The sequence below is a fragment of the Ceratotherium simum genome, chromosome 35 (genome assembly GCF_057802395.1).
Source record: "Ceratotherium simum simum isolate JZ-2026a chromosome 35, ASM5780239v1, whole genome shotgun sequence".
Lineage (NCBI taxonomy): Eukaryota > Metazoa > Chordata > Mammalia > Perissodactyla > Rhinocerotidae > Ceratotherium > Ceratotherium simum.
Window position 1 is genome coordinate 2420019 of NC_141934.1, and position 203704 is coordinate 2623722.

The following is a 203704-nucleotide window of genomic DNA, read 5'->3' on the forward strand; positions in this document are numbered from 1 at the left end:
TGGCCCTGGGCTAACACCTGTGCCCATCTCCCTCTACTTTATATGGGACAGCTGCCTATACAGCAGCAACTGTGATAAGCAGTCTGCGTCTGGTTGCATGCCTGGGATCTGAACCTATGAACCCCTGAGACCACCAAAGTGGAACACAGCTCATCTTAACTGCTGCACCACCGGGCCGGCCCCTTTAGCCTTCTTTTTTTGAAAGATATTTTTACTAGGTAAAGGAATTTCTAGGATGACACTTTTTTCTTTCCAATACTTTCAAAAAGGTGTTTGCTCTACTGTCGTCTTGTTTGCATAGTTTGCCTCATGAGAAATCTGCTGTCATGTTTTTTATCTTTGTTTCTCTGTACATAATGTGTATATTTTTTTCCTCCTTGGCCACTTTTACAAGATTTTTCTCTTAAATGAGTCAGTTAAGAAAATATGTGGATTATGATGTACCTGTGTAGTATGATTTTCTTCATGTTTTTGTGCTTATGGTTTGTTGAACTTTTTAGATCCAGTGAGTATATAGTTTTCAAGCCAGTTAAGGAGAGAAAATTTTTTTCACTGTTATTTTTTTAAATGCCCCCTTCATTTCTTTCCAAGAGAACTCCAAAATACATGTATATTAAGACCACTAGAGAGTTATCCACAGAGTCCCAACTCATGCTCTGTTTACTTATTTTTCTCAGTCCTTTTACTCTTTGTTTTAAATTTTTGGATAAGGATTTCTACTGCTATGTCTTCAAGTTCACTAATCTTTTCTTCTGCAAATTTCTAATCTGCCAATTAATTTCATCCAAGTGTATTTATTATCACAGACCTTGTTTCTTGAGAATTTAATAGAAAAATAACCTTCTGTATATTTATGTAACATATTTGATCTTTATTTCTCACTTCTTGTACATATGGAAATGACATTATAATAACTTTACTGCAATGTCCTTGTCTATTCATTTTATTATCCTGGATCAGTTTTGAGTGGTTGGTTTTCTCCTTGTCTCATGGATCATATTTTTCTACCTTTATTTTGCCTGCATGCCAGTAATTTTGTGGTTGAATACCCAGACATGAGTAGAATTTTATCTTCCCTTGCCCAGGTGCTAGATATTTTTTGTATTCCCCACAAAATATGCTTGCCATTTTGTTCTAGTATATATAGTTAAATTACTTGGAGACAGTTTAATCGCATCCCCAGACTTACTTTTCACATTTTTTTAAGTGAGACCTCCAGGAACACATTAAGTCTAGGGATTTAATTTTTCTCCACTAGTCAGGCAAACTCTTTTGAGTACTCTACTGGCATTGCCTGAGGAATTATGTAAGAGGTTTTCCTGCTCACTGGTGAGAACAGAATTATTTTCCAGCCCTGCATTTTCTCTGGGGATTTGTTCTCTCTCCCAAGTTATTCATGGGTAGTTTTCCTCGGCCTTAAAGTATTTTTCCTCATATGCATGCACTGATCACGACTCAGACCCTCTGCAGATTTGCAGAATTCTCTTTCTTTTTGGCTCTCTCCTTTTTTGGCACTCTGCCCTATGAACATTCAGCTGCCTTGGATCTCTAGCTGCCTCTATCTCACTTCAACTCAAAGGAGACCACTTTGGGCTCTGCATTCTCCCACCTCCCTGAGTCTTAGCCTGGGAAACTCTCTCTGGGACATGACTGTAGGAGCTCATCTTGTTTTGTTCCGCATCTCTCATAGAGCCCACTGTCTTTCATTGCCCTGATGGCCAATGTGTGACTTAAAAACCATTTTAAAAATATGCTTTTGCTCTTTTTTTTCATTGTTTCAGGCAGGAGAGTAAAATCTGGTGCCTACTACTCCATATTGGCCAGAATGTCCAATTGTTCTTTTTTTAACAACTTTATGGAGATGCACCTGAATTCATATACCACATACATTCCCTTCACTCATTGCTAACATGTACAAAGTCGATTTTTAGTATATTCACAGAGTTGTGCAGCTTATTACCTGACAATCAATTTTAGAGCATTTTCATCACCCCCAAAATAAATCCCATCACCCACTTTAGCTGTTACCTCCCACAATTCACCCGTATCCCAGCCTGAGAAAGCTTGCTGATCTACTTTCATGTACTCTATAGATTTGCACATATTCCTAGAACATTTCATTACAAATGGAACCATACAAATATAGGGCCTTTTTTTGTGTCTGTCTTCTTTCACTTAGTACAATGTTTTCAAGGTCATGAAAAAATGTTCTAAAATTGATAATTTGTTCTAGCACCTTTTGGCTATTAATATTAATTATTAATAATACTGCTACACCTGAACATTCTATGGACACGTTGGTGGTGTAGACATATGGTTTCCTTTTTCTTTTCAGTATATGCTTAGGAGTGGAGATTTCTGCGGTCAAATGGTAACTCTATGTTTAAGCCTTTGAGAAACTTTGCCAGACTGTTTTCCAGTGTTTGCTACACAGTTTATATTCCCACCAGTAATGAGGTTTTGATTACTCCACATCCTCACCAACACTGTCGTTACAGATGTTCCTAAGCTTATGATGGGGATTTATGTCCTGATAAACTCATTGCTAAGTTGAAAATATTGTCAGTCAAAAGTACCAAATTAATCCCAAACACTAACACTCACACCAAACATCGCCTTAAGCTTCAGCCTAGCCTACCTGAAACATGCTCAGAACATTTACATTGGGGTCTGGCCCCACGGTATAGTGGTTAAGTGTGCATGCTCTGCTGCTGGTGGCCGGGTTCGGTTCTGGGCACGCACCAATGCACCGCTTGTCAGGCCATGCTGTGGCGGCGTCCCATATAAAGTAGAGGAAGATGGGCACAGATGTTGGCCTAGGGCCAGTCTTCCTCAGCAAAAAGAGGAGGATTGGCATGGATGTTAGCTCAGGGCTGATCTTCCTCACAAAAAAAAAAATTTACATTAGCCTACAGTTGAGTTAAATAATCTAACACAAAGCCTATTTTATAATAAGGTGTTGAATATCTCATGTAATTTATTGAATACTGAAAGTGAAAAACAGAATGGCTGTGTGGGTACAGAATGGTTGCTTAGGTGTATCGGTTGTTTACCCTCATGATCGCATGGCTGACTGGGAGCTGTGGCTCACTGCCACTGCCCAGCATCTGGGAGACAATCATACTGCATATTGCCAGCCCAGAAAAAGATCAGAATTCAAAGTACAGTTTCTACTAAATGTATATCATTTTCAAACCATTGTAAAGTCGAAAAATCTAAGTTGAACCATCGTAAATCAGAGACATTTGTGTTTGTCATTCTGATTATAGCCATCCTAGTGGGCATCCTAGTGGGTATGAAGTAGTATCTCATTTAGTTTTAATTTAGTATAAATTAAATGACTAATCATGTTGAAAATCTTGTGCTTATTGGCCATTTGTATATGTTTCACGAAAAGAAATGTCTATTTAGGTCCTTTGTACTTTTTCAATTGGGATGTCTTTTTATTACTGAGTTATAAGAGTTCTCTATATATTCCAGATAGAAGTCCTTTGTGAGATATATGAATTACAAATATTTTCCTCATTCTGTGAGTTGTATTTTCACTTTCTTGATAGTGTCTTTGGAAGCACAAAAGTTTTTAATTTTGATAAAGTCAATTTATGTATTTTTCTTTTGTTGTTCATGCTTTTGGTGTCATGTCTAAGAAATCATTGCCTAATCCAAGGTCGTGAAGATTTTCGTATGTTTTCTTTTAAGAGCCAAGAGTTTTAGCTCTTACATCTAGACGTTCCATCTATTTTGAATTAATTTTTGTATATGGTGTGAGGTAAGGGTCTGGTTTAATTCTTTTGTATGTGGATATACAGTTTTCCCACCACCATTCATTGAAAAGACTATCTTTTCTCCATTGAATGGTGTTAGCCACTTTACCAAAAATCAATTGACCATAGAAATATGTCTTTTTCCCTGGAATCTTACTTCTGTTCTATTGATCTGTATGTCTGTCCCTCTGTCAGTACCACATTGTCTTGATTATTGTTGCTTCATAGTGAGTTTTAAAATAGAAAACCATGAGTCCTCCAACTTTGTTTTCAAGATTATTTTGGCTATTATGGGTCCTTTGAGTTTCTGTACTATTTTTAGCATCAGTTTGCTAATTTCTACAAAGAAGCCAGCTGAGATTTTTATAAGGACTGGGTTGACTCTGTAGAGCCACATTGGAAGCACTGTCATCTTATCAATATTTATTCTGATCCAGGAACATAGGCTATATCTCCATTTATTTAGATCTTCTTTAATTTCTTTGCACAATGTTTAGTGATTTTCATATGATAAGTTTTGCACTACATTTGTTAAAGTTATTCCTAAGTAGTCTACTTTTGATGTTATTGTAAATAAAATTATTTTCTTTGATTTTTGGATTATTAGATTTGCTAGTTTATAGAAATATAATTGTTTTTTTTGTAGCTTAATTGAGGTATAAATGACAAATAACATTTGTATATATTTACAGTGTACAATGTGATGTTTTGATATACATATACATTTGAAATGATTATTACACTAAAGCTAATTAACATATCCATCACCTTACACACTTACAATTTTTATTTTGTGGTGAGAACATTTAGGATTTGTTTCTTAGCAAATTTCAAGTATATAGTATGGTATTATTAACTATAACCATCATTCTGTACATTAGATCTCCAGAATTTATTCATCCTAAGTAACTGAAACTTTATACCATTTGTTCAACATCACAATTGATTTTTGTATATTGATCTTGTGTTGTGCAGCCTTTCTGAACTTGTTCATTAGTTCTAGTAGTGTTCTGTGGATTCCTTAGGATTTTCTCTATAGAGGATCATGTCATTTGTGAGTAGAGATAGTTTTACTTCTTTTCAATCTGGATGCCTTTCTTTTTTTTCTTGCCTGGTTGCCTGGCTGGAACCTCTTTTCCTGAAGGTGTTCATCTGATAAGCTTCACTAATTGCAGCCGATTATCCATCATTTTCAACAATGCCCTAGGGCATCCATTTGCTTCACAGGCTGATCCAATTAAATTAGGCTCATTTGCAGGGATAGTTTTTGGGAGTCAGTATTTTGAGATTTGTTCTAATCCCAGGAGGGCTCTTTTTAGTGGTCTCTTTTCCTGATTCTCTCTGGTAAGTTAGCTGGCCTGTGGTTTAGCTTACATCTGATGAAGCTACCAGTCTCCTCTTAATCGCTTTTCCACCACAAGCTCCATTGTTTTGCAAGTGCCTTTAGGTTTGAACTTCCTCACACTCTGTTGTGAATAAAGTCAGCTCATTTGGGAAGGACTTTAGGAGCTCTTTGTTTTACCTGCCTTTCTCTTTGTCTTGTCCTGCCTTTCTCTCTGGGAAATATCTCTGAGCCATAGCTCTGGGGCTGGGCCAGGGACAGGGGTGGCTTCTCTGAATGACAACCTTGTCTTAGGAGCTGGGCACTCCTCAGGGGGCCTTTGATCTTCTTGGCTTGCTTCTCCCAGCTTGGAATCTCCACTTTACATATGAGCCTGGGCAAGAGTGATGGTGTCCCAGTATTTTCAGTGTGCTGACTCCCAAGGTAGAGCCTCTGTGTCACAGTGTTACAGTGAAGGCTGAGCAGGAGAGAGCCCCCATTTCCTGCCACACTCACCTGGAATTTAGCCTCTGCAACAGGTAGCTGGGGGCGGATGGGATGAAAAAGGCTGATGGACTGCCCCTCTCTGGAAGATGCCATCACCCTTGACCTGGAGCTGGGTGGAGAGGGTGCCCTGTGTTCTTGGCTGCACTACCTGTAGTGGAGTTTCTGTCATGTTGGGCTGGGATGGGGGAAGAAGGGACAGGTCATGGTTGAAGTGCTACAGACTCTCACTGCTCTTGCCAAGTTTTAGTAGATTTTCTTGAATAAGGACTTCATTTACTGTATGCCCTTAGGCCCGTTTCCAGAGACTTTAAATATACATATAAAAAGACTTTAAATACATATATAAAGACAAATATTTACATATAAAGAATATAGTATTTAAAAAATATTATACATATATAAACTTTTCACCAGTTTTGCTGGGGAGCAGGTCTGCAGAGGTCTTCACATTGCCGTTCTGGAACTGGAACTCTCCCTCCCCAGCTGGCTTTTGGAACTCCAGATGTGGATGCCCAGCTGGATGCTGACACTAATCCCCACTGCAGGAGGACTAGAGGTAGAAGCCCCAGCAACTCAAACCTCCTATCTTCTGAAGGAAGTAAATTATATTAAAAATTTAAAAGTTAATACCTTAGAGACAGGCACCTCCACACCCTAAGGATTCCTGGTATAAGGGGGAACGTTTATCGATCTGACTGACTCTCTTCATAGAAGATACGCCATAAAGTGTTAGGGGAAAATTGAGAACAAGAGAGTGCTCCAGAGGGATAAGTTTGGGAGGGTCGGGGTGGAGGGGGTCCCAGATGGGGGCGGGTGTGTGTAGCCTCATACTTGCCTACCCCCATACCAATTCGCCCCATAAAATGTAACTGTTTAAATGTTTTAAATTAGCCAATCATGTAAGACCGCGCCAACCTTTTCCCGCTTTATGCTTCCGAATCCTATAAAAGAGCTTGCCCCTTAAGGTTCGGGGTCGACTCCTCTGTCTCCTGCGAGAGATATGTGTCGACCCGGAGCTCCGCTTAAATAAACCTCTTACCTCTTGCGTTTGCATCAAGCTCGGTCTTCTGTGTCTGTGGGTCCGCGCCTTCCCGAGGCTGGAGTTAGGGTTCCCTTTTTGGGATCCTACACTTCTTTTTAAATTAATTATTATTTTTTTTTTTTTGGTGGTCACACATTAGTTCATAGACTAATGTTCATAGACTTCTTACCTTGACTTTAAATATTCTGAGCCCTTTTGGGGTAAGGAGCACTCATAAGCGAGGTAGCCCCTAAGGCAGTCTCTTTCAGGATTGGAATCATCCTCTCCACACCATCAGAGGACAGGGGACATGGGAACAATCGAGTTGTAAGTGCCAGCCCTCTTCCAGCAGCCGCACCACCTGGTGGGCAGGTTTTGTCTGGACCACCTGGAGCCTGGGCTGGATTTGGTGGTCTCTGGCACCCTGCAGTGATGAGCCGTCTCAGCCTGGTGTGTTGTGGTGGTTGGACCATATTTCATTTGTGATGAGTGCTGTTTGACCCAGTGAGTAAGATCACCCTTTACAAGGAAGCTGGTCTGGAGCTGGTTGGCTGAGGGGCCAGAGTAATCAGCCTGTGTCCACGTCCACAGGCTGCTGGCTGGCACTGCCCCTGGGCGGGTCAGGTGTGGGCTCATTGTGAGGCATTCAAGACATGTGCTGCCCCAGGTCTCTAGTTCAGAATTCCCCCCAGGTCAGTGTCCAGAGTTACCCTCATGGTTCTGGACTCATGCAGCCAACTCGGCAGATTTGGGTGGTAATTCTGAAGGGTATAAGGGGGCTGTCATATATAGTCCTCCTCCCAGTTTGCTGGCCAGCAGTGAAAAGACGGAGAAGAGAGGCTGGTTTGGGGTTATTGTTTTACAACGACCTTCAAAGGACATAGAGCATCCGTCTCCCTCCTTTGCTGGGTTTCTACTATCCCAGATCCTTTTCCCCCATCCCACTGAGTAATGGGGGATCACCGTAACGATTTAGAGCCAAATCTTCTCACAGTTTCCTTCCAGGAGATGGGGCATCCATTGGTATTGATCTAATTGCAGATGACCCACCACCCCAGCCCTCTATTGGCCGTCAGGCCACATCGCCTGAATTTGTGACCCACAGGTTGAGAAGCCTGTTGTCCCTGTGGCTGGACAGAAGCTGTGCTCTTGTGCTCCTGAGCTGCAACCTGTGCTCCATGTAGCTAATTGGACGACTAGTGCACGGGGACCCCAGGTCCTTGTCTTATTTGTGAAGGATCGTTTAGAAAAAGCAAAATCCAACCTCCGTGGTAGTAGTTTGTCCTGGATGGTTGGCTTAAATTACTGCGGGCCAAACCTCCCCTGCCTTCTCCCCTTCCACAAGATTTCCCGTATGAAAAGCCCTAAAACTGATTGAGGGATGGTCATTTGTGAAAACATAACATTGGGGCCATCCTGTGTGAGGCCACCCGTGAAGTCAGAAGTTCTGCACTCTCAGACATCAGTAGGGGTGCGGAGAGAGGACAGAGTGATGTCCTCCATCCATGAGACCTGGAAACAGGGAAATGTTTGAAGAGACAGAAAGTCAGCGCCCAGCCTCACCCTCACCATATGAAGCCTCTGAGAGAGGCAAGGGTAAGAAAATTGGTCCCTCCTTATTGACATGCAAGGCAGCCTGTCGTGCTCTTGGACACATGCCTGGCCATCGCTCTTTACTCGAGCTCGCCTGATGTATTTGGTCCCAAGCTGTCGCTTCTGAGTCCGTCAGAAACTCTTGATTTCTTTTATACACCCCTGCGCAGGCTTCTCTAACGCAGCTGTCCTGGGATTAAGTCTCACGAGCCCTAGTAGATCTTGCACCCTACGTTGCTCATGGAGAGGGAAGAACACCTGTGTCCATTCTTTGCCCCCTCCCGCCATGGCCAGCCCAAAGGAAGCTGCCTGTGTTCCCAGTGGCTGATCTCCCCCATCCGGTGTGACCCAGCCTGGACTGGGCTGACCAGCAGTCGGGGTATTTGGTCACCACACTTGCCTTCCGCTGCTCCCTGTGGCAGCTGGCTGTGTGTGTTCTGCAGACCCAGTGCCTGGAGGCTTCATCTATTAGAACCCAGAGGCCGTGGAACGGAGGGGCGGGGGTGAGCCCAGAGGTTCTGAGAGAGCCAGATGCAAAATAGTGGACTGTGTCCCACAGGAAGGCAGTTTTCTCACGAAGACTTGGATAAAGCCAACCCCGGGCCCGGCCCCGTGGCTTGGTGGTTAAGTGCGCTCTGATGCTGGTGGCCCGGGTTTGGATCCCAGGTGCGCACCGAGGCACCACTTCTCCGTCCATCCTGAGGCCGAGTCCCACATACAGCAACTAGAAGGATGTGCAGCTATGACATACAACTATCTACTGGGGCTTTGGGGGGGAAAATAAATAAAATAAAATCTAAAAAAAAAAAAAAAAAGACGACCCCGTATCCATCGGCCTGATCTACTGTGGAACAGTGGGTTTCTCCCTTCAGCGAATGGTAAGTGATTTCCACCTGTACCAGGGGATTTATGTTTGAATTAATCTTTCCCACGCCCCCTACCCCACACACCAGGTCGCTTTAGGTTTATCTGACTACACAGGGCCATGGGTGAGTGAGCTGTATCTACAGACCCTGAACTAATTCCCTCACAGTACCTCCCATTTCCCATCTCCCCCTTCCCTCTGGAAGAAGGTATTTTCACTTTGGTTTTGCCTTTTAGATCAATTATAGCAACAGTTTGCAGATGACCCCGGTTTGCAGGCTATCTTCTGATGCTATGTTGTTCTGTCAATCAGGGTCGAGTCAGGACAAACCACAACAGTAACTGGAAGGAGATCTCTACTTTAAAGAGTTGTTAACTGGTGAAAAAGGATAACAGGGGGCTCTGAGAGGCACTAACGTACTACCTGCTACGTCTAGGCTGAGGAAGACTGGACAGTGGAGGAACTAAGGAGCTGAGGAGAGGGACTCCACACAAGACTGAGACTCAGACGTTGGTGAGAGGGCATGACTTTGCAGGGACATGCAGCCTGCATGCGGGGTTGTGCTCTGTTTTTGTAAAGGAGCCCCAGGCAGGGTGCAAGACTTTTTAAATAAAGGCAACTGGTCATGTTCCATTTCTTCCAAGCGGTGCCATGAAAATCAGAATGTGGAGAGCAGAAGCAGTGTCTGGCTAGGGGTGGAGTGTGGCCAAGGCTGGGGGGCCAGGCCTCTCTCCCTTCTCTGCCTCAGATCCCAGGTGGGCAGGTGGAGGGTGACAGGGCTCCAGGGCCCCACTCTCAGCCACCCAAGGCCTGAGTCAGAGCACAGCCCTTGCTTTTCCTTGGGCCCTCCACTTCCCACCCCGACCCGTGCTCCACACATCCTTGCACAGAGGGAGAAATGAGGAGTGTGGTCCAGAGGCTCCAGAGGGCAGGGGGCCCACCTGCCTTTCAGTGACAGCCCGCCCCACCCCCTTTGCGGCTTATGAAGCAGCCGCAGGCTCCCCTGCTGTCCCGGGCTCCGCTGCCTCCAGGTAGGTGGTCAGGCCGCCCCAGGCGGGATCGTGGCTTCTCTGGCATCCTCGCAGAGGCCCTGTCCTGTGTGGACACTGCAGGGACGTCACCAGCGTGCATTCCAGCAGCTGCAATAGCCAGACTCTGGCCCTTGGGCACGCAGGCTGGTGTCCATGTGCATGTCTCCCGCACCTCCCAGCAGCGTGCTCAGAACAGGTGGACTGGGGCCCGTCTCCATTGCTGGCTGGTGCCGTGGCCCAGGCCAGCTCCCCTCCCAGGCCAGTTGTGAGGAAGGGCACGGGGAGCAGCAGGCCCAGCCCAGAGCTGGCAGGGAGGGGTGGGGTGGGGTGGAGAGAAGGAAGCCCTGCTCTGGCCTCTGCCCAGCTCTGTCTCTGATGAGCTTGTTGTCCCCTCTGCATCCTCATCTGTTACGTGCAAATGTCCCCACTCTACAGGAGGGACGTGGGATCCATGAGGGCCGCACCTGTGGGTCTCCTCACTAAGCCAAGCATGACTTGGTGAACTGGGTGCACAGCTGCAGTCTTACTGAAGGTAACAGGCCTGGACCCCTGGCACCGGGCTGGCACCACCTTCCGTTGATGGCAGGTCCTTCCATACCAAGGAAGGGCTCACGGTCATGACTGCTCTGCTCCCCGGGACCGGGGCAGAGGTCTGTGACTCCTGGCTCCCAGCCCGAGCCCCACGCTGGACAGGGCCGAGCTCTGAGTAGGGACTGGGGATCCTGGTTGTCAGGATATAGGCGGAGATGGGCCTGGCTCTCTGGGGTGGGAGCTCCTGGGAGCACATCTTAGGATGTGACAGCTCCCAGGGTGTTTGTACTCAAACCCCTGCCCTTTGTCCAGGAGTGGAACTTGCTGGAACCTCACAGCAAGGGGAGAGCTGGGCTTCACTGGAAGGCCCTGAACAAAGAGGAAGATTCCAGGCCCAGGCCTGGCTGACCTAGGAAATTGGTGGACTCCATTGCTGAGGTGTGTGCTCAGTCCATGGGGCCGGGGACAGCCCTGGGCCCCCACAGCTGGCGGGATGGAATGAATTCTGCCTGCCTCAACCCCGCTGGGCAGGCTGGCCCACCTGCAGGGAGAGGCCTGGGGCAGGCCCAGGGCACCAGGCCCAGGGGCTGGGCCCCCACGTCAGACACGGCCGGCCCACACCACTGCAGAGCCCACTGCTGCTCCACAAGGTTTCACTCCAAAATCAAGGTCAGACTCTATGGCTAATACTTTTGTCACCCGTGAACATGACATGTGGCTGGAGGAGCCCCGTGCTGCTGACCTTCCAGGGATAAACCATAACTCGGACAGGTCGGGGACAAGGAGGAGAGCTGGCCAGGTCGTCTGATGCCCACTTGACAGAAGAGAACAGTGAGCTGCGTGGTCAGATAAGGCTCCCATAGTCCTCAGCTAAACACGGCAGGGACAGAACTTCCCAGAGCTCTCTGCTCAGCCAGTCACAGGACTCTGCTGAGGAAAACTTCTAAAGGCTTTGGGGTCACAGAAAGGCAGAGGACCCAGTCCTGGCCCTCCTCTGCACCTAAACCCACAGGGCCTTGGCCAAGTCTACTAGCTGCTCAGCTGAAAAATGGGGCAAACGTCCACTTGGCGGTGGCTGGTGAGGGACAGCAGGGGCCAAGTGAGGCATCGGCCTGAGGGCATCATAGACAGGAGCCCTGCAGACTGGGGTCAGCACAACCAAGACAGCCCAGTCCCAGCCCCCGCCCCCGCCACTGAGATCTGGTCAGCCCCTCGCTGACTGGCAGGGAGCAGAGGTCCAGCACAGGTGAGTTTGCCCAAGGCCCATCAAGGCACCAGCAGGGCTGAGATGAGAACTCCCCGTGTGCCATCTGTGAGCTCAGAGCACAGCTGGGCAACCGTGGGCAGGTTTGTCACCCTCTCTGGGCCTCCCATTCTTCCACCTACAATTGGTCAGGCTTGGCGGGACTAGAGCTGTGCCCTGGGCCAGCCCCACCCCAAGGGCAGAGGGTGGGCAGGGCAGGACCAGGCTTGGTGGCCCTGGGTCAAGGCCAGCAGCCCCTGCCCAGCATGGAAAGGGGTGGCCGGCCGAGGCAGTGGAGCAGTGCTGTGGGCGAAGAGGCTGTAGGTTATTCTGTTTATTCCGGTGGGCCCTGGGCACAGGCCCAGCCTCCAGAACAGACTGCTCCGCTGCAAGCAGAAGTTAGAGGTGGGGTGGAGGCCGGCCAGAGGCCGGGACACGGGCTCCTGGGGCTGGCCCTGCCCTGGATGGGGTCACTGCTGCAGGGGTCCTGGCTGCTCCTCGGGGAGGGGCAGGTAATTGGGGTCCTCCTCTGGGGCGTCCAGTAGCAGCTTCCTGTGGGGAGGGGCCACGCTGAGCTGACGCCAGCCGGGTCCTCCACAGGGCGGGGAGCCGGCTGAGGGAGTGTAGGGGGAGGGCTGTGATCCCCACACTCACAGGAACCTGGGGGTCAGCAGCAGCCTCTTGCCTCCAGGCTGGTTGGAGAAGACATCGTCCAGGAAGTAGGAGATGTGGCCCATGGCAATCCCTGGGAGAGCTGGGAATGCCGAGGCCACCCTCCCACGGTTCAGAGCCCGGGGCCAGCAGAGCCTGCGCCAGGCCTCCATGCACAGCCCTGGAGGCCCAGCCAGGCCCAGAGTAACCTCAGCCCCCAGAGCCCAGGTGCCCAGTGTCCTGCACACACTGCCAGCCCAGGGCAGGGTGGCGTGGGCCCTGAAGGACAGGCTTACAGGGCCTAGAACTGGGCAGGACCTGGGGAGGGTAGGGCCTGAGGACATCCAAGGAGCAGGAGCCATGGCGGGAACCCTGACCCACCCATCCCCACCCCGGTCAGGACCCACACAATCACCAGCAGGTCAGGCCTGAAGATGTGAAGCCTACAGGCTGGCTGACTTGTTCAAGGGGCTGTAAGAAGAGAGGCTGGGAGGGCAGGAGGAGGGGACAGATGAGAGGTCCAGTGCGGGTGGGAGGCAGGGCTGTGGCGGAGCAGCCAGACTGGGGTGGCCCTCCCACAGACCCTCAGGTGACAGCCAGCCAGCTTGGGGTGGGCTGGATGGATGGGCAGGCTCACCCAGCAGGTCCACGAGGATGGAGTTGCCCAGCAGCAGGGAGAAGCCCACGAGTGCCCAGGACAGGAATAGCGCCTGGAAGGTGAGGCCGGAAGAAGTTGACCCTCACTCGAGGGCTGCGGCGGCTCAGGCGTACACCAGCATGGCTGTGAGGGCCTGGCCCAGGAAGAACAGGCTGCCCAGCAGCCCCAGCAGCTGGGCCCGAGTCAAGGGGCTGGGAGGCCCTCCCTGGTGCCGGCCTCAGGCCTGCCCGGAGCCCCTCTGACTCCTCAAGCCCTGCCATCCTCCACTGGTTTCCCTTCCTTCATCCAGTGTGCCCTTCCAGTCAGGACCCTGGGGATCTGCCCTGCCTCTCCACCTCACCCCAGTCTCCAACCACTGCCCGTCCCTGCCCCACGTTCTCCTGTTCCTGGCATCGGGGCTCAGCCCCCAGGCACCCCACCTGGCTCTCCTGCATCCCCCTGTGGTACTCTGTGCGCAGCACTGAGGTTCTAGCCCTGGCACCTGGACTCAGCACACGCTGCACGCTCAGTGCCTCCTCACCTGGAGTGACCCACTCCGTCCCTCCCCGGCTGGGCGCTCAGTCGGGCCCCATGGCAACACAGGCTGAACCCAGAAGCACCCGGCCTGAGATGGCAGACCCCTGAAGGATACGGTCATGAGGATGCCCCCGAAGAGAAACATGAAGACGAAGTCGGCCTTGCGGCCGCGGAAAGACCCCTCCTCCAGCATGCGGCAGTAGCGGAACCTGGGCGCCCGTATAGGAAGGGCCACCGGGCCGGGCTTCAGTTTCCCCGCTCCTGGCGCCTCCCGCCGGGCCCGCCCGCCCCCTCCGCGCCCCCGCCCTGTCCGCGCGGGGAGGATACACGAAGAGCATGTTGAAGAAGAAGCTGAATCCCAGGGGCCGGAAGAAGAGGAAGTTGGTGACGAGCCTCCAGACCTGCGAGGGGCGCGCGGTCAGGCGGGGGCGGGCGAGGCGGGGCGGCAGGTGCAGGGGCGGGGCGGCCTCACCTGGAACTTCCGGAGCACGAGGTGCGGGTTGAAGTAGAGCTGGAAGGGGCTGAGGAGCTCCAGCTGCTGCGGAACCAGGGGGGCGTCAGGGGCTGCCGGGATCCACCGTAACCAAGGCGAGCCCGCCCGGGGCTGTAACCATGGCGATGCCCCTCCCAGGCTGTAACCGTGGCGACAACCCGCCCACCCGCCTGGCTCCAGACCGCAGCAGTGGTGAGGACGCAGGCCGCGGTGTAGGCCCGCGTCACCTCCGGCACCTGCAGGAACTCGGCCGCCAGCCCCCGCCACGCCATCGACCCTTCCCAGGCCCGCGTACAATCTCGCCAAATAATGAAATAGCTTGTCTTTCTCCTGTTCTCGTTAAAGGTCTTGCCCATGTACTTTATAATCGTAGTTATTTTAGCGTAAATGCTAAATCATATTGTTTTGCTAGACATCCTCTGTGCATGCCATATAATATTCGAATAGATCATTTTAATAATTACAATTGTTTCCTTTTTGTGATTACTGTAACCACTTTAATGAACCATTTAATGCATAGTGTTTGGGTTTTTAAAATTGTTCTTCCCGGTATAAATTCCCAAGAGTAGGATAATTGGGTCAAAATATATGAACATATTTATGGATCCTGATATATATTTCCAAGTATTTTCCACAAGAGAGATTGATCAGTTTGCAAGTGGCCGTCTGCAATATGGGGAACCAATCTTGCCTCAACTTTTCTGCATTAGGCATTATATTTTATTAATCTCTTATTGATCCGATCGTGGCTCTTCCATCACATTTTTCGAATGACGCACTAAGTGGGATCCTGCCCGACCCGCGTCCCGCCGGGCTCGGGGCCTGCGCTACGTCGCCCCCTGCCGCCCATTGTGACGCCGGCCGCGGGCCGGGTCCCGGGCGGGAGGCGGCGGGAGCAGAGCCCGGAGAGCCATGGCCGAGACGCAGGAGCTGCTGCTGCAGCTGCAGAAGGACAACCGCGACGGACGCCTGCGGAAGCAGGAGCTGGAGGAGCTGGTGCGCGGGCTCGAGGCAGAAAGCGAGAGCCTCACCGGGCGCCTGCAGGAGCTGCGCGAGTGCGAGCGCAGGTGTCGGGGAGCGCGGCTCCCCCGGGCGGGCTGGGCGCGCCGGGGTCAATCCTGCGGACCGCGGCCCCGGGGGTCTCGCAGAGCGATCCGACCGACCCGTCGGTTTACTCCTCCCCGCCCGGGCCCGCACTTCTGCTCCAGGCCGTCGGGACAGGGGCGATCTATTCAGGGCACCCACGAAGGGCAGCGTGCGGCGACCCGACGTGGACTTTCTCGGCCCCACCCGCGGCTGGTCCTTCCCCGGGGCTGCGGGAGTCTGAGCACCGCCGCCTCCCGCGGTGGCACCGCCTGTTTCCCTCTGCAGCCTGCAGCGGAGGCGAAGCCAGGCGGCGCGGGCCCTGCGAGGGAGGCACAAGAGGCGGCACGGGAGCGCGCGGAGCGGGCGCGCGGACTGCTGGAGGCTGCGGAGCTGCGCAAGCAGGACCTGGTGGGGGCGGGGCCCTGGGGGGGGCGGGGCCTGCGACGAGGGCGGGGCCTCGGAGAAGCTGGGACTGTCCTCGACCCTGTCCACAGGAGCAACACAACCGGCAGCTGCAGGAGCAGTGGGAGGAGCTGTCAAGTCAGGTACATTCAGGAGGTGGCATCTGTCTCTTGCTTCCCCTGGGAAGTCCCGCTCTTGTCCCTGCCTCGTTTCCGCCTCGTCCCCGCCTCCCAGGATATCCCCCGCCCCTAGAAGCCCCGCAAACCCGTCCTCACAAGCCCCATCCCTAGCTCTTCTATTACGGAGGGGAACAACTGAGTCAGCAGCGCGCAGAGCAGCAACTCGGGGCCCAACTGGTGGAGCTGCAGGTGCTTGGTGGGGCCCCGAGGGCCGGGGCGGGGCCATGACGACCTGGGGGCGGAGCCTTGAGTGCCGGGGCGGGGCTCTGAGGTCGGGGGGCGGGCAGAAGGACGCCTGGGCGGGGCCACGACGCCCCCGGGGCTGCAGTGAGGTGGGCTCCTGAGGGCGGGGGTCCCGGCCCTGAGGCGCGGCAGGTGCAGGGCGCGCTGGGGTCCTGACCTTCCTGAGATCCTCCGGAAGAAACAGCTGGAGCTGGTGGAGGCCAAGTACGCGGTGCAGGGGGGGGGGCTGCGGGAGGGGCGGGCGGGGCCGGGGCTGAGGAAGGGTCGCTTCGGGAGTGGAGAGGGGTGTGTCCCCCGAGTCTAATCCCGGCTCCCCAAACCCCAGGGCGCGCAGCGGACGGAGGAGGCCTGGGCCAGCTTCCAGGAGCAGAGCGGAGTCCTGCAGGTGCCGCCCCCTCCACTGCGACCTCCACCCCGCTTCCCCCAGAGCTGCGGCGGCCCCCCCCACCACCACCACCACCGGGAGGTCTCCTCCGGTGGTCTGAGGCCTCGCTCCCGCCCCCAAGGAGCTGCAGGGGAAGGTGATGGAGGCGGCGGCTGCGCTGGACGCCTCGCACGGCGGCCCGGAACTGTAAGGGGTTAGGACTGTTGGGGGTGGATGGCGACCGTGGGCCGGGGCAGATCGCCAGCTCGAGGCCTGTCCCCGCAGGGGCGACTCGCAGCCTCGCCGGGCGCGGGACTGCGCGGGCTCCCTCATGGAGGAGGTGGCCGAGGCCGACTGTGTGAGCGTGGGCCCGGGGAGGAGCGGGCTGCGGTCGGGACCCGCCCCCTGCAGGGGCCACGCACACCCGCGGAGACCCGCCTCCTCGTGAGGGCCCGGCCCCGGGACCCCATCCCCGGGAACTGGTCCCCGCGTCCCCGGACCGCGCCGCGCCCCCGCCCGGCGCGAGCTGACGCCGCTCCCTCTCCCGCAGGAGCAGCGGCTGCTGGGCCGCGCGGGCGCGGCGGGCTTGAGGTGAGCCGGGTGGCGGGCGCTCGGGTCTGGGTCCGCGCCCCCGTGCGGGGTCCGCGGACTGCCAGTTTGTCCGTCCGCCCGCCGGTCCGCAGGCTGTGGGCGCTGGGCGCGCTGCAGACGCTGCTGTTGCTCGCGCTCGGCTTCCTGATGCTGCCGCTGCTCTACCTGGCGCTGGTGAACCCCGCCGCCTTCCGCCGGGGGCTCCCGCGCCTCGGCTCGGACGCCGCCTTCCGCCGCCTGCGCTACACGCTGTGCCCGCTGCTCGAGCTGCGCGCGCGCGGGCTGCTGCCCGCCTAGGGAGCATCACGCCGGCCGCGGCCGCCTGCACCTCGGTCTCCGGTGTGGTTTCTGGGCGCCTGGGGGGAGGCGGAGGAGAGAGGAGACGCCCGGGGGCGGGGACCCTGGCACCTCCGGCTCAGAGGGCACCGCGCCTTCCAGGCGAGCCTCGCGTCTCGAGAGGCTGTGCTTGGCGCCCGCAGCAGAGCCTGCGACCCGGGCCAGGGCCCTCGGCTTGAGCAGGGCGCGCCCTCGCCCCGCGCCCGCGCCTTGGGCAGGCTGGCACCCAGGGGCCCCGGCCGGCCCTCTTGGGAGGCCGCTTTCCTACAGCCCCTGCTGCTGCGCAGGAGCCGACTCGGAAGTGGGTCAGTACCGTATCACGAAGCTTGGTTTTTTCCTGCTCCTGAGCCTGAGCCCGGGGGCGGGTGGGGGTGCCAGTCCGCCCTCTGGGCGAGGTCTGTGGCTCCCTTGGCCCGGCCCCGGTGCGTATCCAGGTGCCGCAGGGCGCCGGGTTCTCTCGGGGCGGCCGTTCTCCCCGCGGGTCCGCCTCGCTCTCCGTGAGTCCGAGCCGCGCCGCTCGGGCGCGCTCCAGCGGCGGGCCTCGTGGGAAATTGTCTCCTCGTTTACGTGAAATGCTCTGCTTCGCGGGAATGACGGACCTTGAGTTGCATTTTGTCTCATACAAATGCTGCTCTGCTTTATCATTTACATTTTTTGGTAGTAAAGTTGTTCTGTGCATCTCCTTGTGCACACAGACGTGAGTTTTTGCTATGGCCTTTAAACAATCGTTTTCTTGATTTGTAGGTGTTCTTTAGTCTTTTCGGGGTTAAATTGTTTATGGAATCCTGCGTATGAAATTTTATCAGATTTAAGAATTGCGTTTTGTGTCCTAAAAAATCCATTCTTGCCTGGGAGTCATAAAGATGTTCTCATGCTCTAAATACCTTCAATTGCTGTAAACATTTTGTTTACCCATTAATTATAACATTTTGTTGATAAACATTTTGTTTATTGCTTCATCCACTGGTGGACATTTGGGTTGTCTCCCCCTTGTGGCTATGGTGACTAATGCTTCTGCGAACACTGGTGCACGAATAGCTGTGTGAGTTCCTGCCTTCACTTCTGTAGGGTGTGCGCCCAGAAGTGGAATTGCTGGATCACTGGTACTTCGGTATTAAACTTTTGGAGGAACTACTATCCTGTGTTCCACAGTGGCTGTGCCAGTTTACATTTCCACCAGCAGTGCACAAGGACTCTCATTTCTCTACAGCCTCCCAAGATTTGTTGTTTTCTGTTTTGTTTTGTTTTTAATAATAGCCATCCCAGTGGGTGTAATTTTTTTCTTTAAATTTTTTGGCATTGCATTCTCTAATTTAATTTTTGTAATTTATAATTACCAAGTCAAATCCACAAAACAAGGCATCTTAGGGAAGTCTAGCTTTTATCCCTGTGCCCTCCACCCTGTTGCCCCCATGGCACTTAGAAGAAGCACTTGATTTTGTTAATGGACTCTCCTTTTTTCCCCTTAACTAAGTGAAATATATACAGCACATCCCCTCCCCTTTCTTAGATGAACACAGCGTACCACATGGACCTCTCTGCCCTCCTTTCAGCATCTCACTCTGAGCAGCGTGGGGTGTGCATGTGTCATTCACGCAAGAGTATGCTGTGGGTGGATTCCCATGCTTTGCTATTACAAACTACCTCAACGAGGACCCTTCTGCAAACATCTTTTTGTATTTTGTCAGAAAATCTTTGAGATTGATTCCTATAAGTGGGATTGTGAGCCAAAGGGTGACCACATACAGGATAGTGCTAGATAGTGCCTAGGTCCCCCTCGGGGTTGGACTGTTTTGCATTCCCACCATCACTGCATAGGAGGGTCCCTTTCCCCACAGCCTCGCCCACTGTGCATAGTGTCACCCTGGGATTTCTGTCAGTCTGATGGGTGAGAAATGGCACTTCCATGTAGTTTTAATTTTCATTTCTCTTATGATCAAGGTGACCATAATTTTTATATTTAAAGGCCAGTTGCCTTTCTTTTTCTGCAAACTATTCATATCACTTGCTCATCTTAAAAATATACAATTGTAGGGTGTTTTCCTCCCTCCTTTTTTCAGAGCTCTCTCATAGCAGGCATTTTAACTGAGAGCTGTTGAATTTTCCCAGCTTATCTTTCACTTTTGTTCATAGTGTTCTTTTGCCATCCATACCTTGTTTTGGTAACAATTTACTTTCTTTTCTTGATTCTGGATTTTGGTAGGAAAGTTTTGCCCACTTCCATGTTACTAAGGAAGTTCATCCATGTCTTCCTCCAACACTTGCATGGTTTCTTCGTTCCCATTTCAACCTCTGGTCTGAGACTTATTAGGGTTTACGATGTGACGATCTTTTGCATTTCCGTATAAATTTTAGATTCGGCTTGTCTGTTTGCATAAAAAAGTCTGGGATTTCGATTGGGATTACACTGAATTTAGAGATCAATTTGCAGGGAATTAAGTCTTCCAGTGCTCGAACACGATGTCTCTCTCCATTTTTTATTTCTCTCAGCCATGTTTTGTATTTTTTACTGTAGGTCTTGCACATCTTTACATTTATCCTTAGGTATTTTATGTTTTTGGATGCTATTATAAACGGTATAGTTTTTTTTTTAGTTTTCTTTTCCAACTGTTCATTGCTAGCATATAGAAACAATAGACTTTTGTATATTGACCTTGTATCCTGCGATATTGCTGAACTCCCTTATTTGTTCTTTGAACTTTTCTGTAGCTTCCTCAGGATTTTATAAATAATTTTATTGTCTGTGAAGCCGGACCATTTCTCTTCTTCCTTTCCGGTCTGTCTACCGCTGGCCTCACTGCACTGACCAGCACCCCCAGTACAATGCTGAGTAGAAGTGGCGACAATGGGCAATCTTTCCTTTCCCCCGATCTCAGGGAGGTTGCCTTTAGTATTTCATCATTAAGATGTTGACTGTGAGTTTTTCTTAGATGATCTTTATCATATTGAGGAAGTTTCCTCCTATTTCTAGCTGCTGAGTATTTTTATGATGGGTGTTGACGTTCCTCCAGTGCTTCTTCTGGACCTGTTGAAACGATCCTATGTTTTTCCTTCTTTCGTCTGTTAATGTGAATTACACTGGTTGCTTCTTGAATGTTAGCCAACCTTGCATTACTGGGATAACACCCACTCGGTCATGATGGGTCTTTTTATACATCATGTTGAATTTGCTAATGTTTTGTAAACATTTTTGTATTTATATTCATAAGAGGGATATTGCTCTATAATTTTATTTTTTTGGAATGTCCTTGTCTTGTTTTAATATCAGGGCTATGCCACCCTCATAAAAAATGAATTGGGAAGTGTTCTCTATTTTCTGAAAGAGTGTGTAACATTTGGCATTATTTCTTCCTTAAATGTTTAGACCCATCTAGGCTTTATGATGAAAAAATGACACCTTAATAATTTTTTTGTTTAACACAGAAAAGTGCCTGAGTCATCAGTGTGATCAGCTCAATGAATTTTCATCAGCTCGATGAATTTTCGCAAAGGGAACACCTCTGTAGACTAAGAAACAGAATGGAATCATACAGTATGTATCTTTTTGTGTCTGGCTTGTTTTGCTAGATATCTTTAAAAGCAGTCCATGTTGGAGTTGTTCATTGATTTCCATTACTGCTTTGTATTCTACTGCAGGAATAACCACAATTATTTATCTCTTGTCGAAGGACATTTTGGTCATTTATAGTTTTTGTTGTTACGAATGGCGCACCTCAGAACATTACTGTTCGTGTCTTTTGGTGCCCAGATGTTCGTACTTCTGTTGGGTACATATCCAGGAATGGAATTACTGGGTCATCGAGATGCTCAGCTGTAGTGGACACCAGTTTTCCAAAGTGCTTGTACCAATTTATACCTCCTCCAGCAGCTTCTGCGAGTTCCCGTTGCTCCACATGCTCCCAATACTTGATATTGTCTATCTTTTTACATTTGGGACATGCAGGTCGGTGAGTAGGCATCACATTGTGGTTTTGGTTTGCATTTCCCTGATGACTAATGAAGTTGAACACCTTTTATTATGTTTATTGGCTATTTGGATGATGTCTTTTGTGAAATGCCTGCTCAGGTCTTTTGTCCATTTTTCTATTTAGTTGTGTCTTACTGATTTTTAGTAGATCTTTATGTACTCTGGATATAAGTCTTTTGCACAAGTATACGTACATTGCAAATACCTTCCCAGGTCTGTGGCATGCCTTTTCATATAGTCCAAGTTAAATTTTTTCCGTTTAGGCTTAGTGCTTTTTTGGTTCTGTTTAAGAAATCTTTGTGTGTCCTGAGGTCATCAAGGCATACTATTCTCTTCTAAAAGCCTTTAAAGTTTACCTTTAACATAGAGCTCTACAATCCACCTGGAACAGATTTTTAGGTCTGGTGTGAGGTAGGCAGTCAAGATTAAATTTTTCTTCCTGTACCGATATCCGGTTGACGCAACACCATTATTGAAAAGACCATCTTTCTTCTACTGTCCTGCAGGGTGTCTGTATGTGTGGGGGTATGTTCCTGGTCTTCATCTCTGCCGTTGTTTATTCGTCTTTCCTGGCACCAGTGAGCCGCATTGTCTTAACTACTGTAGCTTAAGGGTAAGTCTTGATATCTAGGGTCGTTGGTCTTCAAGATCGAAATAGCTGTGTTTTGACGTTTGCATTCCTGTATAAATTTTAGACTTGCCAATTTCCACTACAAAACTTTCTAAGATTTTGAGTGGCATTTTCAGTGAAACTACAGATCAATTTGAGAACAAACATCTGTGTATTGTTGAGCCTTCGAATTCATGAATGTTACTGTATTTGCTTAAATCTTCTTTCTCTCAACATTTGTAGTTTTTAATATTTCTTATAAATCTTTCATTAGCTGTATTTCTTAGTATTTGATGTTTGGGGATGTAATTGTAAATGGTATTGTTTTAATTTCATTTTTTTGTGAGACATATGTACACACACACACACACACACAATTGACTTTTTTGTATATTGACCTGTATATACATTGTAACCTTGACCATAGATTATATTTGTATATTATTTTGGACTTTTATGTACAAAAATGCCATTTCTGAGTTTTATTTCTCCTTTCCAGATTCTTAGACTGTTTCTTTTTATTGCCTCACTGGTCTGGCTGGGGCCTCCGTTACTGAATGCTGAATAGAAGTGGTGACAGCAGACACGTGTGTTCCTCGCTCTTTATCCAGGAGGCACAGCTTTCAGTATTTCACCTTTAAGCACGATGGGTTTTTACAGCTACCCTGAGGAAGTTCCTGGTCTCTGGGGTATAGCTGCATTTCTAGTCCCCTATCCTGCGTGCAGACTGTGCTCCCTAACCACCTCCTCAAAGGCATCAGGCTCTTGAGTTTGTCTTTTGTCTACCTTGTCATCAAAACAGGAACTTAATTGTTCTTAAGACTTTTTATTTCATTTTGTTTTTAGTCTCTAAAGATTCCTTATTTTCTTGTGAGCTCACGGATTTAGATTTTCTCCCCAGTACTCTAAATAGCATTTCTAGTTTTTCAAGATATATAATTTGCCCTCTTGCTGGAATCTGGTACGTACATTTGATTGACTTGCTTTTTAAAGCCAATTTGACAAGCTTCCTTTCCAAGTATTTTGGTTTGAAATCATTTCTACTATGTCTGAATGTTTTCTACCATTTTGTAATGTTTATCCTGCTTTTCTCTGCTCTCCCCCTTCCTTATCTTCTGTTTGATCTTTCTGGAAGTTACATCCTATATTCTGCTATCCTTTCTTTTTCTTTTTTTTTTTTTTGTGGGGGAGATCAGCCCTGAGCTAACATCTGTGCTAATCCTCCTCTTTTTTTTTTTTTTGCTGAGGAAGACCGGCTCTGAGCTAACATCTATTGCCAATCCACCTCCTTTTTTTTTCCCCCCAAAGCCCCAGTAGATAGTTGTATGTCATAGTTGCACATCCTTCTAGTTGCTGTATGTGGGACATGGCCTCAGCATGGCTGGAGAAGTGGTGCGTCAGTGCGCGCCCGGAATCCGAACCCAGGCTGCTAGTAGCGGAGCATGCACACTTAACCGCTAAGCCACGGGGCCGGCCCTCTGGTATCATTTCTACTTGAACTTGGATCATCTTTTTTTTTTTTATAATTTTATTTATTTATTTTTCCCCCAAAGCCCCAGTAGATAGTTGTATGTCATATCTGCCCATCCTTCTAGTTGCTGTATGTGGGACGCGGCCTCAGCATGGCCGGAGTCGCGGTGCGTCAGTGCGCGCCCGGGATCCAAACCCAGGCCGCCAGCAGCAGAGCGTGAGCACTTAACCACTAAGCCACGGGGCTGGCCTGAACTTGGATCATCTTTACCATCCTCCCCGAACACTACTTTAAAGCATTTTAACTCAGACATTCCCTCGGATCTTGTGTGTTTTTGTCTAGTATTTTCATTCCACTCTTTTTATTTCTAAATAGTTAGGGTTCTTTCAGATATCGTATTGATTCCTAACTTAATTCCGTGTGGTCAGAGAACATACCCTGTGTGATTCTGAGACTTGTTTTGTGGCCCAACATAGAGCCTGGGATGGTGAACAGAGACAGAGGGTGCGTTGTTGCTGTGGATGGAGTAAGTTTTTTTGTGTGTGTTTGAGGATGATCAGCCCTGAGCTAACATCCATGCCAATCCTCTTTTTTTATATATGTATTTTTATTGGTGTTTTAATAGTTTATAACATTGTGAAATTTTGGGTTGTACATATTTGTTTGTCCATCACCATATACCTGTCTCCCTTCACCCCTTGTGCCCACCCCCTACTCCCATTGCCCCTGGTAACCACAGTAGTTTTCTCTGTCCATGTGTTGGTTTATATTCCACATATGAGTGAGATGATACAGTGTTTGTCTTTCTCTTTCTGGCTTATTTCACTTAACATAATACCCTCCAGGCCCATCCATGTTGTTGCAAATGGGACAATTTTGTCTGCCAATCCTCTTTTTTTTGGCTGAGGAAGATCAGCCCTGAGCTAACATCTATTGCCAATCCTCCTTTTTTTTCCCCCTTTTTCTACCCAAAGCCCCAGTAGATAGTTGTACATCATAGTTGCACATCCTTCTAGTTGCTGTATGTGGGACGCCGCCTCAGCATGGCCGGACAAGCGGTGCGTCGGTGCGCGCCCAGGATCCAAACCTGGGCCGCCAGTAGTGGAGCGCATGCACTTAACCACTAAGCCACGGGGCCGGCCCTGGAGTAAGTTTTATAAATGCCCATCAGGTCAAGGTGGGCAATATGGTTGTTCAGGTCTCTTGTGTTCACTGACTTTCTTGCCAGTTCTGTTAATTGTGGAGAGAGAGATATTAAAATCTCCAACTCTGGCCGGCCCTGTGGCTTGGTGGTTAAGTGCGCGCGCTGCAATGCTGGTGGCCCGGGTTCGGATCCCGGGTGCGCATCGAGGCACCACTTCTCCGTCCATCCTGAGGCTGAGTCCCACATACAGCAACTAGAAGGATGTGCAGCTATGACATACAACTATCTACTGGGGGTTTGGGGTGAAAAAATAAAATAAATAAATCTTAAAAAAATAATAATAATAAAATAAAATAAAATAAAATCTCCAACTCTGATTGTGGAATTGTTTATTTCTCCCTGTTATGAGAGGTTCGGGGGATTCGACCAGAGATGTAAAAGAAACTTTCCACTCCAAACAAATGGACTGAAGGTATATTTTATTATATAGAGGAGAGTAAAGGCAATAGTCTGCAAACAGATGGGAATAGGTCAAATAATAAGAGGGAAAAACACCAGCTCGACTGGAAAGGGAAAACATCCACATCGACTGAAGGGAAATGACACAAATCAACTGGAAAGAGAAACACCAGGTTGACCGAAAAGAGAACACTTCAGATCGGTTACTCACAACATCCATGCCCCACTGCCAGGGAGAGTCCCTTCGATTGACACGGCTGGGCGGGAATTGATCATCAGAGGTTCTGGGCTGGATGTCCCGTCCACAGGTGAGACTCTCACCAGGCCTCGGTTTCCAGCAGTTTATATAAGCAGTTACAGAGTTTACAGAGCAAGCATTTAGTGTTCCCATGCACAAATGGTTATCAGTGGCATACGTGCACTGAGCCTCCTGGCTATCGTCCCAGCCCGGCAGTTGTGTACGTGCATTGTTTACTCTGGTTATCGTCCCATCCTGGCACAGATGGCCAGTCTGTCCCAGGCTATGACGCCCGAAGGGCCTTGAAATTTTTACAAATTGCAACTATCTGTGTGGGAGAAAGCCCAGTTACTGGGAAAAAGGCCAGTTCCCACCACACAGAAAGCAGCTTTATATTTCTTTGTGCACTGGTGGCTGTAGGTTAATGGAATGGCCAAACATGGCTGAACTCATGTCAAGACACTCCCTTGAATTCTGTCAAGTTTTGCTTCATAAACATTCATGCACATGATTATAGGTGGTAAATCTTTCTTCCTCTATTTACTGTCACCTCAGGTCTATGACTTTAAAGATTTTATTTATTCACTTTTTTCCCCCCAAAGCCCCAGCAGACAGTTGCATGTCATAGGTTCACATCCTTCTAGTTGCTGTACGTGGGACTCAGCCCCGCGCTGGACGGAGAAGCGGTGCCCCGGGGCGCGCCCGGGATCCGAACCCGGGCCGCCAGCATCAGAGCGCGCGCACTTAACCGCTAAGCCACGGAGCCGGCCCAGGTCTATGACTTTAAGTGCATCTCTTGTCAGCATATGATTGGGTCTCACTTTTTTACCCATGTTTATAATCCCTGCCGTTGTGTGTGTGTGTGTGTGTGTGTGTGTGTGTGTGTGTGTGTGTGAGGAAGATCAGCCCTGTGCTAACATCTGCCAAGCCTCTCTTTTTTTTTTTTGTTTTTGATGAAGAAGACTGGCCCTGGGCTAACATCCATGCCCATCTTCCTTCACTTTATATGGGATGCCGCCACAGCATGGCTTCACAAGCGGTGCGTCGGTGTGCCCCCGGGATCTGAACCGGCGAACCCCGGGCCACTGCAGCAGAGCACGCGCACTTAACTGCTAAGCCACGGGGCCGGCCCTTGGCTTCTTATTTATATTTTTATTTATACTGCTCAGGACTGAACTGCGCTTCCTGAAGCTGAGTATTTGTGTTTGTCATCAACTCTGGAATCCCAGTAGAAGTTGATTGGAGCTTCTCATTCAACTTTCCTTTTCTTTATACTTCATTTTTGGTAATTTCATTGTTCTATCTTTCATTGATTGGTTTTCTCTTCACCTATATCTTATCTGCTGTTTAACCAGTCTTTTGCATTTTTAATTTCAGTGACTTATTTCTGGATGTTCTATGTTGTCTTTTTTTTTGGTTTCAAGTCTTTACTTCCTATCTGCTTAAAATAATTAGAGGGTCGTAGTGGGTGGGAATAGATGGCTGCTGGGTGCTAGCTGCACAAAAATTTTGGAGTCCCGAAGCAGAGCATTTGAAAATGAACAAGAGGGCCGGCCCCGTGGCTTAGCGGTTAAGTGCGTGCGCTCTGATGCTGGCGGCCCGGGTTCGGATCCCGGGAGCGCCCCGAGGCACCGCTTCTCCGTCCAACGCGAGGCCGAGTCCCACGTACAGCAACTAGAAGGATGTGAACCTATGACGTACAACTATCTACTGGGGCTTTGGGGGGAAAAAACTGAATAAATAAAATCTTAAAAAAAAAAAAAAAGAAAATGAACAAGAGGGAAACAGGAAAAGACTGGAGCAGAAGCAGGACACTGAGCAATGCCTGCGCCGAGGAGAGACGTGCACGAGACGGCCAGGTGGCCTGCACAGGAGCCCCGAGCGGAGACAGCTTTGGAGCAGGAGAGCGCAGTTGGGGAGAATACAATGTTATCTTCATCTGCGTGGTGGTGAGTCATATTTGTGACGCTCGTAACCAGGGTGCCTGGGCCTGACCCCCTCGGCACATGTGCTGTCAGACCGCCCCCCCCCGCAACCCCCCCGACAGGGATGGCCAGTTCTAGCTGGGAGGGTCCCTGGAGGGCCTCTGAGTGCAGGCTGCCCAGCTGGCCGGCCCTTACTCCATCTTGTCCCTGGACTCTGGCGAGGGAACGCTGCCCTCCTCCCTTCCCAGCACAGCCAGGAATCACCACTCAGCTGAATGTGCACTGAGGACTCCACACTAAACCTGATGTTCAACTTTCAACACAGCACTTTTGGGGGTTTTTATTTTGTTCACGTTGGTTAAATCTTAAGTTGAACATAATTTTTCTGGGTTTTTTTTAATACACAAGAAAATACTTCATGTACCTATGAAATAAGACAGGGAATGTGTCCAGTGCAAACAGTATTCACATCCGTGCAGAGACAGTGTCATCAGGTGATTGTCATTTCAGCCTCACAGGCCACACGTGGGCCTAAGGAAGGAGCGGATTGCCAGGCTCTGCAGGGGCGCACTTCTTTTGTCCTATTTGTCCTATAAAAATAACTCCACTGGATGAAATGACAGGGCCACGGGCAGTCCATCCCTTGTGACCACACACAGTGGCCGGTCGGGGTGGGGAAGTGCTGGCACAGCTCCATGATTGCAGGACGGCTTTGGGGGTGCCCGTGACAGCTGGTGCTCCGCCTCTGTCCTCAGTAGGGGATGTCATTCTGATAGTACTGGATCATGTCGTAGGTCCGGCTCCTGAAAGGCAGAGAGCAAAGGAGGTCTGTGAGGAGCCGGTGCCGGTCTGGGGCCCCTCACCCCTCTGAGGCCTCCATGACTGCTGCACCCAGAGAGCTGTACTTAGGCGTCGGCCCTACTCCCCTCCCTGAGGGTGCAAATGCAATCACAGACCCTTTGGCCTCCTGGCAGGTCGCCGCTCCTTCCCCCCGGGGCTCGTGGCCACGATCCTGGAGCTCCATCATGCCCCCATCTCCTGCTCAGCTTCCTGAGGCCACCTCACGCTCAGTGGGCCCCAAATGTGGGCTCAAGTGGATGGCCCCTCCTCAGCCAAATGGCTGCCCTCGGTCCTGGGGCCCAGGCACGACCCGGGAGAGTGTTATAGGAGCTGCCTCTATGCCAGGCGCCACTCTAGCCCCTCGGCCTGGCATTGGCCCCCAAATGAGTGGGACCATGCTCAGCCTCTGGAATGGGTCTGTGCACTCCTCCCCCATCACACCTCTCAGCACACGCCTGTCTTATTTCACCAACAAAACAATCAGAAGAGACCTTCCCCTCCTGCCTTCCCGGCCCATCCCGCTGACTCAGAGATGTTCTGTTCTGCTCGCCTGCCCTGAGCTCCCTCCTGTTCCTCTGGGGCACTCCTGTGCCGGCACGGCCCAGCCCGCACGTGCCCGGCCTTTAACTGCTCTCATTAGGGCCCCCGGGCTCAGTTCTCGGTCTTCCTTTCAGGCTCTGGCGGTCTCTGCACCTCCCAGGGGCCTCAGCTCCTACATGGGTGGCTCCCCTCACCCTCCTGCTGCAATCATGTCCATCCAGGTGTTCAGCCCAGAAACCTCAACGCCATCTCTGACTGCCACACCCCTGGGAGCCCATCAGGGACTCTAACTTCAGAATCGGAACCCACCTCTCCTCATGGCTCCACCACCCACAACAGCAATGGCCGACGGGCCTGTCCCCACCCTGCCCCTCCTGTCACTGCCCAGGCAGCAGCCTGAGAAGGCTGCTCCTTACCCAGCCCTGCTGAGCCATGCACACCTCCCTGGAGGCCCTGGGCACTGGCGGCTCCCTCAGCCTCACAGGCTAGGCCTCACAGGCTCAGCCCCAGGTGGGCACAGTTTCCAGCCTTCAGGCCTCTGCCGGGTATTCCCCTTAGCATGTCTCTGGCCCCTCTAACTCAGCACCCTGTCACTCCGCAAGAGCTCCCTTCAGGGTGCGCGGGACCCAGAGTCTCCTGGGACAGCAGCATCCTCGTCACCTGGCCCAGCCGTGGCCCTGCGCAGGTGCCCGGAGAACAGTGGGGCGTGGCGGTGATGCAGGAGGGGAGGGCAGGAGGGGGTGACTCGCCTGTTGCTGAGGAAGCAGTTCTGAATGACCTTCATGATGAAGTTTGCAGCCTCTCGCTCAGTCATGTTGGGGCTGAACCTGTGCCTGGGGGAGAGCGCCGCGTCAGGCTGCTCTCCCCTCGGGATGTAGTCCTGCCTGTAGACCGCACTGAGCGTTTGTGGGAATCTGTTCCACTGAGGGTCAGGCCCTAGGAGTGTTCTTTCCTGGGGACATTGTTGTGAGGGCCAGGCTTGGCCTATTGGGACAGTGTTCCCAGCCGGCCTGGAGGGCTCTGTCCCCTTCCCCAGCACCTCCTGGGTGGAGTGGCTTCACGGATGGGGCAGGACTAGCCTAGAGGCTAAGCCACTGTGGCCCCCGGGGCTCAGGGCCCAGAGGCAGGGCTGCTGGCACTGTATCCTTGAGAAATGAAGGGGCTCCTGGTGATGTCCTTGGCCGTGGCCAGCAGAAGACGGGGCATCTTACAAACATGGTCTGGTGACAGCGTTGCCGCAGGAACCCCATCTGCTCTGGGTTCCAAGGAGCGCACTCAGCCTTGATACCGATCAGTCACCAGCATCAAGAGGCTGCCATCTCGGGGACAACTGCCCCTCAAACAGCCTGTGTGTCTGCCCAGGACCTACTTCAAGAGCTTGATTTTCTGGCTTCAGAAGCAGGGCAGGCCTGTGTCTAACATGAGGGTGACCAGAGAGATGACTGCATCCATGTAGGGCCTGGGGAGAGGCAGGGAAGGGAGGTGGACAGAGGCCAGCTTGAGCGGGGTGACCCTCCCTGCAGTCCTGCAGCCCAGCTGCTGCCCCACAGCTTGCACACACTGTGTGCTCACGCGCTGGCTCCCCCCACCTCCCTGCTGCCTGTCACGTCTCCCCAGGGCAGCCCTGCAGTGCCCAGGCTGCTCACACAGCTGTGACTGGGTAGAGCGGTCCTGCCTCGGTCCCCCACCCGAGGCCTCCAGCCCTGGTTTCTGTGCATGGCTGAGGAAGTGCAGGCGCACAGCTCAAAGACACCCTGAACCTCCTTTGCTTGCACCAAGCACTCACAATGCAGGCTCCGAGAGACTCTGGGGTAGGGTCCAGGTGTCACCACACACTGCCGTGTGGCTTTGGCCACATGACACTCTGAAACCAGGACAGTGATTGTCCAGCGTGCAGCCCGGGGGCGTGGCAGGTGCTCAGGCTTGGCTGAAAGGCTGAATGGAATGCTCTGAAGGGGGAGCCCTGGGCACTGGCAAGTGAAGCCAACCCCAGGAGACCTCAGAGTGTGGCTGGACTCTAAAGCCCAGAGCAAGAAGTCGCTGGCACAGGTGGGCAGAGAGAGGTGACAGGAAGGCAGGGCCCAGGCACACCTGGCCCACCAGGTGGCCTCCAGCACCTCCCTTGCTCTATCTGAACCTCAGTCCCTCCATCCACAGAGAGGCCTGAGAAGGCCCCACGGGACCTTTGAGGGGCTGCCCACCCTTCTCCCCACTGTCCTGGTGCCCCTACCTGCCCCCTCCCCAGGGCTCACCGTACGGCCAGGTAGCCATGGACACACATCTCCATGAACCACTTGAAGGGTGTGGCCTCCATCTTGCCTGCCATGATCATCACCATCTCATCAATCAGTTTGATGTCTGGTTCCCAGCCAAGGTTGCCTCCCGGGGAGCTTTCAAACATGAAGCCAAAGTCTGCAAAACCCTAAGAAGCTATTTGTGACGGGATCAGACTCCAGGGCAGAAAGGTGGGCGTGCTGCAGCCAGGGCTCAGAGCCACTAGCTCCCCACACCCCAGGAACCAGCCACAGGCTATATCTTCTTAGGGGTGCAGGGGAGCAGCAGGCAGAAGAGGAAGTGGAGGTGGGAGCCAGGCCAGAGCAGAGACGAGGCCAGCGCTGAGTTGGATGAGCCGGTTCCACTTGGCTCGTTTCCACCCCAGAGCTCCCCGTGCTCTGCAGCCCTGGCTGCTCCCCTCACCCCCAGGGCCCTCTGTGGCAAGACCGCCTGGCAGCCAACAGCTCGGGCCTCAAAGCTGGACTCGAGCCCTGACCCTGACCCTGACCCCGACCCTTCCCGGCTGGGTGGCTTCAGCACGCCTGCTCTGCTGTGGGGTGGGGATCGCTACCCTGCCCCAGGCTCCAGGGGAAAGGGAGAGGACGAGGGCGGCGCTGGGCCTGGCTGACCGATGTGGATGATGTGGCCCTTGTTGTCCAGCATGATGTTGCTGTTGTGCCTGTCCTTGATCTGCAGCAGGAACAGCAGGAGGCTGTAGGCTGCCATGCTTCGGATAAAGTTGTAGCGCGCCTGTGTGGAGAGAGCCGGGCGCTCACGACGGCCCCTGAGGACTGCGCCTCCGGGGCCTGCGGGCGCTCTCCCAGCTCGGTGCCGGGGACCCCGGGGCCTGCGGGTGCTCTCCCGGCTCTGTGCCTGGGACCCCAAATCAGCAAGGCAGACCTTGGTAGTGGGAGTGACAAGTGGCCGTGTCTGGGGGTGCAGGGGGAGCAGCCCCTTCCTCCCACACCCATGAATTAGTTTTGGGGAGTCCACCTAGAGGCTCCTTTGAATCCCAAGGAAGGTTATGGGGTGCTCTGGTTTTACCCCCAAATGTACAAGGACTCAGAAAGCAGGGGAAGGGGGAAGCAGGGTGCTGGCTGGCAGGCGGTGCTGGGGGGCGGGATGGAGCGCGCACAACCCCGGGGTCTGGGGGCCGCCCTGCTGGTCACCTGCTGGAAGGCCAGGGTGGACTCGTCCCCGTACTGGCGTGTGAAGTAGTCGTACATGCCGAAGTCCGTCTGGCGGCCCAGCTGGTCCCGGGAGGTGCAGTCGGGGATGCACTCGATCACCCCGCACTAGGGAGGAAGGGCCGAGTGGCGAGGCCTGCGGCAGACTGCGCTCCGCCTGAGGCATGGAGGGGCAGCCGCCTGGGCTCCTGCACAGAGAACTTACCCCGGGGGCGGTGGCCACCACCCGGTAGGGGAAAACAAAGAGGTCCAGGCCGACCAGCTGGAAGATGTTTTTAAAGAGGTCGATGATCTGGAGGGCCAGCATGTCCTGGGAACCAAGGAGCCGTGGAGTGGTCAGCTGGCCTCCTGCTCTCCGGCTCACAAGATCCCCGGCGGCCCCGCCCAGTGAGGAGGGAGGAAGGGAGGGAGGCCCCAGCTGAGCAGGAGTCTGGAATGCCTGACCTCACAGCCCACCAGGCTGGGTTCGGGCTCCTGGGACCACCAGCTGCTGGGTTGAACACAAGGCCATGCTGCCTGGTGGGGGTGTGAGTAAGGGGCACCCGGCCCCCAGGGCAGTTTCCTGGAGGCAGCCAAAGGGTGTCCAGCGGGGTGGGGAGCCGCTGCAGAGGCCTCTGGGTCTGGCAGAAAGCCCTGATTTACTCTGTGGCATCTGAACCAAAAGCTGTAAGCAAAGATTCGTGTTTCTGTGTGTGAGGTTCGACCACGAAGCACACCTAGAGCCTCGGAGAGCAGGCCCGCCGCCGTTAGCCTGACCCCGGCCTGGCCCCGCTACCTGTCAGCAGTCGTCTCCCACTTTGAAGATGGCCGCCTGCCAGGAGACCGTCTGGCCATCGGCCTCCTGCGTGCCATGCTCATCCCCGGAGTCCGAGCAGCACCGCAGACCTGCGTGTGGGGCACGGGGGACGGAGAGACTGCCTATTAGCCCAAGGGCAGTGAGAGGCCCCCTGAGGGTGCCGTGGGTGAGCCCTACTCACATGCCTAGAAGGAACCCTAGGACTCTTGGAGATCATCTCTGCAGAGCCCCCAGGAGGCCAAGGCCCAGCAGATGCCTGGGGTCAGCGGGTGGAAGCACAGGGCCAGGGGTCTCTTCCTAAGAATGGTTAGGCTTAAATGGAACTGAAGACAGAGGCCCCGTTATCATTGGAAGTGAGGACCCAGGTGTGCCTGGGATCAGCGATGGGCCCTGTGAGCTGAGGGGCAGGGGAGTGTGTCTCTCTGCACCCTGGGCTGCCTGGGAGGACTCGGGGGCCAGAGTGTGGGTAAGGCCATGGAAGGCATGTCCCCACACTGGCCGGGGGCCACACCCCCTGTACTGGATTGACTAGTGTCATCCCAAAATTCATGCCCACCCAAAACCGCAGAATGTGACTTTCTTTGGAAATAGGGTCTTTGCACATGTAATCAAGTTAATGAGGCCACACTGGACTAGGGTGGGCCCTGATCCAAGGACTGGTGCCCTTATCAGAGGAAGGACATTTGGACAGGGGCCCGCAGGGAGAAGGCCACGTGAGGACGGAGGCACAGGTTGCAGTGATGCAGCTATATAAGCCAGGGGACGCCAGGGACTGCCGGCAACCACCAGAAGCTAGGAGAAATACACGGAACAGATTCTCCCCTAGAGCCCTTCAGAAAGAGCAGGGCCTGCCGACACCCTGATATCGCACTTCTGGCCTCCAGAACCGAGAGAGAAGCAACTTCTGTTGTTGAAGCCCCAGACTGTGGCCATTTGCACGCAGCCTGAGCAGACTAGTATACCCCCCAAGTCCCCGGCCACTCCGTCTCAAGAAGGTCCCTCCTGGACCCTCTGGCTGCCTTGGGGTCTGACCTCCAGGGTCTCTGTCACTGCACATGAGCTCTGTCCCGTCCCCAAACGAGGGGTCACACTGAGAGCAGATGGACGGCCATCATCTTTCACGGGGAGGATGATAAACTAAACCAAAAGAAACTGGGCCTAACAAGGGGAAACACTGAAATCCCACACGACATCAGATGTTCTTCACTGACCTTCTTTTTTAAGTTCACTAACTCCACATCGTTTCACCTTGAATTTAGCCAGATATGGAGCTTTTGCAGCACTGAAAAACAACAACAAGAACGTGGCACAAGTGATACAGCAAACAGTGCGGAGAAAGGGAGCTGCTGGAGGAGGGCGGCCTCGCACCTCTGCATGGGTGTCCTGGACCTGTAGTCGATGTCCAGCACGATGGCCTCGGGGTTGCTGGGCAGGTAGCAGCCTGTGCAGGGACAGAGGGGAGGTCACAGGGAGCCCAAGTGTGACGACGCGAGGACACAACCGGTCCTCAGCACAGATTCTCCTTGCAGAGTCCACCCTGCAGACCGGGCGGCGCTCGGCGGCCTCTAGGTCCTCATCCGCGGCACAGACGACTTCACATTCCGTGGCCATTGAGGGTGCATCCTCCCTGATTCTGTGATCTTTCCCTGGACCCTTCCCGATACCTAATGAGGGTGCCACCAGCTCCCGGGGGACACTTCTCCGAGAGGATGCACCGAGTCCTCAGCTTTACAGACCCTGCCGCTGCTCCTGGGCTGCACTGGCCACCCAGCACCAGCTGTGGGGCTGCCTGTGCTCACAGGACACACGCAAGAGCTTCCTGCCCTGCTCTGCTCACCCGAAACAGTTCTTGGAGTCACCCCACTGACTGGAGCTCCCCTCTCTCAGCACACAAGAGAAAGCCCATTCCTGATCAAGGAACTGGTATTCCCTGGGGCAGTGTGCTCTCTGAGCCCCCGGGAGGTGGGAGAGCTCCCTTCGAGAAGGGGCCCTGAAACAGGAAGGGCTGGGTCTCCTGGGAAGCAAAGTGAGGCCTCGCTGTGGGGTGCAGACGGACTTTCCTACCAGGAAAAGGAGGGGCAAGGCAGAAGGCCCACATGGTTTCCTCCCGTCCCCTGCCCCTCCTTCACCCGCCAGCTCCAGCCTCTCTCAGAGACGCAAGCTCTACTCCTCTGCCCTGGAGCCCTGGCTCCCCAGTGCCTCAGGACAAGATCCGCAACAAGACCGGGCAGCAGGGTCTCGCTGATGAGTCCCAGAGTGGACGCCAGGCCTTCTCGGGGAAACTGAGTCATTGTGTGCGCTGGGCAGGGAGCTCAACACGAGTCAAGGAAACGTCTAAACTGAGGCCCCGCACTGGCAGCCCCGGTCGAGGGCAGCTGGTGTGAACTTCTGCACAGGACCCCCAGGGTTTTGAAAAACGAGTCAGCACCAACGGTTAAAAATGGCGAGCTGTGCAGTGAAGTCTGGATTTCCGCCTTGACTTGAAAAAGCACAGATCTGACCACACTGGGCTCAAATTCCCACACGGCAACAGCTGGCAGGCACCACGGAGCAGCTTCCCACCTCAGGGGCGGACAGCCTTGTCCCATAGGTCCCAGCACACCTGTGACACCCCCATCCCACCCCACGCCCACTGTCTGTGTTGTTCCTGTTACACTGGAGTTCAGGAACCTTCCAGAATAACAGCTGCTGCTGAGTGTCTCAGCCTTTAGAAAAATAGGCAGCAAGGAAGACAAAAGGTGCTCGCTGAGACGTGGCTCTCAGCTCACCAGGGACAGATTCCTGTCCCTGGAGAGGGACACGGGGCACCCCAGGGCCCAAGTGCACGAGCGGCCAACCACGATGCTGGTCTCCACGCCTGCCCTGCACCACCCAGAGCGGCAGTGGCCCCCACTCCCTGCCTGCAGGAAGAAGCCCTTCTCGTTAGCCTCCTGAGGCCCCCTGCTCACCAGGCTGTACTTTCACTTCAGACAGAGGCGACAGACAAGCCTTCTTTCTCTCGTCGGCTTTCGGGTAGGGCCTGAGAAACAGGACAGAAACACTCGGCTGTCTCCTGCAGGAACTGGCCACTAGGACTTGGGGACAGCCCAGGGCCCCCTCCCGTCTGATTGCCCTCTCCATTCCTCTCTTTCTAGTTCTAGCTACTCCTGAAGGTTCCTCTAGGAGACCACACACAGTGATCCCTGCCATGTGTGTGTAGGTTGCTGTCAGAGATGGGGACAGAGTTGGCTGTGGGGTCAGACAACTGTGCTCAAATGCTGGTCTGCTATCTAACTGCAGCATGACCTGGAACAGGCCCCTCAGACTTCCTGCTCCCCCAGGATGAGGAGGGGAGGGGTAAAGTGGAATCCTGCACCTGCCATGTGACAGATGCCCAGGAAATGCCACCTCCCCACCCCTCTATCTTTGTGGGCTAGAAGCTGCTGCATCACTGCTACACCTAGTACCTGGCCTGGGAAAGGGCCTCAGGAGACACAGGCTGAGCCATGGGGTGACCAAGGTGAGAGAAGACTGAGCACTGGAAAAGGAGGCCCCTGGGAGCACCCAGTGCTCCCCCTGCTGGAGCCCCCCCAGGTACTCAGCCAGCGTCGATGACTGCAGGGCCCTGTCCCACCAAACGGGCAGTGCTGCAGACGTCCAAGGATGGCGTCAGGCCCATGTGAATGGAGGGCCCAAGAGGTGAATCAGTGCAATGATGATGGGAGCTGCCAAGGGGTCTGGTTTTCCTAATACTGCTAGGATCCTTCAGAACTTGGAGAGAGCAGAGTTGCCTCAAACTGCGGGACAATATCCGGAACGAAACTAAGATGTTTTCTGAAGTTCGTAGGGCTGCGCATTTTGCTATACTTTCAAGAGACTTGAATCACCAGAGCAGAGATTCCCAACCCTGGCTTTCAATAGAACCAGCAGCGGGAAGCCCTGGGCGCTGGGACCTTTAAAGCTCCCCAGGCAATTCCCAGGAGCCAAGACTGGAAGGAGATGCCGCTTACTTGATGGCCTGCACGTTGGTGATCTTGTTAAAGAAATCAAATTCCCGCTGGTAGAAGTCCTTGGCTGGGCCCGACAGGGAGCCTGTGATCTCCTCCACTAACTGCTCCAGGAGGTCGCCGATGTCAGCTGACAAAGAAACCGACAGTGAGCCTGCACCACAGAAAGGCCCTCCAGGAAACCCCACCCATGTCTGCGGAGGTGCATCCCAGGTGTCCCCGGCAGGCACCTAGACCAGCTGTCCTGAGTGTGGTCTGCAGACACCAGGGGTCCCTGGGACCTTCTCAGCGGACCCCACAGTCAAAACCACAGCAAGAGGCTGTTGGCCCTCCTTACAGTGTTGACGCTTGCGAGCCTGTGCAGAAGTGGGGGGGCCCAGGGCGCTAGTGGTCACTGGGTCCTCACGGCTCTGCTCTCACGGTGAGAACAAAAGCCAGGGTCACTTAAAACTGTCCTTGGTGAAGCGATAAACAATGACTAATTTATTAAACTCTACCCGAAATACGCCCTTTTAATATTCTGTGTGACGAAACGGGAAGCGCATGAGGCGCCTCTGCCGCCACCCCTGGAGCACGTCGTGGCTCGAGGAGGGCACCTTGCATTCATTTGACTTGCAGGCTGAACTAACTGCTATTTTCAGGGAATATTGTTTTTATTTGAAAGAAAGACTTGCAGACAAAATATGTTATTCAGACTTAGGTATATGATGGATATTTTCTTGAAAACGAACAAAATGGATCTGCCGTTTAAGGGAAACAACCACAAAATTTTGGAAAACTTGCATCGGCTACTGTGAGTTTGACGGTTTCCCAACACTTACGAATGTTTCTGTTATATGAGACTGGTGGAGCATTAACCCAAGTGATTTTTAAACACCGTATAATGAAACGTGTCGACATTTGGGAGATCGGCACAGCTCACCCATCTACATTTTGTAAATGACCACTGCTGGACGTTACAAAGTCCTGCATGGGGATGAGTGCAGGGTAGGTCAGTGGGCTTTAATGCACAGAGCAGAAGTTCACGGACCTGGTTTCAGATTCCACATTGCAATTAACCTTTCAGAAACTACCACTTGTTGAGTTTGGTGCAGTGTCAACAGAGAACATCCACAGTGACCTGAAAGACTACTAAAATGCCCCTCCCTTTTCCAACTACACTACACGTCTGTGCAAGGCTGAATTTCCCGAGTTTACTTCATCCAAACAACATATTCCAACAGATTAAATGTGGAAGTAGAATGAGAATCCAGCTGTCTTTTACTACATTAAAGACTTTATGACGTTATTAAAGACAAAATAATGTCTTCTACAGACATTAGAAAGATTTGCAAAACTGTAAAGCAACGTCACTTTTCTCGCTCATTTTTGAGGGTTTTTTTTAAGTTATTTTTCACAAAAAAATACGTCTTATGTTTACATGTAATAGTTTATATTTTTTAAATGTCCCAGTTTTCATTTCGAATGTTGGTTAACATTGACAGTTAAAGCCCACATAAACCAAAGCTCCTCGAGGGTCTCAACAGTTAAAGATGAGAAGGGTCCTGAGATGAGAGTCTGAGAAGTCTGCCTTGGGCAGCCGCCTCACCCCTACATGGGGCCGCGGGGTCAAGCATGGGGTGACTGCTCGGGAGAAGCAGCTCAGCCGGAGCAGGAGGGTCTCACTCATGCTCGGAGAGCAGCAGGAAGGGGCCAGCTGCAGGGTCACGGGGCAGGCAGGGCGTCTGGAGGGTGGGTGAGCAAAGGCTTTGTGAAGGGGGGTCCTGCTCCCACTGGGTGTTAAAGGTGAGGCATTCCCGCCAAAGGATGGGAAGTAGAGGCAGCAAGGGTCATGGAGGGCCCTGGAGGCCGAGGAAGGCTCTGGGCAGCCCCCAAGGTGTGAAAGATGGTGTGAGACCTGAGGGAAGACGACAGAGTACTCACGGTCTTTCTGGTGCCCCTCTTCATCTAGGTAGGTGTTAGTTTTCATGTTCCAGATAAACTGATGCATCAGAAGCTGGGATTTGGACGCCGCCCATAGAATATACTCCCGCACGTAGCCCATCTGTAGGAGACAAGGTCACCGTCAGCCCAGGCTTGGAGCCCCTCTCCACTGAAAGAGACACTTCCTAACCCAGAGCAGAAGCTGACTCCCAGCACTTGCAGACTAAGGAGTCTCCAGAACAGGGTGCTGGTTCTGGCGCGCTGAGCTGAGGTACACCTGGCTTCCTCCTCCCCTGCTTGTCCCAGAAGTATATACACATTGGATCCTAAAGAACGTTCATTCCATCTTTACGGAGTGGAGGAATCAGGTGATGGTTCCAAAGTCCTCCAAAAGGGACACTGTGCCCCAACCCAGATCTTTGGGGTGGGAGGGCTGTGGTGTACCCTCCGCCTCCCTTGTCCCCGGAATCCCACTCCTCATTAAAGAAGTAATCAAATCTTGCTCGGCTCCTGGGCGCTGGATGGGAAAGGCTTTTCTGCATCAGGAATGGGGCACACAAGAAAGAGGGTGCAGACATTGGGTAGATGACGGGCAGGCATGTTTGCAAGGACCTGAATAAGGAGCGGGGAGGCGAGCGGGCCTGGGGCGCCAGGCGATAGGACAGCAGCACAAGGTCCAGGGGCTTACGTGCACTGTAAGGTCCTGTGCCCCACGCAGAGGGCACTGTGGTCGCCTCAACCTAGGGCCCAAGGATGCCCGGCATCGCCGGGCCCTCCCTCCGCCTTCCGCTACCCCCAACCTTCCCGCCAAACCCGCATCCACTCAGGAACCACCACACTCGGCGCCTCGAGCAAGAGCCAATGGAAAGTAGGATTCCCGGCGTCGGCCCGCCCCCAGGCGCTCCGGCCCAATGGCCGCGGGGCAGCGGCGGGCTCCTCTGGGGAGCGCGCTCGGCGGCGGCGGTTGAGGGCGAGGAGCGGTTGAGGGCGAGGAGCTGCGGCGGCGGCGGGGAGCTCAGCATGGTGAGGCCCCGGCACTGTCGCCCGCGACGCCCAGGCGGAGGCGGGCGGACGGCCGCCACGTGAGGCGGCGGGGCAGGCCCGGGGCCGCGGGGAAAGCGCGGGCAGCCCGGCCTGTGGGGCGAAGCGAGCGCCGGCGGCGGGGCGCCGCGAGGCCGGGGCCCGGAACGGGCTCGTCCTCTGGGGTGCGGACCCGGGCGGTGGGGACCCGGCGTGGGAGCGTCCGGTGAAGGGGTGCGGGTGCGGCGGCCCCGGACATCGTGGTCGCCAGGAGCCGGGTGGCGGCGGTCGTTGCTCGGCCTGGACTCGGGCCCGGGAGCGCAGACGGTGTTGGGGTCCCGAAGGCTGGGGCGGTCTCGGACCTCCCTCGCGACTGCAGGTTCTCGAGGACCCAGAGCCCGTGTTCGTGGGGTCGTGTCTGCCGGGGCTGCTCACGTTAGAGATTAAGATGAGCCGCTTTACAAAGACTGACTTGCAAGGAGCACGTTACCGTAAATAACAGACCCCGAAGTCTGAGCAGCCGGGTTGTCAGTCCTTGCGAGTGAAAACAGCGTTCCGTGGAAAAGCAGCTAGTTCAGCTGGCGACTCAAACAAATGCCCCGGGCTCTTCCCGAGCCGCTGCGTTTCGGCCTGTGCACAGGTGCCGCGTCCCTACTTTCCGTTTTGTGGCCGTTCTCCAGGGAGAGATTTAGTACAGTTAATCAGCGTCTCTGCTGCATCAGGGACACCTTAAGTGAATCTGGCTTTACTTTTTCTTCTTTTTGCTCTGAGCGCGTAAGTGTGAGGAACCCAGTGACCACTGGTACAGTCTGGTGCCACTGCCGTGATTCCGGCTCAGGCGCCAGCCGTTGTGTCCACCTTTGATTGTGCACCATCAGGGCGAATGTCAACACAGTGGAAGGACTCGTAACCTCCTAGTCCTAGTGTGAAATGCTTCTGTCTCCCTGTGCCCTGCAGAGGTCTGTGGACCCCTGGCGGCCTGGGAACTCCACCCTGATTCCTCTGAGGACCTTGCTGGGTAGGGGATCAGTAGGAGCAAGGGCTCATTCACAGGAGAACACGGCTTCATTGTAGAGTAAAGGAAGGGGAGAGCAGAAGGGTCTGTTTGCACATTTGGGGCAGGAAGGTGAATCTTCTGGGTAGGAAGGAAACAAGGTGATCTTCCAAGAATATCGAGAGAGAAGTTGGTCTGGAGTTTGGAAAGATCACAGGAAGTTTCAAATAATTTTTTCAGAGAGGAGATAGAGCTGACTAAAGAAATGTAGATTTTAATGATCCAGGTGAGGTTGGCGATGAATTTGTAATTACGGCTTTCTGTTGAAAGCTAGGAATGATTTTCCTGACTGCTTTGATTATGTCATTGGTTAGATAATCAGATGGAAGTGGCCTTGCAGACCACTTAGCTCCCCAGCCCCCATTCTGTAAATGAAGAAGTTGGGGGGCTTCCCCAGGTCATAGAGCTGACTCTGACCACACTGGGGCTGAGGAGTCGAATGCCACATCAGGCCTCCTGGGAGACAGTCCATGAAATGCAGGGTGTCTGGACTTAAGGAAGGCAAAACGATAAGATGGATTTGAAAATGGCGTGGTTGGGTGGATTCCAGAGCACTTCCCAGAGTGTTGAGGAATTTTCCTCTGGAGGAGGGAGTTCCTTGTCACTGGAGAAGTTCTTTCTGGAACTGAATGCCTCCTTCTGGGGTGATATGGGGGGACTGCTGCGTCATGTCGATCTTTGATGCCCTGATGACTCTGAGTTTGGTGCTTGTATAGTAGAAAACAGGACTTCAAGTTCTTGGGATTGTGCATTAGAATTTAGGGTGGAGGGGACACCTCAAGTTTCATTTGGTTTCCTCTCTGTATTTGTAAGGATGATGTGTCTACAACTGAACAAGTGGTTCATGTCTGTACAGTTAGGTTCCTGGCAGGAAACAGATGGTACATTCAGAATAGGTACTTTGGGGAGAATCTTTTAAAAGGTACTGTTTATAAAGGAATGGCCAGAATTTCAGGAAACCACCGAAGGGCAGCACAGTGTCCCAGCATTCGGGGTGTCTGGGAGCCATCACCTCCTAGGCTTGAAGTGGGGACGGGAGGGAGTGGTCACTAGAAGTTGACAGGGTAGCTTTATGAGGAGCGCTGGCTGCTGAAAGCTGTGGCCTTGATAAGCGGCCTCCAGCAACCCCTGGTGGTCTGGCAGGGAGGGAGCCCCGAACACACTTTCTTCTAACCTCCGGGTCTTTGCTGCTGCCTGCCACTGGCTGGAGCAAGCAGAAGCCAGAGGGCAAGGAAGCCCTTTGATGCAGTCCCCATGGTCAGCCTCTGGGAGCCCAGAGCTGGATGGAGAACAACAGAGGGTAGATTGAAAGGGCAGCTGGGGGACACACACACACAGTGACTGCCAGCGCTTGGGCCATGGTGACCTGTGTCCTAGTCCACTTTTCCTTCCCTGACTCTATCACTTTTACCTTATTCTTTGGTCAGGACACAATCAAAAACTGCCGTATTCTTCAGAGAATTATGTGACTAGCCATAATGTGGAGTTTACTGTTCACATTACTTGGCTTCCACGTTTTAAAATAACCTAATTTTTGTACAGTAGCAAACACTTAGGTTCTGGGCTAACTCTGGCACTTACTAGCTAGGGTGGTTTAGGGCATGTCTGTTTTCACATAAAATGGTCACATAAGCCTTGTGGTAAATAAGGTTTGAGAAAGCTGTAGACACTCTGAAGCACACACACATGTTCTGCATGTCATAGAGTGACGATTGCCTTGAAGACGAGGGTCTCACCTTTATGTTCTGGTTCCCAGCGTGAGTGCATCTCTATCCACGTGGGGCAGGCGGGGGTCCAGATCGGCAATGCCTGCTGGGAACTGTACTGCCTTGAACATGGAATTCAGCCCGATGGTCAGATGCCAAGTGACAAAACCATTGGCGGTGGTGATGACTCGTTCAACACTTTCTTCAGCGAGACTGGGGCTGGCAAGCATGTGCCCAGAGCAGTGTTTGTGGACCTGGAGCCCACCGTGGTTGGTAGGTACTTGGGCATTCAGGGCGGCTGTCCTGGGATGGTGGGAGAGCCTCGCTGAAGCCCCACGTGTGCTCCTTTGAATCCTCTGCAGAAAGGTCGGACATACAAGCATATGCCCTTGGCCACGTTAGGTGAGAAACTGGAAGGTTAGTGCCTGAAATATCTGTGGGACTCAGGCTACCGTAAGGTTGGCCAGCAGGACGATGGGCTGGGAATAGATTCACTTGTGGCCACCTCAGCCACGGTCAGGTGGTTGTGTAGACCCTGTCTACAGGGTGTCTGGGCACTGGTCCCTCCTTAATGCTGTGCACTCTCTCAGGCTGGTGCACGAGTCTTGACCTGCATCTTAGACATAGAAAGATAAGTACAGAACATTCGTTGGGTTCCTCCAGATTAGGAGTCTGAGGTAGTTTCCAAGGAGAGCTGCAAAGAGAGCACCTTTCAGTGGCTACCCGGGAGATGACAGAATGTCACCCTAAAGACTATGAGACCCAGGCCACATAGGGTGCCCTGATGGGACAGCCCAGCAAAAGTCACTCTGACCTGATGACCGTCTAGTATGTAAGGAGGTTTTAAATTACACCCTTGGCTGTAGCTACGGGTATGAAAAAACATGCACATGTAGAATTGCCTCTGTGCGGGTGTGAGGGCTCTACTCCCTTCCTTGGGAACCGGTTACGCTGGCATTTGTACCACGAGCTGACTCTTCTCTCATAGAGCCATAGGTTGCAGTTCTAGTCTGTCACACAGAGACATTTCCTAGGAGACACGGATGCTGTTGACCTACAAGGAACAGCATGTGCTTGGGAGAATGGAACAGTCCTGAATCTGTCCACCCTGGTGAGTTAACAATAGGCCTTAAAGACTCGCGGCCCCTGTGTCCTCTGTAGATGAAGTGCGCACAGGGACCTACAGGCAGCTCTTCCACCCGGAGCAGCTGATCACCGGGAAGGAAGACGCAGCCAATAATTACGCCAGAGGCCACTACACCATCGGCAAGGAAATCGTTGACCTGGTCCTGGACCGCATCCGCAAACTGGTAAGAGGAGTGCCAAGAAGGCTTCCGGTAGACGTTGTCCTGGATGGGAGGGTAGGCCTTGGATTGCGACCAGGAGGACGTTTTGGCAAAACCGAGGCCAGAATCACGAGTCCACAGTCTGACTCTCCAGTGCGGCTGCAGTGCATCCATACGTCTTTAACGTCTGCTCTGCTCTGCCTCTAGGTGTAATGCATGTTCACTGGGGAGGATGTGAGTCGTATGATCTTGCAGAGGAAGAGAAGTGACTGTGGCTGGTTGGAGGTGGGCGGTGTGGCTTCTGCAGGTGTTGGCTCACGTTCTCTGCTTTCTCTCAGGCGGATCTGTGCACGGGGCTGCAGGGCTTCCTCATCTTCCACAGCTTTGGGGGCGGCACCGGCTCTGGCTTTGCATCTCTGCTCATGGAGCGCCTCTCGGTGGACTATGGCAAGAAGTCCAAGCTCGAATTTGCCATTTACCCAGCCCCCCAGGTTTCCACGGCCGTGGTGGAGCCCTACAACTCCATCCTGACCACCCACACAACCCTGGAACATTCTGACTGTGCCTTCATGGTGGACAATGAAGCCATCTACGACATATGTCGGCGCAATCTGGATATCGAGCGGCCCACGTACACCAACCTCAACCGTCTGATTGGGCAGATCGTGTCCTCCATCACGGCCTCCCTGCGATTCGATGGGGCCCTGAATGTGGACTTGACAGAATTCCAGACCAACCTGGTCCCGTACCCCCGCATCCACTTCCCCCTGGCCACCTACGCCCCAGTCATCTCAGCCGAGAAGGCCTATCATGAGCAGCTGTCTGTGGCTGAGATCACCAATGCCTGCTTTGAGCCGGCCAACCAGATGGTCAAGTGTGATCCTCGCCACGGCAAGTACATGGCCTGCTGCATGTTGTACAGGGGGGACGTGGTCCCAAAAGACGTCAACGCAGCCATCGCCACCATTAAGACCAAGCGCACCATCCAGTTTGTGGATTGGTGCCCGACTGGATTTAAGGTAGGACTGGGTGATTTGGAGTGGGTCTACCTGTTAGCAAGCACCAGACCCGGCAATAGAACACTGCCCTTTGCAGAGAATTCTCCTGTTCCCTGGCAGCTCTGCTCTTGGTCAGAAATTAGGGAACCAGAGTGATCACTTATTCAGTGGCATCTTTTGAACTTCCTTCCTGAGTCATCACACTATAGATCTGTGGTGACAGCTTGTTTTTTAACAATACAAAATTTTTTGAAGGATTTTTGTTCCCTTTTCTGGGTGATAGAATTAGTGTGGGAAAAGTGGGTTGGACTGAGAAATGTAGGCATATTCAGGGCATTTTGGTAATTATGTGGATATTTGAAATCGGGGAATTACTACAAACTGATTGCTGTCACTAAATCTTACTTCATTCCATAGTATGTAGAAAGTAAATCCGATTTAAATGTCCTGTGCAATATTGGATTTAAAGAAAAACTATCATGAATCTTTTTGTGAAAAAAATGGCATCATCTTTATTTCTCTCTTGGTACACCTAGAAATTCTGGCCTGAGTTTGCCTCAGACCACAGTGTGTCCCTACCTTCCATTGGATAAGGGACAGAAACCTTGCTGTCACTCTCCAGCTTTGTCCAGTCCTCGGCCACTGAACCCTATGGATTCTTTCCCTCGGGACTGTGCTTCCCTGAGCCTGTTCAGGCCTCCTCTGCTAGCTCAGACCCTCACTGCTCCTGCTGGGCCTGCTGTGGTGGTTCTGAACTAGGCCTTCCTCCTCTGGTCCTCCTCCTCTAGCTGGGGGATCAGCATGGTGGGTGGACCAGCCGCCTGGTTCTGTAATAAGTTGTGTGTGAACACAGCCGCACCTGCTCATTGGCGTGTTGTCGTGGCTGCTTTTGCTGCAAAGACAGAACTGAGGAGCTGTAACAGACTGCGTGGCTCACCCAGCCTAGACTATGCAGTGTCTGGCCCTTTACAGACAAGGTTTACTGACCCGGGCTCCAGCTGACCCTGCATGCTGCTGCCAAAACCTTTGGTCACGTTGTCCCTTGGATCTGAAACTTGGAATGCCCCCACTTTGGTCCCAGCCCTAGAACGTCACCCTCCTTCCTCCTACTTAACACATACACAGACCACCTCCTGGTGCAGTGGTGGCAGCAGTCCCAGGACCTCTGACGGTGTGCCTGTCACCCTGCTCGGCACAGGCTGGCTCATTTGGTGGGAAAGCAGGGGGTATGACCTTCCCTCGTGATACAACCACAGTTGTGTCCTCTGAATCTGTCTGGGTGGAAAAGGTTTCAGCCACAGAAATTAATCCCCATCTTGTTGAAGCCTATGGAGAAAATAACATTCAAAGAATCCAAAGCGGGCCGGCCCCGTGGCTTGACGGTTAAGTGCGTGCGCTTGGCTGCCGGCGGCCCGGGTTCGGATCCCGGGTGTGAACCAACGCACCGCTCCTCCGGCCATGCTGAGGCCGCGTCCCACGTACAGCAACTAGAAGGATGTGCAGCTATGACAGACAACTATCTACTGGGGCTTTGGGGGAAAATAAATAAATAAAATCTTAAAAAAAAAAAAAAATCCAAAGCAGTGTCCCTTTTCAGAAGGAAGACAGTCCTGTCACCTGGGCACCTATCACATGTCACAGTTGCTGGGACACAGCCCTTCAGGCAGCTTGGGACCCAGCCAGGGTGGCCAACTCTGGGGCTCCTCTTTCCCTGTTTTCCTTGTCTGGAAACCCTCACCCCACTCTCCTGGCACCCTGCCTGGCACCGAGAAGGGCTCAGAGCCTGCAGGGTGAACCGAGCCTTCTCCCAGGTCACCAGAGGGGACCTGTGTGTCTTCTGTTTCCATGAAAGCAGCCACCATTTCTGGGTTTGCTGGAAGCTTCACAGAGTGCTTTCTTCCCCTTCTCTGGCAGGTGGGCATCAACTACCAGCCCCCCACCGTCGTCCCCGGGGGAGACCTGGCCAAGGTGCAGCGGGCCGTGTGCATGCTGAGCAACACCACCGCCATCGCCGAGGCCTGGGCCCGCCTGGACCATAAGTTCGACCTCATGTACGCAAAGCGAGCCTTTGTGCACTGGTACGTGGGGGAAGGCATGGAGGAGGGAGAGTTCTCTGAGGCCCGCGAGGACCTGGCGGCTCTGGAGAAGGATTACGAGGAAGTGGGCGTGGATTCCGTGGAAGCAGAGGCCGAAGAAGGGGAAGAGTACTGAGTGGGCGCGTGTGGCTGGCGGCCAGTCCTGTGCATTCTCCCCACTATAACGTCACAGGTGTGCTCACCTATTAAAGTTTCTGTGTTAAACCTGTGTGTGTCGTGGTGCTCGGCGGGGACACACTCATCTGCCCACAGCAGTGGGGGGACCCCCGACCTGACGGGCCGCGTAGGGGGCTGGTCTGGGCCGCACAGCGCTGCGCTGCTGGAGCAGGTGGAGCACCAGCTACATCAGTGAGGAGCCACTGCTCACGTGACGTGACCCGGGGCGAGATGGTCAGTATTTCCCACCCAAGGTTTTAAAGACTAAAGATTTACTAAATCCTAGGAAAACTGAGTGAGGTTTTTCAATTGAATTTGCCATTTTTCAGGCTTCTCCATTGATGGGTCATGTGGACTAAAGTATAAAAGCTTAGAACTGGAGTTTTAAAATCTGAGGTCCATGGAGGTTGGGGGGTGTCCACAAAATCCCTAAACCTATGGGTCAAAGGTGTAAGGTCAGGACATGTTTTTGGGAAAAGGGTTTTTCGATTCTCCACAGCATTTATGACCCACAGAAGGTTAGAAGCTCTAGATCATGACTCACTGTCCATGGTCTCAGTAAAAGCGTCGTCCTACCTTTCACTTGAAGCACAACGTGTTGATGTCTGTTTATAAAAGACCTAGTAGTACGGATATTTTCTCTCAGAGCCGAACTTGAGGTCCAGGAGGATGAAGTCACTGGTTTAAGTCACTTGGTTAGTTCAGCTGTAGCATAACCGAGACCAGCACACAGAACTAGTTCTAAATCTTTGTGCCTTAATATATTCAAAAGGTGACAGAAAATGTCTTGAATGGACCCTCAATTTTTCAAAAAGGTTTATTAGCAACTGCAGGAAGCCACACACAGCTTCTGCTGGGGGGATGGGGAGCCCACAGGCGGGTGGTGTGAGAAGTCTCCACCCGTCTCAGGTGCTGCTCCGCGTGGGGCTCTTCCCCGGTCCACCCCCCTTGGGCAGCCTGGTGGCACTGGGCTGGCGGGGCATCCTCTGGCTGGATCCTTCCCGGCCGCCGCGTTCTGCCAGTGCCATGCCTCCACCTCGAGCACTGCTGCCTTTGTTTCTCCCTGAGCAGACAGAACACCACCGTCAGGAACCCGGGCAAGCCCCACGGTCACAGCGCACCTACTGTGTTTGTGTTCTCTGAGCAACATTTACATCGAGGACATTTCTGTCACGGTCCTTTCAGCCGGGGACCCTATGGCAGCCCTGAGGCTGAGCACCGCCTGGACACAGCACATCCAGGAAGAGTCCTCGGCACAGTGTAGGAGGCCCTCCTAGGACGGAGGCAATGCCAGGAGCAATGGGGAAAGTTCTGGTGGTGAATTTAGGGGAAGGGGAGCTCAGCCTGGTGACTCCCGCCCTGGAAAGCGCAGGCGGTCGGCCCTGACCGCCAGCAGCATGGGACGGCTCCCTGCAGGGCCGCTGGTCTCCCCCCGCAGGCCCTCTCCTCCTCTCCGGATCCCCCACATCTGAACGGATCAGGAAGCACGTCAGTCATCAAGTACGGAAGTCAGGCTTTGGGATCTGCATCTGGAGAGCTCTTTCTCACACGTTTCCCCCCCTCCCTCAGGATTCCGCACACATTCCGTGGTCGAGCCTCCTGCTCCCAGGGTCACTCCCGGGCCCGTGATGGCTCTGCCGTCGCTCAACCGCTCGAGCCTCGTCCTGACCACGGGAGTCACACGCAGACAGAGACTCCACATACGGAGCCCACGGGTTCAGCTACTCCTTGATGTGTCCTTTGCTTTCTTTATTCTCTTTGTGAAGACAGCCAGGAAGCTCTGCAGCCACACCTGGGCCAGAGCTCGATTAAAGGAGTAGCTGCCCCGGGCTCAGGGGGTTGACAGCATCAGCGAGACCAAGAGGACCCCACGGGGACAAAACGTCCCCAGGAAGAGGCTCGTCTACTGAGTCACAGCCCCTCCCCATTGGGCCTGCCCCAGCCAGGGTTCTCCTCTGCTCCCCCCTAGCAGGGTCTGCCCTGCGGGCTCTGACCAGGGCAGGTGTGCCCTGCTTGACCCCCAGACTCCATCCTGATTCTTAGTCAAATAGGCTGCAACGGGGAATTGTGAGTTCTTGGAGAAAAGACACAAGGAAGTTTCTTAGGAGCCTCTTAGGTCACTTCTGTGTCACCATTTGTCACCTTGAGCAAGCAGAGGCGTCTGCATTTGACACTGCAGACCCTGGCTCCTCCAGAAGGACATCAGACTCACGTTCATGCTAATACTGACAACTGAATTCTCCCTGGGATTCCTGCAGGGATGGGACGGTCCTTCTTAAAAGAATTTCTGGAAAGTTCTTCCTCAGAGAGCAGGGGGGTCTTTGCTGCCCGTGCGTGGGGAGGGTTATAGAGGTGCCATGCTTGGAACTCTGAGGGCTCAAGTTTTCCCAGCCTCGCCTCCCTGGGTTTCACACTCAAGGGCTCACGTACACTTGATGAGACAAAGAAGTAATAACAGGTTACCCAGAGCCAAGGGGGAGCACACAGGAGCGTGTGGTGGGGTGAAGCTGGGCCAACGCAGCCTACCAGTGACTCAGAAAGACACACAGAGAGAACCGTCACCCCCCATTTCCTTTGGTGCAAATGCTACTATTCTGGTCCCCACCGCAAGGATCCCATGTCTTACGAGAGCATGAGCCCACCACCCTGCAGCATCTCCCAACATGCTAGTGCCCCCCTGAGGCCACAGCCCCGCCCCAACCCAGGCCAGGCAGAGGTAGGTCTTCTGTAGCCTCTGGCCTAACCCTGGGAGGTTAGGGGCCCATGGACTCTCCATGAGGGGCGTTTCCTGAAGGACTGGGGAGAAGAGCTCAGGCACAGCTCACCCCCAGCAAGTGGCAGCTCTCAGACATGGGCCTGACTGTGAAGCCAGCTTTTCTTCAGCCTGCCACACAGGTGAGCTTCCTCTCCCCCTCAGTATAATGACCTGACCCTTCCGGAAACTCAAGGATGAAACAAGAAAAGAGCAAATAATGTTCATCTTTAAATCTCACAAGGCCCATAAACCCCAGAAATGAGAAACCAATGTAACTTTGAGCCACAGAAGGCACTGAGAAACCTTCTACCAAGGAAAGCACGCCATCATCCCACTCTGGGCAATTCTTGGAGCCCTTCAGGAATCACATGCTCCCGGGATTAGTGGGGAGACCCATTCAGTCTTCTTCATTTTCCCCATGAAGATGGGGAGATCGAGAATGGTCTGCAGGGCCTGGCAACGGGAAGACCTGCTTTGTTAAGCCTGGCTCAGCCACGCCCTCCCCGGGGGACCCAGCAAGGGACTTTTTGGAGTTGGTCACACCTGCCCCAGCTCCTTTGTGGAGGGGTTATTGGGGTGAGAGGGAATGGAGGGTGGGGCTGAGCCAAGGGTGACTGCAGGCTGGGGTGGGCCATGGTCCCAGGCCCAGTTCCTGAGGGGCCCTCTTAGGCATCAAAGACAGACAGCGATCACTGAATGTTAGAAACACTCTGGCTTTTTCTTCAAGGTCAGTGCTCCTCCGATCCCCAAAACCAGCTTGTGGCCACTCAGTGCTCTGTGACGCTCTAATGAAGCAAACCCTAAAACGTACCAGCCTGTCAGCACCCAGGACTCGGGGAGCCCCTGAAGCTGAGGAGCCAGCCAGACCGGTGGGACCCACTCTGCCATTTCTCCTTGGTGTGGCCCCTGTGATCCCCACTCACCATCCCCTGCAAGCTCTCCCGGCAGAGCTGCTTGACAACAAGGATCTATAAAAAGCCCAATGGGAACTGCTGCTCCATGCCTTCCTGCCCGTCCCCCAAAGCGGTCTTTCTCCTTTGTGGTGGGAGCGCCCCCTCGTGGGGAAATGGGCCAGTGGGGCCGCCAAGGCAAATATTAGTGACTGGCCATGAGTGTGCAGTGAATGCACATTGTGTGAGGAAGGAAAGGAACAGGAGAACTAGGGAGAAGAGGGTTGAGAAATGAGGAGAGGAAAGAAAAGACGACAGCCCTGCTGCGGGAGCCACTGCAGCCGGGGGAGGCAGCACAGCAGGCCACCCTCAGGTCTTCAAGGCCAGCAGGCAGGGTGGTGGCCAGCACTGCTGCCCTCTCTGGCCGGGCTCACAGTAGGGCCTTAATCAGTGCTTCCAGAACACGTTACAGACACAACTACAGAGACCAACGTGCACCATGGACACACACACACATGCACTTTTAACCCTGAACTGAGCCTCCACTTCTTGGGAAGGTGTTCTCCCACATGGACGTGCCCAGTGATCCCGCCCTGCTTGTGCACACATGGCCGTGATTTTGAATGTTCTGGAGCAGCGCTGTCCAATAGCAATGTGATGCAAGCCAAATGTGTAATTTTAAATTTTCTAGTAGCCACTAGAAAATTTAGTACTTTTTACTTTAAAAAGTAAAAATTCCAGTAATTTTTTAAAGTACTTTTAGTAGTTTAGTACTAAATTCTAGTACTTTTTACTTTAAAAAGTAAAAAGAAACAGGAAATCTTTTAAATAATCTGTTTTAATTAACCCCAAATATCCAATATATGATCATTTCAGCATGGAGTCAATATGAAAGTTATTCGTGAGGTGGTACATTCCCTCTCTGTGCTGATCCTCCGGCGTCCGGGCATGCGCTCTGCACCTACACTCCCAGTGCGTCTCACCCGCACCAGCCCCGGGGCCTGTGGCTCCCTCACTGGACGGCGCAGCTCCCCATGAGGCTCACGGCTTCCGCTCACCAAGTTCATCTCACACATCCTGAGGGACGTCTTTTTAAAACGTCCAGTTTCCCTAAACTTCAACAGAGAGCACTCCACTGCATTTAACTTCTCCTCAGTGACCCCCATCCTCACCATGACAAGCATTATCTCCCTGTGCTTTCAGGGTCTTCTGTTCCCCCTTTTCTACCGGAAAAGGCAGAAATGAGTGAGCTTGACGATGACAGTCCCCACAGGTCACCTCGATGGCTGGGGGTCAGGAACCCAGACAGAGTCAAGCCCCTGAGTGGGGTCCAGCCCACGGCCTGGAGCAATTGCACACCCCGATTCTGTGGGAAACCTGAGGCCAGTGAGTGCCCACAACCCCAGGCCCCCGTCGTGTTCCTGGGCCACCACAGGCCCCACAGCGGGGTCACTCTGACACCTCTTTATTTTCTCCACCCCAGATCCTGCCATTAATGAGGTGGCCCGAAGCTCTCTGTGACAGATGCTGTGACATGTGGCCTCAGAGAGCTGTCTTGTCTGGTGGCCTCTGCCTCTCGGCCACAGCACATTCTTGGCATGGCCCCTCATCAGCCCACTCCCCTCCCGTTCCTCCCCATCAAACCCCTCCCAGGCTGCCCTCTACCCCACCAGGCATCTCCCCAGGGCCTCCGTGTCTTGGTCTTCTGGCTGCCGGCCACCCAGCCCAGCAGGACCCAAGGCCTGAGCACTTGAGGAGAGGACGACCCTGTGGAGCCCAGCGCTCCACTCCTGTCCCCGGGCTTGGGGCTTCCTCCCCACCTCCCTCAGAGCCCCCTCGGATCCTCCCACCCGCTCTATGCCAGTGCTCCCAGAGCCATTCCCACGGCACACCTCCTGACTCCCTGCTCTCTCTCTCTCCCCACACCCCCAGCTCAGGCCCAGCTCCCACCAGTGGCCTGGATCCAGGCTCCGCATCTGCCTCCCGCCTGCCCTTCCTCTCTCAGCCCCTCCCCACCACCCCACCTGCAGGGCTCCAGGGCAAGGAGACTGCAGCTGGCACCGAGGGCCCCCTGCCTGCTTAACCCTTACTGCTCCAGCAAGGCCAGCGGCACTGGCCTCCTCCCGTCCGTTACTGTCGCTTTATATGGCCACCTCCCTCCCTGGACCAAGAGCATGTCCCTCTCGCAGTCCCACTGCGCCCTCAGCACTAGAGCCAGCCTGGCACCCAGAGTCCTGAGTGAGTGGGACCCAACACCCCCTCAAGTGAGGAGGGCTCTGTTCCCTATTTCTCTGTCCCTCTGGAAACTCACCCATCGATTCCTCAGTCCAGCCTCTAGTCCACCCACCCTTCCCCTGACCTGCCCCTCGGCCCTTCCCCACTCCTCCCTGGCCCCTGCTCCAGGTGGCACCTGGAACTTCCAGGTGGGCGATATAGGGAGGGGCATGAAGGAGGGCAAAGCCAGAGCACCTGTGGGATCAGGACCTCCCTCACACGCCCCTGGCAATGCCTAGAAGGTACCGCCTGCTCAGGAACTAGGCAGAAAAGAAGAATCACAGTCTATCCTCCAGGCTGCCCATCCAGGTGGCTGACAGCATCTAAGAGACCAAGGTGTCTCTCACACTCAGGGCTTTGCTCTCCACAGCGCACCACGCTGCCCCTTCCCTGCCCTTCGGTCTGTTCTCCTCGGGGGTGGGAGCACCTCTACAGAGTGCAAGTCTCACTCAGCAGAATTAGCCTCTGGGGGAGGGGATGTTGGTCCCCTTCTAGAAGTACTGCGGGTTGTCTCTAATAAAGTGAGCCATGAAATCCTGTCCTCGGTCTCTAAGCTGCATGGCAGGCCCACAGGGTCCTGCCCTTGCAGCTCGAAGCTGCTCTGGTTTTCTGGGGGCCACGGCAGTTTCCATGGAAAAAAGAAAGCACACCAACCCCCAGAGATAAACCAATAAACACAACCTGTAAAAGGAGAGAACGGGCAGCAAGAGAACCGGAGGGCACCGGGGGGCCCAGGAGAGAGAGGCGAGTGCGTGGCAGCTGGGCCATGGAGCAGAACTGGAGAGGCCGCAGGCCGAGGGGCCCAGGAAAAGGAGGGCCTTGCAGGGGGGCTACAGTTCTTGGAAGAGAGGAAGGAGGCCTCTGGAGGTCAGAGAGAGACAGAGAGAGCAGACAGAGCGTGGGTCAGTGAGGAGGCCTACGTTTGAGTCCCCGGGGCCTCACATGACTGGGGATGTGGGTACCCAGGGCCCTGGCACTCCCACCCACAGGGGTGTGGCCTGCCCCCCACCTAAACATCAGCCCCGTCTCGGGGTGTCTATGAGAGCCCTGGTGCTTCTGGCCCAGGAGCCAGCCCAGGAGGTTCCCCTGCATGTCAGAGGGTTTCTGATAGCCACTGGGAGTGGAAATGACACAAAGGGAGGATGCAGTTGGAGCTCCACCGTGACACCTGGTCACCAGCACCTGTTCATCCCCCAGTCATGACCCTGCAGAGTGAGGAGGCCCCTCACACCCGAGCCCAACGCTCTGCCACTCAGGCCTCTGCACCCTGAGCGTCTAGGGCAGCCAGGGGCTGCGACGCTGACTCCCGTCCCACAACCCGAGGAGGGAAGCTCAGCTGGCCAGACTCCTGAGCAGGACTTGGGCCGGGGTGGGGTATAGGCGAAGGGGTCGCAGGAAGGCTTCTGCCTACCCAGCTCTCTGAGCACGTCCCTGAAGGCTGTACAAACCGTGAGAACACGAACCAAAGCAGTCTTGTTCCCGCGTTTGTAGAGTGAAGGCAGGAACCCAGAGGTGAGAAGAGGCTGAGGCAGCGAAAGTCCCGGATGAGGCCCAGCCTACTCGGGCCTCCCTGGGGCACCCCCTCTGAGCCCACCCGATCTGGACGTGCTCTCTCAAGGGCGGCAGCCAAGGCGAAGCTGGGGACTGGAGCCCAAGGGGGAGCCCTTGGGTGGCTCAGCGGGTCCTGGGAGAAGACCGACAGATAGGCCTGGGCACTGAGGGCCGACCCCGCGCCGTCCTGGGCGCTGCCCCCCTCCCCGCCCCTGCCACCTGGCCGCCCGGGCCCCAGGGGCAGGGAGTACCGGGCCCGAGTCTGACCTCTCGTTTCAGGTACGCTCGATGTGGGCAGGGACACGGCCGCAGGGTCCTGGGGCTCGCTCGCCAGCCTCTGCCCGGCACACATGGACTTGAGCATCTGGAAGACGGCGAGGGGCGCCACGTTCAGCTTCAGCAGGTCCACCAGGATCCTGGAGAGAGCAGACGCAGTGCGCAGGGAGCCCTCCTCGCCCAGACCAGGCTGCCGGTCCGACTCTACCCTGGGCTTCAAGGGGGTCCGACAAAGGCGGGGGATGGGCAGGAGAGCAGGAGCGTCCGGGGTCCCCCGAGCCCAGCCCACCCCCCCACGCGCCAGCTCACTTGAACACGTCGGGGTCGATGGCGCCGCCTGCCGCCTGCGCCAGCTCGTACAGCTCCGTCTCCTCGGCGCTCAACACTTTCTTCCGCCGCAGCGCGAGCTTCTGCAGGGTCGCCTCCAGCCCTGGGGGCGCCCCCGGCCCGGGCCCGGAGCCCGGCGCCGCCATCAGCGCGGCCGCGGGAAGGTGCGCGCCCCAGCCCCGCCCCTGGGCCCTCTCCTCCGCCCCCGCCCCCACCCCCACCCCCACCCGGCCCCGCCCCACGGGCGCCCCAACAGCGCCCTCTACCGGCCCAGGCGACCGTTCCATTCCCGACAGCGCCCCCGGCTGTCCTCCTCGGCAGCCGCATCCTGGAAGGCAGCGAAGGCTCGGTCTCCCCTCGGCCATTCTGTCCGCAGACATGTACCTGCCGGGCGGTGTGTTACGTGTGGGGGAAAACGTGGTCGACCCCAGAGACCCGCTCCTCGACGATCAGGGCTTCCCTACTAGGCTGCATCGGTCGTTCTCGCTTACGTAAGCAGGACCCAGCGCAGTGCTTGGCCCACAGTGTGGGCACTCAATAAATGCCTGTTGGAGGAAAGGCCGTCAATACACTCTGTGTAATTGCTCTGCGCCGGTTACCCACTAGGGGGCGCGCCTCGAGGGCCCTAATAAATGGCCTCTCATTGCGCGCACGCGCAGTCCTTGTGGTGGACACTGCGTGAGCTCAGGCGTAAGGGGCGGAGCTGCCCCCACTGCGCACGCGTACTCAGAGGTATCCGCCATAAACCCGGCCGGCCTTCGTTGTGCGCACGCGCCTTTTGAGGTAGCAGCCCGGAAAGGTTTCGGCGCGCATCCTGTTAGGCCCGGGGGCGGGGGCGCCCTGAATCCTCGCGCACCTTGATGACGACATTTCCGCGCCCGGTTGTCTCACGGTGAACTCTGTCGTCGAGGCGAGCGATGCTGTGGACCCCACAGGTGAGTGGCGGGACCGCCCCGTGTCCTGGCGGGACCGCCGAACCTCCGCCGAAGCCGTCTGGTTCCTCCGCGAGCCCCGGGCCGGGCCAGCGGGGAACCCGGGGCCGGCCGCGCCCTCCTGCCGCCTCTCACGCCCGCCCCGTGTGCTCGGTTAATGCTCGTGAACGGGCCGGCGGAAGGGAGCTCGGGGTGAAAGCTGAGCCTCGAGTCGCCCAGCGGTGTGGGTCCCGGCCGAGCCCTCCTCCTCGTGGGGCTCGAGTTCTCCGAGCCTCTGTTTCCTCATCCGTAGGACGGGGCCCCGAGGCTCCCTTCGCAGGCCGCTTGTGAGCCCCAGTGGGGGCTGCTCGGCTCCGGAGCAGCCGGAGGGAGGCCTTGGCACGAGCGGCGTGGACTGAGGCTGCCGCTCTCGGAAGAACCCCCGACGAGGTGGGAGCCGCTCGCGAGGGCGCGGGTGTGGAGGCGGCGGGAGGAAGGGCGCTCGGGGCCGCGCAGCGGGGAGCGGAGGGCGGGCCTGGCCGGGCGGGTCGGACCGCGGGGCGGGGAGGGAGAGCCCCCCTTTGGGCGCCTCTGGGCCTCTGGGCTCCTTCCTGCAGCCGCTGCCCTGCGGCTGCTCTGAGCGAGGAGGTGCGCGCCCCTCTTCTCCGAGGCTCCGCCCTTTGCCCGCGGGTCTGGAGGTGGCGCCGCCTTGGTCGTTCTGGAGGAGCGCGGTGTCCTCGTGACCGCCGGGCTCCGGACTTCGGCGTGGACCGAAGTCCTCCTTAAAGCTGAGGTGATCGCTGGTTAAGCGTTGAGAAGGCCCGGGGGGTGTCCAGACTGCCGAGTGGCGGAGACGCGCGTCTCCTCTCCGCCTCGCAGTCGCCTGCACGGCCTCCGCGCCCCGGCCTCTCCCAGCCGCGTCCACCGCCAGCTGCCACCCCGGCGCCCTCCCGGCGGGCGGTGGGCAGAGCTGTGCAGGAAAGCCGTCGGTGGTAGCCCGTGACTCGCCGTGCTTCCTCTCTGCCCAGTCCGAATCGGGGGCTTTTCCGTGTCTGACCGGGGTGCGGAGGGAGGAATCTGGGAGCTGGTCCTGATTTTCTGACGGCTCCCTCCAGGGCTCCCTTGGGGGAGCTGCTCACCCCTCCTTCATTCTCAGCGCAGCTAAGACAGAGGAGACGTGTCCACCTGTCTCCGTGAGAGAGTCCTGAGGAGGTCTGTGTGTTTGAGTCTTGGCTCTGCCCTTTACCAGCTGGGTGAGGGCAAGTGACTTACCTTCTCCCGGCCTCCATTTCCTCAGCTGTGCTGACCGTGCAGGCTTGTGGTGAGGATGGACTTTCTATTCTTGCTTAGCAAACTTGGCAGCGTAAGGCTACCTCCATGTATTATCTCGCAATTGTCTAGTCAGAAGCGCAGGCTTGGCTGGGTTCTCTGCTTAGGGTCTCACGAGGCTGAAGTCGAGGTGTTGGCCGCCTTTGCTCTTGTCTGGAGGCTCTCGGGAAGAATGTGCTTCCAAGCTTATTCAGGTTGTTGACAGAATCCAGATCCTTGGGGTTGTAGAACTAATCCCCTTTCCTTGCTGGCTGTCAGGCAGGACTGCTCTGTGTCGTATGGTCCACCGACTTGAGACTTGAATTGTGTCTGCAGAATCCCTTCAGGGCACTGCCTAGATGAGTGTATGATTGAATAACCAGGCGCGGGAATCTTGGAGGGGTATCCTTAGAATTCTGCCTACCACCGGGGACTAAATGAGAAGTATGTGGAGAGCCTTAGAACCGGGCCTGGCGTGTAGCGAGTGCTGTACAAGCAATACCAAGTGTTACCAAGTGTTCCCTGCCACGACCTGGCTCAGAGGCTGGCCAGTGTGGACTGCAGAACAGCACTTCTGTGAAGCATGGCCCTGGCGGAGCGGTGTGTGCTGAGTTGTACACGTGTTCTCCTGGGCACTGTGAAGCGAGGCAGTATTCTGTGGTGTGGCGGGTGGCGAGAGGTCCTCTTTGCTTTTCCACAGTGCTCACCTGAGCCGGCCATTTCCAACTCTCCACGGGAGGCTGCCATGGCGTTCCCTCACCTGCAGCAGCCCAGCTTCCTACTGGTGAGTCCAGCTGCATGAGTGAGTGTCAGCGTGATGATGGTTCTGTAGCTGAGACCCTGGAGGGTGCTTTCCACGGGCTTCAGGAACTCTCCAGTGGTTGTTTTTGGGGGCATGTGATGGAAATAACACTGGACTCGGGGTTAGAATCCTTAGGCTTGACTCTGCCTCCTGTTGGTGCAGGACTCTGGGTTGACTCAACCGCTAAGCCCTGGTTTTCTTATCTATAAGACGAGTTGATTCAAATGCCGTTTCTCTGCTTCCCAGGGTATGAGGAAGAGCAAGTGACAAGGATGCACATCCGAATTTTCATGTCTTGTAATTCCTTACACAAAAGTGAGGTGTTCTAGTAATCATTACTGTCATCACTGACAAGTGGAGGGACACTGCTGTGCTGGGGGCCGCCAGAACTGTACTTTAAGTAGTAAATGTGATCCTGAGAAGTTACTGTGTGAGGCAAATATCAGTGATGAAAGTTTCTAATTTCAGCTCCCAGAAGATACTTTTTGTAACATTTATTTGGAAGGACATTCTTCCTCAGTGCACCCTCTAGAGCCAGCACATCTGCCCCATGGCCTAAACAGCCCAGGTCTCCGCCTCTGACTGAGCCCCGTGGACTCTAGTCCCGTTTGGAGGTGGACAAGGCCTGAGATAGCCTTGGGAAAGCCCTCTTGGTTAAAATTCTGGCGTTTCCTCCTGATCTTCGTCCGTTTGCCCAGAGGCTTCTTTTCTTTGTGGAGAACAGGATAGATCCGTACTTTCCCTGCACCCCTTGACCTCGGGTACATTCCCTTAGTTCTTGTCCTGAATGGTTTCTTTCCATCACCTTCACGATTAGTCTTGGCACTGAAGCCATCTGTAATTTTTAGCCTGCCTTATTTTTTTTGTTGTTGTTTTTTTGCTGAGGAAGATTCACCCTGAGCTAACACTCTTCCTCTATTTTGTATGTGGAAGGGTGGGAGGCTGTGGGTGGCCAGCACAGCGCTGGGGGGTGGCCCAACAACCCTGCCGTTTGCCCCTGACGCTGCCATCAGATCCGTTTGAGTATTACCTGTTCTTTGCGTTGAGCCTCATCACTCAGAAGGTACAGAAGGGATGCCTCTGAGCACAGTTTTCTTTACTAAAGCCCCCCCGTGAAGGGGGGAGGGCCGCGACCCAGGGCTCTTGTTTTCACCCAGAGGAGGGGGAGCTTGGATTTGCCTGAGAGCCGGCGGTCGGCCTTTCCTTGTCTTGCATTTCTCCTTTTCCCTTCCCGCCTCCGTTCCCCGGGTCCTCCTTTCCTTCCTGCTGCAGCCTTTGCCCTTCAGGGCATCCTCACTTAGTGAGGACCACAGACTGCTGGGCTGAGTTAACAGGCAGTGTGGGGTGACCTGGGCACCCCAAATGGCCGTCAGGGAGGGTTCCCACAGAAGGTGATTGCTGAGTGTGGGGACAGGGTGGAGGTGCCCAGGGATTCACGTGCCGGCAGGACTGAGGGGTCTAGTCAGGCCCTCTGTGGTGGGAGCTTTTCTAGCATTGCCCTGGGTGCTTGTGGGCCGGCCTCGGGGACACAGTCCACGTCCCAGGGCTTCCCTGTGTTATGAGTCAAGCCTGCAGTTGCTGGGGTCAGCGGCCTGGGGCGGCCCCAGAGCCACACACTACTGTGAGTTTCATTTTCCAGCCACTCCCTGGGGCCCTGCACGTTCGTACTTCAGACTGTGCCTTTTTCATCCTCGTGGACAGGTACCTGTCCTGGTTCCCATCAACAGAAGGCAGTGTGCTCCCCCCACTCTCATCCAGTCCGGGGGGACCCAGCCCCTTGGCCAGTGCCTGAGGTGGCCTCTGCCTGCTATTAGCTGTTAAGGCCTGGCCCTTCCACGAGGCAGTGGCACAGTCAGTGGGCATTGCTTATGGGGACAATGGTGCCACTCTGTGTCCAGGGCTTCCTGATTTTTCTTTTTTCTTTTTGTTTTTGGAGGAAGATTGGCCCTGTGCTAACATCCGTTGCCAATCTTCCTTTTTTCTTTTTTCTCCGCAAAGCTCCAGTACGTAGTTGTGTATCGTAGTTGTAGAGCTGTAGCTCTTCTATATGGGACGCCGCCTCAGCATGGCTTGATGAGCAGTGAGTGCCCAGGATCCGAACCGGTGAACCCTGGGCCGTCAAAGCCTAATGCACAAACTTAACAACTACGCCACCGGGCAGGCCCTGCCTTATTTTTCTTATACCTGAGATTCCCCAACCTCAGCTGCCCTAGCACAGACTGGAGGGCGGGATGAGGGAGGCCTCTGTGTCTTGGTTTTCAGGGGCCATCCCCGCACCGTCAGGTCCTTTGGTTGCACTGACAAGGCCTGGCTCTGGTGTGGGAACGGACTGTGTTCTGCCTGAAGCAGCCCTCACCACTCGCGGCACCCAAGCCCCACATGGAGGCAGTGAGGAGGGTGGTGGGAGACACGAAGCTGAGAGCTGATGGATGGTCCTAGGCTGATGGTTCTGGAAAGAAAGGACTTGTAGGGGCCGGCCTGGTGGCGCAAGTGGTTAAGTGCGTGCGCTTTGCTGCGGCGGCCCTGGGTTCGCCGGTTCGGATCCCGGGCTCGCACGACACACTGCTTGTCGAGCCATGCTGTGGCGACGTTCCATATAAAGTGGAGGAAGATGGGCACAGATGTTAGCTCAGGGCCAGTCTTCCTCAGAAAAAAGAGGAGGATTTGCATGAGATGTTAGCTCAGGGCTGATCTTCCTCACGAAAAAAAAAAAAAAGGACTTGTAGGCAGGCCGTGGAAGGTGAACCAGAGGCCCTGGGGTGAAGAGTCTTTTGTGCCAGTCTGAGGAGGCTGGACTGCGGCTGGACTGTGCAAGAGGGGTCTGTGCGGCCTCAGCCTGAGGGTGAACCGGGGCCTTGCCAAGCCCTAAACCTGGAGCCTCTGGGCCAGCTCTCCCCAGGAGACCCTCCTGCCCCGACAGCCGCTGCCTGTGCTCCACTGACCCCTCCTCAACCTCGCTGGCCAACCGCCTCCCTGGGAGGCTGCAGGGAGGCTCTTTCCTGCAGGTGCTGCCCACCCCACCTCTGCTGGCACGTGCCATGCCATCACCCCAAATTCCCGTGTGGACAGACGTCCCCAAGGAAAGGGAATTGACAGGAGGAGAGTGGGGGTGGCACAGAAGTGGGGAGAGGCTGCCCAGCTGTTGATGATGCTGTGGCCGAGAAGGAGGACTTGGGGGAGCCAGGTTCACGCCCTCTCCAAGGCAGACTTCAGCTGCCAAGTGGTTTTCTGGGCCCAATTTTGTTTGCGTGTTTTAACATATAATTCCAGACTTACAGAAAAGCTGCTATATACAACATAAAGAACTTTCAGAGACCTTCACCTAGACTTCCGAATTGTTTTGTTCTCTCTCTGTTTATCTGCGTGGGTTTCTTTCTGGGTTGTTGGAGTAAGTTACAGACATGATGCCCCATAACCTCTTAACATTTCAGAGTGTATTTCCTAAAAGCGAGTGCAGTGGGCTTTATAACCACAGCACTTCTATCCAAATCAGGGCGTTAGTATTGCTACCAGGCCACCATCTGATCCTCAGACCCACTCGGGTTTCACCAGCTACCCCACTACTGTCCACTGCCCGGCTGGGACCCAGTGCAGGGTTACTCGCTGTGTGCAGTTCTCTCTCTAGTCCCCATCAGTCAGGAACAGTCCCTCAGTCTTTCCTGACCTTGACGCCTGTAAAGCATGCAGCCTGGGTGTGTGTTCTTGGGTGTTTCCTTGGGATTAGGCCCAGGTTGGGCGTTGTTGGAAGGAGCGCTGCAGCCATGGCCCAGGGTGTCTGTAGCCCATCACTGGGGACATTAGCTTGATCACTGGGCTAAGGGGTGTTGTCCAGGTTTTCCTGCTGTAAAGTTAAATAAGTACTTAGTGTCTAAATTAATTAACAAGGGGGATTTAGTGGGAAAATGTATTGAGACTGTGCAGTTATCACTAGTGTTAGCATCCCTTGGTAATCCTTGGCCAGATAGTTATTAATAGCTTGGTTACCAAGTGATGATTTTCTGATGTCATCACTCTTGGCATTTATTAGTGGGCACTCTATGGTGAGGAAGTCTTTTCTTCTCATTTATTTACTTGTATATATCAATGTGGACTTGGAGGTCATTGTATGATTCAACAGGCTGTAATTATTACTGCTGTCATTGATTTTGATGTCCAGGTCGCGCCTGGTTATGCCAGAAGGAGCCTCTACCTAAGGCCTGTTTCTCTGTTTTCCTCAGGACACCAGCCATGCCTTTCGCTTCCTGTGGCGTCTACCATTACCAGCCTCCTGAAGTGACACATCTCTCATCAGATGTCTGTGAATGCAGACCCTGCCTCCCATGAGATCTGGAGGTCAGAAACTCTGCTCCAGGTGAGAGCTGAGGCAGCTCTTCTCTGCTTCCATTTCCAAATAAACAGCTGAGCCACCTTCCACCCCATGGGGCAGAGGCCTAAAGACTGCCCCTCATCCTGGGGGTGGTTCTAAATTGTTAGTGTTTTCCTGCCGTGACGTTGAGGAAACAGAGACAGAAGAAAGTTACCCACCTGTCTAACCTATATGTCATTGGCAATGTTTTTCATCCCAGGATTCCCTCTCCACAGGGTTTGATTTTGTTTTTCTCATGGTGATGTAATTGCTGCCTAGTCTTTTAGTTTCCAGTGGATCCGTGTAAATGCTCTCCCCACCCCACCCCGCCTCTCTGACCCACTCCCCTGTCGATGGAGATGGTTCCTGTGATCACCCTCGTGTGGGTGTAAACCCTGCCCCAGCAGCATTCTTATGATGCTGAATGGAGAGGGCCCACGAAGCCTTCACCTTGGTCGGCAGGCAGCCCCCTGCCCTTCCATGTCAGGGGATCCAAACAGGAGATGGCAGGGCCCCTTGTCTGCCATGTGCGGGCTCCAGACTCTGCCTCAGGCTTGGGCTGGCTCCCTCCCTCAGCGCACTGCTGACCACCCCCCAGGCCAGCCTGTCTCTTCCCAGCATGGCTTGGAGGAATTTGACCGGTTCTGACCCTGGACTCTGGGGCTGAGTTGGTAACCGGGAGCATTGCTTGTTGACACCTGGAATGTGGATAGGATGGGATTCTGTTCCTCCTACCTTGTACATAACTTGTGGCGTGTGGGTTGCTGTGCTTTTTGAGGCTTCCATGTCATTGTCACAGCAGCACTGGGAGGTCGGGTAGCTGGAATCATCCCCCTGTTCACAGAAGGGGTCCCCGGTGCTTCCCCTGGCTCACACCTAATGTGGGCTTTGGGCTCTGCCAGCCCATGGGGAGGGCAGGTGACCAAGACATGGGCTTACAGGGAGAACCGGAGGGTTGTTTCCTGGACTGAAATGCTGATGCTCTTGTTTTATTTAAAAAAAAGTTTTCAGAATTATGGTAAAATACACATAACATAAAATTTACCATATTAAGTATTTTAAAGTGTACACTTCAGTAGTGTTAAGTATATTCGCATGGTTGTAATGGATTTCTAGAACTTTTTCATCTTGTAAAACTGAAACTCTGTACCCATTAAACAACAATTCCTCATTTCCGCCTCCTCCCAGCCCCTGGCAACCACCACTGGACTTTCTGTCTCTATGAATTTGACTCCTCTAGGTACCTAGATAAGTGGAACCACACAGTATTTGTCTTTTTATGACTGACTTATTTCACTTAGCGTAGTGTCTTCAGGGTTCATCCACATTGTCGCATGTGTCAGAATTTCCTTCCTTTTTAAGGCCAAATAATATTCCATTGTATGGATAGACCACATTTTGTTTTTCCATTCATCTGTTGATGGACACTTGGGTCGCTTCCACCTCTTGTCTATTGAAAATAGTGCTGCTGTGAGCATGGATATGCAAATATCTCTTGGAGACCCTACTTTCAATTTCTGAGAGGTATATACCCAGAAGTGGAATTGCTGAACCATCTGGTAGTTCTTTTTAATTTTTTGAGGAACCACGATACTGTTTTCCACAGTGGCTGCACCATTTTACGTTCCTTCCGTCAATGCACAAGGGTTCCGGTCTCTCCACATCTTCACCAATGCTCATTATTTTCTGTCTTTTGATTATAGCCAACCTCATGGGTGTGTGGTTGTATCTCATTGCGATTTTCGTTAGCGTTGTCCTAATGATTAGTGGTGTTGAGCATCTTCTCAGATCCTTATTGGCTATTTGTTTGTCTTTGGAGAAATGTCTATTCAAATCCTTTGTCCATTTTTGAATTGGGTTGTTGTTTGTTTATTGATGTCATAATAGTGACAATTGTGAGGTTTTAGTTGTACATTATTGTTTGTCACTTACCATATAAATGCATCCCTTCAACCCTTGTGCCCTCCCCCACCCCCCTTCCCCCTGGTAACCACCAAACTGTTCTCTCTGTCCGTGTGTTAATCTTCCACATACAAGTGAAGTCATGCGATGTTTGTCTTTCTCTGTCTGGCTTATTTCGCCTAACATAATACCCTCCAGGTCCATCCATGTTGTTGCAGATAGGACAATTTTGTCTTTTTTTATGACTGTATAGTATTCCATTGTGTGTATATACCACATCTTCTTTGTCCACTCATCAGTCTGTGGACACTTGGGTTGCTTCTATTTCTTGGCTATAGTGAATAATGCTGCAATGACATAGGGCTGCATAAGCCTCTTTGGATTGTTGATTTCAGGTTCTTTGGATAAATACCCAGTAGTGTGATAGCCGGGTCGTATGGTATTTCTATTTTTAATTTTTTGAGGAATCTCCATACTGTTTTCCATAGAGGCCGCACCAGTTTGCATTCCCACCAGCAGTGAATGAGGGTTCCCGTTTCTCCACAATCTCTCCAACATTTGTTATTTTTTGTCTTCGTGATTATAGCCGTTCTCACGGGTATAAGGTGATATCTTAGTGTAGTTTTGATTTGCAGTTCCCTGATGATTATTGATGTTGAACATCTTTTCATGTGCCTGTTGGCCATCTGTATATCTTCCTTGGAAAAATGTCTGTTCAGATCCTCTGCCCATTTTTTGATCAGGTTTGTTTCATTGTTGTTCAGTGGTGTGAGTTGTTTATATATTATGGAGATTAACCCCTTGTCAGGTATATGATTTGCAAATATTTTTTCCCAGCTGGTGGGTTGTCTTCTCATTTTGATCCTGGTTTCATTTGCCTTGCAGAAGCTCTTTAGTCTTATGAAGTCCCACTTGTTTATTTTTTCTTTTGTTTCTCTTGTCCGAGTCGACATGGAATTCGAAAAGATCCCTCTATGACCGATGTCAAGAGTGTACTGCCTAAATTTTCTTCCAGGAGTTTTATAGTTTCAGGTCTCAACTTCAAGTCTTTGATCCATTTTGAGTTAATTTTTGTGTATGGTGAAAGAAAATGGTCTACTTTCATTCTTTTGCATGTGGCTGTCCAGTTTTCCCAGCACCATTTATTGAAGAGACTCACCTTCTCCATTGTATGTTCTTAGCTCCTTTGTCGAAGATTAGCCATCCATAGATGTGTGGTTTTATTTCTGGGCTTTCAATTCTGTTCCATTGATCTGTGTGTCTGTTTTTGTACCTTTACCATGCTGTTTTAATTATTATAGCTTTGTAGTATATGTTGAAGTCAGAGATTGTGATCCCTCCAGCTTTGTTCTTTTTTCTCAGGATTGTTTTAGCTATTTGGGGTCTTTTGTTGCCCCATATGAATTTTAGTATTCTTTGTTCTATTTCTGTGAAGAATGTCATTGGGATTCTGATTGGGATTGCATTGAATCTGTAGATTGCTTCAGGTAGTATAGACATTTTAACTATGTTTATTCTTCCAATCCATGTGCATGGGATATCTTTCCATTTCTTTATGTCATCATCGATTTCTTTCAATAATGTCTTATAGTTTTCATTGTACAGATCTTTCACCTCCTTGGTTAAATTTATCCCTGGATATTTGATTCTTTTTGTTGCGATTGTAAATGGGATTGTCTTCTTGAGTTCTCTTTCTGTTAGTTCGTTCTTAGAGTATAGAAATGCAACTGATTTTTATAAGTTGATTTTGTACCCTGCAACTTTGCTGTAGTTGTTGATTATTTCCAATAGGTTCCCAATTGATTCTTTATGGTTTCCTATATATAAAATTATGTCGTCTGCAAACAGCGAGAGTTTCACTTCTTCATTGCCTATTTGGATTCCTTTTATTCCTTTTTCTTGCCTAATTGCTCTGGCCAAAACCTCCAGTACTATGTTGAATAAGAGTGGCGAGAGTGGGCACCCTTGTCTTGTTCCTGCTCTCAGAGGAATGGCTTTCAGTTTTTCCCGGTTGAGTATGATGTTGGCTGTGGGTTTGTCATATATGGTCTTTATTATGTTGAGGTACTTTCCTTCTATACCCATTTTGGTGAGTTTTTATCATAAATGCATGTTGGATCTTGTCAAAGCTTTCTCTGCATCTATTGAGGTGATCATGTGGTTTTTAGTCCTTGTTTTGTTAATGTGGTGTATCCCATTGATTGATTTGCAGATGTTGAACCATCCTTGTGTCGCTGGTATAAGTCCCAGCGATAATGGCTTGTTGATAATGGCTGTATGATCTTTTTAATGTATTGCTGTATTCGGTTTGCCAATATTTTGTTGAGGATTTTTGCGTCTGTGTTCATCAGTGATATTGGCCTGTAATTTTCCTTCTTTGTATTGTCCTTGTCTGGCTTTGGTATCAAGGTGATGTTGGCCTTGTAGAATGTGTTAGGAAGTGTTCCGTCTTCCTCTGTTATTTGGAATAGTTTGAGAAGGATAGGTATTAAATCTGCTTTGAATTGGTAACATTCTCCAGAGAAGCCATCTGGTCCTGGACTTTTATTTTTGGGAGTTGTTTTTTTTTTTTTTTTCTTTTTTTTTGTGAGGAAGATCAGCCCTGAGCTAACATCCATGCTAATCCTCCTCTTTTGCCAAGGAAGACCAGCTCTGAGCTAACATCTATTGCCAATCCTCTTCCTTTTTTTTTCCCCCCAAAGCCCCAGTAGATAGTTGTATGTCATAGTTGCACATCCTTCTAGTTGCTGTGTGTGGGACGTGGCCTCAGCACGGCCGGAGAAGCGGTGTGTCGGTGTGCGCCTGGGATCCGAACCCGGGCCGCCAGTAGCAGAGCGCGCGCACTTAACCGCTAAGCCATGGGACCGGCCCATATTTTTGGGAGATTTTTTATTACTGTTTCAATCTCTTTACTTGTGATTGGTCTACTCACATTCTCTGTTTCTTCTTGATTCAGTTTTGGGAGGTGGTATGAGTCTAAGAATTTATCCATTTCTTCTAGATTGTCCAATTTGTTGGCATATAGTTTTTCATAGTATTCTCTTATAATCCTTTGTATTTCTGTTGTATCCCTTGTAATTTCTCCTCTTTCATTTCTAATTTTATTTATTTGAGCCTTCTCTTTTTTTTCTTAGTCTGGCTAAGGGTCTATCACTTTTGTTTATCTTCTCAAAGAACAAGCTCTTTGTTTCATTGATCCTTTCTACTGTTTTTTTGGTTTCAATATCATTTATTTCTGCTCTAATTGTTATTATTTCCCTCCTTCTGCTGACTTTGGGCTTTGTTTGTTCTTCTTTTTCTAATTCTGTTAGGTGTAGATTAAGGTTGCTTGTTTGGGCTTTTTCTTGTTTGTTAAGGGGGGCCTATATTGCTATGAGTTTCCCTCCCAGGACCGCTTTTGCTGCATCTTGTATGAGTTGGTCTGGTGTATTTTCATTTTCATTTGTCACGTGGGTGTGATGCTTTACGTCTCATGGAGAATATCTGTAGTCGTCTCCCATGATCCCACATCGGCCCTGTGGGACACACAGAGCAGGCGCTGTGACCCACATTTTGTGGTTCATGGCATTGAAATTTAGAGATTTTAAGTGATGTGCCCAGAGTCACAACACTGATGCAGTGGATCTGGGACAGGAATGTAGTTGGTTCCCTGGGGACAGAGACCCCTGAACCCTCGAGTTCTCTAGATCATGTCCTGGACTCCTGAAGAAAGGCTACCCTCCCTCCACTCCCCACACTCTCCTGCCCCAAGGTTGCTGCAGGGAGATAGGGGGCGTCACAGCCAAGAGAGGGCACAAGCCTCACCAGCCTCCACCCACGCCTATCAATCCCTAACCCAAAAGCTGTGACATTTCCTGAAAGGAAGTCCCTTGAAGGGTCAGAGGGTCCAATCTGTGTCCTCCTCCCCCAGCATCCTCACACATGAGCCGCCTCCAGGTGAGCCTCCTGAGGGGCTGACCAGTGGTCTGCTTGGCTCCCGTGTGGCTCAGAGCCCAGGCCTTTCCCAACTAGCTGCCCACATGGCACCTCTCTGACGAACTAGCTTGGCCTTCAGTGAGTAACCCTGGGTGAACAGTGAGTGCTGATTAATGAGGATGGTGAGCTGGGCTGGTGCTTTGGTGGTTTCTGGTGGTTTCATGGATGGAGTCGGTGTGCCCCACTGTCTACTGACCACTCATCTGAGTAGCCTGGACATGGCCTGGCTGAGAGCTGGCAGTGGCTGCGCTGGCTCTGAGGGGGCCCCTTTCCTGCTCACCAGAACTGGTCTCTGCGAACTGCTCACCCCGCCCTAGAGCCTGCAGAGGCAGGGGAAAGAGTCCCATGTCCTCTTAGGGGGATCCCTCCACAGCCACAGCCTGGGGACCCCACCCAGGACCCTCCCTGAGCATCACGCAGATGCCCCTAATCTCTGTCACCCATGTTCCCACCACTCACTCGACCACACCGGCCCTCCTCCCCACTCTCCCAGCAGCACCCAGACACCCAGCGATCCTCTCTACATCCACCCATGGAATCCCCGCCCTGGAACCCCAGTTTCTCCCTGTATAGAAATCTCTGGATTTAGACTGCTCATGTTTGGTTTCGGATTGTAACGCCTACACTCAGGAGAGATGACCTGTTATTCTCCTTCCCTGTAACGTCTATTCTGGATGATATCAACATTCTCCTGATCTGGTGGGAGCAGTGCAGGCGTGTCCCCTCTGTGTCTGTTCTCTGGAAGAGTGTGGAGGAGACTGGCATCATTTCTCTCTTTTAAGTATTTGGTGGAAATCAGAGGAACCACCTGGGTGTGAAGTTTGCTTTGTGTAAAAATTTACTTTTGATATTTCTTGCTTTTTTTTTTTTTTTTGTGAGGAAGATTGGCCCTGAGCTAACATCTGCCAATCCTCCTCGTTTTTTTTGCTGAGGAAGGCCGGCCCTGGGCTAACATCCATGCCCATCTTCCTCCACTTTATATGGGACGCCGCCGCAGCATGGCTTGACAAGTGGTGCGTCAGTGCGCGCCCGGGATCTGAACCTGCGAACCCCGGGCCGCCGCATCGAAGCGCATGCACTTAACCGCTTGCGCCACCGGGCCAGCCCCGATATTTCTTGCTTTTTAATTGATGCTTACTCTACATATTGTACAGTGCACAGGTAGTAAGTGTCCAGCTTTATGGTTTCTTATAAATATAAACATATCTGCTGCCAACACCCATTTCAATGCACAGAACGTCTCCAGCACCCAGCAGCTTCCCAGAGAAGGAGATCAAAACAGACCTAGCTTATTAGCTCACAGGAACGAGGCCAGTTAGTCCCTGTGTATTTGAGCACAGTGATGACACATAATCAGCTCAGTCAGTGTGGCAGCACCATTGGGAGGGAGTGGAGCGAGCCGGAGACCTGGGAGAATCCAACGAGGCACTTTGGGATTTGCCCTGGAAGTGTGGGGGCAGGTCAGGGAAGCTGGGAGAAGCTTCCAGCAGCACTGAGCTCTCACAGTGAGAAACCACTGCTGCCTAGGGTGCAACGCCCATAGTAAGTCATCGAGGGCTGCCTTCGTTTAGGGGGCTTTTCTGTATTTGTGTTTTATTTTATATAAAATATTAAATAAAACTGGTGGGAGATCAGTCTTGTTTAATGTAAAAACCTGCAGCATTCAATAGAAAACCCATCTCTTGAGTGCAGGCTGACTCTCTACGATCCCCTGTTCGGTCACCGGTGCTGACAAACTGACCCGGGAGAGGAGCAGCAGGGAGGCGGCCTTGGTCCTTGGCCTCGTGTCTCATTTCAGCCTCTGGACACTGTGCAAGTTCAGGTCCTTGGAAGCCCAGGCTGATGCCTGCACGTCCCGGCCTTCACGGTGTCAGACCAGAACCTGCAGTACACACACAGGTGCTGGAGTCCCTGGGGAGGCACAGACACGGCTGGAGGAGGGCTCCCTGGGGTGGCTGTGCGGGACCCAGAAGGCTCCTCGGGCCCTGGAAGTGACCTTGGGCCCTGAGATCCCAGGGTCAGATCCACAGGGCACTGGATCTTAGCTGGTCTTTGCTGAGTGTGTCTGCTCGTCAGCAGAGTGTCCATAAATGCCCTCCAGGGACAACTTCACCCGGGCATTCGGCCAGGCAGCCTTCGAGTGACGAGTCCCCTGGACAAAGTGATGGGGAGGAAAGGGGAGGCTCTAGGCCTCCAGGATGGAAAAGCCGAGTCTCACTCCCCTGGGCCCTCTGAGGAGCAGGAGGTCTGATGACAGGGTGGGCGTGGGGACCCTGTCCGCCCCACTCAATACAACCCATCATGAGACCTGCTCAGTGAAAATGGACGGAGACCTGAGCGCTTCCCTTTTCCCCTGAGAATCCTTTTCCTTTCTAACACCCCAGCCAAACCTGCCTGTGCCTTTCAATTAAAATAAAATGATTATGCTTTAATAATAAAATCATAAATTTCATATATTCCAGCAAGAAAAGGTCACAGAACACTGCTTTTGAAAATATAATACAAGTTATATTTGTTTTATTTACAAAATTGGAAAATAAAATAAACGAAACTTCTGATCCTAGTTCCATATCATATCCCGAGTAAGCAGTGCATTGACTTTCCTTCAAATTTTTGTCTTGTTTGATTTTTATGTATATATGAAAAGCCTCTAGAACTTCAGGCTGAGAACTGGCACCCTGAGGGGACCCAGGCCTCCACAGGCTCTGCAGACGCTAAGGGGCCCAGGGGTTGGGCAGGTCGCGCCGGGTTTGGATCCTACAGGGCGCCCCCTTGATGCCGGGAGTACTGAGCACCCTCAGGGGTGCAGCCCTGGGCCAGGAGAACTGTCCTGCTGCATGAGGAGGAGCCTGGTGTGTCTGTCCTCCTGACCCTTCCCCAGGAGGCTGAAGTCGGGGAGGCCAAGCCCACTCATGCCATCTCAGCACACAGATTAGCTGAGAGGCTCCCGCTCCCCTTGAGAGGGTTGAGGGGCAGGACTGGGTCCTGCCGGCCTAGGACGTGGAACCACTGCAGGGACACTTCTCACAAAGAGCACGGTGTGACCTGCACCTCCTGAAGGCCTCCTCCCAGCTCAGACAGACGGTGCGGGGCTCAGCCTAGCCAGCTCGGCTCGTGAGGCCTGGGTCTCCGTCCCCCGGGATCTGTTCTCAGGGCGTCCTTCAGGTGCCTGCACTGGTCTAAGCGTCCACTCTCCCCTGCACGGTCATGTGGAGCAGCAGCCACCCCAGAGCCCTCCTCGGGGTTCTGGTTTTCCTGAAGTGCATTCGTTCACTGTCTGCTCATCCTCCTCCGCTCTCCTCACTCATGTTTCCTCTTGTCTTTTTTCTTCTTTTACTTTCTTGGTTTGTTCTCTTGACTCCAGGACAAGCGGCTCTCTGGAGTCAGATTCCTGATAGGATAATCTTTTTTTAAATTGTGTAACCTTCTTACTGTAAGGCAGAAAACAATTGTGCAAGTCCAGAGCTCCCCGGGGCAGGACAGCACCCATGTGGGGGTGCCCAGGGCAGAGCCAGACGTTACGGGGCCCCTAGCAGGCTGGGCCCAGCTGCGTCCCAGCCATTCAGGGTTGCTTACAAGGTTCAGTGGTGCAGACCGGGGTCGGGAGCAGGGCGATGCTAAGAAAGTGGGTGGGGCGGGCTGCAGAGAGATTTATAGACATTGAGATGCAAGGACCTCCAGTGCCTCGATGAGACCAGGTCCTTCAGGATGAGAATCACAGAAAGAGGAGATGGGGAAGAGCTACAAAGAGCGGTTTATGGGAAGGAAATAAATAGAATAAGAAAGAGCCAGAAGTAGGAAATAAATTACATGCAGATGGCTGGTCTCTGTATCCTAATCCCCAGAACATGTGACAGGCTTGTGCCTGCGCAAGGGCAGGGATGGTGACGGAGCGGCCTGGAGCGGCCTTGGGAAGAGGGAGGGTTGAGTTAGAGTGGAGTGAGAACTCGGGCCCCGCTGCTCCTGGGATTATGGAGCCCGACCCAGAACTCAACTCTGTCCTCATCTCTACGGTCCTCTCCCCGGGCCCCGAGTGCTTCAGCTCTGCAGTGAGGAGTGGGTCCAGGACCTCCAGGGCCCCTATCCCCCTCAGATCCTGTAACAGTGACCAGGAAGCAGTGCCCGTGTCATCCTGCTCCTCCAAGAAGGCGTCGCTGTCTCCATGACGTCCTGTCCATGACGTTTCCTTCCCTCTCTCACCACCAGCCTGACCCCTCTCCAGATTCCTGCCCATTTCCTTTCTCCTTGTCAACCTCCACCACCTTTTTGTCTCTACTACAGGAACATCAGTGGAGAGATCAAGGATATACTGCCCCCGCCCTGTCAGTCCATTGATTGGTTAACCACTCCATCCAAACCAGGGAGCACCTGTCCTGGGCCTGGGCTTGTGATGGGCCCTGTGGGAGAGAATTACAACCAACTCCGCGTGTCCAGTGACTGTCCTGCGCCTGCTACAACCTTTGGTAGTTGGAGACACTTGACTCTCACAACACCCCTAACCCCCCTAATTCCCCGGCCCATTAGAGAGGATGCACACGAGCTTAGAGGTAAAGTAACTCGTCCAGTTCCCCTTAGTCTGCAGTGAGGCGACAGGGGTCCTACGGCAGTTGTGGCCACGTAAATACACGGTACTTGCCAGGGTTTGTGGCACATCCTGGAAGGACTGGGACGGAGGGCTGTGGGCAGGCCTGAGGACACGTCACAGGGTGGGCGTGGCTGGGCTGTGGGCGAGCAGAGGCCGCGCTGTCTGGCTGCAGCTATGGGTTCTGAGAGGAGCAGGGACGCCCTGGCCCCACTGCCCAGAGGTCTGTCCTGGGCCTGGTCAATCCCAGGAGACCAGGTCATGGGGCTGTGAGAGCCAGTGTGTGAAGCAAGCCCAGCAGCCCCTTGACCGAATCTTCTAGAATTCCTGCCACCCATAGAGGCTCTTGAGGGCAGCTGGACAGGGGCCTCTCCCAGATGGAAGCAAGTGCAGCTTTTATTCCTAGTCTGGGAGTTGGGATTTGGGTGAGGAGTGGAGGTGAGAAATGTGCCCCAGGATGTGCTCCCCGCTCACTTCTCCAGAAGGATCCGGGAGCATGTGCAGGAGGCTGAGAGGAAATAGGCTCCATGTTACCAACCCTGGGAGTGCGCTTTAAACCAGGAGTGAACAGAGGACGGGAAGGAAGGTGCGGCAGGACCTGAAGGTGCGGAGGGAGAGGGTCCATCTCACCACCACCTGACACAGGCGGAGAACTATCTCCCGTTCCAGCACCTGCGAGAGAGCAGGGCCCACCAGACCCCTCCCTCACAGGTCAGCACGACAACCAGCCCAATAACGCTCGTGCTCCATTCCCAAGAGGTGCTCACCGAGCACAAGCACAGGCTTCGGTGTTTGCAGAGGCAGAAGCAAAAAGGAGCAGGTCTTGTGGGAAAGATAAACTTTAAGTAGCAAAGCAAGAAATGGTTACAAACAGTACACCCAACCAACAGACGTGACAGCTCTGATTCTCATGTCATTAACACATGAGAAGAGCACAAGGTATTTCCTCCTTCCTCCTTGTTTCACAGCCCTCTTCCTCAGTCTCCGAAGCAGCAGGTGTAGCCAGATGCTCCGGGAACCCTCTCCCATTGGCCCCGCCTGAGTGATGTTCCCACCTGGAGGGTCCTCACCCTCACCACTGGAGTCACCCCTCCTGTCGACAATCCAATCTCTAGAGACACAAACATCCACAAGAAAGTGATGAGAGAGGGGGCTCACCCAGCCCTCCTGTTCCAGGTGAGGCCCTGCTGGCTCATGCAGCATCACCCTGCGCACTGCTCTGGGCTCTAGACCTCCCATGGGCTCTGTGCAGACAGAGTCCTTCAAGGAGACATTGGTCACAGGTGCAAACCCTCAAATGAGAGAGAGGACACACCCCCAACTCGAGTCCTCAGTCCCCCGGGTCATGACAGCTCAGGTCCCCATGTGATAAACCTGAACGTCCAGCTGTGAGGCACACGCTGTGGGTTAAATGAGCTCAGTGAACAGACCCTGGGCCAGGCTCAGAGAGCTGCCCAAGAGAATGTTCCGTGAGGATGGAAATGTTCTGTGTTGTAGACGTGCAGCTGCTGGGCACTTGAAATGTGGCTGTGATGAGGGACCGACGCTTCATTTGATGTCCTCAAATAGGTTAAACACAAGCACTCACGTCCCCCTGGAGGCGACCACACTGGGTAGCACTGCTCTGGAATCCGCAGACGAGGACGGCACTGCCTCCCTCCCCTGCCCGCTCCTGCAGAGCAGTTTGTGGCCCGATCTGACCATTCACTTGTAGGTTCTTCCTGGGCACATGCACACGGGCCAGGCACCACCTGAGGCCCTGGGGACACTCAAACGGTAAGGTCAACACCAGGTCCCAGAGGAGTCCCAGCAGGGGCCACCTGTAAGCAGAGGGGCAGAGCGAGGCCGGGCCCACCTGTGCTGGACAGAATCAGACAGCGGGGTCGGGGAGGGAGGGACACTGCACTGTCTTCAGGAGCCCCCTTCTCCCCACTGCTCTGGATTAGGGCCTGGGCAGGCACCTGGCTCAGTGTTAGGGCCCTACAGGCCTGCACCAGCTGAGGGGAGCCATTTCCACACCTGGACCAGATCCTAGCCCAGGGCTGTAGTCATCAGACGTTTACTGGGGCCTGAGAGGGGTTGTCCAGAGCTGAGCACTGGGGTGAGGAGGGATGAGGAAGACACAGGGTGCCTGTGCAGTGACCACCATGGCCAGGGCTCCTGTCCCCACAAGTAAGAGGACACAAATAGAGTCCGGGCCTGAGAATTCCAAGACCTTCCAGAGAAACTCTCACTGATGACCTCCAGGCCATGAAAGGGAGCAGCAAGCACTACTTCGACCTCAGATCAGCCCCCATCTCTTTGCTGAGCTCACCCTGCACTGGAGCCCATGCCCCTCTCACCTCTGCTACTAGAATGTTCTGCAGCAGCCCTGGCCACGTGGTGTGAGATCTCTTCAGTTTAAATGTGTTTCTGGGCTAGACAACGCTTGGCCAACAGTGTGTAGACAAGGTCTGGTTGACAGGTGACTTCCAGAAGCAGGTGAAAAACAGAAACTGGTCCCTCCTGGCTCCAGGAGAACAGGCCTGGGAGCCTCCTTGTGTCCGGCCCCACCATGTGTCTGTCCCTGCTGACCCAGCGCCTGGCCAGTCCCAGCTGGAACCCAGAATCAGGCCGCTCTCCACTCTAAAGCCAGTGTGTTTTTTCCCCAGCAAGTGAGTGATTCCAGAACGCACCCCACTTTTGCTTGTTCCTGAGGCCACCTGCAATGAGAGGAGAAAACGCTGGGGATGAGACGACAATGGTGTTGTCTGCACAGCTCTTCAGTTCTCTTGGTGACGTTGGGAAACCACCTGGGAGACCAGGGTAGAGTCAAAGGCCCAAAAGCAAGAGCAGAGGACGCCTGTGGGAAAGGCAGGAGCTTCTCGCAGAGGGGGTGTCTCCAGTCCCTTCTGGTTGGCCATGGCAAAGTCCTTAACCCAAGGAGGAAAACTGCTGCTGAGCGAAAGGCTCATACAGCTGATAACTGACGCTGTCATCCGGAGATGTCCTCGTGGATCGGGTGTCAGTTGGTGAGAGACTCGCTCAGCAGCTCCCCCATGGACATTGTATGTGTGATCCCTAACGAACACCGTCAGGCTTTCACACGTGCATTTGAAAAGGAAAGAAACCAAGAACCAGCATTTCTGTCAGACACAGAAAGCGACCTTACCTTGGCAACAGATGGCGCCTCTTGCTCTGCCCTGTCGCGGGGAAGCTCCTCCAGCAGGCCCTCAGGGGTGCGGGAGGAGACAGGCACTGTCAGTCGGGGGTGGTCTGCTCAGGAGTTACGCAGGGAGCTCTGCAGGACGTGGACGCAGGGCTGGTGCGTATGGAGGGGGTCGGTCATCAAGCACGGACTGAGCTGCTGCTGGGCCGTCCTCCTTGGTGGATGAAGGAGGGGAAAGGAGGGGAGCAGGAAAGAAATTGGAAAGAGAGTCCTCGGCTTAATAGCCAAAGGTAACGTACAGCAACGAGAATTAGTCAGTCTACGCCGGGTTCTCAGCCACACGCTGTGATCCAGTGGCAGAGTCCCATCGCCCCTCCCGCCTGTGGTGATCTTCTTGACCTCTCCCCAGACCACTTCAGTCTCCACGGATCTGCTGCTGCTGCTTTTATCATCTGTTGTGTGGGGTCTCACACTTGATTAAAAGCAAACTTTTATTGGTGGAATAGATTTAATTACAGGGAACACCTTCTGTTGTACTTGTTCACTAATCCTTTGTCATAAAGATAAATATGGAAGACATTTGATGGAAATACTGAAATACTGCCATTTAAAATAAGCTTTATTAGTCATATGCTATTTTTACTTCCAGCTTGCTTTTCTTTGTCACATGTGTGTATTCACTGGCTGAGGGGCTGCCCTTGCTCCAGTGGCAATGCAGTGGTGGACAGTTCCTCGGGGGGGGAGGTATGCGGTGAGCCCGGGGCTCTCTAACCCAGCTGCACCCGAGTTGCAACAAGGGTGATGGGCACCAGGCTAACAACCAAGTGCACTCTGAGTTCTGATTTGTCGCTGTCCCCAGGGTGTGTAGCTCACAGGATTTCAGGATTTCTAGGGCTCCTGGTGATAATGTTGCCAAATACACTAAATTAACTCACTGATTCTTACCTGCTTGGGCCAGCTACCGAAGAGTGACCCAGAACTGACAGAAGGTGACCCCGTTTTCCTGCGTGGTGCCTTCCACGCTCAGAGTCTGTGAGCTGACCAGGAGCATGTGGAGTTTCTATGTGCTTTTCAAACTAATGATGATGCCGAAGTCGGCATAAAGTGCACCTATAGCTACTCTTGGGAAAGCAGCCATCGAGAGACGTGGCCTCTGGGATCGCCCATTTGGTGTGCTGGGACTGGAAGCCAGGTGCAGAACTGTTGCTTGACCCCAGATTCTCCTTGCTTATTAGGAGAACCTTTCCCCCGTTCTGGGTACACAGTGAACTTCCTTGTGTGGCTTCAGTGTGTGGTCAGAGGGTACCTGGCCAGCCCCACCAGTACATGTGCCCCCTTGGGAAGGGGACGGGGTCTTCACCTGTGGCACGAGAGGGGCATGTGCAGCCCACTGCCCCGCAACGGCCCTCGGGAGGGACCGCTGGATGTGAGAGACCAGCGTGCACTAGACATTGACCGTGCTGCGTCGCTGCTCCTTCTGCGAGTAGAACTTGTCCCAGCCTGTGTCGTGTGTGTTGATCCTCCTTAGCAACTCCGAACCCGTGGCAGATGCAGCGGGCTGACTGCGGGCTCCCACTTCTGGGCCTGGCGTCGTTAGGATCTTCGCCGTCCTGCACGCCCTGGGAATCCTCACTCGGCGTTGGTAGCTGGGCCTTCCCACTCGAGAGCTACCTTGGCTTATGTGACCACTGAGGCCACCTTACGATGCCGACAGTGTTCAGGGGCTCTGATGGCTCCGGTAGTTCTAGGCACACACAGACGCTGGAACTTCTTGTAGGGTGACGGATGGTTCCACTGGTGAGTGACAGGTGGTCAGGAGTGCAGACTACCGCACTGGGGCCACATGCCTGGTACATATTTTGTCTCTTCCACTTAGGAGCCTGAGACTTGGGCACATTCATATCTGCACCTGGGTTTTTCCATCTGAGGAGTGGGGATATTGGGCAAACCTTCAGGTATGTGTGGGGTGAGTGTTGAAGGAGTTAATGTTTCTAAAGGATACAGCGGTGATGGCCGGCTGGCCTCCCTCCCTGCCTTCTCTTCTTCCTTCCTATTCGAGAAAAGTAACCCTGGCAATTATGCTGTGTAAGTGAGACATATCTCCCGCAGAAACACACACACACACATGCTCTCACCCCCTCCACACACACATTCACAATTACCCCACTTAGACCCACACACAGACACCCCTCAATACTCATGCACACATCCCCACACCACCGAAAGGGAGCACAGCAGTCTTCAGAGACTGGAGAACACAGCCAAAGTTCTTTACCCAGAATATAAATTTCTTTCACCGCACCCCAAATCCTCTATCCCACCAGGAAGCTGGAATCAGATGGCTTTGCAGACCAAAGCCAGCAAAAAACCTTCGCCTTCCTCACTATCTAGATTTTCTCCTTAGCAATTCAGTGATTCCAGAATACATACCATTTCACTGCTTTTGAGGCCACTTGCAACAACAGAAAACTTACCTCGAGTTCACCATATCTGTGGTGCAGGAAATGACTTTGGAAAAGAGTGTCTGTGACAACACACAATATCTCAAGAGTAATCAGCTGTTTGGTGGGAAATGAGAGGAGTGTAGCTCTGTGCAAGGCAAGACCAGAGAATTAAGGGGGAAAGGAGTGACCGTCCGTGTTAAATTATCACAGGAAAAATACGACGTCCGTAGAACCTACAGCATTGTTGAGCTAGGTAAGTGCAGGTAGAGTGAAATGTTTGGACAATGATCCTTGTGGTAAAGATCACAGCACATTGGCCTTCCAATTACAGAGACTACCCATGTGTTTATCCTTTTCTTTACTGAGTTCAAATTTATCTTCTGCTTCACATGAGATTTTATGCTCCTAACATTTAGTCAACAACACAGTCCATTGGATCCATCAACATGTTTCAATCATGAACTCAGTTATACGTAAGATAACTCTTAGGAGCAGAACAAACAAATAAAAAATGCTGGCATTTCATTTGAAATTCAAAAAAGAGGTCTAGGAAAGAAAAATTAACCAAAGTGTCAAAGAATATGTCTTTTACTATATGCACTATTTAGCATGTAACATTTTAAAAGTAGCTTTTGACTATTAAAATTCTGATCTGTGATCCAAAGGGCACCATTTTATTCTTCTTTACATTTTATAATGTGTGAACACAAGAGAATCTCATTAACCACAGGACACATTATTTCCCCCCTGTGTAAATTTTTTGAGCATATATACTCATATTTCCTCCCCAGATATTTCTGGAAGAATTGCTGTTGTGGATACTGCAGAGTATAGATAGTCAGGGGTCCTTGATCACCATTCACTGAGACTAAAAATGTAAAGAATAGATGTAGTGGCTCAAAAGTAGATATTGTGGTGACTGGAAAATATGAGATACACTGCTGATACTGAAAAAGGAAAGGTTTCCAATATCCATATCCAGGAAAACCTGCACTAGATGGAATTTGGGGGCCATGTGGAGGGCAGTTCCAGGCCTAGCACTGGCAAAGAAGTGCTTTCCACTTCCCAAACTCACTGTCCAGAATCCAAGTTCGTAGACAGTTAGACCTTCCTTTGCCAGTGAACGGATTATTTGCAAATGCCCAGATTCTATTCTTCGCGTGCTCCCGCATACACTTCCCAGTAATGATGTCCACAGGTGAACCCAGGGGAGCCCAGGACCCAAACTCAGTAGGTAAATCTTGTAGCATGCTCTCTCTGATTCTATTTGAAATGCCAACATTGGACACTCCTCAGGTCATCAGAAAGACTTGAGGGACCTCACATCCCCCTTCCAGGATCCTCACTGACAAAGGAAAAGCTGCTGCCCCCCAAGAGGTGCAGCCCCTTCCTGGGTCTGCAAACTCTTCATCTCATCCCCAGCCCAGTGCCTGCTAACTTCAAGGCTCTTAACAAACAGTGGTGGATGAGGGAAGGAAACAACAAATGGGTGGGTGGATGGATGTGCCGCATGGGTGAATGATGGATGGGTGGGTGGATGGATGAGTGGATTGTTTAGCATGTAAAATGTTACATGCTAAATAGTGCATATAGTAAAAGACATTGTTTGACACTTTGATTAATTTTTCGTTCCTAGACCTCTTTCTTGAATTTTAAATGAAATGCCAGCATTTTTTATTTGTTTGTTCTGCTCCTAAGGGTTATCCTAAGGGTGGATTGTTAGGTGGGTAGCTGGGTGGATGAATGGGTGGATAGACAGTTGGGTGGGTGGGTAGATCTTAATCATGAGAAACCCAGAACCTTGGTGCCTGGCAACTCTGTGGAGAGGGACTGAACCCAACACTTGGTTCTAATCCCAGCTCTGATGCTGTCTTGGTGTGACCTTGAACCACTTCCTTAATGTCTCTAAGCCTTGTCCCCTTAAAGGCAAAGATGTCAGTCCCTGCTCTGCCCATGTCACAAACTGCCTGGAAGGACACTGAAAGGACACACATGCACGAAGATGCTTTAGCAACCCTGGAGGGCTTCTCAGGTGCACTCTTAGTGTTGGAAGGACCTTGCAGGTCATCGAGCTGACTGCCCTTGGGATTGGAATACAGCTTGTGGTAAGAGCCTGAGCTTGGAGCCCAGACAGACCTGGGTTCTCGTCCCGGCTCCACCTCTGTCCAAGTCTCAGACTTCGGGCAGGTGACTGAGACCGTATGCTAATATCAGACAAAATAAGAGTTTAAGACAAAAATTATTACAAGAGACAAAGACATTATATACTGATAAAAGGATCAGTCCTCAAGAAGATAAAACAGGGCCGGCCCCGTGGCTTAGCGGTTAAGTGCGCGCGCGCTCCGCTGCTGGCGGCCCGTGTTCGGATCCAGGGCCTGCACCGACGCACCGCTTCTCGGCCATGCTGAGGCCGCTTCCCACATACAGCAACTAGAAGGATGGGCAACTACGACATACAACTATCTACTGGGGCTTTGTGGGAAAAAATAAATAAAATTAAAAAAAAAAAAGAAAAAACAAATAACATATCTGCATCTAACTGCAGAGCCCCAAAACGTGAAGAAAGAACTGACAGAACTGAAGGGAGAAATAGTTCTACAATGATAGAGAATTCAATACTCCACTCTCAATAATGGATAGAACATCTAGACACAGGATTAATAAGGAAATAGAGGAGCTGAATAACACTAATAACTGAATAATACACCTAATAATACACATCTAATAACTACAAACCTAGCAAGAATCTACAGAACAGTCCATCCAACACAAGATTACACATTTTTCTCAAGTTCACATGTAACATTCTCCAGTATAGATAGACTGTATGTTAAGCTCTAAAATAAACCTCATTAACTTAAAGGAATTTAAATAATAAAAAGTATGTTCTCTGACTGCAAAGGAACAAAACTAGAAATAACAGAAGAAAATTTAGTGAATTCACAGATATGTGGTAACTAAACACCAAGCTCCTAAATAATCAATAGGCCAAAGAAAAAAATTACAGCGATATTAGAAAATACTTTGAGATGAATGAAAATAAAAACATAACATACCAATACTTATGGGATGCTGTGAAAGCAGTGCTCAGAGGGAAATGTAATGGAAATGCATACATTAAAAAAGAAGTAAGATCCCCCAAGATACAGTAATCCAAACAGTGTGGTACTGGCATAAAGACAGAATTATAGACCAATGGAATAGAACAGAGAGCCCAGAAATAAACCCTCACATAATGGTCAAATACTCTTCGACAAGGGTGCCACGACCACTCAGTGGGGAAAAGACAGACTCTTCAACAAATGCTGGGAAAACTGGATATGTACGTGCAAAAGGATGAAGTTGGATGCTTATCTTACACCATACACAAATATTAACTCAAAACAGATCAAAGACCTAAATGTAAGACCCAGACTCGAAAGAAAACTTAGGGAAAGAGCTTCATGACATTGGATTTGGCAATGATTTCTTCATTGTGCCACCAAAAGCAAAGGCAACAAAATCAAAAAGAGACAAATGGGGCTACATCAAACTTGAAAACTTCTCAGTATCAAATGATACAATCAACAGAGTGAAAAGGCAAACTGGAATGGGAAAAAATATCTGCAGATCATATATTTGATAAGGGGTTAGTATCCAGAATACATAAAGGATTCCTACGACACAACAACAACAAATCTGATTAAAAAATCAACAAAGGACTTGAATAGACATTTTTCCAAAGAAGATACACAAATGGCCAATAAGCACATAAAACCAGCTATATATCACTAGTCATTACGGAAATGCAAATGAAAACCACAATGAGATACCACTTCACATCCATTAGAATGGCTATAAATTTTAAACATGGAAAATAAAACATGTTGTTCAGGATATGGATAAATTGGAAAACTTGTGCATTACTGGTGGAAATGTAAAATGGTTCATCTGCCGCAGAAGACACTATGGCAGTTCCTCAAAAAATTAAGCGTGATCCAGCAATTCCACTTCTGGGTATGTACTCAAAAGAACTGAAAGCAGGGACTCGAATAGATATTTACACATCTATGTTTATAGCAGCAGCATTCACATTAGCTGAGAGGTGGAAGCTATCCAACTGTCCATCAATGGATGAACGGATAAAGAAAATGTGATATCTACGTAGAATGGAATATTATTAAGACTTCAAAAAGTAAGGAAATTCTGCAATATGCTACAAAATAGATGACCTTTGAGGACATTATGCTGAGTAAAATAAGCCAGTCACAAAATGACAATATATAATTCCACTTATATGAGACACCTAAAGTTGTCAAATTCATAGAGACAGAAAGTAGAATGGTAGTTACCAGGGGCTGGGGGAAGAAGGGTATAGGGAATTGTTGTTTAATGGGTGTAGAGTTTCAGTTTTGCAAAATGAAAAATTTCTGGAGATCTGCTGCAGAACAATGTGAATATACTTAACACTACTGAAGTGTACACTTAAAAATGGTTAAAATGGCCAATTTTGTTATGTGATTTTTCCTACAATTATTTAAAAAGAAGAAAGATCCCAAGTGTGTAGCTTAACTTTACACTTGAAAGAACTAGAAAAAGAAGTGCTAGACTCAAAGTAAGCAGAAGGAAGGAAATAACAAAGATTAAAGCAGAGATAAACGGAGAATAGAAAAAATCAACAAAACCAAAAGTTGGTTCTTTGAAAAGACCAACGATTTGACAAACCTTTAGCTAGACTGACCAAGAAGAAAAGAGGGAAGATTCAAATTACTAAAATCAGAAATGAAAGTTGAGACATTAGTACAGACCATGCAGAAATGAAGATTATAAGAGAATACTGTGAACAATTGTATGCCAACAAATTAGATTACCTAGATAAAATAAAAAAATTCCTAGAAACACCCAAACTACCAAAACTGAGTCAAGAAGAAATACAATATCTGAATAGACTTATAACAAGTAAAGAGATTGAATCGGTAATCAAAAACTTTCCAACAAAGAAAAACTGAGGGCCAGTTGGCTTCATGGGGAATACTACCAAACATTTAAAGAAGAATTAACACCAATCCTTCTCCAACTGTTCCAAAGAAAACCAGAAAAGTATAAGCACTTCCTAACCAATTCTATGAGTCCAGCATTACCACCATACTAAAGCTAGATAAAGCCATCATAAGAAAACTGTAAACCAATGTCCCTTATAAGAATACAGATGTTAAAATGCTTAACAAAATACTAGCAAACCAAATCCAGGAGCCTATTAAGAGGATTATACATCACGACAAAGTACGTTTATTCCAGAAATACAAGGATTGTTCAACATATGACAATCAGTGCAATACACCACATTAATAGAATGAAGGGAACAAGACACACACGATCATCTCAGTTGATGCAGAGACAGCATTTGACAAAATCCAACACCATTTCACGATAAAAAAACATTCAACAAAATGGGAATAGAAGACCACTTTCTGAACATGATAAAGGGCATTTTTGAAATATCCACAGCTAATATTATACTCAATGGTGAAAGACTAAAATGTAAGATCAGGAACAAGACAAGGATGCCTGTTTTTGCCACTTCTATTTAACATTGTACTGGAAGTTCAATCTGGAGAAATTAGGCAAGAAAAAACAAAGCATCCAGATTGGAAAGGAAGAAGTAAAATTATCTTTTTTCTCAGATGACATGATCTTATATATAGAAAATCCTAAAGAATCCACAAAAAATTCTAAAGCCAATAAACAAATTTCTCTAAGTTGCAGGATATAAGATCAACACAGAAAAACCATTTCTATTCCTATATACCAGCAATGAACAATCTGAAAAAGGAAATTAAGAAAATAATTACATTTACAATAACTTCCAAAAGAATGAAATACTTAGGAATAAATTTAACCAAGGAGGTATAAGATTTGTACACTGAAAACTACCAAATTTTGCTGAAAGAAATTAAAGGATATCTAAATAAGTGGAAAGATACCCCATGTGCTCATGGATTGGAAGACTTACCATTGTTAAGATGGCAACTTCCCAAATCTGATCTATGGACTTAACACAACCCCTATCAAAATCCCAATGGCCTTTTCCATTATAGAGATGGAAAAGCTGATCCTAAAATTCATACGGAAATGTAAGGGACCCTGAATAGCCAAAAAGATCTTGAAAAGGAGCATAGAGTGGGAGGATTCACACTTCCCATTTCTTTTCTTTCTTTTTTTTTTTTTTCGTGAGGAAGATCAGCCCTGAGCTAACATCCGATGCCAATCCTCTTTTTGCTGAGGAAGATTGGCCCCGGGCTAACAGCTCTGGCCATCTTCCTCTACTTTATACGGGATGCCACCACAGCATAGCTTGACAAGCGGTGTGTGGGTGCGTGCCCGGGATCCGAACCCGCAAATCCTGGGCTGCCGAAGTGGAGCACGCGCACTTAACCACTGCGCCACCTGGCCGGCCCCCCACACTTCCCAATTTCAAAGCTTACTAAAAGCTACAGTAACCAATACAGTGTGGCAAAGGCGTAAGACAGACATATGGGTCAATGCAATAGAATTGAGAGTCCAGAAATAAAACCATACTTCTACAGTCAATGAATTATTTAAACACTTGATGTTTTTAGATCAGTTTTAGGTTCACAGCAAAACTGAGAGGAAGGTGCCGAGATTTCCCATAAGTCCCCTGCCCGCACACACGCACAGCCTCCCCCATTATCAGTCCCCCCACCAGCGTGGTGCATTTGTTACCATTGATGGACCTCCGCTGACACACCACCGTCACCCAGAGGCCACAGTGTAGAGGGTTCACTCTCAGGGGTGCACATTCTATGGGTTGGAGTCGGCTAGAGGACCTGGAGGGGCTAATCCAGGAAGGAAAGATCCAGGCCTGGGAGAGACTGCTCTCCTGACTCGAGGCCATCCTGGCAGAAAGGTTTAGGGTGCTCCAGGGCCCCCAAACTCCAGGCCCAGGTGGTGGCAACAGGGTGAAGATGAGCTATGAGGACACAGGCGTCAGCTCAGCATAAGGGAGAATCACCTGGTTTGTTTTCTGAGTTCCCTTTAAAATACTGTTTATTAATCCTGGTCTTTAGTTTAAAAATAACAACAGCTCACTCTAAATAGGGTGGAAAGTACAGAAAAAAATTCACCCCTCATACTTCACCCAGAAGAGCCACTGCTAATATTTTGAAGTACTTCTATTTTAACTGTAAACTATAACAACCATAAAAAGTATATATAAAATGGATGTGGAAAGTTTAAAAGGTAGGAATCCAATGATCATCATGTACCACCGAAGAGTCAGAACACGGCCAGGACCCCAGGAGCCCCGAGTTCACCATCTCTACTTTTCCTCGCAGTTTTGTGTCCTCTGTCTGTGCCCTTAGACCAACTGTTTTCAGCTCTGCCTTTTTTTGAACTTCGTATAGGTTGCTGGACCACGTGTTTTCTTTCTCTCGACCCTGCGTCTCTGACACCCATCCATGCTGACGAGCCGTCTTCACCGCTGACGAGGAAGGCACCTCGCTGTGCGCCCGCCCAGCCGACACTGGGCAGATCCGCCCCGAGCAGGGCCCACCCACACTGTCCGGAGCCCCGAGTCACGGTTTCTCCAGGGCCCTGTCGTTGTGCAATGCATCGTTTCAGTGTGTTTTGTCTTCAGAAACGGAGACAGCTTGATTTTTTCCTGATTATACAAAGAAATAGCAAGATTCAAAGATTCTTCTTTTGTGTGTGAGGAAGATCAGCCCTGAGCTAACATCCGATGCAATCCTCCTCTTTTTGCCAAGGAAGATTGGCCCTGGGCTAACATCCGTGCCCATCCTCCTCTAGTTTATATGGGACGCTGCCACAGCGTGGCTTGAAAACTGGTGTGTCTGTCCGTGCCCAGGATCCGAACCTGCAAACCCTCGGGCTGCCGAAGCGGAGCGTGCGAACTTAACCGCTGCGCCAGCGGGTGGGCACCTTCAAAGATTATTTAAGAATAAAACAGAGGGTTCGGCCCGGTGGCGTAGCGGTTAAGTTCTTGAGCTCCGCTTCGGTGGCCTGGGGTTTGCAGGTTTGGATCCTGGGTGCCAATATACACACCACTTATCAAGCCATGCTGTGGCGGCGTCCCATATACAAAATAGAGGAAGATGGGCACAGACCTTAGTTCAGGGCTAATCTTCAGCAAAAAGAGGAAGACTGGCAACGAATGTTAGCTCAGGGCCAATCTTCCTCTCACACACACGAAATAAAACAGAAAAAAAGTCTAAAGAAGAAAAGTTTCCAGCACAGCCTGGAGATCTGTGCTGGTTGTGCCTAGTGTGTGTCTCTCCAGACTTGACCTTGCCTTTCACATAGACAACAGATAGATGATAGATGATAGATGAGAGATAGACAGATGATAGAGAGAGAGAGAGAGAAAAAAGATCAGCAGAGGGGCAGAGTTCTTCCTGTTGTCACTGAACAGCATACCCATGCAGGTGTAGGTAACCTGGGCACGCATCTCACTTGTCATCTCATTCATCATCACACTCGTGAACGTGCGGCTCTAACGACACTCAGGCAGCCCCTCCCTGTCCCACCGCAGGACCCACCACGCAGCCAACTCCCCTGGCCTCCATCCCTGTGCACGGGTCCCACCACTGACTTAGGTTTGGAAGGGGTCAAAGGTCGTGCTTGACTAAAGCTCTGGAAGTGTGTTACAGACTGACATCCAGAAAGGCAGCATGCAGCGCCCCCCCAACCCCTCAGAGCTGGGAGGACCCATGGATCCTAAGGAAGGGACAGCACAGGCACGGACGGAGAGGAGCCCGTGGACACTGCCCTCCCACCTGGCCCACCTTGACCCCAGCTCTGCTCTGAGGCAGGGGGCAGAGAGGGGCCCCGAGGCCTCTGCCCGGCTCCCTGGAGCAGCACAAGGTGGCCTGAACCAGGTGGGAAGCCCCCTCCTCAGGGAGACCTTGGACGCTACCCCCACAGTTGCTCTGTGTCTCTTCCCGGCAGCACCGAGCCCCCTGGGGAGAAGGCTCAGGGCTCGGCCTCTGGCTGCTCTGGGGGCACTTGGAGGGTGTGAGCTCTGGGAGTGGGGGCTAGGGATGTGGTCCCAGATTAGTGGGCTGTGGGCTGGCGTCTGTGGGTTCCGCACGTGTGGCGCTATGGGAGGACGTGAGAGGCCCTGTGGGTGGTCCCCCCAGTCAGGGCCCAGGGAGGGGATTTGGCCCCCTCTGCCCCGGATAACACCTAGCCCCTCAGTTTCTGAGGCCAGAGACCCCAGTCTGGCAGCTGCCTTTGATGGGGGGTTTGGAGGGGAGACCTCCAGCCCCAGCACCTCCAACAGCAGGTCCTGGTCACCCCCATCATGGCCCTGGTCTCAGAGCCTGGGCTGTCTGGCCCATAGGGGTCCCGGCTGCCCAGTTCGGCTGCCCCAGGAGCCAGATGGGGGTTGGGGGGGTCACTGGGGAAGCCCAGAAGGGGCAATAGAGAGTGTGTCCTACCCACTCAGTTTACACAGGAGAAACAGGCCCACAGGGGGCAAAGGACTTGCCCCGGGTCTCACTGTGAGCCCAGCTGCCAGACTTAAGGCCCAGTCCTCCCCACTACACATGGCGCTCATGTGCCCTCGGCCCAAGGGAGCCCCCTCTCAGCCTGGCTCTAGCCCTGTGACTCAGCATTGCTTCTGGGCAGTGGAGCTGAAGCACGTTCGAGCACATCCTGGCCCAGCTGGCGCTTATTTGTCGTGAACATGAAGGATACACAGCGTCCAGAGGAGAAGCCGTCCCCTCCTGCCACCCCTCCTTCAGGCCTCGGGGAGCAGAGCGAGGCCACTGCCCCACACCCCACATTCACCCCCAGACCCAGGTCCCTCTGACAGGCCAGGCCCCGCCCCCAGTCCAAGGGGCCTCAGGTCCACGCCTGGGGACTGGGGCTCGGGTCTGTCAGAGCTGACCCGGGAGCACGACGGCCAAGTGGCCGGGAGCCCAGCCAGGTGGTCACCACGCGCCTCACAGGGGTGTCACCTGCACAGGGACGTCACCACCCTCACCTGGCTGTCCTCCATGGGCCACATGGAGGTGGTCCAGCTGCATTCCTGGTCAACATATCCTGAGTGTCCCTGTCCAGTGCCCCCTGCACACACATTCACACACAACTCACACACAGTCACGCTCACACTCACACAGGTGCACACACGGAAGCTGCAGTCGACAGTGCCCTCTAGTGGCCGTTGTTGTCTGGTCTCTAAATGGTCACAGTCACACCAGGAGTAACCCCAGGAGTGTTCACAGGTCTGGGAAGACCACTCTCTCCTTTCACAGGGGTGATGTGACCTGGACAAGGTCACAAAGCAGGTAAGTGGTGGAGCCCTGGCCCCCGACTCTGGGGCCAGTGCTCTCGGCCCCTCCCACGTGGCCTGGGTGCCCAGATTCCAGTTCATTCCAGCTCGCAGGGCCCTGCCAGAGCCCAGAGGCCCAGCCCCATCCCAGAGAAGGGGCTGGGGCAGAGGAGCTGGGGGGTCTTGTACCCCACACCCTCACACACAGGGTGCCCAGCCCCCCAGGAGGGACGAAGGCACCCTGGGGGAGAGAAATTTCCAGACCAGAGAGTCCCCGAGATGGGTCTCCTTAGTGCCTGATGGCAGGGTGTCGGGAGGGGAGGGGACTGGGCTTTACAGACACACAAAAATGCCAAGAACACTGACACAGGCTCGATACGCCCGCCACACAGAAGCGACAAACACTAACCTGTGGCCAACTAGCTCAGACACTTTTACAAAGAGAAGAAAAACCACGGGTCACACTGGCCTCCCCTTGTTCCCCCCGCCCCCCGTCCCGTGCGCTCCCTCCTTCCCCAGAAGAAACCGAGCACCATTCATTCCACACGTAGCCGCTGATCAGCTCCGAAGCCCAGCACTGCTTGAGGCCCTGCGGACACGGCCGGGGCCTCAGGGACCAGGTCCTCGAGCCAAGTTCCAGTGCATGACACGGGCCACGACAAACAGCACGTTATGCTGTGACATGTGGTGTGATGAGTTCTTTAGGAAAAGGAAGGGGTCAAGCGGGGAGAGAGTGACAGCTGTTGGTTTACAGTAATGGTCAAGAGAGGCCACCCCTGAATGCAGCGAGGGGACCAGCCGGGGAGGTGCCTGGGCAGGAGTTCTCCCAGCAGGAGGAACAGCAAATGCAAAGGCCCTGGGGTGGGGTGTGCCTGACGAGTTGCAGGAACAGCAAGGAGGCTTGTGTGGTGGATCCAAGGAAATGAGGTTGGGGCAGGAGAGGGGGCCAGCGGGACCCTGGGGGCTTTGCACATCGTGCTGCACACCTCGCGTTTTCTTCCAAGTTTTCAAACGTACCTGAAGACATTTATGTCGACACACCACACTCCTTCTAACTTCGTACGTATATCTCTAAGGCTAGGATCCAACCACGTCAAATAGAGAGAGCTAAACAGCTCAGATATATGAATATGCCAGGTGTTAAGATGCTGTAAAAGCATAACAGGAAGACATAAGAAGACAGCAGTCACCGATCTTGGGCCGTCTCTCTCTGCTCCACTAATCCAAGGGCTGGCCCCGACCCTGAACTTGGCCTTCTTCCCTGGTGCAACTGCACCTAACACCAGAACACAGCACAGGGCAGGGGAGCAGTGTGGTGGGCGCCGGGCCTTGTCAGCATAGCTAACCCTGGAGGAGACCTCCCCCTCTTCAGCCCATGCTCTTTCTGTGAGTGGGAGAGGGGTGTCCCCTGAGGGATGCCCTTCCTGCCAGAGGAAGGCAAGTTCAGGAACACAGGAGCTGAGTGTGGCTAGAGCATGGAGGGCCTGGGCAGGGGTGATGTCACATCAGGACAGGCCTGTGGGCTGGCCTTGACCCAGGCTTACATGGAAACCAATGGGGTCATCTGAGGAAGGGAGCAGCCCCATCAGACTGCACATTAGAAGGATCATTCTGGCTGCTGAGGGGAGAAAGGCGGAAGGGGAAGTCAGGCCGGAGGTGGGAGGCCAGGGAGCGCTATGCAGTGGACAGTGCACGCGGCGACGGAGGCAGCAGCCCCAGGCAGGAGCAATCAGGTGAGCGGAGGAGGTGGCATCGAGCGATATTAAGGGCAGGACGTGGGGGGATTGGTGAATAAGGCAGAGGAGGAGGTGGCACCTAATTCCAGGCTTGAGATCAGCGAGTGTGGAAACAAGAACAGGCGCTAGAAAGAGGGCTGAGAAGCATCACCGATACGCAGAACAGGCAGGAGAAAGTCACTTGTTCACACAGCAAACGCTGGTGGAGGGCCTACTCTGCAGCCCGGTGGGTGACGTGGTGGCCAGTGAAACCTGCAGGTCCCTCCCCTCCACGGCTCAGTCAGGGAGAAAGGAAGATGGGCAGAGAGGGATGCCCACATGGGGGAACTCGGGGATGGGCGCCAACAGGAGGGAGAGGCTTCGGGCCTTATTTACAAGTCTAGATAAAGCCCCCCAGCCTCCAAGAGGGGAATTGTGCCCCCTTGCCACCCCTACTATGAGCCCAGGACAGCTCTTCACTTTTGAGTGTGCATGTGGTGCTGGGAGAAGACCCATCCAGAAGCACACGAGGTCTGCTCCCTTTTCCGGGGGATGAGATGACATGAGGATTACAGAGGGAGCACATTACTGCTTGGCGGCATATGACCTCCTTTCTCGTTTCAGGGATTCCAGGAGCTGGAAGACCTAAGTGAGACCTGTAGGGGAGCAACAGGTGCTCCTGGGTATCTGTAGGGGGAAGAAGAGCTAGCCTGGCTGGGGGTGGTGGCAAAGGGAAGCAGGCATTGAAAGCTGACAAGACCCTTCTTGGTTTGGGGAGATGTCCTAAGAGCCTCTCAGATGCCTGCAGGTCGCCACCAGAGGGCGCTCTAGACCTCAGTGGGCGGAGACACCCCCCCCCCCCCCCCCCCCGACCCCGGGAGGAGGAGGCAGCAGTGGAAGGCTGGGTGATTGACAGCTATGCGCAGAGGCAGACGGGGTGAGGCAACAATCATTGGAGGGTCTTCAGCACATGCCCCCACCAGCACCTGACGACTAGGCAAGTGCATGGCCAGTGGTGCAGGAGGGATGGTCCATCTCACGACACTCCAATTCCACACTCACCAGGCTGCCTTTGGATTTGGTTTCCTGGGTAATTAGATACTGAAGATGGGGTTCTCCCACAAGAAAGGGATTGCTCTTTCCCCACCCCCAGTAAATCAATGCATCGGCATTCTGGCAGACATATCCACCTTGTGTGATGTTGGTGAATGTCCTTTTGTCCCCAAGAGCTGAGCAACTCTGAGTGGACTGAGGGCATTTGGTTTTCACCTTGGCCTGTGGTGACTAAACCACTTGCTGCCTCTGAGAAGTCCCGGCAACAGCTGCCCAGGGCTCCAGCATAACATCCAGAATTGTCCTTCCCCACAGCTGCTGGGTAGATCTGAAACTAAATTACCACACTTTTGGTAAGTCATTGGCCTCAGTTTCCCCACTTGCAACAGGAGTGGCCAGAAGTGACCATCTTCTTGAGTGTTTGCAGCTGTGATAGTGCTTCCCCCCTCCCCGCCATGGGGCCCAACCTGGGACAACAGGTGATGGGGAGGGAGGCTATGAGATGTCCCTACCTCTCTTCAGATGACTGTGGGTTCACTCAGGGAGGGTGGGATGATCTGTGATGGCTAATTCATTCTTACATCTAGCAGTGTTTTCTAAAAAGTAAAGCACAATGTAATGTTCTAAGTTGTGTTGAAAGAACTTTGGGAGTAACAAGAATAGAAAATTAAAGAAATATTTCAAAATACAAATAGTGTAATAATCATCTTTGCCCTCAGTTTGCCATGCAGGTTTGCATTCCTTACTCCTCTGAGCCCCACAGGGCTGTGAGGTGGCATCATTGTTCCATGTTATAGACAAGGACACCGAAGCCAGAGGCTGTGACATGAAGAGTGAGCTCAGGACAGAGCCTGGCACTGAGGGAGGGAGACAGGAAGGAGCAGGTGCACACAATGGCAGACCTCTAGTCTACCCAGAAATGATGACCCACACGTGGTTAATAACTCACAGAGATGGGGGGGAAATGAGCATGGCCTTTTTGAGTTAAATGAGTTAATATAATATATATTAAAATATTAAGATGAAAATAAATTATGCCTTACTCTAAACAATAATGCTAATGACAGAACTTCTTACATAAGAAAAAGAACTACAGAAAGAATCAGAAAACAAAATCCAACAATTTGCTTTTTATAAGTTACAGACATATAGCAAAATATATACACAAATTTAAAAAATAAAAACGCTGAGCTACATAAACTCTCATGCAAATGGAAATGCAAAAAAAGCCAGGGGTTTCTATTATGATTTTTGGAAAAGAGAAGTTTAAGCTAGAAGCATTAAAAGAGGCAAAGAGGGCACTAAAAGGCACAGTTTTCAATATATCACTATTAAATATATATGCCCCACATATCATGGTCCCTACTTTTAATAATTTATACCCTGCCTTCTTCTCAAAAAGGATTTGAGATAACTGCATGACTAACTTAGCAACAACATACATAAAAGAGAAACAGAAATTAAAGTGAAATAGAAATATGCAAAGAAAAAAACACCCAAAATCAGACTACAATTAGATCAAGTAAATGGTTCTTAACTATTTTGGGGTCACAGAGCCCTTCCAAAATGTGGTGAATGCCCTAGACCCCTCCCAGAACATCTATGCACATACCCACACAACTGTGTTCACTCCCTAGGAGGCCGCAGCCTCCAAACCCCTGCACGTACACGACTCCTAAGCAGTCCATGGACCCAGGTGAAGAGCTCTGAAGTAAACAAAAGTTAGATCAAGTATGGATTTGGATAAATTAATTTAAAAACTAAGTTAACAAATAGAACTGATAGAGTAAAAACACATTTCTTGAGAGAACACAAATGCTTTATAAAAACTGGTAATATATTCAGGCCCAGAGAAGTTCTGTGGACACTTAGAAATGCTGACACCATGTACAATAAGTAACAACAACAACGGCCTAAGCATTCACCACTTGGAAATATAAAAATATTAATAATACTAATAACACTTGGGCCAAAAGGAAATTCTTAATACAATAATAAAAAATACCATGTCAAACTTACGGAGTGCAGAAAACGCTCTAAGAAAAAATCATAGACCAAAGTATCTACATTTAGTAGAAATATTAAAAATATGATTATATCTAAATAATTAATCTTAGAAATGTAAAGTATTAAGCCAAAAAAAAAAAAGAAAGAAAAGAGCAGAATACACATACTTTGACAAAGCAATTCAATTAGTAAACAAAATCAAGACTTGGAGCTTTATGACACTCAACATCTACCACAAGGAAAAAAATGTAAGACAACAAAACAAAACAAACAGCCAACAACTAAATTCAAGGACAATTAGAATGTTACTAGGACGATCTCTTACAATGTTACACTGTTTGAGACCCTAAATAAAACGAAAGCACTTACAAGTACATAGTAAACACTGAAGAAGTGGAACAGAAGGAACCAGGTTCTGCTCCCACTTCCGAGAGAGAACCGTACCTGGTCTTACCATGGCTATGTGAGACTGTCCACCCTTCAGAAAGGGGATTTTAATCCCCATGTGACATCAATTGTCAAAAGGAAGAAAGGAGTTGGGGGGTAGAGGAGGCAGAGGAGAAAGAAAGTGCATATTTCAAAACGTGAGAACAGCATAAAATGAGTTGAGAGAAGCTGGGAGTGAGTGGAGAGGGCATCTGGGCAGAGGGTGGCATGAACGCCATGTGGCTTGCTCAGAGGGTTAAACCAGATGGGCTGAAATGGGGGTTTAAGTGCAGAAAAGCCCCTGAAGGTTGGTTTTAAGGAGACCGGTGACATGTGCAAAATGATGCTTTAAAAAATCAGTTTGGCTGGGGTGTGCCGAAGTATTCGGAGGGAGGCATCAAAGGGAGGAAAGAGATGACTGCCCCATAAGAAAAGGCCTGGCCAGGGCGGAGGTGGAATGGGGGGGTGCCAAGGAGGTAGATCTTGGCTGGGGGGCCTGCTGTCCCATGTGCAAGGGTCTCAGCATTCTCTCCTCCTGGTAAATGACTGAAGGCTGCCTGCAGACAACGCCGGGGCACCACCGGGTCAGGCCAGTCCAGCAGGTTCTGGGGGACCCTGGGGCGCTGGCTAAATATTTCACATACTCACACAGCAAAGAGCTGGATAGAGGGGTGCTCTCACCCCCGGGACTCCCACTGTGATCTCCCAGCCCATCGGACCTATCATTTTAAAATCTCTGGCCTACCAAGGCCTACTTATTAAGTAATGATTATGGCTTTCCCATTTTTATTCATCAAAACTACAAATAACTGCCCAGCTGAGCTTCTGATTAGCTGAAATAACCAGTGCTACCACGGTGGGTTCGTGCGATTCCAGCCATCAACTTTTGGAAAACTTCGAACTCGCTCAGTCTGCCTCCTCCCCGCACTAGCTCTGGGGGGCCCGGGGGAGAGAAAGCCAGTACTAGAGACCCCTGGGCAGCACGAAGGCCTGAGGGCCTGGGACAAAGAGCTGTCAGTCGGCCAGACACGTCACTGCCTGAGCCCATTTCTGGGGATGGGGTCAGGGGACTGAGACAGAACAGCCTGCAGGCTCGCTCAGTCAGCGTGAGCAGGCCTGACATCTGGGAGATGTCGGGGGTGCATGCGAGCCCAGCACAGGGCTCACAGCCTGGCCCACGTTAGAACATTACAATCACCTGTGCAGCTTTAAAAACACACCAGTGTCTGAGCCCTCCTCTGGAGATGCTGACTGAATTGGTCCAGGCGGGACACAGGCTTGTTACTTTTTAAACGACCCCTGGGTGAACACCAGTTGACAGCGGGGAGGACAGAGAAATACGAGGACAAGGACTTCACTGAGGCCGTGGGGAGGCTCTGGATGGCCTCTGGGAAACCACATTACAAGCACCCACAGCCCAGGGTGCCCTGCCATTTTGGGAACCAGACAGAGATGCCTCTCGGTCTGCGGGGAAAGCAGGGCTCACTCTGGGTCTCCATCCTCCATCGCCAGTTGCACAAAGCACTTGTCTGTGTGGTCTCCTTCTCAGCGGGAGCTCTGCACCAACCCTTAGAGGTATGTGGCCAGGTCCCGCTATGCCCCCTTCACAGATGGGGAAACGGAGCCTTGGGGCTTCCTCAAGGTCACGCAGGTAGGAGGAGCAGGAGTAGGACATGAACCCGGCCCTCTGACTGAATCACCTGCTTCCTACATGCCCCAGCACTGGAGGGTGGAGAGGGGGCTGCACAGCCAGCAGACCAGAAACAGGCCATGGTCTTGGGGGCCCTGGGTCTGTGGAGGGATTAGTCTTGGAGGGCACTAATGTCTAGTGCGTGCTGAGTCCAAGCCAGGCGTCACCATCCTCTGGCCTACAGGACCAGCCCTCTACTCCCCTGTGAAAGAGCCATGAGCCAGAGACCGCCCTCACTCTAACCTGGAACGAGGATCAAGAGGCCACACTGGGGGCTCACACCCTCACTCCTCATAGCAAAACTAATCCTTCCAGACCCTCCCTTTGCTCTGTAACCCGTTTTGGCTGTCCCCATCAATGCCCAAGCTGGGTGGAAGATTCCATTTTGCTGCTGATGTATCTACGTTTGGATTCATTTTTCTTCAGCTGATTTGGACTTGTGAGCACAGTCTGTCTCGTGAAAGTGCCAGACTGCAGACTGATGGTAAAGAGTTCATCTGCCAGTTTTGTGGTTTAACTCAACTCTCTCTCTCTGACGTTTATTCTTCTGGATTCTGGCAAAAGAGGGGAAAACTCAATCTCACAGGCTTGGGAGTCCAATGTGAGAATGAGACGGCTGATGGCCGATTCTCTCTGGGCGCGCCCCATGCCGGTGGCCTTCCTGTCCCCCCAATAAACCTGCTGAGTGCAGGGCGCTAGCCAGGGACCACGGGGACCCGGCTGCTCGTGTGGGTGTGCAGGAGTGCCTGGGTGGGTGCGTTTCCATTCAGCACTGTCATCAGGGAGGTGGGCAGGGACTTACGGACACAGCGACTGGGTGTGGGCTCCATCTGGGACAGTCTTTCGGCTCTGAGTGAGCCTCTCCTTCTAGAACTTCTCAGCAGCATGGATTTTCTGATGCCGAATGAGGTGCGAGCTGCCCCTGAAAGACTTGCCACATCTGTTGCACTCGTAGGGTTTCTCTCTGGTGTGGGTTTTATAATGCTCAATAAGGGCCGACCTGTGCCGGAAGGCTTTGCCACACTCATTGCACGCATAGGGTTTCTTCCCTGTGTGGATTCTCTGATGCTGGATCAGGGCAGAGCTGTGGCAGAATGCCTTCCCACACTGGCCACACTCATAGGGCTTCTCCCCGGTGTGGATCCGCTGGTGCTCGATGAGGGACGAGCTCTGGCTGAAGGCTTTCCCACACTTATGGCATTTGTAGGGTTTCTCGCCAGTGTGGGTCTTACGATGTTCAATGAGGTTGGAGCTCTGGCTGAAGGCCTTCCCACACTCTTCACATTTGTAAGGTTTCTTCCCAGTGTGAATCCTCTGGTGCCGAATAAGGTGAGACCTGTGACAAAAGGCTTTACCACAGAGATCACATTCATGAGGTTTCTTCAGGGTGTGGATTTTCCGATGCTGGCTCAGGCCTGAACTCTGGTTGAAGGATTTCCCACATTCCTTACACTGATAAGGTTTCTCTCCGGTATGAATTCTCTCGTGTTTTCTGAGACTTGAGCTCCGACTGAAATCCTTCCCACATTCCCTACACTCATAGGGTCTCTTCCCAGTGTGGGTTTTCTGATGTTGCGTGAGGGCTGAGCTCTGGCGAAAGGCTTTTCCGCATTCCCGGCATTCATAGGGCTTCTCCCCGGTGTGGATGATCTGATGTCTGAGAAGGTGCGAGCTCTGGCTGAAGGCCTTCCCACACTCACAGCACTCGTAGGGCTTCTCCCCCGTGTGGATCACCAGGTGTCGGAGGAGGTGTGAGCTCTGGCTGAAGGCCTTCCCACATTCCCGACACGCATAGGGCTTTGCTGGTTGTGCAGTTCTGTGAAGTTTGTGAGGTCCCAAGTCCCCCCTGCCTGCTTTCTCACAATCATGTGAGTTCTTCTCCATTGTGGGTTCTTCTCCATCGTGGATTATCTGACATATACTAAGGTCTGATTTCTGGAGGAAGGTTTGGCCAAATATTTCGTCATCCTGGGGCCTGTTTACTGGCAGGATACTCTGATGCTGAACAGGGCTTGAGCACAGACTAAAATTCCCCTCATAATCATCATGTTCCTCGTCTTGCTCCCCAAGAGGGATCTCCTTATAGATAACAGCCATTTGCTCTAGACCCCTTTCCTGAAGAAAAGGGTCACCCAGGTCCTCCTCTGGGAAAAGTTCTTGCTGCATCTCTAACCCATCCTCAAACACAAAGGTCTCACCAAGCTTGGTTGCTGGGGAAACCTCCATTGTGACTCTACTGACTATTTCTTGAAAGATGTTCTTCTTCGGGTCACACTTACTGTTCTCACAATCTGAAAAGAAAAAGGGACATTGTCAAGCCAGCAAGTCAAGCACCTAGAACTTCCTGTGCCAGAATCTGTGGTGGGTGTAACAAAATAAGTATAAGACACAATCTTGCCCCAGAGATGATCCCCACTGAGTTAGAGATGATTTTGATTTACCAGAAACAATTGCAAGGAAGACAGACACACTTACCACACCGTGGTGTCTAGACTCTAAAGGCTGAAGGTGGGGCCAGCCCTGTGGCTTAGCGGTTAAGTGCAGGTGCTCCGCTACTGGTGGCCCGGGTTCAGATCCCGGGCGCGCACCGACATACCGCTTGTCTGGCCATGCTGAGGTGGCGTCCCACATGCAGCAACTAGAAGGATGTGCAACTATGACATACAACTATCTACTGGGGCTTTGGGGGAAAAAAAAAGGAGGAGGATTGGCAATAGATGTTAGCGCAGAGCCGGTCGTTCTCAGCAAAAAAAACAGGAGGATTAGCACAGATGTTAGCTCAGGGCTGATCTTCCTCACAAAAAATAAATAAATAAATAAAATAAAGGCTGAGGGTGTTCAGAAAGGTGGGCTAGAACACGAAGTGCAGCCGCTGTGGAAAATGGACAAGACTTGGCTACTGGAGGATGAGTCCCCGTTGGGGACGGGGTTTTGTTCAAAAAGAGAGAGAGCACACACTTCCCTCCTACACTAGGTCAGCTGCGCTCCCTCCAGCCAGCTGTGTGCCCAGGCCAGAACCCTGGGCGTCTGCCTAGACCTTCTCGTTCTCTCAATGAGCATGGCTCATCCCGACCACTGCCTGAGGCTTTATCCAAGGGGTCTCTGCCTCTCTGTCCTCAATGCCATTCTGCAGCTCAGGCCTCAGTGTGACTCCCCAGGATTATTTCAATACTGGCCTCCCACCTGGCCGCCTACCTCCAGTTTCTGCTCCTCCCTCTGGTCTGTTCTACACATTGACACCAGTGTCAAATACCCAAAACACAGGCCTGATCGTGTCACTTCCCTTCTTAGGATCTTGCAGCAGCCCAACTCCTTCACAAGGCCCTTCCAGCCCTGTCTCCAGCCTCTTGCTGGAGGTATATATATATACTATATATATATATATGACTAAATGACTAAATATATATATGACTAAATGACTAAATATATATATATATATATATTTGTGTGTGTGTGTGTGTGTGTGTGAGGAAGACTGGCCCTGAGCCAACATCCATGCGAATCTTCCTCCACTTTATATGGGACCCTGCCACAGCATGGCCTGACAAGCAGTGTGTCTGTGTGAGCCCTGGATCTGAACCCGGGCCACCAGCAGCGGAGCACGCGCACTTAACTGCTACGCCACGGGGCCAGCCCCCTAAAGATTATTTTTTTTTAATGACTTTTCAGCCAGTAGAAAGGCCAGGTGTGCAAAAAAGCACAGAACTATTCTCAAAAATTCTTTGATCACTTCAACAACTCCTCTCTCCCCTCCTCTTCAGCAACCATAATCTCCAATCCTTCCAGCTCTAACTCACCCTCACCAAGTCTAACAACCAGAGTGATGGCCCCATTCTCCTCTTCTAGTTCCACCCCTTCCCTGTCCAGCTCGGACCCTCTCTATCTACCGCGGGTCTGACTACAGAGTCTCTTCAGCTCTCTCTCCAACCACCATCAGGATCCTCACTCCTTGCCCTGCTGCAAACAGCCGCGAACTACCAACTTTCTCTGCCAATCCCTCCTAGGATGTTAAACGTTGCCAAGGAAAATCATACGACTGCGTATGGCACCGAGACAAATTTCAAGTTTCCAGTTTCAGCCGGGACTTGGCCCAGCACTCAGCTCCCCCATCCAATGACTTCCTTCACTCAGCTCCCACATCCAATGATGTCCTTCCCCAACCCCTCTCTCCTCAGCCCTCCCTTTCCCATCCCTCTGGCACTGCTCACCAATACCTCCTCAAAACCCTTCATTTCAGAGACTGCAAATTGGCAGCAAAAATTTGGATCCTGCCACAGACACGTTTTGTTTGGCTCTCAAAGAGCTGGGCTTTTCCTTTTTGTTTGACTTAGCTACCAATATTGAAAACTCAGCAGGTTTCTGTCTTGCTCTTGAAAAACTGAAAAAGGCCCACCCCTTCACTAAACCCACCTTGCCTACCTGGCTTTTGAGCTTGCCGGCCAAGCCACCCCCACGCCCACGCCCTGCTTTATTCCCTTGGTTTCTGAAAGCCTTTGCTCCTCCAATTTTCATGCCTTCTGATTCCTCCTTCTCGGTATCTGTGGATTGCAACTCTTTCTCCACCCACCTGTTCAATCCTGGTGTTTCCATTCTCACTATGTGCCACCTGCACGCTGAAGTCGGCACTCTTTGAAAATCTGGCACTCCTTTATCTGTCCCCAACAATGTTTTAAATACTTTTGGACCGAAAATTCAAAGGTCTGGAATCCCACGCTTCCCACGTCTCTCGGGGCCTTCCCCGGCTCCTCCTGCGTCCGTCACCCCATCATGCGGGGAGCCCCAGGGCTCGGGCACCGGGCGGACCCTCGGTCGGGTCAGGGTTTCCTGGCTGAAAGCCGGCGAGCGGCCGCGGACCCGCACACGCCGCCCGGGCGGCGACGCCGGCGCCCCTGCATGCTCCCCTCCGCTGGGGGACGCCCACGCCCGGGGCCACCGGAGGGACAGGTGGTCACGCTGCTGACGCGGAGCCACTCACCTGGGCCGGGGCGGGGACGCTCACCTGGGCAGGGGCGGGGCCGCGGGAGGGCGCGGCAGGGCGGCACCTGAACTGCTTCAACCCGCGGCCAACACGGCCTCGCTCGGGGCTGCTGCTGACGCGGAGCCCGCGGCGGCCCGAGGGCCCGGAGCCCCGCCCCCTCCCGCGGGCACTTCCGGGACCGCTCTAGGCCGCGCGGAGGCCCCGCGTCTCGGTGGTCCGGTCGAGCCGGGCGTCGTCGCGCGTGGCCGCCGGGCTCGGGGACGCAGGGCCGGGGATCTGGAGGGTCTCTCCAGTTGGCGCAGTGGCTCTGGGCTGTCCGAAAAGCGCGGCCCGGCTATGGGGAAAACTGAGCGGGGCAGGCGTTGGCAGGAGTGCAGAGGAGGAAACTGAGGCCGGGAGGGGTGGCCAGCCTAGAGCCGCAGGCAGGCGGCCAGTGCCCGCTGCACTTGCCCTGGGGGTGGGGGCAAGCCCGAGGCCCTGGGGTGTCTGGGGTCTTCAGGAGAAAGGGTTCCCAGAGCTGCGGAGCCCGTCATCCCGCACAGGCCCAGGGTCCTGTTAGCATTCACCCTCCCTTTCTGGGTAGTCCTGGTCTCGCCTGCCCACCCCACCACCACAGAGACTGAGATGAGCGGAGGGGCCCGCTTGCGGCCCTGGAGATGGCTGAGAGTGGAGGCGGGACTCCCAACTCAGTGCGTCTGAGGGATGACCTCCAGACATAAGGCTCCTCCAGGGGAACCGGGAGGGAAGAGGAGTGTGTTCTTGAACCCCCCACCTCACTCCCAGGCGCTCAGCTCTACTTCTGATGGCAGGACTTGCCCCTCCACCAGTGCTCCCCTCTTGGTCCACTGCTGCCCAGGTGCTGCCTGCCCCGCCTATGGGAGAGCCTCCCTTGGGGGCCACAGCCCTATGGTGGGAGACCAGGAGAACACACGTTCCTGGGAGGAGGGATGCTGTCCACTCTGCCCCTGCCATCAGAACCCTCTGCCCTGGCCCTCAGGTGCCTCTGAGTGCCCCCACCCCCCAACACACACACACTCACACTTGCCTCCCTGCCCCATCAAGGAGTAGGCTGGGGCTGCCTGGGCCCAAGCTAGCAGGCTGGGCTCCATGGGGACCCAGTCCAGTCACCCTGTGGGCGTTGGACCACAACCAACCATGCAGAGCTGGAAGTGGCAAGGGCTGGTTCCTTTTTCTCTCCCTCCAGCTCCTCAGGTCACAAGAGTCTGAGCCCCCTGGGGGCCCGTGGGGAGGCTGCGCCCCGCCCCAAGTGTCTCAGGTGCTTCCTCTTCTGCAACAATCCCCAGAACCCCTGCCCCCACAGTCCCAGACCCACCACAGTCACTTTTTCAGCAGGGATCTCACAGCCCTTAGAATAGTTATTGTTGACATGTTGAATGTTATTAACCCATTTTACAGAGGAGGAAAATCAAGGCTGAGAGAAAGTTAGAGAGGGTCCAAGGTCAGGGGCAGAAGTGAGAGGCAGACAGAAGGCACTCATCCCACACCCCACCCCTAGGATGTGTAGCCCACGGAGCAATAATAATCTGCGTCGTCCTCGGGCTGCACGGGGCTGATGGTCAAGATGCAGGTGTTGTGAGCTGTGTCTGCGGCTGCCGAGAAGCGGTCAGGGATGTCAGAGGGCCGGTGGTGGTCTTCCTCTGAGCGGTAGTAGAGGAGGTAGCGAGGGGCACTGCCTGCCCGCTGCTGATACCAAGACACACCATAGTCCCCAATGGGGTGGCGGGGGCTGATCGTGCAGGAGAGTTGGGCCACCTGGCCTGGGAAGACCAGCAATGACTCCGGCTGGGCCAGGGCTGGCTGGGAACCTGAGAGAGACAGACCTGCTCAGGCCTGGCCTGGCCCCCTCCCTCCTGCCCCTGCCCCATGAAGGCTTGGTCAGACTCCAAGGAGACTCCGCCTCCCAAAAGATTCATAGCTCGGTGCCATGGGATCGACACTGGATGGGGCACAGAGTTGGCAACCCCTAAGTCTCCATTAGTGCCATATCCCCAAGGATCCGTGCTCAGTTGAGGGCCTAGAGTTCAGAGGGTGGGACAGGGCACCTCTGGGTCCTTCTGCTGTCCACCCCCATCTCTTGCCCTGCAGAGTCTTATCCCATCAGTCACACTGCCTCTTCCAAACCCTGCATACAGGCTACCCACCCCCAGGAAGCCTCCTGGGCTGTACCACCCATCAGCTCAACCTCAGGCAACTGGCCACTGGGGTTAGGTTGTCCCTGATGTCCTGTGGGGTAGGGACCAGCCCACACCAGCTTCCCTGTGAAAAACTAAGAAGGTGACCAGCTCTAGTCTATCTCTGAGACCCCAAAGAGTCAGAGTCTGAAGGGACCCCAGTGATCTGGTCAACCACAAATGGGGAAACTGAGGCCCACACAGAGGGACTTTTCCCACGTCTAGGGCAAAGTCACATGTAGCCAGTTCTCCCCTCTACCTCAATGCCCCTTCCAGAACCCTCCCACTGCCCATATTGATTTGCTTCCTTGCAGGGGCCTTCTGGAGCCAGTGCTGTCCCCCACCCCACCCCCAGGTGAGCCAGGCCCAGGGAGGGCTCACCTGCCAGGAGGACCCCTGTCAGAAGGAGGACCAGACACCAGCAGGCCATGGGCAGAGGCAGGGAGGCAGGCGGGAGTCGTTCTGTTGGGTGTGCTCCAGGTGCTTCAGGGCTCAGGCAGTGGAGGCTGACCACGCAGGACATGCAAATCAGCCCCCACAGGCAGTTATGGCAGGTGGCTGCTTTTTTATTGAGGTGTAACTCACAAATGGTAAAGTGCACAAATCTTAAGTGTCTGGCTTGACGATTTTATGCACATACAGACACACACACACACACACACCCCTGCAACGTCTACCCAGATGGAGATTTAGAACATTTCCATCTCCCCAGAAGGCTTCCTCATGCGCCTCCCCCATCAGTAACAGCCTCTCCACCCCCAGGGGTAACCATCATTCTGACTTGGATTACTTAGAGCAGTTTTGCTTGCTCCAGAACGCCAGCTTGGAACAGAATGATAGCGTGCCCTCTTTTGTCCCTGCTTCTTTTGTTCAGCATTATGAGAGTCACCCTGTGTGTGCAGCAGTATCTAATTCATTCTCATAGCTGTGTTAAATCCACTGCATGGATCAACCACAGTTAGTTCATCCATTCTCCTGTTATTAGACATTTGGGTGCTTTCCAGTCTTGGGCCATTACAAATAAAACTGCTGTGAACATTCCCGTCAGTGTCTTTGGTGCACCTGTGTTCTCATTTCTGCGGGACAGACACCCAGGCCTGGAGTTGCCGGGGGTTGGGGGGGCAGGTAGGGCATGTGTCCATTTAGCTTTAGTAGACTCTGCCAGTGTTCCCAGCATGGGTGTACCAATCTGCGCTCCCACCAGCACATAAGAAAGTTCCAGAGACATCCTCACCAGCACTGGACATGGTCAGCTTTAATTTGCCAGATGGAGGGGAGTTGGCTTCAGTTGGGATTCAATTCAAACTTGAATCCCAGCTCCTCCTCTTCTTAACTGCATGACTTCAGCCAAGTTACCTCTCCTCTCTGTGCCTCAGTTTCCTCATCTGGAAAACGAAGATGAGCATAGTACCAGCCTGAAGGTGTGAAGATGCAAAGATAGGACTTATTTGCTCAGTGTTGGGCACAAGGCATGTATTAATCATGCATTTTATTTTCTGTGTTCTGATGCTTTGATATCTGGGGCCTTGCTCACCTTGGAGGAACTGCCCTTCCCAGGGTTAGCCAGTTCCTAGAGAGGGTAAATGACTTGCCTGAGAGCACACTTTTTATTTATTTATTTATTTATTTATTTATTTATTTATTTATTTATTTATTTATTGTGAAAAAGATCAGCCCTGAGCCAACATCCATGCCAATTCTCCTCTTTTTGCTGAGGAAGACTGGCCCTGAGCTAACATCGATTGCCAATCGTCCTCCCATTTTTTTCCCCCTTTTTCTCCCCAAAGCCACAGATAGTTGTATGTCATAGTTGCACATCCTTCTAGTTGCTGTATGTGGGACGTGGCCTCAGCATGGCCAGAGAAGTGGTGCGTCGGTGCACGCCCGGGATCCGCACCCAGGCGGCCGGTAGCGGATTGTGTGCACTTAATGGCTAAGCCACAGGCCAGCCCAGAGAGCACACTTTTTAAATGCAAACAAGCCAATCCAAAGCCCACTCTCAACCACCTCCTCTCTGGCTTTCCACTATCCACTGCCCTAATCACCCAGGGCCAGGTACCAGCCAACCAGGGACAGCCCCTATGCCCCAGAGCCCTGAAATTATTCAAACTAGCCCATCCTGAGCCTGCTTACCCTGCTCGCCTGTTCCTTCCCTCAGAAACCACAATAAAGCCTCCTGCCCACAGCTCCCCTCTCTCCCTCTGCCTCCTGACTCACCCTGGTGCTTCCCCGTGTGGCCCGCCTGTGGCATGTCATGCCTCCTCCTCTTGGGATCTGTGGGGAACAAACTATCTTCTCAACGCAATCGTCTCCTGATCTGTTGGCCTTACCATACCTAAATAATAATAAAACTAATTAAAGCAGTGCACTCTCATTAACTTGCAGCCCTGAAAGTTCCCTTGGGGGAGGTTATAAAGCCCCCCAGTGAGTCCCACTCCATTCCTAACACCTCCTTGGGGCATTCCACAGCACTCAAGATGAAACACCCCTCCTTGGTGGCTCTTGAGATGAGTCCCTCGGACAGCAGAGTGATGGCTGTCGGAGGCTCCAGGGCCTGGAGTGGCCATTCTTCCAGAATCTGGCTGCAGCCACTCCTGACCTGTGTTCTGCAGGACACAGTGGACACAGTGGACACAGTGCTGTCACAGGAACACAGTGCCCTGTGTTTCCATAAGCTTGGGAAACACTGCTTGTTCCCACAGCTCTGATGCTGAGCACTTGCTGCCTTCTGAGCACCGAGGTAGCCCTTTAAAGTGTTATCGCCTTTAATCCCCTCAACAACCCTGCCAAGTGGACGTGTCTTACCCCCTTTTTCCAGGTGAGGCACCGAGGAAAGAGCTTCTCTAGAGGCAGACTGGGGGGCTGGCGAGCTGCATGCAGGATCCAGGCCTCCCGCCTCCTCTGGAACTCTGCCTATGGGGGACAGGACCAACAGCCTCGTTGCTGGTCTGGGCTCAGAGCCTTGGAGCGGGCAGGAGACAGAACCAGAGAGACAGAGACAGAAGGGAGGCAGTAGGGGGGAAGGAAAGAGGTAGGACGATGGAGAAAGAGAGAGGGAGAGAAAGAAGTCAAAGAAAGGATAGATACAGATGGAAAGGCAGAGAAATGGGTTAATGTGAGAACTAGAGACAGAAAAAGAACAAAGGAGAGATGGCGGCCAGGAAGAGGGAGGAGAGAAGAAGAGACAGACAAATACAAGACAGGGACGCTGGAAGATGAGAGCGGGAGAGCCAGGAGGATGAGAGAAGGACAGCTAAGAATCCAGGAGACCCAGCCACAACCAGACAGAAAGAGGGACCATGCAAAACGATGCGGGCACGCTGGAAAACATGGGCAGTTTCTCATCCAGAGAAATCTGCACTCTGGTGGTATTTACCCCAGAGAAATGAAAACTTCTATTCACACAAAAACCTGTAGGTGAATGTCTATCTTGGCTTCATTCATAATTGCCCAAACTGGAAACAACCCAAAACAATAGCAGGTGAATGGATCAACAAACTTTGGTTCATCCAGACAATGGAGTCCCCCTCCTCAGCGATCAGAAGGAAGAACTATTGATACGCAGGACAACCTGGGTGAGTCTCAGTCACTACGCTGCGTGAGAGAAGCCAGACTGCAAAGGCCCGTGCTATATGATTGCCTTCATAGGACATTCTGGAAAAGGCAGGGGCAGGACACAGAGCAGTGGTTGCTAGGGGCTGGGGTCAACTACAAAAGGGCGTAAAGGACTTTTGGGGGTGATGGAAATATTCTGCATCCCTACTGCGGTGGTGGTTCTGTGAGATTTGTCTCAACTCAAAAACACTAAAAAGGGGGAATTTTACCGTATGTAAATCATATCTCAAGAAATGTGACCAAAAAAGGAAAGACACAAGGGCAGAAGAAAGGAGAGGGAAGGTGGGAGTGAGAAGGAGGCAGAGGGAGGGAAAAGAAAGGGAGCACAGGGCAGGGCCTTGAGGTAGTAGGGAGCCTGCAAGGCTGCTGAGGTTCCTGGCGTCACAGGGCCACAGCGCTCCTGGCTCACGGCTCACGGCTCATGGCGGGGGTTTTCCCAGGGCCAGCGCCCCACCCCAGGAATCTCCCCCACTCTCAGCCTGGGAGCTCTGTCTCCACTGGTGGGAAGCTGTGGTCTCTGGACATCCCTGGGCTCTAAGGCTCAAGCCCCACTATAGCCCTGCCTCAGGGAATGCCCACACCCTCCCCTCCCAGATCCTGTTACCGGGATACTGGGGGGAAGGCATTTCCTGCCTAGATGTCTTGGCAGCTCCCACTGCCATGGAGACCAGCTTGGAAGCTGGGAGGGCCTCAGTCTCTTCAGCTGCTCTGACCCAGCGAGTGGGAGGAAGAGAAAGCCAAGGGCTGGACTAGCTGCAAGGACCCCTCTAGGCTGGTAGAGGCCAGCCCCAAGGGTAGGCGAGCAGGGACCTCCACCTGGGCCCACCCACCCACCTATCACCCACATACATATACTTCTCTCGGCAGGGCCCCACCCTGGAATAGATCTCAGCCCCAGCTCCCTCTGTGATTGGGAAGTTGGGGGTTGGGGGATCAAAGCCCCACATCTGTCTCCTCTCCCCTGCAGCCATGTTTATCACGGTGATGTTTGGAGGTAAGTGGGGTCCCCTGTCTCCGCAGACGTGTAGGGGGATGGTACACTCAGAGGTTTGCTTCCCTCTCCCCGGGGCGGGGGAGGCAGTGTGGGGAAGGGGGTGCACCTGGGGAAGGGGATGGGGGGATTTGGGGAAGCGGCTCTGTGAGGAGACAGAGCGAGCGCCTGGAGTGAGTCCCTTGAGGGGAAAACCCTGGCTGGGACTGGGTCCTGGAAATTCACAGGGCTCCTCTCAAAAAGCTCCTGCCACACCTCCGTGGAGCATGTTTTTAAACTGCAGACTGCTTAGCTATTCAGTCAGTGGTCCTCAAGCTTCAGGGTGCAGCAGGCACCTGAAGCTCTAGCCACAGCTGGAGATTCCCGCCTCTCCGGTGGAAGGCAGGGCTGGTGCGGGAGGGGTGTCCGGTGCAGGCGCAGGAGGCATGAGTTGTGCACCCCAGTCACCGACACCTCAAGACGGGTGTCGGGGTACAGTCCTAGTCCCATAGCCCTGTTCCCCGCTCTGCTTAGGGAACAGATGAGTGAGGCAGAATGCCCCATTTGCTCACCCCTGCCCCTACCCCACAGCCGGCTGCTGGGAGCTGGTGAACCCCTGGTGCAGCCTGGTGACTCTGGCTATCCACCTGAGGCAGAGGGGGCAGGTGCCCCCAGATGGTGAGGGGGTAGGAGGGATGATGGGGAGGGGGAGCCAAGGGCCCCCAGGCAGGGGTACCAGCCCTGCCTTGCCTCTCTCCCTACCCTCCCAGCGACCATCGCCCTCCTGGCTGAGGACGGGCACCTGGTGAGCCTGGTCGAGGGCCTGGAGGAGGGGGCTTCCCCAGCCCCCTCCATGGGCACCGCCCTGCTGCAGGAGCGTAGGACCTATGTCCTTGTGCAGATCATCAGTAAGTAGGGCCCAAGACTCCTCCCTGAGGTTATGTTGGAATGTAACAGGGGGGATGGTAGTCCAGAGATTACCCAAGGCTCTGCTCAGTCCCCTACTTTGCACTTTGGCTGGGACCTAGCCCTGACCCTTCCCACCCAATGTCCTGTCCTGACGCCAGCCTGGGCCAGCAAACAGGTCCAAAGCAAAAGGTGGGATGGGGACCACCAGGCCAGTCAGGAGTCATTCTTTCCCCTTCCAGAGGGTGAGGGTGGGGCCCCCACCCGCTATGAGTCCCTATTGCAGAACCTGGATGACCGGTGTCCAGAGCTGGCAGGTGAGTGTCATGGTAGAGCCCTGGGTTGGGTGGTGGGGAGCACACCTTCTCCCCAGCCTGGACAGGCAGGGCTTCCTGGGCCTTGCAGAGGAACTGCGCTGGCTGTCGGGCCTACCCCCCATGGGTGATGGCCGGAGGAGGCACATGGCCACTCGGCGTGGCCACCAGGAGCAAGGCCCTCCTCCTTCAAGGTCTCGAAGGGTAGGCTCCCTGCCACCCAGGACCCGCTAGTTGGGGCCAGGAGCCAGGTAAGGAGACATGGACAGCTGGGGGCTGCTCACATCCAGAAGTGGGACCCCTTCCCAGGGAACAGACATGTGCTGAGAGGTGGACCCCCAATGGCAACCCCACACACACATATCCACAAGATGGAACATACTGTACTGGGAGACAGGCCCTCACTACCCCGCTGAGTGTAAGTGCCCAAGAGCAGGAACATCCTCAGGGCCCAGGAGACGTGGAATAGGGCCTGGCACACAGTAGACACTCGACGAAGAGCTGTTGAATGAACTCAGTGAGGGCAGCAGCACAGAGGGTGTGATGGCGAGGTCTGCACCGGGTTTGAAGGACCTGCTCCTCTGTTCCTGCAGCCCTTGTGATTGGGCACACTGCAGCCAAGTGGCGGAGCTGGACTCAAATCCAAGGGGGTTGGCCGTGACCTCTGCCTTGCGTGTCAGGCCCAGCCAGCCAGTGGCCCCGCAGCATTCCTCTTGCAGTATCTGAGAAGTTGTATCAACAAGAGGAGCAAGGTCGTAGACAGAGGTCAAGGACACACACAAGGCCACCAGGGAGCCCCTAAGATGTGGGTACAGAGAAAGGGATCCAGAGGCAGAGACAAGAAGGGTGGAGGGGGCAAGCATCCCTGAGAGGAGGAGACAGGATCCTCCAGCGATTCCAGCCCCCAGAGTCATAGGACCTTGGGGTCACCTGCTAAGCCTCACCACCTCCCTTTGGACTGCCCAAAGCTGTCGGATTGATTACAGCAGGGATCCCCCCTCCCTGCCCAGGATGCCAGCTGAAGGTGAAGCAGCAGTCTACCCACAGTGTGACATCCATTCTCCCCACCTTGTCAGCCACAGTGCCCGGCAGATAGGCCAGTGAGAGGACACAGCAGGCTCTGGTCTAAAATAAACTCTTTTAATTGCACATTTGTGTCTCGGGTCACCTGTGGGGTGAGAAACGCCCTCCTCACTCCCAATCCCAGCTACGTGGGTACAATCTGATGACGCAGTGGTCCGGCTGTCAGTGAAGGGTGGAGGTGGTACAGGGCTGCCGACGAATCTGCACCAGTCTGCACCAGTCTGCACTGGTCTCTTCAGGGCAGGGAGCTCAGACCTGCGGAGGGAGGGCAGGCGACACAGGTCCACAGTCAGCCCCAAGGTGCTGGAAGAGAGACTGCCTCCAACCGCCCTCCCACTCCTTCTCCCACCCCCCGGCCAGGTCAGGGGCAGCTCACTCACCGTGGTTGTACTTGCACTGCTTCAGGGCCTCGCTGAAGCCCTCGCACAGGGACAGGTCACTCTGAGTGGTGGAGCAGTCCAGGAACTGCCTGATCTCGTAGGCACAGGGCCCCATCTGCAGGGGCTGCGGGGCAGCGCGAGCGGGGGCCTGGGGGACAGCGCAGGAGGCAAGGTCAGCTTGGGGTTGGCACCCAGAGGTGGATTCCAAAGCTGAGGGTCGGCTGTGCCTCCCCACATCCCTAGCCCGGCTGCCCCAAGGGTCCCAGCCAGACTGAGTGACCCAGAGCCAGCCCACCCACAGCTCCATGTGTGAAACAAGGTAAGTCCACAGCCCTCTCAAAGCCATTCAGCTGATGCTAGCACCAGTGTAGACAGCATTTCCCTGTGGCTTCATAATGGGCATGCTGGGCAGGTGTGGGGGTGGGAGAAGGATCTAGAAAAGCTGGGTGCTCTGCTTGTACTCTTGGAGTATAAGCCCCACCCCCACAAATTCTGGCACCTTCCTGTCTCAGCCACACTGATCCTCATAACCCCTGACCCGCTAAGCCCACATTTGGCTCAGGACTGGTGGGGCGCCCAGTGGGGGAGGCCAGCAGGGAACAGGTCTCAGAGTCACAGGCTACTCTTTGCCCTTGGGTCAGGGGGCTACAGTGCCTGACCTGGGAGTGGGGAGAGTGGGGACTCAGGATCCACAACATCCCTCCCCTCTACTAGGGTTAGGTGACTGTGGGCCAGTCTCTGAGCCCCTAAGGGTCTGGGTTTGCCCACCTTTAAAGGGCTGGTTGGTGGCTGTCCCCAGGAGTCTAGGGAGCTTGGCCTCAGTGGCCGGGAGGAGCTGGGAGAGCCTGCCTATGAGTGACAGAAGGCCAACAGCAGCGTGAAGAATAGGACCTCTTTGGGCAAAGTCCTGGGCCTGAGGCAGCTCTGGATACGCCTCGCTGGGCATTCCAGCAATTCTCTGCTATGTGGCTTTGAGAGCCGCCTGCCTCTGCTTCTCCTGAGCCCGATGCTCACCTGCTGAGCGGGAGGCTGTGCGGGCTCTGAGCTGCCCCCGCTGAAGGCTCCGGTCAGGGCGCCGCCGACGACGTGTCCCACAGCCGAGCCCACGGCTACCCCCGCGGCCGTGGACGCCATCTGCGCCATCAGGCCCGGCTGGCCCGACGGGGCGGGGGCCGTGGCAGTGGCCGAGGGCGGCAGGTGCGCGGGCGGGTGGGCAGAGGGAGCGGCGGTGCGGCTGCGGGGTTGCGGGAAGCAGGGTCAATCCCGGCCGGACCCCAGGCCCTGAACCTCAGCGGCCTGCAGCCTCTGGAAATGCCGTGCCCTCCTCCTCCCAGTGGGGTGGGCGACCCCCGTGTTAGACACGCGTTGCGGCGCCCCCGCCCTTCCCCCCAAGATGGCGCAGTAGTCGCCAAGGTCACGCTACCGCGCCCTTGGGGGAGTGCCCGCTTGTCCCGAGCCCCCTCCCCACGGGGCCCCTGTCGCGCTCACACCTGGCTGGCCGGGCACCTGCACTGCGGCTCCCCCGGGGCATGGTGGCGGCGGAAGGACCCGGCCAAGCAGAGGCAGAGGCGGCGACGGTAGCGGCAGTTCCGTCTCTGGGACGAACGCTGGCTGCGCTAGTCACAGCCGGCGCGAAGGGCGGGGCCCCGAGGACACACCCCCGGCAGGAGGCACCAGGAGTGAGGCAGCTCTTCCCTCCCATGGGTCCCCGGACCTCTCCCTTCCAGCATCCCCTCGTCTCCGCGCCCGTCTCCGTAGCACATGTCACCCTGCCCCCTCCTTGCGCCTGGCTCACGCATTGTGGGCCCTGGGGACACGGGCCAGAGTCGCAGAGCGCCGAGGGCTTACGCAGGGGCGACGGGCCAGGGCCTTCAAAGAGCCCCGTGGAGTGCAGGGAGTGGAGCTGGTGCTGTCCGAGCTCCAGGGCAGAGGGTTCAGGCCAGCCGGAGGGGGACACGAGGCGCCAGGCCGGGCTCCACTCCTCCGCCTCTATCGGACAGGGTTTGCAGGTTTCGGCGTGGTCTCAGGGTTGGGGGGTGCGCGGGGCACTAGAGCGGGGAAGAGATGCCCTGTGGAAGATCTGGCGCGACCCGCCCCAGAACCCCTGCCAGGGGGCGTCCGGAACCCCTCTTCAACTCCACCTCGGTGCGATGAGGTCCCCCATGCGGCCTTGCACTCCCCCTGCCCCCCTGCCCCACGGATGCAGCGCCGGACACTGACAGCGTTCACGCGACATTCAAGCAGCGAGTCCGTCCGTCCCAAAGGCCTGACCTGAGTGCCTAGAGGCGCTTGGCGGGTTTGAATCCTGTGGCCTTGCAATTTTACCACCTCGTTCCAGGTCCAGGGGAGGGTGGAGGCGCCTTTCGGACGCTTCCCAGCCCTTCAGGAACTTGAAGTTTTTATGGTGTTTTCTGAGTGACTTGGCAGTGTTCATATTATTATCCTTGGGGAGAAGGGGCCCTGACTTCCCTCCCCTCCCCTGTCACCATCCAGTGTGCCCTGGTGGGCCCTCCGTGTGCCCTGGGGAGGCCTGGTGGCACTGGGATTGTGGGGAGGATGAAATCACTCACAGCAAAGCTGTGTGTGGGGGTCCCAAGTGGGAAGAGGAGCCCTTGGTGAGGAGGAAGGAGGGAGGGAAAGAAGGGAAGGGGCAAGGGACTGAGCCTGGCGCTCTCAGTTATGTGTGTGTGGAGCACTCCTAGGTCACACATACCTGCAAGCCATGTGCACCACTGTATTCCTACCACACAATCCTCTCAGTTGGCCTGTGAAGCAGGACTCTCCCCTGACCCCCGTCTGGGCTTGGGTCTCAGTTTTCTCTCCTCTTAAGTGTGGGTGACCACCCACCTCCAGGTGAGGTGAGTATGTGAAGGGTGGGCCATTCTCTCCTCATAGACATGCCAGGCCTGGTCCAGCCTCCACTCCTTTGCTCAGGAACCCTGCCGACCTGGTTCCTGTTTGCCAAATTGGCCCAACCTTCTATTCTTTTTTTTTTTTGGTGAGGAAGGTTGGCCTTGAGCTAACAACTGTGCCAATCTTCCTCTATTTTGTATGTGGGATGCCGCCACAGCATGGCTTGATGAGCGATGTGTAGGTCTGTGCCCAGGATCCGAACCAATGAACCCCTAGGCTGCTGAAGTGGAGCATGCAAACTTAAACACTACACCACCAGGCTGGCGCCGTACCCACTTTGAAGTCATCCTTCTAGTCTTATCAGGGTCCTCTGGCAGGAAGTGCTCTGTGACCAATCCCCCTTGCTGGGTGCATAATTGGCCTCTAATCATGGCCCTCCACCCTGGGCCTGCACTGTGGGTAGTTGTGACTCAGCTCCCATAACTGGTGGACTGCAGGTTCCCCAAAGCACAGCCATGCACCCTGGATGCACTCAAGACTTCTTAAGGTAGTTTCACAAATAAATATTTTTATTTAAATAGTTATGTATTTTCACATGTATCAGAAAAAAATGTATAATTAGCTCATCAAATCCATAATTTCTTGGCCAATATTGCTAACAATGAGGCTGAAGTAGGCATTTCAATTTTTAAAAGTGAGTCACTTTGATGAAAAAGATTGCTAATAGTCCAGGTAGTAAAAAGCACTGTTGTCTTCCCTCTCCTCTCCCTCTAGGAGTGAGTCTCTGTGGAGCCTTCCTGGAGAAGCTGTGGAGGCTCCCTGGACCAGAAGGGAGGGAGGGTTGAATCAACCTGATTGCCCTCTCCTCCCTCCTGCCTCTCCTTTCTTGGGCCCAGGCTGGTGCCCACAGCCTCACCTTGCAGCGGCTCAGGACTCTGCCAGGATGGGAGCCACTGCTTGGATTTTGACTCTGCAGAATGGCCCGTGATGGAGCAGATTGCCGGGTGAGATGGTGGGGCCCCCATCACCACAAGGACTGTGTGAGAATGGAGGATCCCTTTCAGCCTGTGGACACCACCCCTCCTTCCATTCTTACCTCTGCTTCTTCAGGTCTCAGGAGGCTGGCCCTCAGGGGCCCCAAGGAGCATGCTAGTCCCTGACCAGTGGACAGCCTGGGCCCCCAGTGCCCCCTACAGACACTTACCCCCTGCCGCCTTCTGACAGCACCTTCCCTCCAGCTGACCAGCTAGAGGGCCTCCTGGTCCCTCCCACTGCCTGCAGGTATGGAAAAGCCAGCTCTGGTCCCTCCCTTTTGGGGCCTCAGTTTTCCCATCTATAAATTGTCTATGGTTCTGTTCAAGCTGGCAGGCTGGCCAGCCTCCTCCATATGCCTCAGTTTACCCTGGGACACATCCCTTTTCTCACAAGGGCTATTGTGCCACCTTCCAGATGAATCAGCTGAGGCTCTAAGGGGTGGGGGAACTTGCTCATGGGTAGGACCACCTGTCTTAGGCTAGCAGGAAGTCAGAGGTCAGGCCACCAGGGAGACCAGCCAGGGATGCGCCTTCCAAGGGTGGGGTTGGAGACGGGGAGGAGTGAAACCCGACTCCTCGCAGACTCCTCACCGCACAGCTGGGAAACTGAGGCCCGGAGTAGCACCAACCGGCCAGGGTCACCCAGCGCTAAGCTTCCGAGGCCACAGGCTCGACCCACCCCTGGGAAAGACTGGGACTCCGGGCCCGGCCCGCCCAGCCCCTCCCATCCACCTCCCCCACCCCGGCCGCCGCCGCCGCCGCCGCCGCCGCCGCCGCCGCCGCCGCCGCCGCCGCCGCCGCCGCGGGGAGAGTTTAGAACAAAAGGCGCGGGGGCGGGGCCGGCCGGGCCGGGGGCGGAGCGGAGGCTATAAGGGGCGGCGGCCCGGCGCGGCCCAGCAGGCCCAGCAGCCCCGGGGCGGATGGCTCGGGCCGCCGGGCTCCGCGGCGCGGCCCCGCGCGCTCTCCTGCTCCCGCTGCTGCTGCTGCTGCTGCTGCTGCTGTTCCCAGCGCCGCTGCTGGCCCGGGCCCCGCGGCCGCCGGTGAGTGCCCGCCGCCGGCCCGCCGCTCCTCGCAGGGGGGGCGCCGGGCATGCGGGCTGGGCCCAGTGGCTGAGCTGGACCCACGGGGGCGCCCGGGGTGGCCTGGCGCGGCCCGTTACCCGAAACACTTTCTGGGTCCCTGTGGATGTGATAGTGAGCTTCCCGTCCTTGGAGGTGTGCAAGGGGAGCCTGCGCCGGAGCGCTCAGACTCCGCGCTAGACGGCTTGGGGACCTTGTCTGGGGCACCTGGGCGCCCCAGACAAGGCTACGGGGATGTGCGTTGCGGGAGGTACCAGAGGGAGTGGTTACAGGGCCCTCTATTCATTGCAGGGACAAAGCGCAGCAGGTCTCAGGCTGGTGTCAGCCTCCAGGTGTGTGGCCTCCGTGAGCACACCTCCACGTGTGCAGTGGACTGGAGGGTTAAGGAAGAGCGGGGGAGGGCAGGGTGCTGGGGAAATGGGGTCTGAGCCTGGAAGAGGCGCCACCACCTGGGCACCTGTGAGTGGCAAGTTGGGGAGGCTTGGAGCCAGGACACCGCTTGAGCGTGGCTACAATGTGTGTGTGCTGGTGACGTGGGTGTGACGAAGAAGGCGGGCCGCGAGCAGGTAGTTGAGACCCTCAGAGAGCGAGGGGAGGCGGGGGAAGAGAAAGGTGAGGAGGGGAATGTGTGAGCTGGAGAGGAGAGAGAGCAGCAGAGTGAAGAGAGGAGGGACCTCACGGGGTGTGTGTGACAGCCTGCATGTGCCCGCAAGGCTGCACCCTCCCCTTGAGCTGGGCCTTCGAGGCACCAGTCACAGGGGCGCCAGGCAGAGCCTGGGCAACCACAGGCCCCTGGGTGCCCGGCCCACCCCAGCTGGCAGCCGAGGCGTCCAGCCGGTTCAGGCAGGGTTGGGAGCATAAGGGGGTGTGACAGAGGCAGGAGTCAGGAGAGTAGTCTGTGAGGAGGGAGGTCTGAGCAGGCTGGGCCCTTCTGTCCAGCCATGCCAGCTCTGCCCTGGCCAGTCTCGCCCTGTGCTGGCTATGGGAGCAGCAGGGGATAGGGTGGGGGGATAGGGTGAGGGGCACCTCAGCCTGGAGGCCCTGCCTCTTCCCTAGCCCCTCCCGGTCCCCTAGACCTTGGGGCAGAGTCAGGAATCACCCTGGGTAGCTGTGGAACCCATGGGTTGGGGGATTGGAGAGATCTGGGTTTGCACCACGTGACCCTTGGTGAGCCCTCTCGTGCCTCAGACCCTCGCCCTCTCGGTGGTGTCAGGGGCGGGTGGGAGAGAGCAGTACCCATGGCCGGGCTGAGGACTGAATGCGGTGATGTGAGGAGAGGCTCAGCCAGGCACACGGGACACATTCCATCACCTAGAGCTGCCCCTCTGACGCTTGTGCAGGGTCAGCTGGGGCTGGATCTGAGCTAGGCTGTTCTCTGTCACTCTGCAGATATGCAGGGAGCATTTGGGGTCGCCTCCGACGTGTTTATCCCCAGGCTGCCTTCGGCAGGGCCAGGAAAGCTCTGTAAATATTTATCCATCCCCGTTTGCAGCATTCATGGTTGATGAAACCCCAAGCCCGGTGGGATGGATGCTGCCTGCACTCCTGGAGCCAGCAGGGGAGGGAGGGCAGGGGCAGATGGACCTGCCTGGCAACTGGTTGTGTGACTTGGGCAGCTTGCTTGACCTCTCTGAGCCTCAGGGAGCTTGATGTTGCATAGAATGGCATGCTAATACTCCCCTGTCTTCCTCACAGCCTAACAAAGTGCCCTCCCATCAGAGTCACCTCTGCTGTCACCTAGCTGTGATCAGTTATCCCTGTTGGACCAATAGCAAACTGAGGCCCAGAGAAGGACACAACTAGCCTGGCCTTACCAAGCAGTTCCCTGTCTGGGGTCCTCCATTATCTCCCCTCTACCTCCCATTTTCTTGATTGGAAGTTGGTCCAGGGGCTCACCCCGAGCCTCTAGCTCAGCTGGGAGGCTGAGTCAGCCGAGAAATGCCTCCAGTGTGTTTGAGGCTGTGGTTTGGTGCCCACCAGAGGAGGGTGGGGTGAGCGAGCGGGACACCCACCACAGGCAGGTCAAGGGAGGCTACTGGCCAAGGAGGAGGAGGGAATGCTCCGGAAGAAACACTTCTCACGAATGTGGGTTTTGGAGATAGGCCAAGAGCTGAAGGAGGGGAGAGCTCTGGGTGGGGAGGCATGAGCCCTGGGTCTAGGCCCATCTCTTGCCTGACTTGCTGTGTGACTCTGGGCAAAGTCCTTGACCTCTCTGGGCTCTGTTTCTTCCTCTGGGAAATGCCTGCTCCCTGACCCCCCTGGGCTGTAGGTGAGCCCAGGTGCGCTCTATGCCCACCATCCCACCTCACTGAATCCCAGCAGCCCTGGGAGGACCAGCGCACCCATGCCGGGCCTGCAGCTAGGGCCTCTGGCCCCAGGCCAGAAAGGACTTGGAAAGATGAAGAGTGGGAGGTGAGCGGGGCAGGGAGCATGTCTTCCATCGTGGTAATGGGGAAACTGAGGCCAAGAGCCATTACATGATGGGCTCCCAAAAAAGATCCCACTGGCTGGAGGCCTCAATTCTAGTGCTTCTTGCTGTTTCTCCAAGACCAACAGACATGACATGGGCAAGGAGCAGGAGGCCTCTGGCCTGCAAGGAGACGCTGTATAAGTCGCTCTTCTTCTCTGGGCCTGAAAGCTCCCTTCTAGCTGCGACTCCTGTTTTGAAGGAGGTCATTTAGCCCTTTGCCATGGCACCATCCCATGGGACAGATGGGGAAGTCGAGGCTAAGAGAGGGCAGTGACTTACCCAGAGTCACTCCATCCAGGGTCTCCATGGCATAGAACTGGGCCTCTGAATGTCAGCCCGTGGCTCTTCCTGCTGCACTGAGAGTACCATGATCCAGGACTCGGGGCGTGGCCTTGGTGCCCTGTGGGGACAGGGAAGGAAGGGACGGTGTGTGTGTCCATTACCCACCTTCCCTCCATGGCTGGCTGCTCCAGGCCTCACTAGGGGACAGAGAGGAGAGGAAGGAGGGTCCTTGAGCCCCTCCCAGGCTTGGGGAAGGAATCTGTTCATTCTGGAGGTGAAGGTGGCAGTGTGGGGAGGGGGAGGGGCAGGCCCTCGTGGCTCATCACACAGACCTGGGGTTACCTCCTTAGTGTGAGACCTTGCATATGTATCATCCCCACCTTATGGGGGTGGGGTGAGGGTTCGATGAGCCCACCTGCAAAGTGCCTGGGAAGTAGCAGGTGCTTAATAATTTCCTGTTCCTTCTCTTCTGTCACCAAGGCGACGCCAGCCTGGGTCCCTGCTCAGAGGTAGCAGGTAGGTGAGCACAACAGCCCGCCACCTGTGGCGAGTTGTTCCCTGGGCAAGTTGCCTAACTTCTCTGGGCTCTGTTTCCTCATCTGAGAAATGGGCATGATGAAGGTGGAGTTGGTGAGAGGTCCCATCTGGGGCCTAAGAGCCTGTCTGTGGAGCTCTTGGCAGCGTCCCAGCCTAGACAGAGGGGACCTGCAACAGCGACAAGTACTTATGAGCAGTAAGGCCGGGATTGGCTGGAACCCACAACCCAGTGAGGCTGGGCTCTGCCAGCTAACCAGCCGTTCAGTGAGCAAGCTCTGAAACTGGGGGAAAACTGGTCCAGGGCCTCACACCCCAAGTAGCTCCACAGCCTCCCGGGGGTTCAGAAACTCCAGGTGTTCAGAAGACCCCTTCCTAGTGGGGGCTCTGGATTCAGGAGCTTGGGGGGCTGGGACACTGATCAGAGCCCTGGGGCGCCTGGGGCCTGGGAGAGCCTCCAGAGGCTGAGGCTGAGGGTGGGGCCTGGGTGGCCTGGCTCCGGCCCCAAATATGGCTGTGGGGAGGCCACAGCCGCCCGGACCAGACAGGCCCAGACCAGACAGGCGCTGAGTCTCTCAGCAACAGCACCGCTCCATGCCTCTCCTCCACCTCTGCACAGTGGTCTGAGCCAGGCCTTTGCCTCTGGCCTGGGATGCCCGAGTCCTCACCTGGCCCCGCCATGCCCTTGCTGGGTGACCTCACAGTCTCCCAGCTTCTCTGAGCTTCTGCTTTTTTCATGCACCAGAACTGTGATCTCTGCCCTGGGACTTGCAGAGAGTGGGGGCTCCAGGTCAGAATCACCGTTTGTGTCCTGGGGCTCCTGCAGGGGGGTGCTGAGCATCTGGTAACTGTCTACCCCAAACACACACACGGAGAGGGCACGCAGACCTCGTCTAGCCCCGCCGTGCGCCCAGCCCTGGTGGCACATGAGCAAAATTGCCCCCCCCAGAAATCAGCCCTGAGTTCCAGGTGCCCCTACCAGGTGCATGGTCCGTGCTAAGGGCTTGACACCGTCGCCTTGGCTCGTCCTCAGATCAGCACTGTGGCGAGGTATCTTCCCCATTTGTCAGGTGAGCAAATCGAGGCAGGGCTGCAGGGTTGCTGCCCCACCATGCTGGGGAGTGGTGGCGGTGGGTGTCCCGGGCAGGAGCCAGCTCATAGAACCAGAGAGGGTTGGGGGGGTGGGGGTACCCAGGCAGGAAGGGAGGTGGAAAGGTGTTTGCTGGGGGGGAGTCGAGGGAGCAGGAGGAGGTTGCCTGGCTTTGCCTCAGAAGCTTTGTGGGGTCCATTCCTGGGTGTGTGGAGGGTACAGCCCTCCAGGAGGGGGCAGGAGGTAGCAGGAGGCCTTGGAACCAGTCATCGGGAACCAGTCAGGCCATGCCCAAGGGCCCCGCTGTGCGAGGCGGGAACGCCCTTCACTTGCCCAGCGACCCAGCTGGCTGGGGCTGAGCCCGGGGTGTACTGACGGCCCACACCCCTAACCATGGCCACGAGGACCCGAGGCCTGACCAAGCCTCCACATCCTCTCTCCTGCCCAGGACGCCCACCGCCGCCCCCCGGTGAGGAGGGGGCCACAGCCCTGGCATGAAGCTCCTCCTAGCAGCCTGGCGCCGGGCCCTGCCGCCCAGGAGGCCCCCCGCGCTGCCGGCAGCCCTAGACCTCCCCGCTGCGGCGTGCCTGACCCGCCTGAGGGGCCGAGTGCCCGCAACCGACAAAAGCGGTTCGTGCTGTCGGGCGGGCGCTGGGAGAAGACGGACCTCACCTACAGGTAGGGCCTGGGCCCCGAGCAGGCTCTCGATCTCTCCTGTGTGCGCGTGTGAGCCTGCTGCCCTCACACCTGCTGCCTGAGACACACGTTGGGAAGATCTCCATGGCTAACAGACCTGTGTGTCCGTCCACTGACCCCCACACCATCCATGCACCAACACCTCTGAACCCCAGCGTAGATGTACACACAGAAGTACCCCCACACCCGTGCCCTCTCACGGCAGAGGGGCAGTGCCTCTATCAACACGTGGTCTCAGCATGTCTGGTGGCCCCGCAGATGTGCTGGGGCACGGCCTGCAATCATCCAGGCTGCCTCTGTGGCGACGAGGGCCAGGCCCTGGGACTCCGTGGTGAATAAGGCAGACATGGCCCGTCCTTTCGGGGAGCTAGGGTGTTCACCAAATCATTGTTCAGATCTACCATGACAACTCGGGGTCTGTGTAGGGAGAAGAAGTGATGAGCAGGATGGGTCATAGCTCAGGTGCTTTGAGACCCCGGGAATGACGCAGAAGCCGGGACTTGTCCTGCAGGCGGGCACTTGGCCTGGGAGAGAAGGCACATGAAGACCAGTGGTGTTGCAGGGCATTGGAGCAGAGACTGCTGGGGGCCTCACAATTGTCCTGGGTGGGGAACTGGGAACCAGGAGGGGGCAGTCAAGGGGCCAGGGTCTCCCCACAGTGGGTGGTACTGTCAGGTCTAGAAGGCAGGTGTTGGGGCTCCTGGTCCTGTCTTCTTTCCACCGAATGCAGACACCTGTGTGCACCTAAGACACACAAACCCACACAAAGATGGGCCCACATGGCAGAGGGCCTGGTGCGCCCCACCTGAGGCCCAGAGCGCACCTGGCCCATGTCTCGCGTGCATGCACCCGCACTGAGCATCCAAGGGCAACTCCTGGTCATCAGGGGCTGAGCAAGGCCCAGGCCCTTCCTCCTCCCCCCAGGATCCTCCGGTTCCCGTGGCAGCTGGTGCGGGAGCAGGTGCGGCAGACAGTGGCAGAGGCCCTGCAGGTGTGGAGCGAGGTGACACCACTCACCTTCACTGAGGTGCACGAAGGCCACGCCGACATCATGATTGACTTCACCAGGTGAACTGGTCACCTGGGACCCGTTTGGGAATAAGCCCCAGCTGTCAGCAGCCACTGACTCTGCCTCCACCCACCCCAGGTACTGGCATGGGGACAATCTGCCGTTTGATGGACCTGGGGGCATCCTGGCCCATGCCTTCTTCCCCAAGACGCACCGTGAAGGGGATGTCCACTTCGACTATGACGAGACCTGGACTATTGGGGACAACCAGGGTATGAGCTGGGGACCTATTTTCCAGATGGGGCAGCTGAAGAGATTAGAGAATGGGGACCCACCAGGGCCTTGCGCTGGGGTCTGGAGCTCGGGGGTCTTGCTGCAGGAGGCTCAGGGATGGCTGGGCTATCTCCCCTTTCCAGGAACAGACCTCCTGCAGGTGGCAGCCCACGAATTTGGCCATGTGCTGGGGCTGCAGCACACGACGGCTGCTAAGGCCCTTATGTCCCCTTTCTACACCTTCCGCTACCCGCTGAGCCTCAGCCCAGATGACCGCAGGGGCATCCAGCACCTATATGGCCGGCCTCGGCCAGCCCCCACCTCCAGGCCCCCGGCCCTGGGCCCCCAGGCTGGGGTGGACACCAATGAGATTGCTCCACTGGAGGTGAGGCCCAGGAGGGTGGGAAGACTGGAGGTGAGGCCCTGCTCCCAGCTCCCTCAGCCCGCTAGGCTCTGTGGCTCCAACGTGGGCTCTTTCCTGGCCCTTCTCTCCCACCCCAGCCGGAAGCCCCACCAGATGCCTGCGAGGTCTCCTTTGACGCAGTCTCCACCATCCGCGGCGAGCTCTTCTTCTTCAAGGCAGGCTTCGTGTGGCGGCTGCGTGGGGGCCGGCTACAGCCTGGCTACCCTGCGCTGGCCTCTCGCCACTGGCAGGGACTGCCCAGCCCCGTGGATGCAGCCTTCGAGGATGCCCAGGGCCACATTTGGTTCTTCCAAGGTGAGTGGGAGTTGAGGGTCATGCTCAGGAGACTTCTGGGAGCCAGGAACGTTATGGCCAAGGGTAGGGACAGACAGACAGACGTGATGGGCAGATGGTGGGTGCCCCGAAGCCTTGGGGCCAAGGGAGGGTGTGGCTCACTCCTCTGGGCATAGCTAGGGGGCTCGCGGAGGCGGCTCTCGAGGTGGGAATAGGGTAGAAGGTATTGCACGTGGCCTGTGTATTGGCGCAGTCAGCCCTCAAAGGCACCCCGTGGAGTGGGCAGGATTATGAACCCTGGTCTAGAGATGAGGCCTCCGGGGCTCTGAGGTGAAGTGACTCACCTGAGGGCACAGCTGGGAAAAGGCAGAAGTGGGATGTGACCTAGGTCTGGAGAGCCTAGAGCCTGTTCCGTTAACTTGCAGCTGGCAGAGACGAGAGCCTGGAGCATTCGAGGTGGCAGGGATTTCATAAACAAAGGCCCAGCCAGGGTGGTCAGCTGGCACTTGTCATGGGCAGCCACATGCCAGGGGAAGAAGTGGGAGGCCAGGCAGCCTCTCTGCTTAGAATAACCTTTCCCGCGGGCACCTCTCCGTGTCTGCACCACTCACCTTACCCCGCGGCTCCAACTGCCCTCTGGCATGGAGTGCTGAGCAGGCATTCCTGGCCTTTGTGTTTGACAGACAAGGGACTGAGGCTGGGAAAGTCTGTGGCGGTGGTGGTGGCTGGGCAGGTCTGCGGTGGCTGGGCATGGCAGTTGGGCAGCTCCGTTGCAGCCTCCCCCCTCTGGCAGGCGCTCGGTACTGGGTGTATGATGGCGAGAAGCCAGTCCTGGGTCCTGCACCCCTCTCTGAGCTGGGCCTGCTGGGGTCCCCAGTCCACGCCGCCTTGGTCTGGGGCCCCGAGAAGAACAAGATCTACTTCTTCTGCGGCGGAGACTATTGGCGCTTCCACCCCAGCACGCGCCGTGTGGACAGCCCTGTGCCCCGCCGAGTCACCGACTGGCGAGGGGTGCCCTCTGAGATCGATGCCACCTTCCAGGATGCTGACGGTGTGTTGAGGGTGGCATGGCTGGTGGAAGTGGTGGCTGGGTATCAGCTCCTCATCACAGGTCCTTTGTCCAGTGCCCTCCCTATCCCCTGTCCTCCTGCCAGGGCAGTGCTATACCCCCGTGCTGCAGATGAGGAGATGAGGGCCAGAGAGGTACTAGGACTTGCCAGGGCCCTGGGTCATAGCTGGTCAAATAATAACCGCTGCACACAGAGGACCCACGATGCTCCAGGCACAGCACCAAGCTCCTTACACGTCTCATGCAATTCTCAGATGTAGCACCTGTTATGAATCCAGTTTCCAGAGGAACAAAGAGAGGTTCAGGCAATGAGGTCCCTAACCGGGGCCATCCAGGTAGATGGTGGGGAGCCAGGCCCCCCACCTAGGCAGTCCCTGCTACTAACCACTGAATCACCCAGCCTGCAGTCTCGAAGGACTAGATTGGGAACTTGCAGTCCAGTACTCTCTCCTGTGCCCCCACCCCCACTTTGCTTCTGTGCCTTCCCACATCAGAACCCACTGGGAGCGCTGTCCTGTGGTGGCCTTGGGCTCTGGGGCTCCAGGTTGCCCTTATCATCCACCTTGACTCAAGATGCCCATCTGTAGTTTTGGCTGTGGGTGCGGGAGTAGAGTGACTTGGGGAGGGGGAGAGTGACGAGAGAGACTTGCTTTCCTGAGAGGTAGGAGTTGAGCCTCTGAGGCTCCTGGCATTTGTTAGGCTGGGTGGTAGCTCAGACCAGACCCTGGGGGCAGGCGAAAGGGTTCCTCCGAGGGAAGGGAGGTTCTAGAAGGGCCACCGTGGGGCCTGCAGTTTTCAAGAAACTCAGCAGCGGCCAAGGCCTGCCCACCCGGACCGCCCCCTGTGCCCATCCCTGGGCACAGCCTGAGGGGTGGGCGTGGGGCCCAGTGTCCACTTGCCCAGGCCTGACTCGCCTCTCTACTCAGGCTATGCCTACTTCCTGCGTGGCCGCCTCTATTGGAAGTTTGACCCAGTGAAGGTGAAGGCCCTGGAGGGCTTCCCCCGCCTTGTGGGCCCCGACTTCTTCGGCTGTACCGAACCTGCCAACACTTTCCGCTAACCAGCGTGGATGCCCTCAGGGCTCCTGACCCCTGCCAGGCCACTGACATCAGCTAGAGACCTGTGGCCATCTTTGTGGCTGTGGGCCCCAGGCATGGGATGGAGCCCATGTCTCCTCAGGGGGGTGGGGAGGGGGTGCTGCCACCATGACAACTGCAGGGAAGGCCACGCGGGTCGTGGTCATCTGCCAGCGACTGTCTCAGACTGGGAAAGAGGCTTTGGTGTTAATTAAGGGTGAGGGTGGTTCAGGTCGGCTCTGCCCCACCTCGTGCAGGTCACGGTCAAACCGGCCACCCTCAGTCTCCATCCCTGTCCCTCAGCAGGGCTGGGGGAGCTGGAGCCCTCACTGGTTGGTGATCCTGGAGATCTGCTCCCCAGGATCCAGGCCAAAAGGTCCACAGTCGGCTGGGGAAGAGGGGTGCTTCCTGCCAGAGACCCCAGGCCCTGGAGGCCCCAACATACCTCAATCCTTATCCCAGCACTGGGACCCTCCAAAGCCATGTAAATGTCTGTAGTGTGTACAAAGCCTTTTTTTTTTTTTAAACTAAGGACTGTCATTAAACATGGTCATTTTCTACCTGCTTGCCTGGGGTCTCTCTGTGACTGCAAGGCCAGGATGGAGAAGGGGTTGGGCCGGGAAGGTGGGAGGCCTGGCTTGGGACCTCCTCTGTCCTGGGAGCCAGGGTCACAGCCCACCCCACCCGCAAGCCTCTGGTCCTTGGGGCTGGGTGCAATGCTTGGGGCTCCTCCCGCTCCACTCCTCCATCACATCTCGCTAGATGCCTGTAGTGGCTTTGAAATTGGTTCCCCGTTTCCCCGCTTGCCCCTCTGATCATCCTCCACTAAGTGGTGGTCGTTTTATCCGATCATGCCACGTCCCAGCCACCATCCTAAACTCCTGTTTCCCAATGCTCTTGGGACACAGAACAAAACTCATGGTTGCCACGGCCAACCCTTCCTAACTCTCCAGTGTCTTCTTGCCCACCACCCAGCCCGACGTGTATCTTCTTCATAGTGGCACCTATCACAGCTGCAATTCTATTAGACTTGAACCATGTGAAATTGTTAGCAGTGGGCCGTTGCTGACCTATTGCATCGTTCACTGGATACATGGATGCTCTGATGCTTTCATTAGCGTCAGTCCCCGCTCCAAGCTTTGGGCGCCACAGGGCAGGGCTGGCCAGTTTCACCGCACAGTTGGGCTTGTTGTAGGCACAAAGCACAGTTAAGAAAGGAATGAGGAGGTTCCCTCCTCTGCAACACTCATCTGGTGCACCAGCCAAACCAAATACCACCTGGGCCTGGAAATCCTGCCAGGCCCCACCCAGGGTTGTCATTCTGCCCATCCCCACAGCAGCAGGAACAGCTGTTGAGCCCGGAACTGCAGTATCTGTTCCTAGGAGCCCTCTCATCTATTCAGCAGCACTGCATTCCCGGGTGGGGAAACTGAGACATGGGTAGCTCGGCCCTCCTCCTGCCTTCAGGCCTCATTTCATTCTTCTTCCACTGGGCTGAGTTCCAGTCCCAGCTGTGAGACTGCGAAAGCCACCGCCTGAGTCAGGGCCTCGGTTACTATTTCTGCCCGCGAGAAGTTTCCCTCGGTACCTCGACTCGGGAGGCAGCCTGGGAGGAATAGACACGGATCGAGGCTCCTTTAAGGGGCCCGCGGGGGCGCGCCTCGGCCTTTTGTTTGGGCAACGGCGGCGCGCGCGTCAGCGTCAAAGCCCGCGCATGCGCACTGTGGGCGGTCTGGTCGTCGTCTGTGGCTGCGGCTGAGGAGCTCGGCTGCGGCGCGAGCCCCCGGCCTGTTCTTTGCCTCGGTGTGCCCTCTCAGTCTCGCTGCCCGGCCTCGGCCCCCTGCCTCCGCCACCGCAATGATGATGATGGCGCTGAGCAAGACCTTCGGGCAGAAGCCTGTCAAGTTCCAGTTGGAGGACGACGGCGAGTTCTACATGATCGGCTCTGAGGTAGCCCGCGGCACCTCCTCGCCCTTCTCGGCCCCGGGGTCGCGGGAGCCTCAGAGCAGGCCTGCGCGCCGGGAACGCCCGTTTCCATTCATCGCGGCGCGGGGGGGGGGCGGGGGGGGGCGGTGCACGCGCAGCGCTGGGGGGCGTGGTCGGGAGGGCGTGGTCAGCGAGCCCCCGCCCCCCCGCCCTGGCGCTCCGGGATAGGTTAGCAATTTCGCGGTGGTGGGGACGCGCCCCGCTACCAGGGCTGGGGCTCCCCGAGGGGCACCGGATCCCGCTGAGTGGGTAGCACTCGGGTTAGACCCTGAGCGCTTCTGGGGGGCATGTTGGGAATCTCACACGCGCCGCTACTCCATTGCTGCCTCTGGGATCCTGAAATAGCGGGTGGAAGCGTGGGCTCAGTGAGGGCTCATCCCGTTGTGTTGCCTTTGAGGTGGACTTTGAGGAGGTGTTTTGACCTTTGTTTACCCGTGAGGAAATGGGTGGCGAGGAGGATGCTTGCTTTTGGTTCGATAAGGCCCCAGGCTACCAGCTAGCTCTATCAGCAATTCGGGAGCAAGTGCCACTTTGGATATCTTGAACTTACTCAGAATTATGAGGAGGGAAAGATCCTAAAGGTCTTTTATCTTTGACTAGAAGTGACAGCACTTTGTCGAATCAGCTGGATGACTGACTTTAGGAACACCCTACACCTGGTCCTTCAGTGGGAATTTGTACTAAGTATATTAAGTTTTTCCAGAGTGCCTCAACCTAACCCTTTCTGGTCTAAAGGCGGTCCTCAGACAGTGTATATTCCTTTTTTAAAAAAATGTTGGATATACGGTTCAGATGTACAGATACTGAGCAGTGGAGTCTGTCTAGGTTAACGAGGCAAGTGCCGATCCTGGAGAGCTGAAGTAGGTACAAGATGCCCAGGGCTGTCTCTCCTTGTAGCAGTTTTCAGTATCAGACGCCAACATTTCATTACTGTTTTTACAGTTTTTGGGTTTTTTTCTTCACAGTTGAACATAATGTGAGTGAAGCAAGCCCCATGATGGTCACAGTAGGCTTTCAGGACACCCTGTGATTCCTGGCTTGTCTTAGTTGTATCGAGTTGTGAGACCACTGTTGTCAGGAGCATCTTTAGTGTTTCCATTTTTCACTAATTTTTATAAAACAAAAAGGACAGGATGCAGTAACATTTTCAAGTTATCACATAAGTGCTGCTCTTCAGAGATACCTGTGCTGGGGAAATGGAGCCAGTGCCTGTCCATCTGCCACAGCTCACATGGTCCTCATTGGCCTACTGGTCGGCACCTGCCTAAATGCAGGATAGGAGTTTCGGTATGTGATAGTGGGCAGGTTGTTTAAAGAAACCTTTACCTGATCTAGTGGGCAGGAAGAGCAGTCAGTTTGGCCTTTGAGTGGGTGGTACTTTTGAAAAGCAAGCCTTCATTTATTAGGTGGAGCAAATTGAGAGAAGAAGCACATGGCCAGATGGGGAGAACGTCGGGAGGCCTGGTTCCAGCACTGCTTGGCCTCCCAGTCACTTTTCTCATGTGTATAATGAGATGTTTAGACTAGATGGTCTCTAAGATCTTCCCCATAACACATTTTAGTTTCTAGAAAGCTAACTACGGTCTTCTCTTTCAGCCCTCTTGAGTGAGAACAATTGACCTGAGACCCAGTCTGTAGAGACCCAGGGGGGAGAGGGGGAGGTGGTTTGCTCTCTCAGACCTGGCTTGACGATCGTCAGACCTTTGGAGGTCTGGGAAGGGTTCAAGATCAGGATACTGTCTACTGATATCCAGCAGCTCCTGTGACAGCATTGAGTGGATGGCCACCAGGCCCCTTCCCCTTGGGAAACAAGCACCATATTCAGAGAGGTGGGCCGGCGAGAGCAACACATCCAGTGCCCCCATGCCAGTCCTCGGAACAGCCTTGGGAGGGCGTCTGCAGTCACAGGGAATGTGTGTCACTGTTCTCCGCCATCTGCAGGCAGCTGTGTTCCCTGAGCCAGAGTCACAGAGCTGAGAGGACTTGAAGAAATGCCCAGGTCCACTCCTACATTTTACATTTGGGAAACCTGAGTCCAGAGAGGGCGAAGGCTGGTTCAGGGAAAACCCAGGAAGGCAAGCCCCGCTCCCCTAAATTCTGAACGATTCTTGGGAAGGGTCTAGGAGTCCTGGAGCCCTGTAGTACCTGCAGGGTAGCGGTGGGGGCATTATTGTCAACGTCTTCGTGAAAACCTAATGGAAACTGGACATTTGCCCTCGGATGGTAGTGACATTTGAGCCAAATAACGTGAGGAGACTGTGCCTATTGTGTGGAGCACGAGTGACTGGCTGTGGCTGCCTCTTGTCACTCTGTTCGGCAGCTCTGGTTGCCAGTTATATAAATCTTTGATTCATGAAAAATGGAGAAACATTTTTATTTAATAAATATACTATGCTGGATAGGTAAATGGGGAGATAATAGAAGTGGTTCTTCCTGGGCCAAAGTTCAGAGTTGCTGAGCATTTGGCAGATGAGTAAGGAGACCCAGAAAAGGAAAGTAATTCCCAGTCACAGGTGGAGCCAGCATCTGGCACCCAGTCGGCTGACTGTCCCTGCCGTAAGACTCAAATGGTCATTTTTTTTTTGTGTGTGAGGAAGACCAGCCCTGAGCTAACATCCTATGCCAATCCTCCTCTTTTTGCTGAGGAAGATCGGCCTTGGGCTAACATCCGTGCCCATCTTCCTCTGCTTTATATGGGATGCTGCTAGAGCATGGCTTGATGAGCGGTGCGTCGGTGTGCGCCAGGGATCCGAACCAGCGAACCCTCGGGCTGCCTCAGTGGAGCGCGCGCACTTAACCGCTACACCACCGGGCCGGCCCCTCAAATGGTCGTTTTAAAAAGTAGGTGAGGGGCCGGCGGTGGCGTAGCGGTTAAGTGCGCCAGCTCCGCTTTGATGGCCCGGGGTTCACAAGTTCAGAACCCCTGGCGTGCACCGATGCACCACTCATCTAAGCCATGCTCTAGCAGCGTGCCATATAAAGCAGAGGAAGATGGGCACGAATGTTGGCCCCAGGCCGATCTTCCTCAGCAAAAAGAGGAGGAGTGGCAACAGATGTTAGCTCAGGGCTAATTTTTCTCACCCAAAAAAAAAAAAAAAAAGTCAGTGCAACAATGGGGTTTCTTTAGAAAAACTTTAGGACTAGATTTCTTTCCATTGAGGAAGTCATACTTCGAGTATTTGGTGCAAGCAAACTGAAGCTATTGTTTGGGGCAGTAATGCTTTGTGTAGCAGTCTGGTGGATTGCTGATGATGCTTTTTAAACTCTTCGGAAAATTCCTTTGGTATCCCTGGTTTGAGTTTTGTTACCAAACAAAGCAACAGGGGCCATGGGGGGAATTATTCTGCATCTGTCTAAAATTAAAAGACCTTTTGGCTGTTTATTACGTCGTAAAAATATCAAAGTCTTGTTCTTAAGATAAAAGAAAGTCAAAGAGGCCTTACATTTCTGGCAAGTGCCAGAAATTGGAATCACTGTGAGCTTCTCAGCGACTCTGGGGGTTTTTAGTGAGCCCCGAGGGCCTGCCTCATGAGCGTCTGGTCCTATAGTCAGGATACAGATGTTATTACTCCTGCCTAGAGGGGCAGATGCAGGCCAGATGTGCACTGCTCTTGAACTCTTGATGTCAGCAGAATGTATTTTTATTGCCTTCGAAAGCCTGGCGCCTGGGGGGCCAACTCCACGCCTGTTTTTCCCTCACTTGATCCAGCGGAGCCTCTGCGCCAGGACCCTCCCCTTCAGTGTCGAGCCGCGACCCTCGTAATGAGCCTTCTTGCTTTACTCATAGGTGGGAAACTACCTCCGTATGTTCCGAGGTTCTCTGTACAAGAGATACCCCTCACTCTGGAGGCGACTAGCCACTGTGGAGGAGAGGAAGAAAATAGTTGCATCGTCACATGGTAAAAAAACAAAACCTAACACTAAGGGTGCGTCTCACGAGGGTTTGTAAACTTGTTTCAAAACCACTCGCTTATGTCATGAAGATAAAACGTTTTCACTCCAGTGTCTTCACTGCATCCCTGACCTTGGTGTGGCAGGGAGAATCTTGGGGGCGGGCTTGCCCTGGAGCACGCAGCTCAGGCAAGAAAGTGGCTCCAGGGAGCCTTTGACAATATCTTTGTCATGTATTTTCAGTGGGGACATGTAGGGGGTGAGGGGGGCGGGGCTGGGACAGTAGCAGGTGCTGTGAAGACATGTTGGTCTCAAAACGTTTTAGGAATGCTGTGATGCTCTGCCATCTGCCGCGGGTGTGTCACCATAGTCACCCCCCATGTAGCCTGAGTGGCGGGTGGTGGCCCCAGCTCCCACTCCCCTCTGGGGCTTTCACTGCTTTGCTTCCCAGAGCACATCCATCTCATAGAGTTCATTCTGGCAGCCAGTGTGCTAGAGCTCATGTGCATGTCCCTGCTCATCATGCCTAAGGTGTGCCTGGGGCTTGTAGGGGAGCTGGCCGACACTAGAGAAACCAGCGTGCTTCAGTTGTGGCAGCTCTGTGCAGGGTGAGAGGATGCTCTTCACACACTGAGAGTTTCACTGGGAGAGTCTCCTGTACATTTGGGTTTAGATGCAGCGCAGCGTTTGGCAGGTGGGAAAACTGCTTCCCACTTGGCAATGGCGCCTTGTAGACAGCTGCCCAGGCCTGGGTGAAGACCCACCCTGAAGCCCTGTGTGCATGTGTGCGTGCGTGTGTGCGCTTTGCAGCCTGTCCTGTTTGGTTGTGTCTGTAAGTGCTGCTGTGGTCTTGTCCACTGTGGGCAAAGTAGTGGTTCTTTTAATGCAGGAGCCGGAGCTTCTTTTTTATCCGCTGCTATGTTTCCACTCACTTGCTTAAAAAGTCTCCTTTTTGTCCTCCCTCCGCCCTCCAGTGGAGCACTAGTCACTAACGCAGTGAGTCCCTGGCTTTGCTTTCCCCTCCGCAAGCCTCAAATGAGCTCTCAGTGGCTCTCCCGCCTCGTGCTTTGGAGACCCCTTCTCCATAACTGATTTGTTTCTCCAGGAGACCCAGGCTGGACCCACAGACAGGTAGCAGCTCCTGACTGAGGTTCCCCAGAAGAGCTGTGGGTCAAGTTGCCTAGAATCTGTCTTACTTCCCAGAGAGCAAGTGTTGACTGGCGCAGGGCCAGGAGTTCATGTTCCATGTCAAGCAGCTCTTTCCAACTCTCTGGGCTCTTGTTTTAAAAGAAAAGTATTTGTCATCTTTCATTCCATCTCTCCACTTTGCTTCGTGTCATGGATTGCAGTGGTGTCAGACCTCTTCCCACTGGTGATATTACTCTGGAGCCTTCCTATTCTCCTGAGAGGCCCCATTGGCTGTGCTGTGCTGTAGCTGCTGCTGCTCTGTGCACGTCCTCTGTGCCAGGAGCCCGTGCTCCCAGGACAAATTCATCCAAGTAAATCCTCAGGGAATGTTGACCCAGTAGGACCTCTAATAAAGTGCTCAGTCCAGATTGCCCTTTTGGAAGAGGCCAGCATTGAGCTGTAGTAAGGTTGACACCTGCTTTTCCCACCTCCTGCATGTGAGGATCTCGATGTGCTGCATCTACTGGCTGCTGCTGCCCGCTGCCCCACCAGCAGGGTGACCGCAGCAGCATCTCTGGTTACAGATCATGGATACACGACCCTGGCCACCAGCGTGACTCTATTAAAAGCCTCAGAGGTGGAGGAGATTCTGGACGGCAACGATGAGAAGTACAAGGCTGTGTCCATCAGCACAGAGCCCCCCACCTACCTCAGGTAACACACCCCCGGCCAGGGCATGCTCTGGGGACACCCGCAGGTATTTTTATCATACTCTAGAACTGGTTGGGGATAAGTCGAACCGAAGTACTTCTAAACACTGTACCCACTGTGCTTACAAGTCATCTTAGCCAGCTTTCTAAGTTTCTTGTTTATCTTTGGAATTTCTAAGAAACATAAGCCAAGTCCTGGCTGCTGGAGAGTCATTAGGAATGCTTTGAAAGTAGGACTAATCTGTCAGAAAAATTAGTGGCCCAGGTAAACTCAGAAAGAAAACAAACAATAGATTTGAACGTATAAACTTAGAATCTTTAAAAGAGTATTTACAGTAACAGTAATTAAACAGGTAAGTAATTGGGAAGTTGCTATGTTATAGAAAGAGTCTGTTCAGATTTATAAGAAAAACTTGGATACCCCAATAAATAGATAAGTAAAGGGTGGGTGGGCCATACCAGAAGTACAGGGAGTAAACAAACTACAGGGAACAACGTTTGTCCTCATGTGTAATTTGAAAAATTCAAAGTGAAAAAATAAATAACTAGCAACATAAAGAATGGAGGAAGGCGCGATAGACCTGGCGCTCCCACGCACGCTGCGTGGGCAGGGTCTTTTTGTAAAGCGTTATGACTGCGAATATGTTTGTTGTTCTCTGGCCCATTAATTTCACCCCTGGGGATTTGTCCCAGAAAAATGATTTAAAAGAACAACAACAAAAACTGTTGTATGTACAGAAACATTCTTGGTAGCTTTGTGAATCATAATGGGAAACATGGAGCCACTTGAGTGTTCGGCCTTAGGGAAAGACGGAGTAAGTGAAGATGCAACCACCTGAGTAGACTAGGATGTACCTCCCATACATCATAATTAAGTGGACTCTGCAGCAACCTAAAACACGGTTCACATGAGTGCAATGTGCAGAATACTTACGTTATGCTTTCAGCTCAAGAAAATACAGATTTGTATGCACAAAATATTGGAAGCACTAAGGAGGAAAAAAAGAGAGTTATTGTTCAGAGTGATGTGGTTATGGAAAATCATTTCTTTTTTTTTTTTTTTATAATTTTATTTATTTATTTATTTTTTCCCCCAAAGCCCCAGTAGATAGTTGTATGTCATAGCTGCACATCCTTCTAGTTGCTGTATGTGGGACGCAGCCTCAGCATGGCTGGAGAAGTGGTGCGTTGGTGCGCGCCCAGGATCCGAACCCGGGCCACCAGCAGCGGAGTGCGTGCACTTAACCGCTAAGCCACGGGGACGGCCCTGGAAAATCATTTCTTTCCAGATGTTCTCTCAACTTTGCTATTGGGTTGTTTCTATAATTCCCCCCCAGGAAAAAGTGGTCCCCATCCAACCTGGCCAGTGGTATAGATGTGTTCTCTGCAGATTCCTTTCTCCCTGAGGGATGTGGTAAGAAGAGAAGGATGGCTAGACTTCACCAGGGAAGTCGCGGAAGGAAATTATGTACATATGGATGGGACTTTCAAGTCTGCACACATAGCCAAGAACCTTTTATGGGGCAGTAAACACTTTCTTGATGCTTGTGTCATGTGAAGGACAGCTGAGGGAGTAGAGTCCTGTTACCCCAGAGGTCAGAACTATAGGGGTGGGGGGGTCGAGATTTGAGAGAAGCCGTTTTGATGGGCTCCACACTCAGGAAGCGCTTTCCCACTGCCCAGTCAGCCCCACAGGAGGACTGGCACCTCCCCTCCCTGTCATTGGACAGGTAGGCAGAGGCTGGATGCCCCCTTGGGGCTCTCAGGCAGACCTCCTTGTCGTGGAAAGAAAGGTGAATTACTTGGAAGGTTGAATCAGATTCTGCGGTTCTGTGTATGGCTGTGTAGTCATGCTCACTGTGTCTGACAAGCTTGCATTGTCCACTTGAGACAGCTACCAGACGGGAGGAATTGGCAGAGCAACCCAGGCCTGGAAGTGAGCGAGATCACTACTGGGATAGGATGGGATTTTTGGGGCAAGGAAGGAACCTCCGTGCAGGCTCTAGGATGAGTTCCAATTAGAAAGAGGTGGCGGTCTAGCCCTGCGGTTCCCAAATGCAGGCCCAGCTGCCCTGGCTTCGCCCTTGGAAGTTGTAAAGAATCCATATTCCTGGGCCCGACCCGGGGACAGGAGTCACTTGTGTAGCAGCAGGAGATCCAGTGGTTGTCATATTCTCTGAACTGTAGCCAACAGTTACTGAAATAGATGGGGTGCGGGTGTTGGATGTAAAGGTGACTTATGCACAGTTGGTGCCCTCATGTTGCTCACAGTCTCACTAGGGAAGGCAGCCCAGGATAGTAAAGGGACGCACAGAGCATAGTGGGAACTGGAGCGCTCTCATCTGTCAAACCCGGCACTGAAGCCTCAGGTTAAAGTAGCTTTTGGTATTTTCCTAGTAGTAAAAGCAACCTGTAATTTGGAGAGAAGAATGAGCCCTTTATGGACGTGGGTTACTTAAATTACTTTGAGCATCTATTTCTAAAAGTTTTTACTAATATATCTTCTCACCTCTGCTGGTTTGGAAGCCTAGAGGCCAGAAGTGCTGCCTAGTCCATCTCAGGCTGGCCTACATGTCTGAAAGAGCAGTCTGATCACCTCTCTCCCGGCTTCAGCTGCCTCAGAGCCTCCCAGCCCCCTGCCAAGTGCAGTCAGTTCCTCACGAGCACGCCAGCCCCTGTAATCGGGACCCTCTCTGTGCCTCCAGCCCCAGGCCCTGCTGAGCCTGCAGCCTACTGCCTCCTCCCTGCTGCTGTCTGTGCTCTTCCTGAAATGCCCTCCTCCCATCCATCCCCCTCAGTGAACCCGGACTCAATGCTTGAGGCTCCACTCCAGGGTCTGCTCCTCTGGGAAGCCTCCTTGTGCCCCTTCCTCACAGAAGGGATGGGGCTTCTGTGGAGTCAGGCCTAGCATGGAGCATGCTGCATTATGGCTCGTGCACTGGCCTGGGGAGTGCTCTGCGGTGTCTGGGGCCCCTCTGCATCCTTCCCCTAGCTCAGGTGCCTCTGAGCGGGTGCCGTGGGAGCCTAGGGAATAGACATCTACAGAGTCTGTGGTGCACGGAGGTCCCCACTGGGGTCTGGACCCCAGCAGGGATACAGTGGGCGTCCACTGACCATGACTTGATGGGCAATATTGAGCTCAGAGACTGAGCAGAGGGATTTCCCATGTCTCCCCAGGGAACAGAAAGCTAAGAGGAACAGCCAGTGGGTGCCCACCCTACCCAACAGCTCCCACCATCTGGATGCTGTGCCGTGCTCCACGACTATCAACAGGAACCGCATGGGCCGGGACAAGAAGAGAACCTTCCCTCTCTGGTGAGTGTGCCTCACCCTCTCCACTGATTCCACCTCAGTCCTCAAACATGTTTTGGTTTCCTCCTCCCCAGAAAAACACTCTGCTTTGACCTTGTGTGCCCTAAAACGCTATGCGCTCCTCCCTGAAACAGTTTTACTTTGGCTTCAGGACAACCAGTCTCCAGCTCGCCCCAGCCCCAGCTCTGCCTGCTTTGGTCTCGCTGCTCTCTCCTCCTTTCCTCAGCACCGCCAGTAGTGTTCTGGAGGCAGAGTCCTTGGACCTCTTCTCGGGGTTCCCAATGCCATCCCACTGTGACTCCTGCCGTGTTAGTTCCCTGTGGCTGCTACAACAGATCACCACAAACTGGGCGGCTTAAAACGACACCGTGTATTCTCTCGCAGTTCTGGAGGCCAGGAGTTTCATTGTGCCAAAATCAAGGTGTTGGCCGGGCCACCCACCTCTGAAGGCTCTAGGGGAGAGTCCAGTCCTCCCTCTTGCAGCTTCTGGGGGTGGCCAGCATTCCTTGGCTTGTGGCTGCATCACCGACCTCTGCCTCATGGTCACATGGCTCCTCTTCTGTGTGTGAAATCTCCCTCTGTCTCTCTCATAAGGACACTTGTGATGGAATTAGGGCCCGCTCACCTACTCTCGTCTCAAGATCCTTAATCACATCTGCAAAGCCCCCTGCACCTTTTTGTTGCCATATAAGGTAATTAATGCTCACTGGTTCCAGGGATTAGGACGTAGATATCTTTGGGGGATATCTCTCACCCCCTCATGCATCTCTGCAGCCCAGCCTCACCCCTAAACACCGTCCTCGGGTATCTCTGTCACACACTGCCTGCAGACTTCTCCATCCCAGGACACGGTAATCCCGTCCTTCCGGTGCTTGGGCCCAAACCCCGGAACTCTTCCTCCTCAGGCAGTAAAGCCAGTTTCAGCAGTTCCTACTTGCTCAGCCATCTGAGTGTCTGGAATTGGACCACCCTTGGCCAGCTCCTTATCAGGCCTGGGCCCCTGCGTGCAGGTTCTCCAGATGCCCTGTCACAGATGTCTGCTGGGGCCAGAGTCCTGGCGGTGGCCGCCACTCTCTGGCTGCCCCTCCTGCTGCCCTCTGCCTCACTCTCTCTGCCTCAGGCACATTGGCCTCACTGCTTTTAAAGCCACCCAGAAGCTTCTGCCCTTGCAGTTCCTTCTGCCGAAAGCTCACTTTTTGCCAGTATCTGCATGGCTCACCCCCTTTCTTCCCTTCTCCCTCTCTCCTCCTTTCTTTTGCTCCTGCCTCCTCCCCTCCCTCCTTTTCCTTCCTTCCTCTCCATTTGTTTGAATGTCACTTTCTCAGGGCTGCCTTCCCCTTTAGAGTGGCCACTCCTGCCGCCTCCCTGGCCATGCGTGTCTAGCATGCGCTGTGCTGGCTCTGTTTGTTTGTTTGCTGTCTGTTCCCTGAGCTCTCTGGGAGCAGTTCTCAGCCCTCTCTCTATCCTGCCGATGCCCTTAGGCTTCGCCTGCCCTCCAACATCCCCCGACCTGCATCTCCTCCCTCTTTCTCTTCCTAAAATACAGATATGACCATGCAAAGCCATTGCTCAGCATCCTCCTAGGGCTCCCGCAGGGCAGAGGCCGGATTCTGGAGGCTGTGGTGGAGAACTATTGGCCCCTTGACACCCTCTAGCTTCCCAGCATCTGTGTGCTGCCACCACCTACTCTGCACTCCCCCTTCAGGGCTCTGGTTGCTGCCCCCTCAGCAGCTTCTCAATTCTCCTGCCCCTCTGCCTTTGCTCAAGTGTTTCCTCTTCTGGAATTCCCCTTCCTTTTCCACAGCTTTCTGTGAAAGTCCTGCCCGCTTTGGGGATTATATCTCCTTTCCTTTGAAGTACGTCTAGGTCTTGTTCTCCTGCCCACATCAGCAGCCCCCACTCCATTCTGTGTGTGTCCATGAAGCGTGAACCTCTACCCCTGTGGCCCTGGGACCCCTGCTGGCCTCGTCTCTGCTGACTCAGCCCTTAGTTGACAAGACCCCATCAGAAGTGGGCTCTCCCCTCTGGCCAGGTTTGCAGTGACCAGTGGTGCAGAGAGGGAGGCCCTGGGTGTGGGGACCTGAGGTACCCCTTGCTGACTTTGCTACACTTCACTTCCAGCTTTGATGACCATGACCCAGCTGTGATCCATGAAAACGCGTCCCAGCCTGAGGTGCTGGTCCCCATCCGGCTGGACATGGAGATCGATGGGCAGAAGCTGCGGGACGCCTTTACCTGGAACATGAATGGTATGTGGGTGGTCAGGCTCTGCATGGCCCAGACCTGGCTGCCAAGCAAACGGTTCCCTTTCCTGTCAGGTGGATCCTGGACTCTGAACATAACATTCAGAGTATTGTGACATAGATTTGGAGGGTGTGGACTCTGGGTTCAAATCCTGCTTCTGCCACTGTTTCCTGAGCCCATGAGCTGTGGGTGGCTCCCCCAGTGAATGTGGGTGGCTCGGGCCTGGCACGTGGACTGTTGGTCCACAGAGCTCGATGATGACCTTGGTGCTGCTCAGACCGATTTAGCCTGGCCCTCGACATACCTGCCCCTCAGCCCCCTCGATCTCCCTGCTCTTCTTTCATGACGCTGCGTGTGCACGCTCATGCCTCTGTCGTCACCTTGGCTGGGAGGCCTGCCTTGGCCCTCTCTGTTCTTCCCTTTCCCATCCTCACTCTTCCCCAGCTCCCAAAGTCCAGGCGTGACCCTGCAAATGTAGAAGAGAAAGGTTAGGAGGAGATGTCCACCAGAGTGTTGAGAGTCCTTATCCCATCTGGGAAGGAGAATTACACGTTATTTGTTTCTTTTTTGATTTTTTCCTGAATCTTTCAGACTTTTTACAACAAACATGTTATTTATATTCAGACAGAAAAAACCAGTGAATGTCATTTTCAAATGAATAAAAGTTTAGAGTCACCAGAGTCTCACCATCCTAATAATAGTTTAAGTTTTGCATTTTCCTTTCCAGTTACTTCCACATGCAAACATATTTAAAATTGTTGTAATTATAATACAAGTATAATTTTAGTTTTCTTCACTTATAAGTGTCTTTCTGGTTTCTTTGGTCTTCATAATTGGTGCAGAATTTTCTGTTGAGTTGTGGTGCCCTAGTTTGCTAAAACTCACCCTGCTATTGGACGTTTCCATGGCAGAGAACATATTTGCTTACATTTTTTCTCCCAGAGGGGATTTCCTCTGGGAGGAATGTGTGTGGTTGTTGATACGCGGTTGCCTAGAGCAGGTGCAGTGTGCTGGTGACACCCCCACACAGGGACAGGACAGCTCATGGGTGCCAGGCCACTGCCAGTGCTGTGCATCGCCTGTTACACTGTTCCCTGCTTATCCCAGCTGGCCTGTGTTACAGTTGTTTGTTAATTCATCTCGCTCTCCATTGCAGCCCCTTGAAGTCAGGGTCCTTGTTTTTTTTTTGTTTTTATTTATTTATTTATTTTTCCCCCAAAGCCCCAGTAGATAGTCATATGTCATAGTTGCACATCCTTCTAGTTGCTGTATGTGGGACGCGGCCTCAGCATGGTCGGAGAAGCGGTATGTCGGTGCACGCCCGGGACCCGAACCCCGGGCCACCAGCAGCGGAGCCCGCGCACTTAACCGCTAAGCCACGGGGCTGGCCCTAGGGTCCTTGTTTTTTATTGCTGCTTTTGTAACAGCACTTAGCTTAGAACCTGTTCCAACATAGGAACTTAGGTTCAAATTGAACCTGTACGTGTATTGTCTTATTATTTTTCTTTCAATAGCACATAGAAAGCTCCTACTGTTTATTTATACCTCTACCCTGTTTCAGAAGGGATGTAAGGCAGCTTACGTAAGGATACTCAGTACAAAAGAATAAAGCAAATGAAAAAGGAGTGGTTAGGAAAAACTGGATGAAGGGGAAAATGAAACTAGGCGATATAAAATGAAGCCAGTGCTCTGGTTCCTACACACGGTTCAGTAGGCATACCTTGCTAGGAGATGGGCATGGCTTGCAGCCTTTTAGAACCAGGCAGAGAGAGACATGGTGATCGGTTCTACAGTTCTCATTGTGGTCAAGATTAGCAGCAGCTGGTGGCTCAGAAGAAGCAGGATCGCGCATAGTACTTAAATCCGAGAGAACCTTTTCCGGTGGCCCTCACAAAGAGGACGCAGTGCAATGTAATGAAGACCAGTACCATGAGTTTCTCCAGGCTGTGCCTCATAGGAGTCCTCTTACAACATACCATATCTTGCTAAATATAATTTAGTACAAACACTTGGAGAACCAAAATAGTATTGTTCTGCAAACTCTTCTTTAGCCCAGGGTGGTATTTAGTGTGTCTAAGAGCTGTGATTCTTTTTTTTTTTTTTTTTGTGAGGAAGATCAGCCCTGAGCTAACATCCATGCTAATCCTCCTCTTTTTGCTGAGGAAGACCGGCTCTGAGCTAACATCTATTGCTAATCCTCCTCCTTTTTTTCCCCAAAGCCTCAGTAGATAGCTGTATGTCATAGGTGCACATCCTTCCAGTTGCTGTATGTGGGACGCGGCCCCAGCATGGCCGGAGAAGCAGTGCGTTGGTGTGCGCCCGGGATCCGAACCCGGGCCGCCAGTAGCAGAGCGCGTGTACTTAACTACTAAGCCATGGGGCCGGCCCCAAGAGCTGTGATTCTTAACTGGTGGATAGGAGGCCGCGTCCCTGGCATGTTAGTTGAAAGGGCATATTCAGAATTGCTGTTGATTGCCTTGTTTTTTTTTTTTAAGTCATATCTAATTTACTTTGAAATTTCAAGTAACTTTAAAGGTGGGCATGAGAGTTTTTATCGCAAAGGAATTAAAACTGTAAAGCGGCACTAGTTGAGCAGCATGAATGAACTGTGTGTCCTTCAGGCCATCCTTCGTAACCAGGGTTTGTGTTTGACAAGCTTTTGGTAGGCATCAGTTAACGCTGAGTTCGAGGTTATCTCTTCTGAGAAGGGCATGGAAGGGAGCTTATCTGAGTTGCTGGTGAAGTATGGCATCATCTGCCTCAACAGTCAGCCTCTTGAGGGGAGAGTTAAGTCCTCCAGAAAGGATGAGCTGCCGAATAAGAACACCTGCCCATGTAGATGCCACCTTGGCCCCACAGGAGGAGGAGGGAATCCCAGGGCAGGGCAGCCAGAGAAAAATGATACCTTATCTACAGGAAAAGACTTAGAATGACAGCAGGTTTCTCATCAGAAACCATGAAGGCCAGAGGAAAAAGTGTTTTTCAAGCGCTGAAAGAAAAGAACTGACAATTCAGAATCCTGCACCCATGAAAATATCCTTCGGGAGTGAAGGGAGACTCTTTCTCAGATGAAAGCAAACTATCGCCTGTATGTTTAACCTAAAAGAATGGCTAAAAGAAGGGAATGAGAAAAGCAGAAACTTAGGAACATCAGTAAGGAAGAACATGATAAGCAAAAATGTAGGTAAATACAATAGCTTTCCTTCTCCTCTTAAAAAGTTTTCAATTTAGAGTTTTCTAAATTATGTTTGACAGTTGAAGCAAAAATTGTAACACTGTCTGATGTTCTAAATGTATGTAGAGGAAATATTTAAGACATTTATAAATGGAGGAGGGTGAAGGAACATAAAGAGAGGTAAGGTTTGTATACTTCACTTGAATTGGTAAAATGAAGAAACCAGTAGACTGATAAGTTATGTAAATATCATGCAATACACAGAGGAACGCTTAAAAATGCTATGCAAAGAGATATACTCAAAAATACTAGATAAATCAAAATGGAATCTTAAAAAATGTTCAGGTAACCCACAGGAAGGCAAGAAAAAGAAAACAGAAAACAAAAATAAAATGGCAGATTTAAGCCCTAATATGTCAATAATTACCAGTTAAAAAATGGAGATTGGCAGAGTGGGTTTAAAAAATGACCCAACAATGTATTATCTACAAGAAACTCATTTCAAATATGATGATATAGGTAGGTTGAAAGTAAAAATATAGAAAAAGAGATGTTATGCAAACATTAATCAAAGGAAAGCAGGAGTAGCAATATTAGTATCAGATAAAGCAGACTTAAAAGTAAAGAAAATTACCAGAGATAGAGAGGGACATTAAATAATGATACAAGGGTCAATCCACCGAGAAGTCACAGCAATCCTAAAGTATTTAGGATTATTTAGTTAGTATATGTGCTAAACAATAGAGCTGGAAAATAATGTGAAACAAAATTGATAGAACTAAAGGGAGAAACAGACAGATCCACAATTATATTGGAGACTTCACCATCCCTCTCTCAACAACTGATGGAACAACTAGACAGAAAATAAGCAAGATGATATAAGAACCCAGCAACACTATCAACCAACAGAATATGATTGGCATTTATAGAACACTCCACCCAACACAGCAGAATGCACATTCTTTTAGAACAGATACTGTATAAACATATCATAGGTCATAAAACAAACCTCAACAAATTTAAAAGAATTGAAATCACATAGTGTGTGTTCTTCAAATATGGACTCAAATAGTTATAAACTAAACAGCATACTTCTGAATAATTCATAGTTCAAAGAGGAAATCTAAAGGGAATGTAAAATAATACATATAGACCTGATTGAAAATACAACATATCAAAATTTGCAGCATACAGCTAAAGTAGTTCTGACAGGGTCATTTATAGCACCAATGTATACCCTTAGAAAAGATGGAAAGTCTCAGATCAATAATTTAAGCTCCCACCTCAAGAACTGAGAAGAAGAGGAAAATGAAACCAAAGCAAGCAAAAGGCAAGACATAATAAAGAACAGAAATCAGTGAAACTGAAAACAGAAAATAATAGATAAAATTAGTGAAACACAGCTGGTATCTTTGAAAAAAATCAGTAAAATTGGCAAACCTCTAGCAAGACTGACAATAAAAGAGAGAAACATAAATTACCAAATTCAGGAATGAAACGGGCTATCAGTACAAACCCTGCAGATATCAAAAGGGAATACTACAAACAACTCTACACACATAAATTTGACAACTCAGACAAAATGGAGCAAAACTCAAGCCACCACAACTCACCTAATATTGAATAGATAATTTGAATTGCCCTGTAACTATTGAAGGACATTGGATTCATAATTTAAAACCTCCCAAAAAAGAAATCTCCAGGCCCAGATGGTTCTCTGGAGAATTCTGCCAAACATTTAAAGAAGAATTAACACCAATTCTGTACAGTCTCTTCCAGAAAATAGAAGAGGGCACACTTGCCAATTCATTTTATAAAGCTGGTATTACCTTGATACCAAAACTAAAGACAGTACAAAAGAAGTAAACTACAGACCAATATCCCTAATGGTTATAGAAGCATGAATCCTTAATAAAATATTAGCAAACAATTCAGCAATTTATAAAAGAATTATATACTAAGACCTAAGTGGGGTTTATTCCAGGGATGCAAGGCTGGTTCTCTATTTGAAAACTAGTCAATGTAATCTGCCATAATAACAGACTAAAGAAGAAAAATCACCTGATCATATCAATTAGTACAGAAACAGCATTTAACAAAATTCAACACCCATTCTTGATAAAAACTGTCAGAAGAATGGGAATAGAATAGAGGGAAACTTGTTCAACTTCATAAAGAGCATCTACGAAAAGTCCTATAGCTAACGTTGTATTTAATGGTGAAAGGCTGAACGCTTTCTCCCTAAGATCAAGGACAAGACCAGGGTGTACGCTCTCACGATTCTTATTCAGCATAGTGCTGAGAATACCAACCGGTGCAGTAAAGCAAGAAAATGGAATAAAAAACGTATGGATCAGAAAGGAAGAAATAAAACTGTCCCTATTTGTAGATGATATGATTGTCTACATCGAAAATCTGAAGAGATCTACAAAAAAAAACCCCAAAAAACCTGCTAGAATTAACTGAGTTCAGCAAGGTCACAGGAGAACAAGATAAATATACAAAAATCAATTATATTTCTATATTTCATTGAACACATGGACACTGAAGTTAAGAATACATTACCATTTACAGTCACTCAACAAAAAAGGAACACTTAGGTGTAAATCGAACAAACATGTACAAGACTTATATACCAAAAGTGACAAAACACTGATGAAAGTGATTAAAGAAGATCTAAATAGATGGACAGACATACCATGTTCATGAATTAGAATACTCAGGATATCAATTCTCCCTAAATTGATATGCAAGTTTAATGCAATTCCTGTGAAAAATCCCAGCAAGGTTTTTTGTAGATGTAGACAAAATTCTAAAATTTAAATAGAAAGGCAAAGCAACTATAACAGCTAAAGCAATTTCGAAAAAGAAGAATAAAGTAGGAGGACTCAGTCTCCCCAGTTGCAAGGCTTACTATATAGCTACAGTAATGAGGACTGCATATTAATCTACAATGGTCTCAAACTAAAAAGGTTAATTTTATTTTATTTTATTTATTTATTTTTTTTTTAAAGATTTTATTTATTTTATTTTTTCCCCCCAAAGCCCCAGTAGATAGTTGTATGTTATAGCTGCACATCCTTCTAGTTGCTGTATGTGGGACTTGGCCTCAGGATGGACGGAGAAGTGGTGCCTTGATGCACACCTGGGATCCGAACCCGGGCCACCAGCATCGCAGCGCGCGCACTTAACCACCAAGCCACAGGGCCGACCCTAAAAAGGTTAATTTTAAAAAATGCTCTGGATAATGGACTTACAGGGTGCTTAGCCTGAACACCTTAGCTTTATGCTTTATGAGTTGCTGATCATGGGCTGGCTGAGTGTTGGTGTCTGTCCCGGTGGTGCTGTGAGCACAGTTGCTCTCTGGCCTTTCTTCTGGGCTAGTGAGGAAGTAGTGGGGTCAGTTGTCTGTTGAGCAGACCTGGTTCTTGATGACAGAATCATGCCATGTGCTTGTGAGCACAAGAATTCATTCTTGGCTTTCTCTTATCTGTGGCTCGTCCCAGTGTGGCATGTGGTCATATTAAGGTTTAGGTTACGGGGACAGGGCAGAACGAGGAGAAAACATTTGACCACACGGGATCTTGCTGTAGTCTGGCCAGTCGCAGATGGTCCCTGCAAGCTCACGCCTGGTGTGGTTACGGTTCCATGATCCAGGATTCGTACACACCTTCCAACTTGTCACCTTGTTGAGTGCATGTGCCTGCCCACAGAGTCAGAATCTAAGGGAAGGCCCATAAAAAGCCACAAGCAGCCTGATATTATCTCTGAAGGATTTCTCTACTGAGGAAAGTGAGGCAAGGAAGTGGTGGATGGATGTGGACCTGCTCCATCCTCCAGTGGGGACACTGAGCTCAAAGTGGCTTATCCGGGAGAAATCTGTTAGTTGCTAGGGCTGCCATAAGCCTAAGTACCACAGACTGGGTGGCTTAAACAACAGAAATTTATTTCCTCCCAGTTCTGGAGGCTAGAAGTCCAAGATTGAGGTGTTGGCAAGTGTGGAGGAGGAGGTGTGTGTGGAATGAGGACCAGAAGTGGGGTGCCCATCCTGTGCTTCCTCTCCCACCCATGTCCAGGGAGGGCCACCCTCAGATCCCCCATCATCCTCATCTTCATCCAGGAGATTTGGCAGAAGAGGAAGGGGTGGGAGAGGCCGGGCCTGAGCAAGGAGATATTAGGCCCTGTAATCAGTCAACAGTCCCTGCGCTCTCTCCTGATTTCAGAGAAGCTGATGACCCCTGAGATGTTTTCAGAAATCCTCTGTGATGACCTGGATTTGAACCCACTGACGTTCGTGCCAGCCATCGCCTCTGCCATCAGACAGCAGATCGAGTCCTATCCCACGGACAGCATCCTGGAGGACCAGTCAGACCAACGTGTCATCATCAAGGTAGGCAGCTCCTTGTCCTGTGCTGGGGTCTTCCTTGTCATGGTGGTGGGGCGGGGGGGTGTCACAGGGCACTGAGGTACACTGCGGCCTTGGCAGAAGCCTGTCTTTGGGGTTTGTGCTGTGGGACGGGGCTTCTGCAAAGCCATCCTTCACACCCCAGGAAGGGTGTGGGCTGACTTCTCTGAGTAAGATATCACATTCTGGGCACATTCGGGGGGTGCCGTCATGGCACTGCCAGGCACTGAGCTGAGCCGTGTGGTACAAAGGAGATGAGGCCAGCCGACAGGCAGAGCTGGGAGCCCCACAGTAAGAAGAGCACACTGCCACCCTCTTCCCATGGGCGGGGCTGGGCTGAGCACACCCCACACTGTCTCAGTAACCTGCTGTAGTCCTGGGGAAAGATGCTGCCTTAGCAGCTGTGTTACAAGTGAAGAGATGGCCACATGGGGAGATGAGGTCACCTGCCCCAGACTGCCCAGCTGAGAAGTGGTGGAGGTGGGACGTGGGCTAGGCCTGCCTGCTGCAGCCTGCTCTGTGTGAAGTGGTATCTCAGTGTGGTTTCGATTTGCATTTCCCTGTTGATTAGTGACTTGAATATCTTTTCATGTGCTTATTGGCCATTTGTGTTTCTTCTTTAGAGAAATGTCTATTCAAAGCCCATTTTTGAATCAGGTTTTTGTTCTTTTCTTGTTGAGTTTCACAAGTTCTCCATATCTTCAAATGTCGTTCCTTTCCAGATGTGTGATTTGCAAATATTTTCTCCCATTCTGTGGGTTGCCTTTTTGTTCTGTTGGTAGTCCTTTGGTGCATAGAAGTTTTTAATTTTGATGAAGGCCAGTTTGTCTATTTTTTCACTTGTTGCCTGTGCCTTTGGTGTCATATCTAAGAAATCATTGCCAAATCCAATGTCATAAAGCTTTTCCCCTATGTTTTTTTCTGAGAGTTTTATAGTTTTAATGCTTAGCGTTTATGCCTTTGATCCATTTTAAGTTAATTTTTGTATATAGTGTGAGGTAAGGGTCCAATTTCATGCTTTTACTTGTTGAGATCCTATTTTCTCAACACCATTTGTTGAAAAGACTGTCCTGGGGCAGGCCCAGTGGCATAGTGATTAAGTTCGTGTGCTCTGCTTTGGCGGCCCCGGGTTCGCAGGTTCAGATCCCAGGCGCCGACCTACGCACCGCTCATCAAGCCATGCTATGGTGGCATCCCACATACAAAATTGAGGAAGATGGGCACAGATGTTAGCTCAGGGCTAATCTTCCTCAGCAAAAAGAGGAGGATTGGCAATGGATGTTAGCACAGGGCCGATCTTTCTCACCAAAAAAAAAAAAGGGAGGAAAAGACTGTCCTTTCTCCCTTGAATGGTCTTGGCGCCCTTGTCAAAAATCGTTTGACCATATATGTGAGGGTTTATTTCTGGGCTCTGTATTCCATTGGTCTGTGTGCCTGTCTTTATGTCAGTCCACATTGTTTTGATTACTGTTGCTTTGCAGTAAGTTTGAAATTAGGAAATGTGAGTCTTCCAACTTTGTTCTTCTGTTTCAAGGTTGTTTTGACTGTTCAGGGTTCCTTAGATTCCATATGAATTTTAGGATGGATTTTTTTCTATTTGTGCAAAAAACATTGTTGGGATTTTGATAGGGATTACATTAAATTTGTAGATTGCTTTGGGTAGTCTTGACATCTTAAGTCTTCTAATACATGAACATAGGATGTCTTTCCATTTATTTTTTGCCTTCTTTAATTTCCTTCAGCAATGTTTTGTAGTTTTCATTGTAGGAGTCTTTCACCTTGGTTAGGTTAATTTCTAAATATTTTATTCTTTTTGGTGCTATTATAAATGGAATTGTTTTCTTAATTTCCTTTTCAGATTGTTCATTGTTAGCGTATAGAAATGCAACTGATATTTGTGTGTTGACTTTGTGTCCTGCTACTTTGCTGAATTTATTATTTAACAGTTTTTTGGTGTAATCTTTAAGGGTTTCCTACATAGAAGATCATATCATCTATGAAAAGAGATAACTTTACTTATTCCTTTCTAATTTGGATGTCTTTATTTCTTTTTCTTGCCTAATTGCTCTGGCTAGAAATTCCAATGCTCTATTGAATAGAAGAGGCAAGAGCAGGCATCCTTGTCTAGTTCCTGATCTTGAAGGGAAAGCTTTCAGCCTTCAACCATTGAGTATGATATTTGCCGTGGGTTTTTCATATATGGGTTTTGTTATGTTGAAGTAGTTTCTTTCTATTCCTAGTTTGTTGAATGTTTTTATCATGAAAGAGTGTTGAATTTTGGCAAATGCTTTTCCTGCATCAATTGAGATGATCATGTGGCTTTTGTCCTTTGTTCTGTTTATGTATGTCACATTATCACATTGATCAGTCTTGGTATTGAACCATCTCTTGTATTGTGGGAATAAATCCCACTTGGTGGTGGTGTGTAATCTTTTTAATATGCTGCTGAATTCTGTTTGCTAGTATTTTGTTGAGGATTTTTGCATCAGTGTTCATAAGGAATATTGATCTGTAGTTTTCATTTCTTGTAGTGTCTGGCTTTAGTATCAGGGCAATGCGTTATGAAGTATTCTCTTCAGTTTTTTAGCAGAATTTGATAAGGATTGGTGTTAGTTCTTCTTTAAACGTTTGGTAGCATTCACCAGTGAAGCCGTCAGGTCCAGGGCTTTTCTTTGTCAGGAGGTTTTTGATTACTGATTCAGCCTCCAGAAATATGAATTTGTTTTTCTTAACCCATTTCAGTTTTACATATGGCCAACTAGCAGGAAAAGGGCATGATCGAGAAAGAAAGGGGATATCATGGTAGAGAAATAGGGATGTGTGTGGTGCAGCAGTGGGAGCGTCCTCTCTGTCCCCATGTACAGTCTGTCTTGAGGATGGCCCCAAGGACTCGGTTCTGTGCTGCATCTTTGTCCTGTAACCGTGGTGGGGACGTTGCCTTACGGGGTTAGCCGCTCTCAACCACACGGTTCCAAATGGCCGGGGTCGGCCACAGGCAGGGTCCTCATGAGTCTGACCACCTGGCTTCCCTGACATTTTTCTCAGAATTGAGTGCCATTTTTTTGTTATCCCGATGGGGCTTGTGAACCATACAGTAAGTTGTCAGGCAGTTGAAAATCTGCTCCCTTGGCCAGAGGCTGTCTTGGTGACTGGACAGCTGTCAGCCTGGGGGCCCCATCAGGCCCTCCAACCCACCGCTAATCCCCACCCGTGGGATGGCATGGGCTGCAGGCTGTTGGGAGACTATCCCCAGGTTGGGTTTCCTGCCTGGCTTGGTGGCATGAGGGCTTGCCGGCACTGGGGTCAGACACAGCTGACCGGGGACTTGCTATTGGGGGACTGTGCTGCATTTAGCAGGCCAGAGGCCTCACGGGCACTGTGACCTAGGGGACAGCATCCTGTCTTACAGGGGAGGAAACTGAAGGTCACACCCAGGGTTCCCTTTATATAACTGGGACTCAAGAAGAGCTGGGTGCTTCTGTGAGGACGTTCTTGGGCTCCTGGGACATGGTGGAGGACAGGAATCTTGGCAGCAGTGGCACCTGAGGAGTGGCTCTCTCCTCACAAAGCAATGCCTTAGCTTACAGCAGCCACTTATGGATGTTCTCAGTGACGCTGGGACCAAAGCCCAGGCCCGGCTGCCTTTACCAGGGCACCTGGCCTAAGTTGGCTCCGCTCAGTTCCAGGGGACTGGGTTCTCTGTGCTGCTGAGAGTCGAGCCGTCAGACTCTGCAGGGCTAGCCAGGCCCTTTCTGGGGAGGGAAGAGGCATATGGGGTGATACAGGTCGAGACTGGAGAGACAGGCAGGAGCCTGGCCCGGCTGCCTGCTTGCTTGGGGCTCCTGGCCCTGCCTCGTCTCTGTGAGCCCACCCTCTGTGAGTCCAGCCGTTCCTCACCACCCTGCCACCACTGCCAGACGGCTCCCTCCGCCAGAGGTCTGAGCGGCAGCCAGTGTCTCTCCTCTGCTCAAAGCACTCCGCAAGCTTTCCAGATCCCTCTGTGGAAACCAGAGCCGTTACGACCGCCTCAAGCCCTACTCTGCCTGGGACTCTTCCCTCTGGGGAGCCACATGGCCTCCTCTCTCGGCTCATTCAGTTCTTTCTAAAATGTCACCTCCCCTGAGAGGCCTTCCCTCTCTACCCTTCCCTTCTTTCTCCTGCTTAGCACTTGGCATCGTCTGACACACCACGCATTCACAGGTGTAACTTGCTTACGTCTCTGTCTTTCTCCCCACTGGAGGTCAGCTTTTTGTCTGTTTTACCCACTGTTGTATCCCCTGGCCTCTCCTTGGTAGGCATGCAATCTATATTTCTTAATAAATTAAAGCATTAATGACCAATTGGCAGGGGATAGGCGACCTAGCCTGCATGGTGCCTCCTGGTGGCCGAGAGGACTGATGGTGTGGCGCCCGGAGCAGGACTTGCTGGGTGTGAACCGCCACAGCCGCTGGTCCTGTTTGGTCCTGTTTGCTCCTGTTGATGTGTTTCTGTGGGCTGCCTGCTGCTTCACAGTTCTTTCTGGTCCCAGCGTGCCGAGGGGGTTCACTGGGCATCCGGTTCCTGTTAGGGGAAGGGGCAGCTCTTCCAATTCCATTCCGCAAACGCACGTTGGTTACCCAGTGTGGGCATAGCGTGGAGACAGGAAAGGACTGGGGGCTCTGCTACAGTGACTGGGACATGGTGCACAGGGCTTTGTGAATGGAGTCGGGTGGTGTGGTCCCACGTTTCTCTGAAGGCAGGGAGAAGTCCCTGTATGGGCTGGGCCTGAGCAGTCGTCAATTCACTGCCTGCCCTGATCCTCATCTTAAAAGCCTAGCTGAGCACCCAGGTACAGTGGCGTTGAGTGGGCAGGTACACTGTGGCCTGCTCACCTGGCAGAGGACTAGATAGCAGTAGGAGGAGTCTTGTGGACACGAGGCCCAGTGAACACAGCTGGACCCTGAACTGTCCTTCCCGTGATTCAGTGATACCCAGTTTCAGAGCGGGCACAGCTCATCGGGGGGATGAGAAGTCAGGGGGGTGGTCCCGGGGGCAGGCGTGGGTGGGGAGCTCCTGGGGTACCTGCCTTGTTCTGTCTTAGTCTGAGTGCTGCACACGCAGGGCCTGGACCCTCTTCTGGCTGCAGGTTGCACGTCAGCAGGGTGTCTGCTGGGGAGTGTGGTGGGAGGAGCTAGCCATGGGCCTCCACTCCTCTCCCAGGCTTTGCCTGCGCCTTGTGGGCTGTTAAGAGTGGGGTGTCATCTGTGAGCACACCTAGCAAAATGATTTCAGAGCGGGGCCCGCTCTGTAAAGTGACAGAGGAAGGGGGTAGACATTGGCTCAGGCGAGCGCTCAGGGATGGTGTCTGATGAGTGACATTTGAGCTGAGCCCCCACTGAGCCGTGTAGTCACGTCGTAAAGATCAAGACCAGTAGGGGTGAAGGGCAGAAAAGAGGGTACCGGCCAGTGAGGGGAGCAAGGAGGACAGGAATAGGGGTGAGGTGGGACTCAGTGCCCCGGGACCATTTCAGGGTCTTCCCTTGAGGTGACTGTGCCGGGCCCCGAGCCAGAGTCCCCTGGGGCCGCCCTGGGAGGTTTGTGGGGTCAGCCGTATTTTGTGGATGGGGAACCGTGGCAGGAAGGACAAAGGCAGCCCCGGTTCTCAGCAAGTAGGTCGTGGGCAGGGTCCATCCCGGCCCGGCGGTCCAGAGCGGGCTGTCCCACCTCCTCGGGCCCCTGGCTTGGGGGCAGTTCTGACTGTCCTAACTTGTGTTCTTTGGTTCTGGCCCCAGCTGAACATCCACGTGGGAAACATCTCCCTGGTGGACCAGTTTGAGTGGGACATGTCAGAGAAGGAGAACTCGCCGGAGAAGTTTGCCCTGAAGCTGTGCTCGGAGCTGGGGCTGGGCGGAGAGTTTGTCACCACCATCGCGTACAGCATTAGGGGACAGCTGAGCTGGCATCAGAAGACCTACGCCTTCAGGTAGGATTGCAAACGAGTCCCTCCGCCATTCCTCTGCAAATCTGTTTGGGGAAGAGACTTCTCCCAGTGTGTGCCAATGCCTTTGGGACTTTCTGGAGCCTCGCAGTATGGTCTGGTCGCAGTGGGCTCAGTGGCCGTTGGTTGGCTTACCCCTCCTGCTTTGTGTGCCTCATTGCCGGGCTCCCCGTTCCCCATCATGGTGGGGGCGAGGCTAAGGAGGCGAGGTATCTGCCCCCGTACACCCTCCACCCACTCCGACTGCCCTGGCCATGCTCTGCTGCCAGCAGCCCCTCCCTAGCCCTCACGCCCCTCTGTCCTCTCTCTGCGCTCTTGGCCCGACTGTCCCTCTGTCAGGGTCACCCACCCCAGTGTTCTTCATCTGATGAACTTGCATTCAGTCTCAAACAAGGGCAACTCCATCCGGCCCTCTGTGGCTCGAGAGAGTCAGGGAGTCCTCCAGCAGCTTCTTTTTACTGTCGCATCTCGCCGTTGTTCAGTCGGAAACCAGTTGGTGAGCACCCAGGCTGCCTGGAGCCCGTACGGGTGGCACGGAAGATGAAGAGCCACATTCAGGCTGCCTGCAAAGGTGCAAGTGTAAACAGAATTCTGGTCCAGTGTCCTGTGTGCTGGGGTGGGGGATGGACCAGGGGACAGGGACTCCTCGAGAGACAGATCTGGCTCTGCTGTTGGTGGTGGCCCTGCAGTGCAAAGCGTGGGCCTGGCAGGTGTGGGACTCGCACATTAACTGAGTATGGAGCTCACCCGCCTCTCAGGACTGTTCGTCATATCCAGCCCTGTCGCCGGAGCTCCTTTTCCATGTTGGGATGGTGGCACTGAGTACGCCTGCATCAACACAGGATGTTAGGATTTATTCTGCTCATCAAACTGTCATTGTCCACATTTGGCAGTCGTAACCTAGGGACTGCGGCTTAAAATGGTGCATGAGGGGCAAGTACGAAGGTGTTTTTGTGAAGACATGACAGTTAATGGAGCTCATGAGTGTGTTTGTGTCTCAGCTGGTTCTCCCAGGAATCCCAAGAGACAGCTTTCATATGGCTTCCTGTAAGTCTGAGCAAGAGAGAAGGAATGGCCGTGCACCCGCAGGGCACGTGGTTCTGGGCCTGGGAAACCACTGAGCCAGCGGGGGAGGGGGCCGGCTGCCTGTGCTCCGGGATCCCAGCTGAGACAGTGCATCCAGGGCCTCCTGGGACCCTCCGGGTGGTCCTGCTTCACAGATGGGGTCCGGGCCCAGACAAGAGGACTTGGCAAGGCGGGGAGGTGGCATCTGGCCTGCGTCTCTGCTTCCTGTGGGAGGGCTGCCTGTGGTGCAGCAGTGCGTGTCTGTCCACTCTGCACTGGAGCCAAGGCGATGGGCCCGAGACCACTCTGGGGTGGTCTCACTTTCCAGAGTCGACCTTGAGGTCCTGAGAGGCGGTGACATTGCGCAGGTCCTGGGAGTGACATCCACCTGAGTACCTCATCCCCCAGATGCCAATTGCGTCGGAACCCACACTCTGAATGGCAGATGCAGGACTCCGGGCAGGGCGGGGGTCATGCTGCTCCTAGCAGCGGCACCCTGAGGGTGTCGACACATGTGGCAGCATCCCTCCTGCTCTGACGCCCAGGTGACCTGAGCCCTCTGCCTAAAGCCCTTGTCAAGCTTCGGGCTGTCAGCAGTGGGCCACGTAGCTCCAGAGCAGGCATCTCTTGGGAGCCTGTGGTGGTGACGGGTCAGGACTTACAGATGATCCCTCCCTTATCTCGGCAGGCGGTTAACGAAGTCCAGTCATAGGGCCGGGCAGCATTTCTAGTGCGGAGTGTGCCGCTTTCAAATCCTGGGGATTGAAGGCAGAGCTGCCCCACTGGGGACCAGTGTGAACACACGTCCTCTCCACAGCAGCCTGGGCCAGCCAGGCAGGAGCGGTGCAGCGTGCCCGGGGGCCTGGGAGTGCCTCTTTTGGCATCAGGAGGGCTGCTTGTGTTTTCCCAGCTGAGCAGGCCTTGAGAACTCCAGGCTGGGCCCGGCCTGCCCTGCGTGCTGTGTCTCATCTGGGCAGTGGGATGCTCTGGAGAGGGCTGGCAAAGACAGGAAGGGGACCTCAGGGTCAGAGGCTGGCTTGTTGCAGGCTTCGTCTTCCAGGGGGCAGACTACGGCCTGCTTCGGTGAGCAAGGGGACAGGAACTTGTGTCTCTTGACCCTGACCTGCATTCTCCCCGCTGCCCCCGACTACCCCTCAGGAGCTCCCCCCAGGGAGAGCGGCGTCAGCCCTTCCCTGCCCTCCAGGCCTCTGCCTGCCTCAGGCCCTGCAGTGGGGGAAGGAGAGCGGGCTGCTGCTGGGTTCCTAGGCCTGGGGCCACTTGGCCCACAGAGAGCCAGACCAGGACCCTCCCAGCCTGGTCTCTTCTACACACAAGGCTTGGCAACTGCTGAGTCACGTGACTCCTTAAAGGAGTCTTTAAATCTGGGCCTCCATCACCCCATGTTGGAAAGAAACGCTCTGAATTCCTGGGAGCCAGTCCTGTCCCTCACCCCCTAGATCGAGTCATGTCTGGCTGTGGTGCCCTCCTCAGTGGTGGTGGCCTTGAGCTGTGTCCATGGTGGAACCGGGCAAGCTGCTGGTCACAGGACATGTGTGAGCCGGGGCAAGATGCCCACGAGTCAGTGAGCACCCTGCAGCAGTGGGGTTAAGGGCAGGCCTGAGGTGAGTGGAGGCAGGGCACGGAGCTGTGGGTGAGCGTGGGGACACAGGCGTGTGGCCAACTGGTGGGGGCCCTAAGCTCCTAGAGAACAGAGCTGAACCAGGGTGACCTAAATGTCCTGGAGCCAGTGGAATGGGGGCAGAAAGACAGTGAGTGACAGAGGGAGACAGGGCTCCACGAGGGAAGGGGACTGGGCTGAGCAGAGCATGTGACGGTGTCAGACAATCACTGAGACCTGTGAGCCGCCACCTATGAGGAGAGTTACATCCAGCAGAGTTACTGGCACCTCCCCTGGGCCAGCCCTGTGTCCTGGGCTAGGGACACAGAGAAGAAATTGTGTCCTGTCTAGCAGAGGAGACTCATGTGCATGGCCAACAAAGGCACCAGAGGCTGCAGGCGTGGGGAGGGGGGCGTGGAACCTGGGGTGAGGTGGCCAGGGTGGGGTGCTGGCCAGGAGGAAGCTGGGGACAGGCAGAGGGTCAGAGAACCAGGCAGCTGGGCCTGATGGGGGACAGAGAGGCATTGTCACTGGTGCAGCATCAGGGTTGGGAGACACCAGGGTCCCTTAGGACTGGTTGACCATGAGCCACAGAGGTTACTCCTGGAGCTCTGCCCACCTGCCCTGGCCTGACGGTGGGATTTGCTTGCCTGTTTGTTTTTGTAACAGCTTTATTGAGGGATGATTCATATACCAGACAATTCACCCATCTAGAGGGTACGGTTCAATGGGTTTTAGTATATTCCCAGAGTTGTGCAAGCACCACAGTCAGTTTGAGGACATTCTCATCACCCCAAAAGGAAGCCCCACACCCTTTAGCAGTCACTCCCCATTCCCCTCAAGTCTCCCAGCCCTGGGCAACCTCTAATCTACATTCTCTCTATAGATTTGCCTGTCCTGGATACTTAATAGGATCATATAATATATGGTCTTTTGTGGCTGGCTTCTTAGCATAACATTTTCAAGGTTCATCCATGTGGTAGCCTGTATCAGAACTTCATTCCTTTTTATGGCAGAATAATACTTCATTGTATAGATATACCATATTTTATTTATCCAGTCATCAATTGATGGACATTGGGTTGTTTCCACTTTTTGGCTGTTAAGAATAGTGTTGCTGTGAACATTCTTGTACAAGTTTTGTTTGAACATCTGTTTTCAGTTCCTGGGTGTAATCTAGGACTGGAATTGCTGGCTCATGTGGTAAGTAGGTTTAGCATTTGAGGAACTGCCAGACTGCTTTCCAAAGTGGCTGCACCGTTTTGCATTCCCACCAGCCCAGTGAGGTTCCGGTTGCTCTGCATCCTCGCCAGCGCTTGTTATCTGATTTTTGGATTCTAGCCATCCTAGTAGGGGGGAAGTGGCATCTCATGGTGGGTTTGATTTGCATTTCCCTACTGACTAATGATATTGAGCGTCTTTTCATGTGCTAGTGGCCATTTGTATGTCTTCTTTGGAAAAATGGCTATTCAAGTCCTTTGTTTAATTGGGTTATTTGTCTTTATTATTGTAAAGAGTTGTAAGAGTTCTTTATATATTTTCTAGGTACAAGTCCCTTATCAGATATATGATTTGCAAATATTTTCTCCCATTTTGTGGGTTGTCTCTTCACTTTCACAACAGTGTTCTTTGAAGCACAAAAGTTTTCCATTTTGATTAAGTCCAAATTATCTATTTTTTCTTTTGTTGCTTGTGCTTTTAGTGTCATACCTAAGAAACCGTTGCCTAATCCACGGTCTTGTGCCAGCACCATTTGTTGGAAAGACTGCTCTTTCCCCATTGAGTGGACTTGGCACCCTAGTTGAAAGTTGGTCTTGAACAGGAGGGTGACGACAAGTTCTGCCGCCCCCTGCTCCAGTTGAGAGGCTGTGAGCAGCCCGTTTCCCCTCGCAGTCTCCGTTCTCTCATTCGTATAGTGGGCTTACTAATGCTCCTTAGCTGGCCTCTTAAATCACATGAGGTCATTAAAATGACACCACATTGTAAATGAACCTCAAGATACTGTAAGCATCGGCCCTGGTCCCTCTGTTACCTCAGACATGGCCTTCCCTTGCTTGGGCTCTGGGTCCTCACTTGGACACTGTGGGGCTGTAGGAACATCTGGGGTCCCAGGCGACATTAAAGCCCATGAATCAGAAGCCCCTTGGAGGGCTGGGAGGTGGGGTGGCTCTCTGCCCACATGTCCCCCCAAACCCTAGTCAGGCCTGCTGGCTCCAGGCCCATGCTTACATGCTTGGGTCCAGCAGTTCTTATTTTAGAATAAACCCACTGGATTGGAATCTTCCAGAGCCAAGGGGAGGTAAACAAAGGGGCCTCCAGGGCGCACTCACCAGCTCTTGTTTAAGTTAAGACGAAAACGTTTTGCTCCCCTTGGCATGGCCTTGGTGCCTTTCAAGTCTGCCCTCCCGAGGACGTAGGCTGGGAGCCCTTGAGGTGAGGAATGATGTTTGGGTCTGTGGCTGAGCGGTTCCTGGATTGCCAAACCACCGCGCTGGCTGGAGAACAGCTGTCAGGAGCTGCTGAGGAGGGGTTCACCCCAGGGTACTACTTGGTGGGAACTGGTGCTGCCCGGTCACTGGCCTCTGAGTCACCAGCAAGAGCCCGGGCGTCTGGGCCTTGTGGGTGAGAACCCCATGGGCCAAGCTTCAGCAGCAAGAGGTGAGCCCTGCTTCTGCAGGGGAGCTGGGGGCAGCTCTGGGCTGTGTCCTGTGCGTTCGCTGGGTCTGAGACCCCGGCAGGAGAGCAGCACAACGGAGGCTGGAACTGGCCCTTGGCCTTCACGTGCTGGCTGGTGACATGAGGAGTAGGGGCTCTGCTCTCAGGCCTGGTGGACGCTCCTCTCCAGCCGACCACTCACGTGACCTTGGGCCAGGCTGCAGTGTGACAAGGCCCCTGGCCCCTAGGAAGCTCCCTCCCTGGATGTATGTAGGCTGCTTTAATAATAGTAATTCTCTGAAAATCCTTCATAGCAGTGATATTTTCCCCATTTTCCAGAGGAGGTATCAAAACCAATGCTGCCCCGACGGGATCCCGTCCTCTTCTGTTCCATCAGTGTCTGCCAGGCGCCTCCCCTGGGCCCTCCCTGCCCTCCCTCCTCCCAGAGCTCACGGGGCGTGCGGGCTCCAGGCTGCGGGGAGCAGACTCCTGACGGGGCTGTGGGAGAGCAGGGCGGCCCTTCTGGGGGCTCAGCCTCAGGAGAGAGGAGCAGGCCGCCAGCTGGAGGAGGGAGAAAAGGGGCCGGGGAGGCTGGAGGGGGGACAGCGGGAAGGGGCGAGAGAGGACCATGGTTAGGGCCACACTCTGAGGCGTGTCTGCCAGGCCGGGGATTTGGGGGTCAACCCTGTGGGTGGGGGGCACATGGGCCCTCCTGGCGGCTGTGGCCTCTGGGCCTCTTTAGCCTCCTGCCCCCACACCTGGAACCAAGGCCCAGAGAGGAGGCAGCTCAGCACCCCCCAGCCTTCGTCGCCTTCGCCCAGGCTGACCCCACCCCCCCTGTGTGTCCACCGGGCAGGAGGAGGCGCAGGTGGCCCGTGGGGCGATCGCTGAGGGACCCCAGGGTGGAGTGGTCAGTGGACGAGGGTTCTGAGGCCGAGTTCTGTGCTCTAAGCAAAGAGCCCAGCCTCTCGGGCTTAGTTCAGCCCCAGTGAAGTGGGCTGAGGGGCAAGTGTGTGGAACCTTCAGGAGAAGCCGGCCCAGGGCCCTCAGTGAGGAGCCGTCCAGGACTCTGGGTTGGACCCTCTTGGTCTCCTTTCACTTCCATCTGTTTCCTGATTGGTAGGTCCTGGCCCTGGACACCAAGACTGGCAGACAGCCCTCCCCTTCCCCCAGGTCCAGTGGTGACAGCTAGCCCAGCGACATTGTCCTGTCCAGGGAAGCACCTCCACAGGGAACACCCCTGCCCAGTCTCGCAGACCCAGGGATTCTGAGGCAGCAGCAAAGGGCCTGTTGAGAGTCTGCTCTGAAGAGAACCCCGGGGTCAAGAGGGCAGCACTGTTGTCACCAGGGGAGGTCCTGGCGGCTCTGCCTTGAGGTTCAGGTGACAGGAACATCTCTGGCCGCCCCTCTCAGGCGTGCTTCTCTGAGGAACTGGGCACAGAAACGGCCCCGGGGGGGAGGAGGCAGAGGAGGAGGCAGGAGAGGCCTGGGCCTTCCCACCATGCCCTGGCTCCCCTGTTCCATCTGCTAGGCGGCGAGAGGGCGTGCACAGTGGTTTCTGAGGGCCTTCCAGCTGCTGCTCCGTGGACCAGCAGGTACTCCTCTCTCCGCCCCACAGTGAGAACCCCCTGCCCACGGTGGAGATCGCCATCCGGAACACAGGCGATGCTGACCAGTGGTGTCCGTTGCTGGAGACCCTGACGGACGCCGAGATGGAAAAGAAGATCCGTGACCAGGACAGGAACACAAGGTACCCCCCCCAGGCCCCTGCAGCTGGCCCTGCCCACAGGCACTGTCTTCCAGGCAGGGTGGGACCATCGCCTTTCCCCACTGACCTGGTGTTCAGGAGGAGGGGACCTGTGTTTCCAGAGGCAGGCCTCTGGGTGACAAGTCCCCGTCCAGCCCCTAGGGTGCATTTCCCTGACCACAGCACAGACCCAGGTGTCAGGACCCCTGGAGAGGTGGGCAGGGCCTGAGCAGTCAAGACAGAGGGCAGCCTCAGAGGCAGCAGACAGGCCCCGGCCTAGGCAGGGGCTGGGGATCCCACCTGCCACGCCCTGTCTCTGTCCCCGCTCCTGCTCCTGGCTGCCCTAGATCCCTGGGGGAGGGCAGCCACCCAGAGCTGGAAGCTGGCCCTGGGTCACCGCCCTCTCCCCTCCTGCAGGCGGATGAGGCGTCTGGCCAACACTGCCCCAGCCTGGTAACCAGCCCACTGCCGCTTGGCTCCCAAGGAGTATTCAGAAGGTCAGCCCGTCTTTCCTTCATCTTCTGGCAACGGGGCAGCCCAGAGCCGTCCTGTGGAGCACGGGGGAGGGGACTGTCCAGGTCACCCTCCCCCGGGCACACATCCCATTTGCTGAGCCCCAGTCCCCACTACCCTGGTCTCTGGTCAGGGAGAGGCCTCGTTTGGGGTCGTGTTGTTGTATAGGAGCCCCAGGCAGGGCTAGCAAGACTTTTTCAATAAAAGGCAACAGGTCGTGTTCCATTTCTTCCACGCGGTGGCATAAAAATCAGAATGGGGAGAACAAGGAGCGGGGCCTGGCTGGGGGTGGTGTGTGGCCAAGGCTGGGGGGCTAGGCCTCTTGCCCTTCTCTGCCTCAGATCCCAGGTGGGCAGGTAGAGGGTGACAGGGCTCCAGGGCCCTGCTCTCAGCTACCCAAGACCTGAGTCAGAGCACAGCCCTTGCTTTTCCTCAGGCTCTCCCACTTCCCACCCCCGACCCGTGCTCCACACGTCCTTGCACAGAGGGAGAAATGAGGAGTGTGGTCCAGAGGCTCAGAGGGCAGGGGGCCCACCTGCGTTTCAGTGACAGCCCCACCCCCGCCCCCTTTGCTGCTTATGAAGCAGCCGCAGGCTCCCCTGCTGTCCCTGGGCTCCGCTGGGTCCAGGTAGGTGGTCAGGCCGCCCCCAGGCGGGATCGTGGCTTCTCTGGCATCCCTTGCAGAGGCCCTGTCCTGTGTGGGCACTGCAGGGACGTTACCAGCCTGTGTTTCAGCAGCTGCAGCAGCCAGACTCAGACCCTCCAGTACGTGGGCTGGTGTGCACGTGCACATCACCAGCATGTGCGTACCACTCTCCTGCACCTCCCAGCAGCGTGCTCAGAACAGGTGGACTGGGGCCCGTCTCCATTGCTGGCTGGTGCTGTGGCCCAGGCCAGCTCCCCCTCCCGGGCCGGTTGTGAGGAAGGAAGCACGGGGAGCAGCACACCCAGCCCAGAGCTGGCTGGGGGGCTGGGGTGGGGTGGAGAGAAGGAAGCCCTGCTCTGGCCTCTGCCCAGCTCTGTCTCTGATGAGCTTGCTGTCCCCTCTGCATCCTCGTCTGTTACGTGCAAATGTCCCCACTCTACAGGAGGGACGTGGGATCCATGAGGGCCGCACCTGTGGGTCTCCTCACTGAGCTAAGCAGGACCTGGTGAACTGGGTGCACAGTGGCAGTCTTACTGAAGGTAACGGGCCTGGACCCCTGGTACCGGGCTGGCACCTCCCTCAGCTGCTGGCAGGCCCTTCCGTGCCAGGGCAGGGCTCAGGGTCACAACTGCTCTGCTCCCTGGGAGCAGAGAAGGGGCCCTGTGACTCCTGGCTCCCAGGCAGAGCCCCACGCTGGGCAAGGCCGAGCTCTGAGTAGGGACTGGGGATCCTGGTTGCCAGGATGTAGGGGGAGATGGGCCTGGCCCTCTGGGCTGGCAGCTCCTGGGAGCACATCCTAGGATGTGACAGCTCCTCAAACCCCTGCCCTTTGTCCAGGAGTGGAACTTGCTGGAACCTCACAGCAAGGGGACAGCTGGGCTTCACTGGAAGGCCCTGAACAAAGAAGATTGCAGGCCCAGGCCCGGCTGACCTAGGAAAGTGGTGGGCTCCATTGCTGAGGTGTGTGCTCAGTCCATGGGGCAGGGGACAGTCCTGGGCCCCCACAGCTGGCCGGACAGAACGAATTCTGCCTGCCTCAACCCCGCTGGGCAGGCCGGCCCACCTGCGGGGAGAGGCCTTGGGAAGGCCTTTAGAAACGGCTGGCCCACAGCACCGCAGAGCCCACTGCTGCTTCAAAAGGTTTCACTCCAAAATCACTCCAAAATCAAAATCTATGGCCAATACTTTTGTCACCCGTGAACACGACATGTGGCTGGAGGAGCCCCGTGCTGCTGACCTTCCAGGGATAAACCATAACTCAGACAGGTCGGGGACAAGGAGGAGAGCTGGCCAGGTCGTCTGATGCCCACTTGACAGAAGAGAACAGTGAGCTGCGTGGTCAGATAAGGCTCCCATAGTCCTCAGCTAAACACGGCAGGGACAGAACTTCCCAGAGCTCTCTGCTCAGCCAGTCACAGGACTCTGCTGTGGGAAAACATCTCAAGGCTTCGGGGTCACAGAAAGGGCAGAGGACCCAGTCCTGGCCCTCCTCTGCACCTGACCCCACGGGGCCTTGGCCAAGTCTACTAGCTGCTCACCTGAAAATGGGACAAATGTCCACTTGTCGGTGGCTGGTGAGGGACAGGAGGGGCTGAGTGAGCCATCGGCCTGAGGGCATCATAGACAGGAGCCCTGCAGACCGGGCTCAGCACAACCAAGACAGCCCAGTCCTAGCCCCCGCCACTGAGATCTGGTCAGCCCCTCGCTGACTGGCAGGGAGCAGAGGCCCAGCACAGGTGAGTTTGCCCAAGGCCCATCAAGGCACCAGCAAGGCTGAGATGAGAACTCCCCGTCTACCCTCTGTGAGCTCAAAGCTCTGGTGGGCAACCGTGGGCAGGTTCGTCACCCTCTCTGGGCCTCCCATCCTTCCACTTACAATTGGTCTGAGATGGTAGGCCAGGCTTGGCGGGAGTAGAGCTGTGCCCTGGGCCAGCCCCACCCCAAGGGCAGAGGGTGGGCAGGGCAGGGCAGGGCAGGACCAGGCTTGGTGGCCCTGGGTCAAGGCCAGCAGCCCCTGCCCAGCATGGAAAGGGGTGGCCAGCCGAGGCAGGGGAGCAGTGCTGTGGGCGAAGAGACTGCAGGTCATTCTGTTTATTCGGGTGGGCCCTGGGCACGGGCCCAGCCTCCAGAACAGACTGCTCTGCTGCAAGCAGGGGTGAGAGGTGGGGTGGAGGCCGGCCAGAGGCCGGGACACGGGCTCCTGGGGCTGGCCCTGCCCTGGATGGGGTCACTGCTGCTGGGGTCCCGGCTGCTCCTCGGGGAGGGGCAGGTAATTGGGGTCCTCCTCTGGGGCGTCCAGTAGCAGCTTCCTGTGGGGAGGGGCCACGCTGAGCTGACGCCAGCCGGGTCCTCCACAGGGTGGGGAGCCGGCTGAGGGAGTGTAGGGGGAGGGCTGTCATCCCCACACTCACAGGAACCTGGGGGTCAGCAGCAGCCTCTTGCCTCCAGGCTGGTTGGGGAAGACATCCTCCAGGAAGTAGTAGATGTGGCCCACGGCAATCCCTGGGGAGAGCCGGGGAATGCCGAGGCCACCCTCCACAGTCCAGAGCCCGGGGCCAGTAGAGCCTGCGCCAGGCCTCCATGCACAGCCCTGGAGGCCCAGCCAGGCTCAGAGTAACCTCAGGCCCCAGAGCCCAGGTGCCCGGTGTCCTGCACACACTGCCAGCCCAGGGCAGGCCGGGGCGGGCCCTGAAGGACAGGCTTACAGGGCCCAGAAGTGTGCAGGACCTGGGGAGGAGAGGACCTGAGGACATCCAAGGAGCAGGAGCCGTGGCGGGAACCCTGACCCACCCATCCCCACCCCGGTCAGGACCCACACAATCACCAGCAGGTCAGGCCTGAAGATGTGAAGCCTACAGGCTGGCTGGCTTGTTCAAGGGGCTGTAAGAAGAGAGACGCTGGGGAGGGGAGGGGGACAGATGAGAGGTCCAGTGCGGGTGGGAGGCAGGGCTGTGGCGGAGCAGCCAGTCTGGGGTGGCCTCCCACAGACCCTCAGGTGACAGCCAGCCAGCTTGGGGTGGGCTGGATGGATGGGCAGGCTCACCCAGCAGGTCCACGAGGATGGAGTTGCCCAGCAGCATGGAGAAGCCCACGAGCGCCCAGGGCAGGAATGGCGCCTGGAAGGTGAGGAGGCCGAAGAAGTTGACCCTCACTCGAGGGCTGCGGCGGCTCCAGACGTACACCAGCATGGCTGTGAGGGCCTGGCCCAGGAAGAACAGGCTGCCCAGCAGCCCCAGCAGCTGGGCCCGAGTCAAGGTGCTGGGAGGCCCTCCCCGGGTGCCGGCCTCAGCCCTGTCCGGGGGCCCTCTGACTCCTCAACCCCTGCCATCCTCCACTGGTTTCCCTTCCCCCATCCAGTGTGCCCTTCCAGTCAGGCCCCCAGGGATCTGCCCCGCCTCTCCACCTCACCCCGGCCTCCAACCACTGCCCTTCCCTGCCCCACTTTCTCCTGCTCCTAGCAGCGGGGCTCAGCCCCCAGGCACCCCACCTGGCTCTCCTGCATCCCCCTGTGGTACTCTGTGCGCAGCACTGAGGGTTTAGCCCTGGCACCTGGACTGAGCACACGGTGCACGCCTAGTGCCTCCTAAGCTGGAGTGACCGGATCAGTCCCTCCCCTGCTGGGCGCTCAGTCGGGCCCCACGGCAACACAGTCTGGACCCACAGGCGCCCGGCCTGAGATTGCAGAGCCCTGAAGGATACGGTCATGAGGACGCCCCCGAAGAGAAACATGAAGACGAAGTCGGCCTTGCGGCCGCGGAAAGACCCCTCCTCCAGCATGCGGCAGTAGCGGAACCTGGGCGTCCGTATAGGAAGGGCCACCGGGCCGGGCCTCAGTTTCCCCGCTCCTGGCGCCTCCCGCCGGGCCCGCCCGCCCCTTCCTCGCCCCCGCCCTGTCCGCGCGGGGAGGATACACGAAGAGCATGTTGAAGAAGAAGCTGAATCCCAGGGGCCCGAAGAAGAGGAAGTTGGTGACGAGCCTCCAGACCTGCGAGGGGCGCGCGGTCAGGCGGGGGCGGGCGAGGCGGGGCGGCAGGTGCAGGGGCGGGGCGGCCTCACCTGGAACTTCCGGAGCACGAGGTGCGGGTTGAAGTAGAGCTGGAAGGGGCTGAGGAGCTCCAGCTGCTGCGGAACCAGAGGGGCGTCAGGGGCTGCCCGGGATCCACCGTAACCAAGGCGAGCCCCGCCCCGGGGCTGTAACCATGGCGACGCCCCCTCCCAGGCTGTAACCATGGCGATTCCCCTTCGGGGCTGTAACCACAGCGACGCCCGCCCCGGACTGTAACCATGGCGACGACCAACCCGCCCACCCGCCCGCCTCACCACGGCGGCGGTGGTGAGGACGCAGGCCGCGGTGTAGGTCCGCGTCACCGCCGGCACCTGCAGAAACTCGGCCGCCAGCCCCCGCCACGCCATTGAACCTTCCCACGCCCGTGTGGCCGGACCTCCTGCGCGCTCTTTAACCTGACTCCAAGCCCCGCCTGCCCGCCTTTGGCCAATCGACGTCGCAGGCTAAGCGCGCCCAGGCTAGAGGGCGGGGCCCTGGGCCAGGTAGCCAATAGGAGGAGGAGGCGGGGAGCCGGGGGCGGGACGGGGACGAGGGCGGGTCGAGACTCGGGCCAATGAGCAGGCCCCTCGGTTGAACATGTGGCAGTTGTTGTGGTGGCTGTGGTGGCGCGGAGGGAGAACGTGTGGCCAATGACGACCTGGTCTCCTCGCGGCAAGCTGGCAAGGACCAACAGGGAAGACCCACGGGCCACCATGGGGCGGGGCCAAGACTACCAGTTACTGGAGAAAAGACGGGATCCAGCAGCGTGACGGGAAAGAGCGGGGCCACGCAGGGGCGTCGTCCGGGCGTGCGGGACTCGCAGACAGAGTCTGGCCGCCCGGCTCTGTCGTCCCCCTGGGGCTGCGGGTGACCCGTGCCGGTCCTTCACCCCTCTGAGAACCGGAGACGGTGCCACCTGACCTACGCAAATGAGGCACTCGGCTGCGTGTCCCAATTCCCCGCACGTCCAGGGCCCGGCTGGAACATGCGGCTCCAGTGGGAGTCTTTCCTGGGGCTGGAGAAGGAGGGGATGAGGGTGAGGAGCGCGGGTGCTGAGGCGGCTGGAGCAAGTGGACAGGCTGGAGAGGCCTCATTATTTTGGTGGAAAGAGAAACTCCATTTATTCATTCTAATGAAGACAGTCCACCGTTTATTAAGCACCGACTGTGTGCAGGCACCGTTCTGGATGCTGGGGACACAGCAGTCAACAGAGATGCTGTCCCTCATGGTGGAGCCGAGGAGACAGGCAGTCACAGGCCTGTGCTAACATGAGAGCTAGTGTAGACAGGACAGTGCGCTGATGGAATTAACAGCCACGTGGTGGGTGGAAGATCCGGTCATGGTCCCCATTCTAGATGGCAGGTCTGGGAAGCCTCTGTGAAGAGGTGATGATCGGTTGTCACTTTAAAAAGATCCCTGTGGCCGCTGTGAGGACAGCGGACAGCCAGAGGAATCAGTGAGCAGGGGGAGGCTGCAAGGGACATTGGTGGCTTGGGCAGCGTGGAGCCTGGAGGGCGATGAGGGGTGGGATGTGGGTTTGCCGGCCCACTGGACAGAGCTGTGAGGGAGGAGGCAAGGATGACTTCGAGGCCAGAGTCACAGAGCGGATGGAAGGCAGTGGCCCTTGCTGAGATGGAGAACACTTGGGGAAAAGGTGGGCGGATGGAGTCCTGTTCTGGCCTCACTGAGTTCGGGGTGTCTGTGTGACATTTGTCTGGAAAAATCCAAGCGTGGTGTTGGGGTAGAGGTCAGGCAGGCTTTCCAGATGTGGGTGTCAGACATCAGTAGACCAGTGGCCTTTCTAGCCTTGGGCCTGCATGAGATGCCCAAGGGGCGAGGCTAGATGGAGAAGAGAAGAGGCCAGGACTGGGTAGTCGACCTACAGCAGTCACAGAGGGAAGGTAGACCCAGCCAGGGGGACCTGGGGAGGCTGGGGTGGGGCGGGAGCTGAGCAGGAAAGGGCTCAGGAGGAGAGCAGGGAGAAGCCCTGGGGGATGTGGCCCGGGAAGGACCGTCGGTGCACGAGGTCCCTGTGACCAGGACAACGGCAGGCACGAGGGAGAGGAAGAGCCCAGACGGACATGTCTTCACCAACGTGGGAGCTCAGCCGTGGATGTGAGCGTGGACGATGAGGGATGCTCTGGACCCGGCCCTGAGGTCCCCCGAGGAGACAGAATGGGGGAGAAGCAGATGAGAAAGTTATCTCAGGGAGATCCCAAGGAATGAGGGACCCACGAGGGCGCTGAGAGGGGTCTCCTGGGGAGTGGCTCCTGGAGCCCCCATTGTGGAGGCGAGCGGAGGGAGGGCGAGGCTGGGAGCACTGAAGGAATATGCATGTGGTTCAGGGTGAGGAGAGGTCAGCAGAAGCTGGTCCAGGGTGCTGAGAGGTCAGCAGAGGGAGCAGGCTGGGGGATCCCCTTGGACAGCCTCTGTTTTCCAGGGAAGCAGGCCAAGGTCACGTTTGAGGTGGGCCCTGCAGAGTAGATCCCACCAGGTCCACTTCTCCGACCCTCTGGCACTTCCAGACAGTTCTTTATGGAGAGAAGCCCTGGGCACCACACGTTCCAGGGGCCTAGAGACGCAGGCAGGCCGTGTGCTGGACGCTCATATCTATTGAGCTGTCTGTCCTAAGCAGGTGGCTGTCCTGCCGGCTGGGCCTATCTTCTCTCTCCTGTGCTGAGGACTGTGGTCCCTTGACAAGGTGACGATGGGCCCAGTTCCCCAAGCTGCCGCTCTGGCCTGGTGACCCTGCCTGCTGCAGAGCAAGGAGCCCCAGGATCCCCAGATCTGAGGAAATGAGGGGACCCCTAAATCTTCCACCCAGGCTCTCCCAGTGCCTCTAGGCAGGACAGCACCCCCTGCGTGCCCCCAAGCTTGCCTTCCTCCTCGCAGGCCTCACACACCAGGCCCTGGGGACCATCCAGACACCTGGGGTCAAGCCTGCACCGCCTCTCTGCAGGCGCACATGGAACCTGATGCTCCCACGGAACTCTCCAGTCCTTTCCTCCCCTCCAGCACGCCTCACCACCACCGCCACCTCTTTTTCAGGACTCAGACTCTGTCTCCTGGGGATGCCCCAGATCTCTGGCTCATTCATCCACTCATTTCCTCCCTACCAGCCTAGATGTTCTGTTAAAGAGGAGAGGAAGGGAGGGTGGTGGAAATGCCCCCTACACCAGGAAGCCCTCCCTGAGGGGACCGGAGCTCACCTATCTTCCGTTAGGGCCCCACGCACTCAATTTCTAAGTGTATCTTATTCCATAGGCAGCACATGCCTGTGGTAAGGAACCGGAAGACTCAGACACAGGTGAGTGAGTGTGCATGTGGGAGGCAGCTGTGTTTTCCTTTGACAACACATGGCGCCCCGTGCAGGCCCTGAGCATCCTCCACGGTTGGCCTTTCCTCAGGGGCTGAGAGCTCAGTGCCCACCCCCTTCCGGTACATGGACCCCCCAACTGTGGTGGGTGGGCCTCCACCGAAGCTCCAGCCAGCCCCTCCCAGGAGGAGCTGTGTCCCCTTGGCCCTTCCTGTCTGGGTCACGGGTATTTTTAGCACCGAATCCGGAACCCACTGGGCAGCAGCTGCTCACAGACAGACTGTAAGAACAACACACTGTCCAGGTGGCTGCCTCAGGCCTCGGTGGCAGAGGGAGCGCCTTGGGCCTGGCCCCTTGAGTCTGGTAGCAGAACCCGGAGTTTCCAGGAATGAGCCGGTCTCTGGGTGGGATGGGAGGGAGGAGGCAGTGCAGGGCCGAGGATGAGTAGGCATCAGCTGGGCCCCATGGGAACAGCCTGTGCAAAGGCCCTGAGGTGGCATGGAAGGACAGAGAGAAGGTGGGGGCAAGAAGGAGGAGCTGTGTGCAATGTGAGGCTGGAGAGGGCTGGGCCAGGCTGAGCAGGGCCGTGTGGGCTGTGGCCTCTGTCCCAAGGGCAGTGGGAGCCATGGGAGAATTTCCAGCATGGGGGTGAGGTTAGGATCAGATGGTGGCTCTTTGGAAGAAGAAAGGACAAGAGCAGAAGCAGTGGGCAGAGCGGAGGAGGATGGCAGCGGCCTGCAGTGGCAGGCGTGTGACAGAGAGGGAGTGGATGGGTGAAGGAGGTGGGAGCCACAGGCCTTAGTGAGCGCTTGGCAGAGGGGCGAGACCCGGGGGAGGGCCGGGTTTGGGAGGGAGACCATCTATTGGTTTGGGACAGGCTGAGTTTGGGGTGCTGCAGGGACATGACTGCCTGAGGGAAGCCCTCGCTGGTACTCCAGCCTGGCCCTCCCAGCTCCTTGTCCTCTGGGGCTCTGGTCCCGCCTACAGAAGGGCTGCCCCAGGCTCTCTCTATCCCTGGGATGTGCTGTCTGCTGGGCACGGGCAGGCCTCGGACCTGGACTCCAGGACTGGGTCTGCAGCTCAGGGCCAGCAGTGGACCCGGCCACTCCCTGCCCGCTTCCTCCTCAGTGTCCCTGTCTGTGAAATGGGCCGGTTGGAAGAGTCCATCTGTAGAGTCTCTTCCAGCTCGAAGGCTGTACTCTGTTCTATTGCGGGGATGTCAGAAATTCTGGGCAGGGGCCCCTTCCTGTGATAGTCGTGGCTTCCTCCTCGTCCGAGGCCAGTCTCTCCTGTGAATGAGTGCGGGCCTGTGAGCGAGAACGCACTAAGGAAGGACTCTCTCTCCCAGGCCTGGGTCCTCATCTGACTCCTCCCACTCCTCCCCTCCAGATGTGGGCATAGCTGTATTTTCAGAACAGCCGACCACGAGGACATTCTTTTCTTCTGTTAAGATGGTTTAAATCTCCCATCTGCAATCAGCCCCACGGTTCAGTCCTCAGACATCAAACAGTGGCCGTGAGAGGCCGCCTCAGCTAGTTTTTGGTTTTTTTCTTTCTTTTAAATCGTTATGTTCGAAATGTGACCCAGAATTGGAGTGAATGCCAGCTCTGAGGATGAGGGCGAAGCAGGATTTGGGTGGAGCCTGCAGAGGCTGCCCCAGGGCCTTCCCTCTGCATCCCTCCCCGGCTGGGGATGTCCAGCTAGGCTGCAGCCCGCCGTGTTCCCCCACCCAAGGGGAGGGTCTGTCTGGGGATCAGAGAGGGCCAGTGCCTGCCCTCAGGACACCCAGTGCAGGGAGCGTCAACAGACACAAATGCAAACAAAGCAGCAAATGGAAATATTAGGACTTACTCATTATCCACAATCAAAATTCACCAGATGGGCTCAGTAACAGGATGGAGAACACAGAGGAAAGAGTCGTGAACTTAGAGCGATAGAAATGGGACCATCTGAGGAACACAGAGAAGGACTGAGCAACAGCTCACAGCACAGAGAAGGGTAGGATACTCAGAAGTCCTCATTTCCTGCCACTGGAACTTACGTCACCTCTGTGACTATCACCTGTGCACCTGTAGACGGGGTAGCCGTCCCTTCCTCACGCAGGGAGTTGGGAACTACACAAAGTAGGGGTGGGGAGCAATGTCTGGATGTGGTGGTCCATTAAGTGTTCACATCTGTCCCCTCACCACCTGCATGAGACTCAGAGCCACACCTAGGAGGTCACGTAGGCCTCACTGACCTGGCCCCAGCATTTTGGGTGCTCTGGGGACAATACTGGCAAGAGTTCAGCAGGGCCCGGCCAGCACAGGCTGGTCCTCTATTGGGGAAGGGGACCCCATTGCCAGAGGTGAGGATCATCAGGGTGTTGTTCAGGCTGCCGGCTCCATGCAGCTCCTGGAGCAGGAGTCCAGTCTCTGAAGGGTGGGGAGGGGGAGAGCGGAGCTCAGCTGCAGACACCCAGAGGCACGAGAACGTGTGAGCACCAACACATTTCTTCATCCCACCACTGGACACTGCACCCGTCATTTCTGGGCATCACCTCTGCCATCCTTCCCACCAGCCCAGGCCTCTCGCCCAACACCCCACCCAGTGCCCCGTCCTGGAGCAGGCCTTGCACGGCCTCAGCCTGAGCCCTCCCCTCCAGGGACCCCGGCCATCCCTCGGCACTTTGGTGTCACCCCTGTGCAGCTGCTACCTGCCACATGCTGGTCTCTGTGTTTTCTGGGATCCCGTGTCTGCCCCATGGAGCTAATGGGGACAGTCTTGGGCAGGGGCTGGAAGAGAGGATCCCTCACCCCCACCCCCTTCCCAGGTCACTGTGAACTAGTGGCAGCAACAGGGAAATAATAAAGGTACCCACCTCCTGTAGTGGGTTGAACGGTGGTCCCCCAAAACGATATGTCCCCCAGGAACCTATGAACGTGATCTTATTTGGAAAGAGTCTTTGCAGATGTCATTTTCAAGGATCTCAAGGTGAAATCATCCTGAAGTACCCAGGTTGCTCTAAATCCAATGACAAGTGTCCTTATAAGAAGAGGAGAGACAGACACAGAGCGGAAGACACTTGAGACCAGGCAGGTGTGATGCCCAGGTGGGTGTGATACCCGGGCAAGCGTGAGACCAGGCAGGTGGGATACCCAGGTAGGCGATATACAGGTGATGCCCAGGTGGATGTGATACCTGGGCAGGCATGAGACCAGGCAGCTATGATACCCAGGTGGGCATGAGAGTCAGCAGGCATGATCCCTGAGGGGGGAATGCCACCAGGCAGGTGTGATGCCCGAGTGAGAATGTTACTCAGGCAGGCATGTTAGCAAGTGGGCATGACACCTGGGGGGCGTGATCCGCCAGCAGGCATGATACTCGGGCAGGCACGTCAGCAGGCAGTGGCTCAACGGGTGGATGTAGAGCACTCCTGGGCAGTCCTGGGCTGTGCAGACACTGCAGGAGGCAGAGGCAGGAGAGCCATGCCCAGGGCACGTCTGAGGACCTGGGTGAGTGTGTGCGCATCCCGCCCACGGCCTCTCACTGATGCACAGGACCCATCCCCAAACCTAAAGAGACCTTGAAGACTGTCTAGTCCACCCCTTCACCCTACAGGAAAGTGAGAGAGGCCCAGAGTGGCGAGGTGCAGCACCCAAGGCCACACTGCTGGGCAGTGGGGACCAGGGACTGGGCCACCTGGCTTCTACAATCACACCAAGCTACTTCCATCCACCTTGGAGTGGAGCAGGTCAGGGGCACTCGAAAGAAGCCAGTGGGAACCCCCAGGGCCAGCACCTGCCCCACTCCCCCAGCAGCAACTGGGGAGGTGTCCTTGAACAGAGGGGCATGGTCAACCTCCTGTTGGAGGTTGACCATCCTCCCCCGACCAAACCCACTGGGGCGTGAGCTGATGGCCTCTGAGCAGATAGGAGTGCTGGGGTCGCACTCCTTTGACACGCAGGCTGCCTGCAGGCCCAGGAGAGGAAGCCGCCCTTCTCCAGACCTACTCGGAGGGTCTCTGCACTTGGCCCTGGACCTGCCGTGAATGGAGCTGTGCCCCCCAAATTCACGAGTGGAAGCCCTAACCCCAGTGTGACTGTGTCTGGAGACAGGGTCTTTAATTAAGGCTAAATGAGGTCATAAGGGTGGGGCCCTAATCCCACAGGATTGTGGCCTTATAAGGAGAGGAAGAGAGAGCTCTCCCTCCTCTCATGAGGACACAGCGAGGAGGTGGCCATCTGCAAGCCAGGAAGAGAATCTTCACCAGCACCTGACCTCTCTGACCCTGATCTTGGGCTTCCAGCCTCCAGAACTGTGAAAAAGAAACACCTGTTGTTGAAGGCCCCCAGTCTATGGTATTTGTTACAGCAGCCCTAGCTGACCAAGACAGGACCTAACCCAGGGGCTACATCACCCGGGCTCTGGAAGGTTCCAGCACTAGTACCCCAGTCCTGGCAGGATGTGGATCTACCTGCAGATTCTCTGCCTGTGTTCCAGGGAGAGGAGGAGTTGATGGGAGCCCCTCAGGGGAGAGCTGTTTATGGTACAGTTAGCTGAAGGGCCTGGCCCAGACCACAAAGTTCATCAGAAAAAGTGAACCTGGCAGAGGGCCAGATCTCAAAATAGGAAAGAATCGGGTTGCTTTGTGACAGCTGGGCCTGGGTCACCCAGGCTGGAAGTCTCCTGAACAGCAGGGAGCTGGAGGAACTTGGGGTTTCCGGGAGGGGATGGGGTTCCGAGAGAGAGGGCCGGTGGGGGGCTGCGCCCCTTCAGCCAGGAGAAGAGAGCTGAGCCACAGCGCTCTGGGGTCTGAGAAAACGGTGGGGAGGTGATGAGAGCCCCAGGGCACCCTGGCTGGTCTCTGGGGACTGGGGCACCAGCCCCTCTATTGCATCCCCTCTGGGATCTCTGGATCCCTTAGTTCCGGAAAGCCGGCCAGCCTTCCGAGGTGGGGGCCGCCGGGTTAGCCCTGGCTGCTCTGGTCACGAGTGGGCGTGCAGGGTCACAGCCGGGGCAGGAACGGGGTGCTGAATGGTGGGCCGACCCCTGTAGACCCCGAGGAGGGAGAGGCCGCCCCTGCCTCCCTCTCCCAGGAGCCGACCAGGAAGAGTCTGGGGGCAGCAGAGAGGGGAGACAGGGAGGGAATGGCAGTGGGGCTGCAAGGCACTCTGGGGTCAGCACTGACCACTGGTGGGAAGGGCGAGAGGCCGCTTCTGGGGGCGACAATACGCGGCCGTGGAGGGCTGTGCCCGGGGTGGCGGCGGGTGGCGGGTGGGGGGTTGCACTCACCGAGGGTCCGCAGGACGTTCCGGGGCCGCCTGGTGCGCGCGGCAGAGCCCCAGGCCCAGCAGCGAAGCCCAGTCTGGGACAGCGCATAGAGCCAGCTCCCGGCCCCAACCGCCCGCGGCGGTGGGGTTCGCGCCAGACCCGGCTCGGGATCCGCCCCGCCCCGAGGACACGTGCAGTCAGGCCCCGCCCCCGAGACGCCCCGCCCCCGGGACGCCCCAGCCCCGCCCCTCGCTCTCCGTACCTCTGTGGTTACTGCGGACCTCGTTGAGGTGACACGCCAGGTGAGTCCGTGGCGGGCGGCGGGCGGCTGGCCTGGGACGGGGTGGACGAGCTGCCGGGGACGGGCCGGGGTCGCTCGGGGACGGAGGACGCGAGGGGCGGTGCGGGGCCCGAGGGTGCGGGCGTCTCCACCGGGGACCCCGTTTCCCCACCCACCGCGTCCGCACCCGTGTCCCCGCCGCTTCGGCCTCGCTGGGCCGGCGGGCCGCGGACCGTTAGCCGGCGTGGGGTCCCCACCCTTAGACCCCAGGGTTCGGGCTTCGGGGATGGGGGCCGGGTTCCGTCCAGAGCAGCCTCGCGGGGCCCGGGGTGAGGGGGGGTCTGAGGTCCGCTCTGCGCGCAGGGGGCGCCAGGATCCCAGAGGATGCTGCGCACCCTGAATTAATGAGGAGCCTCTGGCTTTCTCCCAGAACCAACAAGAAGTCCTGGGACGCCTTTAGGGATGCAAATGCCACAGATGGGCGTTGGGTAAGACGCGGCCTCAGGATGGGAGACACCCCCCTCCAGCGCTGCAGCCCCCCTTATTGAGTGGAACCCCCCATGTTGCGCCCGTGGAAATCCTCTGGTCTCTCATGGCCTCCAGTCCCCCCACCCACACCCCACCAGCCAGACGAGGGTGCGCCCTGGACCCTGCTTCTCTCTGCACCGCTGCCCGTTAAATTCTCTGGGGAGGAAAAAACAAACAAATTCTCCCGGGAGGAGAAACTTGGAGTCTAATTAGCGTTTAGGCTTCTCATTGAGAAATCGTTTCTCATATTCTTCCAGGCCAGCGTTGATGGAGGGAGAGAAGGCACCTAGGGTTTGGGCAGGTGGGGTTCAGGGGGAGCAGTGAGCAGGGAGGGGGCACACTCCACCTTTGTTTGAGGCCCCATCGGCACAATGGTTGGCTTCTCCTGTCAGACCAGCAAGGTGGGGAGATTTAACCATCTGGGTCAGACCCCCTGGAGGGAGACAGATTGTACCTCTCCTGATGCCCCTGGACCAGCACCTATTGCTGGGTTCTCTGAAGCCTGGACCCTGACTGCTGGTCTGTGTTGCCCTCATGCCCACCCCAGGCATGCCCTCTTCTGTGAAGGTGCTGGCTCAGGCCAGGCCCTCAGGCCCCTGCCTGGCCCAGCCGGGCCTCTGCTGCCCCCCTGCGGCCCTGCAGAGAAAGCTGCCCATCGCCGCCTGGCTGTCCCACTACTCTGTGCAGTGGCTGAAGATGGACTTCATCGCCAGGTTCTCTGTCAGGCTCACGATCATTCCCCAGTCACCAGTTTATGCTGAGGTGGCCTGACTCCTACCCCAGGTGAGATGTCTGCCCTGCACATGGCCTGACCCCACTCCAGGCCTCAGTACCTGCCCAGAAACAGAGTAGAAATGCATAGTATCCCCTCCAGACAAGCGGGGCGCCCAGGGTTCCAGCCCCATGGGGCCAAGAAGCCTTGATTTACAATCTAGAGCCTGTGACTGCCTTTGGGAGACACACACCCTTGTACCTGCTCTTGTCACACTTGTCACACACAGGCACGTGTGTCACAATCCAGCAAGTTCTGGATTGCCTGATGGGGCCATCAGGATGACTCACCGCAGCCTTAAGAACGCTTTCTCAGACTCACACTCACACAGAAGCTCACAGGCCTTTGTGCTCCCGCAGGTGGCACCCGGGGCCCCAGTTGGGTGCAGGGAGAAAAGAAGTCCCTTGATCACTGCAGGTCACCCCCATGGATAGTAGAGGGTGAGTGTTTACCCTGCCTGTGTGCGCTTGTTTGCCTGAAGTACATGATGGACACACAGACCCCTGTGCTCAGACGTCTACACCAGAGACTCCGTGTGTGTCCGCGTACCTCCTGGGTGCTCATCCCTCTCTCTCCCCAACAGTATGGCCTATACTCTGCCTTCATGGATGCTTCGTGTATTTCTTCCTGGTCACCTCCCGAGGTGTAACTCTGGGCCCCACGGCCATCATGTCCCTCCTGGTCTCCTTCTGCACCTTCCGTGAGCCCGCCTGTGCTGTGCTGCTGGCCTTCCTGTGGGGCTGCATGCAGTTAGCCATGGGCTCCTGCGCTTGGGTAAGACTCTCGGGCCTTCCTGCTGTGGTGGGGGCTGCGGTTCTGCTCTTCCTGGGCACCCGAGGCACCTGCCTGCTGGGGATGTCCCTGCCCTCAGCATTTCTTCCTTTGCATTTCAAGGGCTGTCCCTGTGTGTGTGTGTGTGTTTTGGGGGCGGGGGTGCCCTTAGCCCTATTCCATTCTGCTTAGAGGCCAGGACACTTGGAGAAGTCCCTTTCCTGCTCTCCAAACCAGTCCAAAGACAGTATGTCACCCACCAGTCCTTAGCCCCAATCCCACACATCCCCTCTCCCAGCCCACGTCCACCTGTGTCCTCTGGGACGGGGCAGAGCTGTGGCAGTCTCAGTATTTCCTCCTGGCCGGCCATGGTTCCTGCTGGACTTCGTCTCCTGCCCTGTCAGCCATTAAAGGTTTCACCTCTGCTGCTGCCGTCACCATGGGCTTCGGGCAGATGAAGGTAGGCTCGCTAGTGGGCACCGGAGCACCTGCAGGGTAGCAGGACCAAGGCCGGGTCCTGATATGTGCGGGCCAGTTGACGTCTTGCTGTTCCAGAGCTCAAAGCACATGGTGCTCACATGGGTCCATGAATAAAATGACCCCTGCGGGGAGATGTTGGTTATGGTCAGATTCTATAATAGGTCGTTTGGGGACCAGTAATGACAGCCCCCGCTCTTGGTGGAGTGTCCCCCCAGTGTGCTTGGTTCCCTCCCAGAATGGTTCTGTTCCACTGTCTCTACTGCACGCTCAGCCAGCAGCCTTCGCAGGTCACGAGCATCCTGCCAGATTTCCACAAGCAAATCATTCCCCCACGCTCATTTAGCTAGATGATTTCATTTTTATGTTTTTTTCCAATTTCTTTTGACTATTTTCAAATGCCGTGCTTCTTTATATTTCTTTTTTTTTTTTGTGAGGAAGATCAGCCCTGAGCTAACATCCATGCTGATCTTCCTCTTTTTTTGCTGAGGAAGACTGGCCTGAGCTAACATCCGTGTCTATCTTCCTCCCCTTTATGTGGGACACTGCCACAGCATGGCCTGACAAGCGGTGCGTGAGTGCGCGCCCAGGATCTGAACCTGGGCTGCCAGCGGCGGAGCGCGTGCACTTAACCGCTCCGCCACGGGGCCAGCCCCTCTATTTAAACCTCTATAAGAAGTACTAGATCGATGATCACTGGTTATCTGAGGACGTCACTTCTTGTCCTTTCACTGGGTTGAAGTTCTTGAGGGGCAGGAGCTGTTTTGCTCAGACCATGGCCACCCAGCACTGTGCTTGGTATAAAGTGGGTCAGCGCTTGAGTGGGTGTGCAGGATGGACCCGAGCTGCGTTGTACAAATGAAGCCATGGGGCCCCTGCCCAGTGACCTGGTGTCCCCACCTGGGCCTCTCCAAGGCCTGATTCCCGCGACCAGGCTCTGCTCCAGGCTGGCCTGTGACAGTCTCCCCTGCCGGAGGGCAGTGAGCAGATCAAGGGCAGGAGGAGACGTGTGTGTGAGAATCAGGTGGCTGACACTTCTTCCCTCTTACTCTGTGCTGGGACTGGATCCAACACTGTCCCTGTGCTTAATTCTACCACACCCCTGGGAGGTAGGTTTCTCATCATCTCCATCCAGAGAGGAGGAAACCCCTTAGAAAGGTGTGGGTGAGTGCGATTTATTTCTTATGTACACCCATCAATGGAAACTTGGCAACTGTTGTTTCATGGGAAAGTCTGTCCTTTATTCTGGAAACATCCTTCCTTTTTAGTGTCAGGAATGTTCCTTGATATGATCATAATGCACATAGAGGGTAGCTTCTTTATGTATTCATACTTGGTGATCCTAGGCCCCCCCAAAGTCATTAAACCCTTGACTGGGTCACGACAGCCATCTGAGAGCCCCTAGGGTAGGGCTTGGTGGGGTCCTCCTGACCTGCCCAGGGCAGAAGTGGAGGAGGTGGAGGTTGGAGGTGTCACCTGGCTAAGTAGCTGGAACTTCTGTGGCACCAGCACCTCAGGCACCTTGGCCCAGGTGAGTGGTATGTGCCGAGGGAAGCATATTGTGGTTGGTGATGGTCACGTGAACTGAAGGGGGACAAAGATTGGTGTCAAGAACAGGTACACACAATGGGGCCGGCCCGGTGGGGTAGTGGTTAAGTTCGCGTGCTCCACTTTGGCGCCCTGAGGTTTGCTGGTTCGGATCCTGGGCGTGGACCTATGCACCGCTCATCAAGCCATGCTGAGGCAGTGTCCCACATAGAGCAACTAGAAGGATGTACAGCTGTGACATACAACTCTCTATTGGGGCTTTGGGGAGAAAAAAGGGAAAAAGGAGGAAGATTGGCAACAGATGTTAGCTCAGGGCCAATCTTCCTCAAAAAAAGAAAAAAAAAACAGGTACACACCTTTTTGACAAATCCAAATGTCTTTGTATTTGTTTTTGATCACTCGTGAAAGGTAAAGCCTGATGAATTTCAATAGATGCGAGTCCTGAAATATCCCTGCAAAAGTACTGAATTAATCGTGATCCATCGTTACTCTGCCTGCTGGTTGCGCTGATCTGCATTTCTGTCTATTTTCTGATACAGAGTTTAGGATTAGATTCAGGATCAACACATAGCCTTTTACAAACACTGTTGGATTCTTTCCAGTTTTATCCTTAAGACGTCCGTCACTTCTGGAATCCACTCCAGCCACGAGGAGGAGAGTCACTTCGGTGCCTATGACATGGAAACTCTAGATGTCTTTAGTTTTAAAACTGGGAATTTAGAAGATTCACTTCTTCATGATTGCAAAGTATTTATTTCTTAATATTTTAGTATTTGCCAAACTGATGCTTTTGAAAGAGATAATGTTCACTGGGCTGTGTGGCTTTTGATGTCATCTTTGGGGTGGAGCAGTAATAAATGTGGTTCCACTCTCATATGCAGGCTGCAGATCCCTGTGACCCAAATCTTACACTTCTTTCCCATTTGATGACTTCCCTGTGTTCCCCTCCCCCTGAGTGATGATGATTCTTTCCTGACGCTGGTGAATGTTTCTTTTAAACTGTAGGTGCCTTTTTTTTTAAAAAAAATTAAAACACGGAAATCCTCATGAATATTTCAGGATGTCCTGGTACCTATAACGTTAACTAATAGAATTCCTCTGGGTTTCCGTTGCCCTAGTTCAGATCCTTTAAAGTGAGTGAACGAGATTCTGTGCTCCCTTCTGGGGGTTACTTTCTAAGTTGATGATGTACAATGCAGTCTGTTAACCATCATCACAGCTTTAGTGAGATATGGTTCACATACAAGTCACACTTGAAGATGTGCAATTCATTGTGTTTTAGTATATTCACAGAATTGTGCAATTTCACCACAGTCGATTCTGGAAGCTTTCCATTATCCCTCCAAATCCCTCCAAAAGAAACACCTTCCTCATTAGGAGACAGTCCCATTTCCCCAACCCCCACTAGGGCAAACACAAATTCACTTTCTATTTCTATGGATTGGCCCATTTTGAACATTCCATATCAATGGAATCATACAATGTGTGACCTTCTGTGTCTGGCTTCTTTCACTCAGCACAATGGTTTCAGGGTCCATCCATGTTGTGGGATGGGTCAGCCCTGCATTGATTCTGATGCTGAATAATATCCACTGTGTGGCTGGAGCACAGGGTATTTCTCCTTTCCTCAGTTGAGGGACATTTGGGTTGTTTCCACTTTTTGGCTATTGTGAATATTGCTGCTGTGAACATTCCTGTACAAGTTTTTGCGTGGACATCTGCTTTCATTTCTTCTGGGTGTGTATACCTGGGAGTGGGATTGCTGGGTCACATGGTAACTCTCTGTTTCACTATTTGAATACCCGGAAGAATTTTTTCCAAAGTGACTGCACCATTTACATTCCTGCCGGCAGTGTGTGAGGGTCCAGTTTCCTCACATCCTCACCAACACTTAGCATCTGTCTTTCTGATATAGCCGTCCTATGGGTGTGAAATGATATTTCGCTGTTTTTTTTTTTTTTAATAATTTTATTTATTTATTTTTCCCCCCAAAGCCCCAGTAGATAGTTGTATGTCATAGTTGCACATCCTTCTAGTTGCTGTATGTGGGACGCGGCCTCAGCATGGCCAGAGAAGTGGTGCGTTGGTGCGCAGCCGGGATCCGAACCCAGGCCGCCAGCAGCGGAGCGCGTGCACTTAACCGCTAAGCCACAGGGCTGGCCCCTCGCTGTGGTTTTGATTGGTATTTCTCTGGTGGCTAATGATGTTGACGTCTTTTCGCATGCACAAAGGCCATTTGTATACCTTCTTTGGAGAAATGTCTGTTCAGCTCATTGGCCCATTTTTAAATTGGGTTATTTGTCTTTTTATACCTGAGTTGTCATAGTCTCTTTATATATTCGAGGTATGTTTCTTATCAGGTGTATGAGTTGCTACTTTTTTTCTGTATTGTGGATTGTCTTTTCACATTCTTAATGATATCCTTTGAATCCCAAAAGTTTTGCATTTTGTTGATGTCTAATTTTTACATAATAGAGTCTTACTAGTTGGAAATGATTGACATTAAATCATATCCTAACCAATATTTTGTTTATACACATTAAAGGCTAAATGTGAAAGGGTTAGGGGAAGATTTGAATTAGTTCATTTGAAGATTCCCTAGAGATCCAACAGAACTCATCAGGGAAGATATCATTTCCCTGTTCAAATATTTCCTTATTATCCTTTTAATGTTCATAGGATCAGTAATTATAGCCCCTCTCTCATTTCTGATACTAGTAATTAGTGTTTCTCTCTTTTTTTATGTTAGTCTGGCTATAGGTTTATCCATTTTTTAATCTTTTTTAAGAACTAGTTTTGTTTTTATTGATTTCTTTATTGATTTCCCATTTTCAGTGTCCTTAATTTCTGTTGTAATTTTTATTATTTCCTTTCTTCTGCTTGCTTTAGGCTTTCTTCTTCTAGCTTAGATTATTGTGTCAGGTCTTTCTTTTTTCTCTATGTGCATTCAATGCTATAAATTCCCCCGAGTACTGCTTTCACTGCATTCCACACATTTTGATAAGTTGTATATTCATTTTCATTTAGTGGAAAATATTTGAAATTTGTCTTGAGACTTCTTTTTTTGATCCATGTGTTCTTTAATCTGCAAATATTTTGGGATTTTCCAGCTATCTGTCTGTTTTTGTTTCCTACTTTAAAGTCCTTTTTGGTCTGAGAACATACTTCATATGATTTCTATTGTTTTAAATTTGTTGAGGAGTGGGATTTTTTTTTTGAGGAAGATTGGCCCTGCGCTAACATCCGTCACCAATCCCCCTCTTTTTTTTCTTTTTTCTCCCCAAAGCCCCAGTACATAGTTGTGTATCATAGTTGTAGAGTTGTGGCTCTTCTATGTGGGATGCTGCCTCAGCATGGCTTGATGAGTGGTGAGTTGGTCTGTGCCCAGGATCCAAACTGGCGCACCCCAGGCCGCCGAAGTGGAATGCGCGAACGTAACCACTATGCCACTGGGCCGGCCCGGAGTGGCATTTTTTTTTTTACCTGGAATGTGGTCTGTCTGATGAATGTTTCATGTGAGCTTTTGCAGACTGTATATTCTTTGTTGGATGCAGTGTTTTATAAATGTTAATCACATCCAGTTGATGGTGACACCGTTCAGTTCCTCCTTACTGGTTTTCTCCTGCTGCGTCTATCAGTTCTGAGAGAGCAGTGTTTCCTGCTGTAGTGGTGGATTTGTCTATTTCTGTGTCTGTCCACTAGGATAGTGGATTTGTCTATTTCTCCTTGCAGTTTTATCAGTTTTTCCTCACATATTTTGATGTTCTGTTGTTAGATGCATGTATGTCAAGGACTGTTAGGTCTTCTTGGAGAAGTGACCGCTTTAACATGATGGAATGCCTCTCTTTATCCCTGAGAATTTTCCTTGTTCTGAAGTAGGCTTTGTCTGACATTAATTCAGCTCTTCGAGCTTTCTTTGGATGTGTGTTCCTGGCTGATCTTGTTCTCTCCTTTACTTCTAACCTCTCTGTGTGTTTATAATGAAGGTGGGTTTCTTGTAGACAGCCTTCTTCTTTCTTAATGTAGTCTGATGAAATCCGTCTCTTAATGGCTGTATTTAGACCATTTCTATTTAAAGTGATTATTGATATAGTTGGATTAATATCCACCATATTTGTAACTGTTTCTATTCGTTGCTTTTATCTTTCTTCTTTTGTCTTGCACCTTTAAAATTATTTTTTGCCTTCTCTGGTTTTAATTGAGCATTTTATATGATTCCATTTTTTCCTTTTTTTTTTTTTTTTTGTGAGGAGATCAACCCTGTGCTAACATCCGCCAATCCTCCTCTTTTTTTGCCGAGGAAGACGGCCCTGGGCTAACATCCGTGCCCATCCTCCTCCACTTTATATGGGACGCCGCCACAGCATGGCCTGCCAAAGCAGTGCGTCAGTGCGCGCCTGGGATCCGAACCAGCGAACCCCGGGCCGCAGCAGCGGAGCGCGCGCACCCAACCGCTTGCGCCACCGGGCCGGCCCCAATTTTTTCCTTTCTTTTAGCATATCAATTATACTTCTTTTAAAGTTTTTCAATGGTTTCCCTAGAGCTTACAATATAAATTTACAACTAACCCTCAGTTCACTTTGAAATGACATTGTGTTTCTTTTTTTTTTTTTTTTTTTTTTTTTTCTGTGAGGGCGATCAGCCCTGAGCTAACATCCGTGCTAATCCTCCTCTTTTTGCTGAGGAAGACCGGCTCTGAGCTAACATCTATTGCCAATCCTCCTCCTTTTTTTTCTTTCCCAAAGCCCCAGTAGATAGTTGTATGTCATAGTTGCACATCCTTCTAGGTGCTGTATGTGGGACGCGGCCTCAGGATGGCCAGAGAAGCCGTGCGTCGGTGCGCGCTGGGATCCGAACCCGGGCGCCAGTAGCGGAGCGCCCGCACTTAACCGCTAAGCCACGCCGGCCCAGACATTGTGTTTCTTCATGGTTAGTGCAGCTCCCTTATAAGAGTCTTCCCAATTCCTCCCTCCCATCGTTATAAAACAGCTCTCCTGCATTTCACTTATCCATGAACTGTTATCACCAAAGGTATTTTTACAATTATTATTTTGAACAAAATCTGTTAGATCAGTTAAGCATTAGAAAAATAAAAACTGAACGCTGTTTTATTTTACCTTCCTTTTATTCCTTCTCTAAGTTCTATACATCCATCAGCTTAGTTTCTCCTGTTGGTGGGAAAACCCAGCCCTGATCCCATTTCAGGAAGGGGTGGGACATCCCTTCTTAGACGGTTTGGCTAGGTTTCTGCATTTTAACATCTTTCTGGAAGTGGGTTCTGATGGTGGAACAGCTGATGCTGCCAAGAGCATTTCCGGGAGGTCCCGGGGCTGGAGGGGCTGCCAGCTGCCCTGATGGGGTCCCACGGAGGGATGTGCTCTCTGCTGGACAGGGGTCGCCTGCGCCCTCGGCCCCAGCCTGCCCCCTCCACCCCTGCCTAGAAGCCCCCAAGGTGAGGAGACAGGCCTGAACCCCCTGCCTGGGGCACCTTATGTCTTCAGGTCGGAGTCCCAATCCGCGTCCGAGCTCCCGCCTCCGGGACCCCTGCAGGACGCCCAGCGGCCGCCGCCGCCGCCTCCTCCTCCTGCTCTTCATGCTCCCCAGACCTCTCACAGGGACCCCTCGTGGTTACACCCATTTCACAGTCGCGGGCACTGAGGCTGGGACTGAGCCAGGCAGCACTTAGAGCGCAGCCCGGGGATGTGGGGGACCCACCGGCTGCATGGACCAGTCAAATGTGGCGTGCAGTGAACAGGCGCCCCCCGCAGCCAGTAGAGACGTGCTCCCCCGGTGGCAGTCGCCCCGGCCACCCCGTGTTGTTGGTGCTGCGGACACCACCACTGGCCCGCGCTGCCCTTGACCCCGCTCCTGGCCAAGGACCAGAAAGGCACGTGCCACGGGCCAGGCACAGGGCTGGGCGCCTCCCGGGGGCTTGTTCCCCTGCCAACTGGTGTGGGTCCAGCACCGCCCCCTTCGGTGGACTGGGGACGGTGCCTGACTCCAGAGCGGGGCTTAGTGCCTGCGCTTGGGGGTGGGGTAGCTTTGCCTGGCATCGCACAGGAGGGGCTGGGGACCTTGCAGAGCCAGCCACCCTCCTCTCTGGAGCCACAGTCACGCCCCCACTCTGTGGGTCCCAGTTCTCTCTCAGGCTCCAGCGTCGCATATGCGGCTTCCTCCTCCAGGAACATTCCTCCCCAGCTGTGCTTGTAGAACTTCAGAATCTGCAGGTGTCAGCTCAGAGGTCCCTTCTTCCTGAAGCTTTCCTAGCCCCTCCTCTGGGCTCCTGCTGCCCGAATGCCATCCTGTCAAAGGACCTATAACAGCTGTCATCCTCTCAGCCCCAAGGAAGTGGGGCCAGAGGGCAGGGGAGAGGGGTTACTCCTCTCTGCACCCCAGGCCCTGGCAGAGGGAGTCTGGAGAGGAAGGGAGGCCCAGGGCAGCTGGGGGTGGGGACTGAGCCCAGGGCGGGGGTGGGGCTGGGTCCTGCCCCCAGTGGGAGTGTCCCTTTACCAGCTGCTGGCCTGGCCTGGGCGCCTGCTTTTCCTCCTGTGCAGCTGGGGCTGCAGCTGCTCTGCTGACCCTGCTCCCTGGCAGCCAGCAGGAGCTGAGGGTGTGGGCTCCCCAGGGGCTGCGACAGGCTGGGGGCTTCTGGATTACAAACTGAGAAGTAGGTGACGACCAGGAACTGGGGGGTGGGCGCCCTGCAGAGGCTACTGCAGCTCGGGGTCGTGGTCACCGTGGTGGGGTAAGACAGTGGCTCCTGGGCAGGTTGGCTGGAGGGACCGTGACTGGTCCTGCTGGGCTGAGGGTGGGGGTGTGACTCCTCAGGGGCTGGATTGGTGGTAGTGGAGGGGGCAGGTTGGGACAGGGTGGGGGCAGAAGGAGTGATCTCCTTCTGTCTAGAGGCAGCAGGTACAAGAGCAAGCCACGTGCTCGTGTCCTCCTGTGTGCGCACCTGCCTCCTTTCCTGGGCCTTGTCTCCACCCCCGTGTTGGGCTCTGGGCCCAGAGCAGGATGGGTCTCACTCTGCCCAGGAGGCCCCGGGAGGGGCAGGAGGTAGTCCCTGACTCCTGCGAGAGCTGGAGCCCTGGGGCCCCTGAGAAAGACCACAGTTGTGGCTGGGTCAGGGGAGCCTATAAGGAGGGAGCTGGGTCTGGCCGGGGCAGGGGAGGGTGAAGGCTGGGGAAGGAGGTGGTGGTGGGCATCTGGGTCTGAGAGCATTGGCTCTCCCATGCATGGCCGGGGCTTCTGGGCTGTGCAGGGTGTTTGGGGTGGAAACGAGGCTGGAGAAGAGGCGGGGGCCCTAAACGCTGTGCTGGGAGCCTACAGGGTGTAGGGGCTGAGTGGGTGGGGCCCAGCTCTGCCACTGCTCACCCAGTGCCAGGGACACACCACACTGCCCATCGCCTCCTCCCCAGGTGGGCCCTCCTCTCCACAAAAGGCTACCAGGAGCGGGACCTGGACCCCAGATTTCCATCAACCCCAAACTCAAGGGCTTTCCATGATCCAGATCCAGGAGCTGGGGAACCGGCTGTGGGACGTGGCCGACTTCGTGAAGCCACCACAGTGGGTGCCTTGGTGCTGTTGCCAGGCACTGACACCTCTGACCCCACCCTCGCAACGTGTGTGTGCAAGAGGGGCCTGTGATGCCAGAGGGGATGCTGGCACTGTCACAGGGCCGGGCTCAGGAAGGGCCTGACAGAGCAGTGGCCCTGGACACGGCTCAGGGATGTGTAAGAGGTTTCCAGGTGGACAAGGGGACGGGGCAGGAGGCCAGGCCAGAGGTACTGCATTCACAAAGGCTGCATCCGGAAGAGGGGGCGGTCTGGGAACTCAAGGCTTGATCTAGAGGGAGGGGTGGAGGGGCAGGGGGCCCAGGGCCTGGAGCTCCTGAGTGCTCTCCTCCCTGACCTGGGCACTGTGGTCTGGCTTCTCCTCTGCCCTTCCTATCCTGTATTTCTGGCCCCTTCTCCCTCCACCCAGATGCTCTACAGCCTGTTTCCACCTCTGTTCTGTTGATGCCCCAGTTGTAGCCCCGGTGACCACCTGCCCCGAGCACAGCTGCCTCCTGATGCGCACCCACCACGTCCAAGGAGAAACTCTCTCCCTCTCCCAGTGCAGCCTCTTTCCATCCACTGAGGGCCATGCTGTCTACCAGGGCCAAAGCTGGACCCGGCTGCCCACCTCCCTGCCCCTCTTCCTGTCCATTCTGTCTCCTGTCGGGTTTCCCTGCTGCCCCCGCTGTGCCTATGGTCTCCTTGTGGGCCCCCAGGTGCGCTCCACGCAGCAGCCAGGCTGAGCCCTCACAGGTGACACCATCAGAGCCTGCCAGCCCTTGCTTTCCACCCTGGGAAGGCTCCTGCCCCATGGTGGTGGCCACCAGGTCCCAAGCCCTTCCTGTCATCCTGGTGCTGCGTTCCTCCTGCTGCCCGTGAGCCCGGAGCCCTGGAGCCCTGCGTCCGCCCACCATCTGGGAGAACCATGTCTGTGCGAGTGCCTGACACTTGACGGTGCTTCCTCTCCGGGGTCTGGGACTTCCAGAAAGCTTGCCAACATCCCCTCCTGGCTGATCCCAGAACTCTGTGACCGTTGCAGGCACTAATGTCCCTGTTTCACAGCAGAGCAAGCAGGGAAGGGACTGTGGTCCCTTGGCCAGTGTGTGGGGTCCCACTTCCCTACAGGCTCCTCTGAGGAGGGTCCCGCCCTTTGTCTGCCACGCCCAACACCCCCACCCTGGCATGAACTTACCCTCCCAGAGTCCCTCCACCTTCCCTATTCTGTCCTCCGAATTGGACCAGAGGAGCTGGGCCTCAAGGAGTTACTTCTGCCCCCACCGGGGACCGAACTCTCAGGAGGGAAGGAGTCTTGCTCTGCCTTGGGATACAGCACTGCACCCTGATCAGGCGGGGTGCTGCTTGCCCTCCCCCCTCTGACCACCTCTTTTTATTTGTACCCTCCAGCTTTCCCATGTGCCCCCAAACTCAGGGAACCCTGGGGGATCAGAAGGGGAGGGGCACGTCCCTGCAGACTGCAGGGCTGGGTCACGAAGGAGAGACACCTCCTGGGCCTGGGACAACTCTGCTCTCTCACCACCTCAGCACCCTCCGTCCCACTGGTGAACCGCTGGGCTGACGAGCACTGTCCCGAAGGGGACACAGGGACGCACAGCCATGGTAACTGTGGGCCTGTCTTCCAGCACCTCCACTGGGATGGGGTTCAGGGAGCCATGCTGGGACCCTGGGTGGTTCCCGCGTGCAGGCCTGGTGGTGCCTCTGTGTGTCTTCTTTCTGCCAACAACCCCCTGCCCACTCCCTCCCCAGGCCCTGTGGAGACTTGAGGGCCTGGAGTTTGTCTTGTGTTTTCAAGGCGTAAAAACGGGCCAGTGTGTGGAGTTCAATGGGACCCACAGGACCTGTGAGATCTGGGGCTGGTGCCCCGTGGAGAGCGACACTGTGCCCGTGTAAGTGTCCCCGACACCCAGGGCAGGTCCCAAGACCAGCAGAGCCTGCCTCTGACCTCCCCCACCTGCGGGAAGCCCCTGCTGCTCCAGGCTGAGAACTCCACGCTGTTCATCAAAAACACTGTCACCTTCAGCAAGTTCAACTTCTCCAGGTCAGCATGGTGGGTCCTGGCTGCCCCAGATCCTCCTTGTCCCCTGCCTCCCCGTCTACCCCACACTGTCCCAGGTCCAATGCCTTGGAGACCTGTGACGCCACGTATTTCAGTCACTGCTGCCGTGAGCCAGGCTTCAGCCCCGCTGCCCTGTGTTCAGGTCGGGGACCTCGTGGCCGTGGCTGGAGGGGTCTGTGAGGACCTGGTGTTGCTGGTGTGTCCCTAGGGGGCAGGGTTCTGGCAGGGCTCAGGGAGAGGGTCCCTGCCCTCGTGCTGGTGGACCAACGATGGGCTGTGTGCTGGACAGGGCTGTGGGCATCCACGTCCCCTGGGATTGTGACCTGGACGCCGGGGCCTCTGACTGCTGCCCCACGACTCCTTCCAGCTACGGGAGAGGAGCTATGACTTCAGGTGCAGCCCCACTGCCCGCCTGCTGCTCCTCAGCCAGGTCCCCCTCCTGTGGCGGCCGGGACAGACCCCAGCCTGGCCCAGCCCTCTGGACGCTCTGCTGTGTGTGGAGGGGTCCCCAGGGCAGGAGGGGGATCTCTCAGCTCCAGGTCCCCCAGCACAGGCTCCATCCAGCCTGCCTCCTGAGCCCTGTGGCCTCCACCCTGTGTGTCCCCCACACCCCTGCTGCAGCTGGGACCCCTCACCCCCAGCCCCTCCTCCACTCCACCCTGCCTCCAGCATCTGCCTCCGTGGCACAGGGGGCTTTCTTTACTTTTTCCTTAAGGTTTTATCTAAAAAATTACAAAAATCTATAGAAAACCTCAAAGATTAGTGCCATGAAAACCCATATAGCCTTCATCTGTGTTTATCAGGGTTGTATTTTTCTTTTTTTTGTTTTTCTAGCGTTTTGCCCCATTTGTGTTCTCCCTCCCTCTGTAGAGTGAGCCGGATATATGTAGATAGATTTCACAGGAAACCGTTGGAAAGTGGCAGATATCTGGACACTCACCCTCTCAACACTGTCCTGAGAATGAGGACTTTCCCCAGCTGACTGCTGGCCTCTTGTCACACTCAAGAAATTTAACATTGGTGTATAAATCTAATATTTAAATTTCCCCAGCTGTGCCAATAATAGTTTTAAATCTTTTTATTTTCCCATCCAGGATGCACTCACGCATCTTGTGTCGCATGTATTTTCCTGTCTCTGAGTCTCTTAAGCAGACCCCCTCCATCCTTTTGTCACCTCATGTCACCTCGTCACCCTCACGCATATGTGCTCACAGCCACCAGGCCTGGAGGTGTTGCCCCCTGACACTGCTCGCTGGGCCTGGCCTGGCTTCGCTGACCTCCCAGCCCTTTGCAACCATGTGGGGCTGGACCCCGCCCATGCCCTCCTCCCCTCACCCTGTGCTCTCGCCCACCCTGTGTCTCTGCCTAGAACTCCTTCCTGACCCCTGGGAAACCAGCTTGAGAGTCTCCGAGCAGGAAGCCTTCCCTGGTTCCTAGGGGACAGTGAGTGCCCCTCTCTGGACCCCCACAGTCCCAGGCCTGCCCCCCCACCACTCCCACCCTCACTGCCAGTGTCTGTTTAGAGACCCTTCTGTCCCCATCCCCTCAGCAGGCAGGGAGCTTCTGAGAGGCAGGTCCCAGCTTGCTTGTCCCCTGTGTCCTCAGCAACGACACACGGCTGAGACTCGGGCTGGGGGTGATGGAGTCAATGGATGAGTAAGATGAGGCCTGTGAGGGCCAGCTGAGCCCAGGAGTGGGCAGAGCAGGTCACTAGACTCTCCCCTGGCCCCAGGACAGCCACTCACTGGTGGGAGGCCTGAGGCATGGAGGCCCTTGAGGCTACGGGCTCTAGCTCTGTGAGATCCTTTGACATCCTGATCACTGGGCAGGTAGGGGCCAGGCTGGGGCGGGTGGGGGCAGGCTGGGGTATGGGGTGGGAGGGGGCAATAGCCACAGCAGGAGATACTCAGCCCAGGTCTCCCTCAGGCAGGGAAGTTGGGGCTCATCCCCACAACCCTCACTCTGGGCACCGGAGCAGCTTGGCTGGGTGTGGTGAGTCTGGCCAACGTGGCTCCCTCGGGCTGCCAGCAACCACGTGCCCCCCAAGTGCACACCCGAGCCCCTGTGCTGACATGAGTCTCAGGGTGAGGGCTGGGGAGGTGGCAGGATGGCAGGTTGGGGGCCAGGACATGGGTCTGCCCTGTCTCTCCCAGCTCACCTTCTCCTGTGACCTGCTGCTGTTGTACGTGGATGAGGAAGCTCGTTTATTCTGGAGGACCAGGTCTGAGGAGGGGAGCTGAGGGCCTGCCTGGACCCTGGGCCACACTTTGGAGGATGGTGGCTGGAGCCCCGACCTGCCGTCCTCATCTGCAGGCAAAGGCCCCGAAGGGCACTGCCAACCCTGAGCAAACAGAGCTGGCTTCCCACCCCCACACCCAGCTGCCCAGGTGCCTTAGAGGGGGCCCAGCACCTGCCCCCACTGGTGATGCTGGGAGCTGGATGCCATCATCAGGGTGGCCCTGGGAGCCACTTGCTGGCCCATTCCTGAGGCCTGTAGTCTTTCTCTGCGGGTTGGGGGTTCAGGACTGGGAAGGCTGGGGACCTAATCTTGAGGACTCATGGATGAAGCCCTAGCAGGACCCGGGCTGGGGGTAGGGGGAGAATTCCACCCTTCAGCTCCCAGGCAGACTGTTCCTCCCCAACTCCAGCCTCGGCAGGGTGCTGCCTGGGACCACAGAAGCCAGTTTTGTATAGAGACCTACAGGGGGACACGACACAGGGCACTTGTCCAGTGGGGGTCCTGCTGGGTCTGGGTCTGGACAACGCTCTCCCAGTCTGTCTCCAGTGTTCCCAGCAGCTCCCTCCTCACCAGCTGTCCCCACACTGGCTGTGGTCGACTCCAGCCCTGCTTGGCTCCCACCCCTCCTGCCCCTGCCAGCACTCGCCTCACAGTAGAGCCCATGCCCTCTCAGCGGCCCTGCATGGGGGTCTGTGCAGCCAGAGTCCAAGGCAAGGGAGAAGGAAGCCTGACAAGAGGAGTTGTCTCAGCTGCTCCGGGGCTGGGTTCCTAGGGCAGGTCCCCTCCCAGCTCTGGGCCTCATCCATGGAGTGAGGAGTGCGGTGGGAGGTTGATCCAACCCCCGAGGACCCCAGGCAAGGGCACAGGCACTTCTTGGGGCCAAACCTGCTCAGCTTGTGAGCACCAGCCCCTTCCTGGTGGCAGCCCTCGGGCTGTGAGGGGCTGTGATGAGGAGGGGGGAGGGGCTGAATTGGTGGACACAGGGTCCTTTGGGACCTTCTATATGTCTCCTTGGTGACCCCAGCACAACTCCCTGGAACCTGCTCACCGGGCTCCTGGGAGCCCTGGGTGGGGAGGCTGAATATCTGGACACATATGTCACTGCTGCCCAAGGTCACACCTGAGAACGTGTCAGGGCAGCTGCCCACCCCAGCCTGAGGCAACTTCACAAGCACCACGCTCTGACCAAGACCCCAGGTGGAGCCCAGGGGCTGGAAAGAATGTCCCTAACAGAGGACATGGAAGCCCCCAGCAGGCTGGCCTGGTTCTGGCTTTGTAGTGCCCCCGGGAGTCTGAGTCTTGCCTGCTGCAGAAGTTCCGTGTGCCCCTGGGCCCAACGTCAGGAGGAGAGGGATGGGGCTGTGGGAGCCAAGTCCTCTCTTGGTCCCACGGAGGGACCGGGGTTTTGGGGTACCTGCCCCAGGGAGACAAGGGGCTGCCTTCTCATGGGTCCCTGGTGACCAGGGACATGCTGGCAGCTTGCTGGTGGAGCGACATGGGCCAGGTTGGGGAGGGCCAGGGCTGGGGCCCAGGCTGGGCAGCATCTGGAATCATCTGGCACCTGGAGCCTCAGCAAAGCCTTGGGGTCCCTGCTCCTCTCAATCCCCAGAGCCGTGTCCATGGGAGGCGGGTTCAGAAGGGCCAGGGTGAGAGAACACGGCCCTGAGCCTGGTTATTGGAGCGGGGTCACGGGTACCTGGTCGTCCTTGGGGCCCAGAGAAAGCTGAGGTCAGGGCTGCAGAGAGCCGAGGAGTAAAGCTGCCAGAGCCAGCAGCTTCCTGTGTGGTCCTTCCAGGCAGGAACGGGGAGGGGGAGGTGTCTGTGGTAAACATAGCGTGGCCTTGTGGAGACCAGGGGGTGGTGTAGGGTGGGGACTGGGGCCCTACCACCACCAGGTGGGCTGGAAGGTACCTGGAGAGGCCCAGGCGCTTGTGCCCCCACCTGCGTGCGTGTGTCCCATCCGGAGCCTTTATCACAAACCCCTGAGGGGCGGGCAGGGGGAGAGGCAGCTGGGGAGCTGTGGGCAGCTCTGAGCTTGGAACCAGCTGTGCCTCAGTCTGCACGTGGGTGTGCACCCTCAGGGGAGCCGTGTGGGACTGTGCTGAGAGATGTGCGTACCCGGGCAGGTGGGCCTCTATACCCAGGGCCTCAGGCACGTGCCCTGCTCTCTGGGAGCCCTGGGAAACAGAGGGAACCCCGGAACTCCACTGTCCTTTCTAGGCGGCCTCCTTGGGGTATGGCTCTGCTCTCTGGATCTGCCCCTGAGGGGACATATGGCAAGCCTGGGAGGGAGCCTGTCCCCACACTGTCATGAGCCCCTCTGTGCCCAGTGTGTGTAGCTCAGCTCTGAGCTGGGCAGAGGGCACTGGACTGAGGGCAGCACCCCGGATCTCAGGCCTGGCTGTGTCCCTGACTCAGGGCTGTTCCAGTGTTGTTGCCACCCCCACACACTAAGTCGGCATTTTTGCTGTGGTTTGGGGGACAATCGACTGGTTCCTGGGGCAGGTGAGGTCTCAGTGCCACGAAGAACACCACAGTGGATGTGGCAGCAGGTCACGTAGCTGGCTGAGCAGTTATTGTTGTGGATCCTTGGAGCTGTGGGCCTCTTCCTTGCCAGCCCCATTCCACCTGCCCAGGTAGCTGGAGTAGGTCATAAACTGAAAGGCCCTGGGCAAAAAGTCTACCACATCAGTGCCAGCCACAGCCCACTCCCAAAGACTCAAAGCTTGGCACCTGGAGTGAGGTCCTGAGGACCCCCCGGCATGGGCGGGCCTGCAAACCTGAGCTGCCCTGGGTTTGCAGAAGAGGCTGCAGGTCCCTCAGGCCTCCCGAGGATGTGGGGAAGGGCAGGCAGGCCCCCAGCGGTCCTCATGGACTGGTGGGCTGATCTGTGCGGTCCGGCTCCTGGGCTGGTGCCTGGCTGGGGGGCTGCAGGGCCTGCACCGTCTCCTCCAGGCTGCTGCGTGTGGCAGTCAACCCCGGCCGCTCCCGCTGGTTCTCCTTGCTGTGCCGGATGCCGTAGCCAAAATACACCGCGAGTCCTGCAAGGGTGGCACCAGCCTGAAGGGGTGGGTCCCAGCCCTGCTTCCCTGCTTGCCCTCCTCCTGCAGCCCACCCGGGTCCCAGCCTGGCCCCCACTCACCGATCAGCATCCAGATGGAGAAGCACAGCCAGGCCAGGGAGCTCAGGTGCAGCATGAGGAAGATGTTGAGGAGGACGCTCAGGGCTGGAGTCAGGGGCACCAGGGGAACCTGAGGGGCAAGGGCAGGGCTGGGCTGGCTATGGGAAGGTCTGCTGGCCCAGAGCCTCATTTCTCAGGAGTCCTCAGAGACTTTCTCTGCCGCTGGAGATTCTGCAGACAAGGGCCCACTCGCCATGTAGAAAGAGGGGGATGGGGACTGCCCTCCCCCGCCCTGTGAGCCCTGGTGCACCCTGCCACAGCAGAGGAGGAAGGGGCGAGGGGAGCTGGCTGGGCTGAGAGTGAGGGGTGCTGCTGGAGGAAGTACCTGGAAGGTGTCCTGCCGGCGCTGTTGCTGGTGGGCCCCCAGGACGAGGAGACTGAGCAGAAACATGACGGAGCTGAGCAGGAGCAGCAGGGTGTAGCCCCAGGGCGGGAGGTGCAGGGCCGAGTCCCCGAAGACCAGCACGCAGTCCAGAGTGATGGCCGAGGCCACCAGGACACCGAGTGCCCAAGCCACGGCAGCTCCAGGCCGGCACCCACCCAGGAAGCCGAGGTAGGATCTCAGGGCTGGTCGCAGCTGCCCAGGCTCAGGAGCTGAGGCCTGCTCTGTGCCCACAGGGCTGGCTGGGTCCAGGGAACTGGATGGAGGGACCTTTTGGAAGCGTAGCCCGATAATGCTGATACCCAAACATGTATAGGGCAGCAGTGTGCCAATGGACAGAAACTGGACCAGTGCCTCAACGTCCAACAGCAGTGCCAGAAAAGCCATGAGGACCCCAAACACCAGGATGCCCACCACGGGCACCTGTGTCCGGGGGTGCACATAGGCAAACACCTGGAAGAAGAGCCCGTTGGTGGCCATGGCACAGACCATACGTGGCAGGTAAAACACGTAACTGAGCAGGATACCGTTCATGGCTGTGGCAGAGGGTGGGAGACTGGTCAGCATGATGGACAGGCCCACCAGGGGCCACTACTGGGGGCCGGGGCAGGGGTGGCCCCTTGGGAACATGGGCATGAGTTTGTCTGGGCTCTCTGAGCCTGAGTGTATGTGGGGTGCTGGATTGTTCCCCCTTGCCACCCAGGAATGGGACACCTCAGCTTAGGTGACAGATCCACTGGAGAATCTGATGAGGGCCGAGTCCCTCCACCAGGAAAGGACCTGGAAGCACATACCCAGAGCTGACATTTTATGTACAAGTGGGAGGGGCAGTGAGTAGTTCCCTCCTAACAAGCCCGGGGGCAGAGTCTAATATTAGCCTCTTCGTGGGCCCATGATACAGCTGGGAACACAGGCCCAGATGGAGATGTGCTCCAGGGGAGGCTTAGGGCAGGGCCCCACCGCCTTGTTCCCTCCCACCTTGTCTGGAAGGGCCCCTTACCGCAGATGGAGCCAGCTGCCACGATGAAGCCCGCCCAGCTATAGCCCCGCTGGTAGAAGGCGTCAGCAAGCCCCAAGTCAGGGTCCAGGCTGTGCCAGGGCACCATGAGGGTGAGCACAGTGGAGACAAGGATGTAGGCACCAGCTACCAGGCCAAGTGAGATGGTGATGGCCATAGGCACAGCTCGCTTTGGGTTCTGGGCCTCTGCACTGGATGCAACAATGACATCAAAGCCCACAAAGGTGTAGAAGCAGGTGGCAGCACCGGCCATGATGCCGGAGAAGCCAAAGGGCGCAAAGCCCCCCTCCTCAGTGCTCCAGTTGTGTGGGCGGGCCAGGACACACCCCAGGATGATGATGAAGAGGATGACGACCAGGGTGATGGCAGAGAAGGCGCGATTGAGCCAGGAAGTGATGCGGGCTCCACAGAGGATGAATGTGGAGACCAAAAGTATGATGCCAGCAGCCAAGAAGTCTGGGTACTGGGCCAGGAGGGGCACCCGCCAGATGCCCACATGGGCCTCAGTGAAGCTGCGGATGCGGTGGCCGAAGATGACGTCCAGGTAGCTACTGCAGGCACTGGCCATAGCAGCACCAACAAAGAGGCACTGGAGGAGCACATTCCAGCCGATGAGGAAGGCCCACAGCTCGCCCACGGACACGTAAGTGAACAGGTAGGCAGAGCCCATGTAGGGCACATGCGCCCCAAACTCCGCATAGCATAGGGCTGCCAGCAGGGAGGCCACAGCAGCCACAATGAAGGATACGAGCACCGCAGGGCCGGCCATCTCCTTGGCTACAGTACCTGTGAATACGAAGAGGGCCACGCCTACCGTGCCACCCACACCCAGCAGGGTCAGGTCCAGCGTGGTCAGGTGACGCTGCAGTGATGTCCCCCTGGTGGGTTCCTCCAGTGTCTTCAGCCGGTTCAGCTTCTGGCAGAAGCGCACCAGGCCGGCGGTGCTGGGCAGCCCCCGGGCCATGGTGGGCAGCTGAAAGGAGCACCAAGCCGGCTGCTGGCACCTATGAGAGCCAGAGAGAGTGACAAGCTGCCGACCCGGGTCCTGACCAGCCTTCAATCCTTGCTCTGACCCTGTCCTGGGGGCCGAAGCCTGCAACCACTAGCCACCTGGAGGGCTGGATGAAGCATGGGTCAGGGCCTGCCAGCAGGGTGGCCAGGAAGTCACAAGGAAGCATGGGGATCCTTTCAGCCTACCCTTGGGACAAGAGAGGGAACCTGAAGTAGCCAGATCTGGGCCAGTTTGGAAGGGGCCCTCAGGGTGGGGAGGGGGCAACCCCAGGGACCCCCACTAGGAGACGCTCCAGTGGTCTGGGATCTGAGAACAGGTTGGAAACCCAAGGCTTCCCAGGAGCTGGGCCGGACGTCCAGGACCCAGCGCAGGAGTGACTCTGTGACCCTGGGCTAAGACCTGGTGGCCACCTGGTCTCAGACAGCTGTGTTCATCCCCACCTCCTGCAACCCACTGGGCTTGTATATCAATGTACCTCGCCAGGAGTGGGGGCAATCTGGGCCCTGCACCCCAGGCCTGCGCCCCAATAGGCCCTCACCGTGCCACCCTCAGAGACATTTCTGCTACAAGCCTATGACCAGGTACCTCTGCCTTCTCCTCCTTTCCCGCCTGTGTCCCTCCCTGTAGGACTTGCTGCAACTCACCTGCTGTAGCTGCTACCGCTCCTCTGTGCACAGGTCCTGCCCTAACCCCTGGGTGCCCGATCCAGCACTGGGCCCTGCCTCGTGGTCACACATGCACTCAGCCCACCTTACCCACACCTCACACAGTCAAGACCAGAGCTCACCAGGTTCTAGGGAGGCCCTATTATGGTGCCTGGTTCACAGATGAGGAAGCCCAGGCCCCCAGGGGACTAGCCCAGGTCACCGGGGTGGCCTTGGGTGGCTGGTGGAGGTTAAGGTCCAGGTTTTGGAGGGGTTGAACCCACCCACTTTCCCTGCTGCAGACACCCTCCTTGATCCCTCATCCCAACACACGTATTCCACCAGCTGGGCACCGTCCAGGCCCCTCCACACTGGGAGGTGTGGGGGCTGCGGGATTCAGGCAAGACTCGGGTACAAGGAGGGTATGAATCTGGCTGAGAGGCCCTGGGTGGTCCCTGACCTCCCGGCACAATGGGATGGCAGGAAGCCACCCTCATCCACTGATGAGGGAGTGCCTGGCTTTGGGGAGTGTTCTGTGAATTGGCAGAACTCATGCTGGCTTTTCTGAGCCTCTAGCTAGAGACAGTGTCCTGAAAGGAAGCAGGCAGACTCCTGGGGACAACCTCCAGCCCTCCAGCTTGGGGCACCCTAGGGCCCCTCAGACACCAATGGCAGCCCCTCCTAGCTCAGGAACACCTGTCAACCCTGGAGGACCCTGGGGGACCCTAACAGCAGCTCTCCACTTGTGGATATCCATGAGAGGTATCGTGGACTGAGCATCTATTCCATGCTGGTCCCCGCATCATGGGGAAACACATCACGTGTCATCACGTGACCATCAAAACCCCCCTCAGGCTTATTTATTCCTGGGTCTTTGTCCTTCTGCTCCTCCCACTTCTTTGAAGGTGGAAAAGTTGGTGAGACAGGATGTGAACTTGTTTACAGCAAAATGATGACAATCCATCCAAGCAGAGCAAAACCAAAACAGACATCATTTTCCCCCAGAACTTTCTCCATGTTTTCAGGTTTATATGTGGTTTGTGGAATAGGATTTTAGGGGCACCTGCAGGCTGTCTGGCTCAGTGGGCTGGGGACAGGATGGTGGATTCCCAGACAAGATGGTGCCACTTAGAACACTCTGCCTTAGCCGGCCCCATTACCCCTTCTGATATTTGGCTGACGTTGTCTTGAGGAACTTCTCAGATGGGCTCCCACTTGCTGCAGGGGTGACATATCCCTTACCTTGCTCCTTGTGGCCTAAACATGACTGAGCAGATGTTCCTTCTTCCGAAATGCCTTCACAGAAATCCAGAAAAATGCATTTCCTACCAAGAGGCTTGGGCAGTTTTGTAACAGGAGCTCCCCCAAGGCCTTACCGATGACCACCTGAGAGCTGGTGTGCAGGGTCTCAGAGCGCTGACTTCTTATCTACTCAGAGAGGGGCTCTCACCACACCCCCTTTCACAGGCACCAACATCCAATGGATATTTGTGGCCAAGTGTGGTGTCTTGACATGAGTGCAGCCATGTTTGGCTCTTCCATTAACCTACAGCCACCAGCACACAAAGAAATATAAAGCTGCTTTCTGTGTGGTGGGAACTGGCCTTTCTCTCATGGAGATAGTTGCAATTTGTAAGAATTTCAAGGTCCTTTGGGCGTCACAGCCTGGGGCAGACTGGCCATCTGTGCTGGCTAGTACAATAACCAGGGAAAACAATGCACGTACACAACTGCCAGGCTGGGACGATAGCCAGGAGGCTCAGTGCACGTATGCCATTGATAACCATTTGTGCATGGAAACACTGAATGCTTGCTCTGTAAACTCTGCAACTGCTTATATAAACTGATGAAAACCAAGGCCTAGTGAGAGTCTCACCTGTGGAAGAGACACCTTACCCAGGACATGTGATTCCCGCCCAGCTGTGTCAATTGAAGGGACTCTCCCGGCAGTAGGGCATGGATGTGGTGAGTAACCAATCTGATGTGTTCTCTTTTCAGTGAACCTGGTATTTCTCTTTCCGGTTGATTTGTGTCATTTCCTTTCAGTCAATGTGAATGTTTTCCCTTTCCAGTCGATCTGATGTTTTTCCCTTTCATTATATGATCTATTCGAATCTGCTGCTAACTCAGTCAATGTGGATGTTTTCCCTTTCAAGTTGAGCTGATGTTTTTCCCTCTTAATATTTGACCTATTCGGATCTGTTTGCAGACTATCACCTTTACTCTCCTCTATATAATAAAATATACCTTCAGTCCATTTGTTCAGAGTGGAAAGTTTCTTTTATGTCTCTGATCGAATCCCTGAACCTCTCATAACATAATTGGCGCTGTGAGCAGGATTCCATTAAGGAGATGGCTTTCCTGTTCAAACGAAAGGTAACTGAAGCCAAGGTGGAAGAAATTCCAGGATGGGAGGACCCTCCCTCTTGCACTCTGGCTGGGGAGTGTGCTCGTAGATCAGGGTTATGTGAAGCTTGGGATGCTCGTCTGTGCGATATGAACCATTGGATGTGACCAAAGCTTTGCAGACAGTGAGGGGGGAAAAAGAGAGATGATGTTTCTTTTCTGGCATGGCGAGGTTGGGGTTTGTTGACTGCTTATCATTGGGCTATAGAAGATAGGGATAAAATACAAGGGAGAAGGTGCTTTTGGAAAAAAATTTCAGATTTGCAGTCCCGGCTGATGTCACCCCAAATAGGAACTCTTTCTTTGCCATGAGCCTGGCGTTCTAGTTTTATTTGGCCCCTCATATGTGTCAAATAGGAGCCTGAATGTGTATACAATAATAATTTGGTGAGCCAGCCAGGAGGCTCTTTGCCCGTGGCTCGGCAGCCCTGGGCCGGGTGGGATGTCCTGGGAAACAGTCCAGCAGCTGCCTAGGTGATTTGCCCCTAGGGACTGCTCCCAGTGCTTTCCATCTGACCCAGCACCGCTGACCCTGGGCACATTTTCTTATAACAGGAAAACAGGCTCTAGAATTATTTGTTTGTTTGTTTTTGCTTATACAAAAACTCCCTTCCCCTCCATCTGGAGTCCTGTCTCTTTAAGAGGCAGGGCTATCCCTACTGGAGTGGGAATAGTGGTAGGACTTTTACCCGGAATCTGTTAGATGTATCTGTCTGTTCTGTTTGGGATCCCATTTGACTGTCTGTTCTGTATGTTTGTAATTTTGAAGGGGGGAATTCCATCTGTCCGCAAGAAAAGCCCTCGGGGCGACCTCTTGGCTAAATGGGCTGACTTCAGCTAGGAGCCCATGTCCAAGAAGAAGATAGTTTTTTCTTGTAACACCACATGGCCACAATATTCCATAGAAAAAGTGGCCAAAATGGGGCAATTTCAGTTTACCAAAACTGATGTATTTGCTTATACAATTGGAAAAAGCCAACTAAAAAGTTAAACTAATGGGAAGCCTATTTTAATCTTTTGAGGCTTCTAAATGAAATCAGGAATACTGTACTGCCTCTTTAAGAGAAAACAATTAAATAATTAAACACGCCAGCAGCGGAAGCTGAGTCTGCTGCTCCCCTCCCCTCTCCTGCTGAGCTTCCTGCTTCAACTCCCCCGGAATTCCTGATCTAAAATTAAGCAAGCGAAAATAAGTAAACTTTTGAAGTAATTTAAAATTGTGATGGCCATTCTGGAAAACCTCTGTTTCAGATGAGTTCACCTTAAGGGTCACCCTTAAAAGACAGGATTCAAAACCTCTCACAATGAAATGCAATCTTTAATTAATACACGAAAGCTTCTAAAAGACAAAGTTATTGCAAAAACAGCTTCCAAAATCTTTTTGGTAACTTGAAGCTTTAGAGTTTTGCTAAATTAAGTTAATAAAAATTTATTGAATCTCTGGGTCATTTCCATGTAAGATAAAACATTAAAAATTGGTTGCTAAGCATAGATTTGTCTGCCTTTGGTTTCTTTTTTCTTTTTTTTTGTGAGGAAGATCGGCCCTTAGCTAACATCTGCCAATCCTCCTCTTTTTTGCTGAGGAAGACTCGCCCTGGGCTAACATCCATGCCCATCTTCCTCCACTTTATATGGGACGCCGCCACAGCATGGCTTGCCAAGCAGTGCGTCGGTGCGCACCCGGGATCTGAACCGGCGAACCCCGGGCCACCAGAGCGGAGCGCGCACACTTAACTGCTTGCGCCACCGGGCCGGCCCCTGCCTTTGGTTTCTTATCTCAAAAAAACTAAAAGATGCTTGCGTTTATTGATAAACATGTTTTGTATATGTTGAGAAATTTTCTATGAAAAAGTACATATTTCTAAAAAGTCTGTATACAAAAAAAGCAAAATGTATGTTGTCCATAAAAAAGGTATAAAAAATAGAGATATTTTTATTTTATTAAAAAAGATAAATTTTTCCTAAAGTACTAGGGGAAAAACAAGGCATAAAACAAATTCTAAATGCACAAAGTAAGTGACAAAAGGTTTGTGAAAGTAAAACCCTGAGGAGTTTTGTACATGGTTAAGTTGGCTAAAGTAAGCTGGTGGAAAATTAGGATTTGGCTTTCTCTTATAAAGGTAATTTTCTTAAACTTTTAGTCTGCTCCTCATATAAAGATTAAAAGGTGTTCCTTTGAGTAAGTCTATATAAAAAACAGAACATCTATGTTTTTTAAAAATAATTTCCTATGTTCAAAAGGACTGAGGTCTCTCTATTAAGGTTTTTGTTTTTGTTTCTTGACTGTTTTAACTCTCTGTTTGCCTTTGACTGTTTCTGTTGTCAACTTGATTAAATAAATAACTAGGCATTGTTTCCTATTTGACCAACTGTTTTAAAATCTTTTGATATTTTTGATAAACTTCTGCCAAAATTAAAGTCTTTTTTTTAACTTAAAAAGAAATTATAAAAGGACATATGATTATGGTGCCAAAACACAATTGTTACTATATTTCATGTTGATGCTCACAGTTCTTTAATTTCTACAAAACAAAAGTATAAGTCTCATGCTGATCAGCTGGTGCAAATCCGTGCAGCCCACAACCCAGGCTTAGCATGATAGGTCCATGAAAAGAGTGGACACTTGGGAAAACAAGCTTCATACGGGTGGGCACAACAAAGGGGAATCCTTGTCACCCATGATGATGTTGCCACTGCAGCACAATGTCAATTATGCCAACAGTTAAACAAACGGGGAATTCCACACCCCTGCCAAGGTCATATCCAAAAGGGATTATTTCCCGCCCATACCTGGCAAATAGATTTTATTGGACCCTTGTCAAATTCTTATGGATATATTTATGCCTGCACTGCTGTTGATACATATTCTGGTTATTTGTTAACTACGCCGGCTAAAGCAGCCACCCAACAGAGTGCCATAAAATTCTATAAAAGACCAAGGCAGATTCAGAGTGACAGCGGTTCCCACTTTACAGGTAAGTTGATTCAAACTTATACAAAAAAAAATCATGTTGACTGGATTTATCATATACCTTATTACCCCCAAGCTGCAGGCCTCATAAAACGAATGCATGGATTGCTTAAATAACAATTGAGAAAACTCAGTCATGGCTCGTTAAAGGGGTGGCACAACCATCTAAGTACTGCTCTAACTATGTTAAATAACAGGCCACTAGGCCCTAATGAGACTCCTCTGTCAAGGTTGTTACCAGCAAAGGTTACAGAAGTGGAAGCCACTAGCCATGAGCTTATGACCTTAACCTATTGGCCATTGACTCAATCTGCTACACCGCCTTTTCGTGCCACCGCTGAAGCGGCTGGATTGGATTTATCTACTGTTTATTCTATTCAATTGCCCGCTAAGAAGCAATCTATAGTCCCTACTGGGATAGGGGTACAATTTCCCAAAAACACTTTTGGTGTGTTAAAAGGATGCTTTGGACTAGACGCAAAAGTTATTGATATACTAGGAGGAGTCATTAATGCAGATTACCAAAAAAATATATAAAATTTATATTATATAATGGTAGTGACACGGTACTAACTATAAAATTTAAAAAACAAATGGGACAATTATTGGTACTTCCCTTCCTGACTCCAAGTGTGTCACAAGGACAACCTCCAACTAAATTCACTAAGAGAGAAATGCAAGGATTTGGGTCTACAGATGGATAAAAACCTAGAGCAAAGGTGTGGGAGACACACCCACCCAATGCGGCTCCCCGTGCCGCAGAAGTAGTGGCCCAAGGGCCCACTACAACACTCACAGTCATGTATCCAGAAAGTAAGCAATTATATCATGTTCCTAAAAATTCTGTTTCTTTATGTAAATAGATATTCCTGCTGTGCTCGCTATGCTATGCTACAACTCCACACATCTGCTGCAGACCTCCACACCAACTGATGTCTCCATAGGACAGCATTTGACCCTACACTGCTGGACCAACTACTCTACACCAGTGGGACCTGTAATCTGGACTATAAATGGCCAAAAAATTTGGTCTCAAAAATGTCAAGCAACTTCTCAATATAACATAATTTCTCTATTACCCTGCCTCCTGCTACCCTCCGTGATGGGGGCTGGTCTAGACTTCTACAAGCTAATTTGTTAGGCCTAAATATTACCTTATCTAATGTTATCTTTAATGCTGTACATGATTTGCAAGATCAAGTTAATAATACTTCATATTCTAAGGGATTGTTTGATTGGTTATCTTGGGGTTTAGGTCCTTTATTGCGAGATGATTTTATAATTATTATAGTCATTGGATTTTAGGTTCTTGGATGTGCCTTGTGTACTTGTGTAACAAAGTTCATTGTCTGTGCATATGGTGTCTTATGGTTAATGGAGATGGCCACAGCTGAAAATGTCTTGACATGAGTACAGCCATGTTTGGCCGCTCCATTAACCTACAGCCACCAGCACACAAAGAAATATAAAGCTGCTTTCTGTGTGGAGGAAACTGACCTTTTTCCCGGGAACTGGCTTTTCTCCCACAGAGATAGTTACAATTTATAAGAATTTCAAGGTCCTTTGGGCGTCATGGCCTGGGACAGACTGGCCATCTGTGCTGGCTGGGACGATAACCAGGGTAAACAGTAAACGTACACAACTGCTGGGCTGGGACCATAGCCAGGAGGCTCAATGCACGTACGCCACTGCTAACCATTTGTGCATGGGAACACTAAATGCTTGCTCTGTAAACTCTGTAACTGCTTATGTAAACTGCTAAAAACTGAGGCCTGGTGAGAGGCTCACCTGTAGAAGGGACGCCCGGCCCAGGACATGTGATTCCCGCCCAGCTGTGTCAATTAAAGGGACTCTCCTGGCAGGGGGGCATGGATGTTGTGAGTAACCAATCTGATGTGTTCTCTTTTTGGTCAACCTTGATTTGTGTCATTTCCCTTCAGTCGATGTGGATGTTTTCCCTTTCCAGTCGAGCTGATGTTTTTCCCTCTTAATATTTGACCTATTCGGATCTGTTTGCGGACTATTGCCTTTACTCTCCTCTATATAATAAAATATACTTTCGGTCCACTTGTTTGGAGTAAAAAGTTACGTCTCTGATCAAATCCCCCAAACCTCTCATAACACGTGGTTGATGCAGTGAAGTGTAAACTCCCAGGGACATGGCTGGTCCAAGTGCTGGGACCCCACTGAGCAAGGCTCTTACACAGAGCAACACCAGGAAGATGCAGTGAAGATAAAGCACCAAAAAATATGAGAAGATGAAGAGAGAATACTTCCCGCCTCATCTTACAAAGCCAGGATCACCCTGACACCAAACCCAACAAAGATGTCACAAGAGAAGAAAACTACAGACCAATATCTTTTATGAATATAGATGTAGAATTGCTCAACTGAATACTAGCAAATCGAATCCAGCAACATATAAAAAGGACCAAGCGGGATTTATCCCAAGAATGCAAGATCGATGTAACATATGAAAATCAATCAATGTCATATGCCATACTAATAGAATAAAGGACAAAATCAAATGATCGTCTCAACAGACACAGAAAAAAATAGTCAACAAACCTGGAACAGAAGGGACCACCCTCAAACTGATAAAGACCATCTACGAAACACCCTCGGCTACTACACTCAATGGTGAGAGACTGAAAGCTCTCCCTTTGATCAGGAACAACATCAGGATGTCCTCTCTCACCACTTGTACTCAACATTTTACTGGAGCCTCTGGCCATAGCAACTAGGTGAGAACATGGAATGAAAGGAATCCAGATTGGAAAGGAAGAAGTAAAACTATCTCTAGCCTCAGATGACATGATCTTATGTAGAGAAAATCCTAAGGAATCCACACACAAAAAATTAGAACTAACAAGCCAGTTTAGAAGAGGTGCAGGATACAAGAGCAAAATACAAAAATCAATTGTATTTCTGTACACTAGCAATAAACTACCCAGAAATGAAATTAAGAAAAGAATTCTGCCTACATAGCATCAAAAAGAATAAATTTATGTATAAATATATTCAGAATAAATTTACCAAAAGAAATGCAAAACTTGTACACTGAAAACTACTAAACATCATTGAAAAAGTTAAAGAAGGTCTAAGTAAGTGGAAAGACACCCCACCTTCATAGACTGGAAAACTTAACATCGTCAAGATGGCAATACTCGGGCCGGCCCCGTGGCTTGGCGGTTGGGTGCGCGCGCTCTGCTGCTGGCTGCCCGGGTTCGGATCCCGGGAGCGCATTGACGCGCCGCTTCTCCGGCCATGCTGAGGCAGCGTCCCGCATACAGCAACTAGAGGGATGTGCAACTATGACATACAACTATCTACTGGGGCTTTGGGGAAAATAAATAAATAAATAAATAAAAATTAAAAGATGGCAATACTCCCCAAATTGGTCTGCAGATTCAGTGCAATCCCTATCAAAATCCCAGCTGCCTATTTTGCAGAAATTATCAAGTTGATCCTAAAATTCATATGGAGATGCAAGGGACCCAGAGGGGCCAAAACAATCTCGACAAAGAACAAAGTTGGAGGACTTACACTTTCTGATTTCTAAACTGACTGTAAAGCTACAGGAATCAAGACAGTGTGTTACTGAAATAAGAACAGACATATAGAGCAATGGAATAGAATTGAGGCTCCAAAATTATGGGGAAATAATTTTTGAAAATTTATGGCTAATTTACATTTATGGACAATTGATTTTTTAGAAATAGCCTTTATTTTTTAGAGCAGTTTTAGGTTCACAACACAATTGATCAGAAGATGGAGTTCCCATATACCCCCAGCCCCTACACATGCACAGCCTCC

The 203704-nt window shown here is 53.8% G+C and overlaps 14 protein-coding genes, 3 long non-coding RNA genes and 2 pseudogenes across 56 annotated transcripts; 10 read left to right on the top strand and 9 right to left on the bottom strand.

Annotated features, from left to right (window-relative positions):
• Positions 1–11846: 11846 nt before the first annotated feature.
• LOC147912396 (derlin-3-like) lies at positions 11847–14591 on the bottom strand (annotated as a pseudogene).
• Positions 14592–15106: 515 nt separating this feature from the next.
• Positions 15107–16679, top strand: LOC147912397 (transmembrane protein 191-like). Its single transcript, XM_087423579.1, has 4 exons — positions 15107–15688; positions 15775–15825; positions 16430–16489; positions 16611–16679. The coding sequence occupies exons 1-4, from the start codon at positions 15107–15109 to the stop codon at positions 16677–16679; spliced, it is 762 nt and encodes a 253-aa protein (XP_087279705.1).
• Positions 16680–16702: 23 nt separating this feature from the next.
• Positions 16703–17501, top strand: LOC147912398 (uncharacterized). Its single transcript, XM_087423580.1, has one exon. It carries the CDS (start codon positions 16703–16705, stop codon positions 17354–17356), a length of 654 nt encoding a protein of 217 aa, XP_087279706.1. The 3' UTR covers positions 17357–17501.
• Positions 17502–20604: 3103 nt separating this feature from the next.
• LOC147912399 (uncharacterized) lies at positions 20605–22985 on the top strand. Its single transcript, XR_015549852.1, has 3 exons — positions 20605–20927; positions 21869–21975; positions 22472–22985. It is a non-coding gene; the product is annotated as an uncharacterized LOC147912399 (long non-coding RNA).
• A 4349-nt stretch (positions 22986–27334) lies between these two features.
• On the bottom strand, positions 27335–38911 carry LOC101405743 (phosphatidylinositol 4-kinase alpha-like). The gene is given in 13 exon segments (XM_087423809.1): positions 27335–28012; positions 29339–29422; positions 29959–30048; positions 30842–31001; positions 31493–31613; positions 32033–32158; positions 32256–32360; positions 32826–32935; positions 34058–34128; positions 34215–34287; positions 35795–35865; positions 36836–36962; positions 38756–38911. Coding segments are annotated over 13 exon segments (1311 nt in total). The 5' UTR covers positions 38877–38911; the 3' UTR covers positions 27335–27960.
• Positions 38912–42566: 3655 nt separating this feature from the next.
• LOC101406273 (tubulin alpha-3 chain) lies at positions 42567–47206 on the top strand. Its single transcript, XM_087423810.1, has 4 exons — positions 42567–42808; positions 43697–43845; positions 44160–44840; positions 46734–47206. Exons 1-4 carry the CDS (start codon positions 42688–42690, stop codon positions 47028–47030), a joined length of 1248 nt encoding a protein of 415 aa, XP_087279936.1. The 5' UTR covers positions 42567–42687; the 3' UTR covers positions 47031–47206.
• Positions 47207–47872: 666 nt separating this feature from the next.
• On the bottom strand, positions 47873–56316 carry LOC101406011 (mitotic-spindle organizing protein 2B). Of its 5 annotated transcripts, XM_087423813.1 has the most exons (6): positions 56001–56316; positions 55636–55689; positions 55411–55528; positions 55127–55247; positions 54809–54957; positions 47873–48134 (listed from the first exon to the last, which is right to left on the bottom strand). In XM_087423813.1, the coding sequence occupies exons 3-6, from the start codon at positions 55469–55471 to the stop codon at positions 47977–47979; spliced, it is 489 nt and encodes a 162-aa protein (XP_087279939.1). In that variant the 5' UTR covers positions 55472–55528; positions 55636–55689; positions 56001–56316; the 3' UTR covers positions 47873–47976. The 5 variants fall into 5 exon arrangements, with proteins under 5 accessions (XP_087279939.1, XP_087279937.1, XP_087279938.1 ...); XM_087423811.1 differs by having other exon boundaries at positions 55411–55689; XM_087423812.1 differs by lacking the exon at positions 56001–56316 and having other exon boundaries at positions 55411–55703.
• LOC147912400 (uncharacterized) lies at positions 55974–86255 on the top strand. 22 transcript variants are annotated; one of them, XR_015549886.1, is made up of 8 exons: positions 55977–56079; positions 56369–56505; positions 57217–57376; positions 58064–58147; positions 62383–62516; positions 70080–70286; positions 72669–73680; positions 73938–76753. XR_015549886.1 is itself a non-coding variant. In XM_087423816.1 (5 exons), the coding sequence occupies exons 1-4, from the start codon at positions 56062–56064 to the stop codon at positions 62486–62488; spliced, it is 345 nt and encodes a 114-aa protein (XP_087279942.1). In that variant the 5' UTR covers positions 55980–56061; the 3' UTR covers positions 62489–62516; positions 70080–70963. The 22 variants fall into 22 exon arrangements, 1 of the variants encoding a protein (XP_087279942.1); XR_015549879.1 differs by lacking the exon at positions 57217–57376 and having other exon boundaries at positions 55980–56079; XR_015549893.1 differs by lacking the exons at positions 56369–56505; positions 57217–57376; positions 58064–58147 and having other exon boundaries at positions 55974–56079; positions 73938–74745; positions 75621–76753.
• Positions 86256–92735: 6480 nt separating this feature from the next.
• ZNF70 (zinc finger protein 70) lies at positions 92736–100819 on the bottom strand. 3 transcript variants are annotated; one of them, XM_087423820.1, is made up of 2 exons: positions 100743–100819; positions 92736–98034 (listed from the first exon to the last, which is right to left on the bottom strand). In XM_087423820.1, the coding sequence occupies exon 2, from the start codon at positions 97967–97969 to the stop codon at positions 96611–96613; it is 1359 nt and encodes a 452-aa protein (XP_087279946.1). In that variant the 5' UTR covers positions 97970–98034; positions 100743–100819; the 3' UTR covers positions 92736–96610. The 3 variants fall into 3 exon arrangements, with proteins under 3 accessions (XP_087279946.1, XP_087279945.1, XP_087279944.1); XM_087423819.1 differs by having other exon boundaries at positions 100719–100815; XM_087423818.1 differs by lacking the exon at positions 100743–100819 and adding an exon at positions 100311–100696.
• Positions 100820–102094: 1275 nt separating this feature from the next.
• Positions 102095–103394, bottom strand: VPREB3 (V-set pre-B cell surrogate light chain 3). Its single transcript, XM_004443105.3, has 2 exons — positions 103295–103394; positions 102095–102547 (listed from the first exon to the last, which is right to left on the bottom strand). The coding sequence occupies exons 1-2, from the start codon at positions 103341–103343 to the stop codon at positions 102234–102236; spliced, it is 363 nt and encodes a 120-aa protein (XP_004443162.1). The 5' UTR covers positions 103344–103394; the 3' UTR covers positions 102095–102233.
• A 4103-nt stretch (positions 103395–107497) lies between these two features.
• Positions 107498–108971, top strand: C35H22orf15 (chromosome 35 C22orf15 homolog). Its single transcript, XM_004443106.3, has 5 exons — positions 107498–107522; positions 108090–108176; positions 108269–108406; positions 108647–108721; positions 108810–108971. Exons 1-5 carry the CDS (start codon positions 107498–107500, stop codon positions 108950–108952), a joined length of 468 nt encoding a protein of 155 aa, XP_004443163.1. The 3' UTR covers positions 108953–108971.
• Positions 108972–109837: 866 nt separating this feature from the next.
• On the bottom strand, positions 109838–111814 carry CHCHD10 (coiled-coil-helix-coiled-coil-helix domain containing 10). The gene is made up of 4 exons (XM_004443079.3): positions 111672–111814; positions 111196–111415; positions 110182–110329; positions 109838–110056 (listed from the first exon to the last, which is right to left on the bottom strand). Exons 1-4 carry the CDS (start codon positions 111710–111712, stop codon positions 110037–110039), a joined length of 429 nt encoding a protein of 142 aa, XP_004443136.1. The 5' UTR covers positions 111713–111814; the 3' UTR covers positions 109838–110036.
• A 3163-nt stretch (positions 111815–114977) lies between these two features.
• On the top strand, positions 114978–124903 carry MMP11 (matrix metallopeptidase 11). Of its 4 annotated transcripts, XM_087423825.1 has the most exons (9): positions 114978–115108; positions 119972–120201; position 120375; positions 121079–121287; positions 121367–121500; positions 121645–121886; positions 122003–122219; positions 122992–123249; positions 124194–124903. In XM_087423825.1, exons 1-9 carry the CDS (start codon positions 114989–114991, stop codon positions 124325–124327), a joined length of 1545 nt encoding a protein of 514 aa, XP_087279951.1. In that variant the 5' UTR covers positions 114978–114988; the 3' UTR covers positions 124328–124903. The 4 variants fall into 4 exon arrangements, with proteins under 4 accessions (XP_087279951.1, XP_087279947.1, XP_087279950.1 ...); XM_087423821.1 differs by lacking the exon at position 120375 and having other exon boundaries at positions 121144–121287; XM_087423823.1 differs by lacking the exons at positions 114978–115108; position 120375 and adding an exon at positions 115582–119503 and having other exon boundaries at positions 121144–121287.
• A 1175-nt stretch (positions 124904–126078) lies between these two features.
• On the top strand, positions 126079–158994 carry SMARCB1 (SWI/SNF related BAF chromatin remodeling complex subunit B1). Of its 2 annotated transcripts, none has more exons than XM_004443082.3 (9): positions 126079–126293; positions 130117–130255; positions 131933–132062; positions 135236–135373; positions 137492–137619; positions 145013–145179; positions 150966–151156; positions 158128–158259; positions 158674–158994. In XM_004443082.3, the coding sequence occupies exons 1-9, from the start codon at positions 126201–126203 to the stop codon at positions 158711–158713; spliced, it is 1158 nt and encodes a 385-aa protein (XP_004443139.1). In that variant the 5' UTR covers positions 126079–126200; the 3' UTR covers positions 158714–158994. The 2 variants fall into 2 exon arrangements, with proteins under 2 accessions (XP_004443139.1, XP_004443140.1); XM_004443083.3 differs by having other exon boundaries at positions 130117–130228.
• Positions 158995–160597: 1603 nt separating this feature from the next.
• Positions 160598–163890, bottom strand: DERL3 (derlin 3). 8 transcript variants are annotated; one of them, XM_087423827.1, is made up of 8 exons: positions 163736–163862; positions 163472–163534; positions 163327–163400; positions 163115–163208; positions 162459–162654; positions 162240–162312; positions 161827–161917; positions 160598–161724 (listed from the first exon to the last, which is right to left on the bottom strand). In XM_087423827.1, exons 1-8 carry the CDS (start codon positions 163826–163828, stop codon positions 161224–161226), a joined length of 1185 nt encoding a protein of 394 aa, XP_087279953.1. In that variant the 5' UTR covers positions 163829–163862; the 3' UTR covers positions 160598–161223. The 8 variants fall into 8 exon arrangements, with proteins under 8 accessions (XP_087279953.1, XP_087279952.1, XP_087279955.1 ...); XM_087423826.1 differs by having other exon boundaries at positions 163472–163537; XM_087423831.1 differs by lacking the exon at positions 162240–162312 and having other exon boundaries at positions 161502–161724; positions 163736–163860.
• Positions 163891–164681: 791 nt separating this feature from the next.
• Positions 164682–172178, bottom strand: LOC147912401 (uncharacterized). 2 transcript variants are annotated; one of them, XR_015549901.1, is made up of 3 exons: positions 172051–172178; positions 169637–169800; positions 164682–165612 (listed from the first exon to the last, which is right to left on the bottom strand). It is a non-coding gene; the product is annotated as an uncharacterized LOC147912401 (long non-coding RNA). The 2 variants fall into 2 exon arrangements; XR_015549900.1 differs by lacking the exon at positions 164682–165612 and adding an exon at positions 168521–169190.
• A 571-nt stretch (positions 172179–172749) lies between these two features.
• On the top strand, positions 172750–176589 carry LOC147912402 (uncharacterized). Its single transcript, XR_015549902.1, has 3 exons — positions 172750–172797; positions 173385–174049; positions 174193–176589. It is a non-coding gene; the product is annotated as an uncharacterized LOC147912402 (long non-coding RNA).
• Positions 176590–184289: 7700 nt separating this feature from the next.
• Positions 184290–188275, top strand: LOC101394121 (P2X purinoceptor 6-like; annotated as a pseudogene).
• A 2867-nt stretch (positions 188276–191142) lies between these two features.
• Positions 191143–193855, bottom strand: LOC101408529 (cationic amino acid transporter 4-like). Its single transcript, XM_087423606.1, has 4 exons — positions 192838–193855; positions 191781–192373; positions 191417–191525; positions 191143–191315 (listed from the first exon to the last, which is right to left on the bottom strand). The coding sequence occupies exons 1-4, from the start codon at positions 193817–193819 to the stop codon at positions 191143–191145; spliced, it is 1857 nt and encodes a 618-aa protein (XP_087279732.1). The 5' UTR covers positions 193820–193855.
• Between the last annotated feature and the right edge of the window lie 9849 nt (positions 193856–203704).

Bases quoted from the DNA above. Each gene is read 5' to 3' on its own strand.
- C35H22orf15 (XM_004443106.3), top strand. From the start codon at position 107,498: ATGTTTATCACGGTGATGTTTGGAG. The intron at 107,523-108,089 runs GTAAGTGGGGTC...CCTACCCCACAG, and splicing joins TATCACGGTGATGTTTGGAG to CCGGCTGCTGGGAGCTGGTG. The intron at 108,177-108,268 runs GTGAGGGGGTAG...CTACCCTCCCAG, and splicing joins GGGGCAGGTGCCCCCAGATG to CGACCATCGCCCTCCTGGCT.
- LOC147912398 (XM_087423580.1), top strand. From the start codon at position 16,703: ATGGCGACCGTGGGCCGGGGCAGATCGCCAGCTCGAGGCCTGTCCCCG.
- ZNF70 (XM_087423820.1), bottom strand. From the start codon at position 97,969: ATGGAGGTTTCCCCAGCAACCAAGCTTGGTGAGACCTTTGTGTTTGAG.
- LOC101406011 (XM_087423815.1), bottom strand. From the start codon at position 55,290: ATGGCGGCGCCGGGCTCCGGGCCCGGGCCGGGGGCGCCCCCAGGGCTG. The intron at 53,852-54,808 runs GTCAGACTCGGG...TCTGACCTCCAG, and splicing joins GAGCGTACCTGAAACGAGAG to AGGCCTCCTTCCTCTCTTCC. The intron at 48,135-53,671 runs GTTGTGTTTATT...CTGTCTGCTCAG, and splicing joins CCCGTTCTCTCCTTTTACAG to GGAGAAACAAAGGCAGCAGT.
- LOC147912400 (XM_087423816.1), top strand. The intron at 56,506-58,063 runs GTGGGAGCCGCT...GCTTTTCCACAG, and splicing joins TCGGAAGAACCCCCGACGAG to TGCTCACCTGAGCCGGCCAT. The intron at 58,148-62,382 runs GTGAGTCCAGCT...TGTTTTCCTCAG, and splicing joins AGCAGCCCAGCTTCCTACTG to GACACCAGCCATGCCTTTCG.
- DERL3 (XM_087423826.1), bottom strand. From the start codon at position 163,828: ATGGCGTGGCGGGGGCTGGCGGCCGAGTTTCTGCAGGTGCCGGCGGTG. The intron at 161,918-162,239 runs GTGATTGTGTGG...GGCTCTCCCCAG, and splicing joins TCTTCAGGCCTGACCTGCTG to GGATTGCCGTGGGCCACATC. The intron at 161,725-161,826 runs GTGAGTGTGGGG...CCCTCCCCACAG, and splicing joins CTGCTGACCCCCAGGTTCCT to GAAGCTGCTACTGGACGCCC.
- MMP11 (XM_087423825.1), top strand. From the start codon at position 114,989: ATGGCTCGGGCCGCCGGGCTCCGCGGCGCGGCCCCGCGCGCTCTCCTG. The intron at 115,109-119,971 runs GTGAGTGCCCGC...TCTCCTGCCCAG, and splicing joins CCCGGGCCCCGCGGCCGCCG to GACGCCCACCGCCGCCCCCC. The intron at 121,288-121,366 runs GTGAACTGGTCA...CACCCACCCCAG, and splicing joins ATCATGATTGACTTCACCAG to GTACTGGCATGGGGACAATC.
- LOC101406273 (XM_087423810.1), top strand. From the start codon at position 42,688: ATGCCAAGTGACAAAACCATTGGCGGTGGTGATGACTCGTTCAACACT. The intron at 42,809-43,696 runs GTAGGTACTTGG...TGTCCTCTGTAG, and splicing joins CCTGGAGCCCACCGTGGTTG to ATGAAGTGCGCACAGGGACC. The intron at 43,846-44,159 runs GTAAGAGGAGTG...GCTTTCTCTCAG, and splicing joins TGGACCGCATCCGCAAACTG to GCGGATCTGTGCACGGGGCT.
- LOC147912397 (XM_087423579.1), top strand. From the start codon at position 15,107: ATGGCCGAGACGCAGGAGCTGCTGCTGCAGCTGCAGAAGGACAACCGC. The intron at 15,826-16,429 runs GTACATTCAGGA...CCCAAACCCCAG, and splicing joins GGGAGGAGCTGTCAAGTCAG to GGCGCGCAGCGGACGGAGGA. The intron at 16,490-16,610 runs GTGCCGCCCCCT...CCCGCCCCCAAG, and splicing joins AGCAGAGCGGAGTCCTGCAG to GAGCTGCAGGGGAAGGTGAT.
- LOC101408529 (XM_087423606.1), bottom strand. From the start codon at position 193,819: ATGGCCCGGGGGCTGCCCAGCACCGCCGGCCTGGTGCGCTTCTGCCAG. The intron at 192,374-192,837 runs GTAAGGGGCCCT...CCTCTGCCACAG, and splicing joins GGCAGCTGGCTCCATCTGCG to CCATGAACGGTATCCTGCTC. The intron at 191,316-191,416 runs GTGAGTGGGGGC...CCACCCTTGCAG, and splicing joins CTCCATCTGGATGCTGATCG to GACTCGCGGTGTATTTTGGC.
- CHCHD10 (XM_004443079.3), bottom strand. From the start codon at position 111,712: ATGCCCCGGGGGAGCCGCAGTGCAGGTGCCCGGCCAGCCAG. The intron at 111,416-111,671 runs GTGTGAGCGCGA...GCAACCCCGCAG, and splicing joins GCAGGTGCCCGGCCAGCCAG to CCGCACCGCCGCTCCCTCTG. The intron at 110,330-111,195 runs GTGAGCATCGGG...GCTGTCCCCCAG, and splicing joins CACAGCCTCCCGCTCAGCAG to GCCCCCGCTCGCGCTGCCCC.
- VPREB3 (XM_004443105.3), bottom strand. From the start codon at position 103,343: ATGGCCTGCTGGTGTCTGGTCCTCCTTCTGACAGGGGTCCTCCTGGCA. The intron at 102,548-103,294 runs GTGAGCCCTCCC...TGTCTCTCTCAG, and splicing joins GACAGGGGTCCTCCTGGCAG to GTTCCCAGCCAGCCCTGGCC.
- SMARCB1 (XM_004443082.3), top strand. From the start codon at position 126,201: ATGATGATGATGGCGCTGAGCAAGACCTTCGGGCAGAAGCCTGTCAAG. The intron at 135,374-137,491 runs GTGAGTGTGCCT...CTTCACTTCCAG, and splicing joins AAGAGAACCTTCCCTCTCTG to CTTTGATGACCATGACCCAG. The intron at 151,157-158,127 runs GTAGGATTGCAA...TCCGCCCCACAG, and splicing joins CAGAAGACCTACGCCTTCAG to TGAGAACCCCCTGCCCACGG.